Here is a 212869-nt window from a genome sequence, read left to right on the forward strand (position 1 = left end):
GGGCCAGGCCCCCGCAGGGGGCTTTTTTCTAGTACCGGTATATATATATATATATATATATATATATATATATATATATATATATATATATATATATATACGTTTTTGAGTGCATTTTATGAAAAAAGAATGCTGATTCAAAAACAAGTGCCGTTTCAGAGATCTTTGATCAGTGTGGGCTTGTCAGAGGGGAGGCCAAAACAAAAGTACATAACACCAGACATCTGGAGACATGTCAGTTGGTGAGCTGCTATTATTAGCCAGACACAGTTGAGCCTGAGCCTAGGAAGTATATCAGCAGGAGTTCAAGTCCAAGTCGATCACACACACGACACTGCTGGGAACTGCTCGGCAGACCTTTGATGTGCCTGATGGGGGCCACTCTTACTGTAACACAGCCAGTAAAACCCACATGTTCATTTAACTCTGAGGTAACTCAAATGTAACCAAAAAAAGGGTCAGTTTTATTACATTTGTACAATCTCAGAGTTACTAACCCTATGTATAAATGAACACTGAGGATTTTGATGTAGTCTTCCCAGGAAAGCCCCCCCCCCCCCCCCCCCTCCCCACACACACACACAGACGCACGCACATGCATGCCCTCCACGCCGGTACAGTAGCAGCCTTTACCTCAGACAGCCCTGTTTTTGAACCCTTTGGTACCCCTGTGTAAGCCTTTATGTTGTATAAGGAGATTAAAAGGCAACAGGAGTGTACTCAGTAGTACAGGCAGTGCTAAAAGTGGTTAGAACTATCCAACTGTGAGTTTTGTGTACATCCAACCCGTGGCTGCTTACAGCTGTTGCTGCGGGGAGCCTGCAGGCTATAGTGACAAGCTGTACTTTTTGGGAGTCTTTATATAGATTTCATGACTGTGTGTGTTTTATTTATTTATTCATTTGTTGTGCGTTCAAGGATCAATGGTTCATGGGTCACACAGACAATACAGCTGGTAGCAGCATGGTAGGCAGTGACATTCTTTGTTTTTTTTGTGTATGTGTGCATGTGTGCGTGCGTGCAAATTCGTTTTTCTATTTATCCATTGAGAGATCTTTACTCAGCCCTTAACCACAGCTTGTTGAAATGTATACATGAAGTTCTCTATTCATAGACATGTAACGGAGATGCCATTATGGGTGTGTGAACTGGCCAGGTTACGTTTCTTTTTACAGTATATACTGTAGGAGGATGTTGATTGTGATGAGTGTGTGTGCATGTGCGTGTGTGTGTGCGTGTGCGTGTACGTGTGCGTGTGCGTGTGTGTGTGTAGTCAATATTGCTGTAATTCCATACGTGTGCCACTGAACTATATTGTCAGACTCCAGGAGATACGTGACCTATTTAATGCATAAAGGCCTGGAGATTATATGCTGTTCACGTTGATGTTGCGTATAGCGCCTGATAATGACGTGGCTGTTTCACCATGTTGAACGGAAGTGTCCCATCCAGTGTCACTCTCACGGGTATCGCTTTATGTGCTAACCGCTCCAATACGTGGCTTTGTTTATTTCACCATGTTTATTTCACATGTGTTCATCCAAGGGTTTTCCCATCGGATGACGTAAGTTTGACGGAAGCTTTCCAAGGGTTTTCCCATGGGGTTATAACTACACATGACATGACGTCACAGGATATCAGTATTTGAAGTGAGCCCTGCTCACTTCACAATGAGTGAACAATGATATTACCAGAAACACTTAGAGCCCTGAATGACCCTAACAGGTCTGTAACTCTGAGAGTGTAGGCCTACAAAATGGACCCATGCATTTGGGGGTTCTTGCAAATAAAACATTTGAGAACCGCTAGTACTAGTGGACTCATAATATGCCATAGTGTCGTCGTACATCAGTGTCATACATATTCTGAAGAAAACCTGGAGACTTAACATTCAGTAATTGGGTATTATGATCAAAGCCAAGTCTTTGCCATGGACACATTTGTCCATGCACGGACATATTGATGACCAGACCCACAGTGTGTTATGAGCTTGTAGATATTACATTTTTATCTAAATTGGCATACCGGTAACTCCAACCCCAACCCCTAAACCTAATCTCTAAAGGCCTAATCTAAACCCGAACCTCAATCTTTTCCTAATTGTAAGCCTAACTCACCAAATCCAATATTTCTCTTGTGTTCCCGCAATAGCTTTCTCAAATTCTAACCCTATATACAATGCACACGTGCACACGCGCGCGCGCGCACACACACACACACACACACACACACACACACACACACACACTTTCTCTCTTTCCTGCTGGCTCATCTTCTCGACACTCATTCATCTACCTCCCCACTCATTCACAAACTCAGTTTAAGCACATGTCACCTCTTAATGCCTTCCATAATCCAGTCGCCTTGCAGGCCTTGTTGTCAAGAGGATTGCGTTTTGTGAATGATGTTTTATTTTATTCCCCCCTTCAGATTATGCTATGGGACCATAGACGTTACACTGATGTAATTTACCCAGAAGAGTTTAAATCCAACTAAAGCTCACTCCCAGCTGTTGAAAGATCATCATGTAACCACTTTCAACCTGGTGTCCCTATTTTGTCATTCTAAGCAAGAATTTTCCAATATAAAAAATTGTGAAAAAAGCTGTTATTGATCAAAGAAATTAAATAAATAACATACATTAGCATGTCCCATGTGTGATGAGGGAGATTACTAGAGGGATGGGAAAGTGATGGAAAATGTCCTGTTAATCAGGGTTCAACCAACAGATTATGCTTTGTCACTGTCTACTCACACACACGACAGGGGCCAAGCTATCCCCATCAGGGCTAGTGACTCCAAGCAGTTACACTGGAATCATTTAAAGCCAGTGTCCCCCACCACGATAGCGGTGTGTGAGCTTGTAGATCTGATATTTTCACATGCAACACTTATACAAAACACTTTTTGCAAAACATTTATGCACGTACACAGTATGTTGTTTACCTATTTAATAACAGCTTCAGTTTCACTATGTCACACAATTTTATTTAAAGCGGCATTATGTAAAAAATATTTATAAAACGTAATTTTGTCCAATCTGTATGGTAGAGTATGTTAATACAATATAACTACAGTATTCTCTGGACTATAAGGCGCACCTGACTATAAGGCGCACTGTCAATGAATGGTCTATTTTCAAACTGTTTTCATAAGGCGCACCTGACTATAAGGCGCACATAATAGACGCTATCGTTGCGTTATGCATCCAACAGATGGAGCTGTGCTAAAGGGAATGTCAATGTCAATGAATGATCCATATATAAGGCGCACTGGACTATAAGGCGCACTGTAGTTTTTTGAGAAAATTAAAGGCTTTTAAGTGCGCCTTATAATCTGGAAAATACGGGTAATACAATTGGGGTGGTTTTATTTTAGATTGTGTCAAAGGTCATCTCTCACCTAGACACAGGATCTGACATGCATTTTGACCTGATGGTCAAGATTCAATGTATCCCCTGAGCAAGCAGGCATGCTCTATTAGCTCAATGGTAAAAATGTCAGGACGTGTGCATGAATCCGAGTTAAAATCCTGGGTAGAAGAGGAAAGTTACACAGTGCACCTTTAACAGACATGCGTTCATTAATTTCTCAATGCTGGCAAAAAAAAAGGCTTGTTACGGTTACATAACCCTTGTGTGGCATGTTAGCGTAATCCCACTCATGGGTTTCTATATAGTAAAGAATTTACTCACTAAGTAGTTCTCATGAGCAAAGAGGTGTGTGTGTGTGTGTGTGTGTGTGCGCATGCGTGCGTGCGTGCATGCTTGTCTGTGGTCTGCTGCACCATTGATCAGCCTCTTGTTCTCATGGTACATGTACAGCTCAGTGGTTCCTCGTCTCATGACCAACTTGTAATGCCTCGTTACAGCATTCGCCCCACACCGCAGACCGCACCACTCTGCAGACAGACAGACATTCATCCTTCAAAAAAGAAGAAGCAGTGCACTGTATAGGGGACCGTAAAGTACTACAAGATTCATGCTGAGTGCTGTGTCTATGAGAATCAATATCTTGTGATTTGTTTGTGGAGAATCCTAATAGGCACATTACACGATGTCACACAGGCCCTGCAATAAATCAATATGTTCACACTTGGCAGACGAGCATGTCTGTATCATTGGACAGTGTGGCTGGTTGTGACATTCTACTCTAGCACCGGGACATTACCAGCCATCACAAAGGGCCGGGATATGTTATCGTCTCGGTAAGCCGAGCTATGTTTGGAGTCTCCCTGGATCTAGGGCAGTTACATGAGCCTGTCAATGCATCCCCTCCACTCACACATGACTCTATACCTTCCAAGGTGTCAGGTTGAAGCCAGGAACATCCACAGGCACTGCTTTGGGCTTCTAAACTTTGTAGGTAGAAGGAGCTGGTTAGGAAGAAGAAATGTTCAATGACCCTGGTAAAGATCGCAGCGTCTCCATCCTTTTTTTAAAGATTTATTTTGGCTCTTTTTTGCCTTTATGAACTGGTGACACCGTCAGGCTACACAAAGCCTATGTGGTATGCGCCTGGACCAGTATGCCAGCGTGCACCCCTTCTCCATCCTTTTTGAGCGGTGGTAAACCGCTCCTAAGAGTGGCTGTGCGTGTGTCTGTGGCCTTTTTCCTCAGCGTTTTGCCATAGTAAAATGTGTGTACGTAGCATCATGTTTGTCTAGTGATGTCATATGTTGTATGTCTGTAGCCTTTGTGTGTGTGTAGCATACCCTGTACATCCTAGACTCAAATCCTAGTCTGAAGACGTTATGCAAGCACGACCACCGCTCACTTCACATTGGGTGTGATTTGTATTCCTAGCTGTGGCTGCAGAAAACAAACTTCAAAGAGTCCAGAACATCATCCAGGCAAAGGCAGAAGCCTGTGCTGCACCTTTTGATCTGCAATCTGTGATCTGGTTAAATGAACCAGCTGCTGTCCATGGAACCACAAGAAAAACACCACTTAGAGCTACTGCCTGGCTGAAGTGCTGCTTCTATCAGGAAGGATGGTGTATGTTTAGTTGGTAACTCTAAAATACATCAAAGTAAATGAAAGGGAGTGTGTGTGTGTGTGTGTGTGTGTGTGTGTGTGTGTGTGTGTGTGTGTGTGTGTGTGTGTGTGTGTGTGTGTGTGTGTGTGTGTGTGTGTGTGTGTGTGCGTGCGTGTGCTTGTTGTGATAAGCCCGAGAGGCAGAATTCTTATTTTATATTAATTAAAGACATGTACTGTAAGTTCGGTGCACAGGCTGTCCTGTTGGGGTTGTTACCAGAACAACCTGTTCTGCTCATGTACTTTGTTCTTTATGTCGATGACTACAATATGACAGAACACATCCACAGTGGTCTGTTTTTCATCTCTGAGTGAGTAAAGGTGAAGAACCACTTTTCTATTATCTCCAGCAGGCTGGAACGGGCCGGAAAGGCGGAGATTATGTTTTCTTCCATGTCTGTCTGTCTGTCTATCTGTCTGTGCAAAGAGCTCATATTGGGCACTGCTGGGCCAATCAGCCTGATAATTTGCAGCACACTCCCAGTAAGCCAAGGAAGAACCACCACCGGTTAAAATGTTCATGTTTTTCATCATTTCAGGCGCCTTTTGTAATACAGGACTATTTTATATTTAAATTTTCACAAAAAAAAGAATAAACCTTTTTGTAGCCCCTTTGGCCAATCAGTGTGAAAAGTTCAGGCCAGGACCAACCTTTCCAGCAGGTTTTGTGCAAATCCATTCATAAGATGGGGGCAAGCAACAGGTAGGTTTTTCACTTGAATGCAGTCTTGTTCCCTGCCCTCTGTGAGTACAGTTTAATGGAAAGTGAAACATTTGTAAGACATAAAAATAACCTCAGTACTTTCCCTCAACGGCTGTACACATCACTGCCTAAACATGGAGGCCAGGTGGGGTGAGGCAGATGATCAACTTAGATGCTGTCCATTACGGCAAAGAAAGCAATGACGGTGTTGTTTTTATCTGGGGCTAGCTGGCACGCCATTATCACTGGTTGAGAGTGTTGTTAAATTAAGCATGACATTTGAATCCCAGCATGGTATTTCTAACCTACAGACAGTACAGAGTACAATACAGAGATTCTGCTTAGAACCGGTCGGCTGACTCGGCTCATAAGCACACCTCTTGAACAATACCATTGTAATTATGTCAATGCCAGAAGCTGTTGACACACATCAGCGGTGTCTGCAAACCGGTGTATCATCTCTGTCCTGTGGCCATCTTTTCTAGGTCAAGCATTATTGAAACTATCATAATAGAATGAATCGACAATGCATTGAATGATGAAAAGAAAATCTGTATTCCAAGCAATTGTATCAATGTTTTCCATTTGAAACACTGTCACACGCACTGCAGTGACCCACTTCCACCTGTGTCTATAAAACAAGATAAGGAGCAAAGCTGTTCTCACCAGGGAAGGCACGAAGTGGAAAATTCCTTCTGCAGTGGTCAAACAAACAGCGTGGGGCCAAGAAGATGCCTGGACAAACTCAGCATTGTTCCGAAGAATAACTGCTGTATCTGTGGAGTCCCTGGACCATGGAGAAATGGTGGGAGTTGCAAAGCATTTCTCTGCATCAAAAAACATTGACATTCCACAGAACAGAAGCAGGGGAAGAGGCCACAGCTGACAAATAGGCAAGGTGTACTATTCATCATCATGTGGCTGTAATCATGACCAACGTTACCAGAGTCAAGGGACCCCCTTGATTGTACTTTCAGGGGTCCCATCCAGTTTCAATGAACTATAATCCAGTGTCCTTGAAGGAGTAGTTCACCCCAAACTACCCTTTCATTCTATTGATTACTCACTCTATGGAAACTTGAGTTCAATAATTATTTAAGTTTTTTGTTGCATCCCTAAGACAATAATTTGATTACAATAAATGTACGCCCATTGATTCCAGATCAATGGGGTAAATTTACTATAATACATTTTTTGTCTTCGGAATGCGACAAATACAAAAAAAGATATAATTTCTTGGGGGGTGAACTACTACTTAAAAATTATGACAATACAAAGAATATCTGACTTTCCTAACAATGTCTCAATATTACCACCACTATGAATCTATTTCACATGTAGAACTTGGACACTTGGACATCACATAATATGCCTGCCTAAATTTAAACCCACGTTTATTTTCATATCAGGGGCCCTAGGGCAGAATGATTTGAAATGGAGAGATTTGTGACATTACACATTTTGAAAAGCCTGACCTAGAGCACTCTCTAAACAATAAACAAAGGTGAAGGCTAAAGTTCATATAGTGTGATTATGTTGTTTGTTAGTTTTGATTAAAAAATAACCCCTCATGCAAAACGCATCACGTACGTGCCTGTAAGTGAATGTGCACACGATAACTAACAAAACATTAGGGCAAACATTTGTATGGGCCACCACAAGCACAAATCATCAATCAGTAGCTTCAGGAGAATATCAGAGAAAGGAGACCTGACACTTATCCGGCCGTTAGCACCAGAGTCACGACAGTTCATTTGTCCCAAGACATCTCACAGTCCACTGATGATTTCATTAGACTGATGGAACTGTTACATAAGAGTGTGTATGCAACCAGGGAGAATGGGATAGGATGCCAAGAACCCCCCGCAACCCCCACCCAAACAGAATTTCCAACATTAGGTTATGATGAATTACAGCCAAATTGGTCAAGTGCGCGTTCTTTTTGGCAGCACATGCACCTCGCCTGCCTTTGGTTCCGGAGCGTACAATCCAGACATTATGCGTAACATCATACAAAGGAGTGTTTCAGTAAGCATGGTAAGTGATTACAAGAAGTGCTCATGACGATGTAGATAAGGAGGGGTGGGGGGGGGAGTGCTTTCCCTTTTGGCTGGTCAGTAGATGTTGGCTTCCCCATGTGGGAATATTGGGGGCTCGTCCACACATGACATGTGTTTGCGTATACTCCCCATTGTTTCTCCGTGACAGGGAGGGGATTAACAGCTTTAGAAGAACTCAGCCAGGGTGTGGTGTTTCTTGAGCTGGCATGCGGTTGGCAGGATGAGAGGACAGGTCACATAAAGGTATGAGATGGCATGGTGCCGAGCCGCAGAAGGGTGTGAGGTGGCACGGTGCCCGAGCCCCAGAATGCCCGGGCATAGTGTAGCTGCCTTTGCAGCAGATGTTCGCTCTTTCATAACAGGTCGCTGTCTTAATCCCCCCATCAAGCTTTGCCTTTCATTTGTGACGCATGCCAGGCTTTAACAGCCGTCCAAGCCGTCCAAGCCGTCCACGCCCCCCCCCCCTCCCGCACATGCGCACATACACTCATCTACCTCTGCCTGTGCTCCCTACTTCCCCTATGCCATTGTATTTCAATGTCTTTGCATTATCATCAAGCCGAACGATTAATTAATTAAGCTACGGAAGCTTGTCTTGCCTTTTGTGCAGTGCTGGTTCGTCACATTTTGGTGTTAAATCGCTCTTTTTTTTTTTCTTTTTTTTTTTTGGGGGGGGGGGGGGTATGCCTTTATTGATAGGACAGTAGACTGAAAAGGAAATGGGGAGCGTGAGATGGTGAGTGACACACAGCATACAAAGGAGTGTTTCAATAAACATAGTAAGTGATTACAAGAAGTGCTCATGACAATGTTGTCGGGATCGACGACCTGGGCATTGCATCCCAGGTGCCCGGACCGCTACACCAGCGGCCTGGGCCCTGTGTCCCTCTTATGCCCATATAAGGAGACCCCTGATGTCATCAATATAACATCATAGTACAGGTGTCATAGATTGGCCTCCAAGTACAATAACCTGGCGGCGGGCACAACAGGTACCCTCCAGAGTGACGCATTATGTTCCCAACAGACTTGGCCCTAATTTGACAAAATAGAAACATAGTCACCTACTGGCAGCGTGCACAAGACATTTGCCAATTGGCACTGCTTGGTCCAGCCGTTTGTGAGATTAGTCTTGGACAGACTCACAGACATTTTACACAGAATTTTGCTGTGCACAAGCACATGTGTGTCTGTTTTGTCTGCATTATTTGAATGACCTTGGATTCACCCAGTGAGAAAGATAATCCATAACGAGCCCTTTCAGATCCACTGGTTTACCTCTCTTTTCACCAAATCACTGTAATCAATGCGCTTTGAGCTGCATTTCATGTCATGAAAGGTGCTATACAAATAAAGTTTTATTATTATTATTACCCTTATTATTATATCCAGTTAATACCCACTTATCCAAATAAAGTTGTTCTTGCCTCTTTTATACCATACAGATGGAGACTACTGACGTCATTTAGCCTCATACCAGTTCTTGCTCTTGCATAAACCCTCAGTCCAGGACTGTGAAACACAAAACATTGTGAAAAAGGACAGCCCTTTAGGCTCTTTGAATTGTGTTGATGCATGGCTGACATCTCAGAGCCTCACATATTGGTACAGCCAATGAATATATTTCCTTTCGCTTCCACATTCCATGGAGAAAGGGATGTGCCCCCTCCTTTAGAGAACATGCACATAATTATATACATATTTATTTTGGATGATTTCGTTCAATTCAATTGTATTATAGCGTTGAATCACAACAAGTTGCCTCAAGACACTTTACAGTTAGATGATGATGTAAGAGAGAGAGGTCCAGTTCAAGTGAAAGAACGTTTTCTCAACTCCCCCCGTCAGCGTCCCAGCCGAGCCTACTCTGATGTGATATTGTGCTCCCGGGCTGCAGCACCATTAACCCAGATACAGGACACTGAGGACAGCCACTTGGTGAGAAAAGAAGCTATAGCTATTTATGCAACGTATCCTGAATAGGCCAGCATCACCAGCAGTCTGATGGTAGGAGCCCAGAGTGAGAGTGAGAGAGGGGGGGATGAAAAACCAGAGCATCATATAGAGGCACTGGTACTTGAGAAAAAATAACAATACTGCAATGTAGAAATACTCTCCGTTACAAGTAAAGGTCCAGAATTAACAATGTACTTGAGTAAAAGTACAAAAGTATTGGCATGAAAATATACTTAAAGTACCAAATGTAATGCGGAATGTCCCAATTCACAAGTTTTCAAATGTTTAAAAATCTTTTGAAAATAGCATACCTACAAGCTCACAATGCGTCGCATCTTGAGTTGACGCATTGTGAGCTTGTAGATCTGCTATTTTCAAATGGCCGAAATGGTTAATGTATGTTTTGTAATAATCTATCTATAAATGCGACAAATCTCTGTCTGTCTGCGTGTCTGTCTGTTTGTAATCCGCATATCTCGAGAACCGTTCGTCCCACCGGCTTCAGATTCGGCACGCGCGTTCCCCACCGCCGCGCGGAGTGCAGTGCCGGGCCTCGACCCGACTCGCGGTTTTCCGAAACCGGCGCAAAACGTTCGGAATCTCCTTATGCGCAAGCGCTGACTCATTGTGACATCACATCTGAGATCACGTACGCCACATGAGTCAACAAAAAATGATGGACACAGGCAAGCAGATGGTCAAAGATCTCCATATATGGGCATAAAATGTACGCAAAAAGACAGATACAGATATCTCCATATATGGGCATAAATGGACACAGGTAAACAGATGGTCAAAACGGGTCATATGACAACAGGTATAATGGGGTTTGCATTAAAGGGGGAACCAGCACTGTCTGCAACACAGTCGGAGGCACAGACAGATACAGAGATCTCCATAATGGGCATAAAGGGACACAGACAAACAGATACAGAGATCTCCATATATGGGCATGAAATGGATGCAGACAGACAGATACAGATATCTCCATATATGAGCATAAATGGACACAGGCAAACAGATGGTCAATACAGGTCCTACAGAGATCTCCATATATGGGCATAAAATGGACGCAGACAGACAGATAACTCCATATATGGGCATAAATGGACACAGGCAAACAGATGGTCATAACGGGTCCTACAGCGATCTCCATATATGGACATAAAATGGACGTAGACAGACAGTTATCCCCATATATGGGCATAAATGGACACACGCAAACAGATGGTCAAAACAGATCCTATGACAACAGGTATAATGGGGTTTGCATTAAAGGGCGGGGCATTCATCCCCTATTTACATTGTTCCCGAGTTGGCCAGGGCGCCGACTAGACGCTAGACGAGCTTCTAGTAATCTAAATATGCAAAGTAACTCGTAACTAAGGTTTTCGAATAATCGTAGTTGAGTAAAATGAATTAACTATTAATTTTCCCCTAGATGGAGTGGTGTAGAAGCAAAAGTACTGAGGTAGCCTCCTTAGTAACTTAGCTTACACCACTGGGAATGAAAAACCAGAGGTCAAGTAAAGGAAAGGAGTGGATGGAATGTGGAAGAGAAAGCAATTACATTCATTGGCTGTACCAACAGACATACATCTATTTATGTAAGGCTCTGAGATGTCAGCCATGCATAAACACAATTCAAAGAGCCTAAAGGGCTGTCCTTTTTCACAATGTTTTGTGTTTCACAGTCCTGGACTGAGGGTTTATGCAAGAGCAAGAACTGGTATGAGGCTAAATGACGTCAGTAGTCTCCAAAGAATCAGGAGAGATTTAAACAAGAGAGAAATAGACAGACTAGTTACAGTACTACTATATTCATCAATAATTCAAAGAAAATGTACCTGATCATTGTAGTTTAGCATTTATGATCAATTGCAATATGAAACATTTTCAACAGCAGCATCAGGAGGACACATATATAAGTGGCTAATCAATTGAAGAAAGAAATTGTGAACCATTAGGAACATAATAATTCTAAGTCATATATAATTCAATTAAAGTATTACTGTAGGTGTCAATTGCAATCATTACAAGAGCAGATTTCTTTTTTTATATATATATAAGGAGAGTGTAGGGAGAACATGGGTAGGGTTGTCACGATTATGACATTTTACGTGACGATTAATTGTCACTCAAATAGCTGCGAGTAACGATTTCATTGTGTTTTTGTCCTTGACAATTACATTTCTGTTTGGCTTTTAGGCTTTGAAGTTGCACATGGCAGATATGACACATAACCTAAATATACAAAGAAATGACTGACACATTTGACAACTTTATACTTACTCACATTCAGACTCACAAGGAGCATGGGGTCTGTGCACTGGCTGGCTGCTCCACCAGGCACTAATTCATAAATGGAATAGATTAACTAGGTCCAGGAATTTACAAAGCTCCTCCATTAACTGCAGCTTTACCAAGTTCAGCCTCTCTTCTGACTGCTTCCTTCTATCATCAGTACAGCAGGGACCAGAAATATACTCAGTAGATGCTGTAGACAAGCTGCTGTTATGAGCATGTGGAACAGATATGGTACTAAATGCACATTTTCCGGTTCTAGATGGATTTTCAGTCTTTCAGGCCATTGCCAAGATGGAGAGACAGAAGCGATAACACTTTAGCCATGTTCACCTCTCCTCATTTAGCTGTGGTCTGGATGCCAGCTACTGGTGCAGCACTATTAATCTCTGGGCTACATTTCTGTCTGCTTATGCTACAGACTCCCCTTGGCAGAATCCCCCCTCCCCCCTTCACCGCTTACATAACCAAGGTCCCACTCTGGGACTGGCGTTGGCAAAGTGACAGCGGAGGATTTTGTGGTCTGTGTTCTGTTCTGTTCTCTGCTGTTCTGCAGGGAATGCAGTAAATAAACAGATTCTGATCCTTGACGGGGGACGATGACAAATGTTAGTTTTATTTCTTTCAATACTCAGTTATTCAAATTCCAAAACGTTAATATTAGGCTAATTAAAGGATGAAAAAAGAAACGTTTTATTTGTTTCAATTCTCGCCATTATTCAGTTTTAAGTTTAAGTGTTGCTTTTTCCAGTTGACAGATATCGCATTTTGGAACAGAAGCCATCACAGCTTTATTCAAATTTGTCTTACCTGTACATTTTCCATGAATAGTGCTTATTCTCCTTCACAGTGGACATGACCTATTTTTTTCTTACCAAAAGTTTTGCATTCTGTGACTGGTTAATGTGGGCTGTTGACACAAAGCCACATCCAACACCCTGTTTTCGAGACTCACAAGCCTTGAGTGAACTGAGCCTCAGGTTATTTTATCCAGTGATATAACATATCCCTGCTGTGAACTGAAATTTCACAAATTACCAAATATTCCAAGTATTTCTTGAAAACCTATTGGGTTTCCCTTTGGGGCAACACGCATTTACTGTACTTTACATCTAACCTTTTAACCAAAGACATTTGCGTCAGACAACAAGGCTCCAGCCAGGTTGACTTCAGCCTGTGGCTTCCAACGTCCTGTCATGGGACTGTATTATAATATAAGCGAAACAAAAGGCCCATTCTCTAGTCTCTCTCCCGGAGGGCACATAGTGAGCATGTGCTCGTAGGAATTGAGCTTGTGCATTACTACTCAAATCTCAATAGTATCAATATTTCAACACTTCAGTATCAGTAGTACAGTAGCCACGTGAAAGTGCAACAGAGACATCACGGGCACTCTGAGGGAAATTGACTTCTAAAATAAACAGAGGGTGTTTGTTAATGTGAAAGGGAACTCTGGATTCAGACGCAGTGATACGATTGGATCCAAGCAGTTTCTCGTGTCACCGTTTTCTCTCATTAATAATGAATCGCCACCTTTATTTAGCTCTTCTTGTGGGGTTGTTATCACACTGGTAGCTTTCATTCAAAAGCTTGAGATCCAATATGTTTTGTCAGGCCTATAAAATAATAAAACATAACGCAGGACAGGTGCATCTCCAGCCCACACGTTCTCACCCCCAAGGTGTCAGATGCCTGACTCCCTCTGCCCCAGCAATCAGAGACACAAATTGTTTTTGTTTAACCAGGCAAAATATCGAGTGAATTTCTCTATCCTGTGTAGAGTAAATGCCTAGGCCCAAGCACCGTCCAGTTTCAGTGAGGCTGAACAAGAACCACATTCAGGGATTCAAGTAAACAGAAATATTTTCTGGATCTAGTTTAGTATAGTTTCCCATTTGCTCCTTTTCCTTACCCTGCAGCAAAGTGCTGAAGTTTGCAGGGGCAAAAGGTTAAAGTGGTGTCCAGACTGGCACTCAAAAACAGCCATGTCATTCTCTGCGCTGGTTATTTCTTTCTTTGGAGCCTCTCACCCTGGTGAGAGAATTGAAGGGCAAGTCACAACACAGGGGGGTGTCCAGACAGCCCCCTGTGGTTGCTTCACATGGATAATCACTGAATGATTACATCACGGACTCAAGACACACAGAAATTCGAATGCCAGAATAAGAATGCCCTTGGATAATCTTAAAAATATATTTTGTGGGCACATCAGCAAACTGATTTTAGAGTCTCTTTCATGCAAGGCTCTAGTTCCGAAACAGAATGATGATGTAACATTCTTCTCTTTAATTATTTCATGCCTTATCCAGCCCTTCACAAAGCATTAGGGGGTTGGGATTTAGAATTAGGGGCCAAGCCTGAAAGGCCTATCTCTTGTTCACCCGAATAACTAATACTGATATAGAGTACACTTGTAAAACACAAGTAATTAGCTTGACTAATTTTAATAGCAAAGGAGGCTCCATTTTTGTTGTCCTTATTCTGTTTCTGGGTGCACGCATGCATGCACACACACACACACACACACACACTCAAACTCTCTCTCTCTCACTCACACACACACACACACACACACACACACACACACACACACACACACACACACACACACACACACACACACACACACACACACACACACACACACACACACACACACACACACACACACACACACACACACACACACACACACACACACACACACACGTAAATGTTCCGCTCACATGCACAGTATGTACTGTACAGATCTGTGAAGTGATTTGTCATCGTCAGTGGATACAGTGCACCTGCTTCTTCTATCCATCCTCCCCCTACATACTGTAGACGCAATGCTTTTTCACTCAAATAATGATGAATGATAAAGGGATATTTCACTTTCAAAAAAACTTTTGCTAATTGTATCGTCTAATCAGGCTTTTATGAACACCCTCAACAGTTTTTAATTTGCTTGATTCAATATTTAGATATTTGATGTAAATGTTACCAGGCCCTCGAGTCCAGGCCCAGGGCCTCTCCCCACACACACCCATTGTAACTTCAAACTTCATTTAACCATGATAGATTCATTAAAAACACACATTATTTTTCTGGTGACTCATACTACCCTCCTAATACGTGAGCAGGCCATGTTTTTTCGATAACATTTTTCATTTATTTCTAATAATTATTTTTTTGTATTTCATTTTTTCCATTTTCCCAAATAATTATTAAAAATAAATGAAAAGTTATTGAAAAAACATGGCCTGCTCACGTATTAGGAGGGTAGTATGAGTCACCAGAAAAAAATAATGGGTGTTTTTAATGAATCTATCATGGTTAAAATGGAGTTTGAAGTTACAATGGGTGTGTATGTGGAGAGTGGCCCTTCCACTGTAAGCTGTTGAAAGTGGAATATCCCTTTAAGGCATAAGGCATAAGACCTGGATCATAATAGGGCCCCTGACAATCTTCTATTCTAACTCCCAAGAACTTGCATACAGGAATTCTGGGTATTCTGGTATAGACGAATGTCATGTCATCTAATCCCCGGCTGGTGGAAAGGCACAGCATATCAGGATTAAAACACTGTGATGCTTTTTTCTTATTTCTTCTTTTCCCTGTGGGGGATGGGACGAGTGCGGGGGGTCCTTCAGGTGGTCCAGGATCCAATAGCAAGGACACACTGGTGCATGGCAGCGTCACAGCACAGAGCTTGCTTCCTCCGGGCATCCGTCCATTTCAAGTTATCAAGTGCAAGAGAACAAGCATCCATTCAGTGTTGTTACGTAAAAACCTTGTCTGCCTGCACCGGACCATCACGCTCTATCCAGAGTTCAAACTTCAATATAAACGAAGGCATTATGTGTACAGTACGCGTGTAGTGTGTGTGTTTGTGCACACACACACACACACACACACACACACACACACACACACACACACACACACACACACACACACACACACACACACACACACACACACACACACACACACACAATTGTGTGTATTTAATTATATATTAGACTAATCAAATCAAATGATACCGTTTTATTCGTTTTAATTCTCACCATCGTTTAAGTGCTTTTTCCAGCTGACAGATATGGCATTTTGGAAGCCGTCACAGCTTTATTCAAATTCCTCTCATGTCGTCAATTTTCCATGAATAGCGCCATGCTTATTTTCCTTCTCAGTGACATGCTCTATTTGTTTCTGAGCAAAAGTTTTGCATTCTGTGACTGGTTAATGTGGGCTGTTGACACAAACATATACTGTAGCCTTCAGGTATATAAAATACATACCGGTACACACACATATTATACGCACGCACGCACGCACGCACGCGCGCACGCGCGCACACGCACACACGCACACGCGCACACACGCACACACGCACACACACACACACACACACACACACACACACACACACACACACACACACACACACACACACACACACACACACAGCGCATGTTCTGCAGTGTTCTGCTTAGTGTGGGATCCAGACAAGTAAACAACTTGTTACATGTTCGTTACATTTTAAATAAACATACCTCTTGTTCCAAGAGCACCACATTCCAGCTTATGTCATAGGGATGTTAGGACACCAAAGGCAGTGATCAGAGTGTACTCTGAAGCAAACCTTACACCACAGACATCCCCTAGGAGACCTGACATCCCCTAGGAGAAATGACCGACTGGCCCAAGCTCTGTGCCACAAACTAACGCTTAAGAAAAAGCATTTAAAATATATATGGCAGTTTGGAGCAGGTGCCCATTTGGAACAGGCCAATTGCTTGGCTCCCTGTGTTCCAGCTTGCAGGTTTGTCAGGTAGGCTAGACAAGAACTACTGCCGAAAGTATCTGTCTAACTGGAAGTACTGGAAGCACAGGGCTACAGCACGATACTGGAGACTGGAATGGACAACAGCACTGTTTTCCTGGCTTTACCTTTTTAAATAAACTGAGGGTATAGAATCAGCTGTATTACATGTCAATAGGCATTTAAATACTTTTTTTCTTGTGTTATTATTTTTACAGTGTCAATAGGTGCCATGGCTTCAGTTTTTCTTAGTTTGGAGCTCAGTGTTCTTTGCCTTTTCAGTTCAGCTTTTATCTGTTTAAAGACCACCTCCCCAGAGATGGTCTCCTGGTGAATCACCATGGCACATCGAGTGTTCCACAGTTTGTTCACCACAGTGCATATCACAGACCAATTCCAGGCTTTACCTACTCATGACATGGGGATAAACCTGGGAAGTAAGTAAATTGTCAGGGAGCCTGCCTTATTGGCCATTGAGAACTTCCACCCGAGCACTAAACCTGAGTCTAAAATTGGTCTAACACTGGTCTAGAAATTAAAGTTTTTTCTAATAGACGTCTACATATAGATGGTCTAAATATAGACGTCTAAGATTAGACGTCTAAAAAAACTTTCATTTCTAGACCAGTGTTAGACCCATTGTAGACCTGTGCTCAGTGGGAATTGTGGCCATTCAGAACGGGCCAGTTGCTGGCCAAAAGCTTTACATTTGACACTGCACTGGTGCTAACCAATATGCTACAGCCCACCAAGTGTGAAGTCGATCAGATGAACGGTTCTCGATATAGCCTATGCAAAGGACAGACAGACATACCGGTATACACCCCATCCCTCCGAACAAACATACACCATTCAAATAAATGACATACCCACAAAGTTCACTGGACACACCATCAAAACACCCTCATATCAAACACTTCTCACTTCTAAACAACCTTTAGCTCTATAATCTTCTCAGAGTGTATGGGAAGTGTTGTGTAACTTTGCCTGCACACAGTCACTGTGATAGACATTTCTACTCATCCTGCTCGCTGGTGTGGATCAGTGGACACACACACACACACACACACACACACACACACACACACACACACACACACACACACACACACACACACACACACACACACACACACACACACACACACACACACACACACACACACACACACTCTTCAGTGTTTCTTTAGGGTGGTTGAAGTGCCATTAAAGTAGAGATGGGCAATATATCGCAATATTTTATTTCCCAATACTGTATCGATACTCCAGGCTGTAGTATCGCAATACTATAAGACATTTTGTTCCCATGCTTAGAAACCAATGGTAGAAGTCTGGTCCTGACACTCCGCTCCTTTAGATGTTGCTGTACCATTAGTTAGTTCGTCTTCCAGGGATTCAACTCAATATATATAATATAATATATATATAATATATTGCATTCACATTGCAATATATTATGATATATATATGAAACCCTGTATGGTAATTTGGCTTAATTTATGCACCTCTAATGCGTTCTATATACGCTGTAGTGTATACAGTAGCTAGTTTATAGTCTCCTAGCACCATTAACCCTATTTTGGGCAGGACATTATAGGCAAAAATCTGGCCTGAATGCTTAATTTATTCTCTGGTGTCGCCATCTCACCATCATATGACAAAATATGATGTCATCCATCATGAGTTTACTCAGGGGGGTTTTGAGATTTGTGGCTCAAGCCTCAAGTCTAACCACAAAGGCAACTAATGAACTAGCAGAAAAGAACAGTGGCAAAAAAGAAAGGGTACTTTACATATAGGTGGTTTATTTATATATTTTAGTTTTACTTATTTCAGTTTTACTTATTTATTTAGTTTATTTACATAATCATTAGAAAATGTCTAATTTAACTGTGCAGTGCATAGAATAAAGAAACAAATGGGTGCTGTGATTCTCAATCCACCTTCAGGATCACACGGTTCTTAAGAAGGCTAAGAATAAACATGCCGTAATAAGCCCTTGTTTAGAATAGATCTCTTTAAATACATTCTAACTGTGTGACCTGTGGGCCACCAGCCACTCAGTAGAATATTTAATGTTACCTTGTTCAGGTTATGCTTTGAACTCCTTGAAATGCTAAAATGATATTGAATTGACTTCTTTAACTTCAGATTAAAAAAAGACTGTCAAATAAAGTATTATGGTATAGTAGTCTAGACAGGTTCATTCAAAAACATTTGTTAGAGTCTAGACAGGTTCATCATTCAAACGTTTGTTCTGTTTTAGTTGCATACATGCAGAGATACGATCTTGGTTTAGTCTGAGACCTCGGTGCAGGTCTCTCCAAGGTCAACCCCGTTCCCAGATCCTACGTAACAGATAGATGACAACACTGTGGTGTCTGATGACTTACATGGCTCTTGTGGTGGCAGCTATCACATTGCGTCATTATGTACAAGTACATGTGTTTTCCATGCAAAGTCAACATCTCAATCTTTTTCAAATGCAGAAGTTGAGGTGACCCATAGATGTTCTGGAACCAAGTTAGTTTGTTCACGTGAGAGAGCTAAATTACGCATTTGATGTTATGCTATTTATGCGTAATTTATACTCCATCGTCGTAGGTTGTTGTGAGATTGTAGATCTGCTACTGTCGTTCAACAGTACAACCGATTCATACTGATTTTACAGTATTAATCAGGCAGTATGGTGTACAATAGACAGCAGTCTTAACAGAGCCTGCTCCTGATCATATGACCAGGCCAGCTAATCAGGCCAAAGATAGCAACAGGTGTGTGAGTGTGTTCAGGTTATCTACAGACGGAGAGAGCTCAATCGGTCATCTCATCTGACATCCCAGGAACTGATTACTTCTTATCTGATTATAATGAACCACTGACTGTGGGGCCATGTGACATTTCAACAGGAAATAAAGAGTCTCAATCTTGGAAGACGCTTGACATTTGTCTTCCTTTTTAGTTAGAATATACATATTATGCATGCCCAATATTCTCATAACAGTAATTACATCTGATTGAATATCTGGGTCCCCATTTCTTCAGCATTACATCACAACTCAACTCATATCCCCCAGCAAGAGCCTTCTATTACCTGGCTCACATTGGACTTGCATGCAAATCTGCAGTCAAAGCGACTTGACACAGATATTCCTTGTGCCTTTTGGTTACATCATTCCTACAAACAGTACAGTAGTATTCCTACTTCAAACCTGTATTCCTAAAAAAAACCTGTTACTCAGATTATGGCACAGGGTAATATTGAACACTTTCTCTGCAAACTGTTTGTTTACAATGTACCCTTGTGTTAAAGATGGAGAACAAGCAGAGATGTATTTGTTGGCAGACTCTTTCAATGACAGACCTCTGTCATAAAAGGAACCAGTTTTCTTTGACTAAGACTATGAGACAATGCAGTAACAGATCAGCTTTTGATAATGAATGTATAACAAAAAAAGTCAGTTCATTGTAATAGCTACTGATTCATTATGTATGCTATGGGTCTTCAACGTTTTCAGGCCAAGGACCCCTTAGCTGAGAGAGGGCTAAAGGAGGGACCCCCCATTGTATAAAATTGTGTTGCAGATTAAAAATGTTCATGGATTTCTTAGACAGCGTAGACTTGTTTACCTCACTATCATAAGTGTAGGTTGTTGGTGTATTTTTAGACATTATGAGCATGTAGATCGGCTATTCTTGGATAATGTTCCACACAGAATAGGGATACTAGGGTTCGGTTAGTGTAGAAAAAAGAAAGTTCTTAACACATAGATTTGGAGGACCCCCTAGGGGTCCCGGACCCCCTGTTGAAGACCCCTGATGTATGCACAAGCAGCAATGGTTTGCACACACAGACCCACCACACTCCGTTTCATGACTGAGAGATGATGGTAGTGTGTTCATTTATACATCTGCACACAGTATTAAAAAATAAAGGCTTTGTCTGGGGGCAACATTTCAACCGTTATCATTGGCAGGCCACATTATCATTATTCTCATTTGCAAAATGCAGAGTGAGATGAAATTAGGAGGACGCCACATAAGGAATACTGAGTGAGACCGCAGCAAGAAGAAACCATGTTATTTCATTGTTTACAATGCCTGCTGTCTGTCAATATACAGTATTGATATGTATACTCTAGTCTATCGTCTTGCCAACACAGACATAACTCCAATTACACCAGTAAGACACCTAAGGGCGAAAAGCGACCTCGCCCTTTTGTCTTGGCCATAAATTCCTTTTATGCCATATATGGAGATCCCTGCTCTGAGTATCTGACATCACTGTGATGTCACCTGTGATGTCACAGTGATGTGTCAGGGGAACCACAGTGTCAGGCGTTATAGACAGAGAAACGGTCAAGCTGTGACGGTTCACATACTAAACTGCGACCTATGGTCGCAATTAGTGTTTTTGCAGAATGACAAATCCATTAGTTAGGGAAGTGCATTGATTGAAAGTTTTCTTATCCAGCATTTAAAGACAAGCGTTGTAATTTATCACATTGTGTGACATACCAAATAGTGATTTGACCTATCAATGATGCTCTTGTCTGTGGTGTGTTTGTACACTGAGTAAGCCAGCCTATCATTCATGACTAGGCCTACAGACCAAGTTCTGCTGTCAGATAATACTCAGTGTAACCACTGTCCTAGAGCCCAAGGCTGTCAGCTAACAAAGCAATCAGGCCTGCATGTCAGTATGGCTAACCAGATCATATACTCCAGCCCCCTCAGAGCAGAGTTATTATAGTACTGTAGTAGTACTGCAATTTTCTGTTCAATTCATTTTAGTCATTTAAAAATGTTCATTGACCAAGCTTCGCAGGACACTTAATGCAATGAACTCATAAAAGGCACCACTCACTTCACACTGGGTGTGAACTTTTTAATTAGTTTTAGTTAACCTTACTTCAGATATGGAAAATGAAGAAGCTATAGGGGGCTGACAACCAGCAGACACACCATTAAAGCAACATCAGCCAATTAAAGGTAGATCTTTAAAGAAATGTGCAGCCTGTTCCCTGTATTCCTCAGGTGACTTCTGTATCATAGGAACCGGCTTTCCCCGGATGGGACACCCGTACTCACGGGAGCTTGTAACAAGACACCTGCTTTTTGTTTTGTCCGTGGCTCCCAGGTATAGATGAAAGAACAGATGGGGGGGTGGGAGGAGGGAGCAGGTGCGTCACAGCTCTTTGGTTTCAGTTATTTGGTGTCATTGTTTCAGCCCTGCCTGTGAGAGGGGAGAGAAAGAACCTGAGAGGCAGAGGAAAAAGGGAGCAGGGGGAACTGCGATGAGGAAAGTCGTTTGATGGTGAATAGACTTTATTTCAGCCAGCGCTGCAGTGTATGTGAGAGAGAGAGAGAGAAACAGAGAGAGAGAGAGAAAGAGAGGGAAAGAGAGGGAGACGAGAGCTAAGGGAAAGGTAGACTTACAGCTGAAGGACTAGTCACACAGAGGCATCTTTCTTGTGCACTCAGCCACCTGGGAATTCTGCATCTGACACACATACCTACATTCATCGGAAAACGCCGTCTCAGATTATCACACGTTGCATGTAACCACGGAAATACACAGGCTGCACAGCACGAGAGGACATGAAGACCGGCAAGAAATCTTTCATAGGTGGGAGCTCCTTTCATGATCTTTGTGATTGCAGTAGTTGTTGACAACCATGGTGGTACAGCAGTATAAGGGATACAGTGCAATTTAGCCCTGCTTCATTCATTGCAGGTTTAAGTTTTCTGAACCATGTCATCATTTTGATTTAATTTACTCTTATCACTTATGTCATTGTGCCCATTATTAGATGTAACACACGTATTGCCATTGTGTGAATTTGAATGCTAAAGATGTCTGTCTGTCGACTTATTTACATGCTTCCGAACTGTCCATTTGCCCGGTTCTCTCTGTGTGCCTCTCTCTCCCTTTCTATGTGTGACTGTTTTATTGATTGTATTATTAAATTCCCTCCACCATTTTCATCTTCTCTCACTTGTCTGTTAAGAGGTGCAACAAATATTTGGATCGCAGCATGAAAAGCTTTTACACTTCCATTTGTCTGAATGCATTTTCAACCCCTTTCATTTCAAGGATCTCAGTTTTGGTGTTGGTCCAGTCATGCATTAGGTCACAGACCCCCATTTTATATGACCGCAATCCTCCGTTATTTTACAGACCTCTTAGGCTCCATTTGGTTCCCAACTATCACTTTTGCTCTGGAATCCGTGGTACCCCCTAAAGGTCCAGCTCAGTGGCCTTGTGGTTATAGAGTGTCCGCCCTGAGACTGGGACATCTGCGTTCAATTACCCGGCCGGGTCATACCAAATACTGTAAAAATGGATGATGCCTATACCTGCTTGGCACTGAGCATCAAGGGTTGGATTGGGGGCAAGTCCCTGCGACACACTCTAATCTGTAAAATCCTCGGTTATTTTACAGATCTGTCCATTTGGATACTAACTATCAATCATTTAGCTGGGGGGACTCCCTGTTACCCCCTTAAGGTCCTCTGGGGGTCCCCAGACACTACATTGAGAACCAGTGGGCTCATGTATTTTTCAATGTCCATGCCTGGTCCTGGACAGCCCGCTCTCCTATTTATTGTGCAAGGAGATTCTCAAATCCTTCCACAGCAAAGCAACAAACCTGTGGCTTCTAGCATGAAATGCACAAGTTGGATACACACTTGTGCCATGCACATAGGCCCCTAATCTAAACAATATTATAAAGATGTTGTAAAGCATGTCAAGACTAGATTTCTATTTTATATACAGTATTTTTTCAGTCATTAACAGTATGTTAACTCTGCTGTCATTTGATTGCAAACTGGAAAGAAATGATAGTAAGGAAATGAATTCATAGCACTGCACCCACATGGCCCCGTGTTGTGTTTCCATAGAAGTCCACAGTAATGCTCAACAAGCATTACCTCAGAAATGGGTATATTTATGGTGTCCAGTCTATCGTCGGCTCATACACATTTCACGTTCTCATGACCCAGTCCATGTATGGAGTCACAGGGAAGAGATCTAGGCATCGCATGAAATAACTGGAGTCACAACAGGCCGCTCGCTCATCCAGTGATGCTCGTTCGCGGTCAGTCAGTGTAGTATTCTGAATGAATGAGAGGGCTTGTCCTGTCTGCAGCCACTCTGCTGTGCACCATTCACGGAGCTGTGGCGTTTCTGTAATGGCAGGGAACCTGCTGAGGCATGAATGTCCTTTTACAGTCTTAGTTATCTGCAGTGCTGGGGCTGCACCATGAAGAACACTCTCCGGATGTTATGTTTTATATCATATTTAATATTCTATTAAAAGGGTGTGTCATCAACAACATCATAATGTAGCAATTGTGATAATGATTTCCTTGTTGGGGGGGGGGGGGGGGGGGGGGGGGTTCTGGATTAATTTTGCTCATGACTTTCCTGAATATTATGCCACTGATTTGACAGCAGTGTGTGAGTCATCGCATAAGAATTGTTTATATCTGACAGTGCCGATTTATGAACAGCAGCTGGTGTGAAAGGCAGTCATCTCTAGACAGGGAAAGAAACTACCTCTGCTGTGACTGTTTAAGACAAATATACAACCGCTCACTGGGGCCAGGGACTGCAAAGCACCGAATAGGAACACAACCTCCAGTCCTGTGTGTTATATGAAGACTAGCTGTTGCTTTGCCTTCAGCTAATGGGGATCCATTCAATAAACAATAAACAATATGGCTCTGCACCGAGGGTGTGAACATGGCTGGCTCAGAAAAAGGCACTGGCACATGCATAGACAGGGCAATTCTCGCTATTTGTACGTGTCATTATTTTGACTAAGGGTTAGGGTTAGGTTTAGGCATAGTTTTACTGAGGTTAGGGTAATGGTTTGGGTTAGGTGTAGGCATAGTGGTTAACATTCACCAGGTTAGCATTCACCATGTTAGCATTCACCAGCGTCGGCAGATTAGCAATTCACCAGGGTAACATTCACCCGCATCGAACAAATGGAACGTCGAACAAATGTTATGTTGCAATATCGACACGCTCCTGCATAGACATACTGTAGGGCACAGGTCAAAACAGAAAGCTTGGATGATGGACGAATTCATGTATTAGGTCAAACAAGTGAAAGACTCTTGGGACTTTACCGCAGATCTATTACCTAACACCACAGTCTGGTTAGGGTCCACTGTCCACTGTGTCGGAGGGAAATCAAGGCTAACCCAGCAGTCAATATAAGAAAAGCGTGTACACTTTAGCTAGAAAAATCCAGACTCATTCCATAAAGCCCCTCCAAAGGTACAGTAGGTCGGTGGTCACCCAGGACCTGCTTGCCTGCGTGACTCATCCATTGACCCTCTGGCAATTGGGTCTAGGCACAGCCTCGCCTTTTATGCAAATATCAACCTCCATCTCCCAGTCCCCACACCAGCCAGGCGACAGCCCTACTTGTAGCCAAGGCAACACACTGTAGTAAGCGTGAATGATAATAGATGGCTCCCTGTCAAATTTAGAGGCTTTTATTGGCTTTCATGGCATGGTTCCTGGTGACACACACACATGGGCAGTCTTTACAAACGGAAGGCCCGCCTGTACCACCTGCCCACTTGGCATCAATAACACAATTTCACAGAGTGACGTGTCTTTTAGATAGGGAAGGGGCATCTGTCACTGTGTTAGTTTCAGTTTGTTAAAGCTCATTTCAGTTTTGTTTTTATCAATTAAAAATTCAGGATATATTCAGTAATGAATCCAGAAGCTGGTACTGACTTATAATTATATTAATAATATTATATAATATTATAATATTAGTTAATATTATTAATGTGATAGCATATAATAATATTATTCTTTTAGAGAAGTAGCACTGGAGCATAGCGGTAACTGACTTTCTATTTCACACTCAAACAGGCAAGGCAATAGGCATACAAACAAATTGTGAACCTATAGGTGGAAGTGGAACTATGTAAATAGTACTGTTCCGCGGAACGTCCCTAATTATTTCCAGTATTGTTGAAGTAAAGGTTATGTCATACTCATGAGACAAATGAGACGTAAAGCTTTTAATGCAACTGGGGTTGGAGAATAAGCTATATGACAAAGTATATGAGGAGTCGGTGTCGTTGAACTGGATATACAGTATCTGTGTAAATAATTCTGGACTAGGATTGTATGTCCAGGTGTCACACCAATTCTCGACATTGTGAGCCACTGGCTCCATATCAGTGAGCTCACGCTGTTTGGCCATGCAGCAAACAAAAGAATCCTTCAGTTCCTCTTTGCCAAAACAAGAACTACCGGTCAAAATTACTAGTATTGAGTTGCTTCCTTTAAAACATGCATGACTGTCACATGCCACATGAGAAGGCAAACCATGGTTTGCCCTTAGGTCGCTTTTCAGGTGTTGCTGGTTAAGTCAAACACAGCGACACTTCAGACTTACTGTTTACTATAAGGATGAAGCCACATGCAGTACAAGAAAGTACAGCAGGAAAGTTTCCTTAGTGATTGTCTCTCTTATGCAACACAGAACACAATAAAATGTGCAGTGTTTTTGTAACTCTGAGAGTTCACAAATGGCATTTGGCTACATTTGTACGTCATCAGAGTTAAATTAACACTGAGGAGTTTACTGTGTATGCTGTACTGTATATATGCCATGTTATAATGTCACAGTTATATAATCTTCGAGGTCAGTGGACCACATCTGCGGCAACTGGTCAGTTAATGCCATGGGCATGGGCTTAAAGGAGCATGATGTCATTTATAGGCTATGATTTCATTGCATTTATATAATTTCACTTGCATGCTACTTCTATGACCTTATCTTCTTATGGCCCTCTCAAGCCATGTGAGCAGATTGAACTCCTGTGAGTTACATCATGCAATGCAGAGGACAAAGAGGGATTTTCTTTATTATTATGCATGGGGAAAATGCAAAAATTGCATGGAGTTGAAGCGCTTGTATGCACGACTGCACGCTTTATTTTAAATTGAATCATATATGCCTATAAAATGACATGCCCAAAAGGTGGGACACCATGTTAGTCATAAAACATATTTGCCCTCATCTTCATCAAATAGACCTAAAGATTAAAGATACATACATTCTACATTTGAGAGATCATCTATGGCAGTAGTGGTTCCCAAGGTTTTTAGCTCAAGACCCAAAAGAGAGATTAGACGTTTGCCCTTGGACCTAAACTAGTGAAATAGACGATTTACAAGCTCATAAGGCGGTGCATTTGTTTTCTAATTCATGGAATTTCTTTGTTTTTTATTTTAATTGTTCATGAAATTAATGAACAAAATGTATTGAATTTCTATTTAATTCATGAAAAAAAAAGAATAATAATAAGCCTAATAATAATTTAAAACAAAATGTAGGAAACCAAAAATGAATGGACCCATAAAAATGGGTCCGCGACCCACAAATGGGTCTCGACCCAGTGTTTGGGAACCAGTGATCTAGACTATGGGGTACCTGCCATTATGTCCCCTTTCAAAAATCATATATTGTTTTACTAGAGTAGTGATTGTGAGAAGATTATTACAGTATCTTTCCATGGAGAGACAGGGAGGAGACCTTGTTTGGCAGTTAGTGCTGCTAAATCTTATCTCCAATGCATGATCCAATCACACATTGAGTACTGTTTCACAAACTGGTCTTGCACAGGTATAACGATTCTCAAACCCATTGAACAGCTATATAAGAGTGCGCTTAAGGTATTCGATAGGAAACCCCGCTCATATCACCATTGTAATATTCTTCAGAGGTACCGTTTTTTGAGTTTCGCTAATTTTAAGGTATTTAAACAGGTCAGTATCATATATAAGACCCTAAATGGTCTATGCCCACCTCCCCTAAAGGAATTCATAAAAAGGAAGCCCGATAGAGGACTCAATACTAGAGCAATCACTAGAGGGGATTGCGAAGTACCGTACCGGGTAACCGCTTTTGGAAAAAACACCCTTTCAGTGCAGGGATGTTCAATCTGGAATGACCTACCTCTAACAATAAGAGACTGTTTGTCATTTCCATCCTTCAAGTTCAATCTAAAAAAATGGTTAGTTGACAATCAAACCTGTGACCATGTATAGTTTTAAGAGTACAGCCCATGTCATGTACGTATATTTTTAAACTTTTCTTTCCTAATGTAGGGTACTGTTAGTGTTAGTAATATGTGTTGTTTTTGTTGTTTTCTCTTGGTTGAGGAAAAATAGTATTTGTATGTATGTTCTTAGGCGCCCTCTCCTAATGTAGGGTTACTGTTTGTTGGTATGTATTGTTTTGTCTTCATGTGGGGACTACGGATGAAATTTAGCATTCTTGCTAATTCCGGCTTATTTACATTGCTTTCATGTAGTGTTCATTAATATGCATTGTCCCGTCTAAATAAACAAATAAAGTAAAGTAAAGTAAAAGGAGGGGGGACCATAGGGGGGGACCTATGCGGTGAGCGCTCTTCGTCATTCCCCCGCCTCCTGCAGTCAAACTAGAGAGCTGCGGAATCCCGTGACATCACATCTCCGGCAGTTGCCCTGGTTACACGAGTGATGTCAGTAGTGTTTCGCCTCCGAACGATACCACGTGTCCCGTATAATAACCGAGTGCTTGTCGCGCAGTGGGCAGCATTTAGAACTGTAGTGCCCCACAGGAGCGAAGTGGGCCAATTAGACTGAATGAACAACGATAGTGGCCCATTTCATTTCCCAGGAGTTATTTTTTTTTAGTAGGAAATTAGTTTTTCCTTTGAGGTGGATTATATTTTTCGGTCATCATGGCAGTTACTGAGGCTGGATGTGATTGTGATTTGACTTACTGCAAAATGAGAGGAATTGTATCCGTTCTCACCGGTGAGCATGACATTTAGTCTTATTGTTTCTTCGACTTGATGGGTCAGAATGTGTTTGTTGTCGGACGTAAACTATAGGTTATTCTGTTTCTGTGGTCCATTATGAAACTGTAGGCCTAGCCTAGGTTTAAAAAAATTAGGTTAGGCTATTCTTTATTATCCATGCAACTGACACCAGGCGCGCTTTCTTGAATGTCAGTTCGATAACGTCTAAAGTCTAAACTCTAAATGTATTAGCTTTATTAACTAAAATAAATGTTGATTTGTATTCTGGTAGAACTATGTATTCTGGTTGAGTATCCATCGCGGCTGTAGTTGCCACAATCGTGATCGTTTGGTTGCGTAACGCAAGCCTTGAAGCCTGCAGCGTAATTGCGCATCCCGAAAATATAGGATAGGCTACCATGGCCTGAAATACGGCATTTTGAATTTAAAAAACACAAAATAGCACAACAACCCAACACATATAAAATCGTATTTCCTAGTGACAATTTTTGCATCATTCCAATCCTAGGGCTATTATTATATCTCATTCTTCACACTGGACTTGAATGGGACGCAGTGTGTGACTGTGTGACGTTTTGGCCGTTATTATAATGCTCTCCATTGACGTGTAGCCTATGTCTGCCTTTCTCCACTCACAGCTTTCATCAAGGAGAGAAAAATCGGACTGAACGACTTCATTCAGAGGCTGGTATCAACGCCACACATCTGCCAACAGTGAGTCTACAGATGAGATCTTAAACACGACACAGTTGTTCTTTTGAAGCATAAATAAATGTTGTAAAATAATATAAATAATAATGCCCACTGGCAGGCAAATCCACTCAGCCATTTGGTTTTGGCAGAACATTCCATGACGAGTAGTCTAATGTGTACAGGCAAGAAGCCAATAGGCAGGTGTAAGAATAGTTCTTTCATGTGAAGCGCGCTCCTCCCGCCCTGACCTTTTACAGCGCCTAATCATCTCAGTAATAAATCCCTTCTGTTCCCTGGACGGGGATAAACCGGTAATTCAATTATTGCGTGATATGGGTTGACCCACACATCATAGTGAACAACCCTGCATTACAAGTTGGTGTTGTCCGGTACAGTGGAAAATTACCCTAACACAGCATAGCCCCCTGCTATGTCCACAATGTAGGATCTAGATGCTTAGAAGATAGCCTACTACAGTATTGTATAAGTCCTACTGCTTGTTTAGGGTCAGCAGCTTTAGCAGTCTCAGACAGGTTAGGTAAGGTCTTATACCATCAAGTCTGTGACCTGACCTGTCCTGACCTGTCCTGTCCCTGGTCTATATACAGTATGTAGGCCTACAGATTAGGTCTGTAGGCCATTGAACATCATGTTGCCATTACACAAGAGCTAAACTTGTGAGCATCGCCTATGTCCACTAGATGCTTAGAAAAGACCACAGTAGTTGTGTGTACTGTGTAGACAAGTCCTATTCTGCTGACGTCACTCGAGACTTCTGAAAAGCATTAGACCGAATAAGAGTTCGGAAATGTGCACGTTGTAAAGTCCAACTCACCGAACATTTCGGTCAAAGTTGGACAGGCCTTTAGTCTGTAGGCCATTGAACATCATGTTTCCATTACACAAGAGCAAAACTTGTGATTTCCGTGTGACCTATTGCAAACCAAATAAACACATCCATGTTGGATCATTTAGTGCCAAAAACATACATATAGTGCTAAAATACATCTTTATAAAATACATCTTTATATGTGGCCAGTTGACACATATGATAGCAATAGGGGTAAAAGCAAATAACCTAAACTCTCCTTTTCCCCAGTGCTGAAGTATCGAACTTTCTGAAAATTGACGAGAATCTAAATGAAGACCTGGGGGAAGATGAAGGTCCTCACAACCCGGTGAGCATAATATGCACAGTAACTGAACTTGATAAGATAATTGCTATATATTTCGTTATAGAGCACTGGAATTTTTGTATTCATGTTTTTCAGATGTGTCTGAATTCAAGGCCCTCAAGAACCTCACTGGCTGAGGAGACTCAGTAAGTGGTCAAATCCTTTTTACAGTGTGTGTGAATTTGTGTGTCGACCAGTGTACTCTGTCTCGACCAGTGTAATCCTAATGTTTGGTCTTTTCCTGTCCATCAGGATCAAACCCTGTGATTTTGACTACCTCAGAATCATTGGCAAAGGCAGCTTTGGAAAGGTGAGCATCTGTCTGATTATGTAACTTTTCATCTGCTCACCAGCTGTTCATGAAATCTCTCACAGTTTATTTGGTGCCAAAGCTGATGTCATTGTCTACCTGGTTACAGGTTCTGTTGGCTAGACACAAGGAAACTGGAGAGTACTATGCCATCAAAGTCCTCCAGAAGAAAATCATCATGAAAAAGAAAGAGGTCAGTTGGCAGAGGGACTGTAGCGCCCAGGATTACATTAGATAATTGACACTGGGTCATAAATGGTTTACAAAAAAGTGGGATAAAGTTTAGAATAATTAAAAAATATATATACATTAGCCTGCATCTGCAACAAACCCATTTTCTTCACACCCTGAACCAATCTTAACCACTTAAGCCCTATATACTTTGTCATATGACAATTGCCAAAAATAGCCCACAAGCTCACAATAGGTCACAGATATGTTGAGCTTGAAAAGTTGAATTTCTTTTTTGCCTAGAATGATGTGTCCAGAATAGGGATGCCAGGTTGAAAGTGGTGAAAGAGAGCCACAGTGACACTGTTGATTTCATTGCGAAGGATATATTCTCATCTCTGTACCCACCTCGACCTTCTTTCAGCAAAAGCATATCATGGCAGAGCGAAGCGTGCTAATGAAGAATATCAAACATCCATTCCTGGTGGGGCTGCACTACTCCTTCCAGACAACAGAGAAGCTCTACTTTGTTCTTGACTATGTCAATGGCGGAGAAGTAAGCCAAAACTCTTAACCCTTCAGTGTTACGCACAGAACTGTCAGAATAACAAAATGTCATATAGATTTTATAACACACTTTCCACGTTCCCTTAGCTCTTCTACCATCTTCAGAGGGAAAGGGTCTTCCTTGAGGGTAGAGCAAGATTCTATGCTGCTGAAATTGCCAGTGCACTTGGCTACCTCCACTCCCTGCATATCGTTTACAGGTATGGGTACTATGAACAGTCTACAGCACCCCCTAGTGGGCATTTACACACAGAGCTAAATAGAGGAGTTGGAGCAGAAACGATTTTGATGATTTTGGAGTAAACACTGTGATATAATTTGTTCTTTGATATAACTTGTTCAGATAAGCTGTGGTGATCAATATTATTTTTTACTTTACAGGGATCTCAAGCCTGAGAACATCCTGCTGGACGCAGAGGGCCATATCGTTCTGACAGACTTTGGTCTCTGTAAAGAGGGCCTGGAACCCAACGACACCACAACGACCTTCTGTGGAACCCCTGAGGTACAAAACAGAAATATACTTGCATTTTTTACACCTTTGAAACATATTTCAGGAATTACAAATAACGAAAAGAGCGGCCGAGAGTCTAGTCGGTGAGTCGGTGACGGGCCTACCGTTTTGACCATCTGTTTGCCTGTGTGCATTTATGCCCATACTTGGAGATATCTGTATGTCAATTAGTAGATGGGATGGGATGATTAATGATAAGGTTTGGACCATGGTTGATTTTTTTCTTCTTTCTTGTTGTTCACAGTACTTGGCTCCTGAGGTTCTCCAGAAGCAGGCTTATGACCGCACTGTTGACTGGTGGTGCCTGGGATGTGTGCTCTATGAGATGCTCTATGGACTGGTGAGTGAAATCACTTAATGCAATGCCCTATGAATTTGTTTTGCCGTATCGTCGCTATCGGAGAGAAACCCATTTAAGTTTTTTCATAAAATGAATACAAAGCTCAAATTATGCAAAATTAGCAAAAAATAGACGATCTACAAGCTCACAACACATCACGATGTGACGCGCAGTGAGCTCATAGATCGTCTATTTCTTTTTTAAATATTTTTGACAAATGTTGATTTTTTTTCTCACCTTATATGATGAATAATGACTTGCCCAAAATTGAGTCAGGTTGAAAGTGGTTAAGTCTGCCTGTGGGTTTATACATATTTAACCAATGAAAATGATTAACAAGAACGATTATTTTATTTTTCATTTCCTGAGCTACACTAGTAGGTTTTTTCCCCAACAGCCATCTTTTGTAACGTGTTTTCATTCACCAATAGAATTCTAAACAAAATGTTGTTTCTCCCCAAACAGCCCCCATTCTACAGCCGCAATACTTCCGAGATGTACAATAATATCCTGCACAAGGCTCCAGTGCTCAAGCCCAATGTGTCCAACGCAGGCAGGGAAATCTTGGAGGGGCTCTTGCAGAAGGACCGTACCAAGAGGCTGGGCGCGCATGAGGATTTTGTAAGTCTACTCAGCTGCACCTTGCTACCACTTGCTAGTGATGATGTAAATCTAGGAAGACTTATGTCTGCACACATTGTTAGTGCTCAGATTTAATATCAGATGATCTAAACGCGATCTTATAAAAAAGGTGATCATGATGACCCTTAAAGGTTCAAGCAAGCGGTTTTATACTGGTCTTACGTTCTCTTGTCGTCCGACAGCTGGAGCTCAAGTTCCATTCCTTCTTCTCCCCCATTAACTGGGACGACCTCATGGCGAGGAACATCACACCTCCATTTGCCCCCTCGGTGGTAAGTTTACATATCAAAATGAAATACTACATGAGAACACTTAAAGAGGCGGTGCCATAGTTTTGTACTTTTTCTGGTTTTCATGTGTCTAGGAGGTTGACTTCATTAGACCCCCTGGTGTGGTTGTTTATGAGCAATTATGTATTCCCTTTGTATTTGGGGTTTCTTCCTGGAGGCTGACACCTTGTGGGTCAAAATTGCAGATCCAAAAGATGATATAATGACATCATATAATCATCCCCTCCCCTTTTACCATTCACCCAACACTGTGGGTGTGGCTAACTTCAGCTGGGTCACCACCCACCATGACAAAAAATCCTCCTCCTAGTATAATCATAATACCTGATAATCATGTTTTAGGGGGGAAAAATCATGCCACTGCATCTTTAACGATGGATTGTTTTCATTTCAATGCATGTCTCTAATGTGTCATCCTTGTTGGCTTCACAGTCTGGCCCTACCGACCTCAAACACTTTGACCCCGAGTTCACCCTCCTCCCTGTGACGTCATCTCTATGCAACACAGATTGCCTGTTTATTACCAACAGTGTCAAGGAGGCTGCTGGAGCTTTCCCAGGCTTTTCATATGGACCTCCTGCTGAGCTCTACTTCATGTGACTACTTTCGGTTGGACCAGGCCTCTGACACATTCTCTATTTCTGACTGTAGCAGCATGGGGAATTCCCTCAACACAGGACTATACAGAGTAGACCTGGGGATGTACATGCATTTATAATATCGGCCAGCAGATGGCAGAAGAGGACAGCATACGCACAAGTAAATGGAAAAGGCTCTTGGAACTCAGGAGGACAAACACTGCCTTGGTTTGTTTATACAGTATGGGGAGCACGATGGAGGGGTGTCATACATGGCCTGTTGACAGGATCTCAATGACTTGACAGATTCTTCTTGAAAGATTGTGAGCATTAAGTGGGGAGATGGCGCAGGACTGTCATCTCTCAACACCAATGGCTTACTTTTCCACCTCCAACCCCACGACTGATAAGGGTGTGCCAAGTTTGGAAATGCACTTTTGTACTCAAGGGACATTGCTCTGTGATGGCTTTGGACCTCAGAAATTATTGATGAAGACACTTTAAGAGAAGTGCCTGTGGTACTAAAGTGTGGACTGTAGCTTGGCAAGAACCAGCTTTATCAAAACGTAAGATGAAAAGATTTCAGAACATGGGATTTGCCCCAATGTCTTCACAATGTCTGCATATGAAAGATAGTTATTTGTGTCGAGATTCACTTTGCATTTATTGTTATTTCCATGTAAACTTTCCATGTCCAATTGCACTTGAGGGAATAAGGGTCAAGATAATGAAATTATGTAAATCTCACAACTCTAATTCCTGTAGAACAAATTAAAAAGTAAAAAAGGATATGGCAGTTCAGTTCTATATTACTAGTGATAATTATCGAACGGACCAAACAATGACTACTATACTCAACCAAACATTTATTCTGACCAGTTTGCTATCTCTGAAAAACAAAGCTGTACTGTATAGAAAATGCATTTAGTTTCAACTAAATGGTTTTCCCTGCTCTAGTAACCACAGCCATTCACACTTCACAGACCTTCATGACCTTGTATCAAATCTTATATATTTACAGATTCTTAACTCCCATTAAGTGCATACACCTGTTCAGAAATGTAGCCTGTGCATGGGTCTTATTTTTGTATGTTTAAACTTCTTCCAATTTGCTCATATTTCATACCAGATACAGTCAGATATGTCAATATATCTGCTGTTTGCAGACTTGCTGAAATATGTTCATAAATCCAGAGAATGCGATATACAGTCTAACCAGCAATAACAGGCCTGCAGTAATGATAGCACATTCATCAATACCATTTATTTTGAGTAAAGTGATTGCTGTTTTATGGCAACCATGAGAGAATCTGCTATACTAGTTTTATATTATATACGTATGTACAGATATAGAAATTCTGTTCATGTGTGTTTAAGTGTACACATTTCAAAGATGGAAAGTGGTATTAATGAAATATTTTCTTTATTGTGTTGTATGTTTGCTTTATTTATACGTCATGAACATCCAGTCCAGTCTTGACATTCTGATCATTATTTCCAGAGAAACATGTGACACTGTCCCTTTTGGAAGAAGCCTCGATTTGGTTTTAGGATCCAAACATCAACCAAATAAACTAATTAATAATTAAAGTTCTGGACAAAAACATGGTTGTGCCTGTGTCCTGTCTTGGGTAGGGGTCGGCGGGTATCTAGAAAACTAAAGCATTTTCAGGGATTTGCTAACCCGTTCCCTAACCCAACGGTATGAAATAGCACACACCAGTGGTTCTAAAAGTGGGGTCCTTAGGGGGAATGTCATTGTCCATAGCAAAATGAGGAAGGGTTTAACCATTTAAATTTTATACCGTAATTTGGCTATTTGAAAATAGCTACAAGCTCACAATGTGTAGCGATGTGACACGTACTGGCTACTGGGGTGAGCTTGTTGATCATTGGTAGGGTATTTGAAATATCTAGAACAATTGTGTTCAAAAGAACACAAAACATTAATCTTCACAAATACTTAGTTTCCATACAATCAATTATTTGCATTGCAAAACAATTTGATACCAATTATCTGCATTGTAAACGATACAAAACCAAACGATACAATATTTTGCTGTTTGCATATCGATGTAGTAGATCGTTGCAAATTAAAATCAAATTTTCTATGCAGTTACTATATCGTCACACCCCTAGTACCTACCCCAGGAGACACGGGGAGAACATGCATACTCCACACAGAAAGGCCCTTTTGCCAACCCCACCCACCTAGGGTATGGGCACTGATGACGCAGAGGAAAGAACACAGCGTCCCCAGCGGGAATCAAACCCAGGATCTTCTAGCCTGTGAGGCGACAATGCTACCGACTGTGGCTGTGCCACCATGTAATTTTTTTTATTGATAGGACAGTAGACTGACAGGAAATGGGGAGAGAGATGGGGAGTGACACGCAGAAAGTTGGACGGAATCGGGACTCGAACCAGCAACACGCTGACAGGCTACAATGAGCCTATGTGGCATGCGCCTGGACCGGTAGGAAGGTCCAACAAACTGGAGGTTGAAAAGGCTCTTAGCTCTGAACTTGAAAAGATTTGCACCTGGATCAATGACAACAAAAACAAGGCTGCAAACAGCCCAAAACAAACTGATTAGGCGTCTTCCATCTCCGGCTCACCTTACTACTGATTTTTAAGTGTGGGGTAGCTCACGCCACGGTAGCTGACAGAGTACATACAGCATCTTGCAATTGGCCTGGTGTACAAGATACACTACACCGGGGGTTTTCTAAGTGGGTGACAGGGTGCCGCGACGGCAGTCAAGGGGTGCTACGAGATCATTTGATAATATTTTGAATTTATTTGAACACTTAAACAAATATTTGGTATCATTTTAAACTTGAAAGTACAGAGTTATTTTCAGTAAGTTTTGACCAACATGGTAATTATCTCAATGTTTTCCTTGCGACATAATCTCTAAAATATGCCATGAATATAAGGTACTGGGAGTGAAAATTATGAATGTCATGTAGGTAATATTATAATATAATGTAGGCGTACCTCGGATGAAAAATATATTTATAGGGGTGCCCTGAGCCCAAATAGTTTGGGAACCCCTGCACTACACCACTAAGATACCCATTTAGCAGACAAAATACTTCCAAAACGTCAAGGATGTTCACATTTACAACACCAGAGGCAGCTCCACAGATCACATCCAACCCAGATCTGGCTCAAACAATGGGTTAAATTTGTTCTCTTGCTATGCCACAAAAATGCTCTGAAAAGTGACTTACAAGCAGGCCGACTTTTCTTGGATGATATTTTCTTTATAGTACTGTGTTTTATTTGTCTGTCATTCAATGTTGTATGAGTTAGAAAAAAGGACCCCAATTGAAACAAGCCTGGAGGTGTTTATCCTTTTAGTTGACCTTGTACCAGTGAACTGTACCATGTACCTTTTCCTAATGCAAACTTCAACCAATCAATCAGGTTACTTCCTCATTTCCTGGTCTGTTTGATGCCAGTGCAAGAGGCAATTTTCAGAGTAAAATACCAATCTGTTTTATGCCCTGCCCAGTTTTCAGACTGTTTTTTTTTTATCGAAACCAACATTTTGGCCATCTTTTTTCCCACGTTAACAACCAACCGCAACGAGAGTCACATGCAAATTACCGTATTTTCCGGACTATAAGGCGCACTTAAAAGCCTTTTTCTCAAAAAACGACAGTGTGCCTTATAGTCCAGTGCGCCTTATATATGGATCATTCATTGACATTGACATTCCCTTTAGCACAGCTCCATCTGTTGGATGCATAACGCAACGGTAGTATCTATTATGTGCGCCTTATAGTCCGATGCGCCTTATATATGAAAACAGTTCGAAAATAGACCATTCATTGACAGTGCGCCTTATAGTCCGGTGCGCCTTATAGTCCGGAAAATACGGTAATTTCCGTCCTTGTCCCTTTTATGCTCATACTGTATATGGAGATCCCTGATGTCATCAATATTAAGACCATATCTGGGAATGCCCATATATGAACATATTGCGTGTTTTGTCAGTCTCATGTGGTCTATGACATCAATGATGTGAGACGTCAGTCATCTCCATATTTGGGAAAATATGGCCACATTTCACCCAGGCGGATGTGTGCACGCGCCTGCTTCTTGCCCTTAGAGCGTTTTACTGGTAATATCTAATAATATTTACATTCACACTTGTTCTCCTGCTATTTAGGCATATATAGTCTGGAGATTTTGGCATACTGGATTTCGTCAAGGGTCCTGCTTGGCCTTCCTTCTTGGGCCCACCTTGGCTCACGGTAGACAGAGTACAGCATCTTACAATGGGCCTGGTGTACAAGATACACTACACCACCAAGATACCCATACCATGTACCTGACAAAATACTTCCTAAACGTCAAGGACGTCCACAATTACAACAGAGGCAGCTCCACAAATCACGTTCAACCCAGATTTGACTCTAAAAAAAGGCTCTAATTCGTTCTCCTAAAGTACTATACCACTATAATTGACTTAGCCCATCCGATTCCTTACCTCCCCTTTTCCACTGTAAATATTTTTATTTTTCTCTTCCTCTTAACTGCTTCTTTCTTTTTTTGCTATTGATACTGTATTCTATCCGTCTGTCTTCCAATGTAAAGGGATCCTGCAAAGCTTACTAGAGGATTTCCTTTTGAACCAGTGAGCTGTTAGTAGGCTGCTGTCATGAAACTGTACTGTTTTCCTATGCAACCTGAACCTTCTAATAAAATCTTTGTTAAGTTGGAAATTCACTCTAAATCTCTAACTATAACTAAAAGAATATGGTTCCAGAACGGTGATGTGTAGATGTCCAAGCGTTTATTTTAGAAGGCAGTAACAGAATAATCCAAGAAATAGCGTCCAGCATAGCATAAGCCTGTACAGAGAGTCACAGGCAGCACAGAGTGCCCATGAGCAGAGCCCTGTCCCCTCCACGGTGCGACAGGCAGGTAACTGTCCTTAACTTCAAGACCACATTGGCTTTACATACAATGTCGAATACACACATCACAGGGGCCTAGACAGACAGCTGTTCAGATCAGGAAGACCAAAGTGAGAGATTTGACACCAAGGAACAGGACATTCATTTGACTTGACAGGAGGCAAAAGGGAGACACAGTGACAGCTGTTGTAGAAGTTAGGCCCACATGTACATATTTTAGCAGACTGCTTATTGTCCAAAATATAGTTTTACAGTTCAGACATACCCTGTGTAGCTAGCCCTGAATACATGACTATCATATGATAGTCATGTATTCAGGGCTACCTGTGTAGCCTACTAACATAAACAGAAATACATACAAAATGCTACATGTTTAAACAAAAACTTCCTAGCTATCAATCTTCAATCAATCAAATCAATCATCGGCTGACTATCTAATGTCATACAATATAGTAATTTAAATTTGCATAGGCCAATAATATCCATAAATTATAACTGCTTGTAGAGTGCTTTTACTTATTGGGACGTTTTCTAAAAAGTTCCAAAGTAAAAGCACTTATAAAGCAGTTATAATTTATGGCTAGGCCAATAATATTATTTAAAGCAATAGCTTTCATGATCATACCTTTTTGTTGGAATCTTGACCTGACTTTAATAGTTACTTATAAGGATATTAATAATAATAATATAACAATCAGATCTTCCTGGTCAACATCTATGTGTTAATGCATTATAACCTGATCATGTATTTATATGGGTATGCAACTGACTCATCCCTCCGCCTAACGAAAGGAGGGATTCTCAATGGACGTTTTGCGTTTGCGCAGTTGTGCGAGCACCAAAACTTCCTGCAAAATAGTGGTCCCTAACAACAGACAAAGCTCAACAGTGTGGATACAAGTGAAGACATTTACTTTTAAATATAGCACATTTACCTCCTCAATGGTAAGGTCAACATGTCGTTTTTTTGCAATTCATAAATGCATGACTTACGATAGATTGTACAGTTAGTGCTGTGACAGTGAGTGATGTGGGGCCATTTCACTCGATCCCTGCTAAGACTGGACCCGACTATTATCTGGAGCCTTTAAAAAACTTTTGTGTATATCTGGGTCAATTGTTCGTCTAATATTTACCGTGATGCGTTGGCTGCAAGAGTATGTGGAACACGTTTATTACCATGTAGAAACCCACATGCCAGGAGAATAAATATAGGGACTTTGCTATATTTGAAAAGCGAGCAAGGTAACGAAACGTTGCCGTGCCTGGCTATGGTTGGGTTCTTGTCTTTATCAGCTAGCTAGCTAGCTTGTGCTGCTGTGCACTGTGTCCAGCTACTGGTACAATTCATCCCCTGCACCCGAAACAATCCCTTTATACTCAGTTTGGCCTCTCTTAACTTATGTGGTTGCATCTCATAATACCCAAAAGTTTGCATTGCAACATATCATGGCGATAGCTGCACATTAGCATTCCAGGAAATAGTCGAGACTTGAGTATAGCCATGGTATAGCTCACCTTCAGACGATAAGGTCCTTGGCCGCGTTCAGCTGCAGGCTGCAGCATGATTGACCAACAAGGTGGGCCAGGTACTGGTAGTGGTAGTGGTAGGAGCATTGCTTTCTGCTTGCCTTTACACGCAAGGTGGCTCAACGTGTTCAAAAATGCAGCCTGAACGTGCGCTGGTATACTGTCAGCAAAAAACAACAACAACATGAAAACAGGCACGGACTGGACTGCCATGGCATTCACTAGTGTCATTTCTGTTCTTCAGTCGTAGAAGCATGATTAACACTTAACAGAATCATATAAGCGAGGCCTCATTAAGTTGTTAGTGTGAGGTTCATACAAGAAGTTTAAGTTCATCAATGTCAGTCAGTCTGTTAACAACACAAGATAGGTAGAGGTAGTACTAGGTACTGGAGTGGACATACATATTTGGTCTCTCTAGTCTAGTCTAGTGCAGCAACATCGCCTAGCATTCTCTACTAGCTAGTGTAGACTACTACTAGACAACAAAAGTAATGTACCGTATGCAACATAGGGTGTAGATACATACAGCACTACATCTAGAGCAGGCAAAGTTGTGCATGTGCACCAATTATAGTAATACAATTACAATATGATGACATGCCTGTGCCCATGATAACAATGCCAGTGATAGAATACAATAAGTCTTAATAGACATTGTTTGCCTATGTGTGGTTAGGTGTGAAGAAGGTCTGTACAGCACTGTCTCCCTTGCCAGTTTGGACCTACAGTATATTCTGATGCTGCCTTCTGTCTTTTCTGAGAAGCTTCAGTGTCATCTGACAAATAGCTGTCCCTGATTAGGAATACTCCGGGATGGGACATTTTACTTCCCATTCCTCCAGGTTGTAGGATAAAAGCTCTTGTTCTCTTGTGAAAACCTAGGCAATGGCATAGCATAGTTAACGGCGGGCCCCAGTGCAGGCTATTTAGGATGGACTCCCTGAACCCCCTCCCATTGTACACTTTATGAAACACACATACTGCACATGTGGATTTCACAAATATCACGCATATGATTAAAAACTTGTATTACAGTCATCTATTCAAAACCAGTACATGTTTAAAACAGTACATGTTGGCCTTTACCTTCAAAACAAAACACTGGAAAAAGTTTACATGCTCTACAGTAGGTACATTGTATATACAGGTGCACTGTATACGTTACATTATACGTCTAAATGCGCTGCACACTGCCAGACACAGTCTTGCATATCACTCTTTAGTTGTCACATTATGAATTAGACTTGTTGACATTAGACATTCTGTAGCAATCATCATTGCATGCATATGAAATTTGAGTTATTTTCGCATTGTTCATTTGTCAGGAAAATGGTGAAAGTTTGCACACACTAGAGATGGACCGATTGCAAAATTCTTGGCCGATACCGATCCACCGGTTTTATGAAGGTCTGACCTGCCAAAACCGATTTTTCCGATACCGATTTCTTTAGCTAAGAACTAGGAAATAGGGTTGCTCCAATACCCTTTTGTTTCAGGCCAAGTAGGCCTACAAGACATACTTCAATTTGAGTACCAATAAGCTAGAAGAACACTAATGCCAAATCAATCACAATAGTACAATATCCAAAATCACAGACAATATCCAGTCTAATATGACCGTCTGGACTAGGCAGGAGGAAAGCAGGTGACACATGCTTTTTTCCCCCCTTCTTTTTGGAGACGACATTGACACAGGATTATGGAATATATCCTTACATTGCAAAGGTAATCAGCACCATCTGTATTCTGTAGGCTGCCTCCAAGTAGACTGGCTGCTACTTGCTAATGTTTACTTTAGTCACAGGACCGAGCATCATGCTGTGCAGTGCAAGAGATACAATTGGCCGATTTTGGCATATTTATGTCAGTGACCTGCCGATCACCGATTTGGCCGGTTTGATATGATACCTGCCGATTTCTGATATTGGCCGATACCGATGTCCATCCCTAGCACACACTCCCAGTGGAACTATTATTTCCCACTTATATCATTATGCGACTCCCCATATTGGCCATTTGCAGGCCTTGGTATAGCCGCAAATTCTCAAAATTCTCTTTTTTGTAATATGTTGAAACCAGAGTTACAATACCAACCATTGGCAGCCAATACATCCAAACTGTTAATTTGCTATCTGATCGTATTAAACGACCTGTCCTGCATTATGCAGGTCGTTTGCATTATGTGCAATTTAGAAACGGGCGATACACAGGACCGTTGCGTTGAGTGAGTTCCCAAGAGCGCTTCCAAATTCCAACACTTTTATTGACAGAAAGTAGCTCATAACATGTCTAGCCAGTGGATTTTTATGAAACAAACACTTTGCAGATAGAAAGAGGATAATTCAAGCTTTCCATACAGCCGCAATGTTGGTGAGCAATTTGTGGCTAGCCTTGATGGTATCAGGTCACTTCGCCAAAAATCCAACTTGCCAAATTGTCCACGCTCATTGGCAGGCTTGCCAATGCTCCTGGATTTGCCAAGATGATTGGCATTTCTCCTGGATTTCTCCTGGATTTGGTATCAAACTCCCAAAATTCACCAGAACACAGGAAATTACTTCTACTATGTTAATTTCTTTCTGGGGGAGGACCCCCAGACCCCTGCTTTAGGGGTGGGGGCAATGCATGCAAGATCATACAGATATTCACTTAAGGAATGACTTTAAGATTAGAAGTCATTATTAAGGATGTCTTACTTTGTTTGTCATCAAATCTCTACACCTACATTTGGCATTTTAAGGCTGAAATTGTACCCATGCTAGCAAAGCAAGTCTGATAAAAGTATCAAACATGCACAACATTCACCAGAACACAGGAAATTAAATGTACTATGTTAAAAAATGTTTCCCCGGTTGGGGAGTAACGCGCACCCCCTAAAAAATAAATGTCCTGGATTCTGACAGTCCAATGTTATCAACCCTGCTCATTGGCGAGGTGTCCTAGCAAGTTGATTTGGCAAGTTGGATTTTTGGAGAAGTGACCAGTATTCGCCTTGGTAGGCAATCAAACCTGGCAGAGACCTGATGCGTCAAGGAGCGCATCTTTTTAGTTTAACACTGCAGTTGATCTCAAGTGTCTCAAATTATCCCAATTATCATGTCATTAAAATGCAAACATATTCTTCGCAAGTTACTTTCAAATAGGATTATTATATTTATTGTTTAGGATTATTTATTTTTGTGTTTTTGGAGAATAATTGCTTTGTATAAGATCTAACTATAGTAAGTAAAGAGGCTAATTGTAAGGGTGGCCTTATTTTCCTCTGAATGTCAGGGTGCTTCTGGGATCATTAATAGAGAGCTTGCATAAGCTGACATCTGCTTTGAAATTGTGGTATCCGGTTGATGGCACGTGTGAACCATTAACAAGTGCTTGACATATTAGGAGGCTTTTGAATGTCGCGTCTGACCTATTTTAAGTTTTTTTTTCACCTTATGGCAGTTATATAAATGTCAAAAAGTAAAAGTACATTTACTCAATTACATTTTCAATAATGTTACTTATACTCCACTACATCTCAGAGGCAAATATTGTCCTAATTACACCACTACAATTATTTGAAAACGTAAATAACTAGATACTTTGTAATTAATTACTTTGTAATTATTATTACAAAAATAATTCACACCTTTATACTGTGTGTGTGTGTGTGTGTGTGTGTGTGTGCGTGTGTGTGTGTGCGCGCGTGTATATATATGTTACAGTCAGTTTGGGTAACTCAGTGAGATTTGGGTAAGAGCGCTCGTTTTGTAGTTCACAACACACCCCTAACACCACCTGGATCAATTCACCTTGATGGTCTCTTATCAGCGCACCTGTGTAATTTTGCGTATTCACCATGAGATGGCGACAACAGCCATTCACTTGTGCAGTCGCTGACGTCATTCGTTTGCGACACCTCTTTCGTTGTTTATCTACTAGCCTAGCTCAGCTGTGTTTAGCCATTAGCTTACTATGCCTAACTCTAACCCTAACCTTAACCTTAGTAAAACTATGCCTAACCTCCGTGAGGCCCGTGGGGTGAGGCGCTATGACGCTATCATTCCTGCCGACGCTACGTTGTCGTTGTCGTGGATCAAAGCGACCACTTGTTCCACCCCGCGCCACACGACAAGCGCTCCTGTTCTCAATTTCACTGAAACTCAAAAAAACTGTGACATATACACACACATACACTTTGGCAATTTGAAAATAGACGATCTACAAGCACACTGCGTGAGCTTGCTCTGCTATTTTCAATTTCTTTTATACATTTGAAAACTTGTGAAATGGGACCTTCTGCTGGAGGAGTACTATTCATTAAGTGTGCCTATGCATAGCATGGGCAGACTTATTGTTATCACTCATACTTAAGCCAGACATGGAGACACACACACATGTATTTCCCCAAAGTTTGGCACGCTACTCCTCCCACAGTTTTTGCACCACACACTCGCGCCATATGTCAAATCGACCGGCTTACGCGGGAATCGTGTGCTATCAACTTGCTAAGAGAAAGGTTCTATAGTTTAATTGATATGAATTTATTAAGAAATTAATTAACCCTTACCTGTCCCCATTGACTTATAATGGGAATCGCATTCAATAATTTTTCTCTCGCAAACCATAGGGGCTACAGTTTCAAGACTCAGAGAGGAGGTTCATAATGATTACAAGGAATAAATAAAAAATAATAGCGTCATTTGGCCTCATGGTGGCGCTATAACAGCCCAGTGTACGTTTTGGCCTGTAACTGTTGAACCGTAGGTCGGAAAATTAAACTTATTTTTTCCCCGGATTCCTTGGGCCAAGACGCATCTCCCCATATAGGCCACGCCCATTTGCGCCAGGATAGATTTTCCGCCATCTTGAATTTTCTCCGAAACACACTTTTTGCTCCTTTTCCTACATATTTTCTTCAAATGTCTTAAAAACCGGTACACGTGATCTATGAAGCCACGCGATAAACATAGTCAAAGGATATTTCGATAGTCTATACCGTTCATTCGTAACGTGCTTCCAAAGTTAGCGGGAGGGGCCCGTTTTGCAAACAATAGCCATAAATCACAAACAAAAGGTCCATTCAACACTGAATTTCAACCACAGTTCGGGGGTGGCATACTCAACGAATCCCAAAAAGCATTTCCACTTGGCCACATGGTGGCGCTATAACGGACCGCTTGCCTCGTAACTCTTGAACCGTAGGTCACAGAATTACAATTCTTTTTTCCCTGGATTCCTTGGGTCACGACGCATCTCTCCATATAGGATACGCCAATTTGCACATGGGAAGATTTTCCGCCATCTTGAATTTTCTCCTAAACACACTTTTTACTCCTTTTGCTACAAATTTTCTTCAAATGTCTTAAAAACCGGTACACATGATCTTTAAAGCCATGCGATAAACATAGTCAAAGGATATCTCGATAATCCGTACCGTTCGTTCGTAACACGCTTCCAAAGTTAGCGGGAGGGGCCCGTTCGCTAACAATAGCCATAAATCACAAACAATAGGTCGAGTCAACACTGAATTTCAACCACAGGTCGGGGGTGGCATACTCAACGATTCCCCAAAAGCATTTCCACTTCGACCCCTAGGGGGCGTCACAACCGCACGAAACGTAACCGCTTCGTGCCAGAACGCGTTTTTCACGGGGACCGACCCTCTCACGACGAAACGCAGACGACTCGGAGGATGGTCTCACAGTTTGAACCGCTTGCTTCCTTACTGTAGTGTACTGTACCTTAGTGTGCTGTATTGTACTTTACTGTACTGTACTGTATGTTATTGTACTGTGCTATACCTTACTGTGCTGTACCTTACTGCACTGTGCTGTACTTTACCTTACTGTGCTGTACTTTACTGCACTGTATTGTACTGTACCGTACCTGCACTGTATTGCACTGTACCGTATCTTACTGTATTGTACTGTATCTTCTGTACTGTACTGTACTGTACTGTACTGTACCGTACCTTACTGTGCTGTAGTGTACAGTACCTTACTGTATTGTAGTGTACTGTATCTTCTGTACGGTTTTGTGCTGTACCTTACTGTGCCGTGGTTTACTGTACCTTATTGTACTGTATTGTGCTGTACCTTACTGTACCGTAGCCATAAATCACAAACAATAGGTCGAGTCAACACTGAATTTCAACCACAGGTCGGGGGTGGCATACTCAACGAATCCCCAAAAGCATTTCCACTTCGACCCCTAGGGGGCGTCACAAACGCGCAAAACGTAACCGTTTCGTGCCAGAACGCGTTTTTCACGGGGACCGACCCTCTCACGACGCAACGCGGACGACTCGGCGGACGGTCTCACGGTCCGAACCGCCGCACAAGGTCGCGCATTTAGCGCGCTGCAGGCACACTTGTCAAAATTGACTCTGTCAATTCTAGTATTGACTTTACAAGCGCACTCTCTAAACTTCAGCACGCTACTCCTCCCACAGTTTTTGCACCACACACTCGCGCCATATGTCAAAACGACCGGCTTACTCGGGAATCGTGTGCTAGTAACTTGCTAAGAGAAAGGTTCTATAGTTTAATTGATATTAATTTATTAGTGAATTAATTTTTCCCCATTGACTTATAATGGGACAATGCAAAAAGTCACATTCAAGTATTTTTCTCTCGCAAACCATAGGGGCTACAGTTTCAAACCTCGGAGAGGAGGTTCATAATGATTTCAAGGATTAAATAAAAAATAATAGTGTCACTTGGCCTCATGGTGGCGCTATAACAGCCCAGTTTACGTTTTGGCCTGTAACTGTTGAACCGTAGGTCGGAAAATTAAAATTCTTTTTTCCCTGGATTCCTTGGGTCAAGACGCATCTCTCGATATAGGCCACGCCCATTTGCGTAGGGATAGATTTTCCGCCATCTTGAATTTTCTCCAAAACACACTTTTTGCTCCTTTTCCTACATATTTTCTTCAAATGTCTTAAAAACCGGTACACATGATCTATGAAGCCACGCGATAAACACAGTCAAAGGATATTTCGATAGTCCCTACCGTTCGTTCGTAACGCGCTTCCAAAGTTTGCGGGAGGGGCACGTTTCGCAAACGATAGCCATAAATCACAAACGATAAGTCGAGTCAACACTGAATTTCAACCACAGGTGGGGGGTGGCATACTCAACGAATCCCCAAAAGCATTTCCACTTCGACCCCTAGGGGGCGTCACAAACGCGCGAAACGTAACCGTTTCGTGCCGGAACGCGTTTTTCACGGGGACCGACCCTCTCACAACGAAACGCGGACGACTCGCCGGACGGTCTCGCGGTCCGAACCGCCGCACGAGGTCGCGCATTTATGGAGCTGCACTGCAGGCACACTTGTCAAAATTGACTCTGTCAATTCTAGTTAAGTGTGCCTATGCATAGCATTGGCAACTTATTGCAATCGCTCATATTTATGTATGTATGTATGTATGTCCATGCTTTTCCCCAAAGTTTGGCACGCTACTCCTCCCACAGTTTTCGCACCACACACTCGCGCCATATGTCAAATCGACCGGCTTACTCGGGAATGGTGTGCTAGTAACTTGCTAAGAGAAAGGTTCTATAGTTTAATTGATATGAATTTATTAGTGAATTAATTTCCCCCATTGACTTATAATGGGAATTGCCAAAACTCACATTCAATTATTTTTCGCTCGCAAACCATAGGGGCTACAGTTTCAAGACTTGGAGAGGAGGTTCATAATGATTTCAAGGATTAAATAAAAAATAATAGTGTCGTTTGGCCTCATGGTGGCGCTATAACAGCCCACTTTACCTTTTGGCCTGTAACTGTTGAACCGTAGGTCGGAAAATTAAAATTCTTTTTTCCCTGGATTCCTTGGGTCAAGACGCATCTCCCCATATAGGCCACGCCCATTTGCGCCAGGATAGATTTTCCGCCATCTTGAATTTTCTCCAAAACACACTTTTTGCTCCTTTTCCTACATATTTTCTTCAAATTGCACAAAAAACGGTACACATGATCTATGAACCCATGCAATGAACATACTCAAGGGATATTGCGATAGTCCATTACGTTCGTTCGTAACGCGCTTCCAAAGTTAGCGGGAGGGGCCCGTTTTGCAAACAATAGCCATAAATCACAAACAAAAGGTCCAGTCAACACTGAATTTCAACCACAGGTCGGGGGTGGCATACTCAACGATCCCCAAAAGCATTTCCAATTGGCCACATGGTGGCGCTATAACGGACCACTTGCCTCGTAACTCTTGAACCATAGGTCGGAGAATTAAAATTCTTTTTTCCCTGGATTCCTTGGGTCACGACGCATCTCTCCATATAGGACACGCCAATTTGCACATGGGAAGATTTTTCACCATTTCAAATTTTCTCCAAAACACACTTTTTGCATTTTTTCCTACATATTTTCTTCAAATGTCACAAAAATGGGTACACATGATCTACTAACCCATGCAATGAACATAGTCAAGGGATATGTCTATAGTCCATACCATTCGTTCGTAACGGGCTTCCAGAGTTAGCGGGAGGGGCCCGTTTTGCAAATAATAGCCATAAATCACAAACAAAACGTTGAGTCAGCAATGAATTTCAACCACAGGCTGCGGGTGGCTTACTCAAGGAATCCCCAAAAGCGTTTCCAATTCGACCCGTAGGGGGCGTCACAAACGCGCAAAACGTAATTGTCCCCATTGACTTATAATGGGAGAAAGCAGAAATTCACATTCAAGTATTTTTCTTTCGCAAAGCATAGGGGCTACAGTTTCAAACCTTGCAGAGGAGATTCATAATGATTTTAAGAATAAATCAAAAAATAATTACATCACTCATCCTCATGGTGGCGCTATAACGGCCCACTTTACGTTTTGCCCCGTAACTCTTGAACCGTAGATCGGAAAATTAAAATTATTTTTTCCCTGGATTCCTTGGGTCAAGACGCATCTCTCGATATAGGCCACGCCCATTTGCGTAGGGATAGATTTTCCGCCATCTTGAATTTTCTCCAAAACACACTTTTTGCTCCTTTTCCTACATATTTTCTTCAAATGTCTTAAAAACCGGTACACTTGATCTATGAAGCCACGCGATAAACATAGTCAAAGGATATTTCGATAGTCCATACCGTTCGTTCGTAACGCGCTTCCAAACTTAGCGGGAGGGGCACGTTTCGCAAACAATAGCCATAAATCACAAACAATAGGTCGAGTCAACACCGAATTTCAACCACAGGTCGGGGGTGGCATACTCAACGGATCCCCAAAAGCATTTCCACTTCGACCCCTAGGGGGCGTCACAAACGCGCGAAACGTAACCGTTTCGTGCCGGAACGCGTTTTTCACGGGGACCGACCCTCTCACAACGAAACGCGGACGACTCGGCGGACGGTCTCGCGGTCCGAACCGCTGCACGAGGTCGCGCATTTATGGAGCTGCACTGCAGGCACACTTGTCAAAATTGACTCTGTCAATTCTAGTGTTGAATCTACAAGCACACTTTCCCAAAGTTTGGCACGCTACTCCTCCCACAGTTTTTGCACCACACACTCGCGCCATATGTCAAATCGACCGGCTTACTCGGGAATCGTGTGCTAGTAACTTGCTAAGAGAAAGGTTCTATAGTTTAATTGATATGAATTTATTAGTGAATTAATTTTCCCCATTGACTTATAATGGGAATGGCAAAAACTCACATTCAATTATTTTCCTCTCGCAAACCATAGAGGCTACAGTTTCAAGACTTGGAGAGGAGGTTCATAATGATTTCAAGGATTAAATAAAAAATAATAGTGTCACTTGGCCTCATAGTGGCGCTATAACAGCCCAGTTCACGTTTTGGCCTGTAACTGTTGAACCGTAGGTCGGAAAATTAAAATTCTTTTTTCCCTGGATTCCTTGGGTCAAGACGCATCTCTCGATTTAGGCCCCGCCCATTTGCGTAGGGATAGATTTTCCGCCATCTTGAATTTTCTCCAAAACACACTTTTTGCTCCTTTTCCTACATATTTTCTTCAAATGTCTTAAAAACCGGTACACTTGATCTATGAAGCCATGCGATAAACATAGTCAAAGGATATTTCGATAGTCCATACCGTTCGTTCGTAACGCGCTTCCAAAGTTAGCGGGAGGGGCCCGTTTCGCAAACGATAGCCATAAATCACAAACAATAGGTCGAGTCAACACTGAATTTCAACCACAGGTCAGGGGTGGCATACTCAACGAATCCCCAAAAGCATTTCCACTTCGACCCCTAGGGGGCGTCACAAACGCGCAAAACGTAACCGTTTCGTGCCAGAACGCGTTTTTCACGGGGACCGACCCTCTCACAACGAAACACAGACAACTTGCCGGATGGTCTCACCATCCAAACCGCTACACAAGGTCGTGCATTGCAGGCACACTTGTCAAAATTGACTCTGTCAATTCTAGTTAAGTGTGCCTATGCATAGCATTGGCAACTTATTGCAATCGCTCATATTTATGTATGTATGTATGTATGTCCATGCTTTTCCCCAAAGTTTGGCACGCTACTCCTCCCACAGTTTTCGCACCACACACTCGCGCCATATGTCAAATCGACCGGCTTACTCGGGAATGGTGTGCTAGTAACTTGCTAAGAGAAAGGTTCTATAGTTTAATTGATATGAATTTATTAGTGAATTAATTTCCCCCATTGACTTATAATGGGAATTGCCAAAACTCACATTCAATTATTTTTCGCTCGCAAACCATAGGGGCTACAGTTTCAAGACTTGGAGAGGAGGTTCATAATGATTTCAAGGATTAAATAAAAAATAATAGTGTCGTTTGGCCTCATGGTGGCGCTATAACAGCCCACTTTACCTTTTGGCCTGTAACTGTTGAACCGTAGGTCGGAAAATTAAAATTCTTTTTTCCCTGGATTCCTTGGGTCAAGACGCATCTCCCCATATAGGCCACGCCCATTTGCGCCAGGATAGATTTTCCGCCATCTTGAATTTTCTCCAAAACACACTTTTTGCTCCTTTTCCTACATATTTTCTTCAAATTGCACAAAAAACGGTACACATGATCTATGAACCCATGCAATGAACATACTCAAGGGATATTGCGATAGTCCATTACGTTCGTTCGTAACGCGCTTCCAAAGTTAGCGGGAGGGGCCCGTTTTGCAAACAATAGCCATAAATCACAAACAAAAGGTCCAGTCAACACTGAATTTCAACCACAGGTCGGGGGTGGCATACTCAACGATCCCCAAAAGCATTTCCAATTGGCCACATGGTGGCGCTATAACGGACCACTTGCCTCGTAACTCTTGAACCATAGGTCGGAGAATTAAAATTCTTTTTTCCCTGGATTCCTTGGGTCACGACGCATCTCTCCATATAGGACACGCCAATTTGCACATGGGAAGATTTTTCACCATTTCAAATTTTCTCCAAAACACACTTTTTGCATTTTTTCCTACATATTTTCTTCAAATGTCACAAAAATGGGTACACATGATCTACTAACCCATGCAATGAACATAGTCAAGGGATATGTCTATAGTCCATACCATTCGTTCGTAACGGGCTTCCAGAGTTAGCGGGAGGGGCCCGTTTTGCAAATAATAGCCATAAATCACAAACAAAACGTTGAGTCAGCAATGAATTTCAACCACAGGCTGCGGGTGGCTTACTCAAGGAATCCCCAAAAGCGTTTCCAATTCGACCCGTAGGGGGCGTCACAAACGCGCAAAACGTAATTGTCCCCATTGACTTATAATGGGAGAAAGCAGAAATTCACATTCAAGTATTTTTCTTTCGCAAAGCATAGGGGCTACAGTTTCAAACCTTGCAGAGGAGATTCATAATGATTTTAAGAATAAATCAAAAAATAATTACATCACTCATCCTCATGGTGGCGCTATAACGGCCCACTTTACGTTTTGCCCCGTAACTCTTGAACCGTAGATCGGAAAATTAAAATTATTTTTTCCCTGGATTCCTTGGGTCAAGACGCATCTCTCGATATAGGCCACGCCCATTTGCGTAGGGATAGATTTTCCGCCATCTTGAATTTTCTCCAAAACACACTTTTTGCTCCTTTTCCTACATATTTTCTTCAAATGTCTTAAAAACCGGTACACTTGATCTATGAAGCCACGCGATAAACATAGTCAAAGGATATTTCGATAGTCCGTACCGTTCGTTCGTAACGCGCTTCCAAACTTAGCGGGAGGGGCACGTTTCGCAAACAATAGCCATAAATCACAAACAATAGGTCGAGTCAACACCGAATTTCAACCACAGGTCGGGGGTGGCATACTCAACGGATCCCCAAAAGCATTTCCACTTCGACCCCTAGGGGGCGTCACAAACGCGCGAAACGTAACCGTTTCGTGCCGGAACGCGTTTTTCACGGGGACCGACCCTCTCACAACGAAACGCGGACGACTCGGCGGACGGTCTCGCGGTCCGAACCGCTGCACGAGGTCGCGCATTTATGGAGCTGCACTGCAGGCACACTTGTCAAAATTGACTCTGTCAATTCTAGTTAAGTGTGCCTATGCATAGCATGGGCAGACTTATTGTTATCACTCATACTTAAGCCAGACACACACACACACATGTATTTCCCCAAAGTTTGGCACGCTACTCCTCCCACAGTTTTTGCACCACACACTCGCGCCATATGTCAAATCGACCGGCTTACGCGGGAATCGTGTGCTATCAACTTGCTAAGAGAAAGGTTCTATAGTTTAATTGATATGAATTTATTAGTGAATTAATTAACCCTTACCTGTCCCCATTGACTTATAATGGGAATCGCATTCAATTATTTTTCTCTCGCAAACCATAGGGGCTACAGTTTCAAGACTCGGAGAGGAGGTTCATAATGATTACAAGGAATAAATAAAAAATAATAGCGTCAATTGGCCTCATGGTGGCGCTATAACAGCCCAGTGTACGTTTTGCCCCGTAACTCTTGAACCCTAGGTCGGAAAATAAAAATTATTTTTTCCCTGGATTCCTTGGGTCATGACGCATCTCCCCATATAGGCCCCGCCCATTTGCGTAGGGATAGATTTTCCGCCATCTTGAATTTTGTCCAAAACACACTTTTTGCTCCTTTTCCTACATATTTTCTTCAAATGTCTGAAAAACCGGTACACATGATCTATGAAGCCATGCGATATACATAGTCAAAGGATATTTTGATAGTTCGTACCGTTCGTTCGTAACGCGCTTCCAAAGTTAGCGGGAGGGGCCCGTTTGGCAAAAAATTGCCCTAACTCACAAACAATAGGTCGAGTCACCACCGAATTTCAACCACAGGTCGGGGGTGGCATACTCAACGGATCCCCAAAAGCATTTCCACTTCGACCCCTAGGGGGCGTCACAAACGCGCGAAACGTAACCGTTTCGTGCCGGAACGCGTTTTTCACGGGGACCGACCCTCTCACAACAAAACGCAGACGACTCGGCGGACGGTCTCACGGTCAAAACCGCTGCACGAGGTCGCGCATTTATGGAGCTGCACTGCAGGCACACTTGTCAAAATTGACCATGTCAATTCTAGTTAAGTGTGCCTATGCATTGCATGGGCAGACTTATTGTTATCACTCATACTTAAGCCAGACATGGACACACACATGTATTTCCCCAAAGTTTGGCACGCTACTCCTCCCACAGTTTTTGCACCACACACTCGCGCCATATGTCAAATCGACCGGCTTACGCGGGAATGGTGTGCTAGTAAGTTGCTAAGAGAAAGGTTCTATAGTTTAATTGATATGAATTTATTAAGAAATTAATTAACCCTTACCTGTCCCCATTGACTTATAATGGGAATCGCATTCAATAATTTTTCTCTCGCAAACCATAGGGGCTACAGTTTCAAGACTCAGAGAGGAGGTTCATAATGATTACAAGGAATAAATAAAAAATAATAGCGTCATTTGGCCTCATGGTGGCGCTATAACAGCCCAGTGTACGTTTTGGCCTGTAACTGTTGAACCGTAGGTCGGAAAATTAAACTTATTTTTTCCCTGGATTCCTTGGGCCAAGACGCATCTCCCCATATAGGCCACGCCCATTTGCGCCAGGATAGATTTTCCGCCATCTTGAATTTTCTCCGAAACACACTTTTTGCTCCTTTTCCTACATATTTTCTTCAAATGTCTTAAAAACCGGTACACGTGATCTATGAAGCCACGCGATAAACATAGTCAAAGGATATTTCGATAGTCTATACCGTTCATTCGTAACGTGCTTCCAAAGTTAGCGGGAGGGGCCCGTTTTGCAAACAATAGTCATAAATCACAAACAAAAGGTCCATTCAACACTGAATTTCAACCACAGTTCGGGGGTGGCATACTCAACGAATCCCAAAAAGCATTTCCACTTGGCCACATGGTGGCGCTATAACGGACCGCTTGCCTCGTAACTCTTGAACCGTAGGTCACAGAATTACAATTCTTTTTTCCCTGGATTCCTTGGGTCACGACGCATCTCTCCATATAGGATACGCCAATTTGCACATGGGAAGATTTTCCGCCATCTTGAATTTTCTCCTAAACACACTTTTTATTCCTTTTGCTACAAATTTTCTTCAAATGTCTTAAAAACCGGTACACATGATCTTTAAAGCCATGCGATAAACATAGTCAAAGGATATCTTGATAATCCGTACTGTTCGTTCGTAACACGCTTCCAAAGTTAGCGGGAGGGGCCCGTTCGCTAACAATAGCCATAAATCACAAACAATAGGTCGAGTCAACACTGAATTTCAACCACAGGTCGGGGGTGGCATACTCAACGATTCCCCAAAAGCATTTCCACTTCGACCCCTAGGGGGCGTCACAACCGCACGAAACGTAACCGCTTCATGCCAGAACGCGTTTTTCACGGGGACCGACCCTCTCACGACGAAACGCAGACGACTCGGAGGATGGTCTCACAGTTTGAACCGCTTGCTTCCTTACTGTAGTGTACTGTACCTTAGTGTGCTGTATTGTACTTTACTGTACTGTACTGTATGTTATTGTACTGTGCTATACCTTACTGTCACGGGGACCGACCCTCTCACAACGAAACACGGGCTTGGCGGATTGTCTACTCCTCCCACAGTTTTTGCACCACACACTCGCGCCATATGTCAAATCGACCGGCTTACGCGGGAATCGTGTGCTATCAACTTGCTAAGAGAAAGGTTCTATAGTTTAATTGATATGAATTTATTAAGAAATTAATTAACCCTTACCTGTCCCCATTGACTTATAATGGGGATCGCATTCAATAATTTTTCTCTCGCAAACCATAGGGGCTACAGTTTCAAGACTCAGAGAGGAGGTTCATAATGATTACAAGGAATAAATAAAAAATAATAGCGTCATTTGGCCTCATGGTGGCGCTATAACAGCCCAGTGTACGTTTTGGCCTGTAACTGTTGAACCGTTGGTCGGAAAATTAAAATTATTTTTTCCCTGGATTCCTTGGGTCAAGACGCATCTCCCCATATAGGCCACGCCCATTTGCGCCAGGATAGATTTTCCGCCATCTTGAATTTTCTCCAAAACACACTTTTTGCTCCTTTTCCTACATATTTTCTTCAAATGTCTTAAAAACCGGTACACATGATCTATGAAGCCATGCGATAAACATAGTCAAAGGATATTTTGATAGTTTGTACCGTTCGTGCGTAACGCGCTTCCAAAGTTTGCGGGAGGGGCACGTTTCGCAAACAATAGCCATAAATCACAAACAATAGGTCGAGTCAACACTGAATTTCAACCACAGGTCGGGGGTGGCATACTCAACGAATCCCCAAAAGCATTTCCACTTCGACCCCTAGGGGGCGTCACAAACGCGCAAAACCTAACCGTTTCGTGCCGGAACGCGTTTTTCACGGGGACCGACCCTCTCACAACGAAACACAGACAACTTGGCGGATGGTCTCACCGTCCAAACCGCTACACAAGGTCGAGCATTGCAGGCACACTTGTCAAAATTGACTCTGTCAATTCTAGTTAAGTGTGCCTATGCATAGCATGGGCAGACTTATTGTTATCACTCATACTTAAGCCAGACATGGAGACACACACACATGTATTTCCCCAAAGTTTGGCACGCTACTCCTCCCACAGTTTTTGCACCACACACTCGCGCCATATGTCAAATCGACCGGCTTACGCGGGAATCGTGTGCTATCAACTTGCTAAGAGAAAGGTTCTATAGTTTAATTGATATGAATTTATTAAGAAATTAATTAACCCTTACCTGTCCCCATTGACTTATAATGGGAATCGCATTCAATAATTTTTCTCTCGCAAACCATAGGGGCTACAGTTTCAAGACTCAGAGAGGAGGTTCATAATGATTACAAGGAATAAATAAAAAATAATAGCGTCATTTGGCCTCATGGTGGCGCTATAACAGCCCAGTGTACGTTTTGGCCTGTAACTGTTGAACCGTAGGTCGGAAAATTAAACTTATTTTTTCCCCGGATTCCTTGGGCCAAGACGCATCTCCCCATATAGGCCACGCCCATTTGCGCCAGGATAGATTTTCCGCCATCTTGAATTTTCTCCGAAACACACTTTTTGCTCCTTTTCCTACATATTTTCTTCAAATGTCTTAAAAACCGGTACACGTGATCTATGAAGCCACGCGATAAACATAGTCAAAGGATATTTCGATAGTCTATAGTACCGTTCATTCGTAACGTGCTTCCAAAGTTAGCGGGAGGGGCCCGTTTTGCAAACAATAGCCATAAATCACAAACAAAAGGTCCATTCAACACTGAATTTCAACCACAGTTCGGGGGTGGCATACTCAACGAATCCCAAAAAGCATTTCCACTTGGCCACATGGTGGCGCTATAACGGGCCGCTTGCCTCGTAACTCTTGAACTGTAGGTCACAGAATTACAATTCTTTTTTCCCTGGATTCCTTGGGTTACGACGCATCTCTCCATATAGGATACGCCAATTTGCACATGGGAAGATTTTCCGCCATCTTGAATTTTCTCCTAAACACACTTTTTACTCCTTTTGCTACAAATTTTCTTCAAATGTCTTAAAAACCGGTACACATGATCTTTAAAGCCATGCGATAAACATAGTCAAAGGATATCTTGATAATCCGTACCGTTCGTTCGTAACACGCTTCCAAAGTTAGCGGGAGGGGCCCGTTCGCTAACAATAGCCATAAATCACAAACAATAGGTCGAGTCAACACTGAATTTCAACCACAGGTCGGGGGTGGCATACCTAACGGATCCCCAAAAGCATTTCCACTTCGACCCCTAGGGGGCGTCACAAACGCGCGAAACGTAACCGTTTCGTGCCGGAACGCGTTTTTCACGGGGACCGACCCTCTCACAACGAAACACAGACAACTTGCTGGATGGTCTCACCGTCCAAACCGCTACACAAGGTCGTGCATTGCAGGCACACTTGTCAAAATTGACTCTGTCAATTCTAGTTAAGTGTGCCTATGCATAGCATTGGCAGACTTATTGCAATCGCTCATATTTATTTACTTATGTCCATGCTTTTCCCCAAAGTTTGACACGCTACTCCTCCCACAGTTTTCGCACCACACACTCGCGCCATATGTGAAATCGACCGGCTTACTCGGGAATCGTGTGCTAGTAACTTGCTAAGAGAAAGGTTCTATAGTTTAATTGATATTAATTTATTAGTGAATTAATTTCCCCCCATTGACTTATAATGGGAATGGCAAAAACTCAAATTCAATTATTTGTCTCTCGCAAACCATAGGGGCTAGAGTTTCAAGACTTGGAGAGGAGGTTCATAATGATTTCAAGGATTAAATAAAAAATAATAGTGTCATTTGGCCTCATGGTGGCGCTGTAACAGCCCACTTTACGTTTTGGCCTGTAACTCTTGAACCGTAGATCGGAAAATTAAAATTCTTTTTTCCCTGGATTCCTTGGGTCATGACGCATCTCGCCATATAGGCCACGCCCATTTGCGCCAGGATAGATTTTCCGCCATCTTGAATTTTCTCCAAAACACACTTTTTGCTCATTTTCCTAAATTTTTTCTTCAAATGTCACGAAAAGCGGTATACCTGACCTATGAAGCCATGCAATGAACATACTCAAGGGATATTTTGATCGTCCGTACCGTTCGTTCGTAACGCGATTCTAAAGTTAGCGGGATGGGCTTGTTTGGCAAACAATAGCCATAAATCACAAACAAAAGGTCCAGTGAACACTGAATTTCAACCACAGGTCGGGGGTGGCAAACTCAACGAATCCCCAAAAGCATTTCACTTGGCCACATGGTGGCGCTATAACGGACCACTTGCCTCGTAACTCTTGAACCGTAGGTCGGAGAATTAAAATTATTTTTTCCCTGGATTCCTTGGATCACGACGCATCTCTCCATATAGGCCACGCAAATTCGAACACTGCGAGATTTTTCACCATTTTGAATTTTCTCCAAAACACACTTTTTGCTCCTTTTCCTACATATTTTCTTCACATGTCACGAAAATGGGTACACATGATCTATGAACCCATGCAATGAACATAGTCAAGGGATATTTTGATAGTCCATACCGTTTGTTCGTAACGGGCTTGCAAAGTTAGCGGGCGGGGCCCGTTTTGCAAACAATAGCCAGAAATCACAAACAAAACGTCGAGTCAACACTGAATTTCTACCATAGGTTGCGGGTGGCTTACTCAACGAATCCCCAAAAGCATTTCCAATTTGACCCGTAGGGGGCGTCACAAACGCGCAAAACGTAACCGTTTCGTGCTAAAACACGTTTTTCAGAGGGAACGACCCTCTCAAACAGAAACGCAGACGACTTGGCGGATGATCTCACGGTCCAAACCGCTGCACGAGGTCGCGCATTTAGCGAGCTGCACTGCAGGCACACTTGTCAAAATTGACTCTGTCAATTCTAGTGTTGAATCTACAAGCACACTTTCCCAAAGTTTGGCACGCTACTCCTCCCACAGTTTTTGCACCACACACTCGCGCCATATGTCAAAACGACCGGCTTACTCGGGAATGGTGTGCTAGTAACTTGCTAAGAGAAAGGTTCTATAGTTTAATTGATATTAATTTATTAGTGAATTAATTTTTCCCCATCGACTTATAATGGGACAATGCAAAAAGTCACATTCAAGTATTTTTCTCTCGCAAACCATAGGGGCTACAGTTTCAAACCTCGGAGAGGAGATTCATAATGATTTTAAGAATAAATTGAAAAATAATTACACCACTCATCCTCATGGTGGCGCTATAACGGCTCACTTTACGTTTTGCCCCGTAACTCTTGAACCGTAGATCGGAAAATGAAAATTATTTTTTCCCTGGCTTCCTTGGGTCAAGACGCATCTCCCCATATAGGCCACGCCCATTTGCGTAGGGATAGATTTTCCGCCATCTTGAATTTTCTCCAAAACACACTTTTTGCTCCTTTTCCTACATATTTTCTTCAAATGTCTTAAAAACCGGTACACATGATCTATGAAGCCACGCAATAAACATAGTCAAAGGATATTTTGATAGTCCATACCGTTCGTTCGTAACGCGCTTCCAAAGTTAGCGGGAGGGGCCCGTTTGGCAAAAAATTGCCCTAACTCACAAACAATAGGTCGAGTCACCACTGAATTTCAACCACAGGTCGGGGGTGGCATACTCAACGGATCCCCAAAAGCATTTCCACTTCGACCCCTAGGGGGCGTCACAAACGCGCCAAACGAAACCGTTTCGTGCCAGAACGCGTTTTTCGAGGGGACCGACCCTCTCACGACGAAACGCGGACGACTCGGCGGACGGTCTCGCGGTCCGAACCGCCGCACGAGGTCGCGCATTTAGCGCGCTGCAGGCACACTTGTCAAAATTGACTCTGTCAATTCTAGTTAAGTGTGCCTATGCATAGCATGGGCAGACTTATTGTTATCACTCATACTTAAGCCAGACATGGAGACACACATGTATTTCCCCAAAGTTTGGCACGCTACTCCTCCCACAGTTTTTGCACCACACACTTGCGCCATATGTCAAATCGACCGGCTTACGCGGGAATCGTGTGCTATCAACTTGCTAAGAGAAAGGTTCTATAGTTTAATTGATATGAATTTATTAAGAAATTAATTAACCCTTACCTGTCCCCATTGACTTATAATGGGAATCGCATTCAATAATTTTTCTTTCGCAAACCATAGGGGCTACAGTTTCAAGACTCAGAGAGGAGGTTCATAATGATTACAAGGAATAAATAAAAAATAATAGCGTCATTTGGCCTCATGGTGGCGCTATAACAGCCCAGTGTACGTTTTGGCCTGTAACTGTTGAACCGTAGGTCGGAAAATTAAACTTATTTTTTCCCCGGATTCCTTGGGCCAAGACGCATCTCCCCATATAGGCCACGCCCATTTGCGCCAGGATAGATTTTCCGCCATCTTGAATTTTCTCCGAAACACACTTTTTGCTCCTTTTCCTACATATTTTCTTCAAATGTCTTAAAAACCGGTACACGTGATCTATGAAGCCACGCGATAAACATAGTCAAAGGATATTTCGATAGTCTATACCGTTCATTCGTAACGTGCTTCCAAAGTTAGCGGGAGGGGCCCGTTTTGCAAACAATAGCCATAAATCACAAACAAAAGGTCCATTCAACACTGAATTTCAACCACAGGTCAAGGGTGGCATACTCAACGAATCCCCAAAAGCATTTCCACTTCGACCCCTAGGGGGCGTCACAAACGCGCAAAACGTAACCGTTTCGTGCCAGAACGCGTTTTTCACGGGGACCGACCCTCTCACAACGCAACGCGGACGACTCGGCGGACGGTCTCACGGTCCGAACCGCCACACAAGGTCGCGCATTTAGCGCGCTGCAGGCACACTTGTCAAAATTGACCCTGTCAATTCTAGTATATTTATTAAGTGTGCCTATGCATAGCATGGGCAGACTTATTGTTATCACTCATACTTAAGCCAGACACACACACATGTATTTCCCCAAAGTTTGGCACGCTACTCCTCCCACAGTTTTTGCACCACACACTCGCGCCATATGTCAAATCGATGGGCTTACGCGGGAATCGTGTGCTATCAACTTGCTAAGAGAAAGGTTCTATAGTTTAATTGATATGAATTTATTAGTGAATTAATTAACCCTTACCTGTCCCCATTGAGTTATAATGGGAATCGCATTCAATTATTTTTCTCTCGCAAACCATAGGGGCTACAGTTTCAAGACTCGGAGAGGAGGTTCATAATGATTACAAGGAATAAATAAAAAATAATAGCGTCATTTGACCTCATGGTGGCGCTATAACAGCCCAGTGTACGTTTTGGCCTGTAACTGTTGAACCGTAGGTCGGAAACTTAAACTTATTTTTTCCCCGGATTCCTTGGGCCAAGACGCATCTCCCCATATAGGCCACGCCCATTTGCGCCAGGATAGATTTTCCGCCATCTTGAATTTTCTCCGAAACACACTTTTTGCTCCTTTTCCTACATATTTTCTTCAAATGTCTTAAAAACCGGTACACGTGATCTATGAAGCCACGCGATAAACATAGTCAAAGGATATTTTGATAGTCAATACCCTTCGTTCGTAACGCGCTTCCAAAGTTAGCGGGAGGGGCCCGTTTCGCAAACAAAAGCCATAAATCACAAACAATAGGTCGAGTCAACACTGAATTTCAACCACAGGTTGGGGGTGGCATACTCAACGAATGCCCAAAAGCATTTCCACTTCGACCCCTAGGGGGCGTCACAAACGCGAGAAACGTAACCGCTTCGTGCCAGAACGCGTTTTTCACGGGGACCGACCCTCTCACAACGAAACACAGACGACTCGGAGGATGGTCTCACAGTTTGAACTGCTTGCTTCCTTACTGTAGTGTACTGTACTGTACTGTACCTTAGTGTGCTGTACTGTACTTTACTGTACTGTACTGTACTGTATGTTATTGTACTGTGCTATACCTTACTGTGCTGTACCTTACTGCACTGTACTGTACTTAACCTTACTGTGCTGTACTTTACTGCACTGTATTGTACTGTACCGTACCTGCACTGTATTGCACTGTACCGTACCTTACTGTATTGTCAGTGTTGTACCCGAACGCGTTCAAAGAACGATCGTTCATGAACACGTTCATATTTTGGGCGAACGTGAACTGAACGTAATTGTTTTCGCTTGATGAACGATATTGTCGAACGCGGTCATTCTGACGCCCGTGAACGACGTTCGTCGGCGTTCGTCGGCCGTTCATGCGGCGGTCCGCGCCTCCGCGGTCGTCTGTCCTCTGCTCCTCTCGTCTCTCTTTTCATTCACGTGCTCCAATAGTAGGCACTGCACGCAGCAGTGCCTCGTGAACGTTCGTCGGAGGCTCCGTTGATATGCAGTGCTGTCTACTCTGCACTCTGCTCCTGCACTGTGTGTGTGTGTGTGTGTGTGTGTGTGTGTGTGTGTGTGTGTGTGTGTGTGTGTGTGTGTGTGTGTGTGTGTGTGTGTGTGTGTGTGTGTGTGTGTGTGAATCTCCTCCTCGTCTCGCAAGCCTGACTGACTATACTTTGTCCTATGTGTGTTGCACGGCGAGAATATCTGATCTGCAAGCTCACAACGCGTCGCATCCACGAGACAACGTGAGCTTGTAGATCAGCTATTTTAACCAACGCGGATCATGCTGTGCACGGTTTAGAAACGTCTGCCTTCTAGTGGGGTTCCTTGTACATGTAACTTTTTGTTTTTTTCTAGTGGGGTTCCCTGTACATGTAATTTTTTGTTTTCATTTCAAATGTGTGTTAAAGTTTCTTTCACTTCCAATTTGTAAATTATGGTCTATAGCACAATTTTGGTTAGAGTATCAAGACAGTAGATTGAAGAAAAATATATTTTTTGCCCTATTACCAAAATCGGAATTGTGTTTTTTGAACAATGTCTTAGTTTTCCCACAACTGCTGTGTAATATATATATTATTTTGTATTGCTATATCAAGTCAATACTGTGTGGGGAATCAATTGGAGTCAAATATTTGTTTTTGAATATTATGATATTTCACACAATGAGACAATAACATGGTTATTACATGCAGTCCTTCACAATAAGGGTGCAGGAAGACTGATGTTGTGGGCACCTCAATGTTAAGTTGGATGAAATTATTGCTGTGTGTGTTTCTATATAATATGGGTTGAGTCAATCATTTTGACAAATAATAGCATGCAGAAACGTCTAAACATTTATATAATATATAAATGTTTAGGTCTATATATATAATATATATATATAGACCTTTATATATGTTTTCCCCTTTTTTTTGAATTGCCAAAAGTATAAAAAAAAAATATGGTTAAAAAAAGAACTAAAAAAGAACTATGTAGTTCATTTTGGGGAACCATGAACTTTAGTTCATAATGGGGAATTATGAACTAAAAATGAACTAGTTCATTTTAGAAGTTCTGAACTTGAACTTGAACTAGTTCATTTTTAAAGTGAACTTTCCCAACACTGTGTATTGTACTGTATCTTCTGTACTGTACTGTACTGTACTGTACCGTACCTTACTGTGCTGTAGTGTACAGTACCTTACTGTATTGTAGTGTACTGTATCTTCTGTACTGTTCTGTGCTGTACCTTACTGTGCCGTAGTGTACTGTACCTTGACTTGGCGGATTGTCTCACCGTCCAAACCGCTGCACAAGGTCGCGCACTGCAGGCACACTTGTCAAAATTGACTCTGTCAATTCTAGTGTTGAATCTACAAGCACACTTTCCCAAAGTTTGGCACGCTACTCCTCCCACAGTTTTTGCACCACACACTCGCGCCATACGTCAAATCGACCGGCTTACTCGGGAATCGTGTGCTAGTAACTTGCTAAGAGAAAGGTTCTATAGTTTAATTGATATGAATTTATTAGTGAATTAATTTTCCCCATTGACTTATAATGGGAATGGCAAAAACTCACATTCAATTATTTTCCTCTCGCAAACCATAGAGGCTACAGTTTCAAGACTTGGAGAGGAGGTTCATAATGATTTCAAGGATTAAATAAAAAATAATAGTGTCACTTGGCCTCATGGTGGCGCTATAACAGCCCAGTTTACGTTTTGGCCTGTAACTGTTGAACCGTAGGTCGGAAAATTAAAATTCTTTTTTCCCTGGATTCCTTGGGTCAAGACGCATCTCTAGATATAGGCCCCGCCCATTTGCGTAGGGATAGATTTTCCGCCATCTGGAATTTACTCCAAAACACACTTTTTGCTCCTTTTCCTACATATTTTCTTCAAATGTCTTAAAAACCGGTACACATGATCTATGAAGCCACGCGATAAACACAGTCAAAGGATATTTCGATAGTCCCTACCGTTCGTTCGTAACGCGCTTCCAAAGTTAGCGGGAGGGGCACGTTTCGCAAACAATAGCCATAAATCACAAACGATAAGTCGAGTCAACACTGAATTTCAACCACAGGTGGGGGGTGGCATACTCAACGAATCCCCAAAAGCATTTCCACTTCGACCCCTAGGGGGCGTCACAAACGCGCGAAACGTAACCGTTTCGTGCCGGAACGCGTTTTTCACGGGGACCGACCCTCTCACAACGAAACGCGGACGACTCGGCGGACGGTCTCGCGGTCCAAACCGCCGCACGAGGTCGCGCATTCAGCGAGCTGCACTGCAGGCACACTAAATTTCAACCAAAGGTCGGGGGGGACATACTCGACAAATCCCCAAAAGCATTGCCACTTGGCCACATGGTGGCGCTATAACGGACAACTTGCCTCGTAACTCTTGAACCGTATGTCGGAAAATTAAAATTCTTTTTTCCCTGGATTCCTTGGCTCGAGACGCATCTCCCCATATAGGCCACGCCCATTTGCGTCAGGATAGATTTTCCGCCATCTTGAATTTTCTCCAAAACACAGTTTTTGCTCCCTTTCCCACATATTTTCGTCAAATGTCACAAAAAGCGGTACACATGATCTATGACCCCACCCGATGAACCTATTCAAGGGATATTTCGATAGTCCATACCGTTCGTCCGTAACAGGCTTCCAAAGTTAGCGGGAGGGGCCCGTTTCGCAAACAATAGCCATAAATCACAAACAAAAGGTCGGGTCAACACCAAATTTCAACCACAAGTCGCGGGTGGCATACTCTACGTATCCCGTAAAGCGTTTCCACTTCGACCCGTAGGGGGCGTCACAAGCGCGCGAAACGTAATCCTTTCGGCCGAAAACGCGTTTTTCACGGGGAACGACCCTCTCACAACGAAACGCGGACGACTCGGCGGACGGTCTCACGGTCCGAACCGCTGCACGAGGTCGCGCGTTCGGCGAGCTGCACTGCAGGCACACTTGTCAAAATTGACTCTGTCAATTCTAGTTAAGTGTGCCTATGCATAGCATGGGCAGACTTATTGTTATCACTCATACTTAAGCCAGACACCCACACACACATGGATTTCCCCAAAGTTTGGCACGCTACTCCTCCCACAGTTTTTGCACCACACACTCGCGCCATATGTCAAATCGACCGGCTTACGCGGGAATCGTGTGCTATCAACTTGCTAAGAGAAAGGTTCTATAGTTTAATTGATATGAATTTATTAGTGAATTAATTAACCCTTACCTGTCCCCATTGACTTATAATGGGAATCGCATTCAATTATTTTTCTCTCGCAAACCATAGGGGCTACAGTTTCAAGACTCGGAGAGGAGGTTCATAATGATTACAAGGAATAAATAAAAAATAATAGCGTCATTTGGCCTCATGGTGGCGCTATAACAGCCCAGTGTACGTTTTGGCCTGTAACTGTTGAACCGTAGGTCGGAAAATTAAACTTATTTTTTCCCCGGATTCCTTGGGCCAAGACGCATCTCCCCATATAGGCCACGCCCATTTGCGCCAGGATAGATTTTCCGCCATCTTGAATTTTCTCCGAAACACACTTTTTGCTCCTTTTCCTACATATTTTCTTCAAATGTCTTAAAAACCGGTACACGTGATCTATGAAGCCACGCGATAAACATAGTCAAAGGATATTTCGATAGTCTATACCGTTCGTTCGTAACGCGCTTCCAAAGTTAGCGGGAGGGGCCCGTTTCGCAAACAAAAGCCATAAATCACAAACAATAGGTCGAGTCAACACTGAATTTCAACCACAGGTCGGGGGTGGCATACTCAACGAATGCCCAAAAGCATTTCCACTTCGACCCCTAGGGGGCGTCACAAACGCACGAAACGTAACCGCTTCGTGCCAGAACGCGTTTTTCACGGGGACCGACCCTCTCACAACGAAACGCAGACGACTCGGAGGATGGTCTCACAGTTTGAACCGCTTGCTTCCTTACTGTAGTGTACTGTACTGTACTGTACCTTAGTGTGCTGTACTGTACTTTACTGTACTGTACTGTATGTTATTGTACTGTGCTATACCTTACTGTGCTGTACCTTACTGCACTGTGCTGTACTTTACCTTACTGTGCTGTACTTTACTGCACTGTATTGTATTGTACTGTACCGTACCTGCACTGTATTGCACTGTACCGTATCTTACTGTATTGTACTGTATCTTCTGTACTGTACTGTACTGTACTGTACCGTACCGTACCGTACCTTACTGTGCTGTAGTTTACAGTACCTTACTGTATTGTAGTGTACTGTATCTTCTGTACGGTTCTGTGCTGTACCTTACTGTGCCGTAGTGTACTGTACCTTATTGTACTGTATTGTGCTGTACCTTACTGTACCGTAGTGTACTGTATCTTCTGTAATGAACTGGATGGTAGTGTACTGTACTTTATGGTACTGTTCTGTGCCTTACTGTAGTGAACTGTAATACTGTACTGTACCTTAGTGTGCTGTACTGTACCTTACTGTACTGTACTGTACTGTATGTTATTGTACTGTGCTATACCTTACTGTAGCTTACTGTGCTGTACCTTACTGCACTGTACTGTACTTTACCTTACTGTGCTGTACTTTACTGCACTGTATTGTACTGTACCGTACCTGCACTGTATTGTACTGTACCGTACCATACTGTATTGTACTGTATCTTCTGTACTGTACTGTACTGTACTGTACTGTACTGTACTGTACTGTACCTTACTGTGCTGTAGTGTACTGTATCTTCTGTACTGTTCTGTGCTGTACCTTACTGTGCTGTAGTGTACTGTACCTTATTGTACTGTATTGTGCTGTACCTTACTGTACCGTAGTGTACTGTATCTTCTGTAATGAACTGGATGGTAGTGTACTGTACTTTATGGTACTGTTCTGTGCCTTACTGTAGTGAACTGTAAAATTGTTATGTAAATTCCAGATATTATTATTTTTACCCTTATTATTATTATTATTCCAAGATTCCAATCTTTATATTATGTATCCGTCTATGTATCCAGAAATAGCAAGTCTAGGCCCTGGCCCCTAAGCAGACAGTTGTTTGTCAGTTGTGGAACCGTCTGTGATGGAAGTATAAAACATTTGGACTATATTCGGCTCAACAGCAGCAGTTCCGCCCACGTCAGTGACTTTTTCTGATGGTCCGTGCAGTTATATAATCTGTAGCCTATGCCTTTCAAGTTTCAATTGGTACAGTGTCTAGCCTAATTAATCGACCATGCTTTTTTACCTGTTGTGTGAGGTGATGGTGTGAGTGAGTGGATAATATTAATGTGTTTGTTGGCAATTCTGATATAGTAATGAACTGGATGGTAGTGTACTGTACTTTATGGTACTGTTCTGTGCCTTACTGTAGTGAACTGTAAAAGTGTTATGTAAATTCCAGATATTATTATTTTTACCCGTATTATTATTATTATTCAAAGTTTCCAATCTTTATATTATGTATTTGTCTATGTATCCAGAAAGAGCAAGTCTAGGCCCTGGCCCATAAGCAGACAGTTGTTTGTCAGTTGTGGAACTGTTTGTGGTGGAAGTATAAAACATTTGGACTATATTTGGCTCAACAGCAGCAGTTCCGCCCACGTCAGTGACTTTTTCTAATGGTTTGTGCAGTTATGTAATCTGTAGGCTATGCCTTTCAAGTTTCAATTGGTACAGTGTCTAGCCTAATTAATGGACCATGCTTTTTTACCTGTTGCGTGAGGCGATGGTGTGAGAGAGTGGATAACATTAATGTGTTTGTTGGCGGTTCTGATATACTAGAAGTTTGCGGCCCTTCGGGCTGCTCAAGTCTAGAGTCCACGCCCGCACGAGGTCGCGCGTTTAGCGAGCTGCAGGCACACTTGTCAAAATTGACTAGAATGTCAATTCTAGTGTTGAATCTACAAGCACACTTTCCCAAAGTTTGGCACGCTACTCCTCCCACAGTTTTTGCACCACACACTCGCGCCATACGTCAAATCGACCGGCTTACTCGGGAATCGTGTGCTAGTAACTTGCTAAGAGAAAGGTTCTATAGTTTAATTGATATGAATTTATTAGTGAATTAATTTTCCCCATTGACTTATAATGGGAATGGCAAAAACTCACATTCAATTATTTTCCTCTCGCAAACCATAGAGGCTACAGTTCCAAGACTTGGAGAGGAGGTTCATAATGATTTCAAGGATTAAATAAAAAATAATAGTGTCACTTGGCCTCATGGTGGCGCTATAACAGCCCAGTTTACGTTTTGGCCTGTAACTGTTGAACCGTAGGTCGGAAAATTAAAATTCTTTTTTTCCCTGGATTCCTTGGGTCAAGACGCATCTCTAGATATAGGCCCCGCCCATTTGCGTAGGGATAGATTTTCCGCCATCTTGAATTTACTCCAAAACACACTTTTTGCTCCTTTTCCTACATATTTTCTTCAAATGTCTTAAAAACCGGTACACATGATCTATGAAGCCACGCGATAAACACAGTCAAAGGATATTTCGATAGTCCCTACCGTCCGTTCGTAACGCGCTTCCAAAGTTAGCGGGAGGGGCACGTTTCGCAAACGATAGCCATAAATCACAAACGATAAGTCGAGTCAACACTGAATTTCAACCACAGGTGGGGGGTGGCATACTCAACGAATCCCCAAAAGCATTTCCACTTCGACCCCTAGGGGGCGTCACAAACGCGCGAAACGTAACCGTTTCGTGCCGGAACGCGTTTTTCACGGGGACCGACCCTCTCACAACGAAACGCGGAAGACTCGGCGGACGGTCTCGCGGTCCAAACCGCCGCACGAGGTCGCGCATTTATGGAGCTGCACTGCAGGCACACTTGTCAAAATTGACTCTGTCAATTCTAGTATTGACTTTACAAGCGCACTCTCTAAACTTCGGCACGCTACTCCTCCCACAGTTTTTGCACCACACACTCGCGCCATATGTCAAAACGACCGGCTTACTCGGGAATCGTGTGCTAGTAACTTGCTAAGAGAAAGGTTCTATAGTTTAATTTATATTAATTTATTAGTGAATTAATTTTTCCCCATTGACTTATAATGGGACAATGAAAAAAGTCACATTCAAGTATTTTTCTATCGCAAACCATAGGGCCTACAGTTTCAAACCTCGTAGAGCAGATTCATAATGATTTTAAGAATAAATCGAAAAATAATTACACCATTCATCCTCATGGTGGCGCTATAACGGCTCACTTTACGTTTTGCCCCGTAACTCTTGAACCGTAGATCGGAAAATGAAAATGATTTTTTCCCTGGATTCCTTGGGTCAAGACGCATCTCTCCATATAGGCCACGCCCATTTGCGTATGGATAGATTTTCCGCCATCTTGAATTTTCTCCAAAACACACTTTTTGCTCCTTTTCCTACATATTTTCTTCAAATGTTTTAAAAACCGGTACACATGATCTATGAAGGCATGCAATAAACATAGTCAAAGGATATTTCGATAGTCCATACCGTTCGTTCGTAACGGCCTTCCAAAGTTAGCGGGAGGGGCCCGTTTCGCAAACGAGAGCCATAAATCACAAACAAAAGGTCAAGTCAACACTGAATTTTAACCACAGGTCGCGGGTGGCATACTCAACGTTTCCACAAAAGCATTTCCACTTCGACCCATAGGGGGCGTCACAAACGCGCGAAACGTAACCGTTTCGTGCCAGAACGCGTTTTTCACGGGGACCGACCCTCTCACAACGAAACACGGGCTTGGCGGATTGTCTCACCGTCCAAACCGCTGCACAAGGTCGCGCACTGCAGGCACACTTGTCAAAATTGACTCTGTCAATTCTAGTTAAGTGTGCCTATGCATAGCATTGGCAGACTTATTGCAATCGCTCATATTTATTTACTTATGTCCATGGTTTTCCTCAAAGTTTGACACGCTACTCCTCCCACAGTTTTCGCACCACACACTCGCGCCATATGTGAAATCGACCGGCTTACTCGGGAATCGTGTGCTAGTAACTTGCTAAGAGAAAGGTTCTATAGTTTAATTGATATTAATTTATTAGTGAATTAATTTCCCCCCATTGACTTATAATGGGAATGGCAAAAACTCAAATTCAATTATTTGTCTCTCGCAAACCATAGGGGCTAGAGTTTCAAGACTTGGAGAGGAGGTTCATAATGATTTCAAGGATTAAATAAAAAATAATAGTGTCATTTGGCCTCATGGTGGCGCTGTAACAGCCCACTTTACGTTTTGGCCTGTAACTCTTGAACCGTAGATCGGAAAATTAAAATTCTTTTTTCCCTGGATTCCTTGGGTCATGACGCATCTCGCCATATAGGCCACGCCCATTTGCGCCAGGATAGATTTTCCGCCATCTTGAATTTTCTCCAAAACACACTTTTTGCTCATTTTCCTAAATTTTTTCTTCAAATGTCACGAAAAGCGGTATACCTGACCTATGAAGCCATGCAATGAACACACTCAAGGGATATTTTGATCGTCCGTACCGTTCGTTCGTAACACGCTTCTAAAGTTAGCGGGATGGGCTTGTTTGGCAAACAATAGCCATAAATCACAAACAAAAGGTCCAGTCAACACTGAATTTCAACCACAGGTCGGGGGTGGCAAACTCAACGAATCCCCAAAAGCATTTCACTTGGCCACATGGTGGCGCTATAACGGACCACTTGCCTCGTAACTCTTGAACCGTAGGTCGGAGAATTAAAATTATTTTTTCCCTGGATTCCTTGGGTCACGACGCATCTCTCCATATAGGCCACGCGAATTTGAACACTGCCAGATTTTTCACCATTTTGACTTTTCTCCAAAACACACTTTTTGCTCCTTTTCCTACATATTTTCTTCAAATGTCACGAAAATGGGTACAAATGATCTAAGAACCCATGCAATGAACATAGTCAAGGGATATTTCGATAGTCCATACCGTTTGTTCATAACGGGCTTCCAAATTTAGCGTGAGGGGCCCGTTTTGCAAACAATAGCCATAAATCACAAACAAAACGTCGAGTCAACACTGAATTTCTACCACAGGTTGCGGGTGGCTTACTCAACGAATCCCCAAAAGCATTTCCAATTCGACCCGTAGGGGGCGTCACAAACGCGCAAAACATAACCGTTTCGTGCCAAAGCGCGTTTTTCACGGGGAACGACCCTCTCACAACGAAACACAGACAACTTGGCGGATGGTCTCACAGTCCAAACCGCTGCACGAGGTCGCGCATTCAGCGAGCTGCACTGCAGGCACACTTGTCAAAATTGACTCTGTCAATTCTAGTTAAGTGTGCCTATGCATAGCATGGGCAGACTTATTGTTATCACTCATACTTAAGCCAGACATGGACACACACATGTATTTCCCCAAAGTTTGGCACGCTACTCCTCCCACAGTTTTTGCACCACACACTTGCGCCATATGTCAAATCGACCGGCTTACGCGGGAATCGTGTGCTATCAACTTGCTAAGAGAAAGGTTCTATAGTTTAATTGATATGAATTTATTAAGAAATTAATTAACCCTTACCTGTCCCCATTGACTTATAATGGGAATCGCATTCAATAATTTTTCTCTCGCAAACCATAGGGGCTACAGTTTCAAGACTCAGAGAGGAGGTTCATAATGATTACAAGGAATAAATAAAAAATAATAGCGTCATTTGGCCTCATGGTGGCGCTATAACAGCCCAGTGTACGTTTTGGCCTGTAACTGTTGAACCGTAGGTCGGAAAATTAAACTTATTTTTTCCCCGGATTCCTTGGGCCAAGACGCATCTCCCCATATAGGCCACGCCCATTTGCGCCAGGATAGATTTTCCGCCATCTTGAATTTTCTCCGAAACACACTTTTTGCTCCTTTTCCTACATATTTTCTTCAAATGTCTTAAAAACCGGTACACGTGATCTATGAAGCCACGCGATAAACATAGTCAAAGGATATTTCGATAGTCTATACCGTTCATTCGTAACGTGCTTCCAAAGTTAGCGGGAGGGGCCCGTTTTGCAAACAATAGCCATAAATCACAAACAAAAGGTCCATTCAACACTGAATTTCAACCACAGTTCGGGGGTGGCATACTCAACGAATCCCAAAAAGCATTTCCACTTGGCCACATGGTGGCGCTATAACGGACCGCTTGCCTCGTAACTCTTGAACCGTAGGTCACAGAATTACAATTCTTTTTTCCCTGGATTCCTTGGGTCACGACGCATCTCTCCATATAGGATACGCCAATTTGCACATGGGAAGATTTTCCGCCATCTTGAATTTTCTCCTAAACACACTTTTTACTCCTTTTGCTACAAATTTTCTTCAAATGTCTTAAAAACCGGTACACATGATCTTTAAAGCCATGCGATAAACATAGTCAAAGGATATCTCGATAATCCGTACCGTTCGTTCGTAACACGCTTCCAAAGTTAGCGGGAGGGGCCCGTTCGCTAACAATAGCCATAAATCACAAACAATAGGTCGAGTCAACACTGAATTTCAACCACAGGTCGGGGGTGGCATACTCAACGAATCCCCAAAAGCATTTCCACTTCGACCCCTAGGGGGCGTCACAAACGCGCGAAACGTAACCGTTTCGTGCCGGAACGTAACCGTTTCGTGCCGGAACGCGTTTTTCACGGGGACCGACCCTCTCACAATGAAACACAGACAACTCGGCGGATGGTCTCACCGTCCAAACCGCTACACAAGGTCGTGCATTGCAGGCACACTTGTCAAAATTGACTCTGTCAATTCTAGTGTTGACTTTACAACCGCACTCTCTAAACTTCGGCACGCTACTAGTGCCGCACCATTTACGCCACCCGCGCAATATATACATCAAAACGTGCGGCTCGGCCGGGAATGGTGTGCTAGTAACTTTCTTTCCGATCCGCGTTACCATGGCGACGTAATTGGCAAAAAACTACGCTTAATTTTCCCCATTGACTTATAATGGGACAATGCAAAAAGTCACATTCAAGTATTTTTCTCTCGCAAACCATAGGGGCTACAGTTTCAAACCTCGGAGAGGAGATTCATAATGACTTTAAGAATAAATCGAAAAATAATTACATCACTCATCCTCATGGTGGCGCTATAACGGCCCACTTTACGTTTTGCCCCGTAACTCTTGAACCGTAGATCGGAAAATTAAAATTATTTTTTCCCTGGATTCCTTGGGTCAAGACGCATCTCCCGATATAGGCCCCGCCCATTTGCGTAGGGAAAGATTTTCCGCCATCTTGAATTTTCTCCAAAACACACTTTTTGCTCCTTTTCCTACATATTTTCTTCAAATGTCTTAAAAACCGGTACACGTGATCTATCAAGCCACGCGATAAACATAGTCAAAGGATATTTCGATAGTCCGTACCGTTCGTTCGTAACGCGCTTCCAAAGTTAGCGGGAGGGGCACGTTTCGCAAACGATAGCCATAAATCACAAACAATAGGTCGAGTCGACACTGAATTTCAACCACAGGTCGGGGGTGGCATACTCAACGGATCCCCAAAAGCATTTCCACTTCGACCCCTAGGGGGCGTCACAAACGCGCGAAACGTTACCATTTCGTGCCGGAACGCGTTTTTCACGGGGACCGACCCTCTCGCAACGAAACGCGGACGACTCGGCGGACGGTCTCGCGGTCCGAACCGCTGCACGAGGTCGCGCATTTAGCGAGCTGCACTGCAGGCACACTTGTCAAAATTGACCATGTCAATTCTAGTTAAGTGTGCCTATGCATAGCATGGGGACACTTATTGTTCTTGCTCATATTTATTTATTTAAGTCTGTCCATGCAATTCCCCAAAAGTTTGGCACGCTACTCCTCCCACAGTTTTTGCACCACACACTCCCGCCATATGTCAAATTGATCGGCTTGCTCGGGAATGGTGTGCTATCAAGTTGCTAAGAGAAAGGTTCTATAGTTTAATTGATATTAATTTATTAGTGAATTAATTTCCCCCATTGACTTATAATGGGAATCGCATTCAATTATTTTTTTCTCGCAAACCATAAGGGCTACAGTTTCAAGACTTGGAGAGGAGGTTCATAATGATTGTAAGAATTAATCAAAAAATAATTACATCACTCGGCCTCATGGTGGCGCTATAACGGCCAACTTTACGTTTTGCCTTGTAACTCATGAACCGTAGGTCGGAAAATTTAAATTATTTTTTCCCCGGATTCCTTGGGTCAAGACGCATCTCCGCATATAGGCCACGCCCATTTGCGTATGGGTAGATTTTCCGCCATCTTGAATTTTCTCCAAAACACACTTTTTGCTCCTTTTCCTACATATTTTCTTCAAATATCTTAAAAACCGGTACACATGATCTATGAAGCCACGCGATAAACATAGTCAAAGGATATTTCGATAGTCCATACCGTTCGTTCGTAACACGCTTCCAAAGTTAGCGGGAGGGGCCCGTTTCACAAACGATAGACATAAATCACAAACAATAAGTCGAGTCACCACCGAATTTCAACCACAGGTCGGGGGCGGCATACTCAACTAATCCCCAAAAGCATTTCCACTTCGACCCATAGGGGGCGTCACAAACGCGCGAAAGGTAACCGTTTCGTGCCAGAACGCGTTTTTCAGGGGGACCGACCCTCTCAAAACGAAACACGGACGACTCGGCGGACGGTCTCACGGTCCGAACCGCCGCACAAGGTCGCGCATTTAGCGAGCTGCAGGCACACTTGTCAAAATTGACTCTGTCAATTCTAGTTAAGTGTGCCTATGCATAGCATTGGCAGACTTATTGCAATCGCTCATATTTATTTATTTATGTCCATGCTTTTCCCCAAAGTTTGACACGCTACTCCTCCCACAGTTTTCGCACCACACACTCGCGCCATATGTGAAATCGACCGGCTTACTCGGGAATCGTGTGCTAGTAACTTGCTAAGAGAAAGGTTCTATAGTTTAATTGATATTAATTTATTAGTGAATTAATTTCCCCCCATTGACTTATAATGGGAATGGCAAAAACTCAAATTCAATTATTTGTCTCTCGCAAACCATAGGGGCTAGAGTTTCAAGACTTGGAGAGGAGGTTCATAATGATTTCAAGGATTAAATAAAAAATAATAGTGTCATTTGGCCTCATGGTGGCGCTGTAACAGCCCACTTTACGTTTTGGCCTGTAACTCTTGAACCGTAGATCGGAAAATTAAAATTCTTTTTTCCCTGGATTCCTTGGGTCATGACGCATCTCGCCATATAGGCCACGCCCATTTGCGCCAGGATAGATTTTCCGCCATCTTGAATTTTCTCCAAAACACACTTTTTGCTCATTTTCCTAAATTTTTTCTTCAAATGTCACGAAAAGCGGTATACCTGACCTATGAAGCCATGCAATGAACATACTCAAGGGATATTTTGATCGTCCGTACCGTTCGTTCGTAACGCGCTTCTAAAGTTAGCGGGATGGGCTTGTTTGGCAAACAATAGCCGTAAAGCACAAACACATTGTCGAGTCAACACCAAATTTCAACCAAGGGTCGCGGGTGGCAAACTCAACGAATCCCCAAAAGCGTTTCCACTCGGCCACATGGTGGCGCTATAACGGACCACTTGCCTCGTAACTCTTGAACCGTAGGTCGAAAAATTTTAATTCTTTTTTCCCTGGATTCCTTGGGTCGAGACGCATCTCCCCATATAGGCCCCGCCCATTTGCGTCAGGATAGATTTTCCGCCATTTTGAATTTTCTCCAAAACACACTTTTTGCTCCTTTTCCTACATATTTTCTTCAAATGTCACGAAAATGGGTACACGTGATCTATGAACCCATGGCATGAACATAGTCAAGGGAAATTTCGATAGTCCATAGCGTTTGTTTGTGACGGGCTTCCAAAGTTAGCGGGAGGGGCCCGTTTCGCAAACGATAGCCATAAATCACAAACCAAACGTCGAGTCAACACTGAACTTCTACCACAGGTCGCGGGTGGCTTACTCAACGAATCCCCAAAAGCATTTCCAAATCGACCCGTAGGGGGCGTCACAAACGCGCAAAATGTAACCGTTTCGTGCCAAAACATGTTTTTCAGGGGGAACAACCCTCTCACAACGAAACGCAGACAACTTGGCGGATGGTCTCACAGTCCAAACCGCTGCACGAGGTCGCGCATTTAGGAGCTGCACTGCAGGCACACTTGTCAAAATTGACTCTGTCAATTCTAGTATTGACTTTACAAGCGCACTCTCTAAACTTCGGCACGCTACTCCTCCCACAGTTTTTGCACCACACACTCGCGCCATATGTCAAAACGACCGGCTTACTCGGGAATCGTGTGCTAGTAACTTGCTAAGAGAAAGGTTCTATAGTTTAATTTATATTAATTTATTAGTGAATTAATTTTTCCCCATTGACTTATAATGGGACAATGAAAAAAGTCACATTCAAGTATTTTTCTATCGCAAACCATAGGGCCTACAGTTTCAAACCTCGTAGAGCAGATTCATAATGATTTTAAGAATAAATCGAAAAATAATTACACCATTCATCCTCATGGTGGCGCTATAACGGCTCACTTTACGTTTTGCCCCGTAACTCTTGAACCGTAGATCGGAAAATGAAAATTATTTTTTCCCTCGATTCCTTGGGTCAAGACGCATCTCTCCATATAGGCCACGCCCATTTGCGTATGGATAGATTTTCCGCCATCTTGAATTTTCTCCAAAACACACTTTTTGCTCCTTTTCCTACATATTTTCTTCAAATGTTTTAAAAACCGGTACACATGATCTATGAAGGCATGCAATAAACATAGTCAAAGGATATTTCGATAGTCCATACCGTTCGTTCGTAACGGCCTTCCAAAGTTAGCGGGAGGGGCCCGTTTCGCAAACGAGAGCCATAAATCACAAACAAAAGGTCAAGTCAACACTGAATTTTAACCACGGGTCGCGGGTGGCATACTCAACGTTTCCCCAAAAGCATTTCCACTTCGACCCATAGGGGGCGTCACAAACGCGCGAAACGTAACCGTTTCATGCCAGAACGCGTTTTTCACGGGGACCGACCCTCTCACAACGAAACACAACACTCTCGCACCATATGTCCGAACCGCTGCACGAGGTCGCGCGTTTAGCGAGCTGCACTGCAGGCACACTTGTCAAAATTGACCATGTCAATTCTAGTTAAGTGTGCCTATGCATAGCATGGGGACACTTATTGTTCTCGCTCATATTTATTTAAGTCTGTCCATGCAATTCCCCAAAAGTTTGGCACGCTACTCCTCCCACAGTTTTTGCACCACACACTCGCGCCATATGTCAAATCGACCGGCTTACGCGGGAATCGTGTGCTATCAACTTGCTAAGAGAAAGGTACTATAGTTTAATTGATATTAATTTATTAGTGAATTAATTTTCCCCATTGACTTATAATGGGAATCGCATTCAATTATTTTTCTCTCGCAAACCATAGGGGCTACAGTTTCAAGACTTGGAGAGGAGGTTCATAATGATTGTAAGAATTAATCAAAAAATAATGACATCACTCGGCCTCATGGTGGCGCTATAACGGCCAACTTTACGTTTTGCCCCGTAACTCTTGAACCGTAGGTCGGAAAATGAAAATTATTTTTTCCCTGGATTCCTTGGGTCATGACGCATCTCCCCATATAGGCCACGCCCATTTGCGTATGGATAGATTTTCCGCCATCTTGAATTTTGTCCAAAACACACTTTTTGCTCCTTTTCCTACATATTTTCTTCAAATGTCTTAAAAACCGGTACACATGATCTATGAAGCCACGCGATAAACATAGTCAAAGGATATTTCGATAGTCCATACCGTTTGTTCGTAACGCGCTTCCAAAGTTAGCGGGAGGGGCCCGTTTCACAAACGATAGCCATAAATCACAAACAATAAGTCGAGTCACCACCGAATTTCAACCACAGGTCGGGGGTGGCATACTCAACGAATCCCCAAAAGCATTTCCACTTCGACCCCTAGGGGGCGTCACAAACGCGCCAAACGTAACCGTTTCGTGGCAGAACGCGTTTCAGACACAGGCATTGCGATTGAGCTGTGCTGTACTTTACTGCACTGTATTGTACTGTACCGTACCGTACTGTATTGTACTCTGTCTTCTGTACTGTACTGTACTGTACTGTACTGTACTGTACTGTACTGTACCTTACTCTGCTGTAGTGTACTGTACCTTACTGTATTGTAGTGTACTGTATCTTCTGTACTGTCTGTGCTGTAGCTTACTGTGCTGTAGTGTACTGTACCTTGACGACTCGGCGGACGGTCTCACGCACGGTCCGAACCGCCGCACGGGGTCGCGCATTTAGCGCGCTGCAGGCACACTTGTCAAAATTGACTCTGTCAATTCTAGTTTACTTATGTCCATGGTTTTCCTCAAAGTTTGACACGCTACTCCTCCCACAGTTTTCGCACCACACACTCGCGCCATATGTCAAATCGACCGGCTTACGCGGGAATCGTGTGCTAGTAAGTTGCTAAGAGAAAGGTTCTATAGTTTAATTGATATTAATTTATTAGTGCATTAATTTCTCCCCATTGACTTATAATGGGAATGGCAAAAACTCACATTCAATTAATTTTCTCTCGCAAACCATAGGGCCTACAGTTTCAACACTTGGAGAGGAGGTTCATAATGATTTCAAGGATTAAATAAAAAATAATAGTGTCATTTGGCCTCATGGTGGCGCTATAACAGCCCACTTTACGTTTTGGCCTGTAACTGTTGAACCGTAGGTCGGAAAATTAAAATTATTTTTTCCCTGGATTCCTTGGGTCAAGACGCATCTCCCGATATAGGCCACGCCCATTTGCGCCAGGATAGATTTTCCGCCATCTTGAATTTTCTCCAAAACACACTTTTTGTTCCTTTTCCAACATATTTTCTTCAAATTGCACAAAAAACGGTACACATGATCTATGAACCCATGCAATGAACATACTCAAGGGATATTGCGATAGTCCATTACGTTCGTTCGTAACGCGCTTCCAAAGTTAGCGGGAGGGGCCCGTTTTGCAAACAATAGCCATAAATCACAAACAAAAGGTCCAGTCAACACTGAATTTCAACCACAGGTCGGGGGTGGCATACTCAACGATCCCCAAAAGCATTTCCAATTGGCCACATGGTGGCGCTATAACGGACCACTTGCCTCGTAACTCTTGAACCATAGGTCGGAGAATTAAAATTCTTTTTTCCCTGGATTCCTTGGGTCACGACGCATCTCTCCATATAGGACACGCCAATTTGCACATTGGAAGATTTTTCACCATTTCGAATTTTCTCCAAAACACACTTTTTGCATTTTTTCCTACATATTTTCTTCAAATGTCTTAAAAACCGGTACACATGATCTATGAAGCCATGCGATAAACATAGTCAAAGGATATGTCGATAGTCCGTACCGTTCGTTCGTAACGCGCTTCCAAAGTTAGCGGGAGGGGCACGTTTCGCAAACGATAGCCATAAATCACAAACAATAGGTCGAGTCGACACTGAATTTCAACCACAGGTCGGGGGTGGCATACTCAACGGATCCCCAAAAGCATTTCCACTTCGACCCCTAGGGGGCGTCACAAACGCGCGAAACGTAACCGTTTCGTGCCAGAACGCGTTTTTCACGGGGACCGACCCTCTCACAACGAAACACGGGCTTGGCGGATTGTCTCACCGTCCAAACCGCTGCACAAGGTCGCGCACTGCAGGCACACTTGTCAAAATTGACTCTGTCAATTCTAGTATTGACTTTACAAGCGCACTCTCTAAACTTCGGCACGCTACTCCTCCCACAGTTTTTGCACCACACACTCGCGCCATATGTCAAAACGACCGGCTTACTCGGGAATGGTGTGCTAGTAACTTGCTAAGAGAAAGGTTCTATAGTTTAATTGATATTAATTTATTAGTGAATTAATTTTTCCCCATCGACTTATAATGGGACAATGCAAAAAGTCACATTCAAGTATTTTTCTCTCGCAAACCATAGGGGCTACAGTTTCAAACCTCGGAGAGGAGATTCATAATGATTTTAAGAATAAATTGAAAAATAATTACACCACTCATCCTCATGGTGGCGCTATAACGGCTCACTTTACGTTTTGCCCCGTAACTCTTGAACCGTAGATCGGAAAATGAAAATTATTTTTTCCCTGGCTTCCTTGGGTCAAGACGCATCTCCCCATATAGGCCACGCCCATTTGCGTAGGGATAGATTTTCCGCCATCTTGAATTTTCTCCAAAACACACTTTTTGCTCCTTTTCCTACATATTTTCTTCAAATGTCTTAAAAACCGGTACACATGATCTATGAATCCACGCAATAAACATAGTCAAAGGATATTTTGATAGTCCATACCGTTCGTTCGTAACGCGCTTCCAAAGTTAGCGGGAGGGGCCCGTTTGGCAAAAAATTGCCCTAACTCACAAACAATAGGTCGAGTCACCACTGAATTTCAACCACAGGTCGGGGGTGGCATACTCAACGGATCCCCAAAAGCATTTCCACTTCGACCCCTAGGGGGCGTCACAAACGCGCCAAACGAAACCGTTTCGTGCCAGAACGCGTTTTTCGAGGGGACCGACCCTCTCACGACGAAACGCGGACGACTCGGCGGACGGTCTCGCGGTCCGAACCGCCGCACGAGGTCGCGCATTTAGCGCGCTGCAGGCACACTTGTCAAAATTGACTCTGTCAATTCTAGTTAAGTGTGCCTATGCATAGCATGGGGACACTTATTGTTCTCGCTCATATTTATTTAAGTCTGTCCATGCAATTCCCCAAAAGTTTGGCACGCTACTCCTCCCACAGTTTTTGCACCACACACTCGCGCCATATGTCAAATCGACCGGCTTACGCGGGAATCGTGTGCTATCAACTTGCTAAGAGAAAGGTACTATAGTTTAATTGATATTAATTTATTAGTGAATTAATTTTCCCCATTGACTTATAATGGGAATCGCATTCAATTATTTTTCTCTCGCAAACCATAGGGGCTACAGTTTCAAGACTTGGAGAGGAGGTTCATAATGATTGTAAGAATTAATCAAAAAATAATTACATCACTCGGCCTCATGGTGGCGCTATAACGGCCAACTTTATGTTTTGCCCCGTAACTCTTGAACCGTAGGTCGGAAAATTAAAATTATTTTTTCCCTGGATTCCTTGGGTCAAGACGGATCTCCCGATATAGGCCACGCCCATTTGCGTATGGGTAGATTTTCCGCCATCTTGAATTTTCTCCAAAACACACTTTTTGCTCCTTTTCCTACATATTTTCTTCAAATGTCTCAAAAACCAGTACACATGATCTATGAAGCCACGCGATAAACATAGTCAAAGGATATTTTGATAGTCCATACCGTTCGTTCGTAACGCGCTTCCAAAGTTAGCGGGAGGGGCCCGTTTGGCAAAAAATTGCCCTAACTCACAAACAAAAGGTTGAGTCGACACTAAATTTCAACCACAGGTTGCGGGTGGCATACTCAACAGATCCCCAAAAGCATTTCCACTTCGACCCCTAGGGGGCGTCACAAACATGCGAAACGTAAACATATTACTTAGACAAAATCTCTGGACTTTGAGCTTTAACTCAAAAAACACCATAATAGTTCTGTTCAATATTACAATGGGGATCCATTAAGAATGTCTTACTCTACCTCTGATAACATCTTTGTAAGATTTTACTGTACAAAAGTGGAGTAATATAGCTTTAAAGTCACAACAAAAACACATTATTTAGAAGGTGGAGTAATATAGTTTTAAAGTCACTACAAAAACATGGGACTTAGTCAAAATCTCTGGACTTTGAGATTTAACTGAAAAAACACCATAATAGTTCTGTTCACTATTACAACGACAATCCCCTCAGAACGTCCTACTGTACCTCTGATAACATCTTTGTAACATTTTACTGTACAAAATTGGCCCCTGCTCTCCCGGACGCTGCTAGGTTGAGTTACAGCATTTTATGTGCGCTGCAGTGGCAGGGGGTCCTCCACTGGGGGCGCCACCACTTTTGCATCCGTTCTGGAGCACCAGGAGTGGGTGGTCCCCGGGAAATGGCCGTGAGCAGCCCTGTTGGGGTGTTCATTTGGTCATTTTTGCACATTTGGTCATGTGTTACATCTGGGGGTCCCCCAGGGACCTGGGGGTCCCTGGGGCTCCGGGGGTCCGTTCTCGCTCATATTTATTAAGTGTGCCTATGCATAGCATGGGCAGACTTATTGTTATCGCTCATATTTATTTATTTATTTACTTACTTAAGTCTGTCCATACTTTTCCCCAAAGTTTGGCACGCTACTCCTCCCACAGTTTTTGCACCACACACTCGCGCCATATGTCAAATCGACCGGCTTACTCGGGAATGGTGTGCTATCAAGTTGCTAAGAGAAAGGTTCTATAGTTTAATTGATATTAATTTATTAGTTAATTAATTTTCCCCATTGGCTTATAATGGGAATCGCATTCAATTATTTTTTTCTCGCAAACCATAGGGGCTACAGTTTCAAGACTTGGAGAGGAGGTTCATAATGATTGTAAGAATTAATCAAAAAATAATGACATCACTCGGCCTCATGGTGGCGCTATAACGGCCAACTTTACGTTTTGCCCCGTAACTCTTGAACCGTAAGTCGGAAAATGAAAATTATTTTTTCCCTGGATTCCTTGGGTCATGACGCATCTCCCCATATAGGCCACGCCCATTTGCGCCAGGATAGATTTTCCGCCATCTTGAATTTTGTCCAAAACACACTTTTTGCTCCTTTTCCTACATATTTTCTTCAAATGTCTTAAAAACCGGTACACATGATCTATGAAGCCACGCGATAAACATAGTCAAAGGATATTTCGATAGTTCGTACCGTTCGTTCGTAACGCGCTTCCAAAGTTAGCGGGAGGGGCCCGTATGGCAAAAAATTGCCCTAACTCACAAACAATAGGTCGAGTCAACACTGAATTTCAGCCACAGGTCGGGGGTGGCATACTCAACCAATCCCCAAAAGCATTTCCACTTCGACCCCTAGGGGGCGTCACAAACGCGTAAAACGTAACCGTTTCGTGCCGGAACACGTTTTTCACGGGGACGGACCCTCTCACAACGAAACACAGACAACTTGGCGGATGGTCTCACCGTCCAAACCGCTACACAAGGTCGTGCATTGCAGGCACACTTGTCAAAATTGACTCTGTCAATTCTAGTTAAGTGTGCCTATGCATAGCATGGGCAGACTTATTGTTATCACTCATACTTAAGCCAGACATGGACACACACATGTATTTCCCCAAAGTTTGGCACGCTACTCCTCCCACAGTTTTTGCACCACACACTCGCGCCATATGTCAAATTGACCGGCTTACGCGGGAATCGTGTGCTATCAACTTGCTAAGAGAAAGGTTCTATAGTTTAATTGATATGAATTTATTAAGAAATTAATTAACCCTTACCTGTCCCCATTGACTTATAATGGGAATCGCATTCAATAATTTTTCTCTCGCAAACCATAGGGGCTACAGTTTCAAGACTCAGAGAGGAGGTTCATAATGATTACAAGGAATAAATAAAAAATAATAGCGTCATTTGGCCTCATGGTGGCGCTATAACAGCCCAGTGTACGTTTTGGCCTGTAACTGTTGAACCGTAGGTCGGAAAATTAAACTTATTTTTTCCCCGGATTCCTTGGGCCAAGACGCATCTCCCCATATAGGCCACGCCCATTTGCGCCAGGATAGATTTTCCGCCATCTTGAATTTTCTCCGAAACACACTTTTTGCTCCTTTTCCTACATATTTTCTTCAAATGTCTTAAAAACCGGTACACGTGATCTATGAAGCCACGCGATAAACATAGTCAGAGGATATTTCGATAGTCTATACCGTTCATTCGTAACGTGCTTCCAAAGTTAGCGGGAGGGGCTTGTTTTGCAAACAATAGCCATAAATCACAAACAATAGGTCGCGGCAACATTGAATTTCAACCACAGGTCGGGGGTGGCATACTCAAGGAATCCCCAAAAGCATTTCCACTTCGACCCTTAGGGGGCGTCACAAACGCGCCAAACGTAACCGTTTCGTGCCAAAACGCGTTTTTCACGGGGACCGACCCTCTCACAACGAAACGCGGACGACTCGGCGGACGGTCTCACGCACGGTCCGAACCGCCGCACGAGGTCGCGCGTTTAGCGCGCTGCAGGCACACTTGTCAAAATTGACTCTGTCAATTCTAGTATTGACTTTACAAGCGCACTCTCTAAACTTCGGCACGCTACTCCTCCCACAGTTTTTGCACCACACACTCGCGCCATATGTCAAAACGACCGGCTTACTCGGGAATCGTGTGCTAGTAACTTGCTAAGAGAAAGGTTCTATAGTTTAATTGATATTAATTTATTAGTGAATAAATTTTTCCCCATTGACTTATAATGGGACAATGAAAAAAGTCACATTCAAGTATTTTTCTATCGCAAACCATAGGGCCTACAGTTTCAAACCTTGTAGAGGAGATTCATAATGATTTTAAGAATAAATCGAAAAATAATTACACCATTCATCCTCATGGTGGCGCTATAACGGCTCACTTTACGTTTTGCCACGTAACTCTTGAACCGTAGATCGGAAAATGAAAATTATTTTTCCCCTGGATTCCTTGGGTCAAGACGCATCTCCCCATATAGGCCACGCCCATTTGCGTATGGATAGATTTTCCGCCATCTTGAATTTTCTCCAAAACACACTTTTTGCTCCTTTTCCTACATATTTTCTTCAAATGTTTTAAAAACCGGTACACATGATCTATGAAGGCATGCAATAAACATAGTCAAAGGATATTTCGATAGTCCATACCGTTCGTTCGTAACGGCCTTCCAAAGTTAGCTTGAGGGGCCCGTTTCGCAAACGAGAGCCATAAATCACAAACAAAAGGTCAAGTCAACACTGAATTTTAACCACGGGTCTAGGGGGCGTCACAAACGCGCGAAACGTAACCGTTTCGTGCCGGAACGCGTTTTTCACGGGGACCGACCCTCTCACGACGAAACGCGGACGACTCGGCGGACGGTCTCGCGGTCCGAACCGGTGCACGAGGTCGCGCATTTATGGAGCTGCACTGCAGGCACACTTGTCAAAATTGACTCTGTCAATTCTAGTGTTTACTTTACAATCGCTCTTTTGAAAAGTTTGGCGCGCTACTCCTCCCACACTTTTGGCACCACACACTCGCGCCATATGTCAAATCGACCGGCTTAATCGGGAATGGTGTGCTAGTAACTTGCTAAGAGAAAGGTTATATAGTTTAATTGATATTAATTTATTAGTGCATTAATTTGTCCCATTGACTTATAATGGGCTTATAATGGGAATCGCAAAAACTCACATTCAATTATTTTTCTCTCGCAAACCATAGGGCCTACAGTTTCAAGACTTGGAGAGGAGGTTCATAATGATTTCACGGATTAAATAAAAAAATAATAGTGTCATTTGGCCTCATGGTGGCGCTATAACAGCCCACTTTACGTTTTGGCCTGTAACTGTTGAACCGTAGGTCTGAAAATTAAAATTATTTTTTCCCTGGATTCCGTGGGTCAAGACGCATCTCCCGATATAGGCCACGCCCATTTGCGTCAGGATAGATTTTCCGCCATCTTGAATTTTCTCCAAAACACACTTTTTGTTCCTTTTCCGACATATTTTCTTCAAATTGCACAAAAAACGGTACACATGATCTATGAACCCAGGCAATGAACATACTCAAGGGATATTGCGATAGTCCATTCCGATCGTTCGTAACGGCCTTCCAAAGTTAGCGGGAGGGGCCCGTTTTGCAATCAATAGCCCTAAATCACAAACAAATGGTCGAGTCAACACTGAATTTTAACCACAGGTCGCGGGTGGCATACGCAACGAATCCCCCAAAGCATTTCCATTTAGACCCATAGGGGGCGCCACAAACGCGCGAAACGTAACCGTTTCGGGCCAGAACGCGTTTTTCAGGTGGAACGACCCTCTCAACACTTAAAACGGACGACTTGGTGGATTGCGTCACCGTCCAAACTCGCACATTTAGCGCGCTGCAGGCACACTTGTCAAAATTGACTCTGTCAATTCTAGTTTTGGTACTATTTCTACACTACAGTATTGATACTTTTACTTAAGTAAAACATGCGAGTACATCATCCATCACTGGTTCTACCTATCTTTCCGTTGTCAGTAAAAGGCCAGCAGTGGCATAAATGAGGCTAGATCTTAGTACCTATTGATACAACAGCTTGTGCTTGAACACCGGGTGGAGAATCTAATTCCCTGAATTTAGGTTAGGTCATGTAAGGAGGCACGCTGCTTTAATCCAACCGTAAACACAATAGTGGTGTTCGGTAGGGGTGCAATGTCAGTGCCACACGTGCCTCGCCTGCTGATCTCGTGCAAGACATTAGCGTGGACTGAGTGCCATTATGCCATAGTAGTAACCATGCCTTGCTGCTGTTCACCCACGTGATGACAGGAATGGGATACACTCATTGATGCTGGTGTATGGGGATGAAGGAGGGGAGGGGTGTAGCAGGCCACAAAGACTACATAAAGCAGTGAGCCACTGTCCAACTCATTATCTGCCTGTGTGTTTTTGACCGTTTGTGTGGACCAGGGTCCAGAAAACCTTCCCAGACACACAGAGTAGGCTAAACGTGCAGACGTGTCGGCTCGCTCTGCTGCAGAGATGGAGGACTCGCAGGAGCTGCCTGAGATGCCGGTGAGTTCACACACTTCAATCCCTGTCATCATGTCAACTCAAAGTGTGTTTCATTGTGTGGAGGAGCCTGCGCGATGCCAGAGTCTGATCCTGATTTTGGAGAATGCTAGACCACCGATTACTGATGCTTTGACCAATATTTTGTTAAATACTTTTACTTGTGAACATTTAACATATAAAGTGACTGAATAAGGGAATGCCAATATTATGGTGAATGTGTTTATGTTTTCCAGGTAAAGAAGGCCAGGCTTGAGTTGGATGTTTCACAGAAGAAAGAGCCAAGGTCAGTCTTACATCATTCCTAGACTATTCCTTCATATTTAGGGCCGATGCATACTGTACTCTACTTTTAGAGTCACAATGGGGAGTCACAAAATCTCGGCAGCACCGAACAGCCGAATTAATGTCGGTACCTGCCCCCCCGAACCTCTGAATGACGTCATATTGTAGTATAGACAGAGCCGAATCGAAATAATTTGGGCTCTAAAAGTGAAGTATGCATCAGCCCTTAATGATGACAAATCTCTACGTATGAAATAAGCCTGTGCTCTAGAATCCAATTTGGTCATTGTATCTGTTCCAACACTTATTTGCTTGCTTGCAGCCTTACCTTTTCATCCAAATGCTCTCATGTTGCTAGAAGACAAGCCAAAATCCTTGGACACATCCTGTTGGTCAAGGTTTATCTGAGATTTGGATATTCATATCTGGATTATCTGGATTGGCTTTTTACAACTAGTCATATCAAAGGTAGATCAATCACAGCTCATTTATGCTGTCATAAAACAGAACCACCTCTGGTCATAAATAGGGATGTGAAAAAAAACAAAAATCGTTTGAAAATCTACTCATGCTCACCGCGACTCAAAAAGTATGAGTCGATTTTCTTTATTTATTTTTTTATTTATTTTTTTTAAAGTTTTTTCCCTCCAAAATGTTTTAATCGCTTGTTCAAAAACGTTATAAGCGTTAATGTTTTCCAAATGTGAGAGGACCGGTGTGTGTCTGTGTCGGGGACAAGTGAACGTCTGTGTAGTGCATGCATGCATCGCAGATTCGCATGCATACGGCGCTAGTCAGGTCCGCGGACTACAGGTTGAGAAACACTGCTGGTCTGTTCGTGTGCACGCGTCATAGCAGTGCGCGCTGACTGGATGTGTTTTGTTTACATGCCTGTGTGCGGACTGTGCGCGCATGCATGCTTACATAGACTGTATAGTGCTTGACACGAAAGCTCGCTTGTTAATGGCAGCGTCGCCTCGTGTGCAGTGATTTTGTCAAAATTGACAATAAAACAACACAAAATACACTACTCGTCGTTAATGCGACACACCCGTGGACGCGGTCGGGGAGGGAGAGCGAGCAGACCAAAGCTCCACATTAGATACACTAGCCTGGGGTGCCAGCCTGAGCGCTCCCACTACTTTCCATGGACTTTGTCACTCCGCTTCTAGTCTCTATAGAACAGACTGTGCTAACGCAAGGAAGAGCAATTATTTATTATAATTGTTATTAGGGCTTTGATTCAAGTTCTGATGGGTGCAGCTGCATAAGTTGTGCTGCTTATAGTAATGCGCCGTTGTGCTCTCCTCTCAGCTGCTGCTTAGCGGAAAAAAAGTGAAAAAAGTCGATCGACGCATTGATTTTCGGCCTCGACGCGTCGATTTGTAAATAATGCGCCGATTAACATCCCTAGTCGTAAACATTATGCATGAGGAAATTCCTCTTGAAGTGAGTGCAAAAATCAGCAAATCTTGTACAACATTGTTCTTGTGATGTACTTTTGTAGGTTAAGTATTTATAAAGATCCCCATTTCCTTTTGGTTAAGCAGACAGTGGAGGGGGAGGACTGTGCAACAAAAAGCGTCTGTATTGATTGTCTAGCCCCTCCCTTGTATCGATAATTACTGTATCCATGGCTTAAAGTTCTCCACTACACCATGGACATTTATCTTTTTTTTTATTTCACACTGTCTTGGTTTTCTTTTTGACTGGGATACCAGTCTGATAATCAGACCCGACCTCCTGAGATTTACGTCACTGAATTCCCACAAACCTTTGATGATTGGGCTATTTGACAGCCAATGATATGCTTGCAAATATTCCCATGCTCTGCGCAGGTGTGTAAGCAAGCCACAGCGCTCCTCAGAGCGGACACAGGCGGTTTTCACTGGCCAGTGCTGGGAACAGACAGGACTGCCGCAGCTTGATTATAAACAAACTATTCTCGTAGTTGTTCAGTATTGATTGAGAACAGCTCGTGCCGCCGGGACACCGACTAGAACGCAAAAGAAATACACAAGTGTTGTGACTGTGTTTATTCGTCGCCTATGCTGAATGTTAGTGTGAATGTAATTGTGTCAGGTCGCAAGTTACTATGAAAACCTCCACCGGCTATCTGTCTGTCAGTCAGTCCCTCCGTCAGTCAGTCCCTCCGTCTGTCCGTCACGTCACGTCACACTTTTGGCCCTACTTTTATCTATGGCACCGTTGCCCCTATCCATGCCAGCTTTGCACACACACTCCTGGGCTGGCAAACCACAACCTCCGTCCCTGATTTCTCACATGCCCCTGTTCTAGCAGCACCATGAGGCTGCGTGTATACATGCGACCTGGCGGTCGCTTATCTTCCGATTAGGGAGTCTTACTGGTGTACGTTTGCTGACTGTCTCCTTTACTCACCAGTAAGACTCCCTAATCGGGAGATAAGCGACCGTAGGTGGCTTATCTCCACAAATAGGGCAAACATTTGTTTTTCCAAAATCTTCCTGATCCATGTTGATGACATGAGTGTAGACATGCTGTGTAGTGATATTCCTGATTTTAGGGCAAAAACTGTAGGAGCAGTGTCCAAAAATGTGTTTTAAAAATCGGCCTGAAGGTGGCGCTAGAATAGGGCCATGTGAGAAATGAGGGGTGGGGTGTCCGCGTTGCCTTGGCGGACGAATAGGTACCGACCCCGGCTCTCCCGGACGCTCCTAGCCCGAGTTACGGCATTTTATGTGCGCTGCAGTGGCAGGGGGTCCTCCACTGGGGGCGCCAGCACTTTTGCATCCGTTCTGGAGCACCAGGAGTCGGTGGTCCCCGGGAATTCACCGTGAGCAGCCCCGTTGCGGTGGTCATTTGGTCATTTTTGCACATTTGGTCATTTTTTACATCTGGGGGTCCCCCAGGTCCCTGGGGCTCCGGGGGTCCTTGGAGGTTGTAGTTTGGGAGGCAAGGAGTGTGTGTGCAAAATCTGGCATGGATCGGGTCAACGGTTGCGGAGATATGAGCAGGGAAAAAGTGTGACGTCTGACGTGTGACCACATTTGGTCATTTTTTACATCTGGGGGTCCCCCAGGGACCCGGGGGTCCCTGGGGCTCCGGGGGTCCTTGGAGGTTGTAGTTTGGCAGTCAAGGAGTGTGTGTGCAAAATCTGGCATGGATCGGGTCAACGGTTGCGGAGATATGAGCAGGGCAAAAGTGTGACTGACGCACTGACGCACTGACTGACCCACGGACAGCCTGTTGAGGTTTCTGTAGTAAATGCGACCAGGTGTGTGTGTGTGTGTGTGTGTGTGTGTGTGTGTGTGTGTGTGTGTGTGTGTGTGTGTGTGTGTGTGTGTGTGTGTGTGTGTGTGTGTGTGTGTGTGTGTGTGTGTGTGTGTGTGTGTGTGTGTGTGTGTGTGTGTGTGTGTGTGTGTGTGAGAGAGCTGTGTGCACTCCATCAGGCTCTGCCTGCTCTGTTGGTGTAATTTAGAGGGAATCGATAGGGGATATACTGTATGTTTTATATACACAGATTTACAAATAAAAGCGCCAGACAGGGTTCTTGCGAAGATAATGGTGGCCAATCAGGAGGGAATATGGGAAATGAGACAGATCCATGTTGATGACATGACTTTAGAGATACTGTGTACCGCTTTGCGTGATTTTAGGGCAAAATCTGTAGGAGCAGTGTCCAAAAATGTGTTTTGCAAGAATAGGCCTCATTGTTGCGCTAGAAGAGGGCAATGTGACAAATGAGTTGTGGAGGTTGTGGTTTGGCAGCCAAGGAGTGTGTGCAAAGTTTGGCATGGATAGGGGCAAGGGTGGCAGAGATATGAGTAGGGGAAAAGTGTGACGTGATGTGACAGACTGAAAGCCGGTGGAGCTTGTCATAGTAACTTGCGACCTGACGGTCGTAATTACAACCCAGCATCTCGGTCGCACTCCTGACATGTCTTTTGTTCTTGTTTGAAGTGGTTTAGGTGAAGATGGGAGCCCGCCTGTCCTCCTTGGCTCAGCAGAGCAGGACGGGTCTTACTCTGCCCTGTCTTCTGGCCCACTGGATGGAGGTAAGTGAACGATGTGGGAAGTCTCCGTTAACCCATTTAGGCCTAGAATTATTTAATGATTTAACTATTGAAAAAGAGCAGATGTACAAGCTCACGTGCCATGCTGCGAGCTTGTAGATCTGCTATTTTTGAAAAATCATGAAAATGTGTGCAAATCTTTGAATATCTAATTTTTAAAGTGAACATTTGTAACTCAAATATTTCCTTCTGGGGGGTCCCTGATATTTTGAGACGGGATCGGCGTCCAAATACATATAATTCTAGGGGTCCTTGACATGAAAGAGTTTGAGAACCACTGACGTAGAAACATGTGTTTTTCAAAAAACCTTACAAGGATTCAAAAGACACTTCGGGTCAACATTCACGATTTTTCAAAAATAGCAGATCTACAAGCTTGCAGAGCGGCACTCGGTGACGCGCTCACTGTGAGCTTGTATATCTGCTATTTTTCAATAGTTAAAGCCGCGCTCACTGTGAGCTTGTATATCTGCTATTTTTCAATAGTTAAAGCCGCGCTCACTGTGAGCTTGTATATCTGCTATTTTTCAATAGTTAAAGCGTTAAATAATTCTACGCCTAAATGGCTTTTAACACTTATGCCTAATACATTTCTGGAGGTCCAAAAAATATTTTTTGAAAAAAAAACTTTTTTTTTTTTTTTTCAAAAACGGCCCAAACTCGGGAAACTCGGGGTTGGCACAGCGGTAGTACCAATACAAACTCGGGAAACTCGGGGTTGGCACCATATGTGTTAACAGAGCTCCCTTTGTTAAGAGTTTTGACCGTTTGCTCCTGGTTTACAGAGCAGCAACAGCAATCCGGTCCGGAGAGTGAGGCGGCGCCTCAAGCATGTGGTGACACCATGAACTCCTACACACATTCTGGTATGAAGAGAACTTGAACAATTCTGGGCATTCTTTTTCAAAACACTCAAAAATAAATTAACCTTTTGTTTGAACTATGTGTTGTTATTTCATTGAAGTCGTGACCTGCAAAGAGCCAGATACATCCGCTGCGTCTGAATATACCTCACAGATGTACCAAGGAAGCAAGTGAGTGTTTTGCACAAATGTCTTTTGGTTGCTATCCCAATATTACAAGGCTATAAGAACTCTGTGCACTGAACAGAATTACTTGTAGCTCCTGCATTGGTCTAGGGCTGTCACGATATGACATTTTACATGACGATTAATTGTCACTCAAATAATTGGCGATTAACGATTTAATTGTGTTTTTGTTGTTGATAATTACATTTCTGTTTGGCTTTTAGGCTTTGAAGTTGTACATGGCAGATATGACACAAAACCTAAATATACAAAGAAATGACTGACATATTTGACAACTTACTACTTAAAAAATAACTTTGATAGTGGAAATAGCCGATCTACAAGCTCACAACGCGTCGCGATGCGACGCGTTGTGAGCTTGTAGATCTGCTATTTCCACTATTTCGGACATTTTTCAACATTCACGATTATGACGATTATGACAAAATAATTGCGATAATGTCAAATAATCACGATTAGACGATTCTGTAATAATTGTGACAGCCCTACATTGGTCCATATATAATTTCCTACAGTTACCCCGACAGGTCCTTAATTCTCTCTCTCATTATTTCAGCCCAGCTGTGACGGCCTATACCGGTCAGGTGGCTTTCCCTCCTCTGGTCCAACAATCCACCGTGTACTCTGCCTTCCCTCAAACAGGCCAGAACTATGGCCTTCCACCCTTCGGTTTGTTCCCCCCTTTCTTCCCTCACGGTCCCGCTTAACATCGTATGCTCACTAAAACCAGCACTGCGCCTCTCGACTTTGCTTTATTAGGCTTCAACATGCTTTGGCGCTGTTAATTCGAAGGCTTTAAAATTTTCCTCACACACACACACACACAGAGACAGGACTGTACAACCTGTTGCTCTATCTAACTTACTTTCACTCTCTGCTCCTTCCCTTTGTTCCCCTTTTCCTTTCTATTTCTGCTTCTGTTGCTCTGTTCATCTTCAGGTGCTATGTGGCCTGGCATAAAGACAGAGACAGGGTTGCCTGAGGCGCCCTCTGTTGGCCAGCCTGGGTTTCTCAGCTTCAGCTCTGCATATACCTCAACCCAGACAGGCCAGCTCCACTACTCATACCCCAGCCAAGGCAAGCGGCATCCTCCTCACCCTGTCTCACAACATCTAGCTGTCGTATGCTTTCCACATATTTTAACCGGACAATGACCCAAGTGGACTGCTAGGTTCTGCAGGGGCACAGCTCTCTTCCTCTTTCATTAAGCCACTTAAAAATATTGTCCTGGTGTCAAGCGGCATGCGTTTGACACGGAAATATAATAGTTTTTATCTGGAAGCATCTGTCGCTTTAATTTTTGTTTTTCTGTCTCCAGGTTCTAGTTTCACAACGTCCAGTGTGTACACTAACATCCCGGCAGCTACGGCTGCCACCACTGGCTCAGCCACTGTGGCACACCAGGCAAGTGTCCTCAATAGTAGAGACACCTAGACTCTAGTCAGTGGATTCAATAAATCATTCTTTGTCCCTCTGCTCATCGTTTTATTCCCCCCCCCCCCCCCCCCCCATACCCCATATATGTTTTCTTTCCATTTGTAGGAATTTAGCAACTATAACTCTCTAGGGCAGAATCAGTTTCCTCAGTACTATGCGCCACCTCCCAGCTATGCAACCGCTGGTCTGCCCAATAGTGATGGCCATGGTGCCAGTGTGGGAGTGGCTGGGTATCCAGCTGTCAAATCAGAGAACACCGCCTCAGCCGGGCTCCCTAACACTACAGGTACTGGGCATTTGCTTATTTCTTGTATTTTAATTCATGATGGCTTTCATGGTTTACGTCCAACATGTTTTTATTGTTTGTCAACATATTCTAAATTAAACCCTTGTATTGACTTTATTTAGTATCAGGTTTGTTTTTCAAACGTGTTTTGTTATTGGTCAAGAATTGGTCCAACCATGTTCATTTCAACCTCAGACGTGTCCCCACATGAGAACCTTCCGACGGGTGTAGCCCTTCCGACGGGTGTAGCCCTTCCCACTGGGGCCAGAGACCAGGAAGAGGCTGCAGGCAGGAACTCGGTTGGAAAAGCCAAGGGCAAGGCCAAGAAGTCAGATAGTTCCCCAGCTACAGACAGTGACCTGGAGGTAACTGTTATCTGTAATGGCAAAGACATCACTCCCCTGCACTGTGTCTTTCATTAACACTCAGGACGCCACCATTCACTTACGCTTTATTTTGAAGAGCCCCGTAAGCTCCGTGCGTGTGCACGTGGGTGTACACTGACGATCCAGGAAGGAGATCTGTTTGTTTACAAACGGTCGCGAAAACTAAAATCCTAACCGGGGCCGACCATCACGGCATAGTGTCGCCGTGAAGACAAGCTGATCTCGGCCTCCTCGGCGTTATTTGCACCTTATTTCGAGATAAAGCCGTTTTTATGTTTCAGTATAGAATAGGAGTCAATGGATAATGGCCGCTCTCGGTTGCTTCTGGCTGCGTTGCGTCATGACGTATGCAGTTTTTTCTTTCACCAGCACCCGTAGCAAGCGTCTGAGATGCGGGTTACCATGGAAACCTTATCTCGTTTGTGAACGTGTTTGGCTACCGAGAGCAGCCAAACTGTTAAAGTGGAGTTTTAGATGTACAATAGGAGTGTCAACACGTCATTGTCTATTTCCTGCTTTGGCTACATATTGCACTTACAAATATAACATTTTCTCATTAATAGCTTTATTTCATTGCAATTGTGTGCAATAGTCTCATATTTGGCTCATAAAGCTTTCTTTTCTCCAGGCATTATTTACAGCTAGGCTTTTCAAATCAATCCACACTTTACCATTTACTAAATGCAACAACAGCACAATTATATGTTGCGTGTTTTACCTATTTCAGCTATAGGCTAAACATGCCAGACAGCTGGTATGATCCTTTTTAGAGGATATATTTTTTGAATTCTATATTGTTTTACTTTTTGCTAAAATAATAGACGAAATAAAATAGTAGATGGAAGGTATGAAATGATTTCATTTAAAACGTGTCCAGTTAATCAGTGAAATTGTTCTTTACATCCATTTTGTAGCGGATATTTCTATGGGATCTGGATGAGACCATCATTATTTTCCACTCACTGCTTACTGGCTCCTTTGCTCAAAAGTTTGGCAAGGTTTGTACCTCTGAATAACTCACAATTATATAAAGCCTCCATCATAACACCATAAAATGACAAACTTGGGCTCCATTTGTGAATAATGTATGTTGTTTGTTTTTTATTTGCCCAGGATCCAGCCACTGTGCTGAATTTGGGCTTGCAAATGGAAGAATTGATCTTTGAGCTGGCAGACACCCACTTGTTCTTCAATGACTTAGAGGTACAGTGAGTCATACCCTGCTTCATAATCCTGTTTTTAGTAGGGCTGAAAGAACAGGCAGATGGGATGTAGCAGCTTTTATTTGAATGAGATAAACATTGAAATGCAGCTGTGTGTGTGAAGAGATGGAGGCATCAACACTGTCAGTCAGCCAATCGGCCAACTCGGCCATATTGCAAGTTGGGAAAGATTCCCGTCTGGTTATGCAATACACGTTGTACCCGTCACCATCAGTATGTTCCTTTTATGCCCAAATATGGAGATTTCTGTATTTCTTTTATGCCCATATATGGAGATTTCTATATCTCTGTCCCTTTCTAAGAAAAGATGACACAAAGAAATTATTAAACAAGTTTAAACTGGAACACTATAAAATTGAAGCTGATAAATGGGTACTCTCCTGATTATATGAAATAGACCGTTTGTCAGCCTTCTGATTGGTCCCTGAGACTCCCTGACTGGCCAACCAGAAAAAACATTCACTTTTTGCTATCGGGGGTGGAGTTTGTGCAGTGGAGAATGTTGCTTCAGCCTTTCAAAAACTGTCCGCAGTGCGGAGCACGGCAATCGCCTGGTACGGCCGCGGCAGTAGGGGGCGATCTCGCTCATCATAATGAATAAGCTTCAACAAACTAGTTCACATGGACCTTATCAATGGTCTAACTAGTTACGATTGGGTACATATATTTTAAATGGGCAGAATTACGTGTATGTGAGGAGAACAGATTATAGTTCTCCTCTTCCTACCCAAGATTCAATGCGCTTTCTATTGCTATTTCTATTCTCTCTCTGATCCAGAGGATTAAACTAATTAAAACATATATTTTCGGGGGGAAACTACTGTTTTGCTATGTAATTACTGTACCCTTTTCTTCCCTTTTTATTAATATCACGTAGATGTGTTTTTTTGGGTACTTTATATAGCTGTAATGAGGCTATGAACCAAAAAAAAATCCCATCCACTTCCACTATAAAAGAATCTGCAATAGTGATTCTGTCCCACTGGGATTAAACACATTAAAACATATATTTTCGGGAAAACCCCCTGTTTTGCAATGTAACTACTGTACCTTTGTCTTCCCTTTTTATTAATATCACCTAGATGTTTTTCCTTTGGTACTTTATATAGCTGTAATGAGGCTATGAAAACATAAAAAAAATCCCATTCACTGCCACTATAAAAACAATCTGCCCAGGGAAAATGTCCCATCATAGTAACAGGGCAGAATGGGGCGGGATTTGCAAACTCATTGGCAAGCCATCTGAAAGCGTGCTGGAGACAGGGAAACCAATGTTAATGAACGAACGCTTGGATATGAAGAGATGTGTGTAATGTTTAATTTGTGAAACTAAAAATAATTACTTAACCTCTGTTAATATCTTTTCTTCCAAGGAGTGTGATCAGGTCCATGTGGAGGATGTGGCCTCTGATGACAATGGACAGGACCTGAGGTGTGCCTCTCTTGTCATTACTCTGCCAGGTTAATCACTTAATCCAGCGGTTCTTAAACTATTGACATTGGCAACCAAAATTGGCAAAAAAATTAAATAAAGAAATCAAAGTTTTTTTAAATCAACAGTAAAACAGTAAAAAAAAGAAGAAAAAGGTTGTCGCAAATAACTTGAAAAGAACGGCCACTAAACTCCTCATGGGATTGGGTCGCCAAAACAAATATAAAAAGGTGATATAAAAAGGTTTGAGAACCCCTGACTTAAACCATTTTTTCTCTATTTGCAGAACATTCTGAACTGCTATTTTTGCAGTGTGAGCTTGTAGATCTGTTGGCCAAGACATTTGGTGTTGAGGGAAAACAGTCAACTAGGGTTTATGTAGTTAATCAATACAATAAAGTACATGTAGTCAATACAATAAATCTTATGTTTTACCATGATTTCTTATTGAAATTTCACATAAACCTGTTTCCACACTGTTTACCCTCCTTAGTAATTATAACTTCTTGGCGGATGGCTTCAATGGCCCCAGCGGTGGAGGGCAAACTGGTGCCACCACAGGAGTTCAGGGAGGTGTGGAGTGGATGCGCAAATTGGCCTTTCGCTACCGGCGGCTAAAAGAGATCTACAATGGATACAAAGGGAATGTCGGAGGTGAGATATCTTCATTACTTTGATGCTGGCTGGAAAAACACCTTTGGCTGAACTCTGAAATGTTGACTCATTTATTGTGTTTGCCAAACAGTGGTATAATAATATATAATATAGTATATAATATAATTGTATAATGTTTTGTTTGTTATGGCAACAATATTTATTTTTTAATTACCCACCATCTCTGATAGTTGTATCAAAAGGGCTAATCACTTGAGGTATGGAGGCTGTCCCCTTGTGCCATCTGCTGGCTGACATTATAAATGCATGCTGATTGCCCAGGTCTTTTGAGTCCTATGAAGAGGGAACTTCTCCTGCGGCTCCAGTCAGACATCGAGAATGTGACAGACACCTGGCTCAGCACAGCACTCAAATCCCTGCTGCTCATCCAGTCCAGGTCAGCACAGGGGAAGGTTATTGGCATATGTGTCATTAATGACTTGGAAGATGTTAATTACAGTAGTTAATAATACCCATGGTAGCCATTGGGGTGTTTTTTTTTCTGGACCAAACTCCAAACGAAGAGTGTAGGGCATATAACCATCGACATGATTGTGAATGTCCTGACATCAACGTCTGGTCAGGCCCACCGTTAATGTCCCCCTCATGTTGTTTATGAATCCAGCGCCACTGAATAATATACGTTAATTTATGTAATATGTCCATTGAATTATAGAGTTTTTTTGTGTGTGTGTGGGGTTGTCATTCACAGCACCAGATGCCAACTAAATTCCTTGACTGAGACTTTTTTCAGTAAAGTGTTTTCTGACTACCGACAGGGGCAAGTGTATGAATATCCTGGTGACTACCACTCAGCTGGTTCCAGCTCTGGCCAAGGTGCTACTCTATGGCCTGGGAGAGGTCTTCCCCATCGAGAACATATACAGCGCCACCAAGATAGGTAGATTTAACACACACACACACACACACACACACACACACACACACACACACACACACACACACACACACCCACTTCATTTAAACTATCATTTAGCTGGGGACCCCCTGGAACTCCCTCAAGGACCCCGGGGGTCCCCGGACTCCACTTTAAGAACCAATGCTCTAGAGAAAACGTAAAAATAAAATATCAGATGTGTCTTACTGCCTTCCGTTTTGTATTTTCGGGGGTTGAAACCGCAACAAAGTAAAACTCCCTTCCAGAGTGGAAATCTTTGAAATCTCTCTGCCTTACGTCTCACAAAACGTGTGATGTCATGGTTCACGGCAAGTCCCGCCTAGTGTTCTATTACATATAGTAGACGTACACAAACAACTGTTATAGGAAGTAGAACGGAAGTGGTTGTACATGCGTCTGTCAGGTCTGTCAAGCAGAGCGTCTCACCGCCACCTAGCCTTCTTGGCATGCACACTACAGCATTTTCAATCACTTTGGCATCTCTGTGTAAATCGCTGTGTAAACGTGGCCTTACAGTGCCTCGAATGTAAGACATGACAACAAATTGTTTAAAAAAAATAATAACAATTTGGAACAGTTTTGGAGAGGGGGTTTATTTACAGTATGTCTCATTTCTGCCTGTTGCTCTCATTCACATAGGGAAAGAAAGCTGCTTTGAGCGGATCGTCTCTCGCTTTGGGAAGAAAGTGACCTATGTGGTGATAGGAGACGGGCGAGATGAGGAATTTGCAGCAAAACAGGTAAAAAACCACACAGACAAGTGTGTGTGTGTGTGTGTGTGTGTGTGTGTGTGTGTGTGTGTGTGTGTGTGTGTGTGTGTGTGTGTGTGTGTGTGTGTGTGTGTGTGCCTGTGTGTGTGTGTGTGTGTGTGTGTGTGTGTGCCATTGTGTAACATTTGTGGGGATACTTGATTTCTCCAAACTCGGCATTCACTATTCAATCACTATCAGATGCAAGTGCGTTTATCTGTCCGGGTTTGTGTAAAATGGTGACCCCCTCCCCCCATTAGGCTAATCATGATTGACATATGGTCATAAATTACACAAAATAGGCTATTTCCTCAGCAAAAACTAGATTTTATTTATGAATTAATTATTCAGGTGCTATCACAACAGAACATCATGTAATGACACAGCGGAACGTTAAAATAAATGATGTACCCCCAGTGTCCCCACCCCCACAGTGCATTCTTATAATGTGAGAAACCTCAGTTTATTATAGTCCTGTACTCTAACCTCTCCGAAACCAATATGAAATGAATAGGCCTAAATATTGAGCAAATTGAGCCCATTTCTCACAAAAAAATCAAGTTATATGTTAGATCGTTGGAGTGCTGTGTTTAAAGAGGATCATGAAAAGCTCTGTGTATGGAATTTACTGGAGCGAGGAGTTTACAAGTGTAGTCTACATGTTAGATTATTAATTATGACTCAAACACACAGACAGATGTATAGACGGCTTGCCTCCTACAGAGCAATCTGGCTAGCCATTGTCAAAGAAAAGGGAATAACAGCGCCCTCTTTGTTTTGTTCCTTAGCACCACCTCTGTTCTTGAGAGATTACCTACAGAGTAACGCTGTAAAAAAGCCACATGTCTTCCATGTTCCATAACCCTTGAGTTGCAAATTCACCTGCCTTGCATTGTATGTGCCCTGTGTAATTATTATCTGTATTGTCCCTGTGTTAGTTCGCCATATTGTGTCTGTTTTGGAAAAAATCTAATTGTTATGCTGAATAATATATCAGGGGCTGATTTGTATGGGTTTTTTCTTTACAGCACAACATGCCTTTTTGGCGGATCTCCACCCATGGGGATCTTATATCCCTACACCAAGCCCTGGAACTGGATTTCTTGTAAAGAAGTGGGAAAATTGGCGGAGGAGCGGGTGGCCGGACACCAACACACTAAAAGGGAACAGTACAGTTATCTCTCTACTGGCTTGTGGAGTAACAGTAGGTCTTCAGAATCCCTCACAAAGCCCTGCAATTACAGTGACACATGCATCACAAGCGCATCCCTGCTCTCTCTGGTGACCTCTTGTAATTCCCAGCGTGATGGTAATGTATTGAGGTGGACGTTTGGTTCGGTAGACATTTGGGTCGGTAGTGATTGTGGGAAGCAGACTGGATGTACAGTTTATATAGCTTTTCATGCCCAGAAATCTCTCACCTCTACGGCAGCTAACCTCTTTAATGGCTGAAAACTGGCACTGACGGGGGGGGCATGGAAGGGAAGACGCCCACCGATTTGTCTGCATTCTCCCTGGTTCTCTTTCTGTGTGTGTGTCCTTTTTTATTTTTAATATGTAAAGGTGTGTAGCTCAAGGTCCCAGGGGGATGCCATTGTCCATCTGGTTTCTCTCTGTTGATGTCAGAATAGAACAACCAAAGGAACTGACTGGTGATCATTCTGCACTGTCATGCTCTTTGGTTTTTATTATTTAGCTTTTCTTTTCACAGTCCTTTGTGAAGGAAATATCACAACGAAAATCTTTTTTTTTGTTTCTTTTCTAGTTTGTTTTGCACTCATTCCCAAGCTTGAAAGCAGTGATGTACAATGTTGCAGCTGAGATCAGTCATTCTCCTTACTTTTTTAAAAGTATAGTCACATAATCCGATTTATTTGTTTATGTTTTGTTTAACTGCTTGACTAAAGGTACTGAAGGTGTTTTTTATTAACCATGTGACCCCCAACTCCATGATCTGACCAAACCAGACCATCAGTCAGTCAGCTGTCCTGACCTCTCCACTGTGTTGTAACAACAGTCTGCTGTGGCCTTATGGGCTTTAAAATCAGTTCTCAACGTAGGGTCCTCGAGGGGGGGGTTCCAGGGGGTCCCCAGTTAAATTAGTTAATGTAGCCTCATAAAAAATCGCTTTAATTCCATTTTATAATTTGGCTATTCAAAAATTGCTGATCTACACAGGCTCACATTGTGACTATCTTTGATGAAAAATCTTTGCTTATGGGGATCCCTGACACAAAGTCTTTCCGGATGGGGGTCCACGGATAAATACATATCAATATGGGGATCCTTGACATGAAAATGTTTGAGAACCACTGCTTTAGCTTTCTGCACTGGGGTGAGCGATCAGAGGACTGGAAGGAACCAGCGGTGACATTTGTGCATGTTGAGGATCAGTGGTTGTTGTCAAATATGTCTACTACTAGACAAGCCAAGGCATTGGACTTTCTATAAATCTTCTGGTGTTGCTTTGGAAGATGGTACGGTATAATTTCTTGAAAATAATCTGGAGTATTATGTATGTATGCTGGAGAAAGCCTGTCCTTCTATTGTGTCTGTCGTTCCTAAGTGCAAAGCCCTAAGTGTCCTTCATTTCGTAAGAGGAGACTTCTATTGAATACGCAAAGGGTTAGGATGTAAATTAATCGCACAATTGCACAAATTGTATTAAATAAGAATGGATTCGTTCTTGGGGTTGGGTGACGGTTGTTGGATGATAGAGCATTAGAATAGGGAAGATATGAATAGACCATGATGGCAAACACCTTGATAAACTATTTTTAGGACTGCCTCTTAACTCTTAAAAAAAAGAAAGAAATGCATAGGTTATTCTCTGGAAAATGGTATGTAAATCTCTCACATCATAAATAATCACAGTATTCACAAACATGCTTTAGTTTTAAATAGTCGGGTGGAAAGTTTAATTAGAATGGGTGGAGCATTGATTCATTCAACTATTTGGGTGTGTTAACACCAATAATCTTGTGATTCTTAGGGAAGCAACAAAGTTCACTTGTATTCCATTTACCCACATTGGTAAATATAGATTTGATATTGTTTGCACAAAATTCCAAATACTTTGTTAATGTATTATTTTTTTCAGCATGCTCTGTTTAACCCCCACCCCCTCCAATGTTCTGTATCCAAAGAACTCATTTTTAAAACGCCACATAGTTGGTCAGTTACTTTTCAATGACAGGGTACAGTACATGGACCAAAATGCCTTATTTATACTTTGTGCGCCAGTATCACACCCTGAAAATATTAGATCTACAATTTCACAACATATCACATTGTGAACTTGTAGATTTGCTGTTCAGTGTGTGACCTGTTGCACGATCAATTATGGATAAGGCAGTATAGTTGGTTAATTGTTATAATTTGCAATAGAGTGGCACTTGGGGATATTCTCTTCATTGTTCTTGACAGCTACTATCCCAAAGTAAGCTAGAACTCATACAGCTGTGGATTTTACAGAGATTCAGGCATCATCTGTCACTTTGAAAACCCCATGCCCTTGTCATTAAATGTCATTGGTAAACACAAGGGATGACTGTGCAATACATTTATAGCTAGTGCTAATGGTCAGTGATTGTATTTCAAGAGGTTAGATTCACCTGATGTAACTGGTCAAGAGAGCTGGAGGAGGTCGGCTATCCCTGGTTTGTGTGAGACTGACTGAACAATACTGAGCCTGAGGAAGATTTTGCATTTACAGTACAAACATGCAGCTTGACCATTAAGAATGTGTTTTTTATTTTATTTTTGTGTGTATTTGTTGTCTTTTCTCTTGCGTGACTGTACATATTTATATTGTGCCTTTAACCTTCATCTGTACACATAATCTTTAAGGGAACTACTTAAAATGTGTTTAATACATTAACATTATCATCATTGTTATGTCAGTATCGTGTTATTATCTGAAGTGTTATTTTACTTTTTTTTACTTCATACTTTGTGCTGCCAAGGCTTATTGTCAGTATATTAGGTTAATTTTGATTTGACTATTGTTTATACCATAATTATTTTCCTGTGAAATTATAATTGCTCAGCAATCATAGTTGTCTGCTTTGAGATGGAACCCCCTCTTGCCTTTTGAAAAGGAAATGGCATTTTTTTTGTTGCTGTGAAATGCTTGTTTCGCTTAGACAATCAATCTGTTGAATATGGTATGTTGAATAAAGTCCACAATATCCTCATATGATGGTGTGTATATCACAGGAAATCTCATGCTAAGTATGATTTTTTTGTTGTTTAGTTCAATGTTGTGCTACCTAAAAAAGTCAAAGGGAAATAGGCCTATTCTGAATTAATCTTTTAGGCGAAGTCAATGCTGTCCTACATTTTATAAAGTTCAGAGACTATATGCAATCTTTACATTGTTTTCAAATAATCATGGGGCTTTGCCTACCTTTATTTTCTCTACTTGCATTTATTTTTTCCTAGTTGCTGTTATACTTTTGTGTCTGCATGTCAGTCTTTCATGTAAACTATGCCATGGCAATGGACATTTGACCATGCAATATTTATGGGTTTTATGCTTTAGATTTCAATGCCAAAAACTGTATTTTTGAAACGTCATGTCTGTTTTTTCCTTTTATTTTCCTTTGTCTTCACCTCATTTTTCACCGAGATATGAGAGCACATATTGTCATATTTGACATGATCCTCTCATTGCTGTCCAAATACTTAGTGATGGAATAGACATCATGTCCCCACTCTTGCTGTTTGGGACCAGAATACTTTATGGTCCAACATGATTTTCCTGTTCAGTGAAGACACAAGACAATGTAAATAAATCATTTGAAAAAGGTTTGACAAATGCATAATTTACTTATTCATTCAAAACAGTCCATCGTGCCATTTATAAAAAAAATACATTCATATGCAGGTCTTGCGATGACGATCGCCATCTCCACCGGTTCTCTTATGGATGTAATTGTATTTAACCACTTAAAACCCAGCATCCTTATTGTGGGGAAAGGCTTTCGCCGAAAATATCCGGTTGACGTGCTGCGACACGTTGAGCTCGTCAATCAGCTATTTTCGGCAAAAGCCTTCTCCACAATAACATAAACCCTGAGGGACTCTGGTCCATATGGGGGTTAAAGGGGGTTAATTTACATTGTAAATTAGTCACAATATCCCGTGAAAGTCCGCAGGGAATCTTGAGAATGTGGGAGGTGACCTGATCATACACATAGTCAATGGTCACCTCACCCCACTTTTCCAAGATGCCCTGCAGACTTTCATGAGATATTGTGACTTATATGGGGCTGTAAGCTTACAGTAAATAGTAATAAAGAAATTGACGGCTTATTGTGTCTGACAACGTGTCGCTGGTTTGATTCCCGATCCCGAATACCTTTGCTGTGTGTCACTCCCAATTTTCCTGTCAGTCTACTGTCCTAGATAGATACCTTTATTATCCCACAGGGGAAATTCAGTTGCCCAGAGGCAGCACAGCAGTTACAAGTTACAGAGACTTAAGAAAAAGAGTACTGTAGTATACAGTCCAAAGAGCAAGCACAAAAAAAGATAAATAAAACAAAGTGTCGAAAGCTATTGCAAAAAGAGAAGAAGACTATATACATAAAGTGACCACGAAACATTCAACGCTCATAAGTGACACGTCACGCACACAAAAAAGCTACTCAAGCATAACTTAGCAAACAGTGCCAAACAAAAGAGTGCACATAACAGTCACTGCTAGTCAATGCAGTCATGCAACACAAGTATCGCACCGCCATATGAACACCGCAATAATACACAGTACAACCAACACAACCCAATAGTGCAGGGCCTGAAAAGAAAAGTGACCAAAGTCAGTGCAAATAAGTCAAGAATATATATATACACAGTATATTTTTTCCTTTTAAAGCAATAATGGGAGCCACAGCAACCCTCTCAATCAATAGTCAATCCTATCAATAAGGACACAAAGCTCCCCCAAAAAACATATCTTAAAAATGAATTAATATAAAGCAGTAAAAAAAAAAAGTACTATAAAACATGAAGCCTTGATGTAAAAAAACAAAGTTGTCACCCAGACTGAATGAACCCTAGGTCAGTAATGATCCTATAGGGTTCATTCAATTTAAACATGTTCTGACACGGCAGAAAGGCATTGTCAGTTGCAGTACGTATGTCACCATATTCAAAACTAATCGCCTCCTTGTATATTACATCTGTCTGTCAACTGACTGACAAGGCTGTGATGCATGACCAGGGGTCATCAACATGTCCATACACGGACAAATGTGACAAGACTTGTCCATGTCCGTGGCACATTTTGTATTTTGGTTATCATGTGTACATAATCTATCCTAAATATTCAAAAATATTATTGGACAGTTATTTTGTATGTCCGTGGCAAAAATAGAATACTGATCAAAATGTCCATCCCAAGCTGGCATGGTGATGACCCCTGTGCATGACCATGTGATATATGTCTGTCCCAGTGTGATGGAACCAATCTGTCAACAGGGTTGTCAGGTGGTGCAGGTCAGCTGTAGAAATTCTCTGCCAGTTTCCTCATTCTTTTATTTTCTTGTTTTTGAGTGATTGTCGATGACCTCATCATGCCATCTGTGATGTGTGGTTCTCTGTCTTCTGTCCCCCTCCGAAAGTCCACTGTATCTTGAGGCTCTTGACTCAAACTGTCTTCGTGCTCAAGCTTAGTGAGCCTGGGATGATGGAACTCATAATATATTACTTTTAGAGAGAGACCAAAGACGTAAAGAGCAATTATGATCAAACTTATTATGATGGCACAATAAGCTGGCAGTTCAAAATACAATTGTTCCCTGTAAATCTGCAAGCACCACAGACCACAAAGCAGCCCAAGATCAATTATCATGTAGATGTGGTAGAGAAGAGACTTGTACCTCGTTTGCCCTTCCATCATATCGAACCAACTGAAATACCAAATTAGGCTTACTGTGGCCCGGAAGAGCCACTGTCCACCAGGACTGTCCATGATGCTAGTCTTTGATCGCCAGGCAAAAAATAAAAAAATCATCCAAGAACATATAAAGTGGGTGAAGATGTAACAGGGCAGTACAGAGGCAAAAAGGGCAATAGCAACAAGACGGGCAATGATGAGTAGCAGGTTCCAGGCAAAGTAGATAAATGAGGAGCAAAGGTTTTGCTTATCCTTTCCAGTCCCTTTCAAGTAGGAGCTCAGAGAACGATGGTACATTGTTAAACCACAGGCGATGGCTGATGCTGATCCGGCTGCCTTTAACACTGAGGAAGAGAGAGGTCAACAATTTGCCTTAATACAGTACATCATGACAAAATAATACTTTGTCCTAGTACCTTGTGTCATGCCCAGTCTGTCACTCACTGAAAATAACTCGTAATCAAAATCAAATCATATGAGGGGTGCGGTGCATTGCTCAAGGGCACATCGTCAGTGCGCAGGTGGTGAACTGGCATCTCTCTTTGGACTGAGCAGCTGACAAGTACTATACACTGTATACTTAAGTTGACATTACTGCAGACCAGTTTGTTTGGTCTAGGAGGAAGCTAATATTTGCTATTCATTTGAGTAGGTATGAAAATCAACTTAAAGGGGACTAGAGAAACTTGCTTGAGGTGTTTTACTGCTCTGTAATTATTTTGTCAGAGTGACAGAGTGGTTGCAGCCTAATATATTCCCTGGAGAAAAGACTGATTCATTAAATAAATTCAAATATGTATCTGTGACTTATTATCCATACCATTTTGTTGACTTGATTACAAGGTATGTAACATTTTTAATGAATTTGTAAATAAACACATGACAACCTTCTGTCTTCTAGCATTTCAAATGGAAGCAACAGTGAACATAGCAGATGTATTATTGTATCATGAAATCAGACCACTATGCTGTAATAAAACTCTTTCAGTGACATCTGCTGACAGTTTTTGGATTCCTAACATAGTCTCACTTTAAAGCATGTACCTACTTGTTAAAGGGTCCAAATGACCTCTCTGCACAATGATGGTGAGCATGAGGGCGAGCTGTGGAGCACTCTCAGAGAATGTCTCTATGAGTCGCAGCATGTTGAGATCATGGGTCAGAGACTCTGCAATGTCCTCAAGGTCCCGCTTCTTTGACATAAATCTGTGTATGGAGACTTCCATTACACAAGCATACCTAAGGAAAGACATTTGAATTAATTAATCTGATGTTTCACATTGCTTCAGCGCCACCAGAATAGTGAGAATTAAAAGAAAATTATGGCATTGTCTGTGATTATTAAGAAACATAATGTAACAGGCAGCACAAATGGCATTTACTTTTAGGGTTGGGTTAGGATTAAGTAATAAGGTTGTAGAATACACCGCACATCTGTAGTTTGAGCCAGTAATGTTTTTGTACGGGTAGTTTCTGTTTCTTATTTGATTTTACCAACTGTAAATACAGAATATGCCAAATGTGTTTAATTTGAATAGAATGATTGTGTTTATGAAACTTTAACTAAAACTATTACTACTATATAATTTGTATTCAGTAACAGACTACATTAAAAAAAATACATTATCTAACCCAACCCTATTTCCTGTAAACAGACAGAGGAATGTCCAGTGAAAAGACATTGGTTGTACATTTTAATCAGTTTTATTCCACTACATCAGCAGTATATCCATCATAGAAAACCCAATTTCCATCATACGACATACGTTGTGAAATTTGAAGTAGGCCTACCATAAATGGAAATACAGCTCATGGCAATTTCAACATACTTTAATAATTATTTAGTAAACAAAGTTTGCACAACCTGAGGTAGACTCCCATCTGAAACACGTGTAGAGCCATGAGAGATGAACGGTTGAGGCAGCGCTCTACTACAAAAGAGTTGTCTTGATACCACAGCCAGCTGAACGTCTGTGTAAGGGCAGAAGAGCCGAGCAAAAACAGCAGCAGGAGCCCCAGGAAAATATAGTCACCTTCATGGTAGAAAGACACAGCTGCCCATATATCCAGTACTATATCAAACAAAAAGAACAGCAGACTTCCAAGCGTAAAGACAAAATCCACCCAAGAGTATGCCATGGTGTCCACAGATCAAACGTTCAGACCTCTCACTTTAAACTATCTGCTGCTAACAGCTATGCATCCGTTTCTCTCTCACTGACATTCATACACTTGCAAGTGCAGACTGAAAGTAAAACAAATAGCCAAGTTCCAGCTTGTTTAAATACACCCCTCCATTCCCACGAACCCGCCCACTGTAACATGAGTTCTTAAAGGAGTAGTTCACCCCCAAAATGACTTTTTTTCTATTGATTACTCATGCCATGGAGAGTAGAGTTCAATAATATTTTTTGGTTTTTGTCACATTCCTAAGGCAAAAATTAGATTCGAGTAAATTTACCCCCATTGATTCCGGATGGGGTTAAATTTATTGTTATCACATTTTTGTCTTAGGAATGCGACACAAAACTAAAAATATTATTGAACTCTAGTCTCCATGGCGTGACTAATCAATAGAAAAAAAGTCATTTTGGGGGTGAACTCCTTTAAAGGCACTTTGCTGTAGTTTACGTTGAACACCTGTAAAACACCTATTGAGTTGATGTCAGGTGTGAAATGTAGGTCTAATGCTCCATCTATATAGGCTACTGTACACAAATCAAAGAAAGGGCTATTTTGTATGTTGATCGAAAGATGTTTTATGAGTTTTATGAACGTGCAGTTTTAGACTATGATGGGATATGATAGTTGAAGTTTCCTGCATAGCAAATGAGGAAAGGCAAAACATATCTGTACTGACCTTGACCCTGGGTTCAGGAGAGTATAGGGCAACTAACCATGTTTACTTACAGTACACTACTAGGCCTATATTTCCGTGGTTAAATGTGATATAAAAAAATGTAAATGGCTAAAATACTGCTGTGCAGTTTTATTCTACACATTGAAATAACATATTTTTATGTATAGAGCCCCGAGGGTTCAACCATATGGGGTTTAAAGGACAACTTTTTACATTGTAAATAAGTCACAATATCCCAAGAAAATGGTAAATGGTGCATTTATATACAGTATAGCACTTTTATCTAAGGCGCTTTACATAGCTTTTGCATTACATTCACCCACCAATGGCAGAGGAAACCATGCAAGGCACCAACCTGCTCACCGGGAGCAACTATGAGTTCAGAGTCTTGCTCAAGGACTCTTCGACATTAACTCGGGGGGAGCCCAGATTCGAACTGGGAACCCTTTGTGCTCTAATGACGGTTTCTCTACCCCTGAGCTATGCCACCCCTGAAAGTCTGCAGGGAATCTTGGGAACGTGAGAGGTGACCTGACCATCAATCTGCCTAACCATTGTCAAAGAAAAAAGAAAAACAGCGCCCTATCTGTTTTGTTCCTTTTCATAGTCTGTTCTTGAGAGATTACCTGACATAGGCTCAAGCCCTACACATGGTCATGTATATAGCCTACTACTGTGTAGTGTGTAGCAGTAGAGTCAATGGTCACCTCACCTCACCCCACATTCCCAAGATACCCGCAGACTTTCATTGGGAGCTAGTAGGCCTACAGTAAATAGTAATAAAGAAATCGCCGGCTTATTGTATCTAAGAATAACATAATTAGCCACTTGTATGTATGCCCACTCAAATAAATAAATTAAATACAAATCGGTAAAATCGCTAAAACAATAGAAAGCAATAAAAAAAATTATAATAATGACATTCATCTTTTCTTTGCTCTATAAGTACTATCTAAAACATAAAACAAAGTTGTCAAGACCAGTTTAAGTGGATAAAGGAAAACTTCCCAGACTGGATGAACCCTAGGTCAGTAATGATCCTAGGGTTCATTCAATTTAAATATGTTCTGACACGTAATAAGAAAGGCAATGTCAGTTACAGTGTCACATTTAAGCACATATTCTAAACTAATTGCCTCCTCCTATATTACATTGGTCTCTGTCATCTGACTGACAAGGCCATGATGCATGACTTCCCATGTGATACTGATATGTCACTGTCCCAGTGTGACAAAACCGATCTGTCAACAGGGTTCAGATGGCGCAGGTCAGCTGTAGAAATTCTCTGCCAGCTTCCTCATTCTTTTATTTTCTCGTTTTTGAGTGATTGTCGATGACCTCATCATGCCATCTGTGATGTGTGTTTCTCTGTCTTCTGTCCCCCTCCGAAAGTCCACTGTATCTTCTCCATCTAAGACTAGAATTTGAGGGTGCTCCACTGTTTCTGACCCTTGGCTCAAACTCTCTTCGTGCTCACGCTTAGCAAGCTTTGGGTGATAGAGCTTATAATATATTCCTTTTAGAGAGAGACCAAAGGAGTAAAGTGCAATTATGATCAAACTTATTATGATGGCATAATAAGCTGGCAGTTCAAAATACAATTGTTCTCTGTAAATCTGCAAGCACCACAGACCACAAAGCAGCCCAAGATCAATTATCATGTAGATGTGGTAGAAAAGCGACGTGTACCTCGTTTGCCCTTCCATCACATTGAACCAACTGAAATACCAAATTAGGCTTACTGTGGCCCGGTAGAGCCACTCTCCACCAGGACTGTCCATGAAGTCGGTCTTTGATCGCCAGGCGAAGAATAAAAAAATCATCCAAGAACATAGAAAGTGGGTGAATATGTAACAGGGCAGTACAGAGGCAAAAAGGGCAATAGCAACAAGACGGGCAATGATGAGTAGCAGGTTCCAGGCAAAGTAGATAAATGAGGAGCAAAGGTTTTGCTTATCCTTTTCAGTCAAGAAGGAGCGAAGAGAACGATGGTACATTGTTAAACCACAGGCGATGGCTGATGCTGAACCGGCTGCCTTCAACACTGAGGAAGAGAGAGGTCATTATAGAGAAGCCAACAATTTGCCTTCATACATTATGACAAATAATACTTTGTCCTAGTACCTTGTGTCATGCCCTGTCACTCACTGAAAATAACTCGTAATCAAAATCAAATCATATGAGGGGTGCGGTGCATTGCTCAAGGGAACATTGACAATGCCCAGGAGTGAACTGGCATCTCTCCTTGGACTGAGCTGCTGACTACGACGCACTGACTGTATACTTGACATGCAGACCATTTTCCAAAACATAGTGTGGTTTGTTTGGTCTAGGAGGAAGCTAACATTTGCCATTTATTTGATATAATGTATGAAACCCAACTTCCAGGGAACTAGAAACTAGCTTGAGGTGTTTTATCGCTCTGTAATTATTTTGTCAAGGTGACGTTATGGTTGGAGCCGAATATATTCCCCAAGGGAAAAGATTGATTTATGAAATATATTATTTAAAATATGTGTCTGTGACTTATTAACCATGTGGGACTTGTGGGACCCAAATTCCAAATCTGTTATCTTAAATTCTGACCACAATAATAAAACTATCTTTCAATGACATCTCTCAAAGGATGTAACTTGGATGTAAGTCATGTGTTTGTAATGTAGACTATCATCATGTTTTTGGATTCCTATAGTCTCAGTATTTAAGGCATGTACCTACTTGTTAAAGGGTCCAAATCACCTCTCTGGACAATGATAGTGAGCATGAGGGCGAGCTGTGGAGCACTCTCAGAGAATGTCTCAATGAGTCGCAGCATGCTGAGATCATGAGTCAGAAACACTGCAATACCCTCAGGGTCAAGCTTCTTTGTCCTAAAGCTCCGTATGGAGACTTCCATTACACAAGCATACCTAAAGAAGACATTTGTATGAATTAGTCTGATAATCTGATGTTTAACTTAAAGGATAGACCTTATTCACACCGCAGCCATCTTGGATCACATGACCACATGGGGTAGCAACACATCTGAACCTGCATTACAAATTATTGTAAACAATCGAGCGATTGTCTCAAAATATTGTTTTTATCCTTTTTCTTTGACCAAATTGACAAACCGGCAATATGATGGCAGAGCAAGCACTGCAGATACAGTAGCAATTGGTACACAGTAATGTTGCAACCTAACGTACCTTGAATATCGTAGATGTACCATTCAATCCAGTTACTGTAGCCCTTCTTTTGAATCCCATGGGGGTGTTGACCTTTTGTCTGCCCATTTGTACGTTTTTCAAAGAAATTGGTTGAAAATAACTAATATTTTGGGACCATCACAACATTATTTACAATGATTTGTAATGCAGGCCCAGATGTTTTGCCACCCCATGTGGTCATGTGATTCAAGATGGCTGCGGTGTGAATAAGGTCTATAGATTACTCATGCCATGGAGACTTGAGTTAAATAATATTTTTAGTTTATTGTTGCAGACCAAACTTTGATTGCAATAAATGTTGCATTTGGGTCCCAATCCGGAATCAATGGGGTTAAATTTGCCATAATATTTGAACTCAAGTCTCCATGGTGTGAGTAATCAATAGTAAAAAGGTCATTACCACCAGAATAGCAAGGGGTAAAAAAGACAGGTGGCACATGACATGGCATATGAGAGTATATCATCTTTTCGAGATATTTTCTGTGAATATTAAGCATAAGTATTAAACATAATGTAGCAGGCAACACAAATGTTATTTACGTTTAGCGTTGGTAAGTAATTAGATTGCAGAATACACAGCATACAATACACATCCACTACACTAACATGCCATTTGTGTTTCAGTAACAGACTACATTAAAAAAAGATTATCTGACCGAACCCTTTTTACTATAAATAGAGTAAGGAATGTCAGGAACCCAGTGGGAAAAGATTTGGTTGTACATTTTAATCACTTTTTGTCCACTACACCAGTAGTATATCCAACATAGCAAACCCAATTTCCCTCATACATTTGTGAAAACAAAGTGCCATACATGGAAATACAGCTCATGGCAATTTCAACATACTAAATACTTTAGCAAACAAAGTTTGCACAACCTGAGGTAGACTCCCATCTGAAACACGTGTAGAGCCATGAGAGATGAGCGGTTGAGGCAGCGCTCTACTACAAAAGAGTTTGTTTTGAAGTTGTCTTGATACCACAGCCAGCTGAACGTCTGTGTAAGGGCTGAAGAGCCGAGCAAAAACAGCAGCAGGAGCCCCAGGAAAATATAGTCCCCTTCGTGGTAAAAAGACACAACTGCCCATATATCCAGTACTATATCAAACAAAAAGAACAGCAGACCTCCAAACGTAAAGACAAAATCCACCCAAGAGTACTTAAAGGTGTCATCCTCCATGGTGTGTCCACAGATCAAACTTTAAGACCTCTCGCATTAAACTATCTGCTGTAAGCAGCTGTGTGCGACTGTGCGTGGGCCTTCTGTCAAACGCAAACGGAAAGTAAAGCAAATAGCCAAGGTCCAGTTTGTTTAAACACACCCCTCCTCCATTCCCATGAACCCGCCCACTGTAACATGAGTTCTTAAAGGCACTTTGCTGTAGTTAGAGTTGATGTCATGTGTGAAATGTACCTGTGTAATGCTCCATCTATAGGCCTATACTATACACAAATCAAAGAAATTGCTTTTTTTGTATGTTGATCTGTTTTATGAGTTTCATGAACGTGCAGTTTTAGAACAGACTAAGATGGGATATGATAGCTGAAGTTTCCTGCATAGCAAATGAGGAAAGGCAAAACATATCTGTACTGACCTTGACCCTGGGTTCAGGAGAGTATAGGGCAACTAACCAGGTTTACTTACAGTACACTACTAGGCCTACTATTTGCATTGTTAAATGTGATATAAAAAACAGTAAATGCCTATAATACTGCTGTGCAGTTTTATTCTACACACTGAAAGAACACATTTCTAGAGTGTGAACCTTTGAACTGATACTCAAGTAAATAAACTGTGAACCTTAACTGACACTCAAGTAATGGTTTTGCAACCAGTGGCATATTCAAACAGGCAGAGTATGTACAATGAGACATCATCATTTGGGGAATATTTTCAGTTTGGAAAAATGTATTTAGCATGCCACTTTTGGAATCCACCAGACACTGTCACACTATAACGTTCGCCGGACACAAATGAACAAAGGGCTATCAGGAAGCATTTATCAGGACAGGAAAGGAGTTCCTTTCCTTACCTGATATCTGCTTCCGTTGGCCACTTTATGGCATAGTTCAAAAATGGCTGCTTGAAAGACATGGAAAGACATGCTTCATTTGAACTGAAAATAATACATCCAAGTGTCATAAAGATAAATACCAAACATATTTGTGTACCAAAATAAATGATTGGCACAGCAAGCTAATATAAATAGTCAAGTCTGATGATAGAGCCTACCAGGTAGACTGTACATTCATTGTTCTCTGAAAAGGTAAACAAATTTAAGATTTAACACATCATCGAAAAATACACAAATGCTGTTTTTATGCAGCAGGATCTAAGTAAGGCCATGTGCACTACAAGAGTACATTTATATAATGTAAAAATAAAACATAGCCATGTACAAACAACAAATTATAAGATTTGTACAACATATATACTTCTGTATAATAAACGTATCAAATAACCACAGCTTCTGTGTCTGTAAATTGGTTTAGAACACATTTAACCTCTAAATATCATGAAAATACAGCATAAAGGACAAGAAAGGTTACACAAGACAGTTTGTAAAACTGTCTGCAGCCTTGAAGTAGTAGTGCATGGTTTGGTCTGACACATTCAGTTTATACAACGTTGCTGGCCTCACGCCTCTTTGTCTTATCAAGAGTCCTTGTAACATTGTCCGACTCCTCAGAGTAAAAATGAGTGGCAAGATCTGCCATCCTCTTGTTGAACAGCTGGGAAGCCAGGGAATCATCCTGGAGTGGAAAGGCTCTGAAGACAACGTCTCCATCAGGTAACTCTTTGCCCAGTTCAGGTTCTCTCACCGGAGGCCTCCACAGCTTAGGGTGGAAGCAGCAGTAGTAGACGGCTTTGAAGACCAGTCCGAGGAGGTAGGTGACTGGCAGAGCAATGAGCAGGATGAGGGCATAGCATTGTGTCAGAACTGGGTCCCTGTAGCACCACCAAGTGGCAAGCAGGATCCCTCCATCCATAGTCATAAATGAATGGTAAATGATGCTCCTGCCTCGAGTATTCCCCTCTGCCACGTTGAACCAGCTGAAGTACCAGATGAGGCCGATGGTAGCTCGGTAGAGCCACTCCCCTGTAGCGCTGTCCATGAAGTATGTGTTCTGACGCCAGGCCCAGAGCACAAAAACAGGCCACAGCAGGAGGAAGTGGGCAGCGATGTAGCTGGGCAGGACAGAGGCGAAGAGGGCAATTGCTGCCACGCGTGGGGCAATCAGCAGCAGGTTCCACAGGAAATAGACCATGGAGGAGCCCCAGCCCTGCTTAGCCTTGTCTGGGAGGAAGGAACGCAGGGAGCGGTGATAGTCCACTACCATCCAGGCTATGGAAGTGGTTGATGCAGCAACACTCACACCTACAAAATGACAGTTGAGCCATAAGGTTTAAACAGGGGGCGAGCAATGCCTTTAAGATCAGCTATTTGAACCCAAACATCCACCCAGCACAGCAGCACTAATTAACACAGGCAGCATCTGTAGCCCAGCCCAGGTGTATTATCCGTTCATTACGTAACTACTACTTTCACAGCTAACGAGACGAGACAGCAAGGAGTAATGAGAGTACGTTCGGGAAAAGACGACGTGATGAGACAAAAGAGAAAAGACATACAATGCCCATGCAGAATGAGAAGAGAATTATTCTTCGTCATGTTGAATGAAAAAACGATTTGACAGTAGAAAAGACAGCAAAGACAGCAGGAACTGAAATGTCAACCATATGTGCACTGTTTACATGAAACTGGATCAAGTGCTGTTTACTCAGGCTTTTGAAAAATTGTGTTTATTTTTGTATTGTTAAGCGTCCTTGGGTTTTTGAAAGGCGCTATATAAAGTCAAGTTATTATTAATATTATTAATAAGGTTTTTGCTTTTTTCAGAATGATACACACACACACACACACACACACACACACACACACACACACACACACACACACACACACACACACACATACTGTATATATATACACACACATATATACCGTATACATACATATGGGCTTGAAGCATTCCCCAGAACCATATGATCATCATGATTCATACTCTTCAACACTACACTCCTTTTGGTCCTTAGCATTACACCCACAAGCCAAGTGTGAAGTCAATCAGATGAGTGGTTGCGGTTCTCGAGATATGCAAAGGACAGACAGACATACAGAGATTCCTGGAATTTAGCAGCCTACAGTATGAGATGTAAAACCAGTGGCGCTTTTCACTTTCTGGTGATGGTAGATCTCACCAAAGCAAAGTATATTTTATGCCTCAAAAGGTTACCCAGTATCCCTGCTTTACACAATTGAGGAAGCGGATATAACTGTCTTTGTTGTGTTAGTTACCCCATTAGGAAACAAGCAGTGGTTTTCAAACAACACTGACACTTCTATATTGTTTTGTCTTATCTTTAAACCATACTTCTGCTTTTGGGGGGGAAAGCGGAAGATACTTACATTGTACAGTCCAGGCCTTGTTGGTGTGAAGCATGATATAGATCATGAGAGTAAGTTGAGGAGCGCTCTCACAGAAGGTCTCAATGAGCCGGAGCATGCTCAGGTCATGTATGAGGTACACAGCATACTCTGAGCCCTGCTCCTTCCGCCACCAAACCCGGAAGCCTTGCCATATGGCAGAGATGTGCCTGCATGGATAGTGTAAGAGAAAAGCTGTGTTAATTCCATTTATCGACTCAGGAAGTAATAAAGGATATACATGATCTTAAACCGCACGTATTCCCCTCGCAAATTGCCTCTATCTAATCAAACCTGTCAGCTTTCTTCATATTACAATAGGCTATAATTATGTACTCTATTGTGGCACTACATATCTTTTCAACCAAAGCCGAAGATTAGCTGCACCTGTCAAATGCCATTAGATGCATGTCTGAGCTGATATGTGTCAAGTTCAGGTTTCACACGACAGACAGACAGACCAAACAAGATGTAGAGTAAATATAGTCATTTAAAGTTAGACATCATGGATCGGTTATTTGCAATGCATCATGTCAGTGACCTAACCAGTTCCCTTGATGTTCTATAGCCTATCATAAGAAATCAGTGTCAGTTAAATCACAAGGAGGTTACAACTACTATCACATCCATAGCAAATAAGAACATGACATAATAAAATCACATTTGCATAGCTCAATCATGAAACCCTCAACCTGGACCTTTGGGCATAAGGGATAAAGTTTGATAGTACTAGTGTTCACTTTTATACTGTATAATGTTAACTTTTAGCTTTATCCAATCAGATCATTGGTTCTGCAAGTGGGGTGCATTTAACAACAAAGCACTGATCATCACTGCCTTGTTTACAAAATGACGAAAAGCAATATATTATATATCGCCAACGTAACCTGCAAAAGAAGCCAAGCTGGAACACATGCAGAAAGCAGGAGAGCTTCAGTCGGTCTCCAAAGAGGAGCACGGTCCCCGGTGTCTCGAAGCCCTCCAGCTCGCGGTCGTACTTGAGCCAGAACCAGCTGAACATCTGGACCACGACGGAGGACAGCGCCATGAGGCCGACCAGCACCCCGAACCACAGCACGTCCCCGCGGCAGTAGAACTCCGCGGCGACCCACACGTCCGCGCCCCAGTCGAAGAGGAAGGTGCACACCCCGATCACAGAGAAGGCGAAGTCGAGCCAGGAGTACTTGGAGAAAGTTGGATACTCCTCCATTCTGTTGTTTCATAAAAGTTTACTTTATTATAGCGGCCTGAATGACCGAGCTACCTGTTAACATGAGCTAACATGATTAGCTAATCCCACCGCTCGCTCGCTCGTGTGTGTACCGCTATCTTTCCATGCGACTTTCTTCATCAGCCCATCAGGGGGGGAATAACTTACATTTCTTCATGTTTGACAGACAATCTATTACGCGTTTAAATACATTGCCATGTGTCGAGTATTCTACTTGTTTAACTGTGATAAATGTATTCAAATATTAGTATGCTACACACGAGACGTGAACAGGCAGGCATATGCTATGTTTTTGTATTCCGGCGGTCGGTTGAACAACAATGAACAACTCAACTACTACTGACCCTAGAGACACGACGACACACAGTTAGTGGCTAGCTAGTCCCTCCCACATCTATTACTGCTGTCCATGATGATACCGTTATAACAGGCGTTATAACAGTGGTGTAAAGTAGGCAGCCGGCCTAACTAACTACATTTACTCAAGTAATGGTTATGTACACCCAAAAAACTGATTCAACCCCCCTATAAATGTGACACATATAAATTATGTTTGCTTTATTTAATTACTTCACTTCAAGGCATAAGCATATACATTTAATTGATATAACTCAAATATTATTAATAGTGCCAGATGTGATACATTTACATTATGTTGGCTTTATTTAAATGTATTTAATTATAATATATGCAAATGTATTGAATTGATGTAACTGAACAAATATTAATCGTGCTTACCTTAAATATATACATTTACAATATATGCATTTTTATTAAATTGTTCCAACTCAAATGTAATTAATAGTGCTTATACAAAATCTATTCATTTAACATTATGCATTTATATTACATTCATGTAACTCAAATCTTAGTAATGGAATTTAAAAACACATTGAAAATGAGTTCCAATGAAAACTCCCAGAGTCCCATAAACCACGCCTCTCACCAATTTTATTGAGTAGTTTTTAAGGCTGAAATCATTCTGAGAATATTGTTTGAATCCAACTCAATTTTATTAAGTACATTTTACAGATCTGAGAAGTGACTCCAGCCCTTTCCCTTGATTGGTCAAATAAGTTGGTCACATGTTATGCAAAGCATGCTGGGAACAGCATTTTTCTAGGTTTTCAGGGAAATGTTTAAGCTTTCGGGAGCTAAAAATGCTAAATGTATCATATCAATGTGTCTGCCTTGGCAAGATATGTCAGAATTTGATTTGTCAGTATTTGAGCCTAAACCCTAACCCTAACTGCTAGGCTGCTAGTTTAAGCTTGAGCTCCCTCCCCATGCTAGGCGAAGAAGAGAAGAACTCATGGTAACTTTGAGGTTATTGCGTTGGTTTTCTCTTAAATGTTCTGATTATTCAATAATCACTGCTATTGCATATATCCATTATGCATCTGTATGTTGATATTGTAAAACTTGAAACAAATCATCCAGAAGAAAACCTGAAACCGAACTCTTCTTATGTAAATGTAAAAGTATTTTATTTATCTTAGCTTAATTCCATAAAAATGAGTTGAACCAACACATTTACGTTAACATTTGTTTGAGTTGGACAAACGTAAATTAATTAAGTTCATATAATTAACTTGGCTTAAGTTAATGAAAATGAGTTGGACTAATTGAACAACATGCATTGCATTGAATGTAGATTTGACTTGGGACTACATATATCCCATATATAAATTTACTCATATAAAATGGGTGGAAAAGTTTCACACATTTAAAATGTGTTCAACTGAGAGATTATTTTTTTGGGTGTAGACTACTTAAAGTTGCACTCCACACATCTAAAGTGTGGTTTATTATCAGAAAAACGAATCTCTGATCAATAAACCTACATGGTAATAATTTTCCCCACCCCTAGCTAATGTCCCTAAATTAACTTTATGGGATCTCAAGCTTTTCCATATCTCACAGTGGTTCTGTGGCGTGGAGTGGAATCGGAATCTTACCTAAGTTATGAATGAATTGCAGTGTAAATGTTTTGATATCATTTGTTTAAGATGCATATGATATTACTGTCATTCTATGTTATATGAGTTAAAAAGGACCACAAACGAACACAAAAGCTTTTTGGGGGTATCCTTTTAGTTGACCATGTACCAGTGAAGTGTACTGTCATGAAACTGTACCTTTACCCGTGCCAACAAAAGCTCCCAACCGCACCCAATGGATAGCTTTGTGTGTCTCATGCCCTGTCCCCCTATCCCGTCCAGCATAAATAGCTGCAATGCCAATGGGTGACCAGAAGTACTGTACTATAAACTACTGACAGACAGGAACAGATTGAGAAGGGCACTGTTGTGCAGACTAGACACAGACGCACGCACGCACGCACGCACGCACGCACGCACGTGTACTGTCATGAAACTGTACCTTTACCCGTGCCAACAAAAGCTCCCAACTGCACCCAATGGATAGCTTTGTGTGTCTCATGCCCTGTCCCCCTGTCCCGTCCAGCATGAATAGCTGCAATGCCAATGGGTGACCAGAAGTACTGTACTATAAACTACTGACAGACAGGAACAGATTGAGAAGGGCACTGTTGTGCAGACTAGACACAGACGCACGCACGCACGCACGCACGCACGCACGCACGCACGCACGCACGCACGCACGCACGCACGCACGCACGCACGCACGCACGCACGCACGCACGCACGCACGCACGCACGCACGCACGCACGCACGCACACACACACACACACACACACACACACACACACACACACACACACACACACACACACACACACACACACACACACAGGGTATAGCTGCTCAAATTCACCGCCTCACTTCGAACTGAGGTTTGATTTTTTTGCTTTCAAAGCCCCCTGTCTGTGAAAGCAGGTTTTGACACTCAAAATCTACTAGATGCTTTAGAGAAGAGTGCTAAAAACCAGCAGGATTTTCGTAGATAAGCTTCAAAAACATGTAAAAAAAACACAAAAAAAACATGATTTGGCCAGAGTCCGCCTTTAAGTAGAATTTAGGTAGGCTATTTGTAGGCCCTATACTTTACTTGAGTATTTCCACATCTACTTCAACTCGACTATCCAAATATTGTACGTTTTTTTTACATTTATTTGAAAACTTTAGTTAGGCCTACTTTGCAGCCTATATCCACCTGTTTCCGCGGGAGTTTACTGGAGATTATTTGGACCTGTTTGCACCACACTTCCGGTTTAACAGCAGACATACAAGCTCACGTCGCGTCGCAGATGCAGCCTGTTGTGAGCTTGCAAATCACACTCGGCTGCGGCGCCGGAAGCTCGGTACAGCGTCTGCGCAATGCACTATGGGGCGTTGGAAACTTGTGGATAGGTATAAAGTATAGCCTAATATTATAAAACATACATTAACCACTTTAGCCTTATTTTATACCTTGGCTATTTGAAAATAGCCGATCTACAAGCTCACAACACGTTGCATCGCGACATGTTGCTTGTAGATCTGCTATTTTCAAACATTTTCTACTTTTTCTTTTGGTGCTTTAAGTACATTTTGATGCCAACACTATTAATTTTTAGTTTGAATCCCGACTTTAACTTGTCTTTTTTTATATATAGCAGTAGCCTATTGATACTTTTCGACAAAACAGAATAGGCCTAATAAATAGCCTAACATAAAATGATCAACACAAAATCCACAGCAATCATGTGTCAGATTGTTTGTGGATAATGTTTATCTGCTTAAATACAAAACTAAACTCTTCTTCTCCATCCAACATGGCTTTGGACTGTCCTGCGGTCTGGGGGACTTGTTTCCATTGTGGTCCTATATGTATTCAATTCATAAACATAGCCTAAAAATAACACCAAAATAGGCCTGCGAACAATACATGAACAAAGTTTTTTTTTTTAAATGAATGTTTGTTTATATGTTTATGTATAGTTTCTGCTGCTTATATAGCTGTTAAGGTGAGGCACTGAGGGTTGGGCATAGTGTTTGAAATAGTTTTTGTGAACTTGAAGTTAGGAAAGGTCAGGAATTTAGGCGCCACCTTGGCGACACACCAAAAGAAGAGGGAGACTCGCATTGCACAAAGCCACTCCTAAAAATAACACCAACATAAAATATACAAACAATACTTGTAGTACAACATAGAAAAAGGGGGCAATGAATGTTTGTTCATGTTTATGCAATTTATGTGTGGTTATAGGGTTGTTTAAGGTTATATCTGTCTCCTTTCAAGTGGATGGTAAGATACAGATAAAAATATCTGTTACAGATATTTTGTATATCTTATTATCCACTTGAATGGAGACAGATATTTTGTATCTGTTTATCTGGCCCAGTGGGAATGGGCCCATATGATATGGCATAGAGGGCCCTGGGCATAGTGTTTGGGAGGTTAAGGTTAAGACATATTTTGTTGTGAACTTGAAGTTATGAAAGGTCAAGGGAGGGTTTTAGGCGCCACCTTGGCGACACACCAAAAGAAGCACAAAGCCACTCCCATCCATATAACTCACGTGTCTGGTCTGTGTGCCTCATGCTGAGCGCTCACTCATTCACCGCCTCCTCCTGTCTGTCTGTGTGATTGTGAGACGGACAGCACAGCCACACACACACACAAAGCAGGGACATGTCGAGAGTATACATCGGAAGATTGAGCTACCGAGCCAGGGAAAAGGACGTCGAGAAGTTCTTCAAAGGCTATGGGAAGATACTGGAGGTCGACCTGAAAAACGGGTAAAGGTTAAAATAACGTGTAATATTGGAGCAATGTTTAACGGTGTAACGTAGGCCGCGGCATGTGGGGCCTTTTTCCACTGCAGGCCCCTCGCGCCACAGGCTTAATGTATACCTTATCGCACGAGTCTTTGCTTCGACAAAACTTTGCATTTTCAACCATTCGTTGTCTTTTTGACGCTTAGCAGTTGAAAATAGGGCCATATTTGCCCCACAAATGCAGTTTGTTGTTGCGCAAAAGGCTAGCGCGACGATGCATAATTTAACCAACAAGCTTGCTTAACCCTAGTTGGTGTGGGAGAAAGAAAGTTGACGCCTCAAAGCGATTTGGTGCAAATAACATTACTTTTACGTTGGTAGTGTAAACTGTAGAAAATCCCGCACATTCGCATTTCGCACATTTAGTGAGTGGCATTTTATTTTACTAAAGACAGACTGAGACTGGGACAGTTGACCGGTGGTTACACGGCTAATGCTACCAGCATGCTAATGATGTAGTTGCTAGCCATAGGTTGCTAGCTACTTGCTACTGCTAGCCTGCTGCTGCTGTTTCCTGATGATACGTGGCCATGTTGTTGTACAGCACTGTTTGGGTCGGGACTCGCGACCCATTTGTGGGTTACAGACAGATTTTCGTGGGTGCCTCATGTTTTGTTCCCTACGTTTTGTTTATTAATTATTATTCAAAAATATTTTCATAAAACATTTAATATATTTTTTAACAATTCATTTTTTCCCAGTGATTTCACTAAGAAATAAAAAAAAATCTAAGAACACAAATGTTTCAGAAGTAGAGAAAATAGCGTAGATCTGCTGTTTACACTAGTTTTGGTCCCGGGCAAATGTCTAATTTCTCTTTGGGGTCTTGAGTTCAAAAGTTTGGGAACCACTGATGTACAGCCAGCATGCAACAACAAAGAACAGTCAGGATACAAAGACAAGCGTGCGTGGCTACATTTAACACGCAGAACACTAGCTAGTTGACTGTAATGAAACCCCTTTTAGTCATTTCACCATGATTATGGTATCAATTATAGTTTCCTTATTAATTTCCCCCCAAAATAGTAGATTTACGAGGATATATCTATTTAAAGCCCGTATCAGAGTCGGGTCCGCGGTGGAGTGCCGTGTAGTCTTTTTGAGCGTTAACGTTGTAGTTTTATGACTCAAAAAGACTACACGGCACTAAGACCCGACTCTGATACAGGCTTAAGTCGCCAAAAATGAGGGTCGTGAGGATGGAATGGTTAACAAACGACGCAAAAAACCCACAAACGATATAGAAGGTTGGTTACTAGTGAAGCGTAGTTACCCTTTTGTTCACTGTATTTACAGTATGTTGGCGGACTATGCCGTTTTTTCGGATGAAATTGGAACATGGACTGTCTAGTTCAGAGTCAGACACATAATTATGATTTCTCATTTTCAGTGTATTTACTCATAGTTCGGGGGTCTCTACACATACTAACAAAAGTGACACTTGGAAACTGCATATACAGGGGTCTTCAACGTTTTCAAACAAAGGACCCCCTTAGTTGAGAGAGAGATGAAGCAGGGACCCCCACAATCTGTTCATAGATTCAATATAGTTTTATTGTTTGACAGCACGATCATTAGTGTATTTTGGATTCATGTTAATGTGTGTTTTCAAATATCTACCCACTTGAACGTTAAATAAACTTGACCTTTCACTCTGTAATTAATCTGCTCTTTTTCGTTGTGAGCTTATAGATGGGGAAAAGAGCAGATCTTTGGCTAAAGTTATCAGAATATGGACGCTAGGGTTCAAGTGGCTAATATAGAAAAGGGGAGTTTCTATCACATATTGCAGGTTTGGAGATTTAAAGGACTCCCTCTAGTAACTCTTAGGACCCCCTAGGGGTCCCAGACTCCCTGTTGAAGACTCCTGCACTACACTGTTGTTATTCTGCATTTATTAACATGTAGCTTTTGTCATCATTCTCTTATCTTGAAGGTATGGGTTTGTCGAATTTGATGACCCCCGTGATGCAGATGATGCCGTGGACGACCTCAATGGGAAAGACCTGTGTGGAGAGAGGGTTATAGTGGAGCACACCAAGGGACCACGGCGAGATGGAGGCTATGGTGGTGGTGGCGGAGGAGGAGGGGGTGGTGGTGGTGGAGGGGGCGGAGGAGGAGGAGGCGGAAGAAGTAAGTTCTCATTAAAATGTCACTTTTGTGGATTTGGGAATCAATGTGATTGTGGAGGGCTTTTCATCCACAATAGAGAATCACTGTTAAATCACATTTCTTGCATGAATTTTTATGCTTGTCCTTGGTGGCTGATGTGCATTCAATTCATATCGTACTGTTTTGAAGGTGTATATTTGGGAAATCATAACATTTTTTTTACCATACCTATCTAAAGCTTCGTACACACCGCCGGCGAATTGGCGAATAGCGAATTAGCGTATAATTCGCCTTTTTTTAAAACCTTATAAAGTCAATGGAAGCATCCACACCAAACGCGAATTTCGAAAAAGCGAAAAGGCGTCTGTTTTTTATTCGCCCTTGTGTCGAATTTAGCTTACGTTCAAAGGCGAATTCCTCTCTCTCTCTGTATCAAAGTAAGCTCACTCTACCCTATTTCAAGAGAGAGAGAGAGAATGGTGGAGGGACCTTCACGTTACATTGAGGCCGAGGGGAACAGTGTCTTTCTCCTTTTCCGTGTCTCGTCTGCGTGGCTGCTTGGGAAAAGTAGCCTACTCGAATGTCTTATTACTGGTAAAAGCATGGTTTATGTGTTTGTTATTGTAGGCTACTGTATATCTGCAAAAAGACTAATGTTTTAAAATAAATCGCTGGGTATTAAATAGCCTACAATAGGATCCGAAATGAGTGGATTAGAAGGAAAGTACTGGAAATTCGACTCAAGTACAAATACCTACAAGTACAGGCTACTCAAGTAAATGTAGGCTACTTTTAGTTACTTTACACTGACTTTCTTTTTTTACAGACCGAAACCCGTGACATGTTGTCCCGAAATCCTTTTATTTCCGAGAGACCCGACTATTTAATCATTATTAAAACCCTCTTTCATGTAACTCACTGCAGCCGTGCAGCGTGCGCTGTTAACCGATTGACAGGCAGAAGGAGTCTACCAAGGAATCTATAATATTAAGATCGAAACAAAAGCCAGAGATTAAAAGGAATACTTTTAGGCTATTTTCTAACTACAGGGAGTAAAGTCATGGTTTAACTTGTACGCGGCTTTCTCATCATCCTGGCAGCAGGCTACGCATCACGCATGCATTACGCACGCACCATCTTTTCCCCCTGCTGTTTAAACTGATCCCAGACCAGCATTATCATCTCTCTGTTACACAGCCATTCATCTCGCTGCCTCACGGCTTACAGACCATGATCCTAGGTCAGGCCAGCCTAAACACAGCCCACACGTTAAACAGAACTCCACTTGTTCGTTCCTTATAGCGCACGCCAGCGCGCACACACATACATTGATTGATTGCTTTACAGTTTGCATAAAAAAGCAGAAAGTACACACACAGTACGGGTCCTCTTGGGTCCTCTCGGGTAATACACATAATGATTGGCAGCCCCGTATTCCGAGGGTGATGCCTGCGGTCATTCCGACCCGGCTATGATAAAACACTGACCGACCCTGTCTACTCTGCCCCGGCCGGAGCTGAGGGGAGGGGAACGGAGAACGCGTGTTGTCCTTTCTCCTGTGGCTATGCAGGGCTGCAGGCAGATATCGCCCCCTCGTTTTTAGGCGAATTAAGCGTATATTATACGCATATTCGCGTCGCTTTTTGGTGTGTATGGAAAAGGGCGAATGGCGAATTCTTCGCCTTTTTGGTTCGCTTTTTCACGTCGCTTTCGCTAATTCGCCGGTCTGGACAGAGCTTTAGCCTTTGGTACAACACACATTATTCACTGTAAATTTGAAAAGCGTCTCCACTTTAAGTGCTTCAGTATTTTGCATAATTCAGCCTTTAACTCAGTTTCTGTTGATTGAATTAGCATACAGGTGTGGCAAAGCTTTCAGATAGGGCCCCAACTAAACTATAGATTCAATTTATCTACCCTTTCTTTCAAATGTATCCAGTGTAAATGTGTACAACTGTGCAGTATTTCATAGCACTTGAAAGTAAGGATGCACCGAGATATCTATACACACATTATTTGGTGCAAGACATTTCAAATATTGATGACTGTTGTCTTCAAGTAGTTTATGTGTCGCCTATCTGTCAAATTACATACTTTGCACCAAGTCCATCTCGGCTGATACTGATTATCGGCGCCGGATACTGATTGTCATCTGATATATCAGTGCATCCCTACTTGAAAGGGAATGGTGGGAGGTCAAATTAGACTGTTTCAGTTGATGGTGACTTTTGTGTGCACCAGAGCCACCAATGACTTGAAATTATCCTGGGATTCCTTATATTTGGTCTCTCAGTGAAATTAATAATCTAGGACCATATAGTGTTTTGGATGTGGAAATGTACATACTTGCTGATGGTTAGAAAAATGTCTTGATTTAAATATAAAACTGTTAATTTACTTTTAATTGTGATGAAGTATATTGTAATCTGTTACTGTGTTTTGTTCAGGATTTTTTATTTTGTTTAAAATGAATGTCAATATAAAGGTAAAGATTTAACAAAGAACCTCAATGTTTTAATTGAAAGAGTCCTTTGCTGACTGCCTGCCCCTATTGCTGGCCATGGTGTCCCCTTTCCAAGAGTGTGGTTTGACCATTCTGGGCCCCTGGGCAGACCAAAAAAGGGAGCCATTGTGAATGAAGACCGCTTTTCCCATTAGGCCCAGGCCGGGTGGTGAGGATACCATGGGGTTAGGAAAACAGATGTGGGTTCAGCTCTTATAGGTGCCTGAAAAAAGAACTTGTTCTTATGAAAAAGTGAAATGTTTAGTAGATGTGGTAGTTTAGAAAGTTCTTTAGTTCACCGTAAGTACTTCTTCAGCCATTGTTTAAATAATTTGTCTTACTTACTCTGTTTTAAATTAGTGCAGGGTTGTTTTGTCAATGCTACCAAATTTAATCAATATAAATTGTTGGCCATAGGCCTTAATGTTGTTCATAATTAAAAGGTTTCGTCGTCTAATAGAAAAGATGAGCTAGTCTTAAATTGTAATGAGTTTTGTTTTTTATTTATTTTTTATTTCACATTTTTAGTTAGCTCTCTATAATCTTTATTTTCCCCCTTTTTTGTTTGCTTTCCCCCAAATTTATATGGACATTGTTTTCTAGTGTCTAGTTTGGAGTGTAGTATTGTAGCCATGTCTTGGTTGGTCTCATGTCCTAATTTTTTCTGGACTTCCTTCTTTAACTTGAAAAGGTGGATATGGGCGTGGAGGAAGGGACAGATACGGCCCACCTACACGGACAGATTATCGCCTCATTGTTGAGAACCTTTCTAGTCGCTGCAGCTGGCAAGATTTGAAGGTATGTGGACGAGTCTATAATCATGTTATTTTCTAAAGCTTCTTAGGTTAAGCAGTAGTTTGGAGTTGGACATCACTGATGATTAATTGCATTAAGATGGACTTCATAAAAAATGCTTACCTTCATTTAAAATTATAGAATAGATTTGTCTATTAACAATAGATTATACTCGTCTAATGCTTGTTTTCGTCACTCATTAGGACTATATGAGACAGGCAGGGGAGGTGACATACGCTGACACCAACAAGGGCCGTAGGAATGAGGGGGTCATAGAGTTCAGGCTGTATGCTGACATGAAGAGGGCCCTGGAGAAGCTGGATGGCACAGAGGTGAACGGCAGAAAGATCCGGCTTATTGAGGACCGTCCTGGTGCCAGACGTTCTCGTCGCTCCTATTCCCGTAGTCGCAGCCGCTCCAGGTAAGGAAATCATGAACCATGGTTGTTAATCCTCACAATCCTGTAGAGCAGTGGTTCTCAACCTGTGGGGGGGTCCCCAAATTATTTTGGGGGGTCCCCAGTTGATTAACTTTATATGTGCAATGTTGTTTTCTCACTCAACAAACAAACAAACATACAGTTTAAGTCACATTTCTAAATTGACATTTCATACCTCTAAAATGACGAATTAAACATTGGCCAAATTGTCAAATATTAGAGAACGCCTGTAGACACCTGTAGATAACATGCGTTGTGAGCATATCTGCTATTTTCACAATAGAACCGTGTTATACAAAATGTAATGCCTGAACTCTTACTGCTCGTCAGCGTGGGGGGTCCCCAGTTAAAATATGATTGTTTTGGGGGTCGCGGTCTGAAAAGGTTGAGAACCACTGCTGTAGAGAATGAATATGTTTCAGTCTATGGGAGAACAAGACAAATGTATGTGTATTATAGCGCATTTCATACTGTGGAAATTCAGTGTTTTACAACAGGTGTAATGGGGAATTTAAAGAAGGGATGGAAGAAATTTCTGACAAAGAACTTATTCCCGGTTGGTTCCCAGGTCTCGCTCCAGAAGCCGCAGGTCCCGCAAGAGTCGTAGTCGCAGTGAGAGCAGCAGTCGCAGTCGTTCCCGATCCAGGTGAGACCACAGTAGCGACATAGGAAATGCATCTTATGTGAAATTCTACATGGAAAGGAGCAATATTTCACTTGACCAATCAATATAATGGCAACAACCAGGAAAACTGGTAGAAAATAAATCCTTTAGCTATTAACCCCCTCTATTTAAGATGTTTTGATTTACCAAGTTGTCTTGTCCCTAGGGCGGCTTCTCACTCCCGTAGCCGTTCCCGCAGCAAGAAAACCAAGGGAAAGGGCAAGAAGGAGGATGAAGAGCGCAGTAATGGTGCTCACAAAACCAAGGAGGGTCGCAGCCGTGATGAAGGGCGCAGTCGCAGCAGGAGCCGCAGCCCGAAGAACAAAAAGAACAAGAAAGAATCGAAGAAGAGCCGAAAAGACGAGTCAAGGTCCAGATCACGCTCTCGCTCCAGGTCTCGATCTAGGTCAGGGGTCAAGGATCGCTCTAAGAAATCCAGCTCTAAAGGCGAGCAGGCGAAAAGCGATGAGGAGGGAGGCGCGGCTGAGAAAGGCTCTCGTTCTCGCTCACGCTCTCCTGTTGAATCCAAACCCAGAGCCAGATCAAAGTCCAAGTCTAAATCAAAGTCCCGTTCCCCCACACCCGCCAAAGCCCGATCCCCATCCGTCTCCCGCTCAGAGTCTCGCTCAAAATCCCGCTCCCACTCCCGCTCACGTTCTCGTTCTCGTTCCTAGTCCTGTGACGGGACTGTCCTGCCATGAGCCCTTATCCTGTCTCCCTGTTCTCCTTTTACATTCCCCCAAAATCCTTAACCATGTGTTGGTCTGTTTTTTGTTTTTAAATATGTGTAGAATACCATACACTCGGTTGCTTGATGTCTCTCATGCAAATGCTTCTCCATTTTATTTTATTTTTTATTCAACATATTTTTCCAGTAGTGTTCTCTTATGGAGGTGTTTGACATAACGGAATGAGAAGTTAACAGTTTGTGACATAACAGGAGAACTACATTTTTGTACGTTTAAATGGATCAAAATTATGCTGATGCTGTAGTATGTGTCTTAGTATGTTCATCGCACATACAAGCATACTATTCTATTGTGCCCGTGAGATCTGTTTTCATATTGTGATATGGCATCACCTTTCGTGAAACCTTTTTATCATTTGCATTAAATAAAGATTAATGCCTGATCTAGATTTGTCCATTTATCTCACTTATTTGAAGATGAAGTGATGTGTATAATTTTACACTACACACCATTGAAATCTGAGTGCATCATAGGTAAAGTAAATGCAAAGCAAACGGCACAGACTATTTTGGTGTTGGACAGTTGTGTTGAGCTGACCGGATAAAACCAAATACTCACTTTTAGGCCAACTATTCACTCTAGTGGTGGTTCAGGGAACTGACGGCCTCAATTTCTTGCTAGCTTGTATTGTCTATAGGCTAATAGGACAGCCTTCACATTATGTACATTTATTCATTAAATACATTTGAAAGACATTTTGGAAGTATGGCAAAACTATTATAAGTCACATTTAAATTCCTCATTGACAACAGGTCCAGTTTCCTTTTAGGTTGTAGGAAAGAATTGTGGAGGCTGGAAGATTTATGGGATCTAAATATAACATTGCATTCTATGGTATTCTCTTGCAGAGGCACACATGTTTTTATTCTATTTTTTAACCCCATTGGAAAGCATCCTTTGTATTTGTCTGAGATACACAATGTTCAAGATCTAGTGACTGACTTTTACTTACCGTTATGGATATGAGAGACGAACAGATTGAAGTATAAAATCAATTAAAGTAACAGAACAAATTATCCTGACGGGGACTGCCCCATGGTTCGAACTGCCGTTGGTCCGAACAGGTTCTAATTCACCAGGTCAGCGTACCAGCGTTAGTTTTACTGAGGTTATGTTTAGGCATAGTTTTACTGAGGTTAAGGTTAGGTTTAGGCATAGTTTTACTGAGGTTAGGGTTACATGTTACCATACTGACATGTTTTGTTGTACCTGGTTTGTCAGTATAGTAAGGGATACTCCAATAGCTGAACCTGTGGGCCACATTACAAAAAGGGCAAGGGGCCAGTTGATAAAACGACAACATTAATGATACTTGAGAACTCCTGTCTTTCATTGGCGCTTTATATTGTTGATCTTAACAACTGACACTGTTTTCTGGTAAATTAAACAGTGTTATTGAATTGGCATGAGATGGTAAAAAGCTAAAGCCATTTTGGGTTTAAGTGCCAGTTCTCTGCACCAGTTTTTTTGTCCCTTGCTGAGGCTCATCTTCGCTGCTTCTCTGAATGAGGGCATGCAGTTTTCCATTCCTGGATGATTATTCATGCAATTAATCTAATTTTTTTTAATTGATTGGTGGTCCAGTCCAAACAGCTACAGGCCAGAATTGGCCCACAAGCCTGAGTTGGTCACCCAGTCAGGCTAAGCTGGATTAGCCTGACTGGTCAAGCTGGTCAGCCAGTTGATTGGCTGGAATGACCAGCAAAGCCAAAACTGGACGTTGCTGGCCAGTCCAAAAGAATAGCCTATACATCAAAGATGTGATTGTGAGCACTGGTTTGGGCACTAAGTCATTGACCAAGTAATGGTGTAATACTCAGCAGAGTTACCATTACCAGGTTTTGACAGCTAAACTACAAAAGAACGACTCAAAAGCATCATAAGACAAATATGTGCTTTAAATTCTGGAGTATTTCAACTTTACTACTCAGAGGTGGCATGTTCAAGCCCCACTCTTCCCACAGTTCAATGATGCACTACTTTGGAATTTTCTATGCAAACATATACATTGGTGGCTCAAAATTAGCCACTCTGAGAGTGGGCGGGATCTATGGTCTGGAACCAGGCAAGCTCAAAATGTCTTTATGAATGCATTGGGCAGTCACACATTCTGAGTTATGGTAGCTCTGTTGGAAAAGCTCTTGACTCATCTCATCATCAGAAGGTCAGTGGATCAAATCCCAGCATCAGCATTTGTGGATCTGAGCAAATGACACTGATGGCTTGATTTTTCTCTCTTTTAAAAGGCCATTGTCATTGACAATGTATTGGGCGCTTTAAGTTAGTTATTTCAAAAACTACACATTATTTCAAAGTAAAAATCTCAAGCATGCATGTCCACAGTAAGGTGGAATTTTTGAATTGTGAATCAAGTTGCTCGGTTAAAGTATATAGGAACAGCGAGGTGCCAAAGTTTCCAGATTCAAGTTTTAAAAGTTAAATATCTCCAAAACTACAAAACATTTCAAAGTAAAACGTTCAAGCATGTGTGTCGGCACTTAGGTGAATTATAAAAAGTGTGAATGGAGTTTCTAGGTGAACGTGTTTTTTTGAGGTGCACAAATCTGCCATTGAGTCCCATGTTAATTTTCCGAATTTTGTAAGGACTATATCTCTAAAACCATGAAACATTGCAAATATTCATTTTCAGGCAAACATTTCCACAGTAAGCTGAACATGATAAAGTTTGAACGGTGTTTCTAGGTGTACGTTTGTAGCTCTAGTAGCCTGCCAAAGTTTGTACTTTTTCCATTGACAATGCATTGGGCGCTTAAAGTTAAATATTAAAAAAACTACAAATTATTTCAAAGTAAAACTCTCAACCATACATGTCCACAGTAAGGTGGAATTTTTGAATTTTGAATCAAGTCGCTAAGTTAAAGTATGAAGGAACAGCAAGGTGCCAAAGTTAACAGATGTGGGGTTTAAAAGTGAATTATCTCCAAAACTACAAAACATTTCAAAGTAAAATCACACATTAAAATTGAACCTTACTGTGGACTTGCATGCTTGAGACTTATACTTTGAAATAATTTGTAGTTTTTGAAATATTTAACTTTAAGCGCCCAATGCATTGTCAATGGAAAAAGTACAAACTTTCGCAAGCTACTAGAGCTACAAACCTACACCTAGAAACACCGTTCAAACTTTATCATGTTCAGCTTACTATGGAAATGTTTGCCTGAAAATGAATATTTGAAATGTTTCATGGTTTTAGAGATATAGTCTTTACAAAATTCCGAAAATTAACATGGGGCTCAATGGCAGACTTGTGCGCTTCAAAAAAACACGTTCACCTAGAAACTCTATTCATACTTTTTATAATTCACCTAAATGTGGACACACATGCTTGAATGTTTACTTTGAAATGTTTTGTAGTTTTGGAGATATTTAACTTTTAAAACTTAAATCTAAAAGATTTGGCACCTCGCTGTTCCTACATACTTTAACTGAGGAACTTGATTCACAATTCAAAAATTCCACCTTACTGTGGACATACATTCTTGAGATTTTTACTTTGACATAATTTGTAGTTTTTGAAATATTTAACTTTAAACGCCCAATGCATTGTCAATGACAATGGACATTTAAAGGAGAGAACAATCAAGCCAAAAGTATCAATTTCTTGGTACTGGGATCTGATCCCATGACCTTCTGATAATGAGTCAAGAGCTTTTCCAACTAAGCCACCCAAACATACATACTCTGGGTGCCCAGTGCATTTTCATAGAACTTTTGAGCGACTCATGCATATCTTTACAAAGAACATTCCAAAGTACTCCATCATCAAACTACAGGTAGACTGGGGTTTGAATATGGAACCTCTATGCTGAAAGTCAGATTATTAGACCACTCAGGGACGGATTAACCGCCGCGAGGGCCCCTGGTCGATAATTATTTAGGGCTCCCCCCCCCTCCCTCCCGACGCTCACTACCCAGCTCGGATTTTAAGCCATGATGATTATATGTGGGCCAAGAAAGCACCCCGTAGACAGAGGAGGTGACGTCAGAACATGCCCATATATGGGCATTCCCAGATCACACTTGCAAATTAATTACGTCCTTGTCCGTTTTATGCACATATATGGAGATCCCTGTCCCAATGTCATCACTATCAAGGGCATATCTTGGAATGCCCATATTTGGTAATGCCCATATGGGCATGTTCTGACATCACATTGTTGACTATCATGAAGGGATCTCCATATATGGGTTAAATGGTCCGATATACGTATCACGATATCACTGGCCAGATGGTCAAGAATTGGCGCGACCACACCCTTTAGGGCTAGGTCGCCCCGAGGCGTCTTACTTGTCCAGCCCTAGATAGACAGTGTGCCATAGCAACATTACTTTTAATTATGACACCACATAAAAATGTAATATTTCCAAATGATTGATTGACCATTAAATAACCTTTATTTTTCCCTTTGGAAATATTTGCTTTCACATCAGGATGCAGTGGCGTAACTAGCGCGATGCAGCCAACGCATGCGCATTGGGGCCCATGGCGTTCAGGGGCACACGCAGGTCGGAGGAGAAAAAAAAAATCTAATAACAGACGGAGCCTGGCCCCGACACCGCTGTTCTGTCCAGTGTGACACTGTCTGCTGCTTATATTTCCTGTAGTAGGCTGCTACCATTTCAAAATAAAACATGTGTTGAATGATCACATTACAAATATCCAATACAATGACTCTTGTTTTGAAATGCCCGCTGGTATGACAGGAAGCAGCTTCCTGGAAGCTCTATAGGGCACCTTAGTGCTGCTGACGGAACACAGGCTGAGGAGACGTTCTGACTTCTGAGTAAAAACAACACGTCGGGCATTATGGAATACTAGTAAGACACCCAAGGGTGGAATGCGACCTCAGGGTGACATGCAACCTCGCCCTAAAGGGCGAGGTCGCGCCAATTCTTGACAATCTGGCCAACCACAGCGTTTCTCTGACGATTCTAGTTGTTGTCATTCTGGGGGGAGTTTGTTCATGTTTTTGTGAGGGTATCAACCCTAGGAGCTCAGCACACTCACAGAATCTTGGCACACTCACAGAAACAATGTTATGCCCATACATGGAGTTCCCTGACTATGTTATGTCAAAACATGCCCATATGTGGACATTACCAAATATGGGCATTTCCAGATATGTCCTTAATATTGATAACATTGGGACAGGGATCTCCATATATGGGCATGAAACATATGTTAATTAGTAAATCCAAGCTTAGGTTTGATGCCTTGGGATTTCTATATTTGGACATAAGTGTGTACCCAATAGGTCATCATCTGGAAAGGTAGGGTGTAAATCAGAGTAAAGCAGGCTTTTGAGCTAGTTAGGGTCAGAGATTGATGACATCAGAAATCCCCATATATGGGCATAAAGGGATTTTGCTTTTGGGAATGCCCATCTATGGCATTTTTATTTTATTTTATCCTTTATTAATAAAAATACATGTATGTATCCATATACATATGGAGTTCAATATTGATGTTTTTGGAGAAGGTATGTTGTAAATGTATGCTACTTAGTAAGGGGCCTCGGGTTAGATACTCTTTGTATGGCCTCTGGAGGTCCTTGGCGTCGGTTAGTAGTATGCCCAGCACATAAGATGTGGGACGTCACAAAGCCTGCGGCCATGTATCATTTTCCATCAGGCCTGTTGGTTTTCACGCTCCAGTGCGGCGTTCATGCGCTGCAAGTCAATGGCAGACTTGGCAGTCAGACAGACAGCCATTGACTCCGGCCTAACAATGGCTACTTTCTATGACGGTAGTCCCATATGACATGATGGACTGGACTATCTCCATATATAGTGTTATCCACATTTCGTGTAGCTGCCCTGTACAGGAAGTGATGTCACAACTCGCTGACATCACACTGACATCACAGAGGCTTCGGAAGGACGGTCACGAGGCTTCGGACACTCAAGCGACACGATTCTTCAGAGTATATGCGACCTTCGGTCGCAATAAAGTTTCAACAAGACTTTGAGGCAACAGTTAATATTTGCCATGCTCTCTGAAACCAAGACACTGTGGAATATGGAACAAAACGTGCCCAACTGCTCTTGTTGTTGTCATCCTCCTTACTTTAGCAGGTGAGTTAAGTAATTAATATAAATAATGCTGTTTTGCAGTGATGCATCGCTGTCAGTTAAACTGTGCTGTCATTAATGTAGGCCTAGTTTTCTTAATGGATGATATTTATAATGCTGTTTTGGAAAAACGGCATGGTGATGTTTGTAGTGTGTAGAGTAGACTAATGTCAAGAGTAGTTGTGTTGGAGAGTGTCTCAATTTCAAAGCTGGGGAAGAGGAGTTCATGAGTTCTTCCAGAGAGAAATGGAGACAGTGAGACACTAAAACTTGGTTGGGCTACATTTTGTCATGAAAACCTTAGTTGGCGAGTGTGTAAATGTCTTCTTTTGTACTCCCGCATTTGCGCAAATTAATTGGCCGTGCGGGGGGGGGGGGGGGGTTGTTGTTGTTGTTGTTGAGGGGCATTTGGTGAAAATCTCGCATCGGGGCACACCGGGGGCTAGTTTCGCCACTGTCAGGATGTAAGGATCATTAGACTCCCTCCCCACTGTCCCCAGTCAGTTAGGAGTTTGAATGAATATAGAATTATGTGCAGGATGTAATTGCGACCAAAGTAGTATACTTTGTCGTAGTATACCATGATACATGTTGAGGTTTGTCAGTCAGTCAGTACACATTCTTACAGTCTATTGGTTGTTCCCTTGTTACTGTGACATCACAGGTGATATCACCTATGTAAATGTCCATATATGGGTATTCCCCATAATCTCTTTTATGCCCATATATGAAGATCCCTGATGTCATCGATATATATCACTGGCCAGATGGCCAAGCCATGGCCCATATCTGTGTGGCTGGTTCAGAAACTGAATTAAAAAAATATATTTATATTTTTCATTTAAAAGCAAACCCCTCTCTCTGGGTGGGGGGGACGACGGGACGACAGACAAACGTTAGTCCGGCCCCTGGCCCTTTGGGTTTCTGACAATATGGCCCCCTGAACAATTTAGTTGAATACCCCTGCTGTAGAGTTTAGAGAGGATCTTTTAGAGTTTGGATGTGAAAATGTCAAAAGCTTTGAACCCTAAATCATATCGCTTGTGCTTTAAAGGCTTATGGCCTGTCTACATCAATGCAACTCCTTGCAACCGTAAAGCTATTTCCCTGGGGAAATAGCTCTGCTGGACAGCATGGACAGAACAGAGTCGGATGTCACAAGCAACACACAACGATGTGTGTAGTGTAGATTATGTAGTGGCTACACCTGCCCTGACTAGTATCTACAGGAGACAGCAGACCTGAGCTGTGTCTCAAGTCCTTAAATCAAATCCTATTTCCTTGCTTGTATGTTAGTCCCTCCTTTGAGGAAATAGAGAAGAGGAGACATCCCATTTCTGATGACAATATCACAGGTGATAGGGCCAACTCCCTTGCAGGGGCGTTCTATTGTTAGTGTTAGTGAGACCTCTATCTCACCACGAAAACCTGGAATACATTATAAACATTTGAAATCCTCAAACTGCTGCCTTGATAATCGGCCAACAGGCTTTTTCATAAATTGCATGGTATCAGATCAGATCTTCTATAAATCGTGAACACATCCCTTCTCTCAGATTGGCTGCCACAAGCACTGAAAACTGCATTCATCAAGGCACTATTAAAATATTCTATATGTAGATATTCTACACAATATTCCATATCCCCGATGAACAATTATGGGTCCATATCAAACCCTACTATAACCTTACTTATTGTAATGATGATGCACTTTTTGAAAACAAAAGCACTTAGTATAAAACACATTTAATTACACATTAAGAAACATAACAGTTCCGTGTGCACTGTAAAATCCTTGTTAATTTAACTAGAGTGTAAAAATGGAAATGACATTTTCACACTCATTGTTAAATTAGGATCTACTATGTGCTAATGTTTTTTTTTTTTTTTACATTTTAACGAGACAGGCTTCTTTCTTCTGGTTAATGTGCTACAATCTACAAACCGTTTCATCTCATTCGTTAATGTCCTTGTCCTCATCCAAACCAGAAGTACAGTTCTTTTTCTTCTCACTACATAATATGCAAGGTGCGTGTGTTGATTGGCAGGGTGAATACACCGCTGTTGGGCTGACATACTGTATATATGGCAGTCGGTGGACATCAAGTCTTATCCACACGACTATGGAGTGCATGGAACTCTTCTAAACACTCTCATAACGTCAGTTATCATCATCATCCTCAGAAGAAGAGGAGTGGGCCACTCCGCCGCTGTCATCCCGGTAACATCGGGCCAGGAGGCGCAGCTCCTCCAGAGCCTCCAGGTAGTCGGTCATTTCAGGTCCTTGTGAGAGGAAGCTGGGGGCCGTGCGGCGGATGTCAAGGGCGCTGGCGCCCAGCTGCATATCCGACAGCCATTGGCCGACCGCGGGGCTGGACTGGAGGGAGGTCAGGATGGGCAGCGAAGAGACTACGGGCGCTGAGGCTGCACACAATGAAGAAAGAGAAACTGAAGTTCAAGTAAGGAGCAGGCAGGGCACAATCAAGGGGGCTCCACTTGAAAGAAATTAATCAGAATCAGTTTTATTTAAGGTTAGTAGAGCTTGTAGATCTGCTATTTTTGATAAATCGTGATTTTTGTTTTTGCAAGTCTTTGAATATATCTTTTTAAAAGATAACATTTGTAACTCAAATATTTGCTTCTGGGGGGTCCCTGGAACAACATATTTTGAGATGGGGTTCCGTGGCCAAATACATGTTATTTCGGGGGTCCTTGACATGAAAAAGTTTGAGAACCACTGATTTCGAAGAAGGATTTAGAGACATTTATAGAATCGGGTCAAAAATATTCAAAGACCGGCACAAATGTTCCAAAATAGCAGATATAAAAGCTCACAGCGTTTTGCGTTTAGGCCCAAATGGGTTACAAAAAAAATCACTGTATACTCACAGCCAGGGTGAAGGGTCTGACTCTGTAATAAGCCCTGCTCACCAAGAGACTGGCTGCATATGTGTGGGAAAGGAGGTGTCAGTTTGCTGGGGGCTGACACCAGTTGCATTACCCTGTACAGCAAAGGAGAGAGGCAAGAAGATAAGCACATAAACTGTCAATCAGTAGTAGTTATCTATAGACATCCTGTAGAGGGCGCCGCCGCCATTGGCTGCAGTGTAAACAGTAGTGTAATGTAACTTATAGCCTACAATTACTTAACTCATCTGGTGCCGATCCCGAACTAGTTCGGCTTTATTTCAATCCAATACAATCTTTTTTTTATTAATTCACTTACCCCGAGCTGCTTGTAGAGTCGTGGGTGGTCCTGGCTCGCTAGCCGCTAGCCAGCTAGCCGTTCTACTCTGTCCGACGATATATTCCATTAAAAATGGTTTAAAATACATTTTTGAGCTCCCCAATGTTCACCCGATGTTCGGCGCCGCTTCCGATGAGTACACGAGTGTGCCGATCCCGAAGTAGTTCGGCTTTATTTAATTAAATGAATAAAATGATAAGAGGCCTTCTGAAGCCTGGCTTGATTTTTGTAGCTACTAGCCGAAAGCTAACAACGTCCCAGCCGGCCGTAATTTGCGAACGCAATCGCCAATCTCCGCCTAATCCAATGAATGACCGCATCTTTAAAGGCTTATATCTCTTTTTTGTGTTTTAGGAAAGCGGCGCGAGGTTTATTTACGGCGAAATCGCCCAAAAATGATCTTTTAGATGACAAAATGGGAATAGCCATTCTGTTAGCATCTTCATCCGGGACATTTCCATGGCGTGCATCAACGTGAGCACGTCAGGTCCTGGAAGCTGAAGTCCTGGAAGCTAAAGCGCTCGCCTATGAGAGATGCGCTGGCATTCTTTGGCCCCTAGAGGGCGCTGGCACGCAAAGAGTTAAGTACTGTACTTAAGTACAATTTTGAGTATTTGTACTTTACTTGAGTATTTCCCATTTTCAATAATTTTACTTCTATTCTGTTTACACAACGACAATGGAGCTCTACTGGGGAGCTCTCAGTAAAACAGTCTATAGTTACAGTGTGTGTGTGTGTGTGTGTGTGTGTGTGTGTGTGTGAGAGTGAGAGAGAGAGAATGGGGAACTCACAGAGGTGTGGTAGGATAGAAGGTACTGATGTAGGCTTCAAGGACATCGTCCGCACGTTTAAGGCTGTGCAGGGGAGTGCGTGGCTGGGTTCCTGGTTCCAGAGACCTGATAGCATAGATTGTAGTTTTTGATGTTGTTTTTCTTTTGTATTACAATAGTCACATAGAAGATGCTTATCTGGGCTATGTTAAATTTTTATGGCAGAAAGCAAATCAACATATTATATTCATTCATTTGGGGAAGATGCTGACCTGACCAAGCTCTGTCCCTCAAAGCCCTTGAGTGTCACCATCTGGCCGTAACATCGACCATCACCAAGTTCCGGGCAAGCTGATAAGGGTTTCCATGGTAGTGCATCGGCACAGTCTGTCAAGGCATCAGGAAGACAGCTGCCTTGCTCCATGGGAAAGGGAACCGCACCATACGCAGCCACCACCTGAAATTAACATTACCTCACTGACCATCATTCTTTTCCATAGGAGGATTGCCCTTTCATAGGGGACAATCACATCTAACATTGATGATGATCACATATGATGACCCGAAAACCTTAAGTTCAATGGTGCTAGGACAGGTAAGCTACATTATAAGACACCATAGTAAGAAACTACTGTGTTCATGTGAGAGCATGAAGTCACCTTTTTCCCAGACATGGTCAGTGCATCTGCCACTTGCCACATGTGGACAGTGTTGTTCCTCAGCCTGTAGGATGCAGTGAGGGCATCCAGACCCAGAGCCAGGACAGCGCTGCTGTGGTACCACAGTGAGGGCTGGCACAAAGGACATATAAACATACACTTAGATATATGATCAATGGTCTTCAACAGGGGGTCCGGGACCCCTAGGGCTGTGTTTCTCAACCTGTGGTACATGTACCACAGGTGGTACACAGAGGAGTCTCCCAAAAAATAAGAAAAAAAGACAAAAGTGGAGTGAAATATTTATATCATACTACAGGTAGTTCTCAATGTACAGTATGTCTCAGTGTCTGTGCTCTGTGGCATTGTGCGACAACTAGGGATGGCCAAATGGAGATTTTTTCTTAACCGATAACCGAAAGGCCTTATCAGTTAATTAACCGTTAATGAAATGTGTTCAAAAATGCGCTATTTTAGCGATTTAAAAAAGGAAAATACACCCGTTTTTCCCCATAATAAAGTGCCATATTTACACATTACAAACAATAAAACTAGGAGAAACAAGAATACAAATGTTTTCTAAAAGAAATGTGTTTTTGCAAAGAAACAGTGGGATTGAAATGATCAGTCTGTAATGTGATGGGCTTTCGCCAGGCACGTGCGCACTAGGGCTGACCCAAAAAATTCGAATATTCGAAGCTTCGTTCGAAGGCACGGTATTCGAATTTGAAAAATAAATTCGAATAATCGGCCGCGGCCGTTTGTCCTTTGGGGGGGCCGCGTGCCTTAGCTTGCATGCGCCTCGCTCCACTCTAGCGTGATAGCGTCACCCCCTTCTCACACACGTGTTAACATTAATAACAACAAGAGCATGCATGAAGCCATCAGAATGGTCGATGATGAAGAAAAAAAAAGAAAAGACAGCGCGCTGTCACATATACACCGACATGCGTTTTGGCACCGAAATGTGTGACACCAATGTCTGAGTAACATCACCCAATGCAACTATGCGATGCAGTCACACATTTCGTTATCAAACCATTGTCGGTGTAACATGTACCATGCATGCGTTTGCTGTCTTCCACTCGCTGACAGACACACAACTCAACGCAAGGAAACAAACAGCGAAAATTGGATTTTACAAAACGGACCCCGTCAGCGTCGATCCCATTTTAAAGAGGAAAAAAGAGCTTAAAACCCAACTTGCTAGGGTTACGTTGTCGTGGTGTTGATGAAGTTTATATCGGATCTGCTGCAAGCTCAATAGTCGCGCCCGCATAGAGTAGGCTACGTTGTCTGAGCCTGACCATCAGCTTTCGGTTGATGAGTGTGGAACTTTAATTCAGACAGTGCAGTGCAATTATTTACTATAAAATCTACTATTACATTAGCGTGTACAACACCTTGGGACTTGGGAGTTAATCTGTTTGTTATATAGGGCTCGAGTCGCGCTGCAGTGTTTGCTGTTGCAGGCTGCAGCCGCGCTTTGTTACATTACTGACGTGATGTGATTATGTCAATCCTACTTGTCCTGCAAAAACACCTTTCTTTAATGTAGAAAACATTCGTATCTTCTTCTTCCTCGTTGTATTGTTGTACTATTTAATGAAATTAAGGAGCATTATTATGAGGAAAAAACTGGTGTGTTTTCCCTTTTAAAATTGTGTAAATCGCGCATTTTTAAACACATTTCCTTAACGGTTATCACTTATGTAACCGATAAACTTTTGCTCCCTACCACCCCCCCCCCGGTCGCCGTCATCGAAGCTTCGAAGTTCGAAAGAAAGCTTCGATTAAGCTTCGATTATGAAAAAAGTAATCGAAGGTCAGCCCTAGTGCGCACATACAGCAAAGGGGGCTGGAGCCCTTAACTTTTATCAACAGAATTGTCCACCAAAAGGCCCTTCAGCCCATGCCTCTCTAGCATTCTGTGCACTCCCTGGATATCGCCTAACAAAACATCCGCAGCGAGATGCTCGCATGTAGAGCAATAACTTTCAATCGTATGACTTTTGGAGTGGTTGAATCGTCTAAACGTGATGTCCATTTCATTCATTTTTTTCTCTCTCGCCCGTGTTTTGTGTGTGCTGATGCAGCGATCATTGAATTTGCGACTCTGAGCTCAGCTTTGTTATGTAACCAAGACGACTTTAGCGTTCCTCACGTCATCAACATGTAACATTAGAAAGTTGTGTTTTAAGCTCTTCTTAAACGGGATTCAATGTGACGACGGGGGTCTGTTTTGTAAAATCCAATCGACGACACCACGATGGAGCGTGTACGACTCCAAATCAAGCAGCGTCGCAGACTCGCAGTTGCGTGAATGCATGGATGTTACACAGACATCGGTGTCCCAGAAATGTGTGACCACAGCGCGTATAGTTGCATGGTTGATGACTTGATGTTGCGTAGATATTGGTGTACGGGGCTTTTGGTGTGACACATGGGTTGATTTCCTTTTTCTTTTCTTTTTTATCGGTCAAAATTGACCGTTAGTGCTTACCGGTAACCAATTTCTTATCGGTTTAACGGTAACGGTTAGCCGTTGGCCATCCCTAGCGACAACTGCAGGAGTTAAAGGAGTAGTTCACAAAAAGAAATATCGGTTACACACTCCATGGAGCTTTGAATTCATGGTGATGTTTTAGTTTTTGTTGCATTCCTAAGCCAATAATTTGATTATTATGGTGGTACATGGAGAGACATGAGGTGGTACTTGGTGTAAAAAGGTTGAGAACCACTGCCCTCAGAGTTACTATACGATTAAACTATATGGAATTGGAATCTCTGAACAGGTTGTGGGGGTCCCTGCTTCATCTCTCTCTCAAGGGGTACTTGGCCAGAAAACGTTGAAGACCCCTGATATAGATCAATTGTGGTTTCAACCCCTTGGGGGGGTTCCAGGTGGTCCCCAGCTAAATGATGGAGAGTTGGTAACCAAATGGACCCTTATAGATCTTTAACTCTTGAGAGTATAAAATGAAACCAAATGGGCCTGTCTGAGAGGCTACATCTCATCAAATGGTGGTCTGTGGCTCAAATGCTGAATAAATAATGGATCTTGATATAAAAAAGGTTGAAAACCACTGAATTAGACAAACAATTCAGGATAATCTCTAGGGTAAACTAGCAAGTATCTCTATTAGACGAAAACAAAATCTGGACTCTTTATTAGGAATGGCTGGGGGTTTCTGGATGGCTAAGGATTAAAACACTTGCCCACCACACCGCCCTGGGTTCAATTTTGTTGGGAAGCAGACACACTACCATAGCAAACCCCGACTGCTGGTCGGGTGCCTGCTCGCTCAGCAGGGAAGGGTCTAGTTACATCCTGATCCTGATGGGGACAGAATCGTAAATCATTGCCCCCTTAGTCTCGGTATCAGACACATGAGAGACATCAAAAACATCAGAAACGTTGCCACCTTGGGAGTGAGAACGCGTTATATTCCTGGCCACGAGTAGGTTCTGGTGGCCAGGAATACCTGGTGGCAAGATTTACTCGCACATTACTCTCTCCTGGTGAAACCTCCTGATTGTCAGGTGAAAAGAAGCAGATGTGAGGAGATGTTACACATCTTCCCCAAGACCCAACAGTGAGGAGGCTGGCTGTGTCCGCAGTATACACAGGGAATTGGCAATGACTAAATTGGGGGGAAATGGAAAAGATTATTGAATTATAATAATAATAATAATTGAAACTCACATTGTAGTTTAGATGAGGAAAGGCCATGGGAGAGGTGGGTCGTCTGCCAAGCCCACCCCTTAAGGTCATAGGGCAGAAGAAAGAACTGTGCCTGGCGAGATGCATTGTCCCTAATGCACAGTTTATCTGGTGGTAGAGGTTCTTCATTGGAGTCTGAATCAACAGAAGCAATAGCGTTACAAAACTAGAAAGGTGCAATTCTGGGAAATTTAAAGTGTGGTTTCAGTGACGCGAGTCGCAAGGAATCCACTGGGAAGTTAATTCCATCTTACCATTTATATTACATATTGTGATAGCATGACCAATCCTGTCTTAAGAAATCCAGCCTTACAACCCGGATAACATCAGTCAAACAGTTTACAAAACGCAGGTTCACTTTGCTGGCAAAACATTCTCGGACCGAATACAATAGTCTGAACAAAACTGTAATATCTGATTTTTGCAGATGGCTACACAGAATGTTTCTCCTTACTCACCGAGTTTGGGTGGCTGATAGGTGCCATCCCCCAGGTTAAGATGCCTCTCCCACCATAAGAGTCCTGCAGCATCTCTGTGACCTTTGATCCCAGGCCGGAAAAGCCATCGGCCAAGTCACACAGAACCTGGAACCCCTGAGAGGGACAAGGGATGCAAGAAGAGGACAAGATGAAAGGAATGGGAAGAGAAGGGAATGAAGAAAAGGACAGAAGGAAGAATATGAGAAATGATATGAGAACTTTCAAGTGAGTGAATATGATTTGGCCTTTGGTCAACATCACTGAATGCACTTGAAATAAAGAAGATAAAGTAATAATTGGATGTACGCTACTTAATCCAAGTTCCTCTATAATCTTCAGTGTAGATTGGCGATTTAATATATAAAGAATGCCTACTAAGATTAGGCATAAGGGATATGGCCCCTAGTGTTTTTTGGCAAGTGAGCGCATCACAATCAGGTTGCGATGCAAAGCATTGTCAGCTTAATATAAGATATTCTTTCCGGTGAGACACTGTTGTACTATGGTGTATGTTTGGCTTTCCTCGTCTTGTTGCACACGGCTCTACATTATACAAGGTCGCGATGATGCATTCACCAAATAAATGATGAATGCTCATTTGATGTAAAAACCAGTTGCATTCATCATTTGATACATCTATGTTTGCACAAAAATCGAGTTTTGTGAATGAGGCCCGATAACACTATTCGGTGTTTGTTTGTGTGTGTGTGTGTGTGTGTGTGTGTGTGTGTGTGTGTGTGTGTGTGTGTGTGTGTGTGTGTGAGAGAGAAATCAGAGGATTGTGAGGTAAGTAAGCCTTGCTGAGCCATGAAGCCCATAGGGCAGGACACTATCTCCAGCATCTGTAGCGTGAGGCAACTTCATGTACAAGTACCCCCCTTGGACAGGACACTAGTATGTCGCAGGGACTCACCCCCAATCCAACCCTTGATGCTGAGTGCCAAGCAGAGTGCCAAGCAGCATGTGTGTGTGTGTGTGTGTGCGCGCGCGCGCACACGTGCGTGAGTGAGAGCATGGTGAGGTAAGTGGAGGTAAATAATATATTCGGTGTGTGTACAATTAAACTATTTCAAATGACGTGTTAAGTGTGTGTTGTAGTTACCTGAAGATGATCACATTCCTCTACAAAGAAGTGCAGTCTGTCCTCCAGCTCTTCCAACACAGATCCCTGGAGCAGTGCCTCTCCCTGGCCAAACGCTTCCAGACGGTGAGTCTCCCTGGACATCCACACATGCACACATTGAGCTGTTGTCGACACTCTGACATGGCAGTTTAGACATGCAACGATAATATCGCTTATCGTCCCATCCCTAATCCTCACACTGTCTGCCAAACCAGCTAACTCCACCTATTTAGCCCTCTTTATTTTTCATAAATCAGTGCTATTGAACACCCTTAATGAAAAGTTGTAAAAAAAGCACTTTGGCCAAAACCTCCTAACTCCACTTGAGCTGAATGTTTTTTCATTTCCTGAACATTTTGGAGTTGGTGGTTTCTGCCCGACAGCAGAAATATACTGGTATATATGCATATAATGAACCAGATAACTCTATAGCACAATCTGGACATTCCCAAATCGTCCCACATCCCTCCTCCAAGAATGTGTGTAAAGTGGATCAGCGGTGCCCCTCCCTCACCCATCATGGTTGTACTGGTGGATGACAGAGATGGTGCGAGGGTGCAGGTGGATCCTGAGGAAGTCAGACCAGACCCTCACACTGCCCTCCAGCCTGTAGGCGTTCTGTAACCGCTCCAGGTGGTCGTTCACAGTAGCCATGCTCACTGCATTTGACAAAAGGAGTTTTAGGAATGATCTCTGGTTACTTTTAATTATACACAGGAGGGAACCCCATAGACTGCATTTAAAGATCACATGCAAACAATTGTTAATAATAATATAAATATGTTTTTAAGAGAGAATTGCTGACTAGGAGTTCTGAGAAAAAGGTAATACCTGAGCATTGAGGGTGAGACTGGGAGGCAAAATCAGCAAACATCTCCCCCTTCTGAAAACAAAGATAGATGCCAGAATAAGATAACAGCACGAGAATGTTATTCATGATTCAAGTTCAGTACTATGCACATGGAAATTATAAGTGGATGAAAAACAAAGCCCTGCCCTTTAATTCTTAGGACTCTTTTTTCCAGTGATGGAATGAACAATAAATAAACTATAAGCTATGCTCTCAGAGCTGTCTGACTCTGGAACATTCCCGTCTTTTCTTTTGAAAATAATTGCATGTCAATGTCACAGAGCCCCTTTCCTTTTTTGGAGCGGTGAAAGCGATCCCAATAGACAGGTATGTCTGTGGGTGGGTGGGTGGCTGGGTATGTCTGTAGCCTGGCAATACCTTGAGTGGCCACACACAACACACAAGTTAAAGGAGGGGCGCTGTTGTGCAGGCACACACACACACAGCTTCTATGGCACTATTGTGCAGACTAGACACACACACACACACACACACACACACGGTATAGCTGCTCAGATTCACCGCTCCACTTCGAACCGAGGTTTGATTTTTCATTTTCAAAACACAATTTACAGACATTGTGTCATGAGATCAATTTAAATTACATATTGTAACGCACAGCATTTACATCTCATTACAAATACTCACATCTAGTTTGTCCAGGTCTTGAAGGAAGCTGTTTTTTGTTGGGGGAGTCTCTTTGTGTATCGTTATATTTCCTTCCCTGCCAAGTAGAGCACATTTTCATATTGAACACAAAGAAACTACAAGTTATGCAAAGATACTTTGAAAATGCCAATAAAGGATTGAGATTTAATGTTTGTGAAATGTGGTTCACAAATTATATCACATAAGACGAAAGGGAAAAACACATTTATTTAATTTATACTATATTTAGTTGTTGGTACCCTCTAATAAGCACCCAAATAATATTCTGAAATACAGCACTCACACATATTGGTGAATGTCAGCATAACTGAAACACACATACCATGTGAAAGCATTGCCCTCTTTGTCAGTTTCATAAAGACTTCCCTCTTGCCTTAGAGTCGAAAGACTACCTGTTATTAAGGAGCAGAGAGAGCGAGCTATTAAAAAATGATGATTCTCCAATGGGCAGTGAAAATATCTCCAGACATTCTTTTTACAAAAACTGTGTACAAACAGACTAGCAGATAGTGTAATGTCTGATTCCTGTGATTCAACACATTAAACACAAATAATTGTTGCAGTAGTATGTCTGGTGAAGGTAGAAGCCCACTTAATGACCATGGCACATACTTTCTGACATCGGCAGAACTCATAGGTCAGATTCACACCCTTAATTCAGTAGACTCGGTGTGATTGGGGGGTGAAGTTGCAACATTCTTGCATGTATAAATTAAGTGGGTTTGCATTCACACTGCACTTTGTCAGCTGCAGCAAGGAATCTGTATTTGACGTGGATTGCATTCACACCAACAGCAGGCAATCGCAAAGAAGAGGACACTGGCCATTACAGACTGATAGAACATCAGCACTGCAGCATCCTATTCCACCCACCAAAGGATCTGAGCTTCCTCACTGAGAACAGTCTGCTTTGACCGTTATTACTGTAGACATTTTGTCTCAGCCGACGTATCATACATACAGTGTGTGGTCAGCTTACCTTTGAGGTCCATGGCAATTAGACGAGGGGTGTAAGTGACATGACCCCCCACAGTCTGTCCCTCACGAAACACAACGTCACTCAGTACATCATCGGGGCTATTTGATAAAGAAGCATCCTGAAGACCACAAGAAGGAAAGGGAGGTTGAGGTAGAACGAAATGTGAGTGGAAGACTCAGTACAACTCAGTATTACCAAATGTTTAAGTGTAATATATAGAATGTACATAATGTTACACAATATACATACAACAATACAGTGCATAAACAACAATACTAACAGAATTGTTAGCTTATGTTTTGTTCTATAAAACAATGGATCATACTTCATGAAACGTTGCTCACCATGACTTGACAAGTTATGTTAAATTGTGTGATACATGACCAGTAGCCAGTAGCTTACCACCAACTGAATAAGCTAACTGAATCAAAAGGAATCGTTGTTAATATCTTGCTGAGGGGTCAGTTTTACTCAGACTAGGCACTAGGTATTGGAATACCGAATCAGTGATTAAGAATGCAACTCAACCTCCATTACAACACAGTACAGTAATGACTACCAAGCTGCAGGCTAGGATATCCATATCCATACGGGTATGGGATGTGTGCCATCTGATTCGCTGGTATGGTACGAACTCACTGTGACATATAAATAAATGTCAAGGCCTCACTTGACACTAATTTTTCAGGGTGGTCCTCACTGAAACTGACTTTGAATCCCAAACACCCTGCAAACACCCTAGAGAATAAACGACAGTTAGCTAGTAGTTAGCTTACTAATCCTACAAGCTGAAATAAGGTTATTGTACGTATGTATTATGCATATACATGTATACGTGTATGTATGAGCAGGGAGATTTAATTAGGCATTATGGTCTTGGTCTTTGTGTTGTCTAGCTAGCTAAGCTACTGGCTTCCTGTTAGCTTCATAGTGTACAAAGTGTACTAGTGTATACTGTATTTTCATTTTCAGTACGAACTATTCTTACACATCAAAACAGGTTTTGAACTTGGATAAGTTATATACATAGATCAAACTTACCGTTAGTTAGCTAAAAACTATCAGAAATAACGCTTACCTGTAAATTCCACCAGTGTGTCCCCACATAGTTTGAATAGTGTCCCAACTGAAGGGTAACGACTTCTCTACAATGGCCACTCATCGCGCCGGTTATTAACGATCAAAGCAAACTAAATAAATGTCAGTTCTTTGCGCATTAAGCGCATCTTTTGGTGATACTGTTGAATGACAACAGTGTTTTCACTCGGTCTACCTAACATAACTATAAGTTACACAACAACAAGCATAACCATTGGTTGGGTTGAAGAGCGTACAGAAATACCATTGGCTGCTCCTAAAACGCAGTGAGGTAGTTCGGTTTCACTGCGCCATGGCCTCACATGTGGCGCACGCAGCTCCGATTGGTTGGAGTCTAATCCCATAGCCCAGAGAGGCACAACCTGGCATAGTTATTTGGCTAAATCATAGGTAAATGTATAGTAGTAGTAGGCTACAGTAGCCTACTTATGTTACTCTACACCTCTGGCTCTGACATAATTATCTGAATCTGATTGGCAATTAACTTACACGCTACAGACAGTTAAACACAGTTCTAATTTTACGCACAGTCAACCACGGCTATGGGATGGCGCACACGCACTTGAAAAAACTATCCTACGAAACGGTAAATAGAAAATAAATGCAGTAGAGTTTATTAAGATATTCAATACTGCATTCAGTCCCTATAGCATACATAATAGACTACTAGTCTACGTGTGTTTTATAACTTATAGTCAGCCACTTGAACAACCTTTAGTTTTAAACTCATTATATAGAACCGAAAATGTTCTTATATTTTATCAAATAGGCTAAAACAATATATTTGTTAGTATGCACTACGCCATTTGAAAGTATGGTCTACAACTAATACGGTCCTTATAAATGGGGTACTAAAATAACAAAAGATGTCCTGCCCCATGGGTGCGTTTGGGGCGGGCAAGCCGGTGAGACAGGTTTGAGAGGGAGACCAAAGGGAGACCAATCCTTGTCTGCGAGTAGGAGAGCCGTGAGTCACTCTGAATATGACTGACGTTTAACTTTAGTTTACACAGCAAAACCAGTGTGCAAAAGGTGTATAATTCTCAGAGTTAAATGAACACTGGTGGGAATTTTATTGTGTAGCCTCAGCCTGCCTGCTTACCATAATGCCTTACACAGACTACTACTACATACAGCCCACTTCCCATGCTATTTCCCCATCAGTGACTCCCTCGACTATTGTGTCACCGTGTTTGTGATACTAGCCACGGGCAAAGTCTCCCCAGTTGACCCGCCCCCTTACCGTATATGCAGTCACTAAAGAATGAACCTGCTAGCCACACCTGCCTACTAACTTTTCTCTCACCTAACAAGCAGAACTTCTTGTCAAGCAGGGGATCGTTCAGGATCGTCTACTCTGGTTGCTTTCGGCGACGGAGCGGGATTAATAGTAGGTATGCTCTCTGTACAATAATATTAAGTATGGGTAGACTACCCTGAAGGATCGCAGTTTAGACTGTCCCACAGGAATGTTTTGGCTCTCACCTGAATCTGAACAGTTGTCACGGCTGTGAAAACTATAATCGCATAGATACTAGGGGAAAAGTTTCAACTAGTTCAATTTAAGCCATTGACCATTTCATACTGTTTTTATAGTCTCATAGTTAGTTAGACCATTAGACCTATAGATTGTATTGCCTGCCTGGCTAAAATGTGTTATTCAAATAGGTGATGGTGGTGGTGCTTATGTAAGTAGGCACTAGGCTAGGCTATCATTTTTTGTAGGCTATTGTCTGTAATATGACACACCCATGATAACAAGTGAACTTTGCTTTTGGAAAATGGGAGTTGAATTTGACAATAACATTTATTTTTCAGAATCCACTGAAGACTGTATTGACATACAGCAACAAAAATGAGTTATAGAGGCACAGAGAGACTAAAGACAGACACTTGAATAAAATAAAAGTCAGACAAAAAAATGTCTGGGCAAAGTAATGTAATCACAGAATCCGGAGCAACCCATAGTCCTGCTGTAATCCAAATATCAGAGGCCAATAATCAACAGCATGCAGAGAGTACTGAGGGGACAGATGAAGAGAAAGATGACAACATTGAAGCAGGAGAGCTGATAAAAGTGGTGGAGAAGGAATTCCACAAGGAGGAGCAGGAAGTGTTTGGCTCTGCTGTTTTGGAACCAAGCACTTTGCCATGGCCAGGAGACGAGATGAGAAGGCTGGAGATGGACAACAAGGGATTGTTATCAGAAAACACAGCTGAGAAGATTGAGATGGACCAGGATATGGGTAGAGGAAGCCAAGACCTGTCGGAGGACCAAAGTCAGCCAGATAGTGACGGAAAGGGAAAAGCCAAATGGAGGGAGAGCATGCCTGAGGGAGAGAGGTGGAGGGACGAGGTCATGGACAGGCGCGACAAAGGTGACGGTTCATTGGCGGATGACGAGGAAGAAGAGGACGAAGAACCAGTGAATTGGATGCCAGAGAAAGCTGCTTTGGTGTTCACTCCGCAAGTTAACATAGTGCATCAGTCCAGCAGAGAGCTTCCCCAGGAGAGCAGTCAATATGTTGACCAGGACATTGAGAATGAGCTGAAGACCGAAGACCCAGCCTCAGCAGGCCAGCTGTACTCAGAGTGGACAGGAGATGACAAGTATAATGCATGTACGTATGTAGACTGATAACTTGTACTAACTGAAAGTCTAATGGGATTAATCAGCCTAGTTAATATAGACCAGATTGATTTGTGATATGTACTGAAAACATTGCTCTAAGATACATACTGGTCAGGTACACATTTCACCAGATGGCATGAAACAAAAGAGCATCCTTTGTTTTCAGGGGAATGTGATTAGGTAAATGTAAAAGAACAAACCAAAACATTAATGAAACATTGAGTAAAATAACATTTTAAAGTAGTAATGTGAAGACCAACATATCAACATGAAAGATTATAACATTTAAAAAAGGGAATAATATAGTAAACTCATGTCATAATAGGTTTCGAAGCAAGTATTGTTCAGGTCCATAGTTTTCTGTTAGCCGCAAATTGCAACACTAGATTTTATTTTAATCGGATGAATCTAGGGTTGCAATACCTCCCATAGGCAGCCAATGCATCAAAACAGTTTTTTGCTATCTGATTGTATTAAACGGCATCAAACTCACCAATATTGCAGGGGCTGTATGGAAAGCTTGGAGTATCCTCTTTCTATCTGCAAAGTGTTTGTTTCATAAAAATCCACCGTAGACATGTTAGGAGCTACTTCCTATCAAGAAATTGGCTTCAGGTGATTATTTTTTCCAAGTGCTGGAGTTTGGAAGCGCTTGTGGGAAGTCACTCAGCGGTCCTGTGCACCACCTGGTTCTAAATGTCACAATGCAGGAGGCAGCGGGACGCTGCGTAAATAGAAGACGAGCGCTTCCGAAGTTCAACACTTAGAAAATAAACCATGTCTGCTCGGATTTCTTGACAGAAAATAAATCATAACAATTCTACGGTGGATTTTTCTTAAACAAACACTTTGCAGATAGCAAGAATAAATTCCAAGCTTTCCATAGAGCCACAATATTGGTGAGTTTGAAGTCGTTTAATACAATCAGATAGCAAAAAAAAAAAAAAAAACGTTTTGATGCATTGGATCCCTATGGGAGTTATTGCAACCCTAGATTCATCCGATTAAAATAAAATCTAGTGTTGCAATTTGCGGCTAGTTTTCTGTCTTTGACTATTGAGATCAGGGAGAATGGTTTTGGCTGCTTCCCGGATACGCTTGCACATTTTGGGCTCAGAGGGATGGCCATGGCACCCGCTTGGATGTACATGACCTTTGCAAAACATAAAGGTTTGGCCTTTGCAAACCACGTATCATCACCTTTGGAGTCCCCATATGGTTGTCACAGTATGTGCTGCTGTACTAATCCTTTACCATACAGTGATAATCCTCACAATGAGACATACTGGGACATCCCTTTGTGTCTTCCTCTTATCCTAAACATTTGTTTTCGTTCTGCTAGAAATTAAAAAAAAACAATAATTTAATACAATTCAATGGTGGAAAGAAAATGATGGTGTAGAAAATGATGTGTAGAAAATGATGTGTTATTTTTTTCTCCTTGCTTAGATGTGAATGACAATGTGTGCGGTGAAAAACTTAAACTTGCTCTGGGGACAGCTGCCGCAGCTGTCATCTTCCCTTTCCTGGTGTGGGGGGGCTATGCTCTCCTTCCCTTCGATGTACCCCCGCTCAGGAGCGCCCCCGTTAGGCTGGTGTACACGTTACGCTGCTCTTTCTTTGCCGTCATCCCCATTGTACTTGGTAAGATGTTAACTGATTTTACTTAATTTAATGTGTTCAGTGTGTCATTTTAAATATAACATTTTGATTCATATTTCAAATATATCCATTGACTGTTTTTATTTATATATAGCTTGGTATGCACAAATGTGCAATCCTACACGGCTAAATGGCTTTCCTTATAATTTACTGGATGAATTAAGATATGTTGTGTCATGCTATAGGTTCCGTAATGTAAGGTGTTGGCTAATGCTTTGTAGTAGACAAAATGTGTGGTGCAAGGACCCCCCTTCAGTGTTCACACCACAGCTATGCACAAGACTGTCTACTAAAGTAAATTATAACACCAAATGTACCTTTCTTGGCAAAAATGCTAAACAAAAGCGAACACTCAAGGAATAAACAACTCACGCACCTCCCTCCCTTTCTGCACGCCTACGCTGTTGTTCTGTCTTTCTGCAGGTGTGCTGGTGCAAGGGGTGGCAAGGCTGCGGTACAGTGCACCGAACCCCCTCTACGAGGGCAAGCTGGAGAACAGGGAAGTGGTCGTCCACTGGCACTATGTCAACGAGTCACTGAGCCTCTTCCTCGTCTACTTCCTGAATCTAGCTGTCATGGCAACCTACATCAGCCAAGACCTCCTCAAGCTTGTGCCCCTGCTCACTATAATATTTGCCTTTGGCAGGTGTGTGTGTGTTGTGTATGAGTTTCAACACTCGGTCTATAAGATGGCATTGATTACATGTTTGTCAAGAGATTAATCATATCTCTACCAGATTTATCATCTCTACTAGATCTACCAGATTAATCATAAATCAGTCTTACAGTATGTCCTACAGTACAGGGTGTAAACATTTCTCCTGTATGTCTAATACATTCTCAAAATCCATTATTTTTCTCATTAAGAACTATCTTGTTTTCTGTCATACAGGTTGATCTACTGGGTCTGTCTTTCGCTGGGCAGCAATGTGAGGGGGCTGGGATTCGGTCTCTCCTTTTTCCCCATGTTGGTCATGCTGGGCACCAATCTGTACTACGTATGCTCATCACTTGGAGAAGAGTCAATCTTTGATGTAGCACCTCCCACCACGGCCCCACCTCCCATGAAAAGGTGGTGGGGTTAAGGGATGAAGTCTGGGGCAGTGTCCATAGAAGCAAGGCGATAAGAGAATACGTACAATGCAATGCTTTTTGTTTCATGACACATCAACATCAAAAAGGCATCTTGGGTTTTCATCCTCATTAAACATTCAATGGCATTGGCAAGGGTTCTTAAAGCAGACCAGCCCTCTTGAATTCACAGAATAACACATTATTCTGGGTGTGTCTCTAAATACGTTGTGCCAGTCCTGATAAACTGAAGCAGACAATGCTGATATATTCATACACAGCAGATATGAAGGAAAGATGGGAAGACATTAGAACTGTTAGTCACTGGCTGACAAATAATAAACCATCTGGTTTGCACAGAAATCATATGAAGTGTTTGGAAGAACTTTTTTTTAATACTATTCTTGGCATGTCGTTACCTAGCAAGCTCAGTGAGATTGGCATCATTTGGTTACTATGGCAAAATGTACATGTTCTGTTCCTCATGGGTCAGAGGAATGCCCAGACTACATGCACATTCTGATTTTAAGAATAAATACATTCTAAGCACACCAAAGTATGGTTGCCAGCTCATAAGCATAATGCATTTCAATGGAATTCTTTATTCTTTTTTTGAGAAATCCGCTAATGGCAGATTTCTCAAATCTGCTCCATTCTCACTGAAATGCATTGGGCTTTTTTTTACGTAAGTGTCAAATTATGAATTCATGTTTTTGTTTTTCAATAGGGAATCTGTACTACAGGACAAAGCAGTAAATTACAAACTACAGTACATTATATGCACATGCTGTCATGCTCTTTGAAGTATTCACTTTCTAGGGTTATGTGGAATACTGAATTAATTGCTAGTATTGTCAAAGAATAGTTTTCTAATGACAAAAGTCATGTGATATTGGAAATTGTGTGATCTATGTGACACAATGTATGTATTGATCAATTTAAAAACCAATGTTTACCATTGGCTGATTGTTTACGTTTTCTACTGGATTAAAGGTTTTTATCCTTTTGTCCACAGAAGCACATTACTTTTGTATATTCTTTGGTGTTTGATGTAACTGTCTTGAATGGTTTTATCAATGGAATTAATTTCTATTAAAAATAAATTATTCAAACCTTGGATGAATTCTAATTCATATTGGCAAATTTGACAGCTCAGGTAATTCTCACTGATCAGTGATCACCATTAGTATTGAGGCATAATTGACCATACGCTGCCTTGTATAGAAAAGGGCCTTGAATGCTACCTTTTTTGATGATTCAAGCATGCATTATTCAATTACAGGCAGTGAAGAGTGGCAGTATATATCCACAAGTTTCCAACGTCCCATCGTGCATTGCGCAGAAGGTGCGCACGGCCAAGTGTGATCTACAAGCTCACAACGGTTGGCGCGACGTGAGCTTGTACGTCTGCTGTTCTCCGGATGTGTCCCACACATCATTCTACAGTAAATTCTCGCGGAAACATTTGGACAGATGGATAGAAACTTTATGATTTGCAGCAACGGTGAACCAGAAAACAGCCCAAAACTCATCACAATTATTACCATTATTAACAACAAATAAACCAGATTCATACACATTTCACTCAAGTTTGTCTATTTAATATATAAAATACGGTAAAACATACGCAAAAAGGATAAGGTTTCAAGGGACTTGGATACTTTGGTACAACAAACACTTTTTTTGTAAAAGCGGTATAGAATTTTAGTAACATATCAGTGCATACTTTGTATATGAAAATATACACAAATTGTATATCATTCTCGAAAAACAACAAAAAGAAATATTTCTTTACAACAAAACCCAAAGCAGACTAGCTGAACACAATATATTAGCTATAAATTTCCTCTTTAGTATTTCATATGCTACATTTTTCTGAGCCGTTTTAAACTCATTTGTGATGCATGTCCTTTATCAATATGGTATGTAACATATTTTTTGTTGTTACTTGTTGCTATCCCATGCATGTACATCTTTCAAATTTTATGAATTGCTAAATTTCAGTTTTCCCCCATTTTATAAATATATTCTATATCTTAATTAAAACTGCAGCATTTAACTGGTATTTTCCTTCATTGCATTTGCTAATACCACAATAACTGATCGTGCAATTTTTAGCAAGTTGTTTAAAAAAAGGAAACCAGTACTATATATGTATATGATAAGGTACATCAAATAAAAAAAAAGAAAAACTGTTGGCTATCCTACACAAAATAGCAATGAAATAAAAAGCTCCATAATAATATCATCATAATAATAATAATAATAGACAATGGAACTGTCACCAGCACAAATTAACAATCCAAAAATAGTGAGATTCTAAAAAACATTGTACACAACAAGAAATAGGGGTGCAGGTTTTCATTTCTCATATAAGATTGTCTTGAGACTAAATTGCTAGATTGGACAGAGAACCTTTTGTACATGAATGACCTGCATATGGCAGGATGTCGAAGCCAAATGCTGTGGTGTCACATATTTCACTCGACCACCTGCTCCCATGGAGCAAAGTCTTTCCGTTGAAATGAGTCTGGTTCAAAAAGGGAAATGGCCATGTGACAGTTATTATCCCTAATAGAGCAAATGCATAAACCTGGCATCCTACATGGTGAGAAGGTAAAATGACCTAATCGTGGAAAATATTGTGATGCTGGATGCCTGTCAGCAATTGAACTTCTGCATGATTTCCTAGTTCCTACCATACTGACATAACATGGTATTGTATCACGTTGACATTTTATCAATCTCACACACTGCATGCAACACTATACAGCATCGGTAGCAGGGTGGGGGTGTTAATTCATTGTTAGCTGCCCCAAAAAAGTGCAAACATCAGCATCTGCTCTCACATTTTAACAGCGAGGAAGATACACTGCAAACACTGCATTGCACTATGGGAGGGCCCAGGACAAGCCATGCTGAACATCCATTCAGGAGTCTGCTACCTTTGTGCACCTGGACCATTTCTCCCACCATTATCCCCTACAGACTTAGCACTGCTGCAAGAGAACACACATAACCCATGTTTTTGAGTAACTAGCACAACATGTTTACCTGCATGCATGATCTGTAGAAACCGATGCTGATTGTATACAGTTTTCATATAAAATCTGTATCCTATGAGAACTTGGCAGAATTCTACCTCTTAACAGAAGTTTGTTCATGATATTATGCCTTTTCAAGGTAGAGTCTAGACATGTTATGCTCAATGCATAGAGCCCAGATTTTCATGATTTCAACATCAGTCTTAATTCTATGAAGAAACAAGGTATACTAAGTCTTCACATTATTCAAATTTGAATGTCTGTGTCCATCTGGATTTCATCCACATTTTATGTGGCTTTTGACATCAAATTTTAAAATCGGTGGTTAGAGAACATAGTGACACCACAACCAAGCAGGCCTCTGTGAGTGAGAGACAGAAAGTGCACACACCATCAACACTAGCATAAAATAGGTTACTGAAACGAGTCCGATTCACCAGCACTAGCATGTGTGGCTTAACCCCTGCATCGTAGCTCGAAACATATCAAATTCACACTCATATATGCAAACAGATCCACTGAGAATTAACACATTGCTTGTTTTAGGGATACCTAGCAAAGTCTATGCAAATATATTCATATGTACATACACATCGTCCAAGCTGAAAAGCTATTTTACTTTGCTGCCAACTGAAGCGGTAGAAATATAGAAAACGTCTGTTCCTTTCACTTTTTGAAACACCACAAAGAGCTAAGGAGAGCTAGTAGATTGCTAGAGGGTGGACATCAAAGCTTTTTGTATAAGGAGTGATTTTATACAAAGTCAGAATTCCTACTTCTGGACTACCAACAGACCCTCAAAACAGATTTAAAATACCAACAGATAAAGAACACTTGGACTGAAACTTGAACCAAATACTTCCCTACCGAAAGCCATCGGAGGCTCCAATAACTCTTGACTACATGTTTAAAGTGGATGGCATCTAGCTCCTGTTGTTAAGCTTTTATTACGCTGGCTGGATTTCTGGTGCGGCAACTTCCATCCACGGTCTATAGGTGGCGAGGTGTGAGGACTGGAGAAGCACCCAACCGAGGAGAGAGAGAGAGAGCTACGGCCCGACTCAAAGCGCTTTTTATTTTGCTAGCTTCACAAATAGTATCATAAGTCACTGACTGCTGTGGGAGTGTCAAGAGTGCAAGTGATATTCTCCGGTGTCCCTGCACCACGTGTGAGAGGCATTTGGCATTTTCAAAGAGAGGAGGTTGATATTGGCACTCTGGCGTGGTGCTTGGGTCTTTAGCCCTGCTTGGTCGCACGCGTTGACCGCAGAGTGCCACCTGAGGGCTTTGGCCCAGGGAGGAGGTTGGTAAATGTGGCAGGGGGAGGGAGATCCATTCATGGTGAAGTATTCTTACCCGGAAGCCCGTCTAAGGCTCTTTGTCCAGTGCCAGCCACTATGTTGAGCCAACGGTCTTCACAAACCATACTTGTCCAGGTACAGTGGCTTCCAAAAGTGCATATTGGAAGGTGTATTCATGAGAATGAATGGTGCTCACTGCAAGAAATGACACTCGATTTGTAACAGCGAAAAGTGGACAGTCAATATGGTGTTCAAAGTTCCATGTGGACAGCCAGCCTGTGTGCCACTGTGCCACCAATCAGACTGTCAGCGACGTGGCAGTGCTCAGTGTACATACATAAATGTGACAGGATCTAACCACATAGATTCTGTTTCACGATTGGTTTAAGCACCAAAACCATGTGAAAAGGTAAATGTTTTTTCTGTTAATCCTTTTGCATAAAGTCTTCAAAGCAAGCCTCAGTTCTGCCAAAAAAGAAAAGAAAAGGAAAAAAATAAAAATACTATATGGGAGTCTGTTCATTCAAGCCACATTTGCTGTGAGGTTCTACCTTCTCTCTATATTCACTGCCCTGCCACAGACACAAAATCTTACTGGGCCACACCTCTCTCACTCAGAGCATGCCCCCAGATTATTATTATTTTTTTTTCAATTTGTTTTGGCAAAGCCTCAAAGGTCTGGACAAATCAGCGGGGTAGGTGGGTGTACAGTTTTGGACAGAGGCAGATGTGTGATGATAGTGTCATTTGGCAGTGGGGTTGAGGCAGTGGATGGGAGGGTACAGGGATGAGCATGTGGAGGTGATGGGGAGGTGTTTAAGTGTCACCAGGACTGCAGGCGGGCGTCCCCGGTCGGCCTCTATGTGACCCAGCCGTCCAGTCTCATGCGCTTCACGTTACCGCCCTCCTGCTCCGACTCGCTCTGCACTCTAAGCAGCTCGGTGGACGGGCTGAAGTCAGAGGGCAGGGATCGCCCGGCAGAACCCGCGGCGGATCCCACGGTGCCCGTTGCCGTGATGCCGCCCCCTGCTCCGGACTCGTCTCGATCGCTGCCTTCGTACGAGCTGGCGTTGCTGCTCACACTGTCGGCGGGAGAGCGGCCGGTCGGGGGCTCCAAGCAGAGCAGGGAGCCGGGGTACTGAGGTGGCGCGGTCAGGACGCTCCCTCCGGAGGTGGACGCCGGCGTGGTGGAAGAGGATGGCGGGCAGGGCGTGCTGCGGTCCCGCCCGGGTGAGACAGGCTCTGACTTGATGCTAATGTTGGAGTTGGTGTTGGTGCTGACTGTCAGCATGGCGCCTTGAGGTATGTGGGTCACAGGCCTGAAGGATGAAGGATAGACAAAGAGAGAGAGACAGAGAGAAGAGAGTGGAAGATGGGGGACAGAACATATGAAAAAAGAAACTAGAGGAAAAGAAAACAGAAAACCTTTTTTTCTTTTCATTTTTTATAATTGCCAAGTCACTGGACAGAAAGCGTACATGAGTAACTGGCGCGTCATTCGAATGTCAGACAAAAAGAAGAAACCTGACAATTACAAGGCACAGCACCGACAAGGAGAAGCCACATCAACTGATTCAACAACCCAGTCCATTCCAAGCACTTTCCAAGCATATGCAATAAATAATCTTGCACCCAAAAATATCCACAAAACAGCCCAAGAAGCATGAAATGATTTGCATGACTGGTTGATTTGCCATGAGTCAGCTATGTTGTGAAGAAACTTCAAATTAAAAGAATCCTGGGGCTAAAGAGCTACAGTATGTCGCTTTCCTGACTGCAGACATAACTGGACATGCTTGGGGAGGGGGGGGGGCAGCCAAAAGCGCACAAACACACAGGAACAGGAAGTGGGATACAGTACCGGCCCAACCACTCATCTCTACCCAAGAGCAGGTTGGACGGAGAGCCAACACTGTGGGGAGAAAAGAAAATGTTGGAGCCTGCATCCAAAAGGAAAAGGTGAATTTGAAAAAGCATGTGGGGGAAAACCCAAGAAGAAGAAAACAAACAAAAAACAGACTTCTCTGTAGTCATAGAGCTTGGATGGTCTACACTAGAGCAACATTAGATTCACATCAAAACATTCTACTTAGCACCAGGGGGCTTTTATAGTCATAAGCTATGCTGAAAACACAACTTATTCGATGGGAAGAGACAAAAATATCTTTCTCACTTGGAGAGGGAGGCTCTTGAAATCTTCCCACAAAAGATGATTGTTTGAAATAATGAATCTATCATTATTTCATCCTCATTTTCCCATATCTTTCTAAACATCACAAGACGGAAGGTCAGGGAGTTTGTTTTTGTTGAGTTTTAATCTTGTTTCAGCCTTAAGTCTTTTTGTTACATAATTTGTATCATATTTTAGTCAATTTTACATTGAGCAAAATTCTGATATCACTCAATTATGTATGAAATCAATGATATTATGAAATAAAAGATTCACAAGCAGACAAGTTTCCACTACAGCCAGTCAACACTCTTGCAACGTTTCCATCAACTTAGCTTCAGACACAAGAACAACTTTTTGCTGGCTAGCTGCTCCACTCTACAACTATAATGTATTAAATGATCAGTATGATCACATCATATGAGTATACCGTAGTATCAATAAACTATACATAGGCACAGAGTTGTAGCAGGTAGAAAAAATTGAGCTAGAAATAGGTACAGTAATTGTTATGGTTAATACAACTGTGACTACCTTCATGCAGATTGAGTTATTTTGTGTGTGTGTGTGTGTGTGTGTGTGTGTGTGTGTGTGTGTGTGTGTGTGTGTGTGTGTGTGTCTGTCTGTGAGAATGTGTGTGCTGTGCAATCACATGTATGCACACATATATCAGTTTATTCACTAATAAATGGCAGCCGAAAATCAAAAGGAAGACACAAAAAGTCCCTTCCATCAAAAGGTGGGCTAAAGAGTGCCACAGACAAAGGTTATGACATGTGACTAGGGCTGGGCGATATGGACAACACTTTTGACCAAATTACTCAATATCAATATTGTGACAATAAATCTCTCTATATATTTCTTTTTTCAAATAGCAGATTTACAAGTTCACAACGCGTCAGTAGCATGTAGATCTGCTATTTCGATTATATTTGAACATATTTGACAATAGTATAAAATAAGTTTTAGTGGTTAAAACCAAGAAAAAGCGACACTTGAGGGCTTTGCACACAGGCCTGTTGCGTTTTTTGGCCGTTTGCTGAATCATTAAAACGCATTGGATTTGGTGTGCAATTCAGTGCGGAATTCGCACTGCGGATCCGAAAAGGAGTCATAAAAGGAGTCAATGAGTTTTTACGCATGCGAAAAGACGCACAAATCGAACTGGGTTCGATCAGGAAAAAAGCCACATGCCGCACGGCAAATTCGGAGCAGGTGTGCAACTGTGCATGAGGTCATAGAGAATCATTGGTTTCTTTAAAAAAAAGAAAAAACGTCTATTTTTTCTGTGCGAAAAATCACACCTGTCTGCAAAGCTCTTTATGCCATATCACAATATTACGATATGGAATATCGCAGAGACAATGTCTAGTCTCATATCAATATAATATGGATATATTGCCCAGCCCTACATGTGACACACTCCCACGCACACACACTGGTTGGCTGTTCACCTCAGATTGGCAGCCAGACTGGAGACCTGGCTAGACAGCTCGCCGCTCTGTCTGTCCACGCCCCACATGCTGTGGACAAGAGGAGAAGAACATACTTCAAGGTTCTGCCGCAGAGCCCGACCAATGCCAGATTGTTGGGCCCGATCTTGGTGTTGGAGAGTCCCAGACCTAGACCAGTGGTTCTCAAACGTTCAAATTTCAAGGTCTTCCCCTTAACTCTGACAGTGTGCAAATGGAACCAAATGGACCCGTCAGGGTTCATTTGGTTCCATTTGTACACTGTCAGAGTTAAAGACTTGTATGGGTCAATTTAGACCCCCCTAAAGGAACTCACAGAATCCCTGGAATCCACTTTGAGACCGACCTAGACCACCAATTACCAATATTTTGACCGATAGTTTATCAAAACGTGCAAATGTGTTCTAATCAATTTGAAAAACTTTGATTTGATAGTTTCCATTTCAGAAGATTTCACTTATACGAAAAAACAATAAATTAAAATAAACACAAATAACTTTTGATTAAAATAATTACTTTTTTTAAAAGTGTATTTTTTTTAACCACTAACTGTAAGACCTATTCAAAAATGTTAAATATAAAAAAACAACTGATCTACAAGCTGTTCACCTGTAATGACATGCCTTAGATGCCTAAAACAGGACCACAAGGTTGAAAGTGGTTAAAAATTGGTAAATATCGGTTGAATAATTGCCTACACCGATGTTGGCAGTTATTCAAATAATGTCTGGTCCTAGTTCCGTTGTCTGCATGCTGACCTGAACATAGCCGTGCTGGGCCGTGACATACCCGTCCACTGTCTGTAATCCACAGAGATGTGTAGTGTACATGGATGTATATAATGCATCTTGTATATTTGTATTGTAATATAGCAGAGACATAATATTGCAGCAATCTATGTTTAAGACTGCTTACTCTTTGAGACAATCAACTCTAACCATTTCACGAACTATGTCAATTATAACGCATCTTCTCCATTCTCCCAGCTTGCAAACTGCACGGTTCACAAAAGCACGGTGTGTCAACTCCATGTCCTAAATAATAGGGTACCTTTTAAAGTGAAGATATGAAGAAACTGAGATGGTGAGATGCTGGCGAGAGACCAATTCACCAATTCAGGAAATGTGAATTGCTAGCATAGTTATGGTATGGGGACACCATGCTAGCTGACTTGGGGAGTCAGCAGCATTGAATTAAAAAATGAAAAATAAATAAATCAACATTGTGGATAGATAGTACACAACAAAGGCTGTCGGTTTTCCAAAAATGTCACCAGGTTCATCCCGGCCTCAGGCCATGGATGATGGTAGCGTTTTTTTGGAAACTCAACCCAGATGCTTGGAAAAGGCTGTGAGGTCAGTGAGATAATTAAGAATCAGCAGTACTTACATCAGGTTACTGAGTGACGCGAGATTGATCTGTTGCTGCTGCTGCTGCTGCTGTTGTTGCTGCTGCTGTTGTTGTTGTTGTTGTTGTTGTTGTTGCTGCTGCTGCTGTTGTTGGTGTTGCTGCTGCTGTTGTGTTTGTTGCTGCTGTTGCTGACTAACCGACTGTTGCCATGCTGTCGGCAACAGGCCTCCGGGTGACGTCAGGGCATGTAAAGCCGTTATGTCAGCACTCGTCAGCTGGTACTCTAGGAACCAAAAAGAAGCGCCAGTCATAAATTTGAAACAATACCTCCCCCTGAATTTTCCTTAATTGACACATTCTTCCAACCTTGCTTTATGAACAAATGTTTCGCACTGTTCTGTTTTGTATGTCACCACCAACATGCAGATACAGTATAAGAAAGGATATACATAAGAGGAAAAAAAATCGAATCAGTTTGAATTCTGAGTATGTTTATTATAATTTCACCTGTGTTGTATGCTGTGGGCATAGCCGAAAAAGGCAGGCCCTGTGCTAGGAGGCTAGGCGTGGCCACAGACACCACTGGCGTAGTGAGCGTTTGGGCCACCTGGGCGCCTGCTGCCAACCGCTGGGCGTTCTGCCAGAAAGGAAAACAAGAGGTTAGATGCAATAAAATGCACGAGACAAATGTTGGTGTGAATCAATCAGCATATCATCTTTCAATGAATGTAACTTTTTGACATGCTTGAAATGTAAAAGTGAATAAGGCTGCCGCTGGATTCATAAATGGTATACAAAATACATCGGCTTTGTGACATATGAAAGAATATAGTTTCCCAGTGTGGAGTGAACCTTAAATGTTTGGTTTAATAATTGACTTGAGGATGACGTCAAAAATAAGCAAAGAACCCCAACCAATGAATTACTGATGAGGTGGACAATAAATTGTATGAATTATTAAGCTAACAATGTAGTCTGTGGTTCCATTATATACTGTAGCAGTGCTGCACTGTTTCTGAATCTATGGCCATGCTACCAGGAGGTTGGGGACTTTTATGAAACCATGCAGGGAGGGACAAATACTGCACATCCGCAGTGAAAAAAGCCCAAACTACAAGGAGACAGTCTGAATCAGATCATAGCAAAAAGGCCAACTGGGGACTGATATAGAAACAAATGCAACCCACAAAAAACGAACATGAAACCTTTCATGTCAAGTATACGGTATTGTCAAACCTGTGACAGGAACGTATAGCTGAAGTTATGACTGTAATGCTGAATTAACAACAGACGTAAAATGGAACTGGTTGTGGAAAGAAGAGACACTAGGTTCCACTCATTGCCAATGCAGCAATGAGTGTCTATTTACTAAAAGGTGGTACTTGCAGGTTTTTACATCTTTTTGTATCATAAATAACATAACAAAAAAGGGTGCTTTGCGTGCTTTATCACATCAGAAAAGATTGTGGTGTGAAATGCCTTTGCCAGGTTTTTCTTTTTTTTTTAAGATCACAGATTTCCAGTGGTACAGTGGGTGGTACAGTAGGTGAAAATGAGAACCAGTGTGGGATTGTGGTGAACAAGGAACATGCACCACACAGCCATGTGAAAAGACATCCATGCTTTCAAGTGTTGTCATATAATGGAGAAAATTGGACCATTACAAAACCAGATCTCATTCAAGCAGAATGTGTTTTGTCAATGGGTTTTTGCTGTGGGTGTTAGCGTTGCCTAAAGTGGAGTTTTGCAATTACAAATTGAGGGAACAAGAATTTGTTTAAGAAGATCATACGAGTATGATCCTCGGACTGTACACAATCATGCTGGAACCACAAAACAATGAGCCTTAAACCACATGCAGTCCAGTGGCGGCCCCCGAACTGCCAGTATGCCAGGATCAGAAAGGGAAAAAAAAAATCTTTTCTCAGGCACACATATGAGGACATTGCATCCATGCTAATGTGGAGGCAGTTGATGGCCATCAACTCATGCGAGTGATTGACATGGGGGAATTCACCTCGTTCACCAATTCCAGCTCATCCTCAGTCTGCAAAAGGTGGTAAGGTAACAGAGAGGGTTACAACTCTGGCCTGAGGTTATTATACTGTAGCTATATAAAGTAAGAAAATAACGAAAACTAAAAAGGCATAGAAAATGACAAAATCACCCTGTGTGTGTGTGTGTGTGTGTGTGTGTGTGTGTGTGTGTGTGTGTGTGTGTGTGTGTGTGTGTGTGTTTCTATTGTTTCGATCACTGTTATACAGTGGATGTAGTGAAGAAGGAATTCTCTAGTAAACAATAATAGTATTTTAGACACATATCTGACAGCCAGACCTTTGTGTAACACTGTAAATAAACATTAATTAATTTGTCTTAAAAGTAATTGAAAGTTAAAGAAAATCAAACCAACATAAAATACCAACTAATACCTAATTATTGTTATTCCTGTTAACCTCACAGGAGCTATTTTAGCAATTAACACAAGTTGGGATGCCATTATTTTTGTAATTATTTGGCTACAGAGTGCCGCATTCACTGCGCTTTATTTTGAAGAGCCCCAGAAGCCTGAAGCATGTTGTCGAATTTCACTAAAGAAATGATTGATTCTGCCTGGATCCAATCTTCAAAGAAAGTCAACGGAATATTTACAGAATAAAGGTGTTGCTTGATTTCTACACTAAAATTGTGTTTTAACACAATTAGTGCCTCTTAATCTGAAGGTTGCTTGGTGCCTCGGTGCCACGCCGTTTCCTCCATAGGCCGCCGCTATTATTTTGAAGGGCTGGAAGGGGGTTGTTTTTGTTTTTTTGGATTATCACTTGACGGCAACGATTACGTCATCTAGTCACATGACAGTGTGGGTCCAGAAGGGAAACATGGCTGCGCGCATCCCGTGTCTAGAGTGTGCAGAGTGGAGCCCCCTTTTTGTATACAAATGTCTTTTATGAGTTATTGAAGTTTCTTTATGGGCCTCTCAATGGATTTACTATGGAGGAGCTTCACTTCGCGTGCACGCCCGACGTGCGTTGTAAACAAATCGCGGACATTGCCGATGCGGGCGGGACCGGAGCGACGTACAGTAAGTGATAATATCTTTACTGTATATACAGTAAGATTCACAGTCCTCACCGTCAACGGCGCCATGGTATTAACCCTTTCAATGACGGTGAGGACTGTCAACGGCAGCAGAACAGTTAATACTTCCCAACCATTTATCAGTTTATGTTGAACGGTTTTAATACATACCGTGGAAAAATGAATTGGATAAATATTTCATCTATAGAATCTTATTTCAATCAACAGCAAGTGAGGAGCTATTAGCAAATGTATCCAAGACCTTTTTCACTTTGCCAATGCAATATGGTTAGTGTTTACTTATTATTCCCAATTCCAGTCAGAAACAAAAAGGACAACAAATAAGACCGCTTCAACACAATATCAGGCTTTCTCACTTCCACTTGACTTTTTCCATTTTGTCTTGATCCATTGAGATAGATAAATGCATAATTCTTTGTGGCACATGTTTTGCTGGTACTGACAGTAAATCAAATACTGCTGTTTAATATTGCTATATAAAGATTTATCCACCAAGATAAATATTATCGTTGCAATGATATGCTTGCTTGGTTAGCCTGGCAAGTACCTAAGCTGGGCACTAAAGACAAGAACAGTTTAGTGAGAGACGGACAAGATTAAGCCCATGAACTTAGTGCGTCCCGTTAAGCGAGTCAGCCCTCTTTAAGACAGGTTCGGCATGTTTAAGCTCACCATCTGCATGAGGCTCTTTCCCCCCTGTGAGGTGATGACCCTCAGGTCTGGCTTGCGGCTGTTGGCCATCTGGGGGCTGGGGGGCGGCGGCGGAGACTTGGCCGGAACTACTTTCCCCAGGCTGTTGCCATTGGAGACTGAGAGGAGGCCTGGGGAGGCCCTGGCACTGATGTATCCGTTTGCTGCAGGGGAAAGGAAACAGGTGAAGCTGAATGGAAATCAATGACAAAGCTCAGGCGTGTAAAGGAACGAACAAAGTGGTATACATATAATATATTGAAGACAAAACACCCTGGAAAGGCTGAAAGTTGTGCAAATGTTTTGGCAAAATGTGTGTGTGTCGAGGTCACATTAGCATAAAGGAAAAAAAACTAAACAGAGATGAAAATCAACTTTACGGATAAACTTTGAGACAACGTTTTAATCATAATGCCAATAGGCCACTAGGTTAAATGGAGCAAATAGCCTTGTAGAAATTGAAAGGTTTTTCTTTTCAGATGTTAACAATAATTCCTTCAGTTAAGTTACTGATTGATTACCTCTATATTATCTTAATAACTATATGAGTTGAAATTAAAGAACAATTTTGGATTAAATCAGTAGATAGCAATGCTACAGGATTGATTACTTATAGGGATTAGCTGGATTGGTGGTTGCACACATACTGTATACAGTATCTCTCATTCATAAAACTGAGATGATGTATGATGACTGATTCTATATTAGGCAATTCAAAGACACTTACGGACTGGACTCGGACATCCTCCATTCGAATTATTCAGGTCACCTCCAAGAAGAGCCCCTGTTGAAACAAGAGAGAAAAACGTGTGACTATGTGGGTATTGTAAGCAGCCTGGAAAATATTATATATAATAGATTGTTAGCTTGAATCTTTCTGTCTTCTTCTCTGTCTGTCTTTTCAGAATTAATGTTTCCCAATAACCTGAATCCTGTTCTTCTTCTTAATCAATTTTCTGTTTACTTCCCCAAGTATTTCTTTAGATCTTGAATCAGCTGCCACTCTTGGACTTGAATCCTTGTCAGGATTCAGGAACAATAATTGTGCCCACACATCTTATATTACACAAACTTATATTTGTACAGATATTCGCTTACAGTTAGAATTAACACGTCTTGTTTTTCTGTGGTATATTGGAACTAAAAAACTGCAACAAGCTAGTTCAAGCTGTTCTTCTGACTATTATTAACTAGTAAGATGGATATAGAAAAACACACATAGGGGCTGATAACACTAAGAAAAATGTTCCACTGTATCTACAGTATAGTGGTATTCTATGACAGAACAACTGACGCGCCTATTTAGTAATTAATTTTCAGTGAAAGGGCAGATAGGGAGGCGTGGGCAATCTGACAGGCGGTCAATAGGCCACAACCCAGAGAAACTGTCACATAACATGCTAGTCTCATGCACGCACACGCGCGTCCTTAATATGATCTCAATATACCAAGTAAATCTATGCATGTAAGTATATGAATATGAATAATTATACAAAGGAAACAAAGTAAGCACATTGACCAGGGGTCAGCAACCTTTGTGAAATTAAGTGCAATGTTTCTATTTCTAGATCAGTCAAAGTTCAGAATTTTAATGAATGTAGAATTATGTGCAGGATGTAATTTGCTACAAATTAGGTGACTTAATTTAATTGACCACGTTAAAAACAATATTTGATTTTAAAATATAAATCCTCTCTCTCACACTTCCACCGGTGTGCCAGTGATCACCTACCCCTGTGCAAATATTGGCACCCGTGCCTAAGGTTGCCTACCCGTCCATGACGCCTGATTATGGATCCCACTGGGAAAGATGGATGGAAACGGCATAGAGCGCTCGTTTTCACAGTTATTGTCCACGACATTGCAAGCGGCGCGAAGGCCAGCGGACCTTGGTCCTGCTCTTCGCGCCCGAGCGCCGCAGTCGCGAGTGCCCGCGAGTTACGAAGCCGTGGTGAATGCAATCGTTATATTTATGCCCAGGCCGTAAGGCCTGGGCAAGCACACGATAAACGCCATGATAATTGGGTTTTGGTACACCTCGCGCGGTCAAAGTGACTACAACGGAACGCTCCCTACGTCCGGTTCAGCCAATCACAAGCTTCAAAAATGAGTCCGGGGCGTGGTTATCCATCTTTCCCAGTGGGATCCATAATCACGCGTCAATGACCTATGGTAGCATCTCAGTATTTAGTCAATTATAATCCATTAAATTGTCTGTATGAGCATGAGCAAGTTTTTGAGCTCATTGTGTTTGTTTATTTTCTTTGTTCTATTCATGCTATTTGTTCTTCAGCTTATTATTTATTATTATTATTCAAATACATTTCAATCACTATAATTTGTACAATTTAACGGCTCCTTTAGCAAAATGACTGTTTGCATGACAGTAAATTGTATTTTAACAAATAATATTTTTTTCCAGAGTTTATTCCAATCACTTATATGCGATTTAATTTTCTATTCCCTGAGTGTTTGGAGGTCATTCGCAGAAGATTCCCCAACTGTAATTTGATGCCACTCATGGAAAATGAGTTTGAGGATTTATCACCAAGCACTGCCTGTTTCCACACTGTCAAATCTTGGTTGATGAATGAGCTATATTTAGATGCTTATTTTACATGTTTATAGAACATGTTCGTTCGTCCTTGCAATAACATCTAGCAGATACAGTTTTCAACGCTGCTTTTAATACTTTCGGACAAATCACACAGTTACATTCTGAAGCAAAGCAACAATGACTAGCCAAGTCAAATACAAACACTAATTGCACAAAGAGGAGACAACTGCAACTGAAGACCAGAGATCAGTTGCTTTCGTGTGACAGCTGGAATTAAGGAGGTGTTAAGTCAAGGGATGACTTCAGTCTTAGCACAAGCATTAGAACAGTGGTTCCCAAACCTTTTAGCTGAAGACCCAAAAAAGAAATTAGGCCTTTGCAGATCGTCTTTTTTCACTACTGAGCCACTGTTTGGGAACCACTGCATTAGAATGCCCCTGGATCGTTCCCTCACCTGCGCTGGCTGGTCGCTGCGGCAACCCAGGAGATACCGTGTTCCTCTGCAGCGCTGGTTGCTGTGGCGACAGCAGGTGAGGATCGGAAAGTGAAGAGGAGGTCACATAGGAGGTGGTTACCAGGGCGTTGCCAGGGTTACTGAACTGCAGCGTGTTCTGATTTGACGTCTGGACAGTGACTGGCATGGAGAATGTAGGGGGCTGGGCTGTAGACTGCTGGAATAAGAGAGAGAACTTCCGCTTTAGTCGCATCAACACAACGCCAAGGCTACTGGTCCAAGGAGAGGTCCTCGTAATTGTGGCTTTGCTCATATCACCTCAAACAAGTATTTGTCATTAGGGATAAAAATGTCAGTTAAAACAGTGGTTCACAACCTTTTCAGGCCGCGACCCCCAAAATAATCATATTTTAACTGGGGACCCCCCCACCCTGACGAGCACTAAGAGTTGAGGCATAACATTTTGTATAACATGGTTCTATTGTGAAAATAGCCGATCTGCTATTTTCTCAATTTCTACCTCTAATATTTGACAATTTGGCCAATGTTTACACTTAAACTTTATGTTGGTTGGTTTACCGTTGAGGGAGAAAACAATGTTGCTCATTAAGTTAATCATCTGGGGACCCCCCAAAAATCATTTGGGGACCCCCCTGGGGGTCCCGACCCACAGGTTGAGAACCACTGAGTTAAAAGATGGGGTATGAAAAAAAAACATTACTTTGAAATCATTGAATCTTTGACTTTATTTTCAGTTGAAAAAGGTTCTCGACTGACATTTTTGGATATACGCAATTCTCAACTCGACACATGTCGAAAGGGTTAGGTGACAAAGTATAAATTAGATCTGAGTGTTAGGACAGACTTACTCCATAACGTTTGAAGAGGATGTCCAGGTCCTCAGTGGTCTTGCGGTACTTGTCATCATTTAAAGGACTTTGGTCGATGGAGTCCTCTCCATCGGGCTCTGGGCTGTCACACCCATTGAAACCTTTCTTTCTCAACGTCTGTGAAGGCAAGAGAATTTCAAGGTAACAGGGAGGAATTTCAATTACATTAACCTAAAAACCAAAAAATGAAATGTCATGGATTATTATGGTATGAATCAAATAAGAGAATCAATTTAGGACAGACATTTTAGCACATCATACATCATATTTTGGAAAAGGTTCTGTCAAAAGCAGATCAAACATCATTACCACATAGCCAACATGTTTTCCCAAACAGCCCATACAATTTGCACCAACAATTCATTATTATTGAAATATTAAAAGTTGCATAATTTCTTTCATTAGTTTAAGCAAAAATCCCATTAGAAATATAAGCTTTCTTAGACACATTTACACCACCGTCCACCGCACCAACCCAAATGTGATTGGGGTTTACTGACATTTTGCTTGTTTGATAAAGCATAATATATTGTTATATTTAAAGTTCGCCTGTGATATAGCAATTACACATCCCAGATATATCAAGGTGATTTGGGAGTAGGGATAGGACGATATGAACATTTCCTATCACGATTATTGTGACAAAAGAAATCGCCATTATCCTGGGGCGGAACATTTGCCAAAGAATTGTGCAGCGGTTTACCTCGATGATGTCTGCGTTGGTCCGGCTCTCGTGGGGCTCGTTGTACTCTGTGTATTTGAGCAGGACCTTATCCATGTCAGTGCTGGCGTACTGGAACAGCTTGTTGGAGTGGTTGAAGATGATGAGGGCGATCTCGCAGTCGCACAACACGCTGAGCTCGTAGGCCTTCTTCATCAAGCCAAACTTCCGCTTGGTGAAGGTCACCTGAGGGGAACAGGGGAGGGGAAACAGATGGCAGTGGGTGTCAAAAGAAATATGTAAAGATGAGCTCCGAATGAACGTTGACCGCCAACTGACTCGGAATCCGCGCATGCTGAAACGATGTTGACAATTCCAGACACGTTTTTTTGAAAATTAATTGTGACAGATGGGACGGAAAACTGAATTACTGTTCTTCTGTGCTCGTTCTCACTTATACTGACTAGATTTATCTCCGCTTTAGTTTCTCAGTTTTCTCTCATTTGCAACAAGGTGCTAATGAGATGGATATTATATCAGAAAATATGGATGCGATAAATATTCCTAACTATGCCAGTGTTAAGTTATTATCAGTACACTGGCCTGTAATTTGTACGTGCATGCTCTAGGGGTGCAATGGTCATTACTTTTGGTTAATAATAACTAGAAGAAAGCCCCCTGCGGGGGCTTGAGTCTGTAAGATTTATACAATAGTTTCAGAATTACAACCCCTCAGGTACAGGGTGGCCTGCTCTGTTTTGGCTGGGTGGGTTATAATAAGATAGAAAAAAGCACCCCCTGTGCGTTTGTTTAGGTGGCATGGGATGTGTAGTGTAGTAGGAAAGGCAACGTTAAATATTATGTTGAAATAAAGTGTACAATGGTACTGTTGAATATTTTTTTTTATTATGAGGTTGTTGTAGAACATGGAATGATGGGTGACAGTGTGTTCTTAGTAGTATACAGTGTCGTCAAATTAAAGAAACAGACAAATATATTCAAGGTTGCATGAATCTGTTTTGAAGCACTTGTGTTATGATGACAGGCAAGTTATGAGAGAAAGGGGAAAGCATGTTTGAATGATCATGTGTAGTAATTCAAAGGAGTTTCTGGGATCCCTACTCGTCTGGAACAGCAGCGGGTGACCGAGAGAAAGACAGCGGCTGGTCGACAGATCTCTCTCTCTCTTTTCTCTCTCCATCTCTCCCTCTCTCTCTCACACACACACATACATGCACACGCGCGCGCACGCAGACACACTTTTCATACCGTCCACATCCATCCGCCGAGGTTGTATCATGACTGCTTGCGATGGGAATTAAAACACAATAGAGGTTTGTTTTATATCAGCAGAAATAGTCGCGTTCCCAGTTCCCAACAGCACACGAGTGACTGTCTGACACATCTCGCTTTGCTCTTGCAAGTACACGCCCACTGCCTGATCTACAAACCCTCCAACGTGGCGCGGAGCGACAGTTTGATCTTGGAAATCTAATGTTGTGTGCGCCACACAGTCATACGACTAATCATAAATCAGGCTCCATGAGAAGCACTCGGCACGCAGCACTTGACCAGTTTAGCAGCGGAGAGAGAGGGTGAAAGTCAGAGTTGAACAGAAGCATGGATGGACATGAAACAAACGTGTCAAAGTGAACTCATATTATCTTCAAAATGGGACACAAATTCCTTATTGAAGCGTTTTTTTTCCCCTCCATTGCGCGAAGCGATGCGATGGTGTGTTGTGTGGATAACACGTTAATGTGTTTGTGTGTGCGTGCGTGTGTGTGTGTGTTGCAAGGCGAACAGTCCCCGACTCCCCGTGACATTTTGTATTGATCATTATATTATGTATTATTGCTTTGTTCAGGCCCGACTCAATCTGAATAGAATCCCGTAGCGTGCGGAGCGCCCGACTTTTCAAAACGGCAAGTGTGAGCCCGTTTAGATAATCTGGTCAGAGAATCTGAAAAAAATGATCCTGTAGTGTTTAATGCTACCCGATTCAGTCGGGCAAGATTATCTGTTAGTGTATGGCCAGCTTAAGGGGTGTTGTTGTATAGACTGATCGATTGAAGAGTTGGAGCACTTTGCAATAGAAAAACAAAACTATAGAAGATCTGGTGACAATTCGAAAACCCGTGGACAAAATTAAATAGGTATTAAGGTTGCTCCCGCTCGTGTCTCTCTCTCGTGTCTGTCTCTCTCTCTCTCTCTCTCTCTCTCTCTCGTATCTCGCGTCAGTGCAGCGGCGCACGCCAGCGCACACACACACACATTGAGTGATTGCTTGCTTGCTTTATAGTTTGCCAAGCAGAAAGTACACACACGTCACACACACAGTACAGGTCCTAACAGGTCCTCTTGGGTTATACACATGATGATTGGACAGAGTGGAACAGTTATTGTGGGATTAATTATGACACATGTGGGCACATGACGAAATTAGATAGGTCCTTTGTTGCTAGCTGCATTAAGGTTGTCATTGCAGGAAAGTCAGAAAGGGTAAAGTAGAAGGTTTAAAGCACGCTATTCCTATCATATGTTATACTGTGCCGTTGCTCTCTCAACTGCCCCCCCCTCGCTCCATCTCTGCATCTCTGGCAGTGTTTGTTTACGCCCATTTGTGACGTGCATCGCGTCGTCGGTCAACGATGGCTTGTGCATATGCAAAAAAAAAAATTAAACATTTTGGCATTATATGAGAAGTAGAGACACATCTGAAGGTGATGAAGTTGATGTTGGGCAAGGCACATGCGTTATTGATTTTTGTATTATGTTTTTTAGACAATTGAGCAACTGCTGAACGTGGAGTTACAGATGGACCAATGGACAAACCAACACACTATTTTTTGGGGCGATTCTAATAAAGGTTGTGGGATAATAATAATAGTAATTTTGGTTTATTTGCACTAAAGTTTGATACGGTTACTGAGGTTAGGTTTAGGGTTAGGGTTAGACATAGTTTTACTGAGGTTAGGATTAGGGTTGACACCTCAGTCCTGTATCGAAAAGTATACTGAAAATATTTCCAAAATGATCGCCTTGTTTTGCTTATTAGCTAAATTAAATAAAGGAGAAAAAAAAGGTTCTTCCATTCAGACACATTCCAGTATGGCCCCAACAGCTGCAATACCGCTGGGTGACCAAGTGGTGCTGTATTCAATTGTGCCTACAGTGTGTACACACACACACACACACACACACACACACACACACACACACACACACACACACACACACACACACACACACACACACACACACACACACACACACACACACACACACACACACACACACACACACACACACACACACACACACACACACACACACACACACACACACACACACACACAATTCACAGTGGGTGGGTGGGATTTTTGGTTGTTTAAATCTCTGTATAAGGATTTAAATGAACGCTTAGAAGTCACTAGACGGTGGGTTAGGAAGGTTTGACCAACTGATGGTGGCCATCCTGAAAAATGGCTCCCACAGCCAATTAGCGATGCCCCACTATCCAGTTTTGCTCCCAATATATCTGCAAAATGTGGTGCTTTATTCAAAAGATTAAAGCTGGTTTGATATGTTGAGCTATGGCACCCCACTAAAGGAGATTCAACATGAGTCACTTATGACTAGGAAAGCTTAATTTAATTTTAAAAAAATCACACCCAATGTGAAGTGAGCGGTGGTCGTGCTTGCATAACGTCTTCAATTGGTAATTGGTGATCTAATACAGGCTACACACACACACACACACACACACACACACACACACACATTGCTATGGCAAAACGCTGAGGAAAAAGACTAGGATATAGGTCTAGGATGTAATTGGTGATGTAATATGGCTACACACACACACACACATATTGCTATGGCAAAACGCTGAGGAAAAAGTGGCTACAGATAGGTCTAGGATGTAACTGGTGATGTAATGTGATGTAATATGGCTACACAGTAGTACACACACACACACACACACACACACACACACACACACACACACACACACACACACACACACACACACACACACACACACACACACACACACACACACACACACACACACACACACACACACACACACACACACACACACACACACACACACACACACACACAGCTATGGCAAAACGCTGAGGAAAACACATTGCAATGGCAAAACGCTGAGCCACGCACAGCCACTCTATGGAGCGGTTTACCACCGCTCAATAAAATAGTTGGCAAAAAGGTTGTGCCTGTCACATGCGAAGTAGCAGGCCTCCACACCCACACATACTGTATCCCTATTGGAATAACCTTGCTAATACAGTATGTGTCTTACCTAAATCTTCTCCAAACAAAAAAAAACATCTAATAGAGAGAAGAATGCACAATAGAAAATACTGTTTGGGTTTACCCTTCTTCAGAATCAGTTTACGTCTAGGTATAGATTAGGTAAAGAATACATGGACGTAAGGACAGACATCTTAATCTGATCTTTACATGTCACACTGTGCATTGTGCCAAGGTGATGTTTAGGCTACAATATGGAAACTCCAGCTACATCACAAAGACAGCGGCATTGCGGAGTGTGCGGTCACCTTTACAGCAACAGTACGTCATCATACAAGAGTATCGCACAACAGTAGTGAAAATAGCCAACCTACAAGTCCACGTGTCACGATGCAAAGCTTTATGAGCTTGTAGATCGACTATTTCACTATTTTCTTGTTTTTTATAACAATAAAAAATGAACCGTTTTGGCCACCCGACAGCAACTAATATATACAATATTATACAGGTACATGAGGTCTATTATATAGTTATAGAATTACTGAACAGTTTTGGAGCTACGTATATCATCATCCTCATACTCCTGGATGGTTGGAACTGTTCTGATTGCTTGTAAATGAGCTTGTTTGTATCCTTGTCTTTCCTTGTTGATTCATCTGAAACGCTATACAGTATTTCCAAACAGCACCTTTCCACTATAGGGAAATTTGAATTGACTTTTGTCCAGAACACCATCTCATATTTCTCAATCGAACTAGGTTCATGGAGACTCTGCGCACTTGTCATCTTCAACAAGTTGACACCATGACAAGACCCGCAAACTATTTCAGTGAGAGGTGGGGCTGCTCCATGTGGGCAGGGGTGAGTGTGTGTGTGTGTGTGTGTGTGTGTATGTGAGAGAGAGAGAGAGAGAGAGAGAGAGAGAGAGAGAGAGAGAGAGAGAGAGAGAGAGAGAGAGAGAGAGAGAGAGAGAGAGAGAGAGAGTCGCTGTTGCAGGGAGACTTTTCCACAAGGAAAGAGTCATAGGAGAACGTGCTGCTGGTGTCATACCACAAAAACAAATAATACTTCCAGTCATACACTTCCAAGATAAAAACCACATTCGATTCACATTACGCATGGCGATACACATTGAAAATGAATTGTATGGGTTAAGGCATTATTTTTGATAGCCATAATATATATATATATATACATACAGTATGCTGTGTGCAGGGGCCTCACTTTGAATGGTTCAGTTGCTTGGTTCATTTTTTCTGGACAATGAATGGGAGCCAAAGCCAATTCTATTACGGCTAAACGGAACATTTTGGTGTCCCTTAACAGGGTTTGTTCTGCTACGTTACTGCAGTCACTCCTGCCATCAGTCACTTGCTTCACACAAAGCCAGCTACAGCTAAACTGCAGTTACTTTGTCCCCCTCATTATGCATTGCTATTGGCCGGTCGCCAGTTGTTTTTAACACATGTCTTCCTACAATTTAGGCATTTAGAAGACACTCTAAATACAATGTTCAAGATCAGGCCATTGTCTAAGGATGTCAGAAATTACAGTGGCAAATGGGATGGGAACTAATGTAACAACAAACACAGTTGAATAGTGTTGCATAGATGCTCATTCTCACTTACTGAGCATCTGTTTCTGCCATGGATGGAGGCAGAATTTGGTGTTTCTAAAAGTGATAGGGACAGACATGTCCGCCTAGTGTACCCAATGTAAATTATGCTTATGGTTTTGTGTGTGTCCATGTTTTTCAGTCAATGGATTGCAGACTTAAGCCTCAAGTCTTTGATGAATGGAAATCGGACAGAGCTGTTCACAAATCTTTGCCAGTGCCATCATGTCAGGTCTAATACAAACCAGCCATTTCCTCTCACTATGATAAAGCATTTCTATGTATTTCTTCCAAAAATATGTTGTCAACCATGCAAAATACACACAGCACAAGCATGGATGAATATTAACACAAGTACACAAACACTACAGAACACTGACAGAACAGTCACATGTGTCCTGGATATGAGGACCAGAGGACTGCAGCTGCTACGGAGGGATTGATTGATCTGGAGCAGCTGTCCTGGGGCTCGTGTGACTGAGATGATTGGCTTCCCGATGCTTACTACTCCATGGCTTACAAAAAGAAAAAACACTAGCCAAGAATGAAGTCTGAACCCTAACACCAAATCTTGTGCAGCTCATCATGTCCTCCTCTTTACTGCCGCTGCCAGTCCCTGAAACTGACCCCGACGGGAAAGCCAAGACCTCTGAGCTATCATGGGTCTGCGTATCAATGTTTGAGCAAGCCAAGTGTGAGATTATTTAGAATCCATTGGATAATCTTTAATTTCTTTCACAGAATATATCATAAAACGTAAAGATATACCTTTGTTTGACATACAAAAGACTTAATATATAATATACTTTGTCGTACAATGGTGTCACGTGCTGCAAATAGAGAATCTACAAGCTCACAGCGCATAACAACGGAGTAGAAAGGGGGGGGGGGGTAGTCGGCTCACCTGCTTGTTCCTTTCATCGGTGATCCGCTGGATCTGGATCTTTTTCCTCCCCATGATGCTTTGCAGTTGTGGAGAAGGATGCTGAGATCAGTCAAGTAGAGAAGTGCCTCTCGGAGGGCGAGAGGGAACGCAGTCTTCTACTTGTACAGCCAAACACTCACACACAGTCATGCAAGCAAGGACACACGCACACACACATTTCTCTGCCCTGGCGTGGTGTGCCAAGGTAAATTACTCTATTGACGAAAGGCTGAGCCAGTAGATGGTGGGCACTGCTGAGTGAGGGGTGCAGGGTGTATGTGTGTGTGTGTGTGTGTGTGTGTGTGTGTGTGTGTGTGTGTGTGTATAGGGGGGGTGTGTCTTAGTTCATTGTTTACTCAATTGGGACAACGCTGGCCAACTTCTCTGGTGTTGTAGTGGTGCAGAAAACGTCACTCCTGTCCTATTGAGAGAGAGAGAGAGAGAGAGAGAGAGAGAGAGAGATTATTCCAATATTAGCCTATATTATCAGCCATTACAGGAGGCTAATATAAAGTAATGTTTGCACATTGTAGACACAATGTGAGTGTATCAGAGAGATAACAAATGACACGATTCTGATTATGTGAAAACAATGCATTAATTTGCAGTTTTTGCACAGACTATAAGTGTTTCAATCTAAAATTAGCTATATTCCTGTTAATTACACCACGCACAAATAGTGGGTTCTAAATTCATAGGAGCAACTGAAATAACACATGTAACCACAGAACAAATGACTTGGGGACCTGGGGGTGTCAGTTGTGTCAGAGTCAGACTAAGAAGCACAACGTCCCCTCATACACACTTGGACACAGGTGTGTGCACACAATCTCATTCACACGCCCGCACAAACACTGCACGCTGGCCAAAGTTTCATGCCACAATGTAAGGTGTGTGTGTGTGCGTGACTGCGTGTGTGCATGTGCCTGTACACCATGTTTTACTGTCTTTGTGGCAACAAAAAGTCTTCATGAGGAGGATAGTAAAGCAAGACCAGATCGACCTCAAAAGTGACAATGTTTTGGTACCCATGAGGATTCTTTTTGAGCGGTGGTCACACCGTCTCCATAGCGTGGCCGTGTGTGTAGGTATGTATGTTTGTTTGTTTGTTTGTATGTATGTATGTGGGTGGGTCTGTATGTAGCCTCAAGCCTGTGGTGTAGTACCTTTTATGACCACACATGTTAAGGGAGGGGCGCTGTTCTCAGGCCAGGCCAGGCACACACACACACGCACACACACACACACACACACACACAGGGGGAGGGGGGAGGGGGGGGGGGGGGGGTTGGTGGGTAAACCACCGCTCAGTTCACACGGGTGTGATTTTTTTATTTGTTTCAGGATTATCCTTAAAAGATGCAGGTTGGTTAAAATGTCAGTAAAGGGTGTACGGTAAGAGATAGTTTTAGGTTAAAAGATAGGGATATTGATGTTAGGGTTAGGTTTGCGATTTCCCCGTGTGGATATCATGTTTGTTGTCCATAGCACTCGCACTCAGCATTTACTGTATACTTGCAGTTATGCAAATTACATTACTGTTCTGTGTTACCATTAACACATCAGCTTCTGTTAGCTAAACAAATCACATCTAACTCCAAATTACTTGCTTTTGTTTAGCTGCTCTTGAAATCATTAAAGCAAACCAACATGAACTCCTGCCAGTATTTGTGGAAATGGAAAGCTTACCAACACTAAAGAACATCCTCTTCAAACTACATTTGAACTAATCTGCTTTTAAATAAATAACAAGACTGCAACAATCACCAATGACCACACAAAAATATTTTTTGTTTGATAAGATTTATTGAGTTCCCAGTAACTACCAAAGCATGATGCTCAAACTGTCCAACTTCATGCCGTTATCTGTACATGAACTCAGACTTGTGGCTTTTGGGGTAGGCTAGATTCCCTATCCAGTCCTGACCCACAAAGCTCATGCTTTTCTGTGGGATATTTGTGAGGTTAAATGGAGAATATGCGAACTGATCTTGCTTGCTAGCTAGCTGGTGGAGTGCTGTGCGCTTAAGCGCTTTGCAATATAAGCTGCTTCCTTTCTGCAATTAAGACAAAGGTGAAATGATAATGTGTTCAAATGTTGTGAGAAAGATCTATCATCTGACACTGATGTCATTTCTTTCTAGCCCCACTAGCGGCAGGGCTCTAAGGATGCTATACCTGTATAGGTTGGTCGGCCAGTTGGTCGGTCAGTCAGTCCACCTGTCCCAACATTTTGGTCTCAAAGTATAAACATTTTAAACAGCGCTAACCATGACACTTGCATTCATGCTCCCCTACTGATTTTATCAACAGACTATAATTTTCCAGTTGGACACAAGATATCTCAAACGTGGAAGGGGTGAATTGTCGTGCTTTCTGAGCACACTTGTGTGGTGGATGAAAATGAATCATTTAGGGGCCCCATGATGCCTATAGTTCCACTCTCAGCCCAAAATATAAACTTTTTAAACAAATCTCAATCTAACAGGCAGATTATAGGACGAACCTTAAACGCTGTGTCTCAGTCATGCTTTAACATGCAAAAACAACCTAACTGGCCTGGACGGCTAGGGTAGTGGTCCGGGCACCTAGGCTTCTAATCCTGATCCCGACAACCTTTGCTGCGAGTCCCCTTCTCACTCCCCTTCTCTCTCCCCACTTTCCTCTCAATCTACTGTAAATTATCAATAAAGGCATAAATATATATTAATTCATCTATAATTAGTGTATTTATTTGTCAGATACATGTACTGTAATTGAAATTGAAATGTGTTGACCCATCTCTTGGAGCGGTGAGCTGCAGCCGTGCCACCTTCAGGAATCAGTAAGGGGCGGCCGTAGCTGAGTGGTTAGGGAGCCTGCCTGGGGAGCCAGAGCTCCTGGTTGTTGCAGGTACGATGCCGGTCAGGCAGCTATGTGTCGATGTGTCCCTGAGCAAGACCCTTAACCCCTAATTGCTCCCCGAGCGCCACATATGGCTGCTCACTGCTCCTAGTCGTTATAGGATGGGTAAAATGCAGAGAATAAATTTCACGTATGTGCAAATGTACTGTGACAAACAAGGCGTGGGGCCTATTTCTTTTTTATTATTATTTATGGTGATCAACCCCCTCAATCAGACCCTTGATGCTGAATGCCAAGCAGGGAGGCATTGGGTCCCATTTTTACAGTCTTTGGTATTCAAACCCCCGAACACCCAGTCTCAGGGCGGACACTTTAACCACAAGGCCTGGTATATATTTATAAGATAAAATAAGATCTAACATAACTGAGAATGAGCATGTGAATATGAAGTTCATATTATGTCAAATGGTCAAGGTATCATGTGTCTTGGACATGAGGAGACATTAGGCTACAGCAATCCTGACCGCAGCAACACGGCCAACGTGTTTAGTCTACCTCTCCAGATGTTGTTTTGGTGAGAAAAGATGAGAAAAGAGATGTTTTTCTTTCTTTCTGTACATTTTTCTCCTTGCTTTCTCTTTCTCTGGCTTTTTGAGCGGTGGTCACACCGTCTCCTATACGTGGCCGTGTGTGTGGGTATGCGTCCGTCCGTGTCTGTATGTAGCCTGCAGTACCTTTTCTGACCACACATGTTAAGGGAGGGGCGCTGTTGTTCAGGCCAGGCACACACAAGCACGCACGCACGCACGCGACACACACACACACACACACACACACACACACACACACACACACACACACACACACACACACACACACACACACACACACACACACACACACACACACACACACACACACACACACACACACACACACACACACACACAGCCTCCACCGCTCAGTTCACATGTGTGATTTTTTTCCCTTCAAACTATGAATGATTGAGCTTGCACAAAAAATAATTTCACCCACTTTTTACACCTGCAAACGTGTGATGAGACAATACAATTTATTCTGATTCTAAATAAAACAAAAATGTCCGTGACTTCTTAACAATGTACTGATGTTCAGCAGCCAACACTGACTCATGTATTGATGTTGATGTGAAGTTTGGTTATGTTTTAATGACTATGGAGAAAACTAAATGTAAACGTTCTATGTACAATACAGTATAATATATACATACACAGACCATTTTCCATTATCAAGCTCCTGTCACATATGGCTGAGCAATTATGTATTCATGGCTGTGAAAGTGTCTTTCCCTGCAAACAATGGTTTCTTTCTGTTGAAAATGTCCTCTAATATATAATTATCTGAAGTCAGGTAAATGCTCCTTCAGAAGGTGTTTTATTATCAAAATGTAAACGAAACAAAGATCCATTGATTGTTTTATGAGAGGCCACACTCAATATAAAACAACCTTATCTATTTTGGGTTGAGAAGAGCTGTGAAAATTGTCACAGCAGCACTTTGCTTATAGGCCATGGCAATTTAACAATCTGTGGTAGCGGCAATGATAATCAAATGATCTCCAAGGGTTTCAATCCCTGTAATGATTTCTATTATCAAACATTACATGCGCTCAGACTAGCACTTAATCAGGATAAGCCTAGAGCATGTACACTAATACTCAAAGGCAAGACCATGTGGGTGCCATGTTCCGTGCTGTGCATGGATGGAGCTTTTAATGTCTGTTATACTGCCCCTATTCCCGGGCAGTCCTGGATACTGCGGGCCACATCAGAGATCATTCAGTCATTAGCTCCAACTGAGAATCACTGACCCTGAACAATTACCACAACAAGAAATATTGTGGAAACTGCCACTGCCAGAGGCAAACGTGATTAAAAACATACTGAATCTCCAAACTTTGCAACCATCAGGCTATAATATTATCTTTGATTTGCTATGGACTGGTGTGAGTGGAGCTACCCTACAGGGCCGGAGTGCAGCCTTATTCTGCCCACCAACCCCTGCATGGCTGACCACTCATTACTGTAATTGTCACGTTCATCCCTCCTCTACACCCGCAAGGCGCTGATGGCTCAATTAAGAGCAAGCTAGAGGGCCGATTGGACGCCAAGATAATGAGGTCGCTACTTGGGTCAAAAATGATCCCTATATAGTTATACCCAGTCGAACCCTGTGTTCATTCTGTGACATGAAGGAAGCAAGAGAGGAGATGCACCTTAAGGCATCCCAGTCAACCCCAAACTTGAGTCGGGCTGAAGACAGGCACCTGTAGGTGGGAAATGAAAAACTTTGGGATGTGCACATTCTGCCTCATTATCTTTGGAGTTTGGAACTTTGGAGGACAGGAATCTGACGTTGATTAAAAAAACATATTTCTGTGTTCCCATTAAACAGTACAAGGGAGTTAGCTATAGCAAAAGTTCTACAAGCACACTCTGCTATTTCTTGCTTTGTTCTGCGACATAGGTGTGAGGGCCGCTTAGCACCTATCAGTCGGATGATCTCGGATCGCACGGCCAATCCGACCGATATTCCCATAGCTATGGGTGTATCAGAGGCACCCAGGGGACTAGCACTGGACCGATATATTTTTCTGACAGCTGAACATGCCCTCTTTCAGAAACAAATGTTAAAATCCTGTTTAAAAAAAGAAGAAAAAAAGAAAAGAAAAAAAAAAGGTTTCTAGGCTGAAATGGCACTAGGATTTAGCTTGAATCACACAAAGGACAATTTAGCAACACATAAACATTTCTTTGATGAGGAAAAGCAGAGTGCAATCATCCTCTGGGCAAGCACTTCTATGTTTTGGAGTGGTGCAATTAATGGCAGTGACCTTTATGAGATATGGTCAGTGAAATAGGCCAAAGCCCTGCGAGTCCTCCAACCTGGCACAATGCAAGGGCTTACACATCAAGACCTCTCAGAAAATAGTTCTTGAATTGCTGATGACTTCACTGCCCGATGGACAACTTGTGTAAAGTTAATGACTTGTAACATCGCCCACATAATAAGAAGCAACTTACTGCTGATAGCATAAAGGAAAGCAAGAAGATGTAGTACACCAAAATTGATTGTCTAATCTTTATGTAGCCTTCAAACATGATTGACAGTAATTACATTGGAAGGTGTCTAGTTTTTCTTTTATTAGGCACTGTCTCATTGCTGAGTCTACCTTTACCTAACCATGACACAAAGTTTTGCTTCCCCACCTTATGACCTCTGCAATTCCAAGACACAATTATAAGTTCACATGTGCTGTAACTACAGAATTCAAACCAGATTTACTACAAATAGACTACTGCACATAAATCATTGTCAAGATTTTGTGTAATATGACAGTGTTTGACAAAATACATCACACTGACAGACCACTAGAAACGTTACAAAAACAGTTCCCCAGAGGAGTTATGCCTATCAAAGTAAACATGTCATATGATATCTAAAGTCACTTTGTGATCTGCATGAACCAAACAAAGTATTCTAATCAAACACGATACCTCTTTTAACCATTTGGCATCCCACCCCCTTTAACCTTTTAAATCCTCTTCCCCTTCAATTTCACCATAAAATGATCATTAACAGACAACAGTAGTCCTTTTAAAAACTGAATTCTGTGCTGACTGATTCCCCATGGTGGTTTACCCTTTCAATTTAGCAGAGAGAACTACAGAAAGGAAAGCGTATTATTAATACCACCTACTCCAATCTAAGAGGGATAAATCACATTGTGTTCACTGATAACTTTTCATTAAAATTATTGTTGCATCATAGGTATTTAGCCAATGTGCTGCACAGTTACATAGTGACAATGAGTGAGCTCTCTGCCTTACTCAATGACACTCTGATCATGGTCTGTTTAACCATCAATTGTTACATTACTAGTAAGACGCCTCAGGGCGACCTCACTCTAAAGGGCGAGGTCGCACAAATTCTTGGCCATCTGGCCAGTGATGTATATCGGACCAGTTACCCATATATGGAGACCCCTGCATGATAGACAACAATGTTATGTCAAAACATGCCCATATATGGGCATTACCAAATATGGGCATTCCCAGATATGTCCATAATATTGATGACATTGGGACAGGGATCTCCATATATGGGCATAAAACGTATGTTAATTAGTAAAGCCAAGCAGGCAGTGTGGTTTAGAAGAGAGTGGCGTCACGCTTTGATCTCGCCGCAGACTGGAAGTGGCGTCGCATGGAGCCTGTTCTCATTCTTAGCGAGCCTCTGCTGCTCCCATTATAACCGAGGCATTTTCACTCACTGGTAAGTAGACTAAATCAAGTCTTTTTCCCGCTTTTAACTCATTCACGGGCCTCTCCAAGGTAGACAACATTATTAAAAGGGGGAAAAAGACGTGATTTAGTCTACTTACCAGCGAGTGAAAATGCCTCGGTTATAATGGGGGCGGATGGGGCTGAAGAGCAGCAGCAAAGGCTCGCTAAGAATGAGAACAGGCTCCATCCAATAACCTAGGCTAAGCTAGCTACTTCCATAGCTTTCCACGCTTACAATGGGAGTCGACGTAAGTGTCATAACTCTCTCCATGATTCTACGGGTCTGCAAGCAGGGCCTTGGCGAGTTAGGGCTTGGGTTTGATGCCTTGGGAGCCACACAGATATGGGCCATACATCTGGCCAGTGATATATATCGATGACATCAGGGATTCTGGGGAATACCCATATATGGACTTTTACATAGGTGATGTCACCTGTGATATCAACTGTGATGTCACAGTGACAAACCATAAACCATAGACAAACCATAGACTGTAAAAATCTGACTGACTGACACAGACAGACAGAGACAAGCTGCGACATGTCTCATGGTAAACACAAAATGTTATGTTTAAGTTAGCTAGTAGCTAGATCCCTGTCAGGACTACCGTTGCTCACAGGAATATATTTATGGAACTTCCAGAACATAGTTTAGCTTTAACTTTCCCTTTGTTTCATCAAATAAAGTACATCATGGAGCTGATTCTGTGATTATAAACAAGCTATATCTGTGTTTCAAACATTACAAGCTCCTTATCTACTAACATGACCCAGATGCCCTGGAGCCTGTCTTTTGTGCTTTCTCTGTTCATGTGAGTGGAGCTGAACTTCCCTACATTAGATGACTCCATCAGTGTTGGGGGTGTACCGTGGTGCATGACACTGTCAAACTGGCCTACTTCTGGCCCAACAGCTTTAGTATGCTCTCTTGGGATCCCACAGAAAATTGTGTCTGCATGACACCAAAATGACAAAGTCCTAAGCCATGCATGGGCCATGCTTTTAATGTATTCCTTATGGAAACCTGAAGTTGCCCATACGGCAATGATGAATACAAATACCAGTATTTACAGTTGCGGGGGCGGAGGGGACATGCATTTTTGGCACCAGATGTTATAAAAAGAACTGTGATGAGGCAAGATTTCTATAATTTGATGAATTGTTGTACTCAAACATGTCTGTTCCCAGGGCTTCAAAAATGTATTAAAAATCAAATGTAATACATTTGTAAATATTACACCGAATAAGCACTCAACTAAGCCCTTTCCTTATAATACGTAGGTAGACCTCAAGGACTGGGGGGAAAAATCTGCTATTTGCTGGGCAGCTTTGAACAAAAGGCCCAGTATTCTGTGTGTAGTTATTGGCTACTTAATGCCATTAGGCTACGGATGCATGTTATTTATTGGAGCGAGCTCCTTGGGGTTGGATCTGGGAACATAAGGCTAGAGGCTCGGCCACTATTACAGACAGACTAGTGCATTACTCACAACAATGTTATAAATGGTGTGTGACTGAACGTGAAGCGAAGTAGGCCCCCAGTCACTGACGGCAGACAGGTAAATAATACGATTTGACAGCTTGGAAGCATTAGCGTACAACCAAGTGAGCTGCGCGATTAATTTCACCAATACATCAAACTGCATATGTTTACCTTGACATAATAAATCGGGGTTTGTACAATATTGTACAATATTCTCTACACTACTAGCCATTTGACAATATACGAATCCGACCGACGGACAGCCATTACCTTTTTTGCACTCTCCAGAAGTCGGTTCTAGGTGGAGTGTGTAATACTTTAAAAAAATCATAATACTGGCATCACGAAATGCAACGTAGATTTCAGGCCGTATATATAATGCGAATTATACGCGCTTGTTATTCTTGTTTTGTCTGAAATAATAAACCAAGCGGTTCTGTTCCTATGCGAGAGAGGAAAAAAGACGCAGGAAGGAAATGTATCATTCCACTTACCCTGAAATCACTCTGTCCAAGCACCGCGACAGGCCGAGCCGCGTCTCAACACAGCGCCGGCCGTTTGTAGCTCAAAACACAGCCAATTATTCAACTCGAAGCGATGTCGCTATTTACATAATCCATGGCGGTAATTTTCTGTTTAATATCGAAGTAACTATACTGTCCACCCAGGCGATACAGTGTAACCAGTGTATCCAGTGCATGACCGACGTCATTGACATCGGTTCGTGACTGACCCCGTCGGCGTCCAATGGGAAGGCGACTTCGTAGCGGCTCGTCCAATCGCCGACGTGGGCGGGTCCGGAGGAGAGAGGACATGACGGAGGTTGACGGCCATGTTCTGCTCATGGTGTTTGTATCCCTCCGCCTCACTATTTACCTTTTGCATGATTTTGCATGTGGGGGGGAAATGTCACTGTAACCCGACCGTGGAGTAACCCACCTCCTTTCCTTAGGAAGGTCCGTTAGGCCATTTGCTTTTCACATTTGTTGTTACTAACGGTGTGAACAACAGATGGGCAGACCCGAGGTTCCTTTGGAGGTGGCAACTAGGCAAATGAAAGAATACCAGTATGAGGGTGGCTACTATTGTTGTGTTCAGCCATACACTAGGCCCACTTGCATTGCTAATTTTCTTTAGATCAGGCCTTAATAAGGTCGGGCTACTGAGTTCACACATGAATGCCAAAGGTTTAGGCCGCTGTACCCAGGAGATGTCACCCTCTTCTTACAGTTTGCACTTAAGTTTCGCCAAATTCTTCATGTTGGACATTTATAACCTATGATTTTGACTTGGTGATGACGCTGGTGCATGCATTGTACCGAACAGGCCTAGGCTATTAAGATAATATAATATTCATAATTCTAAGAAATAAATAACCAAATAAATGTAGTTTATAAAAATACATAAAAGGTAGTGTGGTGTATACATTAATATGAATGAATAATATGAGTATGGGCGGGATATCTAACTGCTCTTAAAGCTCTTAAAGCATATGGGGGGGGGGGGGTAAAGAAGAAAATGCTAAGGTGACAATTGATTGATTGATTGAAGACTTAGAAGTTTTGGGAAAAGGTACAGTTTCATGACGGTACAGTTCACTGGTACAAGGTCTACTAAAAGGAGATCCATGAAAAGACTAAGCTTATTTCCACAGGAAACCATTAAAGTGACGACGAATAGAACACAGTACTATGCAGTAGATATGTAAGGAAAATAAAATTAAAGAACAAAAAAAGAAAACAGTAAGTCTAAACAAACAGAAAGTATATACAGAGAAGGGTAGGGCTGTGCTAGGTTTGTTTTTTTTACCAGTTGCAAACGGCTGCTGCCTGTAAGTGGTTTTTCAGGGCAATTTTAAAGGATGCTAGTGATCCACACTCCTTTATGGCCTTCGGTAAGGCTTTCCACATTTTGGTGGTATAGCAGAAGAACGAGTTTGACCCTTAGGCATCAGGCTTGACTGAGTGAACCTCTTGCTGATTGGTAGCTGGCCTGGTGGCCAACATGGGAAGGGTCAGCGATGAACTAGCTCCAGCTCACTTCCCAGTCTTGGAGTGGTACATGTCCTGGAGAGAAGGCAGGATGTGACCCACGACCCTCTCGGCTGACCAGATGATCCGCTGCAGTCTGTCGTATCCTTGGCAGTAGAGGCAGCAACCCAGATGGTGATGGATGTGATGAAGATGGACTCCACTCCACAGTGGCTATGGTATTCAGAACTGGACCATCATTTTCTCCAGCAGGTTGAATTTCTTCAGCTGCCTCAGAAAGAACGTATACTCTGCTGGGCCCACTGCTTGGGTGGGGTGAAACCTATTAATGACTCCACAGTGACAGTGTTCTGTTTCAATATTTTATATTAAGGAAGTAGATTGACAACATTGACAACACATCACAAACATAACAATACATGAAACACACCTTAACTATACATCACACACCTAACAATACATAAGACACGACTTAACACAAGGACAAAGACAAAAAGGGGAAGAAAATAAGATCATAAAATACTTAATCACCCCTTATAATGCTACCGACCCCATCCCTCTCATAGCTCTGCCATCCATATCCATCCCCTGCCTCCCAATCAGTACATACAGCTGATGTCCTGCCACTCCAACACCATTTTCTCGAGACAGAGTCTGTAGCTGGCTAATCAAAGGAAGAGGGACAACCCGAGTGGGCGTTCCCTTTTCTTTGACGATGGCTAGGCAGATTACTCCAACACACACTCGACCACTCATCCCCCATCCATGGTGCCATTGGCCGCCATGTTTCGTCAAACTCGACCAGGGTACCCCAGCCCACAGCACACAAGAAAGCCTCTCCAGAGGCACCAAGCCCACCACTTTCCCAAGACACTGTAAGATTTCTGGGGGACTGTCATCTATCCACTTACCGAGGACCAACGACCGAGCAGCATAAAGCAAGACACAGTGACAGTGTTAACCAGGTAATTATACAGATTGAGGGTGGGGCTGGGCTCCACCTGAAATCTGACTGTTCCATCATCTATCTGTCTTTTACTAGAGAATTGATTCTCAACATTTTTTAATTTCAAGGACCCCGGTTTGATTAAGCATTAACCATGGACTCCCCTTTTTGAGCTGTGCTAACCGCTCCAATACGTGGCTTTGTGTGTGTATGACCATGTGTTTTTCTATGGTATCAAATACTGATTACTGATTACTGATGTCGTCACATACACAACACAGTATCCAAGTGTTCTTCCATTGTACAATTCCCCTTAATATCAAGACTAGTCCTTACCTGTCCTTACTCGTCCTTACCCGTTACACCTTACCTGTATATATTTATAATCTGGATGGCCGAAATGTCATGTGAAGCTTGACTAATCCTCAAGCTTGAACCTCACCAAACGTAGAGGAATAGTTCCGGACGGACAGATAGACATTCAGTTGATTAACAGTTCGATATTTGACTCTATCCTGTGACATCATGTGGGTCTATCATCAGCACCGCTCACTTCACATAGGTTTGACTTTTTTCTTTCTCCAGTGCACAAACAGAAACAAAATAGTGTCGATTTGGTTCAATTTGTATGTTCTCAGAGCCGCAAGGGTTTTGTTCAAGCCCATAGGGTCCATTTGGTTCTTAACTATATCAATCATTTAGTTAGGGACACCCTCAACCCCCTCAGCGACCCATGTGGGTCCACTCCCTGGACCCCACTTGAGTTGAGAAACAGTGTTTTAGAGCATTGGGAACTGAGAACTTTGTTCATGAAGCCAGGATCCAATCAAATAGCACAATATAGGCCTGGACGGCACACATAGCGGTCCAGGCAACTAGGCTCAATGTAGCCTGACAGCATGTTGTAGGTTCAAGTCCCAAGCTCAATGACCTTTTCTGCATGTCACTCCCGGGAGGCTCTCTCCATTCCGACATGTCGCCACTCCGAAATTGACTTCTTATTGTCGGAGTGGCGACACTCCCATGGGCCTAAGGTTTAGGGTTAGGGTTAGAGATAGGGTTAGTGTCGGAATGGAGACATGTCGGAAAGGAGACATGTCGGAGTGGAGAGATGCACTCGTCACTCCCCATCTCTCCCCATTTCCTGTCAGCCTGCATAAAAGCCCAAAAAGAAATATTGGGGAAAAATAACATGCCCTCCCACAAAAAAGGGGGAAAAGCTAAATAGAATGCCAACAAAGTTGTTCTCTGTCAGCGACCTTGTTGTTTGTACAGTATTTTCTGGACCATCCACTATTCCATTCAACTTCCACAACGTACACATGTTAACCACTTAAACACTATATACTGTACATCATGTCCCCAGGGGTCTATACTAGCCCCCTCCTTTTCCCTCTACACCAAATCTCTTTCCCAAAAACAGCAGATCTACAAGTTGATAAAGTATCGCAACTTTGTGAGTTTATAGATCTGCTATTTTTGCCAAAAGTTTGCCCCAGAATGTTAACAGCATGGACCTTGCAGATTTGGCAAAGAGGGGAAAATCAAACCTCGGTTCGAAGTGGAGCTGTGTGTGTGTGTGTGTGTGTGTGTGTGTGTGTGTGTGTGTGTGTGTGTGTGTGTGTGTGTGTGTGTGTGTGTGTGTGCAGAGCCGTTTCTGGGCCCATGGGGGCCCGCTCGCGCCCGCGAAAAAATAATAGGCCTAATATTTTTTACCATTTTTTAATCCATTTTATTATGGAAATATATATATATATATATAAAATATATATATATATAAATGAATAAATAAAAAACGACAACAACAGGCAACGTATTTTTGCTATGTTTGAAAAATAATAGGCCTAATATTTTTTATAATTTTTAAATCCATTTTATAATGGAAATATATATATATAAATACAAATATATATATAAATGAATAAATTAAAAACGACAACAACAGGCAACGTATTTTTGCTATGTTTGATTTGTTCTTTTCTTATTTAAATAAAAAAATGAAAACTTCCCCATGGGGTGCTGGAACACCTGCAGCACCCCTAGTTCCCACGCACTGGCAGAGTCCTGCACAGTGGCCACTGTGCCAAATTCACTTTCACTTTCAGCGGTGTGGATGCTCAGAAGCAAAGAAAGTGACCACAGTTTGATTTGATCATTCCTTAGTCAATTATGAAGGGATTTCAAAAATTAAAACGTCTCCATATTGCTTGGGAAGTCTACTTCGCAGAGAAACCGTGGCCTTTGCGATTCGCTAATCGCGGGATTTCGCATCGCGATTTCGGTTTGAAAACGATTAACCACACAGTGTGTGTGTGTGTGTGTGTGTGTGTGTGTGTGTGTGTGTGTGTGTGTGTGTGTGTGTGTGTGTGTGTGTTTGTGTGTGTGTGTGTGTGTGGCGTGCGGTCGCGCATGCTGTGCGCACGTCATTCTCCATGCATCCGGGCGGAGGGGAACTCAATTCGATAGGTACCGAAATGTTGTGTAACTGCTGCGCATGCGCAGATCCTGTTCAAACTCAACGGGACAGCAAACTCAACGGGACAGTTCTCACTTGTGAGGACACACATGTGAGGACACACATTGCTGCCTATAGCGGAGCTGCTGTGTTCCACACAGCTCCAAAAACTAGGGGCCTTTTGGGAATGTCCCCCACATGACCATTTCTCCTAATAAAATGGTTATTACATAGTGTGTCCCAGTAATTCCTATATTAAACTAACCAGTTATTCCAAAAAAATCAAACCTCGGTTCGAAGTGAAGCGGTGAAGCATTAGTTGTGGATGCAGTAGGTGAGAACTATTGCATGTACAGGACAGATAAAACCTGAAGGCCAAATTATCATGTGAAGCTTGACCAATCCTCAAAGTATCCATTCATCAGACCGGAAGGGACACTACACACATATTCTGGACGTACAGGACAGATAAAACCTATTCATTCTGAACTGAAATGGCCATATATGGACATGGGACACACATTTTACTTTTTGAAAAAGCCTATTCATTCTGGACTGATATTCTGGACGTACAGGACAGAAAAAACCTGTTCATTCTGGACTGGAGTGACCATATATGGACATGAGGTGACATACATTTTGTTTTTGAAAAAACCTGTTCATTCTGGACTGAAATGACCATATATGGGCGTGGGACACACAAAGCCACTCATTGGAAGCGGTTTTCACCGCTTCAAAAACGGTAAATCTGTACACATCACATTGAGATAGAAGCATTGTATGGCTGAAGCAAATTGTCTTTGCTCCTTGTTCGGCTCTCTCTCCTTATTGGATGAAACTGGTATCCTCCTGACCTGAAAAGGTCGGGTTAGAGTTCACGTAGAGCATGTGTACAATAAAATAATAATAATAATAATGAGCTGGAGAGAACTATTTTACTGAACAAACACTCAGTATTTTCTTTCTTTTGTGTTATTTAAAATTTTTGCTCTTTTTATGTAAAGAACTTTGGTCTGCATTTGATGCCATACGGTGCTATACAAATAAAGTGTATTATTATTGCTTACTTTACTTTTTTGAAGACCATAGCCCTGAAACGGCTGGGATTCTGGGAATGTATGTATGTATGTAGGTGTCTACCAGTACCTACAGCCAATGAGGGACCAGCATTCCTGGTGACTGGTGATGTCAGCAGAGTTTGGTATATAAGAGCGTTCTTAGTAATGTTTTCATTAATTAACACCCACTGAGGCCAGCAGGGCACACCTTGTGACGCAAGTTGGCACCTCGACAGAGTGCAGTTCTTGTGTTATGCCTAAACGTGTGAGAAAGAAATCAAGATGTTTTTGTGTATTGCAAAATCTATTTTTACACTACACTGTAGTTCTGGGAAAACTTTATTTTCACTAGATAAACTTCACTAGATAAACTTTTCCGCCACTAAATAAACTTTTCCGCTGCCATTGTTAATTGATGGAATCAATGGGAATGGGAATCAATGGAATAGGGAATCAATATGGAATCAATGGGAGTGGGAATCAATAGGGAATCAATTGGTGCGGCCTCACAGCTACAAGGTCTCGGGGACACTGGGGGTGTGTTCCCCCCTCCGCATCATCAGTGCCCATATCCTAAGTGGGGTTGGTGAAAGGGCCTTTCTGTGTGGAGTTTGCATGTTCTCCTCGGGTCCTCTTGGGCATAACCTATACCCTCTCAAAAAACAGTAATACTGGTTTCTATACTGCCCCCCCTGGCCAGCAGGGACGCCTGATGAAGGGGAAAGGTGCTGTTGAATGTGTTCTTTCCACGCACTACAACCTACCAGGGAAACTGTCCCTGTCAGATGATAAGAAGCAGCCTGCTCACTCCTCATGCATTGAAGGAAGCATCAGCTCAGTTTGGGGTTCTCCTGAGGTTGGCAGAGGGAGAGTTGCACCCAGGATTAGGCAATTGGCACTGGGTAAAAAATGGGTTACAAATCGTGGGATAATTATTGGGGACAATATAGGCTATAGGCCCCCAAATATCGCATTTCAGAAATCACACCACACGTGTGCTATACTTCGTGTCTGATTAATGTTAGATGCTCCAGGGTTGAAGGGAAATGAAGATGCTGCAATGATTCACATTACACTTTTATGTATGTTTATGTTGTACGTATAGTAGACTTGAGTGCATTTGCATGTCAGCAGAGGTGCCAGAGGACCACCAGTTTTATTTTAAAATGTTGACTAAATGTTGTACCCTTGGTCGACAGATGGGGCAGCAGTGCAGCACTGGCAGTTTCTTTAAATTGAATTAATTCATCTTCTACGGTTATTCTGTGCAATATACTATATCACCACACGATGGTAGCATTGTCCCATAAAAACATTACCACTCGACCTGCGAAACAAAATCTATAGCATTTTCTTATATGGCAATGAGAGAGTGGCACTGTTCATAGCTCTTGGTCTTTTCAGTTTTCAGACACCATAAGAAGTCATCATGATGTTTCATTGACTGTCATTATTCAAATGTGATTATTGCCAAACAACATGTACCATATACATCAACTTAACTATTTAATAGTAGGCTATCTTTAACCTGTACTTGACCAATGAAGATGAGGTTTCGGCTTGGGTTGAAAAAAGTGGTTGGTTGGTCTACTTTTAACAAGTGGCTTTACCATACTATAATTTCAACGGGTTATTATGTCAACTTTTTATGCTCTGAATGATGTGTTCTTTTCTTTTCTTTTTTCTTTCTTTTTTTATATAGGCTAAGCGAGCAGGTTTTATACACGAAGTGAAGTCGAATCGTTTGAGGGAAATGCTACCTGTTGCACCATATGCCTTAAATGTGTTTGTTATTTGTTATTATTTTTTGGTTTTTAGTCTACTTTTTTTGTTTGTTTTTTTGTTAAAAGGTTAAAGCTCTATATTTTAGAAGCTAATTGTTGCTAAACGGTAAGGCTTCTCTCCATCGCTCCATCTCTCTCCAGGACAGCAGAAAATAGGTCTACATTTTAGATCATGGGACCCATCCATCCGTCATCGGATGGGTTACCAATTTCATCCAATCAGGAGGGAGAACCCATTAATTAGCCTATAGCTTACAATATCCAGTTCTAATGGTCTTTTAATTTCTTTGTTTCATCACTTCACAGCACATTTAATTAAACATAGTAGGCAAATGCCAGTGCCAGTATGGTTAATAGGCAGCTACCCTGGCCTGGCTTGGCCATATTGACTATATTATCCAACCGCTAACCTATATATTAGCCTATACGCACATGCTGCAGCCTATTCGTCTCATAACACCCCTTGCCCCTACTGCATAGTACTGTGTTCTATTCGTCTGTCATTCAATGTTATATGAGATAGGCTACTTAAATGGTTTCCTGTGTAAATAAGCTTAGTCTTTTCATGGATCTCCTTTTAGTAGACCTTGTACCAGTGAACTGTACCGTCATGAAACTGTACCTTTTCCTATATGCAAACTTCTAATAAAGTCTTCAATCAATCAATCAATGCCATACAGTGTAGGTTATTGGCTATAGGTCTAAAAACAACTATAGACCTTGGTTAATTCATGGTGCTTTGAAAAGAATTTGCAAGTCTTCAAAGAAACCTAACTGATGATATAGTCTATTTCGAATGTTCGAATTATTGTTGGAAAATGAAAAATATATAAATGTATTATATAGTGTGTTATAGCTTAATTAGGCTATTCTATTGATGATTTAAATACGGAAATGAATTACCTTAAAGAACATTTTATACTTCTGATATTTTTCTATTGATTTCCTGTTATTGTTCTTATTTGGCTAGATAGGCAACTTAGGGGCATTACACCACAAAAACAGAGTCTTGTTTAAACTGAGTCAATTATAGCCTATTGTTCACAAATCCACACCAAGAAGTGTAAAGTATAACCTTATCTTTTGATAAAATGTATTTTTATTACCATTACGAATAAAAACACAAACTTTCATTCCAAAATCCCGTAGCTTTATAGCATACAGAGCCTAATAGAAATGTACTTGAACTTGTGCACTGGTTCATGTCAGTCAGTATGAGCTGGGAAAAAGAGAACACTTCTAAAATGCTTTCGATAAGCTATAACCTACAATAAATTGTGATGGAATCAGACCTGCCCTCGATCTGCAAAAGACAGAAATTCATAATTAGACTTTCTGCAATGAAATTTAAATTTAAAGTTTGTTGGTCTGTGGATTTAGGCCTACATTACATTATTTTAGATTTAGATTAACTTTTGACTGCATGGGGAAGCCAAATATCTTAGAAAGGCATAGAATAGCAAGCCTAACTTTAACTTCTATTCTATTCATAAAGCGTTTTTCCATTTTGTCGCCTATACGACCCATATAGCAAGTGTCACTCATTCCTTCTCTCAGACTCGGACAGACCTCATGTCACGTTGAAAACTTCCGTGGAAAAGACAACCGTCCCTACTACAAGTTGCAACACAAGCTTATATGGTTTTGAACCACCGCAGGCGAGGAACGTGAGCGTCCACCCTGATGCGATCGAGCATATACTGCACGTGCAAACGTATCATTCATTAATAATTAATATGCTTATTGTTTGGAAGGGAATTAGGCAATCCATGAATGAGTGTATTTAAATGTGCTGGCAAATGGAGTTTTTGTCATCATGCTATCAACATTGATTTGAGAGTTGACTGATTGAAATCCTCTTTTCTTTTGGAGATCATTTCAAACCCCTTTAGCTCACATAACCTCAACCTTCAAATGGTCTGATTTATATGTATCTGAGACAGGTGTCAAATTATTTTCATAACATGGGATAACATGGGATTTATAAGAAATAGGGTCTAATAAGCTGTTTGACTGCATTAACAATTAATTGAATGATGTCATTGATTAATGTACATCAATCAATCAATCAATCAATCAATCAATCAATCAATGTATCTATTATGTCTATCTATCTAATCTATACCACACATACAGTATATGAGCATGTGGAATAATCCACTGAATCAATGCTCTTTTGAGAGCATTTTGAATATCCCGCAATGTCTGTAAGTGTCAGAAGAGCTTGAACTGAACGAGCCTTTGGGGTTTCACGAGAGAGAGACCAGCAAGCAGTGAAGCACATGTATGCTCAAATGTGTCTCAGACAGTGACGTGCATTTGTAGCCTATAGTGCATATGGAAGCTATAATATTTCATTGTGCATAACAGAAACAGTTTTCTTTGCAACCTTTTTGAAACATGTCCAAAATAGTTATGCTATAGGGTGAAAGTGTTAGTTAGAGCTTACTTAAACAGTTTAAAATGGGTCAAGTGCAAGGTGTCCGTTTTTATATATATGTTTGTTGTTTGTCTGTCAGGAGAGGGTGAGGATTTCCTTTCTTTATCATCTGTCATCACAGTCACAGGCCTATAATCTGTCATGGAAGTCTAAAATCTGCCAGCAATGTTCCTTGTTGTCCAAAAGAGAGCTAGTTCTAATTTGATGTTTTCTGAGTTCTGTCATGCACAGTGTCATCATCATGTTGCAAACAATATCATCCAGGTCAAAAGCAACACATTCAAATTAGCGCATTTTACAGTTCCAGGATTATACTAAGCCAGTAATAATTGTTATAGTTATAGCTCTTAATTTGCTTTATTTTTCGCATGTTGTTAAATAATCAGTTATTTTTGCCGAGCGACAGCGTTGAAGGCCTACATGTGCTGTATTCTGACATATATGTCTTTAAAAGTCTGACTGACTAGTACTTTGAAACAAATGTATCCAGATCCAAATGTTTGAAGCACTAAGTTGCACTACGTCTGATGATTTTAAATGATAAGAACTTGTATTACATGATAATATAAAACACAAAAGTATGAAACTTATATCATATCATTTTTTTTGGTAACGAATACATAAATAGTCTACCTGTAAATAGTCAAAACCTTTAGGCCTATACCGTTATCCTTGATCTAAAATAGGCCTACATATGGCCTACTCAAAAAGTTGGCTAAACTTTAACTCTGAAGCTTCAAACTTCTCCCCTCCACCCAATTTTCATTTATTATACACCACCATGTGTCATTAGTATGCTGTTATTCAAATCAGTGGGCCCCAATTTGAATACTGGCGCGACTGCGTGGGGAGGGGGGCGCTTGTTGTGAGCGATTCGCGCTCAAGTTCAACGCACACACACACACACACACACACGCACACGCACACACGCACACGCACACGCGCGCACACACACACACACACACACACACACACACACACACACACACACACACACACACACACACACACACACACACACACACACACACACTCGAATCAAATCAATCAAAAGTATAATAAGTCAAATGACATGCGGTACATGGTCTACACTGACTACACATCATCTGTACATAGGTGTAATTTCCTGCATAAGCATATCTTTGAAGCATGATGATGGCTAACTGTTGCCTGGCCCTGGAGCATTGTGTTTTTCTTTCTCACGCTGTGCTGCACATATAGGCCGGCGTCCCGCCCCCTGCCACCATTAAAAACAATAGGGGGGTATTGCATATGTTTTGCGGCTGTTGCAAAGGTCTCCCGACGGTGACCTACGAATCAGCCGAGTGTCTGTTTCTCACGGGCATGCACTGGCAAAGAGGTGCACGCAGCGAGTCGTGCCTTCTTTGGCTGGTTCGCGTGGGACAGCCAGGCCGGGGCATGGGGCAAGGGCCAAAGGGGCAGTGTGTGTGTGTGTGTGTGTGTGTGTGTGTGTGTGTGTGTGTGTGTGTGTGTGTGTGTGTGTGTGTGTGTGTGTGTGTGTGTGTGTGTGTGTGTGTGTACGTACACGCGCGCCCGTGCGTGCATGTGTGCATGATTCAGGGTATATCTGCTAATGAATTGTGGGTTATATTTCATTAATTACGATTCTGAAAAAGTCTTGGTGAGTCAAGTGCACTGGATCCTGCAGTTCCCATAGCAGGAAAAGAAAACAGGCCCATTGTACATTATCCCTGGCCCATTAGCTGCACTTGCAGTGGCTTCCCAAGGACCTCGATGGCTCGCCCTTGGTTACCAGGCAAAGCACCTTTTGACTCTGCAAACGAACAGAAGTGCATAACGTTGAAACACTGCAACAGGCTATATGTCATCATGCTACTGTATGGTTGTTTTTAATTACCCAAAACATTTATACTGAAACAGCGGCCAAAGATTATAGGCAGCATTGGATAATTAACCTTGCTTATGAAAATGATGTTGGACTATAGTGTTAGTTAGCGTAAGAAGATTCACAACTCTATTGAACAAATTATTCAATGGGCATTTCTTTGTGTGATTATCATGATAATTAGCCAAGCCAGAGCGCCTCTCAAACTTTGAATTCAGCATGAGTGCACTTTACCAACGTTTCAACTGCACAGGCTGCACCCAGTATAGCTGGCCTATTTCATAAGCACAACTTAAAACATTCCACGTTTGGTTTACGTGGTGTCCTGTTTAACCAAAAAGGATAGGCTACTTTATTGATATTTCCCTAAAATGGAATAAAATAGGCTTTTTAGATTTGCAATGTTGGAACTTGGAGCCTTGTATAAAGTGGGTGTGCATGGATAGGCCAATGCATGGGGAGAGGATGAGACGTTATAGTGCCATGCCATGCACGTCTGCGTGCGTCTGTTGGGGGCGTGAGAGACGCTGCGATAGGTCTACAACATTGTAATTACATCGACTGTCTTGCATAATATAAAAAAAAGGGGGGGGGGGTCTCAAAGGGTGGCGTCAATGTTACCTCACTGATTCACAAGGGGTGGGTCTTAGACGTCGTATATGATTTGGGGCAAATTAGATATAAACCATTTGGAGACAACCGAGGTGTCATACACTGACTGACTGTGGACTATAAGCGGACACTGGACAGGCAGCCCCAACTCCCCTTTATAAGGGGAGAGCGGGGCTGTGGATACTGAGGAGGACAGTGTGGACACTTCGATATGTGGGAGCAAAGGAAACCACGAGGACCCGTTTGATTACAAATGGATGGTGCCAACAACCCCGACGTCACGTCGTTGAGCCGTACGTCGCTCGCCACAAAGCTCCAGAATGTGCTCGTGAATGCGCTCATTTGGCTTCCAACATGCTGGACGCGCGGTCGATCGCTGATGGCGAGATGATCATCAAGCTTTTGACACCTCGGTGCAACGCAACCCATGCCATCTGCATTGCAAGAAGAGCAGAGTAAGGATCGGTTATTTTGAATGATATGATGATTTTGTTGATTGTGCGGCAAGACAGATCGGTGCATATGCTAGCAATAAGGTTCTGTGCATGGGCTGTTGGGTTGCGCGTAACATAGCTATATGTTTGACGCAGTAAAACAATCGTAATCTAAATCTATAGGCCTGCTGCCTTGTACGTTTATTTTGAATTTCATTCCAATTAGCATTGCCTTATTTTTTAAATGGGGTCTGCACGAATATCGTGCACATCATGGGCTAAAAGCTAAACGAGTGTAGCCTATCAGCTGACAGTTGAACTTGTGGCTGTAGTGCTCTATCTGTGACTATACTATGGCTGTTGGAATGCGTGAGCATCACTGTAGGAACTTGACATTCAGGAGACATTCCATTTGAGTTCTGAGTCACTGGCAACAACAACGAATCTGATTTCAGTCATGACTTTCACTTACTCTCGCTTTCTTTTATTTTATTTCTATATGTCTTTCTCATAGACTGTGGTTTAGTCAACATTTAATTGACAACAATTTCCAGGACATTTTAGGCAACCTTTATTCAACCTGCTGCTATAGTCACATTGTAAGATGCTACAGCCTACTAAAAGAAGGATAAAATAGTTTCCACACCAGAGATACTTTTGAATAAGTTATTTGCTGTCTTCAATCCCCACAATGACTTAAGGTGCACGAGCTTTCCTGGGAGGTTCATTAGGCCTAACACGATTTTAATTAGATTTTTATTATAGCTTAAATACCCATGCATTACTGTCTAGGCTATACGAGTCAGTAAACATTAAACACTGTAGTAGACTATAGCAGTGTCGCGGGCCTGTTCTATCAAACTAAACCAAGCAATCTGGCGTATCATTTCGTATTCTGCACACTGTGCTTACGTGCGTAAAAAGGCGTGATGGACGCGCAAAAGGCACAAAAAGCAAAGGTGAGCAGGCCCGGCGGAACCCACTCCACTCCGCAGCGTGGGATGGCGATGCAAGCAATGCGCTTTTGGGGACCTCTTACGTAAGGTCTCAAACATCTTCATGAGCAGGAATTCAAAACCTCATCTTTCCCAATTAACGCGTGCAAGGAATTGCATAGTGTTCAGTCTTTGGCCCATGCAGAGGCCGAGTTTCAGTGCAGAGTGCAGACAGTAACAACAGTGAAGTTTTGGCTTACACGTTTCCGAATGCGTTCCGTATAGGCTAAATCTAATTTGGGGAAAGGTCGCGTCACAAGTCTTTGGAAGTTTAGCCAACGTTTTATCACCTAAGGTCTGAATAATGACCAGTCCAATGAACTTCAAGGCTATTTATGATACATTATTTTAGACGACAGAGCTTGAAGGTGAGTCGTGTGCCATGGTGACAGGTGCTGGATATAAAACAAACTGAAAGGACGTGAAAACATGCATCCGCTCACTGGAATTCACTGTTTTAACTGTAGCGTTATATGCTCGGCTCTATGGCCCTATAGACAATGGCATGACTAACTGTCCTATAAGCCCTATAGGCTACTGTACATATCTGATGATAGACATGATCAGTATCACTGCCTTTGGTCCAAAAAATGATCTGAATTAACATAATGTAAGTGCACCTGCTCAAACACGGTGAAATCCCTCTAATAGTCATTAGCGGACAATTAAGGGCTCAAGCCTCGAGAAAACTGATTACTGTGAACGTGTCACTGCATTCATGATTTTCAGTGTGAATCTTGTGTTTCCTTGGAGTTTCACTGAAACATTTTGATAAACGTGTCTCTGCCTATAGCCTATATTTAGAACGGCCAAATAGAGAGATGGGCATAGAAACGCAGACATTTTGGTTTCTGATTCTGAGATGTAATTTGATCAAATAAAATACAATAAAAAACTTCACACATATAGCCTACACTACAGTAGCCTATAACAATGCATGCGTATCGTTTGCCTCCCCAGGACGTCAGTCAGAAACAGCAAAAGTCTCAAGGGAAGGAGCGAAGCTTATAAGCTACTGGACCACCACGCTGGAGGTGAATATTAATGACCGGCGCTCCATGGAGTGTACAGGCTAATCAACAGTCAGTTTGAGTGAATGACCAGGTGGTTTAAAGGGCCATTTATTAATATAGATTTAGCATTTCACACAATCAGACCCTATTAAAGAGAAATGAATCTATACGAGGCTGTATAGCACGTCATTTTGCTTCGCAACATCAAACCAAATAGGCTATCACACACACACGCACGCACGCGCGCGCGCACACACACACACACACACACACACACACACACACACACACACACACACACACACACACACACACACACACACACACACACACACACACACACACACACACACACACACGAGCAGAGAGAAAAAAAGAGGGAGGGGGAAATCAAACCATCATTAAGGAAAATCAGAGCACACAGTAGCATGCTGCGTGGAACTAATTGATTATGCCTGGAAATCATTTTTTTCAATCCTTTAGGGATCTTTTGTCTAGCTGCACTCTGTGCTGCTCACACGCACTGGCTCTTTTCTATGCATTCACCGTGCGTGCTATCGCAGACATATCTTCGATTCCAGTTCTTAATATTCCCTTATAGTTGCAAGCAAACTGGAATTTCATTCAGTAAAAACATTTTTGTCAACCTAATCTCTCTTTTTGTCGATGTGATGGGTTCCCAGATTGGTTTTTAACCAAACTCTACAAAATGTTACCAACTGGGCTTGGTGGTAACTTATATTTGTATAGGCTACACTTTCAGATTAAAAAGATTAAATGATAAAATATATATTTTTAGCAACTAATTCCACAAATCATGCGGAGTCCTCCCAACAGGATAGCTAAAGGAAACCAAAGATAAATACATGCTATCCTAAACTTAATTTGGTAGATGCGCGTTTATGTATTTATAGCCTTTTTTGGATTAACACCTGTAACGGTAACACACGCGCGTGCGTGCACACACACACACACACACACACACACACACACACACACACACACACACACACACACACACACACACACACAGAGAGAGAGAGAGAGAGAGAGAACTAATTTATTCTAAAATGGTGTCATAAAATTCGTTCATTATTATTATTATTAGACTATTATTATATTATTATATATGGGAAATCAGAAACAATATATAAACAAATAGCTAAATCTAGAATATAGGCCTATTATACACAATCCTAATAATAGTCCTTCTTCCTATAGAATAGAGGCCAATAGCATAAAATAAAAATAGTGGGCCCACATATATTTTTATTTTATGCTATATGCGGTTTTGTGTGGATGATATTAATGTAGAGAATTATTTGTATTTATTTCAGAAGTCATTAACACATCTAAACATAAATGTCTTTGACTAATACAAAACATCTGGATCAAACAGATTTATTTCTATAAGTATTAAGTAGGCCTATATTATACTGAATATATACACTATATACAGTCTACAGAACACTTTTGTAATGTGATTTAAAACTTTCAGGAAGCTACATAGTATATATATATATATATATATATATATATATATATATATATATATATATATATATATATATATATTATATAGCCTATATATATATTCTTTACCATTAATTACCAAAAGTAACCCCTTTTGTATGGAAATAGAGAGGGGGGAGGGAGCTAGTGTGTGTGTGTGTGTGTGTGTGTGTGTGTGTGTGTGTGTGTGTGTGTGTGTGTGTGTGTGTGTGTGTGTGTGTGTGTGTGTGTGTGTGTGTGTGTGTGTTGAACTTGAGCTTAATTAGACATCTGCACCTCGCTGCTGCAAATAATTCATTAATTGAACGGGATCAGTGCCAGTGACATCATCCTCATCTTGCCAAAAGCTATTTGTGAAAACAGCAGCCTATGGGGGCATTTTTTAAGCAATAGAGAGAGAGAGAGAGAGAGAGAGAGAGAGAGAGAGAGAGAGAGAGAGAGAGAGAGAGAGAGAGAGATGTAGATGTTTAATCAAAGCCTTTTATAGCATGAATGTAACATCAAAACTCAATCTTTAGTTGAAGCTCAGGTTCAAAGCACACTAATGGTGGACAAAGTCTGTACTGTATTCAGAAGTATAGCACTTTCTTTTCGTACTATTACAATTACTTAAAATAGGTTAATTCATATATTTATATATTATTTTGTAAGTTTGGGTACAAGCAAGTCTCTTAGACATGTAGTCAAACGTATATTTTTATTTATATTTTAAATACATACATACAGTGACAAGTCATGAGCTTGCAAAAATAAAAACTCAAAAAATTACAGCACAGTACTTCGTTACTGTCCACCACAAGCTGCATGTATCAAGTCCACAAACACCTAGATTTTAACACCCTTGTACTGGCATTTTAGTTTTGATTCTGTTAATTGATTAAGTGATTCATTTATTGAAGACCTTTCTTATCAATGTTAAATTGATTCACAATATCTTACAAATATTAACAGCATCCTTTCCTTTTGGTTATGTTGATTATGTAATATCGACTGTAATACAGGATTGTATTTTACACCAGCAGTTCCCAAACCTTTTAGCTCGAGACCCAAAAGATTAATTTGATGTCTTCCTGGTACCCAAATAGTGAAAATAGTCGGTCCACAAACTCACAACTTTATAAAAGCTTTGTTTTCTAATTTATGGAATTTCATTTATTATTATTATTCATTCATAAAATCCTTTTGAAAAATATTTCAACTAGTTTTTAAATGTATTTTGACAAATCTTTTTAAATAATGAAAATTAAAAAACATTATTGTATTATTATATTTACTCTTGATCCATGAAAGTGGTTCCGCAACCTAAAAAACACACTGTTTGGGAAACAGTGTTTTTAACTTTTAAAATTAAATTAAATTCTATATAAACATTAACACTTGACTATAACATTGAAGTTTTTAACCCACTACATGTTTTGTTTTATGTTAAGATTTGGCTTATATTTAAAAAAAAAAAACATCCCCCATGCATTATCTCTCTCTCTCTTTGCGTTTAAGATAATTCCTCAGATAATTTACCATAACTGTATGCTAATTATATTATTGTTGTTCATTTCATTAGATAGTAGTTGTACAGCTTCATTTAGATTTAGATTGATGCAATTCTCTGTTTATTCTTCACTTGTAGAACCTTGTAAAACAGTGATTTCTCAACTGTGAGGCTTTGAGGCATGGATGCATTAAACTCTACATAATATTAGCTTGTGCTTAACACTCTACACAGTAAATCCTTAGAGATGATTTATCCATCTCAAAGAGTGTACAAATGGAAATAAATCGCCACTGTCGGGCAGAAACCTCGTATCTACAAGTTTCAAATTTGTTCGTTTAAAAAAAGTCGCATACAACTAGTGAAAACAGCAGATCTACAAGCACACAACGCCTTGCGGTGTGAGGCGTTGTATGCTTGTAGATCGGCTATTTTCACTTGTTTAAATAATTCTTTATACATTTTGATAAATACAAAACGAAGGTTTTGGACATACAAGGTTACCACCCGACAACGACCAAATGGTTCCATTTGGTTCCATTACACTCTCAGAGATAAAAGAACAGTGAGGATTTGACTGTGTATGCTATGGATTAAGTGCTGATGGCATCCCGTGGAGGAGTAAATCCTTCATCCTAACACTCAATAACTTTCAATGACTTTGAACCCAAATGAATTTGTCCGAGGCCATTTCCACTTATATGTATTCAAAGTGAGAGTCTTTGCTTTTTGATACATTTTCTCCTTGCACATTCTCCATGTCAATACAGGTGTCTTGGAGAGCGGCTGTGTGCGTCCGTCGTCATCACAGAGAATACGAGCAGGCCTGAGGGGTTGTCTGTTATCTTTGGTTATCTAGCTGTATGAGTGATGTACATTCTTCATAAAGCTAGATAACCGAAAGTAACAAGAATCCCATTACATGCCTGCAAGGCTGACTTCGTCTGTCAAGAATATACATATATATATATATGTATAATATACAACAAACACCTGAGTGGAACCAACCGAAGTGCTAATGGAGGACATGATAGGTAAGATACTACACCACGCTATACATCATTTTGTATTTAACTCCTATGGTCATAGTGCAGGGTGGGAGTAGGGTAGGGCTGATTGTTACAAAGGCTACAATCTGAGCGTTTCGCCGCACACGCACGCACGCACGCACACGCACGCACGCACGCACGCACGCACGCACGCACGCACGCACGCACGCACGCACGCACGCACGCACGCACGCACGCACGCACGCACGCACGCACGCACGCACGCACGCACGCACGCACGCACGCACACACACACACACACACACACACACACACACACACACACACACACACACACACACACACACACACACACACACACACACACACACACACACACACACACACACACACACACACCCAAATGTGTGTGTTTGTTTCTGATAAATTGGATCACACTTCTCTCAGCATTTGTTATCAGTGGGACATGAAATGTCTCTCACTCAAGAATAAGCAATAAAGTGACACGAATGTGCACTTGAGCGAAATTATGGTATTATAGATTACCCAGAAATTAACACTGATGTAAAAAATGCTGATATGAAATTTTAAGAGGGTTAGTGATTAGTGGCTAATAGGCTCCTGGAAATCCTATTCTGTAAATGCTCTCTAATTCCTGGGCATTTATGTCATAACTGTTGAACATGCGTTGCCGTTTGTGACTTTTATGCGTCTCTCTTTCTCACTGTCACTCAAATACAGGCACACATGCACAGATGCACGCACCCACGCACACATGCACGCACCCACGCACACACACACATCTTACCCGCTCTACCACTTAATTTAAATTACATTTTGTACATTTGTAATTTGTTTCAATATATTAATAAATAGGTGGACGCTTTAGAGAAACATACCAATTTGCTGGCATTTAAAGATTGGTTGGATAGGTGAAATTAGACATTTTTGTGTAAACACAATTTGTTGTCTGGGAATGAACTAGTCTCTCTGTTGTGGAGGAAGATGACTTTGTCAATTAACACATGGCAATTGAAATACGTCTCTATACACAATAGTTCTCTACAATACCAATACAGTGCAATACAATGTCAGAGAAGTCAGAGCGTCTTTTGGGGGATTCAGTCAGGGCCTTCACAGTAGATGTAGCACTCGCCAGTCAGTGACCTCTAGTCACCAGTTAGCTGGAATACATTGTCGTTGTCGGGTGGAAACCTTCTGTGTCCCAAAAAGATTTAAAATAGTGAAAATAGCTGATCGACAAGCGGATCTACAAGCACATAACGCCTTGCGAGTGTACTTTTTCACTGCTATTTTCACTAGTTTTGTTTGACATGTCTTGTGTGATGAAGCAGGGCTTTACTTTACAAAAGAACAGACACATTTGGAACTTGGAGATACAAGGTTACTGCGGACAACGACGACATCCTCCTTTAGTGTCGGACCCGCTGAGTCACTCTTGGCCAACTATTTATTGGCTGATGAGATGTGTGAACCTGGCCAGATCACTGGTACTCAAAGGGGGGTCCGTGGACCCCCAGTGGTTCTTGAGGGGGCTTCAGGGCATCCCCAGCAAAATGAGGAACAGTTCCTTAAAGGAGTAGTTCACCCCCAAAATGACTTTTTTTCTATTGATTAGTCATGCCATGGAGACTAGAGTTCAATAATTATTTTTGTTTTTTGTCGCATTCCTAAGACAAAAATGTGATAACAATACATTTTCCCCCATTCATTCCGGAAACGGGTCACCATCCGGAATCAATGGGGGTAAATTTTCTCGAATCAAATTTTTGTCTTAGGAATGTGACAAAAACCAACAAATATTATTGAACTCTACTCTCCATGGCATGACTAATCAATAGAAAAAAAGTAATTTTGGGGGTGAACTACTCCTTTAAGCCCTATTTTATACACTTTGGCTATTCAAAAATAGCTCACGTGTCGCATCACAACACTTTAGCTTGTCGATCTGCTACTTTCAAAAAATGTTGACAAATGTTGACAAATCTACTCTTGTGGTGGTCCCTGTCACAAATTCTAATTAAATGGGTATCCATGGCCAAATATATATATATATATACATTTCACCTGAACATATTTGAGAAACACTGAACCACTGTAGATAGTTAATACGTTTTTGTCACTTTATATTTGCACATACGTGAAATGTACCCATCCTATAACAACTAGGAACAGTGAGCAGCTCGGGGAGCTATATGCCTTACCCCTTATCCCTAAACTTCTTTGCATTTTTTACTATTTTGAAAAACATTTTAAATACTTCAAATGGACGATCTACATCGACATGTTGTGAGCATGTAGATCAGCTATTTGAAATATTTAAAAATGTAAAAATAGTAAAAAATGTCAAAAGAGTTTAAGGATAAGGGGTAAGGCATGAACGAAAATAGGGCCCTTAGAGTCTTGCTCAGGGACACACATTGACACATTACTGGCCTGGAATCGTACCTGGGACAACCAGGTACGATTTTATCAGTTGGCTCACTAACCACCCAGCAATGGCCGCCCCACCTGTCATAGACACAGCCATTGACTCCGGCCTAACAATGGCTACTGTCTATGACGGTAGTCCCATTATGACATGATGGACTGGACTATCTCCATATATAGTGTTCTCCGCTACAGACCTGCTATAAATATGCCATTCAGAGATCTGCCGAAAGGAGGCATCTGCTGTAGGCAAGCTGGGGGTGCGATACCATGCCTCTCCACATAATTATAGTTTGATAGCTTATTAGCACCAGGGGTAGGCAGCCTTAGGCACGGGTGCCAACTTTGGCACTGGGGAGGGTGATCACTGGCACGCTGGCATAAGTGAAAATGAAATATTCAAAAAATAGGTAAAGTCAGTTAAATTAAGTCCCCTCACATCTATATACAAATTACTTCCGGCACATAATTCTACACACATTTAAACTCCTAACTCTGACTGGGGAGAGAGTCTGGGAGATAGGTGGGTTGAGTCTAATGATCATTACATCCTGATGTGATGGACAGTCAACATAAGTTGGAAATATTCAATTTGGATGTGGTGTCATAATTAAACTTAACCCATTTAGAACGGGTACACATTATTGCGTATCATTATTTTATGCTTTAACTATTGAAAAATAGCAGATCTACAAGCTCACAGTGCGGCACCGAGTGCCACGCTGCGAGCTTGTAGATCTGCTATTTTTGAAAAAATGTGAAAATCTGGCTAGCCATCGTCAAAGAAAAGTTCCTTTTCACTTAACTGGTGCTCAGTTAGTCTGTTCTTGAGAGACTACTATGTCAGTGGTTCTCAAACTTTTTCATGTTAAGGACCCCCAAACTGATATTTATTTGGCCACGGACCCCCCATCTCAAAATATTTAGTTCCAGGGACCCCCCCAGAGGCAAAATTTGAGTTACAAACGTTCGCCTTAAAAATACATATATTCAAAGATGTGCACACATTTTCAAGACTTTTTCAAAAATAGCTGATCTACAAGCTCGCAGCGTGGCACTCGGTGATTGACACATATACAAATCTGTAACTCTGACAGTGTACAGAACGGGTTCATTTGGTTCCATTTGTACACTGTCAGAGTTGGAGACCTTGAAATTTGAAAGTTTGAGAAACATTGCGGGATAGAGCATCCTTTAGCCACCAAGTCCTGCTAAAACAGTGACGGAAGAAAAACACCACCTTCTCAAGAGGCAATTAGTGACTCTTAGCTATTATTTGGAGCATCTCCACTCCACTCCATCCTGGTGTTGCAAGTAAATATTGTGTGTAACACTGTTTGAGTTTGAGCCTGGCACATCATATAAGCCCACCCCAGATCTCTCTCTACACGCACGCACGCACACACACACAAACATACGCATGCACACACACAAACACACACACACACACACACACACACACACACACACACACACACACACACACACACACACACACACACACACACACACACACACACACACACACACACACACACACACACACACACATTTCACACACTTATTTTCTTTTCCTGCTTTCTTCTAATTCTTTTAATTTTATTCTTTTGGTTTTTACCCAGCCTGTTTTTTTTTCAGATGGTTGGTTCTGATTTGCATAATGAATGTCATTTGCATGCTTAGGGGGCAGACCATAGCATGAGAACGGCTGTGTTGGTTGTTTTTGTGTGTGTGTGTGTGCGTGTGCGTGTGCGTGTGTGTGTGTGCGTGTGCGTGTGTGTGTGCGTGCGTGGGTGCGCATGGGTGCGTGTGTGCATACATATCTCTCTCTGCATGTGCTTGGTGTACTGTATATGAGGCTGGGCATAATATGCAAATAATGCTTATACACACAGCACACACACCCCTATGTGT

General features: G+C 42.0%; 9 protein-coding genes across 15 annotated transcripts; 4 read left to right on the top strand and 5 right to left on the bottom strand.

Annotated features, from left to right (window-relative positions):
• Positions 1–28638: 28638 nt before the first annotated feature.
• On the top strand, positions 28639–34021 carry LOC308292536 (serine/threonine-protein kinase Sgk1; the record flags this gene model as incomplete). 2 transcript variants are annotated; one of them, XM_080734898.1, is made up of 13 exons in its annotated part: positions 28639–28714; positions 29358–29433; positions 30512–30590; positions 30684–30733; positions 30840–30897; positions 31007–31090; positions 31493–31624; positions 31723–31835; positions 32017–32140; positions 32394–32489; positions 32955–33110; positions 33314–33403; positions 33854–34021. In XM_080734898.1, the coding sequence occupies 13 exons, from the start codon at positions 28639–28641 to the stop codon at positions 34019–34021; spliced, it is 1302 nt and encodes a 433-aa protein (XP_080591024.1). The 2 variants fall into 2 exon arrangements, with proteins under 2 accessions (XP_080591024.1, XP_080591025.1); XM_080734899.1 differs by having other exon boundaries at positions 30512–30575.
• Positions 34022–39754: 5733 nt separating this feature from the next.
• On the top strand, positions 39755–105258 carry eya3 (EYA transcriptional coactivator and phosphatase 3). 2 transcript variants are annotated; one of them, XM_080734377.1, is made up of 19 exons: positions 39755–39875; positions 87404–87508; positions 87742–87791; positions 91733–91827; positions 92631–92711; positions 92810–92879; positions 93451–93563; positions 93834–93971; positions 94213–94298; positions 94437–94617; positions 94813–94982; positions 95918–96001; positions 96117–96206; positions 97600–97658; positions 98152–98312; positions 98595–98709; positions 99092–99213; positions 99871–99971; positions 101009–105258. In XM_080734377.1, exons 2-19 carry the CDS (start codon positions 87476–87478, stop codon positions 101087–101089), a joined length of 1830 nt encoding a protein of 609 aa, XP_080590503.1. In that variant the 5' UTR covers positions 39755–39875; positions 87404–87475; the 3' UTR covers positions 101090–105258. The 2 variants fall into 2 exon arrangements, with proteins under 2 accessions (XP_080590503.1, XP_080590504.1); XM_080734378.1 differs by lacking the exon at positions 93834–93971.
• A 989-nt stretch (positions 105259–106247) lies between these two features.
• Positions 106248–108844, bottom strand: LOC308293299 (XK-related protein 8-like). The gene is made up of 3 exons (XM_080735750.1): positions 108746–108844; positions 107930–108120; positions 106248–107225 (listed from the first exon to the last, which is right to left on the bottom strand). Exons 1-3 carry the CDS (start codon positions 108781–108783, stop codon positions 106483–106485), a joined length of 972 nt encoding a protein of 323 aa, XP_080591876.1. The 5' UTR covers positions 108784–108844; the 3' UTR covers positions 106248–106482.
• Positions 108845–110066: 1222 nt separating this feature from the next.
• LOC308293298 (XK-related protein 8-like) lies at positions 110067–114167 on the bottom strand. Its single transcript, XM_080735749.1, has 3 exons — positions 113830–114167; positions 112460–112650; positions 110067–111785 (listed from the first exon to the last, which is right to left on the bottom strand). The coding sequence occupies exons 1-3, from the start codon at positions 114129–114131 to the stop codon at positions 111010–111012; spliced, it is 1269 nt and encodes a 422-aa protein (XP_080591875.1). The 5' UTR covers positions 114132–114167; the 3' UTR covers positions 110067–111009.
• Positions 114168–115563: 1396 nt separating this feature from the next.
• xkr8.3 (XK related 8, tandem duplicate 3) lies at positions 115564–118961 on the bottom strand. Its single transcript, XM_080735748.1, has 3 exons — positions 118329–118961; positions 117424–117611; positions 115564–116331 (listed from the first exon to the last, which is right to left on the bottom strand). Exons 1-3 carry the CDS (start codon positions 118649–118651, stop codon positions 115571–115573), a joined length of 1272 nt encoding a protein of 423 aa, XP_080591874.1. The 5' UTR covers positions 118652–118961; the 3' UTR covers positions 115564–115570.
• A 4228-nt stretch (positions 118962–123189) lies between these two features.
• Positions 123190–131063, top strand: srsf4 (serine and arginine rich splicing factor 4). The gene is made up of 6 exons (XM_080735747.1): positions 123190–123376; positions 125352–125548; positions 128722–128828; positions 129029–129246; positions 129833–129910; positions 130095–131063. The coding sequence occupies exons 1-6, from the start codon at positions 123270–123272 to the stop codon at positions 130600–130602; spliced, it is 1215 nt and encodes a 404-aa protein (XP_080591873.1). The 5' UTR covers positions 123190–123269; the 3' UTR covers positions 130603–131063.
• Positions 131064–138565: 7502 nt separating this feature from the next.
• Positions 138566–150436, bottom strand: msto1 (misato mitochondrial distribution and morphology regulator 1; the record flags this gene model as incomplete). The annotated part of the gene is made up of 14 exons (XM_080735091.1): positions 138566–139197; positions 139663–139775; positions 140813–140917; positions 141064–141248; positions 141451–141582; positions 145157–145309; positions 145633–145767; positions 146756–146870; positions 147291–147435; positions 147608–147659; positions 148275–148350; positions 148618–148687; positions 149275–149392; positions 150353–150436. 14 exons carry the CDS (start codon positions 150434–150436, stop codon positions 138935–138937), a joined length of 1746 nt encoding a protein of 581 aa, XP_080591217.1. The 3' UTR covers positions 138566–138934.
• Positions 150437–151631: 1195 nt separating this feature from the next.
• tmem79a (transmembrane protein 79a) lies at positions 151632–156515 on the top strand. 2 transcript variants are annotated; one of them, XM_080734978.1, is made up of 5 exons: positions 151632–151762; positions 152191–152993; positions 154454–154648; positions 155090–155312; positions 155559–156515. In XM_080734978.1, exons 2-5 carry the CDS (start codon positions 152294–152296, stop codon positions 155749–155751), a joined length of 1311 nt encoding a protein of 436 aa, XP_080591104.1. In that variant the 5' UTR covers positions 151632–151762; positions 152191–152293; the 3' UTR covers positions 155752–156515. The 2 variants fall into 2 exon arrangements, with proteins under 2 accessions (XP_080591104.1, XP_080591103.1); XM_080734977.1 differs by having other exon boundaries at positions 151634–151766.
• Positions 156516–157342: 827 nt separating this feature from the next.
• On the bottom strand, positions 157343–189554 carry LOC308292112 (myocyte-specific enhancer factor 2D homolog). 4 transcript variants are annotated; one of them, XM_080734365.1, is made up of 12 exons: positions 189393–189554; positions 180226–180667; positions 173465–173668; positions 172741–172878; positions 171872–172085; positions 169588–169644; positions 168843–169024; positions 165582–165711; positions 165114–165357; positions 163707–163775; positions 161944–161994; positions 157343–161401 (listed from the first exon to the last, which is right to left on the bottom strand). In XM_080734365.1, exons 2-12 carry the CDS (start codon positions 180277–180279, stop codon positions 160942–160944), a joined length of 1803 nt encoding a protein of 600 aa, XP_080590491.1. In that variant the 5' UTR covers positions 180280–180667; positions 189393–189554; the 3' UTR covers positions 157343–160941. The 4 variants fall into 4 exon arrangements, with proteins under 4 accessions (XP_080590491.1, XP_080590490.1, XP_080590493.1 ...); XM_080734364.1 differs by having other exon boundaries at positions 171872–172088; XM_080734367.1 differs by lacking the exon at positions 161944–161994.
• Positions 189555–212869: the final 23315 nt, after the last annotated feature.

This window comes from Nannobrachium achirus, assembly GCF_963921795.1.
Source record: "Nannobrachium achirus genome assembly, chromosome: 10".
NCBI lineage: Eukaryota > Metazoa > Chordata > Actinopteri > Myctophiformes > Myctophidae > Nannobrachium > Nannobrachium achirus.

What these genes read in the sequence shown, in the direction of transcription:
- LOC308292112 (XM_080734364.1), bottom strand. Translation starts at nt 180,279, where the DNA reads ATGGGGAGGAAAAAGATCCAGATCCAGCGGATCACCGATGAAAGGAAC. An exon ending in TCCTCTTCAAACGTTATGGA is followed by an intron (nt 172,089 to 172,740) that starts GTAAGTCTGTCC and finishes CTCTTATTCCAG; the next exon opens with CAGTCTACAGCCCAGCCCCC. An exon ending in GCGTCACTCAGTAACCTGAT is followed by an intron (nt 163,776 to 165,113) that starts GTAAGTACTGCT and finishes TCTTGTCCACAG; the next exon opens with CATGTGGGGCGTGGACAGAC.
- LOC308293299 (XM_080735750.1), bottom strand. Translation starts at nt 108,783, where the DNA reads ATGGCTCTACACGTGTTTCAGATGGGAGTCTACCTCAG. An exon ending in CAGATGGGAGTCTACCTCAG is followed by an intron (nt 108,121 to 108,745) that starts GTTGTGCAAACT and finishes GTCTTTCCTTAG; the next exon opens with GTATGCTTGTGTAATGGAAG. An exon ending in TCATTTGGACCCTTTAACAA is followed by an intron (nt 107,226 to 107,929) that starts GTAGGTACATGC and finishes TCTCTTCCTCAG; the next exon opens with TGTTAAAGGCAGCCGGATCA.
- eya3 (XM_080734377.1), top strand. Translation starts at nt 87,476, where the DNA reads ATGGAGGACTCGCAGGAGCTGCCTGAGATGCCG. An exon ending in TTCTGGCCCACTGGATGGAG is followed by an intron (nt 91,828 to 92,630) that starts GTAAGTGAACGA and finishes CCTGGTTTACAG; the next exon opens with AGCAGCAACAGCAATCCGGT. An exon ending in AGGAATTTGCAGCAAAACAG is followed by an intron (nt 99,972 to 101,008) that starts GTAAAAAACCAC and finishes TTTTCTTTACAG; the next exon opens with CACAACATGCCTTTTTGGCG.
- srsf4 (XM_080735747.1), top strand. Translation starts at nt 123,270, where the DNA reads ATGTCGAGAGTATACATCGGAAGATTGAGCTACCGAGCCAGGGAAAAG. An exon ending in GCAGCTGGCAAGATTTGAAG is followed by an intron (nt 128,829 to 129,028) that starts GTATGTGGACGA and finishes GTCACTCATTAG; the next exon opens with GACTATATGAGACAGGCAGG. An exon ending in CGCAGTCGTTCCCGATCCAG is followed by an intron (nt 129,911 to 130,094) that starts GTGAGACCACAG and finishes TCTTGTCCCTAG; the next exon opens with GGCGGCTTCTCACTCCCGTA.
- tmem79a (XM_080734978.1), top strand. Translation starts at nt 152,294, where the DNA reads ATGTCTGGGCAAAGTAATGTAATCACAGAATCCGGAGCAACCCATAGT. An exon ending in AGATGACAAGTATAATGCAT is followed by an intron (nt 152,994 to 154,453) that starts GTACGTATGTAG and finishes CTCCTTGCTTAG; the next exon opens with ATGTGAATGACAATGTGTGC. An exon ending in CGTCATCCCCATTGTACTTG is followed by an intron (nt 154,649 to 155,089) that starts GTAAGATGTTAA and finishes GTCTTTCTGCAG; the next exon opens with GTGTGCTGGTGCAAGGGGTG.
- xkr8.3 (XM_080735748.1), bottom strand. Translation starts at nt 118,651, where the DNA reads ATGGAGGAGTATCCAACTTTCTCCAAGTACTCCTGGCTCGACTTCGCC. An exon ending in CAGCTTGGCTTCTTTTGCAG is followed by an intron (nt 117,612 to 118,328) that starts GTTACGTTGGCG and finishes CTATCCATGCAG; the next exon opens with GCACATCTCTGCCATATGGC. An exon ending in CAAGGCCTGGACTGTACAAT is followed by an intron (nt 116,332 to 117,423) that starts GTAAGTATCTTC and finishes GTCATTTTGTAG; the next exon opens with GTGTGAGTGTTGCTGCATCA.
- LOC308293298 (XM_080735749.1), bottom strand. Translation starts at nt 114,131, where the DNA reads ATGGAGGATGACACCTTTAAGTACTCTTGGGTGGATTTTGTCTTTACG. An exon ending in CAGATGGGAGTCTACCTCAG is followed by an intron (nt 112,651 to 113,829) that starts GTTGTGCAAACT and finishes TGTCTTCTTTAG; the next exon opens with GTATGCTTGTGTAATGGAAG. An exon ending in TGATTTGGACCCTTTAACAA is followed by an intron (nt 111,786 to 112,459) that starts GTAGGTACATGC and finishes TCTCTTCCTCAG; the next exon opens with TGTTGAAGGCAGCCGGTTCA.